The sequence below is a fragment of the Chanodichthys erythropterus genome, chromosome 13 (genome assembly GCF_024489055.1).
Source record: "Chanodichthys erythropterus isolate Z2021 chromosome 13, ASM2448905v1, whole genome shotgun sequence".
NCBI classification, from domain to species: domain Eukaryota; kingdom Metazoa; phylum Chordata; class Actinopteri; order Cypriniformes; family Xenocyprididae; genus Chanodichthys; species Chanodichthys erythropterus.
This window is the reverse complement of record NC_090233.1, coordinates 53,051,527-53,312,353: the sequence shown is the minus strand read 5'-3', so window position 1 is coordinate 53,312,353 and position 260,827 is coordinate 53,051,527. Positions and strand designations below refer to the sequence as shown.

The window sequence follows — 260,827 nt, the reverse complement described above, 5'->3', positions numbered from 1 at the left end:
CAAGGATGCATTAAATCGATCAAAAATTGACAGTAAAGACATTTATGTTGCAAAAGATCAAATAAATGCTGTTCTTTTGAACTCTCTATTCATCAAAGAATCCTGAAAAATAAAATGACTGTTTTCAACATTGATAATAATCATAAATGTTTCTTGAGCAGCAAATCATATCAGAATGATTTCTGAAGGATCATGTGACACTGAAGACTGGAGTAGTGATGCTGAAAATTCAGCTTTGATCACAGGAATAAATTACACTTTACTATATATTCACATAGAAAACAGCTGATTTACATTGTAAAAATATTTCACATTTTTACTGTATTTTTGATTGAATAAATGGACTTCTTTCAAAAACAGAATTAAAAAAAAAAAATTCATTAAACATTACAAATTATTCCAAACTTTTGTCACGTAGTGCATGTATACGACAGACACAAATGCCAAAATGTGGTAAAATGAAGCACCTGTAGCACATGGTTCAGACGTGTCAATGATTATATCAATGCCAAAGCAAAAAAGCAAAAAGTAGATCTGAGTAAAACAAAAGCACCAAACTGCAGGAGTTTGTCACAACGGTCTGAATGATGCAGTATTAGAGCGACACCTTGTGGTGAAACTACTGCAGAAACACTTCAGTAAAGACAAGCGTTTTGTTCTTTTAAAATGTTTATTATCGTTAGGCTCGTGTTGGGACAATGGATATGAGTGATATTTCATCTTTTCCAGTGTACACCAGTTCATTACACATACAAACAGAAGCACACAGACGCACGTGTCAGTGTCCACATGCAGACATGCGTGTCCTCACACGTGTGTGTGTGTGTGTGCATCATATAGAGCAGACTTTCAATGATATCATGAACATAAATTAGCACAACGGTGGTTTTGTAAGGGTTTGTCGCAGATTCCCTGTGAACATCACAAAGCAAGAATCATTCGCTCCCACAATCTGTGCAAAACAGAACGGCTGTCGCTGTAATTATGCGCTAAAGTGTCACCTCAAACACACCGTTTCAGTCACAAGTGCCGCTGGTGTCTTCATCTTCCTGCTGAAATGTAATCCGAGGAGTCAAATACAGTCACATGATCACTTTTCTTTTCGTCTCTCAAACAAGCTCTGGAAAGCATGAATTCAAGCAAAAATGATTTAATCACCCGCACATCGTTCCAAACCCTTTTCTTCTGTGAAACACAAAAGGAGACGTTCAGCAGAATGTTCATGCAGCTCATCTCCGTTGAGTGAAAGCATCATAAAAGACTGCTCCGTGATCCACAGAAGGAAGTAAACGGTTTGCAATGACGTGCAGGTGAGTAAATGAAAACTATGGAAGCTTGTTTCCGCCATGAAATTAAAAAAATAAATTTTCTCTCACAATTCTGACTTTTTTTCTTTCTTTTTTTTTAAATTGTGATATAGTCAGAATTACGAGTTAAAAAAATTAGAATGTCAATTCTGATGTTTTTTTCCTCACAATTCTGACATTTTTCTCAGAATTGCGAGATTAAAAAGTCAGAATTGCATGATACAAACAATTATGAGATATAAAGACAGAATTGAGAGTTATAGTCAGAATTGCAAAGAAAAATGTCAATTCTGATGTTTTTTTCATCACAATTCTGACTTTTTTTCTCAGTTTATATCACACAATCCTGACTTTATAACTATAAATCTATGAAATAAAATATAAATGCACAATTGCATGTTATAAAGTCAGATTTGTGCAATTCTGACTTTATATCATGCAGTTCTGACTTTATAACTCGCAATTAACTTTTTATTTATTTAAAAAAATATATTTATTTATTTATTTTTTATTAAGTGGCGGAAACACGGTTCCATTGCATTTCTGAGAGAAGTATTCCTATAACTCAGCACTTTCATTTGTGTCATTGCACATGAGATTCAGCACTTCCTCCCAGCTCTGTAAATATAATAACGTTCAGTCAATGGCACCAGATTCTGTGGAAGCTTGTTTCTGCCACAAGATTAAAAAAATCAAAAACGGTAAGAGGGAATTTTTATCTCACAATTCTGACTTTTTCTTGCAACCGCAATTCTGACTTCTTTTTTTTATATAGATAATTATGACATTTTTTCCTGCAATTCTGAGGGATATAAAGGCAGAATTGTGAGAAAATCGCAATTCCTTTTATTTATTTTTATTCCGTGGCGGAAACAAGCTTCCATGAGATTCACTAGATGCTACTGTGTGTTTGATTGTATAATTTGTTAGTAAAAAAATACAATTTTACAAAAATGAAAGACAAAAGAGAAAGCGCAAAAGGCAAAACGAGTGTCTCTTGGTAGTTGGCAGATCAGCACATGTTTGGTCCACCGTTGGTCTGTGACGACCGTCAATAACAAGAGCAAGAAAACACGGGATGCAGCTCACGATGTTCTCCGACTTCTGCATATACGCTGTCCTGATTGGCCACAATTACACTCACGTTTGGCCTTATTGGTTTGATTCCACAGATGTGTGAAACGTGGACGATGACAAAGATGAATGAAGAACAGAAAGCATTTCATTCTCCATTTTAAAATTCTTGTGGCAGATCTTCTGGGGAAAAAAAAAAAAAAAGACAAAGACGAGTGCGATGCCACTTGAATCCAATCCTGCTAAAACATCCGAGTTCGTATGCCAGAGTCCTCCCGAAGTTCAGACGGGCTCATCATTAGTAAACCTCTAGATATATCTCTCATTACTAGTCTCTGATGGGTTGTATGTTAAGTTGGCTCTTGTCAGTTCAGTGGCGTTTTGTCGATTGGCTCTCTAAGAGTGTGTGTGTGTGTGTGTGTGTGTGTGTGCTTCAGTCCAGTCCATTAGCAGCATTTCTTCTTGCGTTTGCTGCTCTTACTCAGTTTGATGACTTCGCTCTGCTGCTGCTGCTGCTGTTTGGCCACAGACTCTTTCCGGGCCTTCAGGACGAGCTCTGTGATGCAGTTGAACATCTGAAGACAGACCGAACAACACGTCAGTGAGACACACAAAACAACACATTTCTGAACATTAGATGTTTTCTAAAAATTATATGATCACATTAAAGGTTTTGTTTGTTGACAATATTCACATGGATTTAGAGATATTTAATCTAACTCTATTTGAAAACTTACATCCTCCACGTTGATGTTCTCCTTGGCGCTGGTCTCAAACAGTCGGATGCCCATCTGCTCAGCAAACTTCTGCGCGTCATTGGTCTCCACCACTTTAGAGGCGGGGTCGTCATTCTTATTACCCACTGAGTTCAGAACAGATGGAAATGATGAACGATACAATCAAATATAACAACAGTTCCATCTTAAAGGTGCAGTAAGAGATTTCTGAGGAATGAAGAGAGAGAATGTGAGCCAATCAGCAGTAGGGGGCGTGTCCACTCATGATGGGGAGGAGAGTGAGCCAATCAGCAGTAGGGGGCGTGTCTAGTCATGATGAGGGAGAAGAGAGTGAGCTAATCAGCAGCAGGGGGCGTGTCCACTCATGATGGGGGAGGAGAGTGAGCCAATCAGCAGCAGGGGGCGTGTCCACTCATGATGGGGGAGGAGAGAGTGAGCAAGAGGGAGATTTGAAGAAAGACTGTAGAAAGAGAGATGGCTGAGAGACATTACAAAAGAGAAAAGCTCAGAGGAAAATCAGAAGGGTTTTGATCAGGCAAAAGCTTTAGGACCTGCATTAATATTAGAAAAGCTTTCCAGCGCTGAGAGACCGAAGCAGGAAGGCCTGAAAACAGATGCTGGGGTTGCATTTGTTTGTATATACTGTATGTTCATTTTTTCTTCTTTCTTGTTGCTCATTCGTCATTTTCTTCATGAAGCATTATTTCACTTCACTTCAGCTATGATAAGGACACATCCACTCTTGCGTTGTTTGTGCATTTGGGGGCGGAGCAATGAAGGGAGGGGCGTATCTGTTTGGCTTTATTTCAAATATCAGCGGTGTTTCTCAGAAATCGCTTACTGCTCCTTTAATTATGAGCAAAGTAACTAAACATTGATCATCAAGAGTTCATACCATGTTAAAAGGCTGAATCTGATCAAATATCATCAAGAAATGTCAAATTCTTATTTCATCTTCAAAATATGAAAAAAATAAAGAAAAAGATTAAAGATAAGAAAGAAAGTCTTTTTAGGACCATTATTTTTAATACAAGATTTTTTGTATTGAATAATTAAGTCAATTAAACACATTTTCTCCTAAAAATATCATTACTGTTATGATAGGGGAAAATAAGTATAAATATATAAGAAATAATAATATAAAAAATAGCGGCATTACAGTAATGAGAATTTGAAGGGAAAATAACCATCATTTTCTTCATTGGCGAATGAGATTAATCTTACCGATTGTGAATACATAAAACTATTCCACATATATAAAACAAAAGAAATAGCATCAAATTAATAGCATTATAATTACATATGCATAACTTTAAAAATTGTGTACACACTTTTTCGAGCACATATTAAGAAATACATGGAACATTAATACTGGACCATGTAAAGCTGAACAAACATCTTAAACAACTAAAATACTTCAACTTATAAATCTTAAAGGGAAAAGTATTTCTGTCCATTTATCAACTATTGCAACTCTTTTTTGCACTAACAGGACCAGGAAATTTCTCTATGAATTTCATCCAAAAAAAGCAACAATATATTTACCTAATATTCGACAAACGTCGTCACAGTTTTGATTGATTTCATGAAGCCAACGCTTGACGTTTACAAACGACTCTGCGCTGGTGACGTCATAAACCACTATAACGCCGTGTGTGCCTCTGTAATACCTGAAAGAGATCACATGACACAAACAAACACAGTATGAAGTCTCACTGATAAAAACTACATTTATACATTTAAAGTCACCATGAAATCAAAATGGACACTTATTTTTTATGCAATATTTCAGTTTTATTCTAAATGATTTATTGGTGCACATCACTGTTTTAAATTCATAATCTTGAATCAGCATCTCTTCTCTGATGAAGAGGGCGGGGCAACCTGTCACTCACATGAGATCCACCAGTAGCAAACCACAACCATCCAATCAATTCCCCCCAGATGAAATCAAGCCCCGCCCTATATTTGCTCTTGTTTGAGAAGCGTTTCACTCGGATATACGACACAATAGAGAAGAAAAGACCAGCTCAACCTCTGTTTCATGTGACTTTAAAACATGGATAAGAAAACCTGTATTATTCAACACACCCACCGTCCCTTTAAAGCTTTCCCAAACTGGGCTTCCTAATATTTTATTTATTTACCTGCCTGTCATGTGACCATTAACCGACATCATGCATGCAAATCTGTTGTTAAATTATTGAAATATTAACTTCAGATCTCAGGAGGAGTAAATATTTAAGCTCATAAGGGTAAAAAAGACAAAAAAGATTTTAAATGCCAGCTTTAACAGATTAAACAACCAGATTCAGAAGCAGAAGCAGGCCTGGAACGCACGGCATTCACAAACTACATATTCAGTGTTGATTAAGTTTCAGATAATCTGATCATGCTCTCAGCTACCAATAAAAGTCGAGCACGCAGTTCGCCATGTTTAAATCCTAAAAACAGCTCTGAAAATGTGAACCGTCTGCCTGTTTGAAATGAGAGACAAGGAATCGATTTTGAATGACTCTTTCACTTCCTGTGGCTGACATCACTGACAGGAAGTGGTATCTTCTCACGAGACACACATCATCACTTCCCATGTCAAAACATTTATTTGACACTCACAGGACAGACAGACAGAGAGAGAATCATGTTCTGCGTCATGTTTCGAGGGAGTCAGCTGTGTGAGCTCTTTCCCATAAGCCCTAACAGAGGTTGTTTCTGAGCTCAAATTCACTTATTCTAATAGGAGACCGTATCACTGCGCTCAACATACCAGCCAACACCATCAACAGCGGTCTTTGTGAAGCTCAGAACACACGGGGGAATATAGAAAACACACATAAGTGGTCAGAGAGCCTGAACACCACAGCAAAGATGAATGAAAACACAGCTTGTGTTCGGACTGGGCGATAAATGATATCATATCGAGATTTTACATTGATAACAATAAGCTTGGATGTTTCTTACTCAATATGGATTAATCTAACTGCAGAAATAAATGTGACAACTGCCAGTCAATGCATGTTGCTATCTGTGTGAATGAACGAACTGTGCAATTTCGTCTGATACACAAACTCACACACATCATGTGACACTCACAGTGTTTTCAGCATCTGCCGTCTCAATATATGAGGACATGAACTTCATCTCCAGAGCTGCTCTGAGTCACTTGACAAGCTTTATTTGAGAACAAACTACTATCAAACACACATTGAAACTAAAAGATCTTCATGACAAACTGTCAAATTAAAAGCTCGGATTAACTTGAAGAAATTATGACAGAAATTAGGGTAAAAAATATTGATTTCTCGATTTTTCTCGATTCTCTTTTTTACGATTCCTAAAAAATCCCAAGAATCGATTAGTCTCGTCTGTTTTCAGTTGATGAATGAGCAGAATATGTAGCTCCTCCCATCCAATAAATCACAATAATCTTTGTGCTTTTGATATAAAGCAAAGTCTCAGATTTCAAATGACGTCCATCTTATTGTGAGATTCAGAAAATAAGTACCGTTTTGGCGCTGTTTAATGTGGCGTGACGGATCGCTTTAGCGCCTCAGTTAAAGAGAAGCATGTGATCATCCTCTCCTCCGCTTTAATACCAGTTACAGCGAAATAAACATGAACATCTGAAGGTATGTTAAAATATACAGTACAACTTACTGAAATCCGTATCATGTCTCGTGTAATCGCTCAATCAGTGCTTCAACCTCAATAAAACAGCTTCAATGTCACATGACCTCACATTTACCTCAGAAAAACATATTCAGTGACCATAAACTCATTAGTCAGCTAGAAAAGTGCTCTAGAAAGATAAAAATAGCGATGCACCGTTACATATTCATTATAATGTTCTTCAATATTTAATGAATGTTTGAATAAATCAGCCGCGATCTAAATGTTTATATTAAAAAAACTGAATTGGAGTAGAAATATGATTATGTAATTCTAAACTTTATTTATAATAAAAACATCATTGAGTGTAATAATACTACAATCCAAAGTAATCGATATCGAATTGAAAGCATGTGAATAGTAATCGAATCGAATTGTGAAAATTGTCGATACCCAGTCCTAACAGAAATACATCACTACTGTGTACTAAAATGTACTTCTCAGAGTAATATTATTATTATTATTATTATTATTTCTAACGAATATCATCCTCATGTTTTAAATTTAATCAGTTCTGTTGTGCAGCATCTTATTTGACAAAATATTTGTTGTAAATTCTTTTGTTATTACATTTTAAAATCTTAATTAAATTGTTAAAGTTTATATAAATTTGAATGAAATCATACAACACAGAATCCCCAAAAAATGAAATGGAAAACACAGAATTTAGGGGAAAATAAAATGGATTTCACGAGGCCCTAAATGAACAAACAAGTTTACATGTTTACATTCATTCTCAAGGTCTAACAAATGCGGAACGCATTTCCTTCCCCTTTAACGGTATATGAATATCTTGATATAGACATTGTATGATAAGGACAAAAATATCATAACATTTTCGGCCATATTGCCCAGCATCGTATTGACACGGATTTCACGATTCAGTTTGATTCTGATTCACAAGCTCATTTGATTCGATTTATCTTGATTCATTTGGAAATATTTCAGGTCAGTTTTTACTTAAAGGAAAAAATTCTTAACTAATGCTGTAAAGTATACAATAAACCTGCCACATATAACATTAAAGGATTAAATTAACAGAGCACAAAACTATTAAACTGAATTACTATTTGTTATCAGATTTGATAATACTCGAAAATAATTTACTGTGATAAAACTGACAATTCAAAAGCTAAGACTTAATTTTTAATTAAAAAAAAAAAAAAATAATCGAATAATTGGATAGTAGGTGTGCTACAAATATTATTTATTGACATTTTATTCATACATCAACTGAAAAAAGGCATAGACTAAAAGATTTGGTGATTTATCAGTCAACATTGAGACTGTACAAATCAATATATTTGCATCTCCTTTTGTCTTCCTCAAAAGAAATGGTGTGAAACAACATGAGGGTTTTAATTTATAAGCATTTAATTTAAACATTTAATTGATTTACTCTTTAAAAACAGCACTAATGCACTTCTAAGAACGAAAATGCTACAGTTCGTTTTCTAATTCAGTTCTTGTCGCTCTAAATAGATGAACGTGTCTTTGAAAGCATGAAGTCAGTCATGCTCCATCAGTATATTGAAACTGAATGTATTAAGTATCAAAAGGAAGGCTGCGGTTTCCACTGACTGAAAGAGGAAACAAGACATTTTAAAACCTGCTGCGTCTCCATGCTGCGCCGCTCAATGAACATTCAGATTTTACTCTAAAAATATTACTTTTAGCACTGGAACACAGCTAATTTTAAGACGCATTTCCTCAATGGTATTCTAAGAATCAGTTAGTGCGACAGTGCAGCTGAAATACCAGGAAACAAACAGCTGGATCTCTATTCATCAGAACAACCAGCTCAAACCTGCCACGAAAATGCGGGCCGAACAACGAGCTGACCTGGAGCATTTGTATATGAGTAAACAAAGACACAAACTGAACTGAGCGTTGATCATGACAAACCAGAGTAGAAACAGGTCGAGGTAGTGATGAACACTGCATTTTCCTGATTAAAATTGTGATTTATAATGCAATAAAAACATGATTCCAGGTTTGTAGGGGCCATTGTTTTGTGATTATATATCAATATAGCTATAAAATAATACAAATAAAATTATAATAAAAAAAATTATATTAAAATTACTAAAAATCAATACGAACTATTACTATTAGAGATGCACGATAATACATTTCTCCACCGATAGCGATTATTCAGAGTAATATCTGCCGATACCGATAGTGCCTTTTATACCTTCTTTTAAATTAATGATAACTTCATTAGAATTAATAATTAATCTTTACATTTTTAATATATTTTGAAAGAAATGCAAACTTTATTCTCTTCATTATCAGTTATAAACAAACACATTACTCAAATTAAAAAACACACATTAAATTCTGAAGATTAAATTAATATTTCTTAACTTTCTAAATGTTATTAATTCATATAATTACTATTAATATTGAACATAAAACTGATTTCTTAGCATTTTCTTTACACAAAGCACAAATTCAGTGCATTTTCCTGCCCTCTTTTGATTGACGGGAAATATCGGCTGCTTTTAAACTATCGACCGATAGTGTGAAAATTTGCTTTTATCTGCCGATACCGATTATAGGCCGATATATCGGTGTCAAATGTTAAAGTGTCTAATTTGTTGATCAGAGCTTTTCATTATGAGTTTGTGAAGACGTTTGCTGCATGTTTTGCTCTCAAACGCATGATATAAACTCAGTTCAGATGCAGATGAAGTTCATGTGGAGCAAAATTTGCCTGTGAATCGAGACACTGAAAATACTGTGAATGAACACAGCGCTTCACTCTCAAACACAAGTTCGCAGCATTTGATAATCGCACTAAGCCATATTTATTTGCATAAGTGTATGATTTGGAACGATCTACATGATCCATATGCAATGCATCAAATGATGTTTCATCAGGACACATGTGATGCTGTTCTCAAATCAGTCAGAAAGAAATGCGACACTCACGTGGAGGTGATGGTCCGGAATCTCTCCTGTCCCGCCGTATCCCAAATCTGCAACTTGACTTTCTCCCCGTTTATTTCCACCGTGCGAATCTTGAAGTCCACACCGATCGTGGTGATGTAGCTACCTGCAATAACACATATAATCAGCATAAAAATCACAAAATGCTCCAGGAAAACTGCAAATCTGCTGATATTATTATCATAAATAATACATGTAGAGGATCTGCATGCATCTCAATGAGGCTAATTTTTCAAATTTGTAACCTTTATTACAGTAATCAACATTGAATTATGGTGCAACTACGGGCAAGATTGTAGAAGACTGCACAACAGATGTCTATGTGAGCGTGTTTGTAATCAGTTTAAGTGATAGTGCTGTGTCTTCTATATCTATAAACCCTTTATACTTCGTTCTTTCACTGTTAATGTTTATTAAAAGCACATGTGACGTGTTGATCCTACCCGAAAATGTGTTATCAGCAAATCTCAGCAGTAAACTGCTTTTGCCAACACCTGTGGAAAGACAGAAAAACCATTAAAACTTCACAATAATGCTTTTATAAAGTCATTCTCCATTATGCATGAACAGACAGATATAGATGCCAACATCTCAACATGAAGTACACTTATTTCTCCTCATAAATTAAATTGTTAACATATATAACCCAACATTTGATGCATTTAGTCTTTTTATACAGCCATTCTATCACAGACATTTATCAACATATTCATATTTCACTTTATTAGATAATAAAAATGAATTTCAGAACACACCCAGACTCTAAACTCTAATAACAGGCCTATTATATCACTTAAACCAGGAACTACATCACTATAAACCGCGTCAAATGTCATTTACAAGCTGTCAAACTACTCAACTCCTGCATTTCGTTCAGAAATCTCAGCTGAAGTCGTTCTAGTACATGTAAATATCGTTGTGAGAGACCCGAGGCCTGTTTCCCGTCTCGCATCCTCGGTGTTTCCTTACCGCTGTCCCCGATGATGAGCAGCTTGAAGAGGTAATCATAGTCCCGCGCCATGGTCCCCGCTCCGCTCCGCTCGATCCCCCGCACACAGAGGCTGTCCAGGAACCAGAACCCTCCTGCTCCTCCTCTCCCGGCGGAGAGGCAGCCGTATATGAGCTTTAACGGCTCCCCGGGTTTATTTTGAGCGGTTTGTGGGGCACCGGAGACTCACTCACACCCATCCACACTCACCGCGGATCTGTGCCGCTCAAACTAACTAACCCCGCCCACCAGAACTCAATGATGGTGACGCAGGCGCACAAACACAGCGGTAGTGCGGCGGATCCTCCAGCAGGGGGAGTTAAAGAGGCGTCCTATCGTTTCAGATAAAAAATACATTTGTTTATTTACTGGGATAATATTGAGGTGATATTTTCTTTCTTTCTTTCTTTCTTTCTTTCTTTCTTTCTTTCTTTCTTTCTTTCTTTCTTTCTTTCTTTCTTTCTTTCTTTCTTTCTTTCTTTCTTTCTTTCTATCTATAGTATCTATAGTACAGGCTATCTATCTATCTATTACAGGGTCAGTGAGCACAGTCTAGCCATCGAGACCGGCAGACACAGAAAGAGCTGGTTACCCAGAGAGCAAAGGGTATGTGTTCACTGCAGGATCGAGACAGAGATGCACTTCCTCCTTCACTGTCAAAAATACATATCAATTAGAGATCTCTACTTCACAAAATTCAGTAACGTAATAAAGAACTTTACAGCCATGAGTGAAGTAGAACAACTAAAGATAATATTAGGAAAGGGACCGACAGCAGCACTGGCTGCGAGATACGTGTGAATATCTGTCTATCTATCTATCTATCTATCATAGCAACCACCCAGATCACCCAAGCAACCACCTTGAACACCATGGCAACAGTACAGCAACCAAACAGAGCACCCTAGCAACCGCATAGCAACACCGTAGCAACCACCCTGAGTACCCTAGCAACTGCATTGCAACACCTTAGCAACCACCCTGAGTACCCTAGCAACTGCATTGCAACACCTTAGCAACCACCCTGAGTACCCTTTAGCTTCACCCTGAGCTTTCCTGTAGCTCAGAGGTTAGAGCATGGCACTAGCAATGCCAAGGTCATGGGTTCAATCCCAGGGATTGCACATACAAATGTATAGTATAATGCAATGTAAGTCGCTTTGGATAAAAGCGTCTGCCAAATGCATAAATGTAAATGTAAATGTACCCTAGCAACCGCATACCTACACCTTAGCAACCACCCCAAGTACCCTAGCAACACCTTAGCAACAACCTAGCAACCACCCTGAATACCTTAGCAACCACATAGAAACACCCTAGCAACCACCCCGAGTACCGTAGCAACTGCGTAGCAACACCTTAGCAATCACCCTGAGTACCCTAACAACCGCATAGCTACACCTTAGCAACCACCCCAAGTACCCTAGCAAATGCATATCAACAACTTAGCAACCACCCTGAGTACCCTAGCAATCGCATAGCTACACCTTAGCAACCACCACAAGTACCCTAGCAAATGCATATCAACAACTTAGCAACCACCCTGAGTACCCTAGCAATCGCATAGCTACACCTTAGCAACCACCACAAGTACCCTAGCAACACCCTAGCAACCACCCAAATACCTTAGCAACCACCCGAGTACCCTAGCAACTGCATAGCAACACCTTAGCAACCACCCCGAGTACCCTAGCAACATCTATCTATCTATCTTTTAAACTACTAAACTAAAACTTTCAAACTTTTTAAACTACTTCAAACTTTCTGGCTAGGCTTTTTCAAGCCAATTTAAAGTTGGTCTACAAACGTTTTTATCTAGTTATTTACTGGGATAATATTGAGGTAAATGTTTATGAAATGCGGATTGTGTTTAAGGATAATTGTTAATAAAAATAATTCCTCCACTATTCAGCATTAAAGATGAGCTGATATGTGTTGCACAGCATACTGATAAACAACCACAAAGATTTGCATCACGTACCTGAGAAGGTGGACAATATTCAAATGCATGAAGGTTTGAAAGAACAAAACAACCACAGTATATAATGATATTATATAAACTCTCAGATGTGGAATAATATCATTATATACTGTGGTTGTTTTGTTCTTTCAAACCTTCATGCATTTGAATGTTGTCCACCTTCTCAGGTACATGACATATATTCACAGATATTTAGAGTTATGCTAGTATGTGTGCAAATGTTGATCATATGGGCGTAGAAAAATGACTCTTGCAGGCGTTTTGAAATCCCCTGGTGTTTCCAGGAAACATCCATGTTTTAGTTGATAGTTTTGCCTAAAACTACAGATAGTGAGACTCGATCTTAACTTAACGATGGCCTGATGGGTCACAGACACATAATTGTTACAGAAGTCATTTTGTGTCCACCCAGATTGATCTGATTATCACCAGAGAAACTTCATGCATTTACCCATGAGAGAAAAGCACTGAGTCTATCATGTCCTTCATCTTCTGTAGCTCATCCTGTGATGCTGAGCGGCTCATTTTATTCAAACACTGAACAGGATCTGTTAGACCCCCAAATATGATCATACTGCTGCTATATATTGAATAAAGACCTGATTAATACTGTGAAAAATACAAAATATTTAGTTATTATATTAAATCATTGCACTTTTTCTAATCACTGTAGTACTGTATTTTATTCATTTATTTATTTTAATACAATTATTTTAATAATGTGTATTCATTTATTATTTATTTTAAAAACATTTTTTATTTTAATACATTATTTATTTACTTAGTTTGATCTTATTTTTATTTTTTTACACTGCTTTTCTATTTATTTTAAATCAAATTTTATTTATTTAGTTTGATTTAAATAAATACATTTGATACCAAATCAAATGTATTAATTTATTAATTATTTATTTTTATTTAAATCAAATTATTTTCATTTATATAAATGCATTTTAGTCTATTGTATTAATTTATTCTTAACTTAAATGATTTGATTACAACTTTATTTTTATATTTTATTTATTTTTACAGTGCATTTCTATTTATTTAAATAATATTGTATTTTATCAAATTAACTTATTTCATTTATTTCAATCAGATTTTATTTTAATAATTTAATATTTATTTTAATTAAATGTTTTGTAATAATTTATTCCTGATTTAAATACAATTTTATTTATTTTAATATTTTTTACACTGCATTTCTATTTATTAAAATCAAATTGTATTTAGTTTTATCAAACATATTTATTTCATTTAAAAAATATTTTAGTCTTTTTTATTTATTGAGTTTAAATGCTTATACTTCTCTATTTACTTATTTTTATTTTATATTTGTATTTATTTTAATTTTCTATATATTTATTCAAATAAAATGTTTTTTTTTTATTTATGTGGTTATTTTTTTGTATGTTATTTATTTATTTTAATCAAATGTATCAAATTTTATTTATGTATTTTAATCAATTTATTTTAGTCAATGGTATTAATTATTTATTTATTTATTTATTTAAACACAATTTTATTTATTTATTTTGCTTTAATCAAATGTAGTTATTTAGTTAGTTTAATCGTATTTTTATTTATTTATTTTCTACGGGTTTTGTCTAGATCCCGTCATTTCCCAGTTATATGATTGTTTTCTTTCAACTATGTGAATTTAATTAGAAGTTAGATTTCATCTAAAGACACCTGTAATTGTTTCATCATGTGCAGAGTAAATAATATGAAACGTATTTGTATATTCAAACAAAATATGCATTTATTTCCTTTTCAGTCATATACTAATGTACAGTTTTTTACTGATCAGACAAATCACAATAATTAACTATTAACAGAACTTAAAAGAATCTCTCTAATTCTTCTGGAATAATTAAATGATTAATTCTGATACATTAAAAAAAAAGATAAATCCATTCATACCATTTAATGCTTCACTTTCATATGATTGCGTGGCACACGACCTGTGAGTCGTAATATAAAATACAACAGAAATATATGAAATTTAAGGCACCAATATTCTTGCACAAAATTACTCATGACGTTTCACTTCTGTGGTTGTGAAAATATAAAATATCAGCATTGAACTGCCTCCTCCCTCCTGCGAACAAAAAGACAAATAAAAGAATAAATATATTTGGTATTTAATCAATCCTGAAGGAAAAGGTCACCCTAAAATAAAAAACATTAACTGATCATGTTGGTGGATTTAAAAAGTGATAAAATCTACTTGATTTTATGGAGTTTGTTTGAACGACTCTTACTTTTTTTTTTTGCAGTTTGGCGACTAAATCCTCTAAAAGACAGACATGTTGCAACACATCTAGGGCAAAACTAAGTTTAGCATCAAGCCACAGACGGCGAAGAAAGCCACACTCGAGCTGGTCAAGAGCAGAAGCGCCACAGACTGTTTCCTCAATCTTCATTTTGGCCGACTGTCATGATGACTAATATCAAGTTATATTTTCCTTCAGCCACATTTAATAAATCATGTACATTATATAAGAACACAATGCATATTACATAAAGCATGACAGAAAGTGCATAAAGTGAATTGCACAAGTCCACTATCTCAGGACTTCCCCTACGCTCCTCTAAACCCAACTTCCTGTTGATGTAAAAGCAGGCTTCCCAAAGCAGACTTCCCAAACAGTACGCCGGATGCAAGCCCAGCGCTCCGGGCTAAAAATAATATCCCACACAGCTGCATATGACTCTTACTAAACAGTAAGAGAAGCTGCATTTCTTTTTATGTCATAATAATTTGTTTTCAATCCACGCTGTCTGACACTTGACGGCTGCTCTGTTAAGTCTTCGTCGTCAGTTAGGAACCTGGGTGTGCTCTTTGATACCAATCTTTCATTTGAAGGCGATGTTACTAGCATCTGTAAAACCGTTTTCTTCCATCTTAAAAATATATCTAAACGACGACATATGCTCTCAATGAAGAATGCAGAACAGTTAGTTCATGCGTTCATGACCTCGAGGTTAGATTACTGGGTGGTTGCCCTGCACGCTTAATAAACAAACTCCAGCTGATCCCGGTTCTGTCATCACTGCATTGGCTTCCTGTTAAACATCGTATAGATTTTAAAATCTTGCTAATTACTTACAAAGCACTAAATGGTTTAGCTCCCCAGTACCTGAGCGAGCTCTTAAAGCATTATAGTCCTTCACGTTTATTGCGATCTCAGAATTCAGGCCAGCTGATAATACCTAGAATATCAAAATCAACTGCAGGCGGTAGATCCTTCTCCTGTTTGGCACCTAAACTCTGGAACAATCTTCCTAGCATTGTTCGGGATGCAGACACACTCTGTCAGTTTAAATCTAGACTAAAAACACATCTCTTTAACCTGGCATACACATAACACATTATCAATTTATATTTTCAAATCCGTTAAAGGATTATTAGGCTGCATAAATTAGGTCAGCTGGAACCGAGAACACTTCCTATAACACCAGATGTACTCGTTACATCAGATGAAGTATGGCATCTACGCTAATATTAGTCTTTCTGTTTATCCCGAGGTTTACCGTAGTCATGATCGCGAAGATTCTAATCTTCAACCAGATGGATCTGGATTAAATATTTTGTAAAAAGTGCTAGGCCTATATAAATAAAGGTGACGACTTCATTTGATAAAAAGTCAAAATTATGACATAAAACGCCGTAATTATGATAAAGTTGAAATTATGAGATAAAGTTGTAATTGTGATAAAGTTGAAATTATGAGATAAAATGTCATAATTATGATTGTCAAAATTATGAAATAAAAAGTCATATTTATGATAAAGTTGAAATTGTGAAAATAAAAAATCATAATTATGATTAAGTTGATATTATGAGATAAAGTGGCAATTATGATAAAGTCGAAATTATGAAATAAAAAAAATGTAATTATGATAAAGTTGAAATTATGAGATAAAGTTGTAATTATGATAAAGTCAAAATTATGAAATAAAAAGTCGTAATTATGATAAAGTCAAAATTATGACAAAAATTTGTAATTATGATAAAGTCGAAATTATGAGATAAAAAAGTCGTAATTATGATAAAGTTGAAATTGACAAATTTGAAATTGACAAAGTTGAAATTATGAGATAAAAAATTTGAAATTATGATAAAGTCGAAATTATGAGATAATAAAGTTGTAATTATGATAAAGTTGAAATTGACAAATTTGAAATTGACAAAGTTGAAATTATGAGATAAAAAGTTGTAATTATGATAAAGTCAAAATTATGACAAAAATTTGCAATTATAAATAAAGTCGAAATTATGAGATAAAAAAGTCGTAATTATGATAAATTTGAAATTGACAAAGTTGAAATTATGAGATAAAGTTGTAATTATGATAAAGTCGAAATTGTGAAAATAAAAAAGTCATAATTACGATTAAGTTGATATTATGAGATAAAGTGGCAATTATGATAAAGTCAAAATTATGACAAAAAATTGTAATTATGATAAAGTCGAAATTATGAGATAAAGTCGTAATTATGATAAAGTTGAAATTGACAAAGTTGAAATTATGAGATAAAAAGTCATGATTATGGCATAAAAAGTAAATTATGACATACTAAGTCATAATAATGAGATAACATTTTAAATTATGAAAATCATAATTATGAGATTAAAAAGTTGAAATTTAGATAAAAGTTTAAATTGACATACTAAGTCAATGATATGTCATTATAATGAGACAAAAAGACACAATTATGACATAATTAGTCATAATTATGAGATTAACCTTTAGCTACATTATGAAAGTGAACAGCAGGCACAGCAATGCCGATATAATCACAGACATCCGCAGTATGGGTACAATATGCGTCACATGACTACATTTTCAAGCTTCACACTAGAACACGAAAATAACTTCTGTTTTAAATGTCTCCACTTTGGAGAGCGTCTTCAAAAGCATGCATTCAGACGACTTCACTCTCAGAAGAAGGTTCTGTACGGAAGCTTCACGTTCTTTCAGGCGCTTCATATAGAACCTTTTAGGGCTTCCATCACTTTATGGATTTAGTTTTAATTAATTTCGTTTTAATTCATTTTTAACTTTAATTGCATTTACTGAATTAAACGGCTCGTAACCATACTTTACCAGTAGAAAAAGAAAATTAAATATCCATAAAACATGAAAGTATTACGTAATCATTTAAGACATTTCTCTTTATACAGAACCTTTTTGGCATGAAAGGTCTTTAAGACAGAGTCAAGAATCCTTTACAGAACCGACTGAACCTGAAAAGAGTGCTCTGGCTTCTTTAATTATTGCTCATCTTGTCTCTCTCTTCAGATGTGAAGTCGTCTACCTTCAGTCTACAGCAGCGTGCATGAGCGCGGCTCTCTGAACGGGTTACTGCCCGCCGGCACTCCGACCAGCAGCGCGTCTTTACTGGCGTTCTGGAGGCAGTACTGCTGAAGATCCGCCGCCGCCTGAGAAACCTGCATTACAAACACACTGTTTACGTCTGAAATCAGGTGACAGCCCAACTCAGAACTCAGGGGACTTTCAAAGCGTTGTAAGGATGCTGCGTTTCAGAAGGGGAACATGGTTTGATCACATTGTGTAAAGTAAAGTAAAGTAAAGCTGAGCGAGTGGATCAGGTAATCCGAGCTGGAGTGGGGGAGTGGAGGCGGAGACTAATTTGCATATTTAGAATTCTGCATGTGCTACATAAAGCAAGGGTGTCGAGTTACCGTCAAGCTATTTTCAGGCATGAAGAAATTATTTTCATTGGAAAAATGTTTTGAATATGTAATTTTGATTATCAAAGATAAGTTTTAAGGGATAAAATTGTTGACTGCAGGGGGACTTTATGACATAAAGTGATAATTATGACTTTTTATGTCATAATGATATGATAAAACGTTTATAACATAGTAAGTCATAATGACATTTATAGTTATGAGATAAAAAGTCAAAATTATGAAACATTCATAATTATGACATACTGTCATAATGACATAATACATTATATTTAATGACATAAGTTGATAATGAGATAAAACGTAAAGATAAAAAGTAATTCATAATTATGACATACTAAGTCATAATGACATATGGCATAATTATGAGATAAAAATGATATGATAAAAAGTTTATAACATAGTAAGTCATAATGACAGTTATAATTATGAGATAAAAACTCAAAGTCACTAATCACAAATTCATTACACACTAATACTTTTTATCTCATAATAATAACATGTCATTATGACATAAGTTATAATTATGAGATAAAAAGTCAAAATGATGACATACTAATTCATAATTATGATATAATAAATCATAATGACATATAATTATGTTGTAGTCAAAATTATGAGATTAAAAAGCTGAAATTGAGATGTGACATACTGTCACAATTTTGACTTTTTATCTCATAATTATGACAAAAAGCAGAAATTATGACATAATAAGTCATAATGACATAAGGCATAATTATGAGATAAAAATATGAAATTGAGTTATAACATAGTAAGTCATAATGACACTATAATTATGAGATAAAAAGTAAAAATTTATACTAATTCATAATGACGAGTTATAACTATGAGACAAAAGTCAAAATTATGACATACTAAGTCACAATTTTTACTTTTTTATTTCATAATAATGACAAAGACATAATTTTGACCTTTTATCTCATAATTATGACAAAAAGCAGAAATTATGACATAAGTCATAATGACATTATAATTATGAGATAAAAGTAAAAATTGATACTAATTCATAATGAAGAGTTATAACAATGTGATAAAATGTCAAAATTATGACAGTCATAATTATGAGATTAAATAGTTGAAATTAAGATAAAGTCGAAATTATGACATACTAATTCATAATTATGATACACTAAGTCATAATATTAGTCATAATTACGTTGTAGTTAAAATTATGAGATTAAAAAGTCAAAATAGAGATAAAGTCAAAATTATGACATACTAAATCATAATTATGATATACTAAGTCACAATTTTGACTTTTTTATTTCATAATAATGAAAAAGTTGAAATTATGACATACTAATTTGAAGTTATAACATGGTATACTGTCATAATGACAGTTATAATTATGAGATAAAAAGTAAAAATGATGGCACTAATTCATAATTATGACAAAATAAGTCATAATGACATAAGGCATAATTATGAGATAAAAATTTGAAATTGAGATAAAAAGTTAAAGTTATAACAGTAAGTCATGATGATAGTTATAATTATGAGATAAAAAGTAAAAACTGATACTAATTCATAATTATGACATTCTAAGTCACAATGACATAAGTTATTATTATGAGATAAAAAGTCGAAATTATGAAAGTCATAAATTATGAGATTAAAAAGTTGCAAAATTGGGATAAAAAGTTGAAATTATGACTGAATGCCATAATTTTGACTTTTTATGTAATCATTTTGACTTTTTAGTATGTCATAATTATGATTTACCAAAGAACAACCTGTCCGTGCCGGCATCAGTGACTCGATTCCTCCTCATGACAGATGAATGTGTGCCGAATACTGAGAGTTAGTTTGGACACAACCTTTGACATCAACTAAACTAAAGCTACAGGAAGAGTTTCTCCTCCTCTAAAGCTTGTCAAGCCTATCATTTCACCATCCTAATAAATCTGCAGATTATGGTTAGTTGTGTTTTCTTACATTTGACCATATTATTTTCTATTTGTGCTGTGATTCATCATGAATTTATGAAGGATGACAGACCTGTCAAAACAACTCAATAAAGTCAGATTTCTGCTCGTGTCGTCATATTCAAAATTTCCTCTATTGCAGAAAATGTGTTTTACTTCTGTAATTCAGTCATCATGACCACTATATATAACTGTTCTATTTTAATTTATGTTGGAAATTTCAATTATTATATTAGTTTATGTTTTGTTTTTTACAATTGTTGTTATTTTGAGGGAAACAAAAATAAATTGGTGACCATATTAGTTATCATATCTGCTTGTTTTGAATGTTTAGGACAAACTTTCTAACAAGAATCCACTAGACAAACAAACAGCAGTGTGATAATGTGAGTATTCATTTATAAACACACACACACACAGTTTGAGTGAGTGAAAGTGCAGAGAAGTAGAGTCAGACTTACTTTGATCCTCTCCACGCTGGCCTCGAGCTTGAGCTGCTCAACAGTGCGCTTCATGTTCGACAGGTTCGAGTTTGAACTCATGATCGTGATGAAGGGAAGTGTGTCGGATGAGATGGTTCATGTGTGAGTGAAGCTGAAAGACTGCTGATCTCCAGAGAGGCAGCGTGGGCGTGGCTAGGGGCGTGTCAGAGGGCGGGGCGTGTGCGCTGTTATCTTGGGCTGGATGTGTCTCTCGTGTCTGAATTATTGGCCCCCCAAAAATAATTTTAGAAAATGTACTGGATATATATAGTTCTTATATACCAACAAAAAATCATGCTATTCCATTTTAAATGATAATAAGTCATAGGAAATTATGACTTTATTTCATATAATATTTATTATTTTATTCAATATAATACTATACTTTAATATACTTTAAATATAGGCTAGTTTTTTTTTCACGTTGAAGACTTTTATTATGAAATTATTCCCGGTTAGGTTGTCATCACAGTAGCGGTGTTCACACCTGCTCTCTTCCTTATTCTCTCCACGAATGTCGCGATCGTGTTCATCATCATCATCATCAGAACATTGATGAAGGTAACGCGTTTGCTATCATTGCGATTTCGCGCAATATACACGGCGGACGTCATAACGTTTTCACGTCGCGCTTTGACGTAACGAGATGGCAACGGCGCTGGCGTCCATGGAAACGGGCTTCGTGAAACTAGTTCTGATCCAGTTTAGATGTGAATTGTGATTCATACAGTGTTAATGCTTCTGAAAGTTGATTTGTGGTGATTTTCCTGCACACAGAGTGATGGAGCTGCTCCCTGTGCTCGATCCAGAGGAGAAGCTGCGGGACAGACTGTGGTATCCAGCTGCTGATTCTCTGTTTCTGTTTCTCTCTCTGTGTCCAGTGGTTTTAACATCTGTCTGCTGTGCAGGTATGTCGTTGTGGCCACAGGTGCTGCTCCTGGTGTCTCTGTGGGTCACACCTGCACATTTCTGCCCTCCTCTGATGGAGGAAAGGGAAGGATTGTGGTGGTCGGTGGAGCCAATCCTGACGGGAGCTTCTCTGACTCCCACATGATCAATCTGGGTAATAATGAGTTCAGTAAAGGCTTCTTTACAGAGGATCTGTGAGATGTGGGATAAACCAAGGAAGTGATGTCAGTGGAAAAAAAAAAATAATAAAAAAAAATAAAATAAAGTATTAAAATAAATATATAAATAAATAAAAATGTAGATTAAATTATTTTAAAATGAATTTAAATAAATAAGTTAGATTAAAATAAATAAAACAGTAGGATAAAATTAATAGTATAAATAATTATTAAAATAAAGAAATAAAAATGCAGACTGAAATAAATATATAAAACAATTAGACAAAATAAATAATAAAATGAATAAATTAAATAAAAAATGTAGATTAAATTAGTTTTAAATAAATACAAAAATATTAAAATAAATACATTTTATTTTAATAGTTTTGAAAAAAATGGATTAAAAGATCTAAAAACAAATTAATTAATAAAAAGGATAAAATAAATTAGGTTAAAATTAGATATAAATAAATAAGTATATAAATTAGATTTAAGTAAATAAATAAAAGGGATAAAATAGTATAAATTAGATGTAAAATAAAAATGCAGATTAAAATAAATATATAAAACAATTAGATAAAATGAATAACAAAAAAGTTAAATAAAAATGTAGATTAAATTATTTTAAAATAAATAAATACAAAAATATTAAAATAAATGTTATAAAAATAGATTAAAATAAAGAACTAAATAAATAAATAAAAATAGAATAAAATAGTATAAATTAGATTAAAATAAAGAAATAAAAATTCAGATTAAATAAGATTAAAATAAATAGATAAAACAATCAGATAAAATACATAAAATAAATTAATTAAATAAACAAAAATGCATATTAAAATTAATAGATAACAATTAGATAAAATAAATTAATTAAATAAATAAAAATGGAGATTCAATTATTTTAAAATAAATGCAAAAATATTAAAATAAGTTATTTTAATATTTTTGAAAAAATAATAGATTAAAGAACTAAATAAATATGAAGTAAGATAAAATAAATAGTATAAATTAGATTAAAATAAAGAAATATAAATGCAGATTAAATAAGATTAAAATAAATTAAATAAATAAACGTGCATTAAACTATCTTTAAAATAAATAAATAAATACAAAACTATGAAAGTAAATTTCTTCATATTTTTGAAAAAAAAGATTAAAAAAAAAAAAATAGGATAGAATAAATTAGATTAAAATGTAGATTAAATTAGATATAAATAAGTATGTATTGATTCAAATAAGTAAAAATAGATTAAAATAATTAAATATATATATATATATATATATATATATATATATATATATATAAATAATGTAGCATAATAGAAACAAAATATTTTCCAAATAATATTTTAGACACATTTATAATATTAATTTTTCAGATAAACTATATAAATGCCTTTTAAACTTTAGGATGGTGGTCCATCACATGAGGATGATCATATTTAGGGGTCTGTGGCATCTGAAAGATTGAAAATATATTAATTAAAAATATATTTTCTATATGTTAACATCACTAACAATGAACAGTAATATATTTGTAAATTAAAGTTAACCAAGACTAACAAATGCAGAAAAAATGTTCATTGTTAGTTCACAAAATATTAATTGCATACAGAACATAATTGTAAAGTATTGCCACATTTCCAAATCAACATCAACATTTTTGGTTACATTTATAAAGTGTATATTAGTACCGGTCACAATGTCATAAAATCTGCATTCATTAAACATATTCCCTTGTATTTAACTTTGCAGATTCTCATGAATGGGAGATTCCAGAATGGGCCGGTCTGCAGGCGCGTTATGAACACTGCAGCTTTGTTCCCGAGAGCGACCCGCAAAGTCTGTGGGTGTTTGCTGGAGCCGAGAAGAGCGGAAACCGCAACTGTGTTCAAGTGTTGCGCATGTCAGGTTCATAAATGACGAATATTAACCTGCATGCTTGTGCATTCATACAGTACCAGTCTCCAAGGCTGCAAAATTAAAAAAACGTAAATATTATTACAATTTGAAACAGCTGGTTTCAACATTGATAATAATCATAAATGTTTCTCGAGCAGCAAATCATCATATTAGAATGATTTCTGAAGGATCATGTGACACTGAAGACTGGAGTAATGATGCTAAAAATTCAGCTTTGATCACAGGAATAAATTACACTTTACTATATATATATATATTCACAAAGAAAATATTGCAATAATATTTAACAATTTTTACTGTATTTTTGATCCAATAAGTGCAGCTTTGGTGAGCAGAAGAGACTCTTTCAAAAGCATTAAATAATCATAATTATTCCAAACGTTTGACCCCCAGTGTATATGCCGTTCATTGTGCTGTGCAGATGGTTTGTGGAAGACAGTGCAGGTGAAAGGAAGTCCTCCTACAGTCAGGACGTACCACACAAACTCCGCCTGTGTTGGAAACAGACTATACGTGTTTTCGGGAGGCGACGCCGGAGCAGCTCCAGTCACTGATCCACAAGTCCACGTCTTTGATTCAGGTCTGTCAAATACTTATATTTGGAAACAAATACAAGTACTGAAATATAGCTGCAAGCAGCAATTAAGGGGCCAAGCACAGAGAGCAATGAGCAATTAAAGACAAATTAAGATGATTTTGAGGCAAAATGGCTGAAAAATCATGAATGCAATTACTAGCAATATGATTTAATAGTTTATCACTTTCGACCAGTAGGTGGCGCTGTGACCAAATTGATGTGGTGCGGTCAGAGTGAGGTGAAAACACCTGTAAAGTTTGGTGTCAATATGCCAAAGCATTGCAGAGTTGTTTTGCATCATGTCATCAAATTTGTTTATGCGGAATATGAAAACGTTTCATCTATTGACACAAAATGCATACGCTAGAAAGAGTAGGTTTTTAAAGAAAAACAAAAGGGTGCACAGGAAGTTCGGCCAAATTGGTATCTATGTTCTCGGCTTGACCCAAGGAATCTATTAAGACCAGTGTTATCTACATAGGCAAAATAAATCAAAAGCTATTAGCATTTTTTTACATTTTTGACCCCATGAAGACATATAGAATTTTACGACAAAATTCAAAATGATTAATACCCAAAATAGCCTTTGGGTATGGGTTATTGCTCAATTTGGCATGCTGCACTGAATCTAAAGAGACCAGTTTTGTGATTTTTGGCCAAATCGTTCAGAAGTTATACGCAAAAATGTAAATTTTTCATATCTCCTGACCACTAGGTGGCAGTGTGCCGAAACTGTGCAGGTACAGTTCAACCTGAATTCCGTAACTTTTTGTCGGCATGGTCTGAAGATCATCTGGTATAAGTTTCAGTAAAATTGGAGCAACAACCAAGGAGGAGTTCGAAAAAGTAGGTTTTTCGTAAAATTCAAAATGGTTGATATGGGAGAATTGGTTATCGTTCGACTCGACATGCTGTACCGAATCTTAAGAGATCAGTTTTGTGATTTTTGGCCAAACTGTTCAGAAGCTATAAGCAAAAACGTCAATATGCTAAAGCATTGCGGAGATATAACCTCGTGTTCATTTTGGCAACTTTGTTATATTCGTTTGTGGTACGAACTTATAATATCGCAAATATTTATCAGCCTTTTGAATATTCAGTACAGGTCTTGATTTACATCATGATTTCATTGTAGTGTCATTGAGATACTATTATAGTTTTTATTAATATTTTGAATCAGTTTTTAGTTTTTATATTTTACATTTTCATTTAAGTTGGTTTTAGTTATTTTTATTTGTTTTTGTTATTTTTAAGTTGTTTTAGTACATCAAGTAAAATTTAATGATATTTTATATTTTATTTCAATGAAAATGTTTATTTATGGTCTTAGTTTAGTTACCGTTAATAACCCCGTTGCAAAATATCAGCAAAAAAGTCAATTTTTCATATCTCCTGACCACTAGGTGGCAGTGTGCCGAAACTGTGCAGGAAGCCTCAGGTCAGGGTTGTCATAACACACACCAAGTTTGGCAAGAATACGCTAAAGCGTTGCGGAGATATAGCCTCATGTTCATTTTGGAGGGAACTTCGTCAAGTTCGTTTGCAAGTTATTCAATAACATTTTGACAAATCAGCTTGAATTCCGTAACTTTTTTTGGCATGGTCTGAAGATCATCTGGTTCAATTTTCAGGAAAATTGGACCAACAGCCTAGGAGGAGTTCGGAAAAGTATTTTTTCCAGAAAATTTAAAATGGCGGAAAAATAGGATGCGATCTAATCGAATCAGTTGGTGGCGCTAGAGCGATTGAGTTAGAGCTGGGGCTAATGTTCAGACTGTCCTCTATCAATGTGCCAAATTTCACAACTTTCCCAGAAGCGGTTCTGTGGGCTGCTGTAGACTCAAGAGCTGAGGAACAATAAACGTATGAAAACGAACTTGATTGATGCGTGATCACCGCCTGCCTTTATTTACAGTCACTGCGACCTGGACGCAGCCGCAGAGCACAGGGAAACCTCCTGCGCCGCGGCACGGACACGTGATCGCAGCCGTCGGAACGGACATCTACATACACGGAGGAATGTCAGGAGAGACGTTTCACAACGACATGTTCTTACTGAACACGGGTGGGTCAGGAGAGAGTAACACAAACCAACATCCATCAGATCCACTGATGATGCTTACTGAACCATGATCCTGCTGCTGTTTTCCCACCAAACTGATGTCACTTCCTGGAGGATGTTGTCATGTCCTCGTTTCCTTAAAAGGACAGGAGAACATATAAAATGATCCAGCTGAAAGTCAATTCACATTTATTTAAAATGACAAGTTATATGAAAGAACCGGGTAATTTTCTGAACTTTTAAAGTAGAGGCTCAACTGTCCTCCTTGTACATATTGTTGCATTTTATTATTTTTTCTCTCATGGTTATTCAGAAACTATGAAATGGGAGAAAGTGAAAGCGAAAGGCGAAATCCCACCAGGGTTGGCGGCGCATTCATCCGTGAGCTTTGGGAAAAACATCTTCATCTTTGGGGGAATGACGTCAGAGGGAGCCTCAAATTCCATGTTCAAGTTTCAGTGCGGTACGAACTTATGATAATATCGCAAATATTTATCAGCCTTTTGAATATTCAGTACAGGTCTTGATTTACATCATGATGTCATTGAGATACTTATAGTTTTTATTAATATTTTGAATGTTTTTAGTTTTTACATTTTACATTTTAGTTGAAGTTTTAGTCATTTTTATTTGTTTTTGTTATTTTTAAGTTGTTTTAGTACATCAAGTAAAATTAAATGATATTTTATTTCAATGAAAATGTTTATTTATGGTCTTAGTTAACATTAATAACCCTGTTGCAAAATGAATAATTGTGGCCAAAATATTAAATAATATTAGCCTTATATATATATATATATATTAAATATTAAATATTATATTAAATATATTATTAAAAAATATATAAAAAATATATTACTAAAAACTGTGAGTACTCATATATATATATATATATATATATATATATATATATATATATATAATTATATATATTATATAAAGTAATTTTGTTGTTTTTGTCTTTTTTTAAGTTATTTTAGTTGATTAAATTGAAATGAAAATAAATGTTTACTTTGCAATTTGTTTTTAATATTTGATTTCAGTTTACTTTTTTTTTCTAAATAAATAATTTATGGTTTATTTTAGTTAGTTAACTATAATAACCCGGTTACAAAACAAATATCAAATAAAAACAAACAATAATATCAAAGCATCTAAAGTAATATGATTTCTCACAGACAAACAGCGCTGGACGCGGCTGAAGTTTGAAGGAGATCTTCCTCCGGGGCGACTGGATCACTCCATGTGTTTAGTGCCGTGGCGTGTGAAGACGGCGGGTCGAGAAACATGTGACGCAGATGTGCAGCATCTGTGCTTCATCTTCGGAGGAATGGACACTCAGGGCGTCATATTCAACGACTGCCTCGTTACGCTGCTCACATGACCACTAGCTTTTATATTCAATAAACATATTCAATCTCAAAAGAGCTGAATTGATTTCCTCAAGTTCTTCTGAGCCGGAAGATCTGTTAGTTTCAACAAGATTAAAAACTATAAAACTAGACTTCATGTGGGAAACAGGTCAGAGAATTACTTTAGATTTTAATCTGGTTCAATTGCACATCATATACATTTAACATTTGCATTGTCAACTTCATACATATTTGAAAAACTACTCAAATTGATATGCATTTTTAAAGTACTTTTGAACAACTTAATACAGTTTCCCAAACTGTTTGAGAGTTATTGAAAAGCTAATTAAATCATAGGTGTAAAATTCCCCAGGTAAGTGACCAGCATTAACTTGTTGAGCTGTAGTAGCTTGTCTATTGGATCGGACCACACAAACCAGCCTTCGTGCATCAATGAGCCTCGGCCGTCCATGACCCGGTCACCGGTTCACCACTGTTCCTTCCTTGGAGCACTTTTGATAGATCCTGACCACTGCAGACCGGGAACACCAAACAAGAGCTGCAGTTTGAGATGCTCCATCACAATGTGGTCCTTGTCAAACTTGCTCAAATCCTTAAACTTGCCCATTTTTCCTACTTCTAAACACATCAACTTTGAGGACAAAATGTTCACTTGCTGCCTAATATATCCACCCACTAACAGGTGCCGTGATGAAGAGATCAGTGTGATTCACTTCACCTGTCTGGTTCCAGGTGAAAAACAAGAAGTACACTTCCATAATGTACTTAAATTAGTGTGTGAAAATAGAGCACTTTAAATACATTATGGAAGTGTACTTTTTTTTTCCCTTCACCTGGGGTCATGTTATGCCTGATCGGTGTAGATACACATATTTGTGTTACATGTGATTAATTAATTTGACAGTACTAAAATTCTTACTAAAAAGTAAAATATTGTATTTGTTAACCTGTATGTCATGTAACTATAAACAAACATCTGAGAACCATGAATGTGAAAACTTAAAATATCAAGACTTGCAATTTTCTCCTCAGTTCAGTTTAGACACGACATTTGAATTCAAGAGACACCCGTCATTTTGTATCAAACATTTATTGTTTAATTGTGGTAGAAAGGTCTTCTACAGTTGCCAGATTTTAATAAATAACTTTTTGCATGTCACATGGAATTTACCCAGAACCCCTGAACTCCCTCCCAGAACTGCCTGAGAATAGCAGCATCGAGCCTCAAACCAGGCTGACTAAATCTCCACAGAAGTGAAGAGAAAATAAGAAAACAAATGCAACTCTTTAATGCACCCCACAAGTCTTTCCCGAAGAGATTCGTGGCTTCACGGTCGACCGGTTCATACAAAACTGTTCAATATGTACACCAGTGCCACTTCTAGAGGCGAGGGCATCAACGCAACTGAGCAGAGTCACTGGACGATCTACAACTCGTCCTTTTCGCCCTGCTCGTCGCCCTCTTCTGGTGGCGGGCCGCCCGCGCTGCCGTACAGCTTGCTCACGATGGGCTGCACGACCTCCTCCAGCTCCTTCTTCTTGGCCTGGAAGTCTTCGAGTTCTGCTTCCTGATGAGACTCCAACCACTCGATCTTCTCCTCGACCGCCTTCTCGATGGCTTCTTTATCTTCGGACGACAGCTTGCCGCCGAGCTTCTCCTTGTCGCCGATCTGGTTCTTCAGAGAGTAGGCGTAGCTCTCCAGCTCGTTGCGGGCGTCGATGCGCTCCTTCAGCTTCTTGTCCTCGTCGGCGAAGCGCTCGGCCTCGTTCACCATGCGCTCAATGTCTTCGGGTGTCAGGCGGTTCTGGTCGTTGGTGATGGTGATCTTGTTCTTGTTTCCTGTGCCTTTGTCCTCAGCGGTGACACGGAGGATGCCGTTCACGTCGATCTCGAAGGTGACCTCGATCTGAGGGACGCCGCGGGGTGCAGGAGGGATGCCGGTCAGGTCAAAGGTTCCCAGAAGGTGGTTATCCTTGGTCAGGGGACGCTCACCTGGAAACAGGCAGAGAGAGAGTGTGAGAACTAGGGCTCGACATCAAAAAAAATAAATAAATAAATAAAAAAATGCGAGAATAAGTCATTTTATCACATTTAGTTTAAGTGCCGATCAATAGCGGATAATGTTCTGATGGGAACAAGGTGGCGCTATTGAGGCTCATGCACACAAAGAAACTCAGTTAACATACTGCAGTAAAAACGTGAAGTATTTATAACATTTGATACAGTTATGCAAAATCATACGAGTCATGACCAATGATTCAGCATTTTAAAACAAATCGGTTGAGTCAATGATTCAATGACTCATTCATAAACATGCCTCATTCTTGAATGAATCAGCCATTTGAATGAATCGTTTGAATGAATGACTCACTCATTAAGATAGTCACCTGCTGCCACCTACTGGCAGTTTAGTTTCATGTTTAAAAGTAAGATTCTTTCCAACATTTCTTATTTGCATAATGTAAATTTTCAAACAATCTCTTAACATTTTTTTTTAATAGTTGTAATTTCAGTGTAAATGATTTAATTTGATTGGTAACAACCCTGTAGTGTTTTATTCTAATTAAATTGATCAAATGTAAGAATTTAAAATGAAAGATGAAGCACAAAAGTTATTTTTTCCAGACGAGCAACTTTTTACTCTGACAAGCGAATGATCCGAAGTTCATAAAGCACATGACGAGGCTTAATGTCAAGCCCTGGATTCTATTCTGAAGATTAAATGAAACTGTCTAAAACGTAGCAAAATATTACATGTAATGTGTATGCATGTTTGTAATTTACCACAATGCCAGTGACCAGGCTATTTTCGAGTGTAACTGTCATGTTGACGCTAAAATCTTTGGCTTACCTTCATAAACTTTGATGGTCACGGTTGGCTGGTTGTCAGAAGCGGTGGAGAAGATCTGGGATTTCTTGGTGGGCACGACTGTGTTTCTGGGAATGAGCTTGGTCATCACTCCTCCAACGGTCTCAATGCCCAGGGTCAAAGGGCACACGTCCAGAAGCACCAGATCACCTGATCAACAGGATTCAGTCATTAATCATCTCACAAAAAAAGGGTTTGGCAAAATTATAGTCAAAATTATTTTGGTCAATATTGAGATGATTATTTAACAATTGATCGTTAACTTTGGAAACATCAATTTATTGAACATGAGATGGATTTATTATCCAAAAGCTAAATGAGAGCATCATTGCAAAATGGAAAACTCACCGGTGTCCTCTTCTCCGGACAGAACTCCAGCCTGAACGGCGGCTCCGTACGCCACGGCCTCGTCGGGGTTGATTCCTCTGGAAGGCTCTTTGCCGTTGAAGAACTCTTTCACCAGCTGCTGGATCTTGGGGATTCGAGTGGAGCCGCCGACCAAGACGATCTCATCGATGTCAGACTTCTTCAGGTCAGAATCTTCCAGAACCTTCTGCACTGGCTTCATGGTGGAGCGGAACAAATCCTGCAAAGGGGAAACAAAAAACATGGGTTATTTTAGTAATTCATGCATTTATTAATATTTGGAATTAGTCATTTTATTTTAAAGTTTTGCAAGTTGTCATTTTTATTATATTCTCTCACCATGTTGAGCTCCTCAAACTTGGCGCGGGTCAGAGTTTCAGAGAAGTCTTCACCCTCGAAGAAGGACTCGATCTCGATGCGGGCCTGGTGCTGGGCAGACAGCGCTCTCTTGGCCTTCTCCACCTCACGCCGCAGCTTCTGCACGGCACGGTTGTCCTTGCGCACGTCCTTTCCGGTTTTCTTCTTGTACAGCTTGATGAAGTGCTCCATGACGCGCTGGTCGAAATCTTCCCCACCCAGGTGAGTGTCTCCATTGGTGGCCACCACCTCGAACACGCCGTTGTCGATGGTCAGCAGGGACACGTCGAAGGTGCCGCCACCCAGATCGAACACCAGGATGTTCTTCTCACCATCCTTCTTGTCCAGACCATAAGCGATGGCGGCAGCAGTTCTGTGAAGAGCAACGAGACGTCCATCAGGGTTACAATCATTCATGAGAACTACAAAACATTTGTTATTTGAAATTGAATACATTTTAACAAATAAAAACAGAGCGTGAATCAGGACTTCAAAGATTTCTTATCCTGTTGCGCCCTCTATAGGCCATAAGTGACTAGTCGACACCAAGCTTAAAGTGTCATAGAAAGAGCATTAAAGTCAATTAGTCAGTGCAACCCTTACTTTTGATTAATGTTAGCTAATGAAACCTTATTTTAAAGTGTTTCCTGGAACTATAATAGGAGATCCATGATACTAAAATAACACTGATGTCAATTTAAACGTGATGCACTAAAGAAAACGATCTGTTTTACAACAAAGCATGTGTAACAAGGTTCTTACGGCTCGTTGATGATCCTCATGACGTGGAGACCAGCGATGGTTCCTGCATCTTTGGTGGCCTGGCGCTGGGCGTCGTTGAAATAAGCGGGCACAGTGACCACAGCATGTGTGACCTTCAAAAAGAGCAGAACTGAATTAGATTAAGTTTCAGCAGCTGTTGGCCTCAATGTTTCCTGTGTGCTGAAACCAAAACTTTACCTTCTGTCCCAGGTAAGCCTCTGCAGTTTCCTTCATCTTAGTCAGAACCATGGCAGAGATTTCCTCAGGGGCAAAAGTCTTCAGTTGACCTGCTCCAATATCCAGCTGGATGTGAGGCTTGTTCTTCTTCTCAATAACCTGGAAGAGACAAAGCAGGTGTTTAGCATTCCCAAGTGAAGACAAAGGGATGCAGAGCTCTGGCACAATACAGGTTCACAGACGGGCGTACCTTAAAGGGAAAGTATTTAATGTCCTGCTGCACGGTGGAGTCGCCCCATGTGCGGCCGATCAACCGCTTGGCATCAAAGACTGTGTTCTCAGGGTTGGAGGTCAGCTGGTTCTTCGCAGCGTCTCCGATGAGACGCTCTCCTTCAGTGGTGAAGGCCACATATGATGGAGTGATGCGGTTTCCCTGGTCATTGGCGATGATCTCGACACGACCGTTCTTGAACACTCCAACACTGATGAAAAAAGAAAACAGTATAACTACACAGTAATAATGTTTATTATGAAGTATGAGAGAGAAATGTTCACACATTTTGCTTTTAAATAAAAATAAACGTAATAAAATTATACAAATTAAAAATATATAATGTATAAAATATAGGTATACACATTTTTTATTAAATTGTAAATATTTTTAAATATATAAAATGTATATAAAAAGTACAATATTTGTATATATTTGTATTAGATATATAATAAAATTATATTTTTGTTCCAGTTTTTAATTAAATTTTTAAAAGTAAACATTTTGTGTGCCAGGTTGTCAATAAAATAAATTGCTATAAAAAAAATGTTTATAATTTTATATATTATATTTTATATACATTTAATTATCTTGAAAATCAATTTTATGAACTTAAACTCATTCTCACCAGGAATAGGTTGTCCCGAGGTCTATTCCAATCACTGTCCCAACACTTTCCTTCTTCTCATCGTCTTCGGCAAACACGCTGCCGGCCACCAGCAAAAACAGGCAAAGGAAACGCATTTTGGCCTAGATCTGGTGTCAAATCTTCACTGATTTCTGTAAAGAATACATTAATGTCAATGGTCAGGGCAGGTACATAATACAGTAAACCTAACTGGTTGGAAAGTTTACAATAATCAAGTAAAACGCCTTCATGCAAAAACAAGACTGGAGAAATCCTAATTATCCTCTAGAATGGCATGAACTGAAGCATTGAATTCAATTATGTTTTTCAAATAGAAATAATATAAGAACAAACAATGGACACCATTTTCCAAATCTGAAGTAGATATGATGTTCAGTCACTGAATAATATTCTAGAGTAACTACTCTCCAGTTCAACCTCGTGGTGCATCAAATCCTAATTTTTCTCAATTTACTCCAAATATTAATATCATTGTAAATATACATTTAAAAGCCCTAAACATTTTAAAACACATTTACTTTTAATTGAAACCCATTTAAGATAAAAGACATTAGTTCCTCATGTTTTACAGGTTACCATCTAATGAATGAACATATAAGCAGCAAGCTATAACAGCAAAAGTTCACCAGAAATAATTTATGTCGATAACCAAAATATTTTCGGACACCATTGACTTCCATAGCATTTTTTTCCCCTCGCGCACGTTATTATAGAAGTTAACGGCGGTTCACATATTTTTCAAAATATCTTCTTTAGTGTTCAACAGAAGAGAGACATTTTTACAGGTTTGGAACGACATGAGGTCGAGTAAAAGATGACATAATTTTCATTTTTGGGTGAACTGCCCCTTTAAATCGCCATTTCTCACGACTATCCAGTCAAAATGGGTTAGTTATCTTCAAAGCGGTTTTGTAGGATAAAACAAACAATTAGACTTAAACTCTTACCTGATAACGCAGAATTAAGCAGTAATCTCAAGGGCGTGTGCTGAACGCAATGTTTCTCTCTTCTGCGTTTCTCGTGTGTTCTGTCTGTCTCGACTGTCACTCATGCGCTGCTCGCCTGTATATAAGCCGTCACCGCTTCCCCGTCGTGGAGCCTCGCCATTGGCCGGAGAGCAGCTCGTTGGAAGGCGCTCATTGGCTGAGCGTTGCACGCTGGCTGATGCTGATTTGCAGACGTACTGATGGGGAAACGTCATCAGACGAGGCGAACTGTAAGGATTTCATTGGCTCGCGTGAGTGTCATTTTGTGAAAATTCTGGATGAGGAATCTGGTGCATTTGAAACAGGCCAAGAAATAGAAATATTTTGAGAGGCCTTAACCAAAAACTCACACATTTTACGTACATATGCACATCTCAGAACAAGCATTTGGGCTTTAATATATATGATTGTGTGTAAAAGCAACTGTCTGTACGTTATCTTGTTTATTACATGGCTGCTTGATGAACAAATAAATATATGGACAATGCATTCTGAGTCTTATGGTGTGAGAACATGAGAGAAACTCCCACAATGATCAATTATACAGTTTTGCCTCATGCAAAAATGTATCAATCACTATAATATTCAGCTTATTTAACTTATTAAGTGTTAAATAACTTATTAATAGTTTATTAATATAAACTATTGAGGGGAATCTGATGGGTGCTTGTGTGAAAATATGGCATTCACAATTATATTTTTGTGGTTTGGTGACTCATTATGAGCGATGAACTATCAGCATACAAACAACAAATGATTTTCTGTCATGTAATGATGCAATGATAAGGAACAACCTGGCAATGTTTTTAAGTATGTTTCAATTCTTAGTCAAAATTACACTAGTATTACTGCATTTATGCTAAATAATATGTTTTTTTTTTTTTGACTAATTAAAGGTGCAATATGTAATATTTTTTCAGTAAAATATCCAGAAACCACTAGGTCAGTGTTATATATTTTGTTCACTTGAGTACTTACAATATCCCAAATGTTTGCAATTATTTGTAAATCATGAGAAAATTGCAATTTTAACCAAGGTTCCAGGACATGGGAGGAGTCGCCTGTCAATCACGCCATACCCGCGTTACCCTCGGTTTCCGGTTTTATTTTGTAGAAACCATGGAAACACCAAAGACGCTTTAATATTTACATGTTTTAATAGACAAGGGAACAACTGTTTTGATATATTTATAGACAGAAAACTAATTGTTGTTACATAGCTCAACACGTTTAGTCTTATTTCTCCATCATACAATACATTATAAAAAAAATTGCATGCCATTTGTCAACACAAGCCATCCAGAATTTATTAATATGATATTGTAAAATCGATCTATCTTACTGCAGTGTGTAACAGTGTCTCACAGCAGCCGCTGAGCGTTATAACATAATTTTCAACACACTCAAATGTATCTAATATGATAAACAGCGCTGTGTCACCTCATACTCATGACTGGAAAAGCGGAAGCGGCGCCGGCGACTGTGTCATAATAAAAGACCCGCTGCTCGTGAGGCGTGTGTTGCTCAATCGCTCCAGCTCCTCGTTCAGCTCCACAACACTCGCTCCTGCTCTGCTTCACAATACACTAACCTTAATAATCGCATCCATGAACATGAGTTCTTCTTGAGTCCAATCCCGATTCTTTTGCGTCATCAAGCTACGCCTTTGTTTTGAATAGGCCTCTAGCGACCTCTAGCGGAAAGAATTATTACATACTGCACCTTTAACTTATTGATCAATATACATTTCTGAATTGATTTAGAATTTTCAGTCTTGTATTTGTATCTACAATTCACATACCAACAATGAAAATTAATTACACGTAAAATAATCATAAATCATAATCATAAAATATTTTTATGGAAAGTCCCAGTGTAGAAACATGGGGAAAAGTACGGCCTGTACACACCGAGACGAATATCGCACGCACTGATCGTCAGCGTTTTTCAAGACGTTTTTTGTGTTCATACCCAAGCGATTTTCACTGGCGATGTGCAGATTGAACGTGCAAATTCACTCCCTGACAGTTTGTGGCGCTTGTGCTTAACGGTAGTGCAAATAAACATATTTATAAGATTACTAAATTTAAAGAAAATATAAATGCAGATATAAAATGGCATATATATGACATGAGAGATGGTAGACGGCAGAGCATATAAGTCACATAACAGTAGCGGTAGTGCAAATAAACATATTTATGAAATAGACATTCTCAACTATATTTCTTGAAAGTTAAAGGGAAAAAAAAAACTGTAAAAATACAGAAATAACACACATCTTATGGTGTGGCCAAGAACTGGCAGAGCACCCATAGCGTGCATCTCAATCAGCTTACTAGTCCACTAGTCAGGGCACTGATCAGGGAGTCGGCCACATTCATTTACCCAACCTAGGAAGCTAGGGAGCTGATTGAGATGCAGGGATAGTTTACTTCCTTGTCTACTTACTTCCTCTTAGTCGTCTTGGTATTATGTGTGCTCAGTAAGACTGTTTTGTGCTTGAGCACCACCAAGTCGTGTTTTACTATAACTTCAGCAGCTCCAGGCACGTGAACAAAAGTGGCAATCTCATTGGTCTGCCAGTTAACGCGGTGTTTTAAAAAAATGCCACTTTTACACCTGCCGTTTTTCGCGTCGGTGTGCACACTTGCATTGGCGCCCTTTGTTTAGTCACGAGGCATTAAACGTTGGCAATAATAGCGTGCGATATTCAGCCCGGTGTGTACAGGCCTTAAGACCTGGTTGTTTATACATGCAGAGAATTCAATCAGTCTGTTATTTGGAGTCCATACAGCTGAATATTCGGCCAGCGTGAATTTCCTCCGGAGTTGCTGGCTTTTGGATGAACCTGTTAGACATTGGAATCTTCTGGGATTTAGTTAGTTGAGCTACTAGATCGTCAGTTATGGATACTCCAGAGAGTGTTTGTTCCAAGTTCTGAGAGGTGAGATTTTGGCGATAAGCTCCGGAGGACACAGGAACAGGTTAGTCGTTTTGGTCTAGGTGCACTCCTAGGTCAAATGCAGAAGTATCATGTGTTTGCATAAAAACATCTCTCCCCCTACAAGTTTCAGCAACACAGCTTTAGCCTCAATCACCTCAGGTTTCTGGCAGATATCCGACTGAGCAAAATCCCAGAGTTGTTTGATCACTTCTTCCCTTATTGCCGTCGACTCAGGCAACTCCACGCCAACAGTTCCATCTAAAGTGAATAACTCTTTCTTCAACTTGAGCTCCTGGGAATTACAAGCCCTGCTGATGAAGTCTGCAATTAAAGCCAGACTGAGCAAGTCTTGGGGGAACAGAATGTTTTTTTCCCCGACTGATTCCTAAGGGCACAACAAGTCCATAGACTTGTAATCCAGTGCTATCACATCCACAATCCATCTGGAAAGTCTCTGCTTCGAAATTGGAAGCCATTTAGTGTGGCCTCTAAAGCAGAAGAACAGCTGCTCTAATTGCAGATACTGACCAGAGACCTCAATATGCACTCTAAGGACCTTGACGGGACAGAGTAGATGAGGTACCTGCTTGTTCAATGCGAGCGGAAGAGCTGGCAGTGTTATCACCTGCATTCTAAACGGGGTGGAAAGCACTTTTGGAACAAAGCCTTTCCTTGGACTAAGGACCACTTTACTCTCATAAGGACCGAACTCAATGCAGGAAAGATACAGAGCCTGCAAATCTCCAACTTGTTTGACTGACTCTAAAGTCAGCAAGAGGGCAGTCTTAAGCGGAAGGGACCAGAGGTCAGTTGACTCGATTGGCTTAAAAGACTGTGGAAAGTTCCCAATCCAGGACCGAGCATGGGTGTAGAGGTTTCAGCCTCCTAGCCCCTCCGAGGAACTTAACGACTAAGTCGTGCTTCCCGATCAATTGATTTGCAGCGATGGCTGCCACAAACTTTGAGTGTGGAGGGGGCATGTCCACTGTCCAGCATCACCTGCAGGAACGTCAGAACTGACACAGTATCGCATTCTGTGGGGTCTATTTTCGAAGCTAGGCACCAGCTTGAGAAATGGACCATTTCTAGGAGTAAAGGCACCTTGTGGAAGGGGCCCTTGCCTCTGAGATTCTCATGACATCACAGGAAAAGACCTGACGGTTCCCATCAAGGGGCCAAACATGCAGGTCCCACAACTCTGGTTGGGGGTTCCAGATTGTCCTTCCTGCTTGGGAGAGGAGGTCTCTCCTCAGCGGTATGGGCCATGGAGCTGCTGACAGTAGCTGGAACCATAGCTGGTTCTGCCAGTTTGGTGCCACCAGAAGAACAGCACATGCTTCTTCCCATATCCGACTGATGACCTGTGGGAGCAGGGCTACAGGAGGGAAGGCATAAAGGCACCGACGCGGCCATTTCAGAGCAATTGCGTCCATTTCCTATGAAAAGTAAATACATCAGGGGGAGTTCTCTTTCGTCACAAAGTGGTCCACATCCGCCTGACCGAAGGTGCACCATAACACTTTGACCGCCCGGGGGTGGTGTCTTCATTCACCTTGGTGTCCACCAGTGACAACATGTCTGCTCCCTCATTCAAGGAGCCCTCTCTGAGTGGAGGCTCGTCTGTGTTCATAGAATAAGACGGCTCACCAATCTGTTTAGAGGGCAAAACCTGAGGCCTCTTTGGTGGTTTATGAAGGCAACCACCGTTCTGTTCTCCAAGTGGAACAGGACATGATGGCCTCTGAGTTCCATCATGGACTCCCTGAAGGCCAAAATTACCACCATCATTTCCAGATGGCTGATGTGTCAAGTCAAGTCAAGTCAAATTTATTTATATAGCGCTTTTACAATTGGTAATTGTTCAAAGCAGCTTTACATATTAAAAGCACAGAAAAAGGGAAGTGGTTAAAAATAAGCTGTACAAACAAACGTGGTAATATGTAACATATACAAGATAGTGCTACATTAAGCCAATGTCGGCTGACTCCCAGGGATGGAAAAAAACCCCTAGGAGAAAAACCCAGCGTGCTAGCACTGGGAAAAAAGTCCTAGGAGGGAAAAAACCCCTTGGAAGATATATATAATATATGTAAATGGATATGGAGATCAAAATCTGAATTATACATTTTTTTTATAGAGATTAAAAATAGATTATATATAAATATATGTAAGCGGATACGGGGATTAAAAATATGAATTATAGATGCAGCCAGAACTGGGTCTGTAGGCCCATTGTCTCCTGGGCTATGTTGTAGTCAGGTCCAGACACTGGTTCTCCATCTGATCTGGATACGGCCTGGAACCAGCACCCGGCAAACCTAAGGATAAGCAGAGAGACAGATATTAGTGTAGATGCCATTCTTATTCTGATGTACAGGTATATCTAGTGTTATAGGAAATGTTCTCTGTTCCGGCCGACCTAAATATTGCAGCATAACAATCCTTTAACGGATTTGAAAAATGTATGATAATGTGTTATGTGTATGCAAGAGCAAAGAGATGTGTTTTTAGTCTAGATTTAAACTGACAGAGTGTGTCTGCTTCCCGAATTGTTCCAGAGTTTAGGTGCTAAATAGGAAAAGGATCTGCCGCCTTCAGTTGATTTTGATATTCTGGGTATTATCAACTGGCCTGAATTCTGAGATCGCAATAAACGTGAAGGACTATAATGCATTAAGAGCTCACTTAGGTACTGGGGAGCTAAACCATTTAGAGCTTTATAAGTAAGTAGCAAGATTTTAAAATCTATATGATGTTTAATAGGGAGCCAATGTAATGTTGACAGAACTGGGCTAATATGGTCATACTTTCTGGTTCTAGTAAGAACTCTAGCTGCCGCATTTTGGACCAACTGTAGTTTGTTTAAAAGCCGAGCAGAACAACCACCCAGTAGAGCGTTACAATAATCTAGTCTTGAGGTCATGAATGCATGAACCAACTGTTCCGCATTTGTCATTGAGAGCATATGCCGTAATTTAGATATATTTTTTAGATGGAAGAAGGCGGTTTTACAGATACTAGAAACATTACTTTCAAATGAAAGATTGGTTTCAAAGAGCACACCCAGGTTCCTAACTGAGGACGAAGATTTAATGGAGCACCCGTCAAGTGTTAGAGAGTATTCAAGGTTTTTTCGTGAGGAAGTTTTTGGTCCAAAGATTAGGATATCAGTTTTTTCTGAATTTAATAATAAGAAATTTCTTGTCATCCAGTTTTTAATGTCAGCTATGCATTCTGTTAGTTTTGTGAATTTGTAGGTTTCGTCAGGGCGCGAGGAAACATAGAGCTGAGTATCGTCAGCGTAGCAGTGAAAACTAACACCATGCTTCCTAATTATCTCTCCTAAGGGCAGCATGTACAGAGTGAAAAGCAACGGTCCTAGTACTGAGCCTTGTGGTACTCCATATTGAACCTGTGATCGATACGACATCTCTTCATTAACTACTACAGACTGATAACGGTCAGATAAGTACGATTTGAACCATGCCAAAACAATTCCACTAATGCCAATATAGTTTTCAAGTCTTTTTAGAAGAATATTGTGATCGATAGTGTAAAAAGCAGCACTGAGATCTAATAACACTAATAGAGAAATACAGCCACGATCGGATGATAGGAGTAGATCGTTTGTAACTCTAACGAGAGCAGTCTCAGTACTATGGTATGGTCTAAATCCTGACTGGAAATCCTCACAGATTCCAATTCTTTCTAAAAAGGAACACAGTTGTGTTGAAACTGCCTTTTCTAGTATCTTTGACAGAAAAGGTAGATTCGAGATTGGCCTGTAGTTTACTAAATCTCTCGGATCTAGTTGAGGTTTTTTAATAAGAGGTTTAATAATAGCCTGCTTAAAGGTTTTTGGCACGTATCCTAGTGTTAAGGATGAATTAATTATATCAAGAAGTGGACCTACGACCTCTGGAAGCATTTCTTTCAGTAGTTTAGTCGGCATTGGGTCTAACATACATGTTGTTGATTTTGATGATTTGATAAGTTTAGATAATTCTTCCACTCCTATAGCGGCGAATGATTCTAGTTTTACCTCAGGGACACTACAGTGCACTGTCTGAAGCGAAACTGTAGACGGTTGCATGTTTTTAATTGTCTCTCTAATATTATCAATCTTGCAAGTAAAGAAGTTCATAAAGTCATTACTGCTGTGCTCTATGGAAACGTCAGCAGTTGAATCTCTGTTTCTAGTTAATTTAGCCACTGTGTCAAATAAATACCTAGGATTATGTTTGTTTTCTATTAAGAGATTTGAAAAATAAGTAGATCTAGCATTTCTTATAGCCGTTCTGTACTCAATCATTTTTTCTTTCCACGAAAGGCGAAAAACTTCTAGTTTTGTTTTCTTCCAACTACGTTCAGCTTTTCTAACAGCTCGTTTTAGAGCCCGAGTGTGCTCATCATACCACGGCGTTGGATTAGTTTCCTTAATCTTCTTTAGACGTAAAGGAGCGACTGCATCCAATGTGCTGGAAAAGAGAGAGCCAATAGTTTCTGTTGCAGCATCGAGTTCTTCTAAGTTGTCAGGTATACTAAGGCGATGAAACTGCTCGGGGAGATTATTTATAAAGCAATCTTTAGTGGTAGACGTGATGGTTCTACAATATTTATGGCTGGGTGGTGGTTTTGCAGCCTTGGCTAATTGTATTATACACAAGACTAGATAATGATCTGATATATCATCGCTCTGCTGTAGAATTTCAACAGCATCAATATCAATTCCATGCGACAGTATTAGATCTAGGGTATGATTACGACAATGAGTGGGTCCTGACACGTGTTGTCTAACTCCAATAGAGTTTAAAATGTCTGCAAATGCCAATCCAAATGCGTCTTTATTATTATCTACATGGATATTAAAATCACCAACAACAAGGACTTTATCCGCAGCCAGTACTAACTCTGATAGGAAATCAGCAAATTCTTTGATAAAGTCAGTATGGTGCCCTGGTGGCCTGTATACAGTAGCCAGCACAAATGTCAACTTACATAATGTTACATAAAGCACCATCACTTCAAAGGAATTCTATTTGAAATTCTTTTGAGTGATTCTGAATATATTACTATAAATTACAGCAACACCTCCCCCTTTGCCTTTCTGTCGAGGATTGTGTCGATAATCATAACCTTGAGGACTAGATTCATTTAAAGTAATGTAATCGTCTGGTTTTAGCCAGGTTTCTGTCAAACACAGCAAGTCTAGTTTATTGTCTGTGATAATTTCATTTACAATAAGTGCTTTTGAAGAAATAGATCTAATATTCAGTAACCCAAGCTTTATCATTTGTTTATCTGATTTATCTGTGATTTTCATTTTTTGAACATCAATTAAATTTTTACCCTTAAAAGGTTTCGGAAGTTTTTTGTATTTACTAGTTCAAGGTACAGACACAGTCTCTATGTGATAATATCTAGGTGAAAGAGTTTCTATGTGCTGTGAATTATTTGAGTTCTGTGACGTGAGGCGGCTAGCAACGGTCGGTTTAGCCAGTTTGTCTGCGTCCTGATCTGGGCCCTGGTTTGTCATGTTTCAGCTCTAAGACTATTTGCCAAATTTCTAGATAGAAGAGCAGCACCATCCCGGGAGGGATGAATACCATCTCTTTTCAACAGATCAGGTCTGCCCCAAAAGCTTTTCCAATTGTCTATGAAACCTATATTATTCTGCGCACACCACTTAGACAGCCAGCCATTGAGTGATGATAACCTGCTAACTATCTCATCACTCCGACGAACAGGAAGAGGGCCAGAACAAATTACTTTTGCTGACATACATTGAATTTGCGAGTTCACACACCTCTTTAATGTTAATTTTAGTGATCTCCGACTGGCAAAGTCGAACATCATTTGTGCCGACGTGGATAATGATTTTAGAATATTTACGTTTAGCATTAGCCAGCACTTTTAAATTTGCTTTGATGTCAGGTGCTCTGGCCCCCGGCAAACATGTGACTATGGTGGCTGGTGTCTCTATTTTCACGTTCCGTGTAATAGAATCGCCAATAACTAGGGCACTTTCAACAGGATTCTCAGTGGGTGCGTCACTGAGTGGGGAGAACCTGTTTGATGTTCTAATCGGAACGGAAGAGTGGTGTTTGTTCTTGCCATTATGCCGCCTCACAGTCACCCAGTTAGCCTGCTGCGTGGCTTCTACAACCGGAACCGAATGTGCAGTGTTTACTAGGCTAGTCGCATCCAAAGCAGTATCTAAGGCCCTTTCATTCTCACTATCCTCAATTAAAGTTTGGATGCGTGTCTCTAATTCTGAGATTCTCTCTGTCAGCCTGACAATATCCCTGCATTTATCACGTGTGTAAGTCTCACTGCTGACAGAAAGAGCTAAGCTGTACATGTTGCATTTACTACACATGATAATCGTCGGACATGACTGACCGTGTGTTTGATGAACGCCGTCCGAAAAACTGCAACGCACACGGGACTCGCTGGCTGGATGTCTCGGTCGCTTGCCGGTGCCTGGGGCGAGGGTGATGTGCGGGACGCTGTACCTCGCGGTGGATCGATGAATGCCGGGCAGCAACGTCTCCACAGCTTCCCGATCTGGCGAGGACAGATCAGAATAACATACATCGGATAAATCCGCCATTCAATCGACAAGGAAGGTTGGTTTAGAGGAAAAAAAGAAAGTAGACGGTAGCTAGCAGGCTATGGCTAACACTAGGTGATTACGCTGGTGGATTGCAAGTAATAAATCGTTCCGTTTAGTAATACTATGCAATAGTATAGTAATCTAGTGAAAATAAGAAAGTTATATTATGTGAATAGGAATAAAGAGAAGGATTTAGGATAAACTCCACGAAGCTCCAAGCGTAGGTCAGACAGCAGACAGGCAGCAGCGTTGAGCAGCGTTGAACCGGAAGTCCTCCTGGGGAAAAGTAACGACGTTTGTCGACAGTTGGTTGTCTCAAGTGAACATGTGCCATTTCATCATAGGAGTCACCCTTGAGCTGAAGGCTTTTCTGCCGTCATACAGGGCACCCCAACCAGTCTTGGAGGCATCTGTCAAGACCACTTTACTCCTGGAAACATAGCTCAGCATAGTCCCATTCAGGTAGAAACAAGGACAGGTCAAAGGGACTAAGGCCTTGACACAGCCATGGGTCACCCTAAGAGTGAGTCGCCTGTGCGCCATGCATGAGGCGGGACACAGCCATTTACCCAGAGCTGGAGTGGTTGCATGTGGAGCAGGCCCAGCGGAAATACTGAGGAGGCTGCTGCAGTAAGGCCCAGTAGCTTCTCCTGATTTTCAAGGCACGCTCTTGAGAGAGCCAAGCCTGCATTTGAGCTGAGTCGAAAACTACCCCCAGGAACAAGATGCAGCAAACTCTTACCAAAATTAACCCTGAACTCTCTCCAGGGCACACTTTTCCAGCAGAGACTGAACTTCAGCTCTGAGGACATGAGAACTGTAACACCTATCCCGTTAACTTTTACTCAAGTGCTACATAAAATAACTCATGAGTCAAATGTGTATTAAACACAGCCACACAAAACATTCATTATTCAATCTGACACCAATTTCTGACATCAAACAGTTGGAACCAGAGGTTAAGAAATACAGTCCATCACATAAAGCAAAGTCCTTGGTTTTTCATCAATTAGGACCATAAGCTTTGCTCAGTCTTTGTTGAAAATGAATAGAGAAAACAGTACTTAAATGGCAAGATGATCCACTGCATACTGATATCAATGGTCAGAGAGCTTCGTCCATGTTTGAAGTAAAACGTTGTCATGCAACAGGTAACAGTCAAGTTGTGAATGGAAATCAACTCTTAGCTCCAATCTTCTCAGTTGTTTAAGCCCCCAAGTAATCCATATACATTCAGAACCCAAACCCTCTGTAAACAAAATTCAAAAACAAACAAACAAACTAACCATAGCCATGTGCTATGGACATGAATTTGCTAAACCAAAATAGAAACAATGACAACTATTTACAGATGAGCTTAGAACTCTTAAGTTCCTCAACCAGGGTAAAAAAGCCACAACCACCATGAGGCAAGCCTCTCTTTACAGGTAGAGAACCAACTTCTTACCATTTCTCCTTCTTTGCTTCCTTAAATAGGCCTACCCCTACACCTCAAATAGAGTGCCCCCTAATGCTCAGGTGAGTAATAACAGTAAATCCACTGGAGAAAACTACTGGTTCATATATTAGTAACAGGAAAACTGTTACAAACTGCTGTCTGAAACCGAAGTGTGAATCATGCCCATGAAGTGTGTTGGTCTGTGAGTGAATTGAAGTGAGTATCCTCGTTCTATTATCCCCAAAGTCCAGCTCGCCTCTCCGGGGATGGAGTGCCATGCCTGGAGTTGAGTGGCAATTGGTTTAAGTGCTACAGGCTGCATCTCACACTGAAGTGGGAGAACAGTGCCTGTAACAGCATTGAGGGGAGGAGAAATGCCCTTTTCCTCCAGCTCAGTTCAATGGTGTCAATGCAGGTAGATCAAAAACATTGTTGAATATCAAGTGTCCCCATCTAAACAAGTCAAAAGGCAACAACAGCAAGGAACCCAAACTCCAGACAAAAATGGAGAAAAAAATCCTTGGGAGAAACCAGGCTCAATCAGGGGGCCAGTTCTCCTCTGGCCAACAACGTACAGTGCATGATTATGATTCAGGCAGCATAACAGGTCAGAAGTCAGATTTGGATAGCAACAGTCAAAATATTTAATCCAGTTCCATCTAGAGAAGAGCGTCAAGGCTTCAGTCTTCTTCGGAGCAGCGAGATGATATTCACACTGAAGGAGAATGATTTTGACGAGATCTGGCATTTCTGTGGCCTTTACAGGTAGCCAACCAACCCCACCCATTTTGGTGGGCTGAAATGCCATTTGTCTGTGCACAGCGAACCAGGCTTCAGAGAAAACAAGAGTTTCTCCCCTAAGCACCATCTAAATTTTTATGCAATGTGAGTGATCCATATAGAAAGGGAATTGATTAAGTTGTAGTCAAACACTGTTTGTAAAATGTCTTGAGAACATACTGAATTGTTTTGTATTTTTGAGATTAATTTTAAAAATGACTAATTAATTAAATCAAAGCTACACCACTACAACATAAAACATTCAAGTCGTCTCAATTTTTGATAAACCAATAGGGTATGAGCCAAATGGGTCTTCAAATCTACTATTTGCCTGTAAATAACAGGATCCATGTGTTAGTTTATATGCAATATAGGCTAAGTAAAATAACTGAACGGTGAAGAAACGTCAGCTTTAAAGCTTGAGTAATGAGTCTACTGTCAGCCAATAATTTAATAATTAACTTAAATTAAATTTTTTATTGCTGACAACAGATATAGTATTTCTTGTGAAATGTTTGTTATACATTAAAATAAATCTGATACATTAAACTGATCATTAACATTCTTTAAAAAACAGACATTTCTATTTCTATTAACAGAATCATGGATGACAAATTACGGTTTCCACAAAACTAAGAAGCACAACTATTTTTAGCATTGATAATAATCATAAATATTTCTCGAGCAGCAAATCATCATATTAGAATGATTTCTGAAGGATCATGTGACACTGAAGACTGGAGTAATGATGCCTCACTTCTCTCTGGGACTTTTCCAAAATCCCTGAAAACTGCAGTCGTCAAGCCCCTCCTGAAAAAGAACATTCTGGATAACATCATATTGAACAACTACAGGCCAATCTCAAATCTTCCTTTCATAGGCAAGATCATTGAAAAAGTTGTTTTCAATCAGCTGAACAAGTTCTTAAGCTTGAATGGATACTTTGACAACTTTCAATCTGGTTTCCGACCGCATCACAGCACAGAAACAGCACTCATAAAGATAATAAATGATATTCGCCTTAACACAGATACAGGTAAATTATCAGTGCTGGTTCTGCTCGACCTCAGTGCTGCGTTTGACACTGTCGATCACAACATTCTTCTTGACAGGCTGGAAAACTGGGTTGGGCTTTCTGGGATGGTCCTTAAATGGTTCAGGTCATACTTAGAAGGGAGAGGTTATTATGTGAGTATCGGTGACCATAAGTCTGAGTGGACATCCATGATATGCGGAGTCCCTCAAGGTTCAATTCTTGCACCCCTCCTGTTCAACCTATATATGCTGCCACTGAGCCAAATAATGAGAAAGAACCAAATTGCATATCACAGCTATGCAGATGACACCCAGATTTACCTAGCCCTATCACCTAACGACTACAGCCCCATTGACTCCCTGTGCCAGTGCATTGATGAAATTAAAAATTAGATGTGTCTAAACTTCCTTCAGTTAAACAAAGACAAAACTGAAGTCATTGTGTTTGGAAACAAAGATGAAGTTTTCAAAGTGAACATGTACCTTCACTCTAGGGATCAAACAACTAAAAATCAAGTCAGGAATCTTGGTGTGATTTTGGAGTCAGACCTGAGTTTCAGTAGCCATGTAAAGACAATAACTAAATCAGCATATTATCATCTCAAAAATATTGCAAGAATTAGATGCTTTGTCTCCAGTCAAGACTTAGAGAAACTTGTTCATGCTTTCATCACCAGCCGGGTGGATTATTGTAATGGGCTCCTCACTGGTCTTCCCAAAAAGACCATAAGACAGCTGCAGCTCGTACAGAACGCTGCTGCCAGGATTCTGAGCAGAACCAGAAAACATGAACACATCACACCAGTCCTCAGGTCCTTGCACTGGCTTCCAGTTGCATTTAGAATTGATTTTAAAGTACTGTTACTTGTTTATAAATCACTCAATGGCCTAGGACCTCAATACATTGCAGATATGCTCATAGAATATAAACCTAACAGATCACTCAGATCATCAGGAACAAGTCATTTAGAAATACCAAGGGTTCACTCAAAGCAAGGAGAGTCTGCTTTTAGCTGTTACACCAGCCGCAGCTGGAACCAGCTTCCAGAAGAGATCAGGTGTGCTCCAACAGTAGCCACATTCAAATCCAGACTCAAAACACATCTTTTTATCTATGCATTTGCTGATTGAGCACTGTGCTATGTCCAAACTGTTTGCACTTTATTTTATACGCATTATCTTTTTTTTATTCCTCTTTTTATTTAATTTTTAATGTATTTTATATCTTTTATGTATCATCTTGTTATTCTGACTTTAAATGCATTTTAAATATTGCTGTCTGGTTGAAAGAGCTGGGAGAATTAGGAAGAAAGAATTTGGTTTAGATCCACTCTGATTAGGGTGACCAGATTTCACATGGTGGAATACGGGACGAGTGCGCAATATGACCATGATATAAGAAATTTTATTTCACTATATTATATATATATATATATATATATATATATATATATATATATATATATATATATATATATATATATATATACACTGCCCTCCAAGAGTTTGAAAACACCCCTGGAAAAGTCTGGTTTTGGATGATATCAGCATAAATCCTTATAATTTTTTGGTGCAAATACATTACAGTAACTTGACATTATCCAGCAATAATAATTTTCATGTGTTCATTTCATTTCATTACATAATAATGGCAGTATATACATGTCAAAGTCAGACATGCCCCTTTGCCAGCTGTGATGCCTGGTTACTGATTTAAACTTGGTCCAGGTTTGTAAAAGATTTTTGGGTCAGCACACCTTAATAGCTTCAACAATTGATTGCCAAGTAAGTTTAGAATACAATGAACCAATCAGAACCCAGTTTAGGTCAGATAGCTGCTAATGCTGGATATTTTGATGAATCAAAAATTTAAGTTTTTTTCTATGTATAAACTGTTTATGTAATAATATGTGTTTTTATAATTTGTGTTGTCCCTTACCTGTGCAAAATTATCACAAATTAAAAAGGATTCATGCCAATATTGTCCAAAACCCCACTTTTCTAGGGCGTTTCTAAACTTTTGGAGGGCAGTGTAGATATAAATATTTGTTATATATTGTTATATAAAAAGAAATTTACAAACAAGTTACAAACAATACAACAAATACGACAGAGATTAAACTTGTTTTTTCACATTTGAATATACTGACAAATATTTAATTAGGCTACTGTCCCTTTAAGACCGAATCCATGGATGTAATATAGGCTACTGACACATTTCCTGTTTTTACCCACCTGTTTACGTCCACTTAACCGACTGTATTTACGTGAGATACTCCACACGATGGACATTTTGAAAAACTATGTGTGCATTTGACCATTCAGGCGCGAGGAGAACTGATCGCGCGAAAGAGAGAGAGAGAGTGCGTGAGAGAGAGGCTTCTGGTCTGTGTTATTCAGCGTGATTCCCCCTATCCCTCCTTCACTAATCGATAACGAATTGTGATTGAATGGTAACTTTGTTCTATGACGAATTGATTAGGCTGTTCTTGTGTGACAGAACTCCATCACCCAGTTGAAAGATGAAATACGGGACAAAACATTATTTTTTTCTTAATAAGTCGGGACACTAAAAATAGAGCTGAAATACGGGACTGTCCCGGGAAAAACGGGACGTCTGGTCACCCTAACTCTGATGGACAACAACAACAACAACAAACTCCCTGAGACTTCCTAGCTCTTCCATCCAGATAGCAAAATTCTCTGTTTTTACTGTTATTTCTATTCCTTATGTTCTATTTTTATTATTCTTTTTTATGTAAAGCACTTTGAATTACCATTGTGTATGAAATGTGCTATACAAATAAAATTGCCTTGCCTTGCCTTGAAAATTCAGCTTTGATCACTGGTATAAATTACATCTGAAATTAATTAAATCACATTATATTGCACTAATATAAATTGAACAGTTTTTGAAAATTATTTAGAACAATTTTTTACATAAAATATGTGTTATAAAACATGTTGAACTCAAAAACTGTTAGAAAATCAAAGCCATAAATCTAAACAATTTGTGTTCTAAATTTAAGGTTGATATCTGAAAAAAGGTAAGATTTCATTTGGGCGCAGTACCAACAGTACCAAATTTTTTCCATTAGATGACAGCAAAGCTCCACTGGTAAACGACGGTGGGATTAGTTATTTGCAGTATAATTTCTCTCTCTCAAATATTACATGCACATACACACAATTTTTATTACAATTATTTTAATTAGTTCTATGATTCAACAGAAGCAGAAAACAGGAAAAAGCAATTACCTTTGCTTTATTTGCCAAACCTGAGAAAATGATACAATCTGGTAAAGAATAGCAAAACAGTCTTTGTTAATTTCCTCCTTGACAACAGAATGAAATTAACAAACACTGCATCATATTATAGTTAAACGATGCTTGATAAAAAATTGCAGTTTTATAGGTTTCAATGAGGACAATTTTGACCTTAAGGCCGTAAATGTTACTATTTTGAGTAACTAGAGTTATACAGATTTAGGAAACTAGGAAATGAGGGTGAAATATTACAATTCCAATAAAGATACACACTACACACAAGGGTTAACTCACATATTCCCTTACATTTTCAGATTTGTCTGCATCTCATAGTGTCTTTACACAACAATCTGTAACTCTGTGTCGATAAACTCAATAAAAGATACATATTTACATATTTTACACAATATATGCTATATGAAAAAATGCAAAATAGACACATACCTGCTATGAACTGCAATGCTAAACATACGGAGAGTCACAATTTCTTAATGCTTTCTTGAACATTTGATGTTGTGGTGTAAGATTTGGTTTCAAAAAGCTTTGAAGAGTAAACAGTGCAGTATATTTACTTATTTATTTTATTCACCATTTTTTAAATTAAATTAAAAAAATACAAAATTCAGTATGTTCTCGGGACATTTAACAATGTTTAAAGCATGCAAGAACTACATAAAATAAATAAAATGAAATGAAAATGAAAGGGCAACACAAACATCTTCTCCCGGTGATTAAATTACGTGTTGCTTTGAATGAGATAGAGGAGAGGGGGGGTGTATTTTCTGTATATGATGATGTTTCTGATAACTGTTCTGTATCTTGTAACACTGGTTTATCTACAGGCGAGCGCAGCACCATGAGTTACAGTTATGACAAAAAGTAAACACAAGAAACACAGAAGAGATTAAGACGCGAGAGAGAGACAGCACATTCACTGCGTTCAGCACACGCCCTTGAGAACAGTGTTTAATACTGTGTTATCAGGTAAGAATTATGTATGCATTATCCTATAAAACTGCTTCAAAGATAACATTAACCCATTTTGACTGGATAGTCTTGAGAAACGGTTGCTTTGCTGCTTATAATGTTCATTCATTAGACATTAAACCGGTAAAACAAGAAGAATTAACCCTTTGGGGCCTGAGGTGTTTTCTGGTCCCTGGAGGTGTTTGACATTCCCTGACATTTGTGCTTATTTCTGTTTCTTATAACATTTTCATGGCTAAAGCCCATACTGAATATTTGTTCACAAGACTTATGTTGTAGCCTAGAATTTTTGCCATGCCTAATTCTGTTTGTGTTCATGCTCACTGTCATGGTTTCTGTTGTCATGTAATTCCCTTACTCCTCATGTGATCTTGCCATGTGCTCCCCTTGTGAATGTGTCATTGGTTTTTGTGATCGGTCATTGTCTTGTTTGTTCACAGGTGTTCCTTGTTTTGTCATTAGTCTCTCTGTATAAATAACCCTCATGTTTCATTGTTCTCTTGTCTAGCTTTGATCATTGTACCGCTGTTGGTGAGTCTTATGTTCAAGTTAATGTTTACATTTATTTCCATGCCATGTTCAAGTTTAGTTCTTTAAGTTTATGTTTAGTTTATGTTCTGTTCACGTCAATAAAAATCTTTCCTCTACTAGATATGTTAAACAGACATGTTTTGTGTCAGAAGGTTGTATTCGGGGAGGGCATGAATGATCATGACAGTGACCGTCCCCTAATGGCCCTATCAGGTGGGACCAGTGGCATGAACGGAGGGGAGGGGCAGGGGGGCTTGAGCGAAAGTGAAAGTGCCCTTTGCGGTTGCATTGCAGTGCCCCCGCGTTCCCATTTCGATTTCTACCGTGGGAGAACAATGCCCCCTGCATGGAGAACTTCTTGAGACACCAGCAGCTTCAAATCCTGTTTGCTGCTCAACACTGGCAATACAATTAATTTTTTTGACAGGAACTTTCCTCAATAAGCCTTTATCTGATCGAGTTCTGCTGTGCTCTAAATCACTCACAAATCTTATGATAATTTGATAATCTCCATACAGTTGTCACACAATATTAGTTGTTTTCATGCCTTTTGCACAACATTGGACCATGGTTTTCATCTTCAGAAAGATCTTTGAGGACTGACATGACATGAGACATGAGAACTGTGATTTGCTTAATAATGTGGAACAACCTCTAAGAAGGGTTTCCATAGATCTGGCAAATTATTTTGTCTGAGATTGATACCAGTTATCTAAAAAGACATGGATAAATAAACAAACAAACATTTTCTTAGAAAAACTAAAATTTGAATGTTTATTGTACTGAAATCTTACTGATATGTCACTTGCATAATAATTTGGAATGTGGTGTAAATTGGCCAAATCCTCCTCTTCTAGCTGGTCCTTGCCATGTCTGCTGGTCAAGAAATCTGACGGTACTATAGAAAACTAAATTCGAAAGACTCCTTTCCTCTACCAAGAATGTGTTGACCAGGTTGGTGCCATGAAGTTCGTAACTAAACTGGATTTATTAAAGGGCTATTGGCAGATTCTGTTGACCGAGTGTGTGTGCTTTTATAACACCAGATGGGTTATTCTCTTACCGGGTTATGAGCTTCGGCCTTCGAAATGCACCCGCAACGTTTCAAAGATTAATGAACAAAATAGTCGCTGGATTAGAGGGCGTGACTGTTTACTTGGATGATACAAACGTGGTAACTGAAACTTGGCCAGAACATATTAAAAACGCTTGTGTCTACTCCTCGTTCGCCTCGCTCAATCTAATCTCACGTTAAATCTGGCTAAATGACCATTATGTACCTGGGTAAGGTGGTGGGGCGAGGACAAGTGCGTCCAGTGTTGAGAAAAAGTAAGGGCAATAGATGAGTATCCCGTTCCTGCCACTAAGAAAGATTTGATGCGCTTTCTGGGTCTAGGAGGGTTTTACCGCTGTTTTTGCAGAAACTTCACAGTTGTTGACCCTCTAACCGACCTGCTTAAGGTTAGAAAAGGTCAAACCATTTGTTTGGCCCGATACAGTTAAAACGCAGCTAACTTCGGCACCCGTCCCGATGGCACCTCAGCTAGAAAAAAACATTTAAAATCCAGGTAGATGCCGGCAAAGAGGGGGCAGGTGCAGTGCTAGTCCAAGAGGACGATGCGGGAATTGAGCGCGCTGTTCGTTTTTTCTCACGAAAATTCAACAGTTATCAGTTAGGTACTTGCTTTAATCTGGACTCTCCAACACTTTGAGGTGTACGTAGGTGGAAATAGTTCACGTGTAATAGTTTACAGCGACCATAACCCATTTCCTTAAAAACCCAAACCACCGGCTCATGCGTTGGTGCCTATTCCTTCAGCCTTATCATTTAGATATTCAGCACCTTAAAGGCTCTGAAAACATAGTGGCTGATGCGTTGTCTATGGTGCTGGTATAGAAAATATTATGTAAAGGTTTGGACTGTGAGCCCTCAGGTTTGAGTTTCTTATTCCAACTACACCCCATGTTACCCTACTGAAGGAGTCTTTAAATATAGAGGTCTTTGTTATTATGTTAGGCTAGTGTTATTAAACTCGATCATAGGCTATGTGCGCTCCGTGTCTATATCATAATAACAGTCGTATTTTTCATGTGTTCGTATTCAAACTCCAGTTCTGACCGCATCGCGAGCAAGATACAAACACCACATGTGCTGCTGTGCTGAGGGAAACAGCCTACGGCTCGCGTGTTTGAACGCAGCTAGAGCAGCAGAGGTGAATGAGCTGCACTTTTGTGACATTTAAATTCTCTGCTGTAATGCGATCTCACGCGAACATATTTTACATTTGTGCTGGTAGATCACAGCAAAACAATCCACATGCACACAAACCTCTGCTCTGGTCGCGTCGCAGGAAAACGCATTTTTGTGTTGTAGCACTGATGAAACGAACACCAACGACAAGAGACCGAGGCGAGAGAAGTGATACTTCTTCATGCATAATACCGCAGTTATAATCTTATGCATACTACAGCGCAGTGATTGGATTAAATGAGCTTTATGTCATGAATATATGTCGAGAATCACTCAAAACGGTTTATATCAGCATGTTCGACCATGCCTATACTTGGGCCGAAAGTATTGTTCACTTATGAGTAACATTAATGAGTACCTTTAGTGTTTTCAATGATGTGCAGCCTATACATGTCTGTTTCCAGCTCAAAAAAAGTGTTTTGGGGTTTCATGACCCTTTAAACTATAATCTAGAAGATGTCTTGAGTTTTTGCATTGTATTGCTTGATTATAGTAAACTTTCCTACCAGTGAGTGACGTTTACTGTATTATGTACCTGCCCTAACCTTTGATGTTAATTTTTTTATGTATTCTTTACAGAAATCAGTGAAGATTTGACAAGATCTACGCCAAAATGCAATTCCTTAACCTATTGTGGCTTGTGGCCATCTGCGTGATAGCGTGTTTCTTCTTTGATAGAATATCATTTATTAGGTAAGGAATATTAAGAAGTGAGGAAATTTCACAAATGGACTTATTGCACAGGTGGAAACCTATCATGGCACCACGCTTGAATTCACTGAGCTTCTGCGACTCAATCTTTCACAAATGTTTGTAGAAGCAGTCTGCTGTTACGTGCTGGTGTTGTAGAGACGAGGCGGACTTCCACAGTGAATGGGTATTTATTAGTAAAACGAGGAGACAACATCAAACACTTCAATATAACATTTAAGAACAGACAAGGAGTGAAGGGAGTGAGTCCATATATAAAGGGAGTGCTGATGAGGGAGTCCAGGTGATGATGATCAGTGATGATGGGGAGGGAAGTGAGAACAGGAGGAGTTCAGGAAGACAAGGGATCTGTGACATCTGCATGCCTAGGTGCTTGATTTTTATACACCTGTGGCCATGGAGTGATTAGATCACAATGATTTGGAGGCGTCTCCCAATACTTTTGGCAATATAGTGTATATACCTACATGTGTACATGCTCAGCTTTAGGTCATTTCTCTCTTATACTTTATAATAAACATTATTACAGTGTACTTATACTGTTTTCTTTTTTCATCAGTGTTAGAGTGAGTTTGCTGAAGAGGATGAGAAGGAGGAAAGTGTTGGGACAGTGGTTGGAATAGACCTCGGGACAACCTACTCCTGGTGAGAATGAGTTAGATTTCATAACCAGGGTCATTAAAATTGATAATTGTTTTATTGATAATTTATTACATTTATTTTTTACATGCATATATGCTCAGCTTTAGATCATTTCTCCCTTATACTTCATAATAAACACTATTACTGTGCATTTGTACGGTTTTCTTTTTTCATCAGTGTTGAAGTGTTCAAGAACGGTCGTGTCGAGATCATCGCCAATGACCAGGGAAATCGCATCACTCCATCATATGTGGCCTTCACTGCTGAAGGAGAGCGTCTCATTGGAGACGCTGCGAAGAACCAGCTAACCTTCAACCCTGAGAACACCGTCTTTAATGTCAAGCGGTTGATCAGCCGCACGTGGGACGACGACTCCATGCAGCAGGACATTAAATACTTTCCCTTTAAGGTACACCCGTCTGTGAACCTGTATTGTGCCAGAGCTCTGGATCTGTTTGTCTTCGATGGGGAATGATAAACACTTGCTTTGTCTCTTCCAGGTTATTGAGAAGAAGAACAAGCCTCTCATCCAGTTGGATATTGGAGCAGGTCAACTGAAGACTTTTGCCCCTGAGGAAATCTCTGCAATGGTTCTGACTAAGATGAAGGAAACTGCAGAGGCTTACCTGGGACACAAGGTAAAGTTTTGGTTTCAACACACAGGAAACATTGAGGCCAACAGCTGCTGTCAGTGAAACTCCATCTAATTCAGTTCTGCTCTTTTTAAAGGTCACACATGCTGTGGTCACTGTGCCCGCTTATTTCAACGACGCCCAGCGCCAGGCCACCAAAGATGCAGCAACCATCGCTGGTCTGAACGTCATGAGTATCATCAACGAGCCGTAAGAACCTTGTTATGCCTGCTTTGTTGTAAAACAGATCGTTTTCTTTAGTGCAGAATTAGAAATTTTGCATTGACAGTGAGCTGAAATATTTTTTTTTTTTAAATATATTTGAATTTTATTGTAAGTTTAGTCATTTTTGTTTTGTCACTTCTTTTTTATTTTATTTTTTAAAATATGTATATAATTTTTAATTAATTTTTAGTTTTATTTACCTAGCGAAATAAAATATGTTTATGGTTTTTTAATATATATTTTAATTGGTTAAGTTTAATAATTTTGTTTTGTCACAATTATTTTTTAATATGTATATAGCTATTATTCATTAGTTTGAGTTATTAGAGTACTTCAAGTTAGACAGATATTAAATATTAAAAATACAAATATACAGGTGCTGGTCATATAATTAGAATGTCATCAAAAAGTTGATTTATTTCACTACTTCCATTCAAAAAGTGAAACTTGTATATTATATTCATTAATTACACACAGACTGATATATTTCAAATGTTTATTTCTTTTAATTTTGATGATTATAACTGACAACTAAGGAAAATCCCTAATTCAGTATCTCAGAAAATTTGAATATTATGAAAAGTTTCAATATTGAAGACACCTGGTGCCACACTCTAATCAGCTAATTAACTCAAAACACCTGCAAAGGCCTTTAAATGGTCTCTCAGTCTAGTTCTGTAGGCTACACAATCATGGGGAAGACTGATGACTTGACAGTTGTCCAAAAGACGACCATTGACACCTTGCACAAGGAGGGCAAGACACAAAAGGTCATTGCAAAAGAGGCTGGCTGTTCACAGAGCTCTGTGTCCAAGCACATTAATAGAAAGGTGAAGGGAAGGAAAAGATGTAGTAGAAAAAAGTGTACAAGCAATAGGGATAACCGCACCCTGGAGAGGATTGTGAAACAAATTCAAAAATGTGGGGGAGATTCACAAAGAGTGGACTGCAGCTGGAGTCAGTGCTTCAAGAACCACCACGCACAGATGTATGCAAGACATGGGTTTCAGCTGTCGCATTCCTTGTGTCAAGCCACTCTTGAACAACAGACAGCGTCAGAAGCGTCTAAAGACAAAAAGGACTGGACTGCTGCTGAGTGGTCCAAAGTTATGTTCTCTGATGAAAGTAAATTTTGCATTTCCTTTGGAAATCAGGGTCCCAGAGTCTGGAGGAAGAGAGGAGAGGCACACAATCCACATTGCTTGAGGTCCATTGTAAAGTTTCCACAGTCAGTGATGGTTTGGGGTGCCATGTCATCTGCTGGTGTTGGTCCACTGTGTTTTCTGAGGTCCAATGTCAACGCAGCCGTATACCAGGAAGTTTTAGAGCACTTCATGCTTTCTGCTGCTGACCAACTTTATGGAGATACAGATTTCATTTTCCAACAGGACTTGGCACCTGCACACAGTGCCAAAGCTACCAGTACCTGGTTTAAGGACCATGGTATCCTTCTTAATTGGCCAGCAAACTCGCCTGACCTTAACCCCATAGAAAATCTATGGGGTATTGTGAAGAGGAAGATGCAATATGCCAGACCCAACAATGCAGAAGAGTTGAAGGCCACTATCAGAGCAACCTGGGCTCTCATAACACCTGAGCAGTGCCACAGACTGATCGACTCCATGCCACGCCGCATTGCTGCAGTAATTCAGGCAAAAGGAGCCCCAACTAAGTACTGAGTGCTGTACATGCTCATACTTTTCATGTTCATACTTTTCAGTTGGCCAAGATTTCTAAAAATCCTTTCTTTGTATTGGTCTTAAGTAATATTCTAATTTTCTGAGATACTGAATTTGGGATTTTCCTTAATTGTCAGTTATAATCATCAAAATTAAAAGAAATAAACATTTGAAATGTATCAGTCTGTGTGTAATGAATGAATATAATATACAAGTTTCACTTTTTGAATGGAATTAGTGAAATAAATCAACTTTTTGATGATATTCTAATTATATGACCAGCACATGTAGTTAAAAATGTATTCAATTTCAAATAACAAATGTTTTGTAGTTCTCATTAATGATTGTAACCCTGATGGACGTCTCGTTGCTCTTCACAGAACTGCTGCCGCCATTGCTTATGGTCTGAGCAAGGAGGACAGTGAGAAGAACATCCTGGTGATCGATCTGGGCGGTGGCACCTTCGACGTGTCCCTGTTGAACATCAACAACGGTTTGTTTGAGGTGGTGGCTACTAATGGAGACACTCACCTGGGCGGGATAGATTTCGACCAGCGCGTCATGGAGCACTTCATCGAGCTGTACAAGAAGAAAACCGGAAAGGACGTGCGCAAGGACAACCGTGCCGTGCAGAAGCTGCGCCGAGAGGTGGAGAAGGCCAAGAGAGCGCTGTCCACCCAGCACCAGGCCCGCATCGAGATTGAGTCCTTCTTTGAGGGCGAAGACTTCTCTGAAACTCTGACCCGCGCCAAGTTTGAGAAGCTCAACATGGTGAGAGCAGACACATCTGTAGCATTAAAAGAAACTGTAAAAAACAAAAAAAACAAAAACATATTCATTAATAGAAATAAAACTTAAATAAGCCTAATCTTTCTCATTTAATATTGTTTAATTAAATTAACATTAATATTATTTATTTTAACTTCCTTCAGTCTCGTTGACTCAAATGTACGTCATTGCTTACGTTCCATGAGTGCCCACTACTGGCAGAACCCTTGTAATGGGCTGAACTGGAACGTCCTGAGCCCTTGATCACTTGGAATCTGCTATGGAGTTGATTTATTATTTACATGTTTTTCCCCTTACGAAACTGTTTAATGCAGCATTCTATATGTATATAGGTGTGTTTGGGTTGTTTTAGAGATTTTAAAAAAATTATTATTATATCATAGAGTTGTTTGTGGTGGGGTAAATCAAACACGATATGCAGTGACGTCACAATCGTGTTGCATTGTGGTATAGGGAGCTGCCTGAAGTATATATATGAAGTAGACTCAAAATCGATTAGACTCAAAAAACTCAGTCAAAATCGAGGGAGTGAGGGTCTGTCCATATAAGCTTCCCTCATCCACTTCACGAAGTGAACCTTGAATCCAAAGAAGGTTTTGGTGGCCCAACATGCAACGAGACGTTTTTGTTGCTGCCTATGCTTTGTGTGCCCAGAACAAGGAACCCAGAACCCACCCTCATGGTCTACTGCACTCACTACCCATCCCTACACACCCCTGGTCACACACTTGTCCAGAGGTGTCGACAGGCATGGCGGAGAGCATGACTAGCTTCCTTTTTTTTTGTACTATTGCACTTGGACTCCTCAGTAAAACACTTTTTGTTGAGTCATCTAAGCCTGCATGTTATTCTTCTGCCCTTGGGTCCATCTGTTATTTATCATCCACCATAGCTCAGTGGTAAAGAGGCAGTTCAGTTGACTAGAAGACTTGAGTTCGATTCCAGCCTCAGACATCCATCACAGATGCAGACATATAGGTCTTGTTAAATAGTTGCTTGGGTACTTGGTTGGGTTGCTAGGGAGTGGCTTGGCAGCTGTCAATAATGATACTCCAAAGGCTGCTTGCCAGTATGAATGATATAAACCAACCCCCATATCGCTATGACATACAGATGTGAAGATATTCTTCTTTGGGTTTTGTTTGCTAAGGTCCTCAACATTGGTTGCTAGGGTATGGCTCGATAGCTTCGCAATGATCCTGAGAGACTGAGCCAGCCCACATGTCTCTATGACACTGTGCTGCAAAGATATCCTACTGAGTCTTTTATAATGGCAGTCAGTGGGATCAGTTGTTAGGGTGCTATAAATGGTTCCTAGGGCGTAGCTAGACAGTTTCCATGGTGATGTGTAAAGACTACTTGCCAGTCTGAGTTAAAAGAGGCCACCAACTTGTCTCTACAATATACTCATTCACAGATATGAATCTCACCTTTTTCAATGGAAGTCAATGGGGTAGTTGCTAGGGTGCTGTGACTGGTTTCTAGGGCGTGGCTATGAAATTGAAATGTCATCATTTATTGGCTACTCACTAAGCTGAGTGAAATGAGACCACCCCCAAGTCTCTACAACATTCTGATGTGGAGACATGATGTCACATATTTCGTCCCAATGTTAATTGGCCCCCCCAGGCAAACATCCTACACTCGATCGCTTATAAAAGTAATAGCACACCTCTCCTCAATAAGCCACATGATTTGACACCTCATTCATGGGTCTATGACAAGCGCTGTGGGAGGAGTAGCGCACCGAAATTTTGTGTGGAATAATAATAAGTATGCAAGAGAACAATAGTAATGCTTTGCCTTTGGCAAGCACCACTAATAATAAGTTTAAATTGTAGAACAAAATGTTGTCTTTCTCAAGCTAGTTTTTGTCGTCTAACTGCATGAACTGAACCATAATGTCTGTACAGTATGGTTCAGGACGAATATATGTACCGCTACCCCCCTAATAAATACATGATATTTTGTCAATAATACTAAAATTTTTGCGTTTCCCTTCGCAGGATTTGTTCAACTCCACCATGAAACTAGTGCAGAAGGTTCTGGAAGATGCTGACCTGAAGAGGTCTGACATCGTTGAGATCGTCTTGGTCGGCGGCTCCACTCGAATCCCCAAGATCCAGCAGCTGGTAAAAGAGTTCTTCAATGGCAAAGAGATTTCTGGAGGAATCAACCCCATAGAGGCTGTGGCTTACGGAGCCGCCGTTCATGCCGGAGTTCTGTCCGGAGAAGAGGACACCGGTGAGACATCCACATCCAGAAGCTCTGATTTAAGGACAATTAATCAATTACCACTTAAGTTTCCAACGACTATGTATAAAACCAGAGCAGACCACACATTACCAAGAATGTAGGTCTGCATAAACAACAGAAACAAATGTTGATGCGTGACCAGTCCACTTCATCGCAAAACATATCCCCAAAAGGCCCACTGAGCCAGAAACGTTATGATTGAACCTGCTCTCCATTACCCAACCACCCCCCATTAGATCATTATTACTTACCAGTCAGCGGACAAGAGGCAAGATTCCAAAAAGAAATTAACAGGTGTCCATGGCTTCTCTTCAGGGCAATCTCTATATCACAACCTTTTAGTGAAGGGATCCACTCAGATATCAATATTGATCTCAATATTGACTAAAATAATCTTGATTATGATTTTTTTTGTGAGATGATTAATAACCTGTTGATCAGGTGACCTGGTGCTTCTGGACGTGTGCCCTTTGACCCTGGGCATTGAGACAGTCGGAGGAGTGATGACCAAGCTTGTTCCCAGGAACACAGTCGTGCCCACCAAGAAATCCCAGATCTTCTCCACTGCTTCTGACAACTAGCCGGCCGTGACCATCCAAGTTTATGAAGGTAACCCAATGATTTCAGCTTTAAAACTGACTGTATCTTATTGAATTACACTTGAAAGTAGCTGACATTGTGGAAAATCACGAACATACTGTATATACGTTTTGCTACACTTTAGGCCTTTCAATCTTCTGAATAGAATCAGTTCTGGTTTCACTCTATTTCTGCCTGTTCCCAGGTGAGCGTCCCCTGACCAAGGATAACCTCCTTCTGGGAACCTTTGACCTGACCGGCATTCGTCCTACACTAAGCGGAGTCCCTCAGATCGAGGTCACCTTTCAGATCAATGAGAACGGCATCCTCCGTGTCACCGCTGAGGACAAAGGCACGAGAAACAAGAACAAGATCACCATCACCAACGCCCATAACCGCCTGACACCCGAAGACCTAGAGCGCATGGTGATCGAGGCCGAGAAGCTGAAGGAGCGCATCGACACCCACAACGAGCTGGAGAGCTACACCTACTCTCTGAAGAACCAGATCGGTGGCAATCTGTCGTCTGAAGATAAAGAAGCCATCGAGAAGGCGGTCGAGGAGAAGATCGAGTGGTTGGAGTCTCATCAGGAAGCAGAACTCGAAGACTTCCAGGCCAAGAAGAAGGAGCTGGAGGAGGTCGTGCAGCCCATCGTGAGCAAGCTGTACGGCAGCGCGGGTGGCCCGCCACCAGAAGAGGGCGACAAACAGGGCGAAAATGACGAGTTGTAGATCGTCCAGCGACTCTGTTCAGTTGTGTCAATGCCCTCGCCTCTAGAAGTGGCACTGGTGTACATATTGAACAGTTTTGTATGAACTGGGTGAGTGTAAAGCCACGAATCTCTTCGGGAAAGACTTGTGGGGTGCTTTAAAGAATTGCATTTGTTTTCTTATTTCTTCTTCACTCCGGTGGAGATTTAGTCAGCCTGTTTTTGAGGCTCGATTTTGCTATTCTCAGGCAGTTCTTGGAGGGAGGGAGTTCAGGGGTTCTGGGTAAATTTTTATGTGACATCCAAAAAGTAATTTATTAAATTCAACAATTAAACAATAAACATTTGTTATAAAATTACCATGCAAGAGTATGTGTTTGAGTCAAGTTGACAATGCAGATTGTTTCAAAGCAGCTTTTCAGTGATAACAGGAACATAAATTTGGCTGTACAGCAGCTCTAGATGAAAATAGAGTCATTGTCCAGCTTGAGTAAGTTCAGTATTTATTCATATTGTATCTATACAGTAGTTCTGGAGAAAACAGTGAGGTCATCGTCCAGCTCAGTTCAGTTACACACATACAATGGTGTCAATGCAGGCAGATCAGTAATAATGTTGAATATCAAGTGTCCCCGACTAAGCAAGACAGGGGCGACAGTGGCAAGGAACCCAAAGGTGACGGAATGGAGAAAAAAACCTTATCAGACACCAGACTCAGTCGGGGGGCCAGTTCAGTGAAGATGTATTACAATCATGACTACGGTAACCTCGGGATAAACGGGATAAAGAAAGACTAATATTAGTGTATGCCATTCTTCTTCTGATGTAACGAGTACATCTGGTGTTATAAGAAGTGTTCTCAGTTCTGGCTGACCTAATTTATGCAGCCTAACAATCATTTAACTGATTTGAAAACATAAATTGATAATGTGTTATCTGTATGCCAGGTTAAAGAGAAGTGTTTTTACTCTAGATTTAAACTAAAAGAGTGTCTCTGCTTCCCGAACAATGCTAGAAGATTGTTCCAAAGTTTAGGTGCTAAATAGGAAAAGGATCTTTTCTTGATTTGGATATTCTAGCTTTTATCAACTGGCCAGAATTGTGAGATCGCAATAAATGTGAAGGACTATAATGCGTTAAAGGGATAGTTCACCCAAAAATGAAAATTTGATGTTTATCTGCTTACCCCCAGTGCATCCAAGATGTAGGTGACATTTTTTCTTCAGTCGATCACAAATGATGATTTTTAACTGCAACCGCTGCCCTCTGTCATTCAAATAATTGCAGTAGATGGGATCTTCATCTATAAGAGTGAATAAAACTTGCTTAGACAAATCCAAATGAAACCCTGCGGCTCGTGATGACACATTAATGTCCTAAGACACGAAACGATCGGTTTGTGAGAGAAACCGAAAGTATTTATATCATTTTTTACCTCTAATACACCACTATGTCCAACTCCGTTCAGCTTCCTGTTAGTGAGGTCTGATCGCGCTCTGACAACGGAAGTGATGTCTCGCGCTCATTGAAGTATATGGGCGAGACATCACTTCCGTCTTCAGAATGCGTTTTTTGACCTCACTAACAGGAAGCTGAACGAAGTTAGACATAGTGGTGTATTAGAGGTAAAAAATGATATAAATACTTTCGGTTTCTCTCACAAACCGATCGTTTCGTGTCTTAGGACATTAATGTGTCATCACGAGCCGCAGGGTTTCATTTGGATTTGTCTAAGCAAGTTTTATTCACTCTTATAGATGAAGTTCCTATCCACTGCTATTATTTGAATGACAGAGGGCAGCGGTTGCAGTTAAAAATCATCATTTGTGATCGACTGAAGAAAAAATGTCACCTACATCTTGGATGCACTGGGGGTAAGCAGATAAACATCAAATTTTCATTTTTGGGTGAACTATCCCTTTAAAGGGTTAGCTTACCCAAAAATGAAATTTATGTACAGAAATAAGCAGAATTGATTACTAATTGGATTATATTGCGCTAATAGAAATTGACAGTTTTTGAAAATTATTTATTAATTTTTTGTTATAAAATCAAAGCCATAAATCTAAAATCAAGCGTTAATGTCAGTTCTGGCAGGTCATGTCAGTCAAGCTCGCATCAGCTGACTCCCAGGTGACTCACGTCTACCTATAGGAATACGACACCTATCACAGCATCCAGATATAAGCTCCTCAGTACTCTAACTCTATGCATTTATCAATTATATAAACGATAGTGGTCCTGACAGAACAAATCATGTTCTAAATTTAAGGTTGATATCTCAAAAAAAAAAAAGCAAACAGCAAAAGCTCCACTGGTAAACAGCAGTGGGATTAGTTATTTGCAGTACCGTATAATTTCTCTCTCAAATATTATACGCACACAATTTTTATTACAATTATTTTAATTAGTTCTATGATTCAACAGAAGCAAAAAACAGGAAAAAGCAATTATTTGCTTTATATGCCAAACCTGATACAATCTGGAAAAGAATAGCAAATCAGTCATTGTTAATTTCCTCCTTGACAACAGACTGTAATCAGTGGTGTTGTCTAGTGTGATTTTTCCCTCCCAGCCTCATACTCACCCGTCCCAGAGCGACACCCCATCAGCTCCTCCACACTCACTAATGCATAGAATGCATCTGATCTAGGCTGTTATTGAGAGCATTCTGAAAGACTGCTTATGTGTGTTTTATCAACATGTCAATTTATTATAATCAACAAAAGACTTTAACAGCCAATGACATTTACAGCTGAAGAGACTCTGGACTTTTCTACTGTTTAGTGTCAATCACCATCTAACTCAGCTGATGTTATATGATTACGGTCCCTGGAGCATATTTTATCAGCTGTCAAGTTTCAATGTACATTTAAGAGTGCAAGTTGCAACTATTATTACTCTCTAAAAAATGTTTGGTGAAAAACAACCCAAGTTGGGTTGAAAATGGACAAACCCAGCAGGTTGGGTTTTATTTAACCCAACTTTTGTGCAAAAAATTGCTGTGTTGCTTGCTTAAAATACACCCAAAATATGTTGGAAATGAACTTTTATTAATATTAAATGTAATAATTAAACAATAAACATTTATTAAATCGTTTATTATATATAAACGATTATATAATATATTTATTATATAAATGTTCACCTTTGATTATTATTGTTGCCTCTAGTAATTATGTGACTGATTTTCAATTTCCAACCTTTATTTTAAGCCAGACTGTAAGAACTGTGGACGAACCAGACAAATGAATCATTTAGATGATTCTTTCAAAACATAATTCTAATTCAGAATTGAGGTTCCGGCTCCGGTCCGTCTGCAGATAAAGCCAGGCTGATTACTTTTACGACACATGCTTGCTGATAGCAGAAGCGACATACCAAAGGGTCACCCAAGAAGACAGAGAGACAATCCAGACCCTTTTGTTTCCTTACTTCACAGGAGAGCCAAAGAGACTGTTGAACAAATAAATCTTCTTCAAAATTGTTCCAACAATTTTAACGGACTTATCAAACATCTTTTAACTACATACATTTTGCATTATGTGTCCACAAGTACTACCTGTAAACAGTTAGGCTTTAGAACACTCACAATTCGTGTAAATGCGTTAACTCTTGACTGAATGACTGAAAGTATGCCTTATTTGGACTTAATTTGATTCTTTCCCCCTTTCCTATATCCTGACTTGAATGAAATCTGTTTAAAATGTATTGTATTCCATTTAATAGCAGTTATGTTAAAATGGCAATCTGCTAAAGCAGAGACAGACCGGGATGTGACACTTATGTTTTATTGGGGGCAGAGGAAGGCCCTCTTGAAACAGGACAATGTCTGATTGGCCAAGACTCCTCAGAGGTGTGACAAACAACTAAGTTTAAATGATCATATTGCAAGATAGTGAATGGAGAGAAGTTGGTTAGTTAACGAGAAAGGAGTTGGTTCTGTTCTGGGAAAAGAAGCCAAGACAAGTACCAAGAACAATGGAGTGACAAGAAGAACAGACCAGCCGCTCATTCAAGCCATCCAACCTTCACTCACTTTTCTTTTCTTTACTTAATTTTCCTTTACCGCTGAAAGTCTCGTGTCCTACGTTTCGCCACAAAGTTCAACCAACGACTTTTGCCGCTTCAACTCCAGCGACAAAGAGACTTCCTTCATTGTTCCACACGGACCTGATCTGGACCAATCATCGACTTGGGAAACCCCTCTCTGCACGACGAGGGAAATTCACCTTTAAGTCAACGCAAGCAAGTACCTCCAGACCAAAACTGAACTGGTGCATAAATGAATGATTCATGGTTCGTTCTGGTCCTTGAAATGCATTGATAGGAATTTGGTTAATCAGATCACTCTCTCTCTCTCTCTCTCTCTCTCTCTTTCAAAACTCTTTCTCTCTCATTTCCTTCTTACTGCAACGCGTATGAATGTGTGTGTGTGTGTATGTGCGTGCCTTTGTGTTAGATTAGTTTGTGTTAGAATAAATAAAATCTCTTGTAGATTTTAAAAGGAAAGTGTCTTGTATTATGTGCTTTATGATTTAATGTCTTAAACTGTGATCAAGTTACCGTGCTCTAATCAGTGTTTTCACGATTGTTGGATATTTATATCCGTTACAAGAGCTTATTACGGCTCGAGCAAATGAACGCTGGACGAATCAGTTGCTCGGTCGTAATCTAAACAACTCTTTATAATTCCCTAAATATTTCATTTGAGCTAATTTTACTTCCTAGGGTGTTTTCCCTACAGTAATGGTGGAGGATGCGGGCATGAATAAACAAAGGTTATGAGCTTAAACCACTGTCAATTTAAAAGTGTGCATTTGATAATTCCAGTCAGAATATGTCAGACGATGCGCATTTTGGTCACTAATTGCTGGCTTGTTAGATGCTGATAAAGTGATGGCTTGAATTGACATCTCTATTGTAACTGAAAGAGTCTACTCTTGACACATTTTAGCATATGTTCAAATGGTATCAGTGTAAAGTTAATCTGATTTTAGCGAAGAAATCCTAATCTCAGTATTAGAGCGTAAGCCTGTGTTGACGAAGGAATCTCAGCTCAGCGGCATGTAAACTGTACCAGAATTGATTATTCTGCTTTGGTTGGAGAAATACCAATTGCAGTATTGCTTAACCTGTTTCTGATGAATGAATCTCAGTACAGTGTTATATAAATGTAGATTTGGGTAATGCTCCCCTGTTATAGTTAAGATTGATGTCATTCATCTAAATTTTGCCTGCACCTACAAGCATAGCTACCTTTTGACCAAAACTGTGTTTCACTCGCTGAAAGGAATATCAGTATTCATGCACAAGACGGACTTAACTATATATGCTTAAACAAGCTTTGACTTACAGAAAACTGTGTAATTACCCTTTAAACAAGTACAAGACGTTGTTTAAAGTAGAGAGAAGAGTTTACATGAGTAAAATTTGCAAATGCCAAAACATATTTGCATTTTACTGAATGTAATATCAAGTTTTTGAAAATCTGAAAGCATAAGCGTCACATTTTAACTCTATACGTAACTTGTTTGAAATGAGCAGACAGTCTCAATAAACTGTTTGAATTGCCCAAATGTGCATTGGTTCCCATGACAACGACTTGTCACAGGAAGTGCTAACTCATCACCCTGTGATGCCATATTGTAAACAAACCAGGCTAGGTGGCTAAGCTAACCTCACCTAGCAGCCCTGCACCTCAGGCTAAGCTAACTAATAGCTTCTACAGTTAGTGGTTAGCATCATTTACGTGAAGCCTTTAACTATAGCTTGTGTGTATGCAGTGTGAACTGATCTAAACCAATTTCCCTTAACCACATTCCTGGTTTTCTGATTTCTTTCTTTCCTTACCTTTAATTCTTCTCAGCTAATTTCACCTGCACTTAGGTGCATTTCTCCCTGAACACTGTTCAGCTAAATCTGCAGTTACTAGGGTGATTAAATCTAAATTTAATTACATGTAAACTGTTTAACTAAAGAAGAATTCTAGGATTTATTGAGATATTTCAATAACACGTTGACAACTTCTGGGAGGGACACACACATGGTGTGGTCCTGAACACGCTGCAGCTGTGACCAACTATAGAGTGATTTCCAAAGCTAATCTAATTGTTAATCACAAGTGCTATTGACTATTCCCAATACCAGGTCATTCTGCTGTTTTAATCACTTCTTTAAATATTTTATTGATTTTAATTATAATAGCAGTCAGCTATTTGTTTTTACTAGTATTATTTCTTTCATCTATGTGATTTATTTACATTTTCCTGTTTAGTCTTGTGTGGTTTAATTTCCCAATATAACCACAAGCAGCTAGACATACTCTCCTTCTTGATTTTGTTTATTTACAACAGTTGCTTCAATTTTATGAGCCAGTTACAAAGGAATCCGAATGATTGCTATGGCATAATTTTGAGCACCACTAATAAGCACAATCTAATAGGAAAGCTCTCCTCTTCCTCTCTCTTTCTCTTTTCCATTTGTTTAGAGGTCAAGCCTGTTGTGAGCCATCAGTAAGAAATACTAAGAAATAATCTGACCACAAGAACCATCTTAAGTCATTTATTAAAGCTAGCTGTATTTTATACACCTGGCTGCTCACTGTGCCTTTAGCCCTAAATTGTGTTTGATCTTGCAGTAGTCTCTTGCCCTTACTCTCACCACAAGCGTGCCTAAATGTTGCAGATGGTCAGCCTAACTGCCCAGATGGCAGACCAAAAGGACTGGCTATGTGTCGTGAGGAACACCCTCCTAACCAGTGCTGCTGAGCAATTACGGCACCAGAGCCAAAAGCAACTGGACAAAGATGGAAGAGAAGTAAAGGCAGATGACTCAAACCAGAGGTGTGATCACAATGATCTGACTGAAGTCAACTTTTTCTTGGCCCACATCCTCGCTGTTTTGAAACAGGAGGTGGACAACCTCAAACTCCAGATCACAGAGACTCACAAGGAGCTGATGCATGCTAAAAGCCACATAGACCAGCTAGAGATGGAGGCTCGGGACAGACACAAGGACCTGACAGAATAGAGACACAGAAGAAAAGAGAACTGAGACTCTCTTACCTGCAGCAAACAGAACCACTGCAGGAGAAACGTCTCACTTCACCGCATGGAGTCAGCAGAAGAACCTCCCCCAGCCAAGCACAGAGGTACAGAGGGGGAGGCCAAAGCCTTCTGCTTGACACCTTATCAGCCAATTTCCTGAAATCCTCTGCAGCTGCAGAAGGAGAAGGATTAATTCAGACAGACCCAGGTACCAGACCTACCACAGGGAGAAGCCAGGGATGGGAGCATCCTCTCCCTGCAGACACAGCAGGATCTCCAACAGCAGGCAGCCCAAGGACGACTGGACACGCCTGCATCGGACCTGCAGGAGCTTCTAACGCTAGTAAGATAGCTCCTTGAACAGTTCTTACCTGAGGAGTACTCAGAAGTAGAAGCTTCTGACCACTCACACAACACCAGCTCAGAGACCTGAGCTTGTCTACTGTCTACATCAACCGCAATGGAACGACCACCACTCCAGGAGACACATACAACCAGAGCCCATCACAGCCTTCCAGCCTTGTGTGCCAGTGGTGTGTCTGATCTTTCTACACCTTCAACGTCGCTCGCTGGTGTCCATAGAAAGAACAACAACGACCGAAAGGGGGGATGTAACGTCTGGACCAATCAGCCACACAATTATTCATTGTATTTAATGAATTACCCATAAACTCACTCTCCCTATCAAAGTTCTCTGAACTCATCCCCCTAAAACTGTAACCAGCATCCCAATGTTGCTAGCACACAGGCCAACCTAGGTGTCCTGTTACAGTTATATGGTACTTTTATGATCCAGAAGAATTCTGGAGAGACTAGTGACTCATTCTTCCTGAGAAGGACAAATAAACTCTCTTAATCCTATGTATTCTCTATATAACCACTTGGGAAATGTATAAACATGTATCCAAGTTTCCCATCTCATGACTTTCCTTTTATAGGCTTTATTCTATGTATTAATTCTCTCTTTTGAACTATTTTGGTATTAATGTTCCATAGTTGCAAATGTATAGTTAACTGAGATCACATTGGCAGCATGCTTGGTATCTACGGACTCCAACTTTCATTTCCTATTTGGTAATTTATGTCACATGTTACTAACTCTGTGACACATTAGTATTATAAGAATCTAGAAGGTTATTCTCTCATTCATCCAATCCAGTGTCTTATGCTAATATCTTGCTACAGAACAAAGACTCGTAAAACTTCCCTCTGAAAGGGGAACTCCTTATTGGCTCAGACACCTCAAGAGGGTGTGACATCTTCACCCCTTATATTCACTGATCACAAGGAACCCCCTCTCTTCCTGCTCGTCCTCCTCTTCTTCTCTGTTACTGATGAATGCTGACGTCAAGATGACGCTGTAAGAAGCTAGAAGCTTCTAAGGAACCCCAAGCTTGTGCCAGGCCTCGGCCTAGACCTTCCATTCACCAAAGATCCTCTGAATCCAACTGGTTCTCTTTCATCAAGACAATATCAGCAAAGATTCAACGGGAGCCTCCACAAATTGCATCAGGACAGTTTTAATTCATCTTGGAGAGACATGCAAGTATCAAACTTAATCTCATTATCGGATACATTGAGTATCCTTACCCCTTTTAAAGAAGGGCCTGTTAAAACTAAACTGATGGTTTGCTCAAGGCTGTTGATCTGCTGAAATGTCCAACAATGATGTAACCTCTTGCTTCCTGTACTCTGCTCTAGCTCTCTCTCTCTCTTGTTAAACTGTATGCATGTATGTGTGTGAATATTAGAGTAGTTTAAGTGTTTAGTCTAGTTAATAAAGTCTTGTTCATGTCACACGTAAGGTTGTCCGTGTTTTGCGCTCATATACGGGAGTCCCTATTCATGTCGGTCCTGACTACAGGCTTTTAGTAGAATAAGATTGTTATTTCCCATAACCTGGAAATGAACATTTCTTAGAATTAATAAACAATTAACACTGTGTGTTCATTGAACAACAGGTTAATTGATTGTAATATTAAGTTTATTACATTCAGTTAATTTTATTAACTGATTAAAATATTAATAATTAATTATAACTAGTTATGATTAATTATTCATATTTATTTTGAGCTAATTTGCTACAATTTCAATTAACTAACTTGCAATTCAATTCAATATCTGTTATTTTGGATATACTGTATATCAGGTACAGTATGGCAAATTTTCCCATACCCACATACAGTGCTCTAAATACAAAATGTTGGTGTCATTTTACATGAAACCCTTTGAAGTTACATAAAACACTGCTGAAAGTGATAAATATGATAGTATATGTTGTCTGTGCTGTAATAAACAGAAACAAAAAAAGAGTTGCTTTTTGCATTTTGATCAGTTTTATTCTTTCAGGAGACACAAGACTCTATAAGTTATAACATATATGGTTTATTACAATCTAGAACAGGATCTACATCCTCCAGATTTATATGACTCCTTATATGTGGATCATTTTTGTCACCTGTGTTGAGCTTCACTTGAGCATCACCTCAGCATCATCCTCTTCCTCCTGGAGATGCCCGCAGTGCTGCTGCTGCTGCTCACTAAACTTCAACAGCAACTGAAACAGAGAAATCACTGTTTATACACACCGTTTTTGAACTGTAATAATATCCAATTTGACAATATCAAAACGTAGATTTACAGAAATAATTTTATTCAAGCCTGCTGTGCCGTGCCATATCCTAAACATAGTTTTGACATTTTTTTTGTCAAATAATAGTTAATCAGATTGGTTGCTGTGCTTTCACATTTCAAATAATAATAATTCTATCAAAATGAGTATAAGCATTGTAAATACAGTATACATACCAAACGACGAATCCTCTCCTCTCTAGTGCGATCCTCTCCACTGCGTCGCTGGCCGAGGAAATCATCACTTTAGTTTCACTTCAAAGATCTTTTATCGATGCCACTGATGCTTTTCCCTTTCTAGATGTAATTATCAAAATCAAAACACTCCATAAACTATAAATCTTCAGTCCAAGCATCTTGTGTGTGTCAACTTGAACTAATCTGAGAGATCAGCCTCCTGACCTTGAAGTGTCAAATTTCTCAGTTTCTGAATGGACGGTAGGCTTGATTGGCACGTGTCTCTGCAAACACTGAGTTCTGGGCATGATTTATATACCATCATCAACATGTCCTCAGAAAATGATAGCACACTTTGATCGATGGTTTGGAGATCGCATGTTTCTCTGTTCTGTACATCTGTGACAAAACAGTTGATTATTTAGAAAAGGAAGCTCACAGAAACATGAAAATGGTCTTATTTGAAAAAAAAAAAAAATATCCTAAGCTAAAAGATGATATATAGAGAGTTTGTAGCTGTCTGAAGCAGCCCTTATCAAAGCCCTTATTCGAAACAGTGGGTGCCATGAACAGTTTTAAGGGGGGTGTGCAAGACAGGATTTTGGACCCCCTTCGTTCAGGATAATGTTTTTGTTTGTTTTTTGGACCTTTTATAAGAAATTGAAATTTATAGCATATTATTAGAGAAATTAGATTAGGTTATTATTGTGCTAATGCAAATAGCATAAGTTAAAGCACAAGTCTCGCTCAATATTTTGAATGAGGTTTTATTTTTATATATTTTTCTTTTTCATTTCAATTTTACGTAATTTTAGTAAATTTAAGCAAACTTAGTAAATGTAAGTTTTTTAAAAAATTTTTAAGTTTCAATTATTTTAGCACAGTTAAACTAATTTGAAATTAGAAATGTTATCTTTGAAACTAGCTGTAATATTTTTCTAATTTTCATTTCAGTTAAAGTATTATTTTATTTCAAGTAAAGAAAATGTTTTTATATTTTTAAATTTAGTTTCTGTTTTTTTTTTATTTTTTTTTAACTATAATAGCCTTGCCTCCAAATGCACAATGATGTTTCACTTTCTATTTACAGATTTTAATGTTTTACTACAGTGCTATTAGTTAACAGGCCTGGGGTCTCATTTATAAAACTGTGCGTAGGATCCCTACTAAAAGTGTACGTACGCGCAAAAGCTAGATTCTGCGTACGCACAAATCCCTTTATAAATCCCAGTCAGCGGAAGATTGTGCGTACGTAGATCTCCACCCTGTCTCCTCCCCGAAATAACCATATATGGAGCTTACGACACCTAGTTTTACTATGCATAACCGCATCTACATATCATTTCCATACACGTTCCCAACCACGTGACACCATGGTTAACACCGTCAAAGGTACAAGACATTGGAAAATATTAGATATGGACTATAAATGCCATTTGTGCCACACATTTTGTTGATAAAGATAATCCAATATCCTCTTCATGTTTTAGAATAAATATATCAAAATATCCATAAAAACAAAATTGTATAAAATACTTCAGATAAAGGTTTTAGAATAGAGTTGATTCATTCATTTCCACTGGCCACATAGTATTTAAATAGTTTTAAACAATTCAAATCAAATTTATGCAGTTTTGCTGATAAGGTGAACATATATTTTAGGAAGTTTATAGGCTATTTTTAGTGGAAACAGATCGGACTACTTATTTATTGCAGTGTAAATACAATTGTCTGACTCAGCGCGTCACTGACAAAGTATTTTAAAAAAGAAAACGTGCAAATCTTACCATTTTCCTCAAATTATATTCTTCAAATGGTAATTATTTGAAGATCCTTCACTCGAACATGCAGCTGTGGTTGTACAGTAAGATATTATTGGACCTATTCAAGCTGGACAACGGACCGTTTGACCACCGAATCCAGCAGTGTCTTCCATAATATCTAAGTTAAGTGTGCATCACTGATCGTCATTCTCGAAAATATATTTTGTCATAACATCTGCAGTTTAGTTTAAAGAGGAATTATTGTGCTTCCAGCGCTCCTCGCTGTCATAAAACAGCGTGTCACTGGAAAAGTGATCGAAAGTAGCACATCTACTATCTCAATTCATATCACTTTGTCTCCAGAATGTGCGTACGCACGGCTCAAAGTTTGCTTAAAGGTGCGCACATTCTCCCGTCAAGTTTGTTTTTATAGATCACAACCTTTGCGCAGGAACTGGCGTACGCACGCTTCCAGCCCTGTTTTGTGCGTACGCACGCTTTATAAATGAGACCCCTGGACTGAGGCTAAAATTTAACCCTGGACAAATCCAGACCATCCGGCCCATGAGTTCACCCATGAATGTTTTGCTGGATTTAGGGGCTTCAATTTGAGTATATGAAACAAATAATTACAGATATTATTGAATTTACTGAAAATAAAACAAAATTATTATAGCGTTTGTCATATAGAAATGCACTAGACAGTAAAGCACTGATTTTGAGCTAGGATGCCTTAAAGTAAATTTACTGCTACTAAATTTTGTCATCATTTAACAGTTTATGTAATACACTGATATTTATATTTCACCACACTGTCACTGAATTAATGTTTTACTTCAATTAAAATTTGACCAATTATAAAGTTCAACAATTAGTAAGGTCGTGGTAGTCAAAGGTAAAAGCATGCTCCTTTGTAATTAAAACAGTGTAAACTACAAAAGCAACCTCTGTGAAAGTGATTTATATTGCTCGATATTTAATGTTAGTACTAACAGCAACATTTTTTTATGCTTTTTCGAAAAAATCCTACAGAGTTCGTACATGCAAGGGAAATTATTATAAGGGTACTGGATTTACCTCATCATGCAGTTTACATGGTTGTGTTTTCAGCTAGCTAGATTCACCACACATGTATAACAGCAAATACTGAATCAAATCTGAATGGATTAAGCGACTTGAGCCGCTTATCACTGTGCGAGTGAGACTGATCCCCGAACAGTTTTATGCTGTGGTTGATAGATGCACGGTTTAATTGTTAGTGCTGTTTTGTCACACGTTTGTAGTTATTGGCCTTGTGCAGTTAAACATGCACTTCAATTTAAAAACAGCGCATTAAGTGGGGACGGGTCTCCCTCGCTTTGCCAACTACTCGACCGGCCAGTACATGTGTGTTAGTAGTTAAAGTATTTTGTGAATGTAAAGATTTAAAAAATCCAATTATTGACACCCAAAGTGGTAATTTGGCCCCCTAGCGTCCTGGGCCCATATGCCTCACATACTCTGGATCCCCATAAAGGCGCCCCTGGTCATGACCCCCCGCCCCCCGTGTCAATGGCGCACCTGGTTGTGGTGTAACTTGGGTGGAAAAGATTTGGTTTCAAAAAGCTTTGAAGAGTAAACAGTGCAGTATATTCATTTATTTATTTTATTTGTCATTTTTAAAATGTAATTATTTAAATATAATAAAATTCAGTATGTTCTCGGGACATTTAACAAACAATATCTACCCAGGTAAGGATGCAAGAACTATAAAAGAAATAGAATGAAATGAAAATGAAAGGGCAACACAAACATCTCCTCCCTGTGATACCGGTATTACCAGTGTCGTCACATGTCAGTTAACCAGTTGGAAAAATTCCTTATAAGGATACATCGCACTTGTGTGATGAATCCACATATGGACATAATATTTTTTGTAACATATCCTGTATATAATCATCCATATAATGAGTTTAACTTACCCTGTTCCAAGCCAAACTATTCAACATTCTCCAACTGTCTGAAGTCTGCTTTTGAGTTTCACAAACAAATATAAATTTACAAATTAAAATTATCACAAAGATTAAGGTTCCACTTAAAAAAAAAAAATTTTGTTGTATTATTTTGCCAATGTCCATATTTGTAAATACAATTATGTAAACATCAGGTTGCTTATTCTATTCTGTAAAAAGACGTGAAGTATTTTTCTTTTTTACAGTAGTTGTACCAAATGTAATTTTTCACTTTTGTCCATACAGTTTTGTTAATCCAAATTTTACTTGTTATGCATTAAAGCAACACATTCACGCTTGTATGTGGTCTTGAGTTATTTGGCTTATATTTACAAAATTAACGAGAATTTAAAAACAATCACATTAGGATAGATTTAAAAACTTTGTTAGTCCACAGAAACATCATACAGGTTTATTTCAGCTATTGCATTCAACAAATGATAAATAATAAAAGACCATTTTAAAGCATTGCAAAGTACAAAGGAAGAGCACAACGAAATCAAATCAATGCATTTGACTATCTGAAGTTTGCTGTGCTTTATCCTAACTGAAAGTCTGCAATCATTCCGTCAGGGACGACTGCACAAAACGTGCAAACTAATAAAAACATAAAACTGAAAGTATAAAACAACTGAAGTTTAGGTGTAAGTTCACGTCACACCAAAAATCTTGTAACACTGGTATATACAGGCAAACTCAGTGCCAAGATTTATAGTTGAAACAGAAAGAAAACATTAGAAACAGAGAGAGAAAGACACAAGAGAGACAGACATCACATTCACTGCGTTCAGTCCACACCCTTGAGATTAGTGCTTAATTCTGCATTATCAGGTAAGAATTGTCTATTTGTATTATCCTATAAAGCCACTTCAAAGATAACATTAACCCATTTTGACTGGATAGTCTTGAGATATGGTGGATTTGCTGCTTATAATGTTAATTTATTAGACAGTAAACCAGTAAAACAAGAGGAATAAACCCTCTGGGGTCCGAGGTGTTTTCTGGGCCCTGGAGCGGTTTGACATTCACTGACATTTGTGCTTATTTCTGTTACTTATAACATTTTCATGACTAAAGTGTGATTAAACTGTTTTCTGCTTCAATAATATATGAGCAGCATGTATGTAAAAGTTTGTAGTGTTGAGAAATGTCATTTGTCATTAAGTCACTGAAAGAAGGCCATACGACCCATACTGAATATTTGTTCACAAGACTTTTGAAAAATGTATGTTTGAGAAATGTTGTAGCCTATAATTTTTTCTTCAAAACCTTGTGAAAATAATCATGCCCACTCATTCACATAAAACAATATATTGATTTATAAGACATGTTTTGTGTCAGGAAGGCTTATGCGGGGAGGGCGTGAATGATCATGAATAATGATGTGTTTCACACCTGGGAAGACAAAGAGCCTCCCCTAATGGCCCTATCAGGTGGGACTGTGAGGGAACTAGAACTAAGGCCAAAAAGGCACTTTGGCATTTACACTGCAAGTCTTAATGCACAGATCCAATCTTTTGACCATATCCGATTTTTTTGGACGACGTGCTTACATTTCTTTTAAAAGTGACCTGTATCGGATGTGTCCTTTTTACACTGCACTTGGCGAAACGTACCAAAAATAGCCTATTTGACATCACAAATCAATTTCAATGGTACATTGAGCTTAATTTATTGACATGAATTCATATAGAAACCCTTTTAATGCAATAGTTACATCCATGCACAAAAATAATACAAATCCTTCACGACAGTATACCAGTCCCTCCAGGATTTCGCGGGCCTTTTTTGTGATTGTTGCGGCCTAAAATGCCTGATGTTGCGTGAGCTTTTCCAAAAAATTGCGATGAAAGTTGCGGTGCTTTTTAGGTTTTTGTTGTGATTATACTGCGGAAGGAAATGAACCCTAGGTAGTGGAAGTTGAACGATAGTTGCGATTTTCCATTTTTGTAATTATAATGAGTAATATGTTAAATATTAAATTATTAAAAACATTAATTATGAAAAAAACATTAATTAAAAGAACAAAGACACTGAGAAATGATCCTATAAACAATCTTACCAATATGGCAAATAAAAGATTACCAGGATTACAAAAATGCAGCAAAATAGGCTTTACTTATCCAAATGTGGTTCAAAAGTTAAAGTGCACAGAACAGCACTACATGAAGTAAAACATGAATGTCTCAGCCTTCATATAAGTAAAACAAAACAAACATTAGTACTAGTACTGTGTGCAGGCAGTCTCTCCTGAAGACTACATAAAATAATAATGAACTAATAATATAAATGGCTCAGTATTCATATCAGAAATAAAAAACAATCTCAGTTCAAAATTTGAACAGAACCTCACAGCTTAATGCTGAAGATGCCTAAACAATGGAAAATAAAATACAATTTTGGCATCCATTAATTTCTTGAATTATCTCAAAAACAATGTAAAGTGCACACAGTCCTTCACTGTAAACATAACACACTTTCAGTAACACTGTGGAGAACTTAAGGGTATATAAACACTGACTCCAAATTCAAAAGGTGTCGATACATTCCTGGCGTCAGCACAACACAACACAATACAACATACAAAGATGACAAGGTTAAACACCTAGGCCTCATCAAAAGACTCAAAGTCCTCCTCAAAGTCTTTGTCCTCAAACGCTCCACTGGCAAGCCTCTGGTTATGGTACAGAAAGACCAAGGCTTTGAGGTTGTCATTTGTGACCGATCTCCTTCGGCTTGACAACACCAGCTTGTAGATGCTGTTACTCCGCTCAGCGTCTGCTGAGTTCACAATGACAGATTTGTATCTTATGGCCAGGCCACTGAGTATAGGCAGTCTCTCTTTAAGTCCATCCCAGAATATATCTAGATCTACAACTCCACATGCTGCAGCATGGACTGCAGCTGGACCAAGGCGTGTGAAGTAGGCATCCAGTTCATTTTTAGGCACATCACTGAAGCCTGGGATGGATTCGTAGCTGGACACACTATCACTCATAAATGCAATGTGACGAGGATCAAAGACCCTAACCTCTTTCAGGAAACTAATGGCAGGTTGCCCATCAGAAATGTACTTGCTCAGTTTGTCCTCTGCATTGATGTATGCCTGTTCCACTCTGTTCAGGATCTGCATTTTGATAGCAAAAGATAGATCAAGTCCCTCAAAGTATTCTGCGCATGTTTCATAGCTGAGATCTTTGTTGGCCTCTAACTTCATATGCAGATCCTCCAGGTAGTCAAAAGCTTTGGTGACTATAGGACGTCTGCTCTGGAAGATGTCCAGAAGTCCAATTAACACTCTACACTTATTTGCCATGATGCTGATCTGGACCTGTAGACTTTCAGCCATATTTGGATCCTGGAGCATTTCATGGAGTCTCTCCACTGACTGGGGTGTGGTTTTTCCACAGGTCTTTGAATAGAAAAAAACAAATGAGTCAAAATTATGTTCAGGCAATCAATCACAAAAATACATAGCATTTCATTCATCATTTTGGACATTTTGTGTATTTCTCTGTGTATGTGTTGGTATGTATGTCTTTGGTGGAACTGAAATGTATATTTGCCTGTAAGGTGCCATTGAGGAATTTTTTATTTGTAATATGGCGCTGTATAAATAAAACTGAATTGAATTGAATATATTTGTAATACTGTATTATGAGCAAAGAGAATGCCACTTACATCAATTTCCTTCTCAATAAATTCCTTGTACAGTCCGAAGTGCTCTGAATGGTACTGTACAGCAGTGAACCATGAGTTCCATCTAGTTGCACATGGATTTGGAGCCATGGTTGCTTTCCTTCCTGGTGGTAGATTTTTTGTCATGAATTGAAGATATCTTCTTTTGCGTGAGCCAGCATGGTAGAACATTTGCGAGAAACTCAGCATGAATGAATTCAATTGATCAAAAGGTCTCCGAAAAGCACTTCCGACAAGGTTCATAATATGAGCCATGCATGTTACATGCACTGAATTTGGGAATAAGGACTTCAGCGCAGCAGTATAGGCCTTCTTCATATAGGCTGCATTATCCGTGTTAAACACAATGACATCATCATTATCAATGCTGTATTCTTGAAGACACTTTACAACAGCCATTGACACAGTGGAGTGGTTACACTGCTCAAGGAACACTGTGTCTGCAAGGTACGCCAAAATTCTTCCAGACTCATCCTTCTCTAGTGGTGCAATTAGAATGTTCAGTACACATCTGCCCTCTACATCTGGAGTTTCGTCACAAATGACTGCAACAGGCTTTTTGGTTAAATTAGTCTTGAGAGTTTCTTTCTCCTGCAGGTAGACATCACCCAAGTATTTCTCTTGGAGCTGGTGGCTCCCAGGAATCGCTCCACCATTGACAACCTTCTCTTTGAGGAACTTCCTCAAAACAGGGTGGTCACTCTTTGAGAGTGGAATATTTACAGCTGTACATGTGGCTACCCAATCTAAACAAATCTAAACAGAAAATAATAAAAACATCAATACATCAACCACATTCTGGGATGGTATTGTAGGTGTATGTATGTATCTACATCCATCTCTCTATCTCTCTCTCATATATATATATTCATATTATATATATATATATATATATATATATATATATATATATATATATAAATCAAACACGTACAGAGATAGCCATTAATATACTGACTATCATTTCCATTAGTTTAGTCCTGCTTATAATAGAACAAAATTTTCTGTTTTCTTTCTTTTTGTTTCTTTGTTCGGTGTAATGTAACCCTGGCAAAGAGAGGGGGAGAGACAGGGAGAGGGCTATTGATATGCAAACGAGAAAGCACACCAGCGCAATTAGCCTTTCGCCGAGCCCCGCCCCCCTTAGTTACTGTTGCTTTGTCCGACAAGCCGTGGCGCTGTCACGCCACACGCAGTGAAAAATACATCGCGGAACAAAGAGGATACTGACCACACATCGACAGACAAGACAGAGCAGGTTACTTATGATATTAAACAAAGTCCCAGCTTTTAAACCGTGTAGTTATTAAAGAAATTCAAACAATAAAAAACGTTTTGTTGCTCTTTAATGTGTCGTGACCATGGTCGTGACAGATTGCTGTAGATCCTCAGCTCAACCGCTCGTAAAAACCGATCATCTCTTCCTATTAGTCCATGAACATGAGAATGAATGTTGTTTCAAACGCGGAAAGACGTCAATACACACCATTTTTCAAGTTTAACTCCACCGAGGTTAATCTTTTAACTACTGGCTGCTTTGTCGGACAAAATGGCGGATGCGGCGTTCTGATTGGTTAGATCGCTTGTCAATCAAACTCTCGGCGAAAGGTCAATTACATGATAATATATACCAACTTTAACATTAACGATGCATGCACATTTAAAATAACTCACCTTAATTCTTTCAGAGCTTGCAATTGACTTGGATGCAACAGCCTGTGTCATTGTGATCTGTCTCGTCGTCTGACGTCCTGCCTGCATTTCTGCACATCTCATGTTATGCTTTGCGGTGGCAAAATGCTTGTCAATCGATGATTTCCTTTTGTGTTCTACCACAATGTTGCATGCAGTGCAAAATAATTTCCCCCCGCTTTCATGCAGAATGCCAGGGTACTGCTTTTGGCGATCTATTGCTGTTATTTTGCTCGGCAAGTGTGAAACGTTTGACTCGCACATGCTGCTTTTCTTAACACGGAAGTAAGGCGGAAGGTAATTTGTCGACGTCAGCTCCAGACGACGCCAATGATTGGTCAAATTTGCGGGAAAGTTGCGGTGATTGGTTAAAATTGCAACACCGCCCCGAATTCGCGGGGATTGGTTGAATTTGCGTTGATGTTGCAAATCGCAACATCGCGAAATCCTGGAGGGTCTGGTATACGTACGCAGCTCCGCTGGAAGCGTGTGAGTTGAAGAATACTCGGGCACGGGTAGATATTCAAAGCTTCATGGGCTCTAATCCGCCATCCTACTAGTTTTTTTTTTTTTTTTTTTTTGTCATTAAAACAAATTCATTCATCAGTGATTGTATATCAAGGGCAGTTGCAAGTTTGTGTGCTTTTTATTTTGTGGTTTCAATGGAACGAATAGGGACTGAAGCGCGCGTCTGTGCACGAGCCGTCGTCACTGACAACAGCAACAACGAACACTCAGTGTGATTTCAAGAGTCAGATCGCCTTATATTTAACACAAACAAATGCAATTAATAATCTACCAGTCAACTAGAGATGCTCCGTTTTTTATAGGTATGTCTGTACCGCGAAATGTTAAACAACCCTCACTTTTCAATGACGCAGGAGTCGCATTTACAGGGGAATATCCGATCTGTCCGCTTACACTGCAGGCGCAAACGCACGTATCCGATTCATATCTGATTTATAACCACATATGAATGAGGCCTGAAACCGATCTGTGAAAATCGGAATCCATGCGCTTTTTTCCTGCGTACACGGTCGTGACTCATATCCGATCTGTGCCACATTGGAGGAAAAAATCGGAATTGGGTCACTTGAACCGGGCAGTGTAAATGGGGCCTTTGAGTACACTGGCCTAAAGACAGAGACTTTAACAGTCACACACCTTTGTGCCATTCCTGAAATAGTTCCTGTTCAACATATCTGTCATTTCCAAGGTGTTTGTTTTTTCATTTTACCATGTTCATGTTGTCACGGCTACACAATTTGCACCTCCTGACACGAACACTTACGCCACGCCCACTCGTTCACAATCACATGAATACTAAACACCTGTGCATCATCACCAGAGCCACATATAAGCACGCCAGTCCCATTCACTCATTGTCTGGTCTTGCACCGATCCCTACACGTCACTCGACCTCGTCTTACCTGAACATTGTACCTACTGTTGTCTTCATCGTCTTCATCTCCAGTCCTGAGTCCTCCGTCATCATCTGTGTCACCATCGTCATCTACCAAGGAAAGTTGTCATTGTTATACCATTCATCAGTTCTACGTGTCAAGATTCTTTACCTGTGTCTTCACCTGTGTCTGAAACCTCTGTTAATAAACACTGTTGCACTTACCTCATCTGTGTCCTCGTCTGTGTCTGACAGAAGACCAGACCTGATGCAGAGCTCTTCAGGCACAGGCGGGGACTGCACCACGGATCCCTTCCTGGAACTGGTCAACGCTGTACGGTCCTCACTCCTTCAAAATACCACAACGACCGCACCGTCATCATCAACACCTACTCCACCGCTCACTTCTTCAGCTGCCCCTGCGAGTCCCATGGCCAAACCAGCGACATACAGCGACGCGGCGGAGGATTGCAGCGGGTTCCTACTACAATGCTCTCTTTTCCTGGAAGCCAATGCTCATCTGTTCACCACCGAAAGAAGCCGGGTGGCGTTCATCATTAATCTATTATCAGGTAAAGCCCTGCAATGGGCCCAATCATTATGGGAAGCTAATTCTGCGATCCTTGGTTCTGTATCCTCATTCTGTTCCCAGGTAAAGGAAGTCTTCGGCCAGCAGACAGCTGATTTATCCATTCACGATCAGCTATTCAACATTCGCCAAGAAAGGAACGAAACTGTAAGTTCATATGCTGTGCGCTTCCGCACCCTCGCTTATATAAGCGGCTGGAATGAAACCGCTCTCATCACAGCTTTTCGTCATGGATTACGTGAAGAAGTTAAACAATGGATCGTGGTATATGAAGATTCCCTGGGGTTAGAGAATCTTATCCAAAAATCCATCCAGGGTTTCCCAACGACTCGATGCTTGCAGTCATACCGCTCCCGCTGTAAATCCTCCGCCCGTCTCACCATCTGTCGCGCCTCCAGCACCTGAACCCATGCAAGTTGATACATACCATCTCACCACCTCAGAACGACAACGCCGCATCAACTTAAAGTTGTGTTTGTATTGTGGGGGAGATGGACATCAACTACCCACCTGTCCAGTTCGACCTCCTCGTCCAGCGGTGAGTACCATTCAATTAACTCCTCAAACAGCACGCTTAACTAAAACCTGGGTGAACCTAAGACATTGTCAATCTTCTGTTTCAGTACAAGCCCTCCTCGACTCCGGGTCGGCGGGGAACTTCATCAGCCAACAAACCCTCAATCTCCTGAATGCCAAACGTCAACGCAGCCTCGTCGACCTGGAAATAACGACCATACAGGGAAAACCGCTGGGCCGAGGTCATGTCCGTTACTTCTCCCCCACACTCATCCTTCGCGTCGGTCACTTGCATGTGGAGGACATCACATTTATGGTGCTGGAGGAGTCAACCGCTGACATTATCCTGGGACGCCCATGGTTAAACCAACACCAACCTCACATCCATTGGCCAACTGGTGAAATCCTCAAGTGGGGTAAGAACTGCCATGAACACTGCATCACCTTACCTGTAAAAGTTCTTCAATCATCATCTTCATCCAGAGAACCACCACTACTGATCCAATCTACCTCAGTTGAAAGTCCAGAAACCCGAGTCCAAGTAACCATTCCTTCAGCTTATCGGGCGTTCCAGGATGTCTTCAGTAAGCGGTTGGCTACTCAACTTCCACCTCATCGGCCATGGGACTGCGCCATCGACCTCCTGCCTGGGGCCACGTTACCAAAGGGAAGAGTGTACCCCTTTTCCATCCCGGAGCAGAAGGCCATGGAGGAGTACGTCCAAGAGGCTCTTCAGCAGGAATTCATACGACCATCGACTTCCCCTGCCGCGTCGAGTTTCTTCTTCGTGGCCAAAAAGGATGGAGGCTTGCGGCCGTGTATTGACTATCGCCATCTCAATTCACAGACAGTTAATTTCAGCTATCCCCTTCCTCTGGTCCCAGCTGCCCTGGAACAATTACGTGGAGCCACCATTTTCTCAAAACTGGACTTGAGGAGTGCATACAACCTGATTCGCATACGGAAGGGGGACGAGTGGAAGACAGTGTTCATCACCCCGTCCGGGCACTACCAATATCAGGTGATGCCGTATGGGTTGTCCAATAGTCCGTCTGTGTTCCAGAATTATATGAATGAAGTTTTCCGAGATTACCTGAACAAGTTCGTCATTGTATACATCGACGACATCCTCATCTACTCTCATCGTAATGAAGACCATGTGAACCATGTCAAACTCATCCTCCAGAAGCTCCGTGAACACCAACTCTACCTTAAACTGGAAAAATGTGAATTCCACACCTCCTCAGTCCAGTTCCTAGGTTATGTCATCGATTCCAATGGTGTGAAGATGGACCAGGGGAAGGTGGAAGCCATCACTCACTGGAAACAACCCAACACCATTAAGGAGCTTCAGAGATTCCTGGGCTTTGCTAACTTCTACCGCCGTTTCATCAACAACTACAGCATGCTCAGTTCACCACTCACCTCTCTTCTCCGTAACCGGCCCAAGTCTCTGTCCTGGAACCCCACAGCCACAAACGCCTTCCATCAGTTGAAACTCGCCTTCAAGTCCGCTCCGATCCTGGTCCATCCCGATCCAAACCGTCAGTTCATCGTCGAGGTAGATGCCTCTTCCACCGGGGTCGGAGCGGTACTGTCCCAGCGGCAGGGGAATCCTCCACGACTCCATCCATGCGCCTTATATTCCAAGAAGCTATCCCCGGCGGAGCAGAATTACGACATTGGCAATTGTGAGCTCCTGGCGATCAAGCTCGCATTGAAGAAGTGGCGACATTGGCTGGAGGGAGCAAAGGAACCGTTTGAAGTTATCACAGACCACCGCAACCTTGTATATCTACGAGACGCAAAAAGACTCAACCATCGCCAAGCCCGATGGGCCTTATTCTTCACCAGATTCAACTTCAAAATCACCTACCGTCCAGGAGATCAGAACAACCGTGCAATTGTGAGCTCCTGGCGATCAAGCTCGCATTGAAGGAGTGGCGACATTGGCTGGAGGGAGCAAAGGAACCGTTTGAAGTTATCACTGACCACCGCAACCTTGAATATCTACGAGACGCAAAAAGACTCAACCATCGCCAAGCCCGATGGGCCTTATTCTTCACCAGATTCAACTTCAAAGTCACCTACCGTCCAGAAGATCAGAACAACCGTGCCGATGCTCTATCTCGTCTTCATCAAGCAGATCCCGATCCTGAACCTCCAGAGCCTATCCTCCCTCCAGCCATGATCGTAAGCCCAATCCAGTGGACCATCAACCAACAGATCCAACAAGAGAACCTCCTCCAACCTGCTCCGCAGGGAGGTCCAGAGGGTAGGATATACGTACCACCTCAGCACCGTATCACCCTCTTGGACTCAGCTCACTCATCTCCGGGCTCTGGACACCCAGGCAGGAGAAGGACCCTCTCGCTCCTTCAACAACGTTACTGGTGGCCATCCATGCTTCAGGACATCTCCCGGTACATCAAGGGTTGCTCAGTCTGTGCCATCGCGGATACCCCTAGGAGATTACCGGAGGGAAAGCTTGTGCCTCTGCCCATCCCAGAACGACCCTGGACCCACATTGGAATAGACTTTATGACAGATCTTCCTTCCTCGCAAGGATTCACCTGTATACTCGTTGTGGTGGATAGATTCTCGAAATCCTGTAAGCTCATTCCTCTCAAAGGACTACCAACGGCCTTCGAAACGGCAGAGGCACTCTTTCACAACGTCTTCCGCCACTTCGGTTTACCTAAAGACATCGTTTCTGACCGCGGACCACAGTTCATCTCCCGAGTCTGGACCGCATTCTTCCGCCTCCTAGGGGTATTCGTCAGCCTCTCGTCAGGATACCACCCTCAGACCAACGGCCAGACTGAGCGGAAAATCCAAGAAATCGGGAGGTTCCTGAGGGTCTACTGTCACCGTAACCAGGAGTGTTGGAGCCAGTATCTGCCCTGGGCCGAATACGCCCAGAATTCCCTCCAGCAGTCCACCACAGGGCTCACCCCGTTCCAGTGTGTGTTAGGATACCAACCTCCCTTGTTTCCATGGTCGGGTGAGCCCTCGGAGATCCCAGCGGTAGATCACTGGTTCCAACAGAGCGAGAGGGTCTGGGACTCAGCTCACGTGCACCTCCAGCAGGCAGTCCGGAGGCACAAGGAGCAAGCTGACGCACGCCGACGACCCACTCCTCAATATCAACCAGGACAACAAGTCTGGCTCTCCACTCGGGACATCCGCCTCCGGCTGCCTTGCCGTAAGCTGAGTCCCCGGTACATCGGACCATTCACCATCGAGAGGCAGCTGAATGAAGTGACCTACCGTCTCCAACTCCCAGCACAGTACCGCATCTCACCATCGTTCCATGTTTCTCTTCTCAAACCCTTCACTGACCCTTTGTCTCCTCCTTCCACAGAGCCTGGTGATGATGCCGTACCTCCTCCTCCTGCCATCGATGAAGACACCAACATCTACCGGGTGAGAGCTATCCTTGACTCGCGGCGACGTGGGTCCCAACTGGAGTACCTAGTGGACTGGGAGAACTACGGCCCAGAGGAGCGATGCTGGGTCAACCGCCAGGATATCCTTGACCCCAGTCTACTTACCGAATTCCACCATGAACATCCCGACCGTCCCGCTCCTTGAGGCCGTGGTAGACCACGTCGCCGCCGTCGTTCCCAGCCGTCAGGAGCCACCCGTGGAGGAGGGGGTACTGTCACGGCTACACAATCTGCACCTCCTGACACGAACACTTACGCCACGCCCACTCGTTCACAATCACCTGAATACTGAACACCTGTGCATCATCACCAGAGCCACATATAAGCACGCCAGTCCCATTCACTCATTGTCTGGTCTTGCACCGATCCCTACACGTCACTCGACCTCGTCTTACCTGAACATTGTACCTACTGTTGTCTTCATCGTCTTCATCTCCAGTCCTGAGTCCTCCGTCATCATCTGTGTCACCATCGTCATCTACCAAGGAAAGTTGTCATTGTTATACCATTCATCAGTTCTACGTGTCAAGATTCTTTACCTGTGTCTTCACCTGTGTCTGAAACCTCTGTTAATAAACACTGTTGCACTTACCTCATCTGTGTCCTCGTCTGTGTCTGACACATGTAGTGCAGCTTGCTGATGTTGTACAGTAGGGAAAAACAGATTTAGCAGGACTAAACTGTTGACTTGCTGATATCAGAAGCAACTAGCGCTGCTTCTAATTGGGATTTTTCTGATTAATATTGTGATTTAAATTTCACAAAAAATATAAATGTGCCTAATTGTATTTAATTTTGATTTACAGAAAACATGAATCATTATAAATGTTATGTATGTTTAATTCATACTGGAAGGCACCCATGCACAGAATTTCACATATGCCTCACAGAACTAAAATAACATGCTGTTCCAGTATATCCCTTATACAATTATCACTGTAGCTGAATAAAAAGAAGATTTTTTTTCAAGCCTTATTGGATATTTTCATAATTATTATTTTATGATGCAACTCTAATTGACATTGGATACATTTTATATAGAATAGTTTAAAATAATATACTGTCTGCCTCATTCTGTTATAAGAAGCCACTCAGATCCCAAATGTAAATTATTTCAAACACTTATGATGTTATGAAGTGAGCGTGTTTTTCTTATCAAATGCACATCGTAAGTGACTCAAACTCACAGCGCTTACAGAGACCATTTATTCTTTGAAACTTTATTGTTTAGCACATTAACATCTATGTTTGAACAGATATTCACGAACACATTCTAACATGTTACAGTTTGTATGTTAGAGAAAAAAGTAGTATGCGCACATCCCAGCTCAACTTAGAGCAGGTGCTCGAACATCAGAACCACTAACAAAAATCGGCACACTGCTGCTCTCAAAATGTATTAAAAAGACAATGTTTCAACCAAAGAGGTCTTTGTCAGGTCAGACAAACAGTAAATTGCCTTTTTTTTGACTATTTACTGTTCTGTGTGGAAAGTACTAGCTGAGTTACAGTTAATTTTGGAAATGTGTTTCACAGAGACTGAGATGGCAGAAAGTGCACCCTGTTTGTTTTCTTTATTTTACAAAAGCACATATGAAAGTTTTGTCATTATTGTGAGTGTATACAAATAAAAGTAGACACTTAGCTGTTTCGAATGATGTATAACACTTGTATAACACTATATGTATGATGTATAACACTATGACGAAATTTGACCGTATTTTGAGTTATTTTCACACTGATATGTGATGATATGACCTTTTTCTACTGCATTGATTGATTGCTCCTGTCTTTTGTTTTGAATCTTTATTTACTACCATTCCTTGTTTATATTGGTAAATATAGGAAACACTAACACTTTAGACAATAAGACTTGGATCATGCGCATAAATCTTGCATGCTGTATACAAACTTTAGGAAAGCTTAGAAAATAAAGCTCTTTTTTTTTTAAGCAAAGCTAATAGGCTCAGTAGCTTCTGAAGCAACACAAGCATGTAGTGCTGTTTTGTGCTGTTAGCGGTGTCTGACTACGATCCGACAACACCTGTGAGCAGGCTCCAGGGCAAAAAACCTCCCACCCCTTGGACTTTTGTTTGCTCCTCCCAAGCCCCTGTCCACACTGCATCTGTTGGACTATCTTCTTATGGCGTGAAGACACACCTTTTCATGGGGTAATCATAATCATGCACTGTTCGCTGTTGGCCAGAGGAGAACTGGCCCCCCGACTAAGCCTGGTTTATCCCAAGGTTTTTTTCTATCCATTTTTAATCACCCGTTTGTCACCTGATGTCACATGTTGGAATTTGGGTTCCTTTGGCTTGCTTAGTTAGGGACACTTGATATTCAATGTTTTGATCTGCCTGCATTGACACCATTGTATGCGAACTACATTAATAACTATTGACTTTTACAATGGAATGAATCAATACTGAATTTACAATGACACAATTTTCTTTAAGAGCTGCTGTACAGCCAAAATTATATACCAGTTATCACTGTAAAGCTGCTTTGACATAATGTGTATTGTAAAAAGTGCAATATAAATAAAGGTGACTTGATGTGTGGTATGTTTCTCCTCCGTTTATTCTCCTGTTTATTGTTTTGCTTATTATATTAAAAGTCTCCTGAATAGATGTCCTTCATGCACTTTATACAGTTACCATCCCTGACAGTATTGCTTGATTATACTAAAGTTTCCAACCTTTGACACTAATTTTTAATGTATTCTTTACAGAAATCAGTTAAGATTTGACACAACATGTATGCCAAAATGCGACTCCTTTGCCTGTTTTTGATGGTGTTTGTGAGCTTCTACCTTGTTATAATACCACTAACTAGGTAAGGAATATTTAGTAGTGAGGATATTTCATTCGGAATCATTTCTCTCTTATACTTTATAATAAACTGTATTACTGTGTACTTGTACTGTTTTCTTTTTTTCATCAGTGTTGGAGCATTAAAGAGCGAGTTTGCTGAAGAGGACGAGAAGAAGGAAAGTGTTGGGACAGTGGTTGGGATAGACCTCGGGACGACCTACTCCTGGTGAATTTGATATAATAAAAATAGATTTAATATACATTTTATACCTTTTTATATATTTTATATTTTATATATAACATTTTTGTTTTACTTTGTTTTTTTCCTCATTGTATTATTTAAATAGAATATATATATTATATTAAAAAAAATTATAGTCAAACCAAAGATTTTCGCTTTTTATATTTATGGTATATTTTTACAGTTGGGTGCAGGACACTAAAGTTCATTTATGTAAGTGAGGATAGCAAAATAAAATAAACTGTGACAATGTACCTGTCACAGACACGTCAGGTTCCACCTCACTGCAGTACCCACGCACTCAATCACCAGCCTTCTAATCACCGCCACCTGCACGTCATTACTCTGCAATCACCAGCACCATAAAGCCACCACACTCACACACACTCACTGTCCGGTCTCGTTCGCACTACATGATATGTATGCTAACCTTAAGGACTCCCAAACGACTTACCTACCTGCTCCAGCGATCTCCTTCATCTCCTTCGTCTCCTGGTCTCCCCGTGTGCAAACCTACCTGTGTGTGTGAGTGTCTCCATCGTCTCCCTCAACTGCATCTCTCATCCAGCATCTGCAAGTTGAAAAGGACAGTATTATTTCCCATTCATCTCTCATCACGCTATATCTGCCTGTTATCATTCTGTGCTCTACTGCTTGTAAATAAATACTTAACTGGATTGCTTCTACTTCAGTCTCCGTGTCTCTGTTGTAACAGAAGACCGGACCATAACAACTTCACAGTATGAGCACCAACGACCCGTTTCAAGAGCTCGTGGACACGCTGCGCCGAACACTCACACGACAGCTATCGTCATCTTCCTCCAGCAACGCTTCCACTCCAGCACCAGCCAGCACCGCTTCCTCACCTGCATTCACCGCCAGTCCCATGGCCAAACCGGCGCCCTACTCTGGATCGGCGGAGGAATGCAGCGGATTCCTTCTCCAATGCAAACTGGTCCTGGAGATGCAGCCGCAATTCTACACCACCGACACGGCTAAAATAGCGTTCATCATCTCGCAATTGCAAGGTAAGGCCCTGCATTGGGCAGACTCTCTGTGGACTCAAAAGGGCCCTGTGGTCAGATCTTACTCGGCGTTCGTCTCTCACTTCCGAGAGGTCTTCGGGAGACCTCTGACGGATTCATCGACTGGTGAGAAACTCTATAATCTAAAACAACGTAATCTCTCTGTTAACGAATATGCCTTGCAGTTCAGAACGCTAGCCGCCACCAGCGGATGGAATGAACAAGCTCTCATCACATCATTCCGTCAGGGGTTGGAACCCAATATGCGGCTGCATCTCGCTGCATACGAGGACTCCATTGGACTGGAACGCTTCATCCAACTCGCCATTCGCGTGGGGTCCCGTATGCAGTCGTGTCTCCTAGAGCACCAGGGCCAGTCAACCATCACCAACCTCCTCCGTCGGTCCGAACCCGTCAGCTCTCCAGAACCAGCCACCGAACCCATGCAGATTGCTCATTCTCGTCTCACCACAAATGAGAGACAAAGAAGGCTGACCCTGAACTTATGTTTATATTGTGGATTACCGGGGCATGTCATCTCCACATGCCCAACCCGTCCTCCTCGGCCCGTGGTGAGTGCAATTTTTCCCTCTATCCAAAAAATGAAACCACTCACTACTGTTGTAATCCTTACTGCTGCAAACACCTCTGTTCCAGTGGTGGCGCTCCTCGACTCAGGGTCAGCAGGAAATTTCATCTCTGGTGCCCTCTGCCGACAACTCAACCTCAAAGTCTCCCCGTCTCCGACTAGCTATCAAATCCACTCCATCACGGGCAAACCCCTGAGCCGTAAGAACATCCGTCATTATGTGGGACCTCTTCAACTCTGTGTCGGCATCCTGCACTCGGAGAAGGTACATCTGCTGGTTCTGGAGGAATCCACCGCTGACGTGGTTCTAGGGCGCCCGTGGCTAGAACAACACAATCCCACCATCTCTTGGCGCACGGGCGAAATCCTGAAGTGGGGCGATCACTGCTTTCCCGACTGTTTCCCAGCGCTTCCTGTTCCAAAGTCTCCACTCTCCAAGTCTCTCTCCATGAACGCCACCTCTATCGAAAGCCCTGTCGAGAAACGCTCCGTGGATGTTCCCCCGGACTACGCCCCCTTCAGTGACGTTTTCTGCCCGCAGCGCGCCTCCAAACTTCCTCCACACCGGCCATGGGACTGTGCCATCGATCTGCTACCGGGTGAACCAGTGCCTAGGGGACGCATTTACCCCCTATCACTACCGGAGGAGAAGGCCATGGAGGAATACATCAAAGAGGCACTCGAACAGGGATACATCCGCCCGTCTACTTCCCCTGCTGCTTCAAGCTTCTTTTTTGTGGCAAAGAAGGACGGAGGCTTGAGGCCCTGCATCGACTACCGTGCCCTCAACAAAATCACCGTCAAATTCCGCTACCCACTTCCCCTCGTCCCAGCGGCCCTGGAACATCTCCGCGGTGCCACTGTGTTCACCAAGTTGGACCTCCGCAGCGCGTACAAACTCATCCGGATACGTGAGGGGGACGAGTGGAAGACCGCCTTTGTCACGCCCACCGGACACTACGAATATCTCGTCATGCCGTATGGCCTGGTCAACGCCCCCTCCGTATTCCAGGATTTCATTCACGAGGTGCTCCGGGAGTATCTCCACAAGTTTGTTCTGGTATATATTGATGACATCCTCATCTACTCCCGGAGCTTGGCCGAACATCGCCACCACGTTGCGGAGGTCCTTCAACGCTTACGACAGTTTCACCTCTTCCTGAAAGCTGAGAAGTGCTCCTTTCACCAACCCTCCGTACAGTTTCTAGGATACATCATTGACCACAGTGGCATCCGGATGGACGAGGGGAAGGTCACCGCTATCCAGTCCTGGCCCACTCCATCAACTATCAAAGAGCTCCAACGATTCCTAGGATTCTCCAACTTCTACCGCAGATTTATCAAGAATTACAGTACCATCGTCAGTCCCCTCACTAACTTACTCCGTAACCAGCCCAAGTCTCTGTCCTGGTCCCAACTTGCCACCAACGCCTTCGAGACCCTGAAAAGAGCCTTCACCACCGCTCCCCTCCTCATCCACCCTAACCCGGACCTACCATTCATCGTGGAAGTGGACGCCTCCACCACCGGAGTGGGAGCGGTCCTTTCACAGCAGCAGGGGACGCCAAGTAGACTTCATCCATGCGCCTTCTTCTCCCGCAAGCTCAACCCGACGGAGGTCAACTATAACATCGGTGACCGCGAACTCCTGGCCGTCAAGCTTGCCCTCGAGGAGTGGAGGCATTGGTTGGAGGGGGCTACTCATCCGTTTCAAGTTCTCACTGACCATAAAAATCTCGAATATCTGAAGGCTGCCAAAAGACTCAACCCTCGCCAAGCTCACTGGGCCATGTTTTTCTCTAGATTCCATTTCTCCATCTCTTACCGCCCTGGTTCTAAGAACACTAAAGCTGACGCTCTGTCTCGCATCCATTCCCCTGAGGACAAGCCCGAAGAGCCTGAAAAGATCCTGCCGGAGTCTATCTTCGTGAACCCTATCCAGTGGTCCGAAGAAACCATTCCCTCCTCCAATGCCTCCACACGCACTCCGCCGGGTTGCCCCCAAGGCTTGCAATACGTCACACGGGCACGTCGCACTCCACTTCTGCACAATACCCACTCATCACTTGGCACTGGTCACCCGGGGGTCAATGAGACCCTCTCGTTGCTCAAACAACGTTTCTGGTGGCCCAACATGGCCAACGACGTCAGAAGGTACGTGCAGGGCTGCAGGGAGTGCGCCATCTCCAAAAGTCCACGCCATCTTCCCACCGGCAAGCTACTTCCTCTGCCCGTTCCTGAGCGACCCTGGTCACACCTGGGAGTGGACTTCGTCACCGACCTCCCTGAGTCTGATGGTCACACGTGCATCCTGGTGGTGGTAGACCGTTTCTCCAAGTCCTGCCGTTTGATACCCCTGGAGGGTCTACCTACCGCTATGGCCACGGCAGAGATGCTATTCAACCATGTTTTTCGCTATTATGGAATACCTGAAGATATAGTCTCCGACAGAGGACCTCAATTCATTTCCCACGTCTGGAAGGCCTTCTTCTCCCTCCTGGGTGTGACCGTCAGCCTGTCATCTGGATACCATCCTCAGTCGAACGGGCAGACGGAAAGGAAGATCCAGGAGATTGGCCGCTTCCTGCGTACCTTCTGTCACGGCCACCAGAACTCCTGGAACCAGTACCTGGGTTGGGCCGAGTACGCACAGAACTCCCTCCGTCAAGCCACAACTGGACTAACACCCTTCCAGTGCGTACTCGGCTACCAACCCCCGCTGTTCCCCTGGGATGGGGAACCCTCCAACGTCCCTGCAGTCGACTACTGGTTCCGGGAGAGCGAGAGGGTATGGGACTCAGCTCACTACCAACTGCTGAGAGCCCTGCGCAGACGCAAGAGGACAGCCGACCTTCGACGCTCCGACTCTCCGGTCTATCAACCGGGGCAGAAGGTCTGGCTGTCCACCAGGGACATCAGGATGCGTCTGCCCTGCAAGAAGCTGAGTCCCCGCTTCATTGGCCCGTTCACCATCCTTCAGCAGATCAACCCCGTCACTTACCGTCTCCAACTCCCTGCACAGTATAGTAGAATTCATCCTACTTTCCACGTTTCTCTGCTAAAACCTCACCACCCTTCTGTTGTTCCCTCCACAGAACCTGACGTGGCAGCCGCCGAGCCCCCCCTTCCACTCATCCTGGAGGACGGCACAGCTTACGTGGTTCATGAGATCCTGGATTCCCGGCGCCGTGGTGGTCAGCTCGAGTACCTCGTTGACTGGGAAGGTTATGGCCCCGAGGAACGCTCATGGGTACCCAAGAATGATATCCTTGATCCTATCCTATTACAGAACTTCCACGCCAATCACCCGGACAGACCTGCCCCACGACCTAGAGGACGACCACCACGGCGTCGAGGTCCGCGGCCCTCAGGAGCGGGCCGTGGGAGGGGGGGTACTGTCACAGACACGTCAGGTTCCACCTCACTGCAGTACCCACGCACTCAATCACCAGCCTTCTAATCACCGCCACCTGCACGTCATTACTCTGCAATCACCAGCACCATAAAGCCACCACACTCACACACACTCACTGTCCGGTCTCGTTCGCACTACATGATATGTGTGCTTACCTTAAGGACTCCCAAACGACTTACCTACCTGCTCCAGCGATCTCCTTCATCTCCTTCGTCTCCTGGTCTCCCCGTGTGCAAACCTACCTGTGTGTGTGAGTGTCTCCATCGTCTCCCTCAACTGCATCTCTCATCCAGCATCTGCAAGTTGAAAAGGACAGTATTATTTCCCATTCATCTCTCATCACGCTATATCTGCCTGTTATCATTCTGTGCTCTACTGCTTGTAAATAAATACTTAACTGGATTGCTTCTACTTCAGTCTCCGTGTCTCTGTTGTAACAGTACCCAAAAATTCTCCAGTAAAATTTATAAAAATTTAAAACCAAAAATGATTCATCTTTTGACCTGACCATGTTTTGCTTAAGTGTTATCTGACATAATTAAGATTAATATTTGACACAGTTTAACTCTGAGATTGTTACATGTGCCCTGGGTCCGTGCTCTATTATCATCATATGGACTCCATTTCCCACAATCCCCCACCTAGGAACCAATCATGCGCTCACGCCTGTTTCCCATCAGTGATACTTTATAAGCTGCACTCACACACACACTCATGGCTGAGTATTGTTTAGCCTTGTTTTCATCCTTGTCTCCGTGTGTTCCTTGCCTTGCCTGTGTTTTTGACCCTGGACTGTTTCTTTGTTTGATGATTGTTTGCTGCCTGCCTTGACCATAGCCTGTGTTTGGATTACTCTTTTGCCTTGCCTTGCCTTTCCTGTATCTGTTTGCTGGTGTTTGACCCTCTGCCTGTACGACTCCGCTCTCCTGTTAATTAAAGCCTGCATGTGGATCTCTAACTCCGTTCCCCCGTGCTGCATGTTACAGAGATCTTGTCATATTCCTTTTTTTTTTAATTAAACCAAATAAACTGTTTGTAAACTGTAATGTCTGAATATTTGGTTTATATATAGGATGGAATAATTCAGGCTGAGATCAGGTGGATGGTCACTCAAAGTTGCTTTACTGGGCCTGGGACAAGACAAGACTGGAACAAACAGCACCAAAAGACTGATCAGCGTACAGTGCATCGATGTTGCATGAGAAGTCTTAAATAAAATAAACGGAAGTTCAGAGTTCACAAGCAGGCCAATTAACACACTATTCATTTTAAAGTCACAAATAACACATATTTGACTCGACTAACACAACTAGAAGCTGTCAGACAAAATAAGAAAACTTTTGTGTAGTTTAAAGTTCAGACTTGGGATTGAAAACGATCCAAACTTAGTTATTAAGATGAAGCAATCATTGATGTGACTTACCAGCAGAAAGAGATATGAGACTCTGCTGATTTACATAGCTCCGCCCTGCAATATCATGTGCACAAACGCCAGCAACACAACAGCCAATGGCTAGTTTTCCCAATTTAAGCTGAATTTAACAACCATTATTAAACTCTGTTACACATAGCTATATATTAAATATATATTAATACATGCATACATGCTCAGCTTTAAATAATTTCTCCCTTATACTTCATAATAAACATTATTACTGTGTACTTATACTGTTTTCTCTTTTCATCAGTGTTGGAGTGTACAAGAACAACCGTGTTGAGATCATCGCCAATGACCAGGGAAACCGCATCACTCCATCATATGTGGCCTTCACCGCTGAAGGAGAGCGTCTCATTGGAGACGCTGCGAAGAACCAGCTGACCTCCAACCCTGAGAACACTGTTTTTAATGTCAAGCGGTTGATCGGCCGCACGTGGGACGACTCCTCCATGCAGCAGGACATTAAATACTTTCCCTTTAAGGTACACCCGTCTGTGAACCTGTATTGTGCCAGAGCCCTGCATCCCTTTGTCTTCGATGGGGAATGCTAAACACCTGCTTTGTCTCTTCCAGGTTATTGAGAAGAACAACAAACCTCTCATCCAGTTGGATATTGGATCAGGTCAACTGAAGACTTTTGCCCCTGAGGAAATCTCTGCAATGGTTCTGACTAAGATGAAGGAAACTGCAGAGGCTTACCTGGGACACAAGGTAAAGTTTTGGTTTCAGCACACAGGAAACATTGAGGCCAACAGCTGCTGTCAGTGAAACTCCATCTAATTCAGTTCTGCTCTTTTTAAAGGTCACACATGCTGTGGTCACTGTGCCCGCTTATTTCAACGACGCCCAGCGCCAGGCCACCAAAGATGCAGCAACCATCGCTGGTCTGAAGGTCATGAGGATCATCAACGAGCCGTAAGAACCTTGTTACACTTGCTTTGTTGTAAAACAGATCGTTTTCTTTAGTATAGCATTAGAAGACTTGCATTGACAGCGAGCTGAAATAAAATGAAAATGTTTTAAAATATATTTTAATTTTATTCTAAGTTTAGTCATTTTTGTTTTATCACACTTTATTTTTTTCAAATATGTATATAGTTTTTATTAATTTTTAGTTACATATTTTATTAATTTTAAAATATGTATATAGTTTTTATTTAATTTTTTTAAAGTTTTAGTTAGCTAGCGAAATAAAATAAGTTTAAGGTTTATTTATATTACTTTAGTTATTTTAAAAAATATATTTAGTTTTTTTTTTCATTTCTAGTTATTTTAGTTCTTCAAGTTAAACTAAACAAAAATTCGAAATGTTTTACTGACAACTTGCGGAAATAAATACGTTTAGTTTTTTTAATGCATATTTTAATTGGTTAAAGGTTTAGTAATTTTGTTTAGTCACAATTATTTTTAACATGTATATAGTTATTAATTATTAGTTTTAGTTATTTTAGTACTTCAAGTTAAACTAATATTAAATATTCAAATATAGTATATTTAATATAGTTAAAATTTATTTAATTTCAAGTAACAATTGTTTTTTTAGTTCTCGTTAATGACTGTAACCCTGATGGACGTCTCGTTGCTCTTCACAGAACTGCTGCCGCCATGGCTTACGGTCTGGACAAGAAGGATGGTGAGAAGAACATCCTGGTACTCGATCTGGGCGGCGGCACCTTCGACGTGTCCCTGCTGACCATCGACAACGGCGTGTTCGAGGTGGTGGCCACCAATGGAGACACTCACCTGGGTGGTGTAGATTTCGACCAGCGTGTCATGGAGCACTTCATCAAGCTGTACAAGAAGAAAACCGGAAAGGACGTGCGCAAGGACAACCGTGCCGTGCAGAAGCTGCGCCGTGAGGTGGAGAAGGCCAAGAGAGCGCTGTCTGCCCAGCACCAGGCCCGCATCGAGATCGAGTCCTTCTTCGAGGGCGAAGACTTCTCTGAAACTCTGACCCGTGCCAAGTTTGAGGAGCTCAACATGGTGAGAGCAGACACATCTGTAGCATTAATATAAACAACAACAACAACAAAAATCATGAATAGAAATAAAACTGAAATAAACGTAATCTTTCTTATCTAATATTATTTATTTTAGTTTCATTTATTTCAGCTTTATTGTTAATTTCCTTTTAGTTTTTTTTTTAGTTTTTTTATTTCTATTTATTTTATTCATTTTTGTTTAAGTACTAAATTACTAAAATTAAAATAAAAATGAATAAAGTAAATAGAAACTAAAAATAAAATTGAAACAAACGACTTGTTTTAATTCTTTTTTAAATCAATCTGTCATGATCCCAGTTCTGTTTTGTATGGACTCTTGCACTACACTAAATTTTGCATCATCCATAGGTTGTTCGCACATGACGTCACAGCAGCAGTGCGAATGAGTCTGGAGGGCAGGGAGGGAGTGATGTTTCTATATAGGAATCCTATCAAAAACTCAAAATTCGCATGTTTTGCGTCGTTTATGGTTGCTCAAATCGATAAAATTGAGAACCCAGACGGTGTTTATATCGTTTACTTAACTTATACCGTTTTTTATAACTTATTTCGTTTTTTGATTTTAAAAGATGTCGCCTTTTATAGCGTTTTGCGTCTGCTGATACTTAACGTAAATTAATATGGATACTTGCTTACCTTTTTGACTTGGTTAAATATTTACATTCATGCTATCGTTTGCAGGGAGGAGAAGATTGTATCCTATTTCATCATAATTTGGTATTTTCACTTCAGTTTTGTAGTATTCTGTTCACAATGTTGATCTGGTTACCATGAGAACAGTGCAGGGCCGGCCCTAGCTTTGATGGGGCCCTAAGCAGAATTTCATTTGGGGGCCCCTCGGTTAAAATAATTAATGATAAACAGTATCTTTTTATATAAAAAATAAATGTAAATGTATAGAATGGACAGTGTTAAAATAAATACTTAAATAATTACATAAAATTAACAGTTTAGATGGACCTGTAAGAAATTAAGATAACAATAATAAATATATTATTAACATTAAAGGGATAGTTCACCCAAAAATGAAAATTCTGTCATCATTTACTCACCCTCATATTGTTCCAAACCTGTATGAGTTTCTTTCTTCTGCTGAACACAAAATAAAATAAGATATTTTGAAAAAAAAACAAAACACCAAATGGTTGGTTATACACCCACATTCTTCAAAATATATTTTTTTATTTTGTGTTCAGCAGAAGAAAGAAATTAATACAGGTTTGGAACAATACGAGAGTGAGTAAAAATAATGATAACAGAATTTTCATTTTTGGCTGAACTATCCCTTTAAAGGTGCCCTAGAACTTTTTTTTAAAAAGATGTAATATAAGTCTGAGGTGTCCCCTGAATGTGTCTGTGAAATTTCAGCTCAAAATACCCCATAGTTTTTTTTTAATTCATTTTTTTAACTGCCTATTTTGGGGCATCATTAACTATGCACTGATTTTTTTCAGTGCGCTTCCCCTTTAATTCGCCTGTTCCCTGCCACACGAGCTCTCGATTATATTACAGCACATTTACAAAGTTCACACAGCTAATATAACCCTCAAATGGATCTTTACAAGATGTTCGTCATGCAAGCTGTATGCATGCTTCGAATTATGTGAGTAAAGTATTTATTTAGATGTTTACGTTTGATTCTGTATGAGTTTGAGGCTATGCTCCATGGCTAACTGCTAATGCTACACTGTTGGAGAGATTTATAAAGAATGAAGTTGTTTATGAATTATACAGACTGCAAGTGTTTAATAATGAAAATAGCGACGGCTCTTGTCTCAGTAAGAAACGATGGTAACTTTAAACACATTTAACAGTACATTAGCAACATGCTAACGAAACATTTAGAAAGACAATTCACAAATATAACTAAAAATATCATGATATCATGGATCATGTCAGTTATTATTGCTCCATCTGCCATTTTTCGCTGTTGTTCTGGCTTGCTTACCTAGTCTGATGATTCAGCTGTGCACATCCAGACGTTAAATGGCTGCCCTTGTCTAATGCATTTCATAATGTTGGGAACATGGGCTGGCATATGCAAATATTGGGTCGTACACCCCGACTGTTACGAAACAGTTGGTGTTATGTTGAGATCTGCGTGTTTTCCGGAAGTCTTTTAAACAAATGAGATTTACATAAGAAAGAGAAAGCAATGGAGTTTGAAACTCAATGTATGTCTTTTCCATGTACTGAAATCTTGTTATTCAACTATGCCAAGGTAAATTCAAATTTTGAATCTAGGGCACCTTTAAGGACAAGGGCAGCATGTTTACTATTACTCAGAAGCATGCCTTCTCCATCGTTTTTGTTTCTTGTTCTCTTGGTGTATCTTCTGAACTATGTTGCAATGGTGGATGCACTATTTTTCTTCTCCGATCCTGCTTAGTGAATAAAAAGCAGTTCCAAATGATGTACAAAATACACATATCCCATTCATCTTTGCATCAATAAAATGCGCGACACTTTATATTTTACTACCAGATTATATGTATTATATAATTAATTTAACTCGCAGTCTTATGTTTTCCCTCGCGATTTCGGGGCATGTGAGGTTCCAAACATAATACATAATGCAAATGCGCTAGGACGCGTCTGAAGTATAAGAGAAGAGAAGAGAAGAGAAGAGAAGAGAAGAGAAGAGAAGAGAAGAGAAGAGAAGAGAAGAGAAGAGAAGAGAAGAGAAGTATACCCGGGGCTTTAGGCTTGTTTCTTTAAGACCGGCACACATCTAAAATACAGACGCGCATCCGATTTTATCTCAACTGATTACTTTCACTTTAGACATAATCAACTCTGTTTATTTAAACTTTGTGTGTATTTGACAGTATTAGTGCAGATGCAAAAGATAAAGTCCACTAATCGGAGGCTGTTTGACAGGCTTTTAGTGTGCATGCATGCTTCTGGTTAAGAACAGCACGCGAATGAAATGTTTAACCGGCAATGCTTTAAAGCACATGCAAATAATGAACTTTTGTGATTGCGATAAGTGCAGTGTCCTGTGAGTGAGTGTAACATATGATGCGAATGAACATCACGTTTTACAGTATTGAGACGGATGCGCCAGAACTGCAACTGATAGAATGCGCAATGTCAAAATCAAGCTGTCATTTTATTTGCTCTTGGGGGCCCCCTGGTGGCGGCGGGGCCCTAAGCAGCCGCTTAGTTCGCTTATAGGGAGGGCCGGCTCTGGAACAGTGTCACGCGCTGCTGCTTCGATCAGCCATCGTATGGTAGAAAATGTCCAAATGAAATAAATGTGTTCAACAAGCTGACAGAAATCGATCTATTTATTTGTTGGAAGCGTGTAAATGTAACTAGTTAGGGCCTGAGCACCGATGGTGTGAGGACCCTATTGGAATTGCTCAGCCAAAATTTTTTTCTTCTCCAAAATGAATCACATTTTTGAGGGCCTAAACGTTCTCAAAAACTCATGAAACTTTGCACATGCGTCAGAAGTGGTGAAAATGTACATCTGATATGGGTTTCAGAATTAGGTGTGGCAAAATGGCTCGATAGCGCCACCTACAAAATTTCAATTAAACGCCCTTCGTGCTACGTTTCACGTACAGTTATGAAATTCGGTAGACAGATGTAACAGCCCAATACCTACAAAAAAGCCCCTGGGTGCAAAGTTTGTAAACCCAACAGGAAGTGAGATATTTTGAATTTTCTCTACAAAATTTTGGCAGTTTTTGACATTTCCACATGTTGTACTTTAACGAACTCCTCCTAGAGCTTTAATCAGATCAACATCATATTTGGTCAGTCTAATCTAAAGGCCTTTGACACGTTAAATTGCGAAGATCTAGAGTTTTCGCTGAAGGGCGTGTCCGTGTCGGCCTGGCAAATTTCGATGTTTCGCAATGAAACAGGAAGTTGTTGTAACTCGGGCATACAATGTCTGATCTGCCCCAAACTTCACATGTTTTATTAGAGTCCTGACCTGAAGACATCTATATGACAATATTCAGCTACAGTCATAGCGCCACCTGGAGGCAACAGGAAATGACATGTTTTACACTGTGATTAACTTCTCATAGAGATTAAACCAGATGAACATCATATATGGCCAGTCTAATCTTAAGGCCTTTGAGATGTTAAATCGCAAAGATCTTGAGTTTTAGTTGAAGGGCGTGTCCGTGGTGACTGACAAAGTCTGATGTTACGCCATGTAAGGTGAATCACTTTTTTGAGGGCCGAAACATACTCGAAAACTCATGAAACTTTGCAGATGCGTCAGAAGTGGTGAAAATTTACGTCTGATATGGGTTTCAGAATTAAGTGTGGCAAAATGGCTCGATAGCGCCACCTACAAAATTTCAACAAAGTGCCCCTGACACTACGTTTCACGTACAGGTATGAAATTTGGTACACACATCTAACAGCCCAATACTTACAAAAAAGTCTCTTGGAGTGAAATCTGAAAACCAACAGGAAGTGAGATATTTTTAATTTTCTTTGCAAAATTTGGGCAGTTTTTGCCTTTTCCAGGCGTTGTACTTTAACAAACTCTTCCTAGAGATTTAATCAGATCAACATCATATTTTGTCAGTCTAATCTAAAGGCCTTTGAGACGTTAAATTGCGAAGATCTAGAGTTTTTGCTGAAGGGCGTGTTCGTGGCGGCCTGGCAAATTTCGATGTTTTGCCATGAAACAGGAAGTTGTTGTAACTCGGGCAAACAATGTCTGATCTGCCCCAAACTTCACATGTTTTATTAGAGTCCTGACCTGAAGACATCTATATGCCAATATTCAGTTACAGTCATAGCGCCACCTGGGGGCAACAGAAAATTACATGTTTTACACTGTGATTAACTCCTCCTAGAGATTTAATCAGATCAATTTCATTTTTTGTCAGTCTAATCTAAAGGCCTTTGTGACGTTAAATTGCGAAGATTTAGAGTTTTCGTTGAAGGGCGTGTCCGTGGCGGCATGACAAAGTCTGTTGTTCCGCCATGAAAAAGGAAGCCGTTGTAACTCAGGCATACTATGTCCGATCTGCTCCAAATTTCACATGTGTGATAAGAGTCCTGGCCTGAACATATCTATATGCCAATATTCCGTTAGTCATAGCGCCACCTGCTGGCAACAGGAAATGGCATGCTTTACACTGTAATTCCCTCCCAGAACCACAAATTTAATATGCCACAAAGTACCAAACATACTAGAAACACGTTAAATCATGCAACACTTGGCTAAGTGTTAATGTATGCGATAAACGCCATGAAACAGGAAGTTGTTGTAGCTCAGGCATATGATGTCCGATCTGCTCCAAACTTCACGTGTTTGATAACAGTCCGGGTCTGAACACATCTATATCGCAATATTTGGTTATGGTCAAAGCGCCACCTGTTGGCAGCAGGAAGTGTGGCAATTCGAAATGACTTAATGGCATAATTCTCCTGTATTCATTCGCTTACATGCATGTCGACCACTGTTCTCTGTTTTCCTAAGGCCAACGGGTGGCAGTGAGCTCGGGTGCGAGGGCCCTTTCATCGCTGCTTGTTTTAATGTTGTTTTTGTAAATATTCACTTTCCCATATGACCACGGAGGAGAATCGGAGGGTCACATTCAGGACACAGACACGCTGTATTTTTGTATTTATTTCAACCAATGACAACCAAAATCAAACCCATAGAAGCTCGTGAACAGTTTTGAAGTGGCTGTGTGCAAGTTATAATCATTCACAAGCCGAGTGATCATACTCTAAAACATAATGTTAATTATTACACAAAAACCAAATATAAAACTCAGCAAAGTATGTGATTATTTTGAGTGAAAGGCAGTGGGTTTATTTAGTGACATTATTACATTTGCTAGTCGTCTTCCCTCACCTTTTAAGGCGAAAATTCAATTATCGTCCTTTTTTTTTTTTTGAACGATATTGTGAGTTCCTATTACAATTCTCGATTCAGCATAAATTACCTACAATGGCGACATTTTTCACAATCACGACAGAAAATCAAAATACTGCTCTAACTTCACTAGTAGAAAGGCAGCGCGATATAAACAAACCCAGACTAGAACTGAACATGGCATGACGGCAGCTTTACATCCTCTATATCTGTCTCCTCGATGGCAGGAAAGTCTTTTAATTCAGCGGAAAAGTCGCTCCTCTTCATAGCATAAGGATCGCATCCAACATATCTTGTGATTTTCTGTTTATACCTTTCTAAACCAGCAAAGAAAGGACTTATCCCCATCTCTTCCATTCCAATTTTCACTGCTTGCCCTCCAACGGAATTTTGTGCGTCACCAGAACCACGTGATTGCAAACAACCTATTGCACTGATTACACACACACAGCTGCAGCCAATCACACACCCTACATAAGCCATGGACTTCCTCTCTCTCACTGTTGAGTATTGTTTAGCGTTTGTGCTGTTCAGCGTAGCTACTTAATGGAGCCTGTTCCCAGTCCTTGTGTGAGTTTCTAGTTTTAGTCAAAGTCTAGTCTCGTCTTGTTTCCTAATTACCCACCTGTCTTGGACTTCTCTCTCGCCTTGCCCTTTGGACTCTCTTTGCACCTCTATTAGACTATTGCCTGTTTCCCCTGGATTATTCGTTTGCCTAGCTCTCTTGGATACGGTTTTCCACAGAATGACCACACTTGTCCCTGGATTACTCTTCTGTCTTGCCCTCTAAATACCTGGTTGCTATTGTCAGACCCTTGCCTTTTTTTGACTATGTTTTGGAAATAAAGCTTTGCATATGGATCCGCACGCCTCTCGATTCAGTCCCTCCATAACAGAATACTCGGCCACAAGAGGATCCAGCAGCTTTTTAACCCTAGAACAGGGCATGCAACCGCTAGAGGTATATATTCATGAGTTTTTGGATTTGGCACATTTTTCCGATCTGCCTGATTGTGTTCTCATAGACTTTTTTTGTGAAGGCTTAAATCAACCCTTAAAGTCTCAATTAATACATGAGGGGCCTCGTACATCACTCAGTTATTTCTTAGATTATGTCCTGTTGTTAACTGAGCCTGTTCCAGTCCCTATAGGTCTGCACTACATGACGTCACCAAAGTGTGGACTCTGAGGAAATCCACAAGTCCGGAGTGTGCCATTTGGAACAGGGCCCATGAGTCTGCTCCACAGCCCGCTCCAGTCCATGGGTGCTTCTCAATTCTTATTTGTGCATCCTCGTTTCCTTTCCTCGCTTCCTTTCCTCGTGTCATAGCTCCACCCTTTCAGGATGCAAGGGAAGGACACAAGGAAAAGATGCGAGGACAGAGGAATTGAATCAAGTGAAATGATATATCCTCGCTCCCTTTAGCGTCACTTCAAAGCATTTGCTCCAGTCCATGAGTCCGCTCCAGAGCCCGTTCCAGTCCATGAGTCAGCTCCAGAGCCAGCTCCAGTCCATGAGTCCGCTCCAGAGCCAGCTCCAGTCCATGAGTCCACTCCAGAGCCAGCTCCAGTCCATGAGTCCACTCCAGAGCCAGCTCCAGTCCATGAGTCCGCTCCAGAGCCCGCTGCAGTCCATGAGTCCGCTCCAGAGCCAGCTCCAGTCCATGAGTCCGCTCCAGAGCCAGCTCCAGTCAAGAGTCCGCTCCAGAGCCAGCTCCAGTCCATGAGTCCGCTCGAGAGCCAGCGCCAGTCCATGAGTCCGCTCCAGAGCCCGCTCCAGTCCATGAGTCCGCTCCAGAGCCAGCTCCAGTCCATGAGTCCGCTCGAGAGCCAGCGCCAGTCCATGAATCCACTCCAGAGCCAGCTCCAGTCCATGAATCCGCTCCAGAGCCAGCTCCAGTCCATGAGTCCGCTCCAGAGCCAGCTCCAGTCCATGAGTCCACTCCAGAGCCAGCTCCAGTCCATGAGTCCGCTCCAGAGCCCGCTGCAGTCCATGAGTCCGCTCCAGAGCCCGCTGCAGTCCATGAGACCGCTCCAGAGCCAGCTCCAGTCCATGAGTCCGCTCCAGAGCCAGCTCCAGTCAAGAGTCCGCTCCAGAGCCAGCTCCAGTCCATGAATCCGCTCCAGAGCCCGCTCCAGTCCATGAGTCCGCTCCAGAGCCAGCTCCAGTCAAGAGTCCGCTCGAGAGCCAGCGCCAGTCCATGAATCCGCTCCAGAGCCCGCTCCAGTCCATGAGTCCGCTCCAGAGCCAGCTCCAGTCCATGAGTCCGCTCCAGAGCCAGCGCCAGTCCATGAATCCACTCCAGAGCCAGCTCCAGTCCATGAATCCGCTCCAGAGCCAGCTCCAGTCCATGAGTCCGCTCGAGAGCCAGCGCCAGTCCATGAATCCGCTCCAGAGCCAGCTCCAGTCCATGAGTCCGCTCGAGAGCCAGCTCCAGTCCATGAATCTGCTCCAGAGCCAGCTCCAGTCCATGAGTCCGCTCCAGAGCCAGCTCCAGTCCATGAGTCCGCTCCAGAGCCAGCTCCAGTCCATGAGTCCGCTCCAGAGCCAGCTCCAGTCCATGAGTCCGCTCCAGAGCCAGCGCCAGTCCATGAATCCGCTCCAGAGCCCGCTCCAGTCCATGAATCCGCTCCAGAGCCCGCTCCAGTCCATGAATCCGCTCCAGAGCCAGCTCCAGTCCATGAGTCCGCTCCAGAGCCAGCGCCAGTCCATGAATCCGCTCCAGAGCCCGCTCCAGTCCATGAATCGGCTCCAGAGCCAGCTCCAGTCCATGAGTCCGCTCCAAAGCCAGCTTCAGTCCATGAGTCCGCTCGAGAGCCAGCGCCAGTCCATGAATCGGCTCCAGAGATTCAGAGATGGCCATAACAGTTCAGTGGCCCTTAATGGCCATGGTTGAGCAGGGTCCCCACCCACAAGCTCCCCACCCTCAGGTATACTGCCCCCCCCCCTGGACCGAAGGCCTGGTTGGCACCAGCAGGGCAGAACGCTTGGGCGGCGGCAGCGGCAGTGCAGGCGGCCTGGCCGGCGGAGGCAGAGCTGACCAAGGGTGCTCAGTGGTCATATCAGGGAGAGCGGACAGCTCGGTGACGGCCTCTGTGGCCGTATCAAGGAGAGCGGACAGCTCAGTGATGGCAGCAGGCTCAGGCTGGGGCTGCTCTGGGACGACAGCTGGCGACTCGGGCTGCTCTGACACGACAGCGGACGGATCGGGCTGCTCTGGGACGACAGCAGACGGTTTGGGCTGGTAGACTGTTACAAAGTCCATAGAGCTCGAGTTCCTCAACGCACGCAGGACAGCCAAGACATAGAAAGTGAGCACGACTCTCTGGGCCAAGACAGGACAGACCAGGAGAGCAGGCTGTGCTGGAGCAGACTCACTGGCTGGATCGGGCTCTGGAGCGGGCTCACTGGCTGGAGCGGCCTCACTGGCTGGAGCGGCCATCTTGCCCGTGGGCACTGGCAATGCAGCCATCTTGTCCATCGCGTCCAAGGCGCTTGACTCCATAGCAACCGGCGAACTTTAGAGCGTTGCAACCGGCGAACTTGAGAGCGTTGCAACCGGCGAACTTGAGAGCGTTGCAACCGGCGAACTTGAGAGCGTTGCAACCGGCGAACTTGAGAGCGTTGCAACCGGCGAACTTGAGAGCGTTGCAACCGGCGAACTTGAGGGCGTTGCAACCGGCGAGCTTGAGGGCGAAGCGGCCGTGGGTTTCGGAATGCCAGCTGCTCGTGCTGTAGTCAGTGGAGGATCATTCATGCTGGAACGCAATCCTCTCCGCTCTCGGACAGGACCAGCGACGTGACGTGACTCTGGGCGATCAGCGGAGACGTGACTCTGGGCGATCAGCGGAGACGAGACGTGACGTGACTCTGGGCGATCAGCGGAGACGAGACGTGACGTGACTCTGGGCGATCAGCGGAGACGAGACGTGACGTGACTCTGGGCAATCAGCGGAGACGAGACGTGACGTGACTCTGGGCGATCAGCGGAGACGAGACGTGACGTGACTCTGGGCGATCAGCGGAGACGAGACGTGACGTGACTCTGGGCGATCAGCGGAGACGAGACGAGACGTGACTCTGGGCGATCAGCGGAGACGAGACGTGACGTGACTCTGGGCGATCAGCGGAGACGAGACGTGACGTGACTCTGGGCGATCAGCGGAGACGAGACGTGACTTGACTCTGGGCGATCAGCGGAGACGTGACGTGACTCTGGGCGATCAGCGGAGACGTGACGTGACTCTGGGCGATCAGCGGAGACGTGACGTGACTCTGGGCGATCAGCGGAGACGTGACGTGACTCTGGGCGATCAGCGGAGACGTGACGTGACTCTGGGCGATCAGCGGAGACGTGACGTGACTCTGGGCGATCAGCGGAGACGTGACGTGACTCTGGGCGATCAGCGGAGACGTGACGTGACGTGACTCTGGGCGATCAGCGGAGACGTGACGTGACTCTGGGCGATCAGCGGAGACGTGACGTGACTCTGGGCGATCAGCGGAGACGTGACGTGACTCTGGGCGATCAGCGGAGACGTGACGTGACTCTGGGCGATCAGCGGAGACGTGACGTGACTCTGGGCGATCAGCGGAGACGTGACGTGACTCTGGGCGATCAGCGGAGACGTGACGTGACTCTGGGCGATCAGCGGAGACGAGACGTGACGTGACTCTGGGCGATCAGCGGAGACGTGACGTGACTCTGGGCGATCAGCGGAGACGTGACGTGACTCTGGGCGATCAGCGGAGACGTGACGTGACTCTGGGCGATCAGCGGAGACGTGACGTGACTCTGGGCGATCAGCGGAGACGTGACGTGACTCTGGGCGATCAGCGGAGACGTGACGTGACTCTGGGCGATCAGCGGAGACGTGACGTGACTCTGGGCGATCAGCGGAGACGTGACGTGACGTGACTCTGGGCGATCAGCGGAGACGTGACGTGACGTGACTCTGGGCGATCAGCGGAGACGTGACGTGACGTGACTCTGGGCGATCAGCGGAGACGTGACGTGACGTGACTCTGGGCGATCAGCGGAGACGTGACGTGACGTGACTCTGGGCGATCAGCGGAGACGTGACGTGACGTGACTCTGGGCGATCAGCGGAGACGTGACGTGACGTGACTCTGGGCGATCAGCGGAGACGTGACGTGACTCTGGGCGATCAGCGAAGGTGTGACGTTGCTCATGGAGATCAGCTGGGACATAGACTGGTGTTGTTGTAATGGTGGCCGCCATTTTGTGAATGTTCTTTGATGCGGTATCCATTACGTGATCAAGCATGGTGTCGCGTTCTTCTGCAACACCCACAGTAAAGGGAGATCCGCTCAGTAGTAAAGCCTGTTCAACATACTGTTCCAACGTCCCGTTTGGATCATGTATCGGCATGACAGCACTGAGCGGGTCAGATAGTCCACCGCGAAAAAATATCATAAGACACTCCTCGGTAAAGCAGGTCAAATGCGCCAGTTCAATAAAGTCGGTTACATAATCCTCAATGCATCTATCTCCCTGACGGAGACCGATCAACTGGGCGGATGGATTCATGGTGGTAATGACAGGAACACTCACGAAAGCTGCTGGATCTGTGTTGGCTAGGTCTTCTGTAACGAAGGCGGGACTCAGGTAGGGATCCAAATGCAAAGCTTTATTTACAGTGAGCGTTGTCATACAGGCAGGGTCAAACGGGAGCAAACGGGAACAACAAGGAACAGGCAGAATCGTAGTCAGGATGCAGGCGATGGTCAGGACAGGCAGCAACGGGTCAACAAACAGGAGACAGGCAGGAACGGTAACACAGGACAGGCAGACAGGATATAACGCTTGGTAATGCAACACAGGGAAAACAAGACCTAGCAGTGAGGTGATGTGTGTATGAGTCTTTTATTGTCCTGGTAATGAGCTGCAGCTGGGTGTGATGATTAGTGATTAGTGTTAAGTGTGTGCTGGTGAGTGGCAGAGAGGATGATGGGAGATGTAGTCCGGGAACTGACAGGAACAGACGGTGATCATGACAGATGCTTTGCCTTTAGCAAACACCACTAATAATAAGTTTAAATTGTAGAACAAAATGTTGTCTTTCTCTAGCCAGTTTTTTGTCATTTAACTGCATGAACTGAACCGTGATGTCTATACAGTATGGACCGGGACGAATATATGTACCGTTAAACCCCTAATAAATACATGAGTTTTTATTAACAATTCTAAAATAAACCGTGTTTTTTGTGTTTTCCCTCGCAGGATTTGTTCCGCTCCACCTTGAAACCAGTGCAGAAGGTTCTGGAAGATTCTGACCTGAAGAAGTCTGACATCGATGAGATCGTCTTGGTCGGCGGCTCCACTCGAATCCCCAAGATCCAGCAGCTGGTGAAAGAGTTCTTCAACGGCAAAGAGATTTCTGGAGGAATCAACCCCATAGAGGCTGTGGCGTATGGAGCCGCCATTCAGGCTGGAGTTCTGTCCGGAGAAGAGGACAGCGGTGAGTCCATCTCAAAGTCCAAAAGCTCTGAATAAAGAACAATAAAATCAATTACCACTAAATCTTCCATCGACTATGACAACAAAATAATCAAGTTAAAATTATTATTGTGCTGTATTCCATTTAAAAATGATGCTCTCGTTTTAACTTTTGTGTTATAAATCCATCGCATCGCTTCTCACTTTACAGCAGTGACTTTCACCCTGCCATAGGTTGTGGAGAAGTGCACTACATCATTAGTGCAACATCCGTTGATCTCAACTGTTTTGATTTAGGATACATTTACATGACAATGATGTACTAAAAACTGAAAAGTTTTTTCTTTGTGTTTTCTGCATACAGACAACATTATCAAAACAATCCCTGTTCACACGGATCTGTGTAAACGACTAAAACCGCTTTATTCTGCTGCCTGGCCAGTAGATGGCGATGTCACTTTGTAAAGAAACACTATGCATCTATATACTGAACACGTAACACGCATGCACATGACATCACAGTTTTCACAAATTCGCATTTTTGTAGTTTACACAGAGATGATAATGGTATTGTTTTCAAAAACTTCCCGTTTTCAAATGTTTGCGTTTTCAGGCCCCAAAAAACTGTTGCGGTGTAAAAGAATGACCAAAACGCATGAAATTTACTTTTTTTAAACTGAAAACAGCATCACTTATTTTATTTTTGCTTATTTTTACATTATTTACTTACATTATTACATTTTAATTAAAAAATCAAATTACATACTAGATTTTATATATATAAATATTTTAAATTATATGAATTAAATATATAGTTTTCAACATTTGAAGTGGATCAAAAAAGTTAATCAAAGTTGTCCTAAGAACCAAGATGTCCTGATAAGAAGGTTTTACAACAACTTTGATGAAAGGTTTTGATCCACTTCAAATGTTGACTACTGTATTATGAAATAAATGTATAGTAATAAAGAAGTTTATATATATTCCATAGCAGTGAAACTGCTCTAGTTAAAGTTACGAATGACGTGTTGATTGCTGTGGATTCTGGCTGTCCTTCAATATTGATCCTTCTTGATTTAACTGCAGCCTTTGACTCAGTAGATCACTGTCTATTACTCACTCGCATGGAATCTACCTTTGGTTACTAATGATACTGTATTAAAATGGTTTAAGTCTTATTTTTCCGACCGTAGACAGTTTATTGCCTTGAGTGGATGTCGGTCCGAAGTTGGTTCAGTTCAATTTGGTGTCTCTCAGGGTTCAATTCTGAGTCCCCTTCTTTTTAGCATGTACATCTCTCCTTTTGGTCAGCTTTTGAGATCTCTTGGTCTTAATTTCCATTTTTATGCTGATGACACCCAAATTTATATTCATACAAAAACTGCTGTTAATGCAGCTATTGGTTTTGTTGAACACTGCATTTCTGAGATAAAAAGTTGGACGTCTTAACTGTGAGAAAACAGAAGTGATACTTATCGGCTCTCCCCATCAAGTGAATAAATCTGGTCCTTTAACCATTAATGTGGAAGGCTCTGTGCTAAAATTTCAAACAAAATAAAAATATTTGGGGGTGATTTTTGATACGAACTTAACATTTGATTCTCATGTACAAAACACCATTAAAAATTCATATTTTCATTTAAGAAATATTGTAAGACTGCGCCCCCTGTTACTGAAAAACTGATTAACACTTGTTTTTTCACACAACAATTACTGCAATGCACTTCTTGCTGGGATCCCAAAATCTACCTTGAACAAATTACAATCCATTCAAAATTCGGCCGCTAGGATCCTGACAAGGACCAGGTCCAGGACTAGGGACCATATTTCTCCAGTTTTAGAGTCCTGTCAGGATCCAGATTGATTTTAAATTCTTATGCTGACCTACAAGGCCTTACATGGAATGGCTCCGCATTATTTGTCACAACTTTTAACTGTCTATACTCAGAGACGTGATCGCCGTTCCTCTGATTCTAGCCATTTGGTTGTTCCTCCTACTCATTTGCGCTCTATGGGTGACCGGGCTTTTTCCGTTTGTGCACCTAAACTTTGGAATTCTCTCCCCATTGAGATAAGACAGGTCAAATCTTTTAGTGTTTTTAAGTCAGTCCTTAAAACCCACTTTTTTAGGATGTGATTTAATTGTTGAAGGTGTTTGTGGGTATGTGGGTTTGTATATGCATATTATATATATATATATATATATATATATATATATATATATATATATATATATATATATATATATATATATATATATATATATACACACAGTACAGTCCAAAAGTTTGGAACTACTAAGATTTTTAATGTTTTTAAACAGTACTTTGTTTATTTAATGTTTTTAAACAGTACTGTTTTAAACAGTAATATTGTGAAATATTATTACAATTTAAAATAACTGTTTTCTATTTGAATATATTTCACAAAGTAATTTATTTCTGTGATCAAAGCTGAATTTTCAGCATCATTACTCCAGTCTTCAGTGTCACATGATGTATGTAGCCTTGGTGAGCAGACAAAACTTCTTTTAAAAACATTAAAAATCTTAGTGTATATATGGTATACGTAAATGTACATGTACTGCCATGTATATGATTTTTATTTCTTTTTTTTATCTCTATGTCTGTAAAGCGTTTTGAGAGGTTACCTGTAAAGGCGCTATATAAAATAAACTTTATGTATATATATATATATGGTAAATTATATGTAAAGTTCAAGGAAATCCACTGTTCAAATTATTTTTTTATTTAAAAAAAAAAATGGAAAAAGATGATTTCATAAAATAAATAAATAAATAAATAATTCATGATGTTGCCAAAGTTAACGATTGTGTTAAATAATCATGATCTCTGTACTGACCAAAATAATCTTTATTTTGATTTTGCCTCAGTCAACCTTTTTTTGTGAGATGATTAATGACTGAATCCTGTTGATCAGGTGACCTGGTGCTTCTGGACGTGTGCCCTTTGACCCTGGGAATTGAGACTGTTGGAGGAGTGATGACCAAGCTTATTCCCAGGAACACTGTCGTGCCCACCAAGAAATCCCAGATCTTCTCCACCGCTTCTGACGACCAGTCAACCGTGACCATCAAAGTTTATGAAGGTAAGCCAAAGATTTTAGCGAACATACATTTTGCTACACTTTAGGCCGTTTCAATCTTCTGAATAGAATCAGTTCTGGTTTTCACTCTCTCTCTGCCTGTTCCCAGGTGAACATCCCCTGACCAAGGATAACCTCCTTCTGGGAACCTTTGACCTGACCGGCATCCCTCCTGCACCCCGCGGCGTCCCTCAGATCGAGGTCACCTTTGACATCGATATAAACGGAATCCTCCGCGTCACTGCTGAGGACAAAGGCACAGGAAACAAGAACAAGATCACCATCACCAACGACCAGAACCGCCTGACACCCGAAGACTTAGAGCGCATGGTGAACGAAGCCAAGCACTTCGCCGACGAGGACAAGAAGCTGAAGGAGCGCATCGACGCCCGCAACGAGCTGGAGAACTACGCCTACTCTCTGAAGAACAAGATCGGCGACAAGGAGAAGCTCGGCGGCAAGCTGTCGTCCGAAGATAAAGAAGCCATCGAGAAGGCGGTCGAGGAGAAGATCGAGTGGTTGGAGTCTCATCAGGAAGCAGAACTCGAAGACTTCCAGGCCAAGAAGAAGGAGCTGGAGGAGGTCGTGCAGCCCATCGTGAGCAAGCTGTACGGCAGCGCGGGCGGCCCGCCACCAGAAGAGGGCGACGAGCAGGGCGAAAAGGACGAGTTGTAGATCGTCCAGTGACTCTGCTCAGTTGCGTTGATGCCCTCGCCTCTCTAGCCCTCATATGGTCTTCGGGGTCTTTTTGACCCGCAAATGATGTTTGCTTGAATTAAAAAAATGTTCTCTTTGTCCAAATGGCATGAGACTTTGAACGGTGGTTAACACTTTTAAGATTTACAAATAAAAAAAAAAACACTGTAATGATATCTTGTTTTTATGTTGGTGTAAAAAAAAAAAGTTTCTCATGGCCTTCGGGGTCTGTGGAGACCCCAGGCAACAAATTATTTAAAAAATAATAATAATTTTACTCTGTGTATTAATGTTTTCACTCAACATTTTTGTAGGGTTTGTGATATTTTTTGAATTTATATAAATAAATAAATCTTTTTTCAATAGGTTTTTTATACAAAAACAGCTTTTTATGTTAAATTTATTTTATATAAGGCCCACATTTCTATCAATATAATGAAATCTCAATTATAACAATAAAAATTACTTTTTGTCAAAGTTTAGCATTTTTTGTACTGGACAAAATCACTTTTTCAATAATAATTTTATAATAAAAATAAAAAATATATATATTTAAAAAAAATATATATATATATATATTTGTGTGTGCGCGTGTGTGTGTGAGCATGCCCATTTTGTATTGAGGATGTTTTTTGCATTGTTGGAAGTGTGCCACTTCATTTCTGTCTATGGGTGTTGTGCGTTGTTTCTGATTTTGAGAATGGATTTTGTCAAATTTCTAAGCGGGGTGTCTGGAGATTACATTATTGAAAAACTGATTTTTTACAGTACAAAAAATGTTAAACTTTGACAAAAAGTAATTTTTATTGTTATAATTGTGGTTTCATAACATTTAGATATGAATCCAACTGAAAAATACTTGTGAAAAGAGTCTTTCAGTCAGTCAAACAGCAAATAGTGGAGCTCTGCTGCCATCTGCTGGTAAAAGTGATAGTTTTTTTTACTCTTAAAACTGCATTTTCCAAAAGATGGGCAAAAATCTCACACTAAACCATGTCAAATTATCCATGTTACCCCCATTAATGAAAGTTAGAAATGTGGGTCTTTTATAAAGTGAATTTTACATAAAAAGCTGTTTTTGCATAAAAACCTATTAAAAAAATATATATTTTTAAATTTATTTACATACATTTAAAAGAAATCACAAATCCTCCAAAAACTGCACAAATGTGGAGTAAAAACATTAATAAACAGAGTAAAATTACATTGTTTTAAAATATATATATATTATATTGTTACAATATTACATTTTGTTGCCTGGGGTCTCCAGAGACCCTGAAGACCCTGAGTGTAGCCCCTCAAACGAAGACCGCACAAGGGCTAGAAGTGGCACTGGTGTACATATTGAACATTTTTGTACGAACCGAGTGACCAGGAAGCCACGAAATCTCTTCGGGAAAGACTTGTGGGAAAGAAGTGCTTTAAAAAGTTGCATTTGTTTTTTTGTTTCTGTTCACTCCGGTGGAGATTTAGTCAGCCTGGTTTGAGGCTCGATGCTGCTATTCTCAGGCAGTTCTGAGAGGGAGGGAGTTCAGGGGTTCTGGGTAAATTTTTATGTAGCATCCAAAAAGTAATTTATTAAATTCAGCAATTAAACAATAAACATTTGTTATAAAATTACCATGCAAGAGTATGTGTTTGAGTCAAGTTGACAATGCAGATTGTTTCAAAGCAGCTTTTCAGTGATAACAGGAACATAAATTTGGCTGTACAGCAGCTCTAGATGAAAATAGAGTCATTGTCCAGCTTGAGTAAGTTCAGTATTTATTCATATTGTATCTATACAGTAGTTCTGGAGAAAACAGTGAGGTCATCGTCCAGCTCAGTTCAGTTACACACATACAATGGTGTCAATGCAGGCAGATCAGTAATAATGTTGAATATCAAGTGTCCCCGACTAAGCAAGACAGGGGCGACAGTGGCAAGGAACCCAAAGGTGACAGAATGGAGAAAAAAACCTTATCAGACACCAGACTCAGTCGGGGGGCCAGTTCAGTGAAGATGTATTACAATCATGACTACGGTAACCTCGGGATAAACGGGATAAAGAAAGACTAATATTAGTGTATGCCATTCTTCTTCTGATGTAACGAGTACATCTGGTGTTATAAGAAGTGTTCTCAGTTCTGGCTGACCTAATTTATGCAGCCTAACAATCATTTAACTGATTTGAAAACATAAATTTATAATGTGTTATCTGTATGCCAGGTTAAAGATAAGTGTTTTTAGTCTAGATTTAAACTGACAGAGTGTGTCTGCTTCCTGAACAATGCTAGAAGATTGTTCCAAAGTTTAGGTGCTAAATAGGAAAAGGATCTTTTCTTGATTTGGATATTCTAGCTTTTATCAACTGGCCAGAATTGTGAGATCGCAATAAATGTGAAGGACTATAATGCGTTAAAGGGATAGTTCACCCAAAAATTAAATTTATGTACAGAAATAAGCAGAATTGATTACTTTTTTATTACAATTATTTTAATTAGTTCTATGATTCAACAAGAAGCAGAAAACAGGAAAAAGCAATTATTTGCTTTAAATGCAACACCTGAGAAAATGATACAATCTGGAAAAGAATAGCAAAACAGTCTTTGTTAATTTCCTCCTTGACAACAGACTGTAATCAGTGGTGTAGTCTAGTGTGATTTTTCCCTCCCAGCCTCATACTCACCCGTCCCAGAGCGACACCCCATCAGCTCCTCCACACTCACTAATGCATAGAATGCATCTGATCTAGGCTGTTATTGAGAGCATTCTGAAAGACTGCTTATGTGTGTTTTATCAACATGTCAATTTATTCTAATCAACAAAAGACTTTAACAGCCAATGACATTTACAGCTGAAGAGACTCTGGACTTTTCTACTGTTTAGTGTCAATCACCATCTAACTCAGCTGATGTTATATGATTACGGTCCCTGGAGCATATTTTATCAGCTGTCAAGTTTCAATGCACATTTAAGAGTGCGAGTTGCAACTATTATTACTCTCTAAAAAATGTTTGGTGAAAAACAACCCAAGTTGGGTTGAAAATGGACAAACTCAGCAATTGGGTTGTTTTAACCCAGCAGGTTGGGTTTTATTTAACCCAACTATTGTGGAAAAATACACCCAAAATATGTTGGAAATTAACTTTTAGTAATATTAAATGTAATAATTAAACAATAAACATTTATTAAATTGTTTATTTATAAATGTTCACCTTTGATTATTATTGTTGCCTCTAGTAATTATGTGACTGATTTTTAATTTCCAACCTTTATTTTAAGCCAGACATATAGACATTTTTAAACAATAGTTTGGTTAAATAAAACTACCCAGCACATTGGGCAAACATTTAACCCAACTGCTGGGTTAAAACAACCCAGTCACTGGGTTTGTCCATTTTCAACCCAATTTGGGTTGTTTTTAACCCAGCATTTTTTTAGAATGTAACAATAATGGAAAGATGAAGCTTATCAGTATGTCACAATATCAACCTGTTTGGACTTTGTTTTCTGTTTTGCTCCATTTCCTGTCATCATAGTTATGCATTTCAATTCACTAACTTGCAATTCGATTCAATATCTGTTATTTTGGATATACTGTATATCAGGTACAGTATGGCAAATTTTCCCATACCCACAATACAGTGCTCTAAATACAAAATGTTGGGGTCATTTTACTGGAAACCCTTTGAAGTTACATAAAACACTGCTGAAAGTGATAAAAAATTATAGTATATATTGTCTGTGCTGTAATAAACCCACCAAAAAAAGAAAAGAGTTTTTATATTTTTGTTATAAATTCTTGTATAACTCAGGCCCTGAATGCTCTAGCACACTGCACACAGTTTCCTCTAGATTTCAGCAAACACTGGAGAAAAATATTAAATTTTTTATGTAATTTCCACCTACCCAAATCTAAAGTCTCCCCATAGCCATAAATGCAATATCCCGGTGTCATTTTGAAGAAAACTGTTTGAAATTTCATAAAACACTGCTGAAAGTGATAAATATGATAGTATGTGTTGTCTGTGCTGTAATAAACAGAAACAAAAAAAGAGTTGCTTTTTTATTTTTATCAGTTTTATTTTTTCAGGAGACACAAGACTCTATAAGTTATAAAATATATGTGGTCTATTACAATCTAGAACAGGATCTACATCCTCCAGATTTATATGATTCCTTATATGTGGATCATTTTTGTCACCTGTGTTGAGCTTCACTTGAGCATCACCTCAGCATCATCCTCTTCCTCCTGGAGATGCCCGCTGTGCTGCTGCTGCTGCTCACTAATCTTCAACAGCAACTGAAACAGAGAAATCACTGTTTATACACAGTTTTTGAACTGTAATAATATCCTATTTGACAATATCAAAATGTAAATTTACAGAAATGATTTAATTCAAGCCTGCATACTTGCAGACCGCTGTGCAAGCAGCCTTGCCATATGCTAAACATAGTTTTGAAAACAATTCAGTATGTTCTCGCCAACATAAAATAAATAAAATGAAATGAAAATGAAAGGGCAACACAAACTTCTCCTCCCTGTGATACTGGTATTACCGGTGTTGTCATTAACCGGTTGGAAAATTCCTCACCGTCACAACCCTTATAAGGATACATCACAAAAACACTCACTTGTGAAAATGAAACTTCTTTAAACTGTTGGATTGATGTTATGACATTCTGGCATCTTGTTTCTGGCATTTTTGTTAGACCATAGATGCATCATGCAAGTTTATTTCAGCTACTGCATTCAACAAATGATAACAATTAATAATAGACAGTTTAAAAGCATTGCAAAATACAAAGGAAACCAAAAGTAAAACCAAAAGGTTTATATACAGGTGAGCTCAGCGCCATGAGTTAAGTTGAAACAGAAAGTTCAGATCACACCCTTGAGATTAGTGCTTAAATCTGCGTTAACAGGTAAGAATTATGTTTGAATTATCTTACAAAACTGCTCAAAGATAACTTTAACCCATTTTGACATGGATAGTCTTGAGAAATGGTTGCTTTGCTGTTTATAATGTTGATTCATTTAAACACTAAACCGGTAAAACAAGAAGAATTAACCCTCTGGAGTATGAGTTGTTTTCTGGGCCCTGGAGGTGTTTGACATTCCCTGACATTTGTGGTTTTCTGTTACTTATAACATTTTCATGGCTGAAGTCTGTTTACACTGTATTCAGCACAAACTCTGCTACAATAATATATGAGCAGCATGTATGTAAAAGTTTGTAGTTTTAAGAAAATGACACTTTTTGTGAAAAAAATAAGACACTGAAATAAGGCCATAAGACCAATACTGAATATACTGAAAGAATTTTTGCTTCAAAACAATGTGAAAATCAGCATATCAACTCATTCACAAAAGTAATATATAGATTTCAAATTTGTAGTAGGTAGTGTTTATTGTCTACCTGAGGAGAAATTTGTTTTGAAGGGAACTGCTGCAAACATCAACAAACAAAACATATAACATACAACATTAACAACCAACCTACTCCTATAATCCTGCATCATAAAAGCAATACTATTAAATTTTTAAAAGTGGTAACTTTCTAAAAACATCTCTCATGTCTGTGTGGCAAGTATTTGCTGGTTATTTAGTTCATTTTTGAAACACGTTTCAGAAATAAGTTGACAGACACTAAGATCCTGTTTTTATTTATTTTTTTTATTTTACAAAAGCACAAAGTTTTGTTGTTATTGTGAGTGTATACAAATAAAGGTAGAAAAAAGTGAAGGTGTTGTTAAAAAAAAAAAGTGAGGTGCTATCGCCGGTGCTATCTTAAAGGTGCTCTGAGCGATGTCGCGCGTTTTTAGGCCAAAACATTTTTTGTCACATACAGCAAACATTTCCTCACTATCTGCTAGCTGCCTGTCCCCTGAACACACTGTAAAAAAAAAAGCGGTCTCTGTAGTCTGTTTTGTTTGACAACACTTCGAACGTCAACAGAAAGTTACTCCACCCAGGATTGCTTAGAGCACCTTTAATGTTTAAAATGTTAACAGGGTTTTGAAAGTACATTACAATAGTGTTATTATTTTTAGTAAATTGTAAAAATTAAGATTTGATGATCAGTGAATCGGCACCACAAGGTTGAAATGGAGACTAGTTACTTTGACTAGAACAAGAATATGATTTAGTGACTGACCATCATACAGTATATGTTTCAGGTGTTTATTTATTTATTTTTAATTCAATGCATCAATTCATGCCATTTTTGGTTAAACTATCCAGAAGATGTCTTGAGTTTTTGCATTGTATTGCTTGATTATAGTAAACTTTCCTCCAGTAAGTGACATTTACTGTATTATGTACCTGCGCTAACCTTTCTTTACAGAAATCAGTGAAGATTTGACAAGATCTACGCCAAAATGCAATCCCTTAGCCTGTTTTGGATTGTGGCCATCAGCGTGATAGCGTGTTTCTTCTTCGTTATAATATCATTCACTAGGTAAGGAATATTAAATAGTGAGGAAATTTCACAAATGGACTTATTGCACAGGTGGCAACCTATCGCAGCACCACGCTTGAATTTACTGAACTTCTGTGACTCACTCTTTCACAAATGTTTGTAGAAGCAGATTGCATGCCTAGGCGCTTGATTTTGTACACCTGTGTCAATGGAAGTGATTGGATTACAATGATTTGGAGGGGTGTATATACCTACGTGCATACATGCTCAGCTTTAGATAATTTCTCCCTTATACTTTATAAAAAACATTATTACTGTGTATACTGTTTTCTTTTTTCATCAGTGTTAAAAAGGAGGAAAGTGTTGGGACAGTGGTTGGAATAGACCTTGGGACGACCTACTCCTGGTGAGAATGAGTTTGATTTCATAATAAAAAAAATTTAACACTCGTAAAGGCAAAGGTAAAGGCGTCACCGGCCTCGCACCATTCCCTCATGGCTCTCACCCTCCCTGCTAGTCACAACATACATGCACACACACTATATATGCTTACATGCATTCATGCTCAGCTTTAGATCATTTCTCTCTAATACTCTATAATAAACATTATTACTGTGTACTTATACTGTTTTCTTTTTTTCATCAGTGTTGGAGTGTTCAAGAACGGTCGTGTCGAGATCATCGCCAATGACCAGGGAAACCGCATCACTCCATCATATGTGGCCTTCACCACTGAAGGAGAGCGTCTCATTGGAGACGCTGCGAAGAACCAGCTGACCTCCAACCCTGAGAACACCGTCTTTAATGTCAAGCGGTTGATCGGCCGCACATGGGGCGACTCCACCGTGCAGCAGGACATTAAATACTTTCCCTTTAAGGTACGTCCGTCTGTGAACCTGTATTGTGCCAGAGCTCTGCATCCATTTGTCTTTGATGGGTGATAAACACCTGCTTTGTCTCTTCCAGGTTATTGAGAAGAACAACAAACCTCTCATCCAGCTGAATACTGGATCAGGCCAATGGAAGACTTTTGCCCCTGAGGAAATCTCTGCAATGGTTCTGACTAAGATGAAGGAAACTGCAGAGGCTTACCTGGGACAGAAGGTAAAGTTTTGGTTTCAGCACACAGGAAACATTGAGGCCAACAGCTGCTGTCAGTGAAACTCCATCTAATTCAGTTCTGCTCTTTTTAAAGGTCACACATGCTGTGGTCACTGTGCCCGCTTATTTCAACGATGCCCAGCGCCAGGCCACCAAAGACGCAGCAACCATCGCTGGTCTGAAGGTCATGAGGATCATCAACGAGCCGTAAGAACCTTGTTATGTTTGCTTTGTTGTAAACCAGATCGTTCTCATTAAAGAACGGTTCTCATTAGTGTTACAAATTATTTGCTCTTATCATAAGATCGTGGTTATATCTCTCTATTAGTGTTACTAGATCTCAGTGTGTTACAGTACAGAGGGGATCAGAGACACAGGTAAAGGTTAATGGTGTTTAGTGAGACAACCAGAGCAAAGCAGGTGAGTGAAGACAGACTGAGTTCGTGATCGTGGATTGACTGGAGTAATGATACTTGTTTCCTTAGAAGTCTTGGATGGCGGATGATCTTGGGAGCTGACAACACACTGAGACACTCACAGGAGACAGGAGAACACGGAGGATCTAGGAAGCACACTGGAGACAGGTAAGTAGCAGTTTGAGGAGTGCGTAAGGTAAGCATACTTGTAATTTTGCATTAACGAGAGTGAGTAACTGTGAGTGTCTCTTATAGTACTGATTAGATGAGTGAGGAGCCTGGCATGTCTGTGACATCTCATATTTGTGAGATGATAATATGCTGATTTAGTTACTGCCTTTACATGGCTACTGAAACTCAGGTCTGACTCCAAAATCACACCAAGATTCCTGACTTGATTTTTAGTTGTTTGACCCCTAGTGTGAAGGTACGTGTTCACTTTGGACTGACGGAGGGAATTCTGGGCGTACTCGGCCCAGTCCAGGAACTGGCTCCAGGAGTTCTGGTGGCCATGACAGAAGGTACGCAGGAAACGGCCAATCTCCTGTATCTTCAGCTCCATCTGCCCATTCATCTGGGGATAGTATCCAGAGGAGAGGCAAATGGTCACATCTAGGAGTTTGAAGAAGGATTTCCAGACATGGGATGTGAATTGAGTTCCTCTGTCAGATACAATATCCTCGGGCAATCCAAAGTATCTGAATACATGATTGAAGATGAGTTCTGCCGTATCCATAGCCGTTGGAAGTCCTGGACTTGGAGAATATGTCCACTACAACCGTAACGCAAGTGCGTCCATTGGAAACTGGGAGATCCGTGATGAAATCTACTCCTAGATGTGACCACAGGTGAGTTGGAACGGGCAGAGGTTGTAGTTTCCCGGAGGGAAGATGACGAGGGCTCTTGGATATGGCACATTCCCTGCACCCCTTTATGTACCTCCTGACATCTGCTGCCATGTTGGGCCACCAGAAGCACTGTTTTAACAACGAGAGGGTTTCATTGACCCCTGGGTGGCCAGTGCCCAGTGATGAATGAGTGGAGTGGATGAGGGGAATGCGTCCTGTCTGTTGGATGTATTGCAAACATTGGGGGCAACCCGGCGGGGTGTTGGTGGAGGCATTGGACTCAGTGTCTCCTCTGACCAGGTTATGGGACTGACTATGAGATTCTCTGGAAGAATGGGCTCTGGATCCTCAGTATTTTCCTCGGGACAGTGGATACGTGACAGAGCATCTGCTTTGACATTCTTGGAACCAGGACGATAGGAAATGGTAAAGTTGAATTGAGTAAAGAACAGAGCCCATCTTGCTTGTTCTTATGATCCGTTAAAACCAGAAAGGGATGATGGGCTCCTTCGAGCCAATGCCTCCACTCCTCCAGGGCGAGCTTGATGGCAAGGAGCTCCCAGTTGCCGATGTCATAATTAACCTCCGCCGGGTTGAGTTTGCGGGAGAAGAAGGCACATGGATGGAGTCTACTTGGTTTCCCCTGCTGTTGGGATAAGACCGCTCCCACTCCTGTGGTAGCTGCATCTACCTCGACCACGAAGGGAAGTTCTGGATCAGGATGTACGAGGAGGGGAGCGGTTGTGAAGGCGGTCTTGAGGTCTTCGAAAGCTCTCTTTGATGCCAGATCCCAGGACAGAGACTTGGGCTTGCCACGGAGTAGGTTGGTGAGTGGAGAAGTGACGGTACTCTATCCTTTTATGAATTTTCGGTAAAAGTTGGCGAATCCTAGGAATCTTTGCAGTTCTTTCACAGTAGTAGGAAGAGGCCAATCCTTGATTGCAGAAACCTTCCTCTCGTCCATGCGGACGCCACTGTGGTCGATGTTATATTCCAAGAACTGCACTGAGGGCTGATGGAATGTGCATTTCTCTGCTTTCAGGAACAGGTTATAGTCCCTCAGGCATTGGAAGACCTCCACAACATGCTGGTAATGTTCAGCCAGGCTCCGGAAATAGATAAGGGTATCGTCGATGTAGACGATCACAAACCTGTACAGGAACTCCAGGAGCACCTCGTGCATGAAGTCCTGAAATACGGAGGGGGCATTGATGAGTCCATAGGGCATGACGCAGTACTCATAGTGTCCAGTAGGGGTCACAAAGGCCGACTTCCATTCATCCCCCTCACGTATTCGGATGAGGTTATAAGCACTCCAGAGGTCCAACTTGGTGAACACAGTGGCGCCACGGAGATGTTCCAGCGCTGATGGGACGAAAGGAAGAGGGTATCTGAACTTGACTGTTATTTTATTTAAGGCTCTGTAGTCAATGCAGGGCCACAAGCCTCTGTCCTTCTTGGCAACAAAGAAGAAGCTTGATGCAGCAGGGGAAGTAGACGGGCGGATGTAACTTTGTGAAAGAGCCTCATTGATGTATTCCTCCATGGCCTTCTCCTCTGGGATGGAAAAGGAATAAATCTTTCCTCTGGGCACTGGCTCACCGGGAATGAGATCTATGGCACAGTCCCATGGCCGATGGGGAGGCAGCTTGGAGGCCTTCTTCGGACAGAAGACGTCACTGAAGTGGGAATAACAGTCAGGAATATCTGTGGTGCGTTTCTCCAGTGGACTCTCAATGGAAGTGACACAAACTTGAATCTTCTTAGAACTTGGATGACTTGGAACATGACGTGGAACTGAACTGGGAACAGGACTTTGAACAGGAACTTCAGGAAAACATTGGTTAGCCCACTTCAGGACATCTCCTGTACGCCAGGAGATGATCGGGTCATGCTGCTCTAACCATGGGCGCCCCAGAATCACGTCAGATGTAGAATCCTCTAGAACCAGCAGATGAACCTTTTCTTGATGCAGAACACTGCTCTGTAGTTTCAAAGAGGACGTCCTGTTACTGAGTGGATCTGGTAGACTTTCGGCGAACTGATGGTCTTGAGGTTGAGCTGGCGACAGAGGGCTCCGGAGATGAAATTTCCAGCTGACCCAGAGTCGCTGAAGGCGTTGACTGGAATACAGACATTAAAGGCAGGGTAGGCAAAAAATTGTTCCAAATTTGTTTAAATTTTCTATATATATCCATGCATAATTAAAATGTAAGAACTCTGATAAAAACAGTATAAAAATCGAGTGACTCTAGACCGTTTAATCTGTATTAAACACAGCTCATTATTTCCATCCGGGACGAAACATAGGATTGGCTTAGGCGACTGTCACTCTCTCGCAACCATGGCAACCACCCTTTTGACACACATGACCTGCCCACTTTCGCGCACACGTTTCATTTGGGAAATTCAAGAGGCATGGATCCTAGGAATACCAAAACAATGGCAGAGAAACAGCAAGCAAAATTCACAGTACCGGCCTATGCAGTTAGTAAAGGCAAACCAGGCAAAAAAAGGAAGACAGTAACAGTACACGAAAAGGCAATGAACAAAAAGTCTTTGGATAAACAAAGAAATAAAACGCGAGTTAATATCGGCGTGGCTCTCCAGCGATGGCGAGAACTGAGAGCAGGATTGTGCACAGTTTGCACGCATGCATCAATCGGCATTTATCATATATGCATCATATAACAGTGGCAGGTCCCGAGGCAGGCGCATATAACCACGGAAGGTCCCGAGGCAGGCGCATATAACCACGGAAGGTCCCGAGGCAGGCGCATATAACCACGGAAGGTCCCGAGGCAAGCGCATATAACCACGGAAGGTCCCGAGACAGGCGCATATAACCACGGAAGGTCCCGAGGCAGGCGCATATAACCACGGAAGGTCCCGAGGCAAGCGCATATAACCACGGAAGGTCCCGAGGCAGGCGCATATAACCACGGAAGGTCCCGAGGCAGGCGCATATAACCACGGAAGGTCCCGAGGCATGCGCATATAACCACGGAAGGTCCCGAGGCAGGCGCATATAACCACGGAAGGTCCCGAGGCAGGCGCATATAACCACGGAAGGTCCCGAGGCAGGCGCATATAACCACGGAAGGTCCCGAGGCAGGCGCATATAACCACGGAAGGTCCCGAGGCAGGCGCGCATAACCGCGGCAGGTCCAGTGGCAGCTCCCCCTGCCACGCAAAGATTTTACTCCCTCTCAACTGAGGGAACTCAAGGGGCTGAAAAGTGAATCCTTGATGGCTTTATTTCTGCTGGACAGGTAAATCTTTCTTTTTGTATTTTGATCATACATATTTTTTTGTTTATTTGTTCATGAAGCATGTGTCATTAGCACACGTAGCTGCGTAATATAGCTAACATAACATTACTCAGCGAGCCGTAGTAGAGACGATAAATAATCTATAGGCCTAGCTCAAGATGATAGCTATAGTGTTGAATTGTGCATAATTTTGCTTTAGATAACTAAATACATGTTTAACAGATAGTAGGCCTAACGTTACTCCGCATCTAGGAACTTTTCTTAGAACTATATTTACCCTCTGTCTAACTCTTACCATGTTCACCTGTAAGTTTACCTGCACTTTTTTTTTCACCTTTGTGTTGTTTTTATATTCTCTACCTATGTTAACTGATGTCTTTATCTTGTATCTGTGTGTGTCGTACACACTTTGTTGTATGTGTGTGTTATTATTTTGTGTCTGCAATGCAGTTGTGAGCTGATATTTGAGTGTATGTTACTCTGTTTATCTGTAGAACAACGTATATGTTATGAATCTTACACGAAATTCATCTTCATCACAGTGTAAATGATGGTAATGGAAAAACGTGTATCATGCAACCTGTTTTTAGCTTTGCCTTATAGATAACTAGCTCGTTAGCGAATCAAAAAATATATATTTTAAACTTTACCAATATCAATATGCTAGCTTGATAGTGAGTACTAAAATACATCTTGTTTGTTTATCTTCATAATTATAAAGTTATTTTTATTACATGTGATTCTGACATGATGTCACTACATGCACTGTGCTCCTTCCTCTCCGCTGGTCTCAGGTAAATAATGCGTCTTCCAGCTCAGTGGTCGGAGTCGCGCGTTCATGCGTTTTGGGGGCGTGGCTTTGGAAGGAGCCCAGAAGGGAGGGGGTGGAGTGAATGGAAATAATGAGCTGTCTTTAAAACAGTCGTGAGAGGTCTACAGACACTCGATTTTTATACTTTCTTTTTCAGAGTACTTACATTTTAATTATGTATTGATATATAAATAAAGTTTAAACAAATTTTGAAAAAAAGTTTTTTTATACATTTTTTGCCTACCCTGCCTTTAAGGTTGGCAATAACAGTGAGTGGATTCTTATGATTCAACGAAGAAAGAATGACACTCACCATAGCCGATACTGGATGAGTGGGGCATTCAGCTCTGAAATGCCCAGGATGACCACAGTATAAACAAAGACCCTGGGTCAGCCTCCTCTGTCGCACAGCAGGTGAAAGACGGGATCTGTCGATTTGCATTTCATTGCTGGCTGGTTCTGGGGAGCTGACTGATTCAGGCTGGCGGAGGATAGGTGGGAAGAGTTGCTGGTTTTGGTGCTCTTCAATGCACAGCTGCATACGAGTGGCGAATCTTATTGAAAGCTGGATGAACGTCCTGATGGTATCCTCGTATGCAGCGAGATGCAACCGCATACGTGGATCCAATCCTTGATGATACCAGGAGGGCCAGGATGAGGGCTTGATCGTTCCAACCACTCAGAACCTCACAGGGTTCTGAACTGTAAAGCATAATCGGAGACAGACAATGAACTTTGTTTCAAATTACATAGTCTCTCACCAATGGACGAGTCCCACGCTGGTTTTCCAAAAACTTCCTTGAAGTGACTTATGAAACTTGATAGACTTTAGCTCTGTCATTGGGATACATGTGCGGCTGCATCTCCAAAACCAGCAAACATTGCAGGATGAATCCGTTGCAATCCTGCCAGAGAAGGGCGCCGGTCTGGCCATGGGACTGGTGATCACAGATGGTGAAGGAGTTGCAGTGTGGAATGGGGAAGTGCTCGCTGGTGGTGTTGGCATGGGTGAACTGGTGAAAGTGCGTCGAAGTGCTGTTACCAGGTCTTCAAACGGATCCGAAGTGCTCATCGTGGTTGCTCATGCGATGTAAGGTCCGGTCTTCTGTTACAGTACAGAGGGGATCGGAGACACAGGTAAAGGTTAATGGTGTTTATTGAGCAGGTGAGTGAAGACAGACTGAGTTTGTGATCGTGGATTGACTGGAGTAATGATACTTGTTTCCTTAGTCTTGGATGGCGGATTATCTTGGGAGCTGACAACACACTGAGACACTCACAGGAGACAGGAGAACACGGAGGATCTAGGAAGCACACTGGAGACAGGTAAGTAGCAGTTTGAGGAGTCCGTAAGGTGAGCATACGTGTAAGTTTGCATTAACGAGACTGGACAATGACTGTGTGGCTGTGTCTCTTATAGTGCTGATGATTGGAATGGTGATGAGTGTCAGGTGTGCGTGATCAGAACTCTGGTGAGGGAGTGCATCGTGATTGGATGAGTGAGGAGCCTGGCGTGTCTGTGAAAATTATTTTGGCATTAGTGGAATTGCTTTGGCATGGTTCAAATCTTACTTATCTGACCGTTATCAGTTTGTAGTAGTAAGCGAAGAGATGTCATATTGATCACAAGTTCAATATGGAGCACCACAAGGCTTAGTACTAGGACAGTTGCTTTTCACTGTGTACATGCTACCCTTGGGAGATATTAAAATTTAACGGAATGCATAGCTAATATAAAAATTGGATGACCAGTAATTTCCTACTACTAAATTCAGAAAAAAACAGATTCTAATTTTTGGACCAAAAACTTTTTCACGTAATAACTTAGAATACTGTCTAACATTAGGTTAAAATTGGGTCAATTTGGATAAGGGGACAAACCATGGGGAAATTTTGAGCTGTAGTGCATGGTTAAGATATCTCTGGATTACAGTCAGGATACTTTCCAAAGGGGAAATTTGAACTGTGTTGCATAGATAAGATATCTCCGGAAGGGGGATTAGGGCTGTGTGGCGCAGTTTGAGGTGTCTTGGCAAAAGAGGAGATCGAAACTTTGTTTATCATCTTGAAGTGCCTTAACAGGTTGCTAGACAGCGGTCCTGTCATGTGAGGTTTAGATCCACTCTGATGGACAACAACAACAAAAAACTCCCTAAGACTTCCTAGCTCTTCTATCCAAATAGCAAAATTCTCTGTTTTTACTGTTATTTCTTATATTTTATTTTTATCATTCTTCTTTATATAAAGCACTTTGAATTACCATTGTGTATGATATGTTCTATACAAATAAAATTGCCTTGCCTAACACTTGATGTATGTAAAATGCAGCAGCTAGAGTTGTTACTAGAACCAGGAAGTATGACCATATTAGCATTGGCTTCCTGTTAAACACTGTATAGATCTTTTTAAATTTTGCTAATTACTTACAAAGCACTAAATGGTTTAGGTCCCCAGTACCTGAGTGAGCTCTTAATAATAATAATAATAATATAATAATAAACTTTATTTTATATAGTGCCTTTAAAAGGATATTCTCAAAGCGCTTTACACATAGTACAAAGTTAAAAAACAGTCAATACAAAATAAGAAGAGAAATAAAAATACAGATTACATATAAGCAAGTCTAAAGAAATAAGTTAAGAGAAACTTTAAAAACACTAAGAGAGTTTGCATGTCTAATATCATAGGGGAGAGAGTTCCAGAGTTTGGGAGCAAAGGAAGAGAATTGCCCTGTCACCCATAGAGCGCATGCAAGTAGTGGGAACGGTCAGGAGGCCTAACTCCGAAGAACGGAGCTCACGCCTGGGAGTGTAAACTGTTAAAAGCTCAAATAAATAGTGTGGGGCTAAGCCATGTAAGGTCTTATAAGTCAATATGAGAATTTTAAAATCTATACGAAACCTGACAGGAAGCCAATGTAGGGACTCCAAGATAGGAGTGATATGCTCTCGAGTTCTTGTCCTTGTTAGGATTCTGGCAGCTGAGTTTTGAACATATTGGAGTTTATTGAGGGTATTTTTCGATACTCCAGCAAGTAGGGCATTGCAATAACCACTGCGCGAAAAAATAAATGTATTGATCAGTTTTTCTGCAACATTAAAAGAAAGCATACGACGAAGCCTTGCAAATATGTTTTAACTGTATTCTGTACATGTGGATCAAATGTAAGATGAGAATCAAATATCACCCCCAGATTCTTTAATTTTGTTTGAAACTCCAGGACAAAGCCATCAACATTGAGTGAAGGAGTACCAGCTTTGCGTATTTGATGGATAGAGCCAAGCAGCATGACCTCAGTCTTATCACTGTTAAGACAGAGAACATTTTTTGACATCCATATTTTAATCTCCGCAGTGTTCGAGAAACGCCACTGCAGTGTGATCTTCGGGTTTTGAGTGAATGTAAATTTGAGTGTCATCTGCATAAAAGTGATACTTAAGACCAAGAGATTGCAAAAGATGACCAAGGGGAAAAATATAAATACTAAAGAGTACAGGACTCAAAATAGATCCCTGGGGCACCCCAAATTTGACTGAGCCAATGTTAGACTTGTGCCCACCCATGGAAACAAACTGCCTACGGTCAGTGAGGTAGGACTTAAACCAGTCAAGAGCAGTATCAGTGATGCCAAACACAGATTCCATACGAGAGAATAAAACAGAATGATCAAAAGTGTCAAAGGCAGCACTGAGATCGAGAAGGATTAAAATTGACAGGCAGCCAGAATCCGCAGCAAGTAACAAGTCATTAGTAACCTTCACTAAGGCTGTTTCTGTGCTGTGAAATTTACGGAAACCAGACTGAAGGGGCTCAAACAAATTATTTATTGTTAAATGAGCATACAACTGTACATTCCATAATTTTCGCTAAAAAAGGAAGATTAGAAATCGGACGATAATTGTGTAAATTGTCAAGATCAACGTTCAGCTTTTTAGGTACCAGAGTAACAGCAGCTATTTTAAAAGCTGCTGGTACAACCCCTGAGCAAAGAGAGTCATAGACAATGCTCAGCACCACATCGCCTAAACAAGGAAAGCATGCTTTGAACAAACAAGTAGGAAGTGGGTCAGCTATGGAGGTGGTAGCCTTCATTTGTGAAACTTCTTTGCCCAGAGAGGTTAAATCAAGTATAGAGAAGTTTGAGAGAGGAGAACCAGAAAAGTGAAGGGTACAGAAAGCAGAGTCATTGATCACAGCAGTGTGACTCAAACTACTACGAGCCTTCTCAATCTTAGAACTGAAGAAATCAAGAAACCTATCACAAAGGTCAGCTGCAATGGGTGTATGGGAGGAATTGTCACCTTTTAAAAGTTTCTTAATGGCATGAAACAATTGTCTGGGTTTGCTCTGGTTATTAACAATAATCTGAGAAAAGTACTGGGACCTAGCAGAAGCAATCTCAGCCTTATATTTATTTATGTTGTCCTTCCAAGCATGATGATGAACATTCATACCAGAGAGACGCCACCTTCATTCCATCTTATGACACATTGCCTTCATGGAACGCAGCTCATCATTATACCAAGGGGCAGAGCGAACATATGAAACAGAGCGAGATTTCATAGGTGCGAATGAATCTAAACCAGACAAAAGAACTGAGTTTAACACAGAGTCTTTGTCCTCCAAAGGGTCAGTAAAAGAAAAACACATTAAAGAGGACTCAGTAAAAGCAGAGAAATTCCCTTTGTTTGCCATGTATATATACCCTTTGTTCTCCTGCAGTGTTTGTCTGTCTTCATCTATGTATAATGTGTGGAATATGTATTCTGGTATTAACTCCTGAGTGGAGGATGACGTCACCAGACCCACTTCAACACCACTAGAGACCAGCCATCCATCGCCTATGACTGAACCGACAGAGATGTTGCCTGTGCCCACCGCAGACCGTGGAGACCGGCCTGCCGCATTTGATGAGCCCGAACCGAGGAAGAAGTTGAAGGAAGTCATCGCCCTGGAGCCCGTACCACACCAAAATTTCTGGCCAGGTGTTTGAGTGTTAGTGGAGATTGCTGTCTTGGAGGATAGCCCTGCCCTCACTCCCACCGCTATGAGTGAGTTGAGCCTGGCCTCTGGAGGATATATGGAGGAACCTTTTTGAGGAGGATTTGATAGACTGGTTTTAAATAGAACACCTTTGGGATGAATTAGAGCAGAGACTGTAAGCCAGGCCTTCTCGCCAACATCACTGCCAGAAGAATGGTCAAAAATTCAAATAAACACACTCCTAAACCTTGTGGAAAGCCTTTCCATAAGAGTTAAAGCTGATATATATATATATATATATATATATATATATATATATATATATATATATATATATATATATATATATATATATATATATATATATATATATATATCTTCTTTTAGTTAAAAGTTTAGTAATTTTTTTTCACTTTAAAAAAAATTAAACATTTTCAAGTTAACTATACAAATTTGAAATGTTGTGTTGTAATCTTTTAAATATTTAGATATAAATATAGTTAAAACATTTATTAAATTTCAAGTAACAAATGGTTTTTTAGTTCTCATTAATTTTAACCCTGATGGACGTCTCATTGCTCTTCACAGACCTGCCGCCGCCATTGCTTACGGTCTGGACAAGAAAGACGGCAAGAAGAACATCCTGGTGATCGATCTGGGTGGCGGCACCTTCGACGTGTCCCTGCTGAACATCAACAACGGCATGTTCGAGGTGGTGGCCACCAACGGAGACACTCACCTGGGTGGGGTAGATTTCGACCAGCGTGTCATAGAGCACTTCATCAAGCTGTACAAGAAGAAAACCGGGAAGGACGTGCGCAAGAACAACCGTGCCGTGCAGAAGCTGCGCCGTGAGGTGGAGAGGGCCAAGAGTGTGCTGTCCGACCAGCACCTGGCACACATTGAGATTGAGTCTTTCTTTGAGGGCGAAGACTTCTCTGAAACTCTGACCCGAGCCAAGTTTGAGGAGCTCAACATGGTGAGAGCAGACACATCTGTAGCATTAACAGAAACTAAAACTTAAAAAAAAAAAAAAGAAAAACTGAAATAAGTCTAAGCTTTCTCATCTCATATTATTTTATTTTTTTTTAAATTTCCTTTTTGTTTTATTCATTTTTATTTAGGTGCTAAATTACTAAAACTAAAATAAAAATTAAAAAGTAAATACAAATATTATATATATATACACTCTGATTATCTCTTCATCATGGCACCTGTTAGGGGGTGGGATATATTTAGGCAGAAAGTGATTTCGTCCTCAAATTTGATGTGTTAGAAGCAGGAAAAATGGGCAAGCGTAAGGATTTTAACGGGTTTGATAGACTGCGAGCCAGGCCTTCTCGTCCAACATCACTGCCTGACCTCACAAATGCACTTAGAAGAATGGTCAGAATACAGTGCACTGCAGTTTGTTGCGTATGGAGCTGCATAGCCACAGACCAGTCAGTGTGCCCATGCTGACCCCTGTCCACCACCAAAGGCACCAACAGTGGGCACGTGGGATGTGGGATCTGTAGGATGTGCTGAACAAACAAGTCCGATCCATGGAGACCCAACTCACAACTTATAGGACTTTGCTAACATCTTGGTGCCAGATCCTCCTTTTGCTGCCAAAACAGCCCTGACCCGTTGAGGCATGGACTCCACTAGACTCCTGAGGGTGTGCTGTGGTGGAGCCTCCATGAAAAATGCGGATTTTTTTTTTGTGATTGTTGCGGGCAAAAATCCTTGATTTTGCGACATGTTTTCTTAAAAAATGCGATGGAATATGCAGGATATTTTTGCAATTTTATGTGATGAAATTGCGGGAAATTGCAAAAACTGCGGTTTTATGAAAAAGCGTTTTCATGTTTTCACTAGGCTACTACCTTAATGTAAAGAGTCATTTCTTATTACTTCCTATGATCAGCAAGCAAAATAAATCACAGAATATTTAAGTTCTCATTCTGTTTTATTTCAGACCTTAGACACATTAATTAGTTCTGTAGCTTTACAAAAGGAATATTCAACTATTTAACTTTAAAAATGAACAAATAAAATATAAAAAAATAAAATGTGTCCTTCCTGTTTTACAGAAATACAAAATACAGTTTTTTACAGACGCTAGGACACATTTCTCAATACTTAGGTCACTTTTGCAAAACTCTTCACACAGTGAGCACAACAGAAGTCTATGTGGGCTAAACTGAGGATCAATTATCATTGCTTTGGCACAAAATGCATTCAATGACTACATCTCTCAAATTTCATGGATTAATTTTCTTACTCAGACACAACAACTGCCAAAACTCTTTGTACGTACAGGCCAATTTGCACATGCTTACATACTGTTTTCAAAACTGTTAAACTTATGTTCAAAACAATAACATCATACAAAACTGAATAAGACAGCAATTTGCTACATTCCTACAGTAATATTTTAATAAAATATATTTTAAATCTTAAAATTAAATGCTATAAAAACAATTGAATTGTATCTGTATCAGTGGATGGGGTGTATACAAATTCTTGTATTTTGGAATTATAAAAAATTATAAAAATAAATAAACGACATAAAATATTGACAAATTCTGCATCATGTCTGATTCATTCCAGTAACATATATTGCAGTGAATTATAAACAGAGATGTGTCCTTGTTTTACACAAGAAAACATTGTATAATGCTACATGTTGTTAGTGTTTTTCAGGTAATTGTTTTGTGGGTGACAAAGTGTGTTTGTCGGCTGTCAACCTTTGCTAGTGTTCTGAAAGAATAAGTTGATTTGAGACCTGAATACAGTGTTTTGGTAGTTGTAGTGCATTTTGAATGTGAAATTAACTGTTTTGCCAAGATGAAAGTTGGTTAGGAGAACTGTGTGAAGAGTTTTGCAAAAGTGACCTAAGTATTGAGAAATGTGTCCTAGCGTCTGTAAAAAACTGTAATTTGCCCCTCTGTCATGTAACACACCGGGAAACTGCTTCATGCGGTCTTTTGCGCTTATTTTTGTTGGCAAATGAGAATGATTTGTGTTCTTCATCATGGTTTCACCCTGGTTTCGGTTTCACTGCGGGTTTGTAGATTATGTTCACGTCGCATAATTACGTCACTTCAAAAAAGTTCCCATGGCAAGAGGGGGAAATAATGGCACTTTACTTGTGTGAAGTAAACGCAACATTTTTAAACTTTCTGCTAAGATATATGTGACTTTTTTGCAACGAAAATAGAGATTATGAAATCATTCTAGCCCCGCATATTTTGCTTGCTGAAATCGGCAATTTATGTGGCGAAAGTGCGGCGTATTTGAAAAAATGAGACCCCCGCATAAATATGCTGACTTTGGCTGATTATGCATTAAATCAGGCGATCCCATAATCGCGTTTTTCTGGAGGGACTGTATATATATACACATATATACACCGATCAGGCATAACATTATTAGCACTGACAGGTGAAGTGAATAACACTGATTATCTCTATCATCACGGCACCTGTTGCAAGTGAACATTTAGTTCTCAAAGTTGATGTGTTAGAATTGGGAAAAATTGGCAAGTGTATGGATTTGAAGGAGGTTGACAAATTGTGATGGCTACACGTCTGGGTCAGAGCATCTCTAAAACTGCGGCTCTTGTGGGGTGTTCCCGGTCTGCAGTGGTCAGTATCTATCAAAAGTGCTCCAAGGAAGGAACAGTGGTGAACCGGAGACAGGGTCATGGGTGAAGACTCATTGATGCACTTGGGGAGCGAAGGCTGGACCGTGTGGTCCGATCCAACAGACGAGCTCCTGTAGCTCAAACTGCTCCAGAAGTTAATGCTAGTTCTGATAGAAAGGTGTCAGAATACACAGTGCATCAGTTTGTTGCGTATGGAGCTGCATAGCTGCAGACCAGTCAGGGTGCCCATGCTGACCCCTGTCTACTGCCAAAAGAGCCAACAGTGGACACGAGAGCATTAGAACTGGACCACTGAGCAATGGAAGAAGGTGGCCTGGTCTGATGAATCAGGTTTTCTTTTACATCACACGGATGGCTGGGTACCTGTGCGTCACTTACCTGGTGAACACATGGTACCAGGATGCACTATGGGAAGAAAGCAAGCCGGCGGAGGCAGTGTGATGCTTTGGCAATGTTCTGCTGGGAAACCTTGGGTCCTGCCATCCATGTGGATGTTACTTTGACACGTACCACCTACCTAAGCAATACCTAGTGGATTTTGTTTTCAAGCACTCAAGTCATTCGCATATGCACTGTTCTTCTTATGCTTTTTTATGTTGTGACTGACTGTGTTCATCATCTAACTGCATTAACCAAACCACGGCATCCGTATCTTATGATTCAGGATGAATAAACGTGTAGTTACACCCCAAATTAATACGTAATATTTTATTAATTATAAAATAACCCATGTTTTTTTACATTTTCCCTTGCAGGATTTGTTCCGCTCCACTATGAAACAAGTGCAGAAGGCTCTGAAAGATGCTAACCTGGAGAGGTCTGACATTGATGAGATCATCTTGGTCGGCAGCTCCACTCGAATCCCCAAGATCCAGCAGCTGGTGAAAGAGCTTTTCAATGGCAAAGAGCTTTCTAAAGGAATCAACCCCAAAGAGGCCGTGACATACGGAGCCGCCGTTCAGGCTGGAGTTCTGTCCGGAGAAGAGGGCACTGGTAAGTTCTTATCCACATCAAGAAGCTCTGAATGAAGGACAATTAATCAATTACAACTTAGGCTTCCAGAGGTTATAATAACAAAATGATAAATGGGTTAAAATTATTATTTTGCTGTAGTCCATTTCACAATGAAGCTCTTGTTTAGTTTTTGCATTATAAATCCATTGCACCACTTCTCACTTTACAGTAGTGACTTTCACCCTCCTTAAATGTTTAATAGCCTTCAGTAGGGTGTATAGAAGTGCACTAAAACTTTAGTGCAACATACTTTGATCTCAATTATTTTGATTTAGGGTACATTTACATGACAACGATGTACTAAAAGAATAAAAGGGTAAAAATGATTGTATTCGGCTGCCTAACCAGTAGATGGCGATGTCACTTTGTAAAGAAACACTACGCACCTATAGACTGAACATGTAACATACATCACAGTTTTGACAAATTCGCATTTTTGTGGTGATGGTATTGTTTTCAAAAACTTGCACTTTGAATCCTGTTTTTTAAAAGTTTGTGCTTTTAGGCTCCCAAAATGCCATTTTTGTGTATATAAATGGCCAAAACACATAGCGCGAGTTCCCTTGAAAGGGAACATTTTGTGTAATTGCTATGGTAATCGCTATGGGAACGCATCTGCGTGATGTTGTTGTGAAGCACATATGAAATCTGTCCAATAGGGAGACGGAACGTCATAGGCGGGTGCCTACCCGAAAACACACTCATTCAGCTTCTGTTTCAGCATAGGTGTGATCTTGTCTGTCTATTATCAGTTATTATGGCGAGTAAAACATTCAGGAAGTGTGTTCATCCCTGCCTTCAATTTATTATGGAGGAGATACACATGAAATGTGCATTGCTTGCTTGGGAGTGCAGCATGGCCTAGCAGCTCTCAAGGGAACTGCCTTTGTGCATTGTGAGCAGGTACCACTGAGAACGCTGCGCTCCCGCCGAGCTCTCTTTGAGGAGAGTGGCTCGGTTCGCATTCCTCAGGGCTTGGGTCCCACTTCTGCCGAGGCAAGGCGGCACTTCATGTCCTGGGGATCGCAAATGGATGTAGCAGAGGGGTTTGAGATGAGCCCAGCCCTACCTCGGCCCTCACCTGCTGCATCTAACGTGTCAAGTCAGAGTCAGGAAGCATGCGTTGCAGTTTCTTACGCTCCGGTTGACTGGATTCTGTTGACTGGACTGGGTTTGGTTCTAGTTCTGAGGAGCTGAATGTTGTCAGTGTGACAACGGGGGAAACTGAAGACTCGCTACTATGTATGGTTCTCGTATGGTTGGTACTATGAGTATGGTTCTCGGCCCTGATGTCCTTGCTAAATGGCTCTCCGATTGAGATTCAGATCAGGAAGGACCTTCTCTCCCAGGCGAGCGTGTCGATCCTTCACCCTCCCCCGGAGTTATGGAAGATGTTGGCTTGGCCTCTGAAGGGGCCCAGCTCATAAGCTCCGGTCTCTCAACTGAGGTTGTTGAGACCATTCTCCAATCCAGAGCTCCCTCCACAAGGAAACTTTATTCCCTGAAGTGGAAATTATTCACTTCATGTGGAGAAAGTCTGATCAACTCTTGTTGTGTGTTTCGGGTCACCTAGAATTGCTGACAAATGCATTGTTCTATTTGTTTAATGGTACTGTGAAGAAAGTACTATCCGATCTGATATCCATAAATTATATCCCACATCATTTAAAGATACACTTTATACTCTAATACTATTGTTTAACATGAAAACTAACCCACTACAGTCATTTCTACACTTCTACACTAGTAACACATACATGTAACAAGCACTACGTGCCCACCACTGTCTGTCAGTGGATCACCAGCTTCCTGACAGACAGGCAGCAGCTACTGAGGCTGGGAAAATTCTCATCCAGCACCCTCACCATCAGCACCGGCGCCCCTCAGGGCTGTGTTCTCTCCCCACTGCTCTTTTCCCTGTACACCAACGACTGCACCTCTAAAGACCCCTCTGTCAAGCTCCTGAAGTTTGCGGATGACACCACACTGATCGGCCTCATCCAGGACGGTGACGAGTCTGCTTACAGACTGGAGGTTGAACAGCTGGCTGTCTGGTGCAGTCTTAACAACCTGGAGCTCAACACGCTCAAGATAATGGAGATGACCGTGGACTTCAGGAGAAACCCCCCAATACATTCATATTTGCAGGTACAATCATATTTGTGCATACAGTCTTCATGCATGTCTCCGTGTGTGTGTCTGTGTGTGCGTGTATTTTCTCTTTTATTGCTGTTTGGAATGCGGGCCTGGCTCGTAGTAACCCGATCCGAGGTGTCCGCATCCCCTTTGAAGTCGCGAAGGAAATGTTCAGGAATCTATTGAAATAGTCATAAAAAGAGTCTCGTGATCCATTAGTGTCCGCCAGGCCGGAGCCAATGTGAGATTTACAAACCAAAGTTTCCTGAATTGAGGCTTAAACGCAGTTTATGGCGGGATCTGCTCATTTTCGAAACTGTGCAGACCCTACAAGGCCATCTCACTGGCTTATGACTCGGCTGGTCAGCCTTCACCATTGGCTGTTAGAGCCCACTCTACAAGGAGCATGGCTGCCTCCAAGGCTTTTATTTCGTGTGTGTCCCTAACAAGACGTTTGTGATGCGGCAGGCTGGTCCTCACCGCACACATTCATAAAGTTTTATGAGTTAGACCTCGGCTCCACTCCAAGGTCGCAGGTGATACTATGAGTTGTGCACCCCGGCTTCACACGAACTGTCACTTGCTCATATGGTGACATTGGGATTGTCATTCCCATAGCGATTATGCAGCATGAGTTCCCTTGAAAGGGAACGTCTCCGGTTACGTATGTAACCTCAGTTCCCTGAATAAGGAACGAGACGCAGCGTATCCCTGCTATACCCCCGGGATGCCCATAAGTGCCTTGCTTCAGAATTCAGATGCTGAATGAGTGTGTTTACAGGTAGGCTTTATAGTTCCTGGTCAGTGACGTCACCCGCCTATGATGTTCCGTCTCCCTTTTTTTTTTTTTATTAAAGTTCAAAAATTCATTGTTTCCAAAGTTAACGACTGTGTTAAATCGTGATCTCAATACTGACCAAAACCATCTTGATTATGATTTTGCCTCAGTCAATGTAGTGAACAGCACATTCCAGGGCCCCGTTTATGGCCGGCCCCTCTCTGTCAGTAACAACGGACAAAGGTTTGCTACATTTTGATTGGATCTTGGTGGACTAACACAAACAAAATGTCCAACGCCATCAGATAAAGATGAAAGGACAACATCCAGACACCTCTTAGAGGGCAAGAAGACGACCGTTTCTACCAAGCCTGGAAAGGACAGGACTTCTCATTGGTCCATATGCAGTTTCTGCCCTTCACCCATCAAAAGACTACTTCCTAAGGTTGGCCACAGACATAAAAATGTTCGCCATAAAAATTCCTCAGGACCTTAGCAGCAATGGGTGAAACAAAGAGAGATCACAAAGATCCATCCAAATCCATTCAAAACTATGTTTGAAAACCTTAGAACTCATGCAAACTACACATCCATTTCATACTTATTCACAGAAATAAGTATTCTCAGTAACTATTTGTAGTGCAACTTCTGACATAAATTCAGCTGTTAATGTACAATTGAATGACAGTTCAATCTTTTCCCATCATTTTTAGTCTCTATTTGTTTAGAATATTGCCAAAGGTATTCTGGTGGTGGCTTGGAAAGTGAGAAATGCATTGGTAAACTTTAGAGACACTGTAAAGACTTCCAACTTCTTGCTTCATGCAAATGAGTTCCACAGGGGAAAGGTGTTTGTCTCACATGTGTGTGTCCCCTCAGATGCCAGCAGCCAATCACAGCACTAGAATGGAGAAGCACCAAATAGCAATCTCCTCCTCAGAAAGGGATAAAAGGTACCCTTTCAACAGACACTCCTTGCTCTGAGTCTGTCTGGCACGGGGATAGAATTGAACAGATACACCGTTCTGGGTCTCAACTCTGTAAGGAGTGAGACATTAACAGATATACCATTTGAAGTCTGCCCTTCAAAAGGGGGAAGACATAACAGATATACCGTTCTGAGTCTGCCATTCAAAGGGGAAAGACACAACAGATACACTGTATTGAGTCTCTCATTGGGTGAGACACAACAGATACACGGTTCTGAGTCTCCCATCGGGTGAGACAACAGATAAACTGTTCTGAGTCTGTTCTGTACGGGGATAGACAGTGATGGATACATTCTTGTTCTGAGCCTCTGGTTCATCCAAAGAGACAACAACAGATCCCATGATCTGAGTCCACAGCTTGTGAGGCAGCAACAGAGATGGCCACGTTCTGAGCCTCCGGCATGTGAGAAAAGAGACTTTAACAAACACTACATTCAGAGTTTCTGTCCAGTGAGACAGTAACAGAATATGCAACAAGGTTAAACTTAAGCTCAGGAGAGCAAACCTTCACTCCAAGGTACCTTCGTCTGCGTGTTCCAGATTGTTAAGGACCTTCTGCACCAACACCAGGACCTCATCTGCGTGTTCCAGATTTTAGGACCCTTTGGTGCTCCGGGAGATCAGCATCCCACAGAGTTTTGTGTTCAAGACTGTTGAAACAGATTCTAGCTTCTCTCCCCACTGCATTGTCACCAAGCACAACCAGTGGAAGACGTCACCGTCATCGGACTCAACCACATGGAACGTAAATATCACTTAACCAAACCTCTTTCCAGAGACCTTGGCATTGTTGTATATTATCAGTATATAATTTCCTAATTCCCATTAGATGTAATATAGCTGATGTTAGTTAATAATAACCTTTCATTTATTTGTTTAGTGCATAATAAGGTCCTCCAACTTATTATTTTCAGAGAAACAGTTTATCTTTCCATAAGATAATTTAACTCTTCCATAGCCACACTCAACTTAAATCACTTGTATTCTATGCATCTTATGCACTTTATTCCTCTATCATTCATGGTATTCATTTAGTAGTTGTTAGTTACTCTTGTTGATCTTTTTGTTAATAAAATTTGTTTTATTACACTTGTGTCTTCCTTGTGCTGATAATACAGAAGAGGCTCCACAAGTTAGCAATATCACAAATCTTTCAAATAAATCAGCTGACCACTTTACATTAATTCTAAATGAAAGAAAAGCCCCTGTTGAGACTGTTCCATACTGCCAAGGTAAAAAACCTTGACTGGTGCCCTGAGCTAGGAAAAAAACAGGCGGGGGTGAGTGGATGTAATCATAAAAATCACTACATCAACCTTTTTTTGTGTAATGATTTAATGACTGAATCCTGTTGATCAGAGTGCCTGGTACTTCTGGACGTGTGCCCTTTTACCCTTGGTGTTGAGATCAATGGAGGAGAGATGAGGAAGTTTATTTCCAGGAACACCGCCGTGCCCATAGAGAAATCCCAGCCCTTCACTACCAGCTCTGACTACCAGTCAACCGTAACCATCAAAGTTTATGAAGGTGAGCCAAAGATTTTAGCATCAAAACCGACTGTATCTTACTGAATTACACTTGAAATGGCCATGGTAGCTGACATTGTAGAAAGTCACAAACATGCATATGTTTTGCCACACCTTAGGCTGTTTCATAAGCCATCTTTAATCTTTAGAATAGATTCATTTTTAGTTCTCATGGTCTTTCTGCCCGTTTCCAGGTGAGCATCCCCTGACAAAGGATAACCATCTTCTGGGAACCTTTGACCTGACTGGTATCCTTCCTGCACCACGTGGCATCCCTGAGATCGAGGTCAACTTTCAGATCGATGTGAACGGCATCCTCCACGTCATGGCAGAGGACAAAGGCACGAGAAACAGGAAGACAATCACTATCACCCATAACCGCCTGACACCCAAAGACATCGAGAGCATGGTGAACGATGCAGAAAATTTTGCCAAAGATGACAAGAAGCTGAAGGAGCGCATTGACGCCCACAACGAGCTGGAGAACTACGCCTACTCTCTGAAGAACCAGATCAGCAACAAGAAGAAGCTCGACGGCAAGCTGTCGTACGAAGATAAAGAAGCCAACGAGAAGGCGGTCGTGGAGAAGATCGAGTGGTTGGAGTCTCATCAGGAAGCAGAACTCGAAGACTTCCAGGCCAAGAAAAAGGAGCTGGAGGAGGTTGTGCAGCCCATCGTGAGCAAGCTGTACGATAGCGTGGATGGCCCACGACCAGAAGAGAGCGACGAGCAGGGCGAAAAGGACGAGTTGTAGATCGTCCATTGACTCTGTTGATGCCCTCGCCTCTCTAGAAGTGGCACTGGAGTACATATTGAAAATTTTAGTATAAACTGGGCGACCGTAAAGCAATGAATGTCTTCTGGAAAAACTTGTGGGGTGCATTAAAGAATTGAATTTGTTTTCTTATTTTCACTCTGGTGGAGATTTAGTCAGCCTGGTTTGAGGCTCGATGCTGTTATTCTAAGGCAGTTCTGGGAGGGAGGGAGGGAGGGAGGGAGGGAGGGAGTTCAGGGGTTCCGGGTACATTTCTATGTGACATGCAAAAAGTTATTTTAAACAATTAACCCTTAAAGGGTTAGTTCACCCAAAAATGAAAATTCTGTCATTTATTACTTACCCTCATGCCGTTTCACACCCGTAAGATCTTCATTCATCTTCGGAACACAAAGATATTTTAGTTGAAACTTGTCAGAACTTTCATTTTTGGGTGAACTAACCCTTTAATGGGTCCCTGTGGTCAATCTGACCCTGCTGACAGTTTCCTTCGTTTTTAAAAAGTGTTCCCTTCATCTCAGGGGCATGAAACTCTGTGACTTTTCCTAAATAATCTATCTAAACATGCACAAAAAAAATCTGGGCTTGATTTGGTTGTTCTAAAGGTGTGTAAAAAAAAAAAAATCACTGATTTAGTCCCTCTGGGTCAGATTGACCCCACATTGAAAATGAATGTGAAAATTAAAGAAAAATTATTATTTTTTTTTTTCATTTCATTTGTCAAAATAAATAAATCCAGTATAATGTTCAACATTTCCATAAAGGTCTGGTCCTAGACCATAAACACAAAGTGGAACAAACTTTCTATCTCTCTCACACACACACACACACACACACACACACACACACGCACACACACACACACACACACACGTGCGTGACTGCAACAGAGAGCATTTTTATAGATATTAGCAAATAAAATCAACAAAACTGGCCTGAATATGAAAAAGTTAACATGTAAATAAAGGTCTGGTCCTTGACCATAAACACAAAGTTGAATGTTCACACACACACACACACACACACACACACACACACACACACACACACACACACACACACACACACACACACACAGTTCCTATTGACCTCTATTGGATATATGTGGTCATTGCACTTTCTTTCTTTAACTATAATTCCTAAAGATTTTTCAACAACCTCTAGATGGTAGTATTCTATCCCTAACACATAGAGCAATGTCCAAATACAATTTAGATTTAATTAAGTTAATCTTTAAAGTGATTGTGCAGTAAATAGGTAAAAAAAAAATACTAAATATCCACAAAAACACAGCATAAATGCATAGATGAGAAGTAAATAAAAAAATGAGATATAGTTTATCATATAAAAAAAAAAATTATATTTCCTTATGCAGTCGCTCTATAAATGTTTGGGGTCAATCTGACACCAAGGGACTAAATCGTCGGTACAAATAAGGGACCTACAAACAAACGTTCTTAATTACCATGTGAGTGTATGTACCGGTATGAGAGTCAAGTGACCTTCATTTATATAGAACTTTATAGTGCAGATTGTTTCAAAGCAGCTTTACAGTGATAAAAAAAAAACCCTTGGCAGAAACCTATGGTTCATGTTACATTACAGGTCAGAAGATTCATCACAATCTTGACTACAGTAAACCTTGGGATAAACAGAGTTACTATTATTAACATAGATACCATTCTTCTCATGATGTAACAAGCACATCAGGCATTATAGGAACTGTTGTCGGTTCCGGCTGACCTAATTTATGCAGCCTAACAATCCTTTAATGGTTGTGAAAACCATATGTTATGTGCATGCCAGGTTAAAGAGATGTGTTTGTAGTCTAGATTTAAACTGAGAGTGTGTCTGCTTCCCGAACAATGCTAGAAAGACGGTTCCAAAATTAAGGTGCTAAATAGGAAGATGATCTACTGCCTGTGATTGATTTTGATGTTCTAAGTTTTATCAACTGCCCAGAATTTTGAGATTGCAATTGACGTGTAGGACTATAATGCGTTAAAAGGGTTAGTTTACCCAAAAATGAGATTTCTCGTATTAAGTATTCATCCTCATGTCATCCCAAACCCATAAGACCTTCATTTATCTTCAGAACACAAATTAAGATATTTTTGATGTAATATGAGGGTTTCTTAACCACTAGTACAAAGTACTGTACATAGGATACCTTCTCTTTTCAACAGGTCAGGCAGGTCAGCCCCAAAATCTTTTCCAACTGTCTATGAACACTATATTATTCTGCAGATAATACTTGTACAGTCAACCTTTGACTGATGATATTCTGCTAAGTATCTCATTACTCTGGCAAACAGAGAGGGGTCCAGAACAAATTACAGTGTCTGACATCGTACTTGCAAGTTCACACTCTTTAATGTTAACTTTTAAATTTGCCTTGTAATAGAATCACTAATAACTAGGGCACATTTAACAGGCTTCTCAGTGGGTGCATCACTTCTCTGTCAGCCTATTTCCCTGCATTTATGACATGTAAATCCCTCATCGACAATCCCACTCGGTTCAAGGCAACCATGCCTAGTCTGAGTACATCCTAACAGTGAACATCTAAACATGAAGATGACATGACTCACCATGTTTATTGACTGATTCCGGCTTACCACAGTTGTTTGATGGACTCATAGAAAAAGTAGCGTGAAAGAGAAAAAAAGATGGTAAACACGGATGACAAGTTAACAGGCACGCGTTATGATAGCGATGTCAAATTAATGTGATAGGCAATACTAGACAATATCAGATATATGGTGATGAGTAAGTTATATTTAGCAATATAAGCAAGGAATGATAGTAATTAGAGATTTAAAACAAAGTTATACAGAGTAACAGATGCAAACCACTCAGCAGCGAGGCAGACAGGAGCTATCAATCAGACCAGAGTGTGTGTGAGAGTGTGAACAATTTAATCTAACCAAATGTCAAAAACAATGAATACGGAAGAGATAGACATAGCAGAACGAAGCAATCATATACAAAGCAGAACTAGATAAACACTGTCTTTTATTGACTTGCAGATGTGCAACAACAGAGTCATTTACAAAATCATTTCACCAGAACACCACAAAAACACTTCAGTGCTGTGGTTTAGTATAAAGCGTAAACGTCAGGCGTAGGTCGAGTAAGACCTGGTTGTTTATACATGCAGAGAATTCAATCAGTCTGTTATTTGGAGTCTGTACTGCTAAATATCTTGCAGTGCAGATAGGCGAGTTTCTCGGCATGTGACCGTCGCAGCAAGGGAAACCATTCCCAGTGCGGCAACTCTACAACTCTGTATCCGGCCAGCGTGAGTTGCCTCCGCTTTAGTACATGGAAACCAAGAAGCTGCTGAGTCCTGTAACAATACTGATTCCTATTAGTCACTTGAACAGCAAGTCTCTGAATAGATTTGGAATCATCCAAGCGAGATGAGCGCTTCCCAGATTTGGTCAACGCCATCAGAAGATTGTCCGTCAAATCGACACCAACACTGAAAATGCTTTCTCTCACATGAACTGGTTCAACTTTGTGAACCACTGGCTTTTGGACAAACTTGTTGGACGGCTTCTGGGAATTAGTTAGTTGAGCTAATAGGTCATCAGTTATGGATACTCCAGAGAGTGTTTGTTCCCAGTTTTGAGAGGGGAGATTTTGGCGACAAGCTCCGGAGGACACAGGAACAGGTTGGTCGTTTTGGTCTAAGTGCACTTCCAAGTCAATAGAGCGCAAATGTGGAAGTATCATGTGTTTGCGTACAAACATCTCTCCACCTAGAATTTTCCGCAACATAGCTTCAGCCTCAATCACCTCAGGCTTCTGACAGATATCTGATTGAGCGAAATCCCAGAGCTGCTTAGTCACCTCTTCCCTCATTGCGTGACTAAGTCGTGGGACTGTCGACTCGGGTAACTCCAGGCCAACAGTTCCATCTAAGGTGAATAAGTCTTTCTTCAATTCGAGCTCCTGGGAATTACACGCCTTGTTGACAAACTCTGCACTTAAAGCCAGACTGAGCAAGTCTTGGGGAAACAGACCAGCAAAAGCAAGACCGAGCAGACCTGTCAGCAGATGCTCAGGAAATCGCTGAAACTCAAGTTGACGTTCTCGTAACATCTCAATGAGACAGGGATAAAGTTTGGGACATTGGTTGGGAAGAACACCTAAATTTCCAAAGGCCCAAAGCATTTTTGCAGCATCTTTACTCCTGCACCGACTGACCACATTGGGAAGCTGTTCGGCCACAGCCAGGAGAATGCGCTCATCCCGGTAGTGCAGAGCGGAGCAAGCCAAGATGACGTGCATGAGGCCTTGAACCTCCATCCGCGGAGCCCGTCGAGGCACCTCCAATCCCATGGCCTCCAACCAAGGAAGATGGTCTAGAAAGCTAAATCGCATAAGCTTCATCACATTGGCGATCCCGAAATCACTCATATCCTTGACTACAGCAAGCGACCTGTCCACAAGGCGGCGCGTTACTCTTTCGGACAGGGTGATCTGTGATTTGAAGAGGCCTAGGCAAATGGCGCCCAGTTCTTCAGGCTTCAACTGCTCCAAATGACGCATAAGTAAAGACTCAACGGGTTGAACGAGGGTATCTGGACATCTCCTTCCTTCTCCAATGATGTACAAGAGCTGAACCAGCTCTGGAAGACCCAGCTGGTTGAAGTTTTGAATCACGTTGTCAAAGAGTCTCTCGAGGTATCGAGGAACAGATCGACCGAGGCATCGCCACAAGTCGGCGGTGAGCAGCAACTGGTGAAGCTCCATTTCACTTGCTCTCTGGCAGAACTCGGTTTCAAACAATCCCAGTATGCTATGGGATTGAGGCAATCCCAAGTTCACAAAGGTCCTCATCGCATCTAATAACTGAGGCAGCGTGAAGTTTGGCAGGATCTTGGCGCTGTACAGCAGGAGCGTGTTGAACCGTGTGTCTCTCCTCACAACCGCGATGTGTTCGTGGGGAATCTGGCTGAGTTTGAACAAGAAACTAGTTGCATCTGAAGGTTTCATATTGCTTTTTAGGACCGTGACTTTTTCAAGGACTAGCAAGGCTTTGTTGAGGTCTAAAGTGGACGAGCGTTGAGAGATGTCATGTGCCATGTTGCGGTATTCAGGTCGACATCTCTGAAAGGCTCGTGGGTCACCATTGACACGTGGCTCTTTGGTGGCTCTTTTGGCTGATTCAGCTCTGTTTAACAGCATATTGTTGGTGCTGGAGAGCCGTCGCAAGGATGATCTAATATGGTACGGGTTGCACTTGTGGAAAGTTGTGTTTAAGGGTAGACTATAGGATAATCCTTCAGTTTCTAAGCGGCCAGTGGTAGAGGATTGTGCCGTCGGTGTCTGGTAGTAAGCCGTGGGCTTGTACACTAGTGTGATTTCTGTTTCTTCTTCTTCTTCTTCTTTCTTTTTCTCTCCATTTTCTAATTTTGATGACAAATGTTGGGCTCTAAAGATGGAGACGCACTTTACATGGGAATAAAGACAACGCTTTGCCACATGATGTAACAGCACCGTTGCAGACATCAACAGCAGACACTGGAAAAGATCATAAAAAGGAGATTTATGTTTTGAAGTTTTGAAAAGAATATGTCAGTTATATAAACATTTGAAATTTAAGGTAAGAATGATTGTGTTAAATCATTAAAGTCGGCATGAAATGGAAATGGATCATTCCCTATTTTCTACCTGATGTGATATAAAGTTATCATGAAATCAAAATTGATGATTCTTGTTTTTTATATGGAATATTGCAGTGTTTATTATAAATGATGTATCGGTGCACATCATTGATTTAAATTCACGTGGCTTGTAATCTTGAATCAGAATAACTTCCTCTCCCTCTTGCAGCAACATCTCTTCTCTGATGACGTGGGCGGGGCAACCTGTCACTCACATGAGATACACCAATAGCAAACCACAACCATCCAATCAATTCCCCACGGAAAAAATCAAGCCCCGCCCTACACTTATTCTTGTTCCAGAAGTGGATGTGTCACAATAGGGAAGAAAAGTCAAATAGAGCAACTTCTGTTTCATGTCAACTTTAAAGTAATAATAAAGAAAAGTATCCAAAAGTAAAAAGTTAACATCTTTATCCTGTATTCTAATATTTTTTTAAGATTTAGTTAAGCATATTGCGTAGTTGTGCTGTTGCTGTATTTGTTAATCTTTGTTAGTTAATAAAAATACAGTTGTTCATATTGTTCATGTTAGTTTACAGTGCATTAAATAATGTTAACAAATACAACTTTTGACTTTAATAATGTATTAGTAAATGTTGAAATTAACAAAGATTAACGAATGCTGTAGAAATGCAGTTCATTATTAGTTAATGTAGTTAACTAATGTTAAATATGAACCTTACTTGTAAAGTGTTAGCGAATTTGTTTAGATTAGACCCTAGTTTTTAATGACCCTACAAGTTTGATTAAACCATCAATATATTTGATTAAATATATATATATATATATATGTATATATATACATATACATATAGATGGTTTAATCAAACTTGTAGGGTCATTAAAAACTAAATCACTTTTGGCTGCAGATTATGAAGGCGCATTAATTAAAAAAACAGTAATGAGCACGGATACATAATTTATAATAAACACTGCAATATTCCATGAAAAATAAGAATCAGACGTTGTTCATTTTGTGGCGATTTTATATTTGGGTCTGTGAAAGCTTTTACAACACTTAAAATATAAGACAAAAAAGGCTATTTTTTTGTCACTTTTGAGATTGATAGCATTTACTATCAATAGCATTCACGATCATTTAAAGGAAAAGATCAAAATTTCCATTTTGGAACAAAGCTTCGTCCATTAATATTAGTTTTAATGTAACGTTAGTGTAAAAACTGAAGAGATCATAAACAGACCAAAACATCGTGACAACAAATTTATTTCGTTTCGTCAAACAAGAATTGATCCCCAGTTGTTACAACTAAAATTCACATGGAATTTCACGAAAATAAAGGCTTTTTGTGATTGCAGTTTTTAAAAACGAAAAATCAAAAGTGAGATAACTAAAGGTTTATATGTCCGTGTGGCGAAACGTCTTTACTCAATCATAAGTTACTGCTTGTCCTTGACAGTAGCGAAACTCATTCAGTCACATTCATCAGTTAAATAACACACTGAACACAACACATACTGAGCGCAAATTACTGTAAAAATGATAAACGTACCTTCAGTCTTCAAGTGGAGTATTTATCTCATAAAAATACATCGCAGAAACACTCACTTGTGTGCTCAATTCACATTCACAGGATGTGTTTGTGTGGTAAAGGCAGATGTCATGCGCGGTACGGAGACTCGTAGGAGACAAAAATGAAAAGCAAAATCGCATAATAAAAGTATGTCTGAATTCACAGTACTCAATAAGAGTAGGCAAAAGTGTTTGGATAATAATAAAAGCAGTATTTTATATACTTATAAAATAATTATATATATAAACTTTTGTTATATGTGATTAATCGATTTGACAGCACTTATAAATAAATTTATAAGTGAATATATACATAACAAAGTCAGACATGCCCCTTTGCCAGCTGTGATGCTGGTTACTGGTTTAAACTTGGCCCAGGTTTGCAAAATATTTTTGGGTCAGCACACCTTAATAGCTTCAACAATTGATTGACAATTAAGTTTAGAATACAATGAACCAATCAGATCCCAGTTTAGGTCTGATAGCTGCTAATGCTGGATATTTTGATGAATCGAAAATCTAAGTTTTTCAAACTGTTTATGTAATAAAATATGTTTTCGTAGTTTGTGTTTCCCTTATCAGTGCAAAATTATCACAAATTAAAAAGGATTCATGTCAATATTGTCCAAAACCCCACTTTTCTAGGGCGTTTCCAAACTTTTCAAGGGCAGTGTATATACATACATATATACATGTACATATATGTGTGTGTGTGTGTGTGTGTGTGTGTGTATACATTTATTGATTTATGGCAGAAACCATTGTAAATATTTAGTCGAAAAGAAGAAGTCTCGAAGAGACACTGTTATCTTTTTCTTATTCACATCTTTATTATTTAAATTAATATTTGCTAAGATATGCTTTTCCGAGCAAATTCTGGAGGAAAAAAGAAAAAAAAAAAGAAAGAAATGAAATGTTTACAAAAAAACCTCGCACTCATACATCTCAAGAACTGATAGAGAAAGGGAAAAGACATCGGACTCTTGAATGTATGACTTTACTGTAATATAGTCGATCAAAGGTTTTAAGATTCATATATGTATATTATATTCCTATATTAATAGTTTGAAAAATAAAAGCTGACATGTCAGTCTCATTACTTCACAAAAGTATTCACACGCATTAGCTCGGTATATTTGGATAGAATAGTTCTGTACACATAAGGAACAGTGATATTTACATGCAGTCGACTGTCTTTGTCTCTACCAAGAACACAGCAGGACACAACAGAAGCACATAGCAGCAAATGTGGCCAAAGACAGCAGAGGTGTGGCGTCCATCTAAAGCTTTGTCCGGTACGTTTCTCCTAACACCTAGTGTCATAAAGCTGCGTGGATCTGGGATGATTATCTCAAACATGGCGTCACTCTACTAGTGATGATAGAAAAAAAGAGGCACGAGCATTGGGAAAAGCATTGGGAGAGACACTTCTTCCACTTCCGTCTTTCTATTGCATTTCTATAGCGATACGTTGAGGGAAATATATAACTTTAGGAAATTGTTTGTGCTTGTTTCTGCTCCGATTCGCTTCATTCCAGCACACACACACCAGATGCGTTTCATAGAGGGAATTTGGCGTGTTACTGCTGCGATATGATGTCAAAAATGTGGATATATTTAATAAATATCTAAGAACCAGCATGGCGTAAGTCAACGTTTTGGTTCAACGGTTTGGTTAAATTTTTTTACAATCGTTAGGACACATTTCTCAATAATGCTTAGGTCACTTTTTCAAAACTCTGAGTCTATGTGGTGATCATTTATCATTGCTTTGGCACAAAATACATTCAATACCAGCTTCTTTCAAATTACATAAATTCTTTTCTTAAAGGATTAGTCCACTTTCAAATAAAATTTTCCTGATAATTTACTCACCCCCATGTCATCCAAGATGTTCATGTCTTTCTTTCTTCAGTCGAAAAGAAATGAAGGTTTTTGATGAAAACATTCCAGGATTATTCTCCATATAGTGGACTTCAATGGGCACCAAACGGTTGAAGGTCAAAATGACAGTTTCAGTGCAGCTTCAAAGGGCTTTAAACGATATCAGACGAGGAATAAGAGTTTTATCTAGCGAAACAATTGGTCATTTTCGAAAAAAATTCAACTGTATATGCTTTATAAACACAAATGATCGCCTTGAACATGCTTCCGCTTTCAGCATTCTTCAAAAAGCTTACACTGTATGTCCTACGCCTTCCCTATTCTGCTTACGGAACGAACGCAGTGCCAGTTTAGTTTTTTCTGTAAGTAGAATAGGGAAGGCGTAGGACATACAGCGTAAGCTTTTTGAAGAATACGAAAGTGCGGTTTTGGCGAAAGCACTTGGAAGTCGATCATTTGTTTATATAAAGCATATACATTTACATTTTCTTTGAGAATGAGTGATGGTTTCTCTAGATAAAACTCTTATTCCTCGTCTGGTATCGCTTAAAGCTCTTTGAAGCTGTACTGAAACTGTAATTTTGACCTTCAACTGTTTGGAGTCCAGTGAAGTCCACTATATGGAGAAAAATCCTGGAATGTTTTCATCAAAAACCTTCATTTCTTTTCAACTGAAGAAAGAAAGAAAGACATGAACATCTTGGATGACATGGAGGTGAGTAAATTATCAGGAAATTTTAATTTGAAAGTGAACTAATCCTTTAAACAAAACCACCGCCAAAACCCTACCTACAGGCCAATCTGCACGTTTACATACTAAAAACGTAAGTTCAAAATTGAACGTAATACAAAATTGAATAAGACAGCAATGTGCTATATTTCTACAATAATACCATATTAAATAAATTCTGAATCTAAAAAACATCTAGCTGAACATCTGCAGGCAGGACATAAGATTAACACTCGCCAAACGCCAAATGCGAGTATATGAAATGGTGTCAATCGCCATTTGGCTCAGGGTTGCCAGGTTTTCACAACCAAACCCACCCAATTGCTACTGAAAACTAGCCTAATCACATTTTAGGGGAGTTCCCTTAGTGTTCAGGGGGGTAAAATCTAATTTTTGGTAAAATTTGTATTCCAGGGGCTAAATATCACCTTATTTGGGGTCGCTTCAACCTGCATGAAAAACAACCCGCGGCAACAGTAGCCCAATTCCATGGGAAAACCGCAGACTTGGCAACACTGAGTTTGGCCAGTAACATTTTTATGAATTATAAGTGCTTTTACACACAGGACGCATCTTTGCATCTAAAATCGCGTTAGTAGGGGGTGCTCAGAAATGATAAAAAAAAAAAAGCGAGGGTCTCAAGACGCGCTTTTGAGACGTGATGCAATAACGGCAATAACGAACAAATAAACCAGTTGTCACTCTAACTTGCGACTGTAAAGAGAAGCTTGCAACGCTTGCCCCGCCTCCGAGTTCTTCTGATTGGTCCACTGTTTTGGAACTGACATTGATGAGAGACGCTGCATGTAAAAGTTGAAATTCTTTTAACTTGACACAACAGCTTTAAAACGCGGTGCTCATATGTGAGGCGCTGCAAAAGAAGTGAGTGTAGCGGTCAGACACATCCATCTAGTGCATTAACACAGAAAAACAATGGAAAAGTAGCGCATTGCAACACAGAAAAATGCGCCCTGTGTGAACAGCCCCTAACAATGCAATGTTGTGAGAACATGAACGTGAACGGTTGACGGGCCAGCACCGCATCATCACGAAAAATTAAGCCTTGCAATTTTAGATATTAAAGTGCAAGAAGACGCGAAAGGGAACTCAATTTGTTACTCACATGCTGTGCCTAGAACGCGTGCGAAAACTGATTTAAGTTCTTTTTCACATCGTCCTGCGCACGAACGGACAAATTCACACGTATGGCGAGTGTCCTAGTAAACAGTCAGTTATGGCTTAAGTGAACATAAACAGTAGAGAAAGACAACATGTGTAACAGTATATTGGATCTGTGCATTAGTCTTAAAGTGACAGCAGCCTAATATTTCTGCTGTCTGTGTTTTTAATATTAATCAAAGGATGAAGAAAAAATCAGTCACTGCTCATGACTGAATGACTTTAATAAAGATTAATCTGTTTAATTAATACAGTGAAGACTATCTAGTGTTATTTGATTACTTTATTCAATGTCTCTGAAAACTACTGTTACTTGTCTTTAATAATGTTTTAAATTTATATTCGTTAGACTAGGTATGGCAAAAAGTTGCATGCCCTGCATGCAGGTGTTCAGGCCTGTTCACACCAAGGACGATAACTATATAGTTCTAAAAATCCTTTTAAATATTAAAGAATAGCAGTGTCCACAACACAACTATAAAAATAATGATGCAGAGAAACGATATTGTTGGAATCACGATTTCTTCCCGCTGATGAACGATAAAAACATTGACAGCCAATCAGAATCCATCCATTTTAAGATGACAAAACTGAGACAATACGTAATGATATCGTTCGCTGGTGTGATGCTAATATGTCGTTATAGTTATCGTTCTTGGTGTGAACAGGCATTAAGTCTTTCAGTTTCATTAATATTTATACAAAAGAGGAATCATTTTGTACTGTAATGTAAACATGGACCATAAACTGCAGTGAATTCTAAACAGAAAAGTGTCAAAGAGAAAATATACAAAAGAAACAGTGTGTTTAGGTCATTATTTTATGAGTGACAAAGGTTGTTGGGTGAAACCTTAGCTAGTGTTATTTTGAGACGTGTATGAAGTGTTTTGGTAGTTTTAGTGCATTGTGGATGTGAAATGAACTGCTGTGCCGAGCTGAAAGCTGGTTAGGAGAACTGTGTGAAGAGTTTTGAAAACACAACCAAACTAAGTACTGATAAATGTGTCCTAGTGATTGTAAAAAGACTTTGTGACAAAAGGTGTTCTGTAAAATGCTACCACTACAAAAGCAAAACAACTTTCTCCCTCGTTAGAGCCTGTCGTCCATTAGTTATCTGGCCATGTTGGGAAAAGCATACAAACATACGACTTGTGCAATTTGTATACAAGAGAGCGCACTGCACTTTTGACTTGACTATCTATTTCTAGTGTGATAACAGAAGTAACTTCTCTTTCTTGATTTGGCGCCATTTTGGCACAAAACTGTATTAAAGGTACACTATGTAAGTGATTAATAAACAAAACTGCATGCATTTTTTGCAGAAGAACATTGTTTTGGTTGTGCTTCGTTTTATTATTTTGCCAGCAGACTTTCCTCTGTTCGGCGGTGTGGTGGGAAATCGAGTCCCCCCAGGAATATCAGGTCTCCTTTAGGACCCCGAGTGATCCCATGGGTTCAACAGAGTGTTACCAATTAAATGCTTGTCAAATTTTTGATCACATTTCCAGTTCGTTCATCACACTGTAAATGCAAAATCAAGTCAAACACTTTGCATTGTGGGAAACAACATTGTGCAGTGTGCTCTGTTGCACAGAATACATTCTGCAGAAGTAGTATGCATAGTATGCTATACTCTATCCAAGCTACGCTCCTCAACTACCACACGACCGACACTTCAGTCTTGACAACCCATTCAAATATTCCACATGATTTCTGTGCACTGTGCACTTACTTCAAAACATTTAAATGATCACTTCAATCTACTGCATATTACATTTTTAAAGTCAAATATTCTAAATGATACTTTCAGCAAGTATACATTGACACATATTATATATGCTCTTTTTGGAAGAATGTAAAGTCAAATATAATCTGTTTTGATTGACCCACAGTTTTTGGCTCAGCCGCTGTCCGTCTGTCTAGCAGCTTCATAAACCAAACCTCATTCAGTAGCTGTTGCTCACAACACCCGAGTCCTCAGTTCAAAGCAGGACGGTCTGAGACCGAAGCGTCAAGTGCACTAACATATTGACTTGTTTTTTTAATCTCAATCTCTCGTTCTATTTTACTCTACATTGCTCAAAACATAGAAAAGGGCAAAAACAACATTCAGGTGATACAGTACGTTCTGAGTTGAAATGAATACACGTCCTCCGCCGCTGCTTTGGGCAATAGAGCAGGAGGGTTGAGCTCTCCTCTGTCCCGCACTCCAACCATACTGCATACAAGTACGTCATTGCGAATGCAAACAAGCTCGTCGCTTTCTGAAATGTGCCAAAATGCAATTCATAACACAACGCTCAATCCATTGTGAGCATGTTAGTTATTTATATCTAGCTACACTACCATTCAAAAGTTTGGGGTCAGTACAATTTTTAAAGGCTTTTATTCAGCAAGGACGCATTGAATTGGTCAAAAGTGACAGCAGAGACATTTATAATGTTCTATTTCTAATAAATGCTGTTCTTTTGCAACTCTGCAACAAAGTATCATGGTTTCTACAAAAATAAACTGTTTCCAACATTGCTAATAATTATAAATGTTTCTTGAGCAGCAAATCAGCATATTAGAATGATTTATGAAGGATCATATGACACTGAAGGTGCTGAACAATCAGCTTTGATCACAAGAATAAATTACTTTTTAACATTTTACAAAAGAGAACAGTTATTTAAAATTAATCTCCTCCCCCATCATGAATGGGCACGCCCCCTACTGCTGATTGGCTCACTCTCCTCCCCAAACATGAGTGGACACGCCCCCTACTGCTGACTGGCTCACTCTCTCCTCCCCCATCATGAATGGGCACGCCCCCTACTGCTGATTGGCTCACTCTCCTCCCCAAACATGAGTGGACACGCCCCCTACTGCTGACTGGCTCACTCTCTCCTCCCCCATCATGAGTGGACACGCCCCCTACTGATGATTGGCTCACTCTCCTCCCCCATCATGAGTGGACACGCCCCCTACTGGTGATTGGCTCACTCTCCTCCCCAAACATGAGTGGACACGCCCCCTACTGCTGACTGACTCACTCTCTCACCTCCCCCATCATGAGTGGACACGCCCCCTGATGCTGATTGGCTCACTCTCTCCTCCCCCATCATGAGTGGACACGTCCGCTAATGCTGATTGGCTCACTCTCTCCTCCTCCATCATGAGTGGACACGCCCCCCATATTGCTGATTGGCTCACTCTCTCCTCCTCCATCATGAGTGGACACGCCCCCCATATTGCTGATTGGCTCACTGTCTCTCCTCCCCCATCATGAGTGGACACGCCCCCTTCTGCTGATTGGCTCACTCTCTCCTCCCCCATCATGAGTGGACACGCCCCCTACTGCTGATTGGCTCACTGTCTCCTCCTCCATGATGAATGGGCACGCCCCCTACTGCTGATTGGCTCACTCTCTCCTCCCCCATCATGAGTGGACACGCCCCCTTCTGCTGATTGGCTCACTCTCTCCTCCCCCATCATGAGTGGACACGCCCCCTACTGCTGATTGGCTCACTGTCTCCTCCTCCATGATGAATGGGCACGCCCCCTACTGCTGATTGGCTCACTCTCTCCTCCCCCATCATGAGTGGAACCGCCCCCTTCTGCTGATTGGCTCACTCTCTCCTCCCCCATCATGAGTGGACACGCCCCCTACTGCTGATTGGCTCACTGTCTCTCCTCCCCCATCATGAGTGAAAAAATTACATTTTATCATATTTTACAAAAGAGAACAGCTATTTTAAATTGTAATAATATTCCACAATTTTTACTGTATTTTTAATCAAATAAATGCAGCCTTGGTGAGATAAGAGACAATGCAAAATCTTACCAACCCCCAATTTTTTGAACGCTAGCATATCTGACTCATTAGTTATGCACATCTTTGTACTTGTGTAGAGTATGTTTCTGGCCTTCCAGTCCAATAAACAAACGGCATAAACACTCTCGAGACTGGCACTAGGATTTGGTCCTAAAACGTGACGGTGTGTTGCATCTAAGCACCATGCGAGATCTCGTCTCGTAACTCTTGTTTTGATTGTTTGAATGCCGCAGAGCACAGAAGATGCTGATAACAAGGATATTCTTCGATATAAGATGGTGATTTATTAATAGCCTGAACCCTCACGCCAGTAAAAAGAGAGTCTGAATTGTTTACGCCTGTTCCCCCTTTAACCCCTGAGTGCTAAGTTTCCTCTCGGCTACTGACTTGCGGCCAGCTCATCTGCACTAACCAGCCCTCGACCAGCTGATAAGGCTCATAACTACCTGCCCTCAACCCAAACACCCGCCCTAGACAAGCAGGGCATCCTTGGACAGTCCTCGGAAGCGGTTTAGTTTTTGGATTGTACTGAATGCTATTGTAATCGGGGCTTTACGGGTTTTAGTCAGATCTCCGTCGACTCGATCCTCTCCAGCCGGGTCGGAACCGGCCACGGCGGGGCGAGTTGGTGCAGCTCCGGCAGCTTCTTCTCCTCCGCCGGCGGGGTCGGAGAGGTGAGCGATATGGACACGGAAACGGGCGCTTCCGGCAAGGCCAGAGCCGGAAGAGGCGTGGACATCTGGGCTCCCAGCTTGTCCACGCGCTCCTCCAGCGCCTGGTTCTTCTGCAGCATCTCCACGTAGCTGAGCTGCAGCTGCGCCTGGTACTTCAGCACACGCTCTTTTTCGTCCTGCCAGGTTTGGCGCTCCTGGGCGAATGTGAGCGCTTGTCGCTCGCGCTGCTGCCGTTCCAGACGCAGCTCGCCCTGCAGACGTTCCAACTGCCGCCGCAGGTCACCCGACTCCTGCCACTGGACCTTGGAGTCGTCGCTCTGCAGCGTGAGCAGGCGGTCGGGCGCCGGGAGGGCCGGGAGGGACGTGGGCGTCTCCGGAGGGGACAGAAGATGCTCTCGGCTCCGGGACGCCACCAGCTGCCCCATATCAGACAGGCTGGGCTCGCTGGCACGACTGGAGCTGCTGCTGAGTTCACTGAGGGCCTTTTTCAGACGTGTGACCTCCGTCTCAAATGCGCTTAGCTTGTCCCGCAGCACTGTGACCTGTAGAAAAGGTCAAATATACAGACAACATATCAAGTAGGGCTGCATGATTTGAGGAAAATATCTATTTGTGATGTTTCTGATAAAAATAGCAATTCTGAGAATTTGAAATCAACCCAAACGCACCCCTCCCTTCATTGCTCCGCCCTCAAATGCACGAACACGCAATGCAAGAGTGGAATGAACGACAAGGAAGAACAAAAAATGAACAAGAGTATAGACAACCGACTTCAACCTCTGCGTCTGTCTCTCCGGCACTGGAAAGCTTTTCTAATATTAATGCAGGTCCTAAAGCTCTTGCCTGATCATAACCCTTCTGATTTTCCTCTGAGCTTCTCTAAGCCATCTCTCTTTCTACAGTCTTTCTTCAAATCTCCCTCTTGCTCACTCTCTCCTCCCCCATCATGAGTGGACACACCCCCTACTGCTGATTGGCTCACTCTCTCCCCGCAAAAAAGTGGACACACCCTCTACTGCTGATTGGCTCACTCTCTCTCCTCCCCTATCACGAATGGACCCACCCCCTACTGCTGATTGGCTCACTCTAATTTTTTAATATATTTTTTATTTTATTTTATTACTATTTTATAAATAAAAATTTTACACAAAATAAGAAATGTTACTATAGTAATATTTCACTGCAAAATAAAACTCTAATATTTAAGAAAAATAATAATATAATATTCATAATAATTTGATTAACTGTAAAATCGCAATACTAATATTAAGTATTAATAAAATTATTATATAATTTGTCTTAATTTTTTATTTTACAGTAAAATATTACAATAGTAATAGTTCTTATTTTGTTTAATTATTATTTAGTAATAATAATTATAGACATATTGACATATATTCACACAATTTTTGTCAGAATTTATAATTTTTCTATCAAAAAATAAGTAATAAATAAATTTTTCCCCCAAATCATGCAGCCCTACTAAAAACTGTAAAAACTGAGAAAACAGATTTATTATTTACTCATTTTCCCATCCTGACATTATTTAATTGGCTTCTCATGATCATGTTATAAAGAAGATCTGAATGATGTCACTTCCTGTGTCTCAATTTTATGGAACATTCAATTTAAAAAAATTAAAAAATTAATCAGCAACATTCAAGATGTGGTGCGTAGCTAAATATTATGATTTTGATCATTAAAAAAGTAATAATTTTTGTCATACAATGAATTCAATCCAGCATTTAAATGTGTTAAATTTATGTCATTGTATCGTGTTAATTGTCAGATACAGTCGAGAAGGCCGCCGCATCTCTACCTCTGCCAGCATTGTCTGCAGTTCGGCCTCGCAGCGCTCCAGCTCCAGGGTCTTGGTGCAGAAGGACTCTTTGAGGCTGATCTCGGCCTCCTCTCTCTCTCTCAGCTGACCGTTGAGATCTTTCAGCTGGCCTCGCAGTGCCACCATCTCTCCGGCGCGCTGCGTCACCTCGCCCTGACTCTCCCGCAGCTGCTGCTTCAGCAGAGAGATCTCGCCCGCCTTCTGACACACCTGCAGACAGACAAGGGTATACTTCTGTGCTGTCTGAGCAGGGCCATTTCTGGGGGTTAGCGGCTAATGATGTTATTTACATCAAATGACCCAAAATAATTGTTTTTGCAAGCAAGCTAATGAAATTATACTCTAAATAAGAAACTAAAACTGCCAGTAGGTGGTGGTAAACATCTAAATGAGTAAGTCATTGAGTCATTGGTTTGAATATTTTACCTGACAATGACCTGAGACTTCAGAAGAGACTGACTGACTGACTGACCTCCCACTTGGTCTCCTCCAGTCTGGGCAGGATATCGGCCTGCTCCTTCCTGAAGTCCAAGCACTTCTTCTCCAGCTCTTCTCTCTGGGCGAGCAGCAGCGTCATCTCGTCCTGCAGCCGGCGTTTGTCCTGCTGCAGGCGGCTGATCTGGGCCTGCAGAGCCTGCTGGGAGCGCTGGGCCCGTCGGGTCACCTGCTGCAGCCGCCCTGCATAGTTCTGCCTCAGATCCTCCATCTCGCGCTCCCACACGCGCTGCTTCTCCTCGAACACCTGCACGATGGCGGCCTCGCTCTGGTCCAGGTTACGTCGCATGTGAATCACCTGTGAGGAGGGCGGGACGGCCGAAACACACCAAAACACGGTCTTCATACGTGATTTCAGGCATTGCTGCATTCTCAAGTGTCATGTGTCAGATACTGCAATTCATAATAATAACCATAAAAATAGCTGTTTTATTAATAATCAAACAGTATTTCCATGCCAAACAAAAGGAAATTTCCAGGTGAAAATGTTCCATTCATGATTAGTGAAACTTACTTTGACACTTTTGTTTTGGAGCAGGTCTAATATAAATGCAATTCAAAAGTCATATGCAATGAAGAGATAAAAAATTAAAAATATTCAGTGATCTATACAAAAGTAAATCCATTTTTTAATGAATAATATTTAATAAAAAAATGGTATGCAAAATAAAATAAAATTAAAATTAAATAAATAATCCAATGGTGTATACAAATTAAATAAATAAATACATACATAAATAAAAATATCCAATGGAGTATACAAATTAAATAAATTAAATAATTAAATAAAATATCCAATGGTGTTTGCAAAAAAATAAGAAAATAAATAAAAAAGTAAATAAAATTTCCATTGGTGTATAAAAAAAATTACACAAAATGTATGCAAAAATGAAAATAAATATCAAATGGTGTATACAAATTATGCATAAATAATTTATATATATATATATATATATATATATATATATATATATATATATATATATATATATATATAAATAAATACAAATATCCAATGGAGTATATAAATTAAATAAATTAAATAATGAAATAAAATATCCAATGTTGTATGCAAAAAATTAAGAAAATAAATGAATAAGTAAATAAAATTTCCAATGGCATATATTAAAAAAATAAAAAATAAAATTATCCAATGGTGTATGCAAAAATGAAAATAAATAAATAAATATTGAATGGTGTATACAAATAAAATAAAATAAATAAATAAAATATCCAATGTGTATGTAAAATTAAATAAATAAATAAATTAAATTAAATATCCAATAGAGTATACAAAATTAAAGAAAATAAATAAATAAATAAATAAATAAGTAAATAAAATATCCAATGTGTATGTAAAATCAAACACATAAATCAATTTAATTATATATCCAATGATGTATGCAGAAAGAAAATAAATAAAAAATAGCCTATGGTTTATGCAAATTAAATAAATAAAATAACCAATGAGTATAAAAATTAAATTTAATTAATTAATTAAATATCCAATGGTGTATGCACAATTAAAAATAAATAAATCAATAAATAAAATTCTAAAGGTGCATGTAAAATTAAAGAAAAGCAAACACTATCTTCCAATTCTAACATTAAAATTTAAAGTTTTGTAATCTTGACTTTTGTCATTGATTATAAACTGTTTCTAGTGTTGACAAAAGCATTTTAAAAACAGCGCCTTATATAAATACGTTTTGGCATAACACTTTCATTCAAAGCAACTTTAAATAAAGAGTAAATTGAACTTGCCATTTAGCCTCAATGCAAAACTGTACCATGGTTAAGAATAACACAACACTGTTGACTAGTAATCATATCATGCTAATATATTGACAAAATTCTGTCACCTTACTTACTTCTTGTTCTCTCTCCCACAGACGGTCCTCCAGGTCCTGAATAACATCGTCGGAGGACGGGGACGGTCGCAGGGGCGCGGGAGCGTCGCTCAGGTGACTGAGGCGCTGGTACGAGGACGAACTCTTGCCTGAGGAGGAGCGGCCGCTGTCGGAGGCGCTGAGGCCGTTCTGGTAGCCCGGCTTGTCCAGCTTATCCAGGGCGACGGTGCCCAGCCGGTTGATGTGGCTGGTGGAGGCACTGAGGGGTCCGAGCGCAGGAGGCGGCCCGTAGCTTGAGCCCGTGTAGGTGGGCAGGCTGGTCAGAGAGTTCCTCCCGGAGTCCGACAGACTGCCCTGCCCGGCCCGGCCCGCGCCTGCGTGCGTCCCTCTGCTGCCGGGACTGTCCTGGTCCCACTGTGGCCCGGACGTGTTCGGACCCCCCTTGTCACCTCCGCTGCCACCGCCGCCGCCACCGCCCGGACCCGTGGCTGTTCCTGAGCTGGTCTGAAGTGGACACACCAGGTTCTGCATGGAGTGAAAGCTCTTGGGCACCACGGGTTTGAAGGCTGACGGACGCACCAGAGAGTCGTTGGTCTAGAGAGACAAACCACAGAAACGCAATATGGAATACACAATAAACTTTTTTGTATTATTTATATTATTATATTATCTCAACATTCTTAAAGGAGACCTATAACGCCCCTTTCACAAGATGTAATATCAGTCTCTGGTGTCTCCAGAATGTGTGTGTGAAGTTTCAGCTCAAAATCCCCCACAGATCATTTATTATAGCTTGAAAAATTAGCTCCTATTTGGGTGTGAGCAAAAACATGCCGATTTTGTGTGTGTCCCTTTAAATGCAAATGAGCTGCTGCTCCAGAAGAGGGCGGAGCTTTAACAGCTCAACAACAACAAAGCTGGAGAATCTCACACAGCCAAAATGAGGATTGTCAGTAACGGTGTTCAGCCTAATAGGGCGTTCACACCAGACACGACTTGCGTGAATAAATCGCGCGTAGTTGGACGCTTGAACATTTTGAGCTTACTCCCTTCATTCTCAGGTTAAATTCACGAATTTGTGTCAAAAGAGGGGCTCTCCCTCCCCTTTAAATATGTGTCCCAGACTCTTCCACTTCTTTCTGCACACTTCCTCTGAATAAACACAACTCGTCGTCGGGAAAGTAGTTGTAAAATATGGCGAATAAGCTCAATTTGCCAGCTTTAGCTAGCTTGTATTCTCAATATGTATATATATATATATATATATATATATATATATATATATAGCTCAAATTAAGTAAAGCCCATTTTTTACAACTTACCAGATTGTCCAACCTCCTCACTCACTTTCTTCCAAGCAAGATCCTTTTTATTCCTGTTTATATAACAGTATGAAGATGTATCGTACAGTGACGATGATTTTGCCCTCCATTGTTGTTTCGGATTTCTGCCTCCGCTCGCTACGTCGTAATCATGTCACTACTAGAGCAAGCTCCTGATTGGTTAACGTGCTGCAAATTTTTGCCAAAGTTCAGATTTTTCAACTTGCGCGATTCGCGTGAATCACGCGTTAAGTGCGTCAAACGCCTGAAACGCTCAAATCGCAGCGCAGGATGTCCGTTCGCGTCTTTGCATTGACTAGACATTTAAATCACTCGTGCTTAACGCTTCATTCGAGTCTGGTGTGAATGTACATTACATTGTTCAAACCAGAGTCGACACTGATGGAGAGACTCAGGAAGAAGTTACAACTTTTAGACGTTTCTGAATGGTTAGTGGATAAATTGATGTAGTTGCTGTGGAGTTGATTCAACTCATCCACTAGCATGTGCCGTCATGTTCATCTTTTGTGTTGAATTGACCCTCGTTTGTGAAGCAGTCCGGCGTAAAATGACGGCATGTCAACAACACTCGACTACAACAACTCTTCCTCTTCTCTAAAGCAGCCCAACATGGCCCCGCCCCCTTTGTTGTGTGTTCTCGGGGGCGGGGTTTATGTAAATTTTGTGGTTTGTGATGTCACCAACCCAGAAAGAACTTCCTTGTAGTTCCTACCAGCCTTAGAAAGTGATTTCTGTAAAAGAAAATATCTCCCTTTGCATTGAACTTTGAGTGTCGTAACTTTGCAGATGTTGTTTATGCTCAAACTGCAACATTACACTTTAATTAAAGTTAAAAAAAGTCAAATCACAATCAACCACCCCTTTATAGGATACAACATTATAGAAACTTTAAAAGTAAGAAGCGTGCGTGTACCTGTGCATGCTCGAGTTTTCCAGAGACAGGCAGGATGTTGGGCGGGTTGTGATTATCGGGTTTGGCTTTGCTCTTGTCCTTGTGCTGCGGCGGAGCTTGATGGCTGCCGTTCTTGTCGTTGTTCAGCACGATGTTGTTCCCGCACAAGTCCAGACTCTCTCCGCGCCGGTGTCCCTCCCTCCGCGCCCCGTTGGCGAACACCGCGTTGGTCACCAGCCTCTCGCCGTTGACCGCCTGCTGCCGGTTGCCGTTGTGCGGCGCGGCGTGATTTCGAGTGTAATCCCTCTCGTCGGCCGAGACGCCCTTGGTCTTGGTGCTCGGGCCGGGGATGCGGTCGGCGCTGAAGCTGCGGTCGTCCAGGCGGCGGCGGGCTGTGGCGGGAGGCGGTGCGGCCGCCAGGGGGCCGTTAGGGGTGGTGCGGGTGCCCACGCTGCGCATCGTGATGGGCCGCTGACTGGAGGCCCCGCTCCCTACGCTGCCCATGCCAGGAGCCTCGAGCGCTTCACTCCGCCGCCCACAGCGCCAGCACACAGGGGCATGAAGGGGAAGTGAGCCGTGTCACACACACACACACTGCAACACAACAGACCAGCAGACGTTACCATTTACATGCGCGGACCCCCCAATATGAGGGCTGGTAAGATTTTTGAAAGAATCTTTTCTGCTCACCAAAGCGGCATTGGAAATTATTTTGTTTACATTATTATGTTCACTTTATTACTGTAATATTTTAAATGTATTATTATTTATTTAATTTTCTTAAAATCAATTTATGTGTTGTTTATTTTACTCAAATTATTTATTCATTCATTTAGTTTTATGTTTATGTTTATCTTGTATTTATTTGAAAGATTTTAGACTTTTCCACAGACCCCAGTTTGAAAACCCCTGAAAACTAAAGGACGCAATATAAGTGGCTTCATTCACAATCTTGCTTTTTTTTAAAGTGTAATATACTACATTTCAATTGCAATATAATAATTGAAATATTTAGTGCAAAATGTTGCACTTCTTGTATGAATTAGCACATTGCTAACATGTTTTAACATGTTAACATGATTTAACTGATTGCTAGCATGTTTATAGCATGAATTAACATATTGTTAGCATGTTTTAGCATGATGTTAGCATTTTTCTAACATGATTTAACACATTGCTTGTATGTTTCTAACATTAATTTGCACATTGCTAGCATCTATTAGCACGTTTTGCTAGCATTATTTAACATGACAGATATATAGATAGATAGATTGATTGATAAGATTTTTTAAGATGTTTACATGTTTTAACATATTGCTAGCATGATTTGCCATGATAGATAGATAGATAAGATTTTTTAATGTTTAAGATAAGATTTTTTTAATGTTTTAACCCACTGTTAGCATGATTTACCACATTGTTAGCATGTTTCTAACATGAATTAGCAAATCGTTAGCATGTTTTAACATATTGGTAGCATTTTTCTAACATGAATTACCACATTACTTGCATGTTTCTAGTATGAATTAGCATATTGCTACCATGTTGTAGCATGTTGCTAACATGATTTAACACATTGGTAACCTGCTTTAGCATGTTTTTTAACATTAATTAGCACATTGCTAGCATTTATTAGCATTTTGGTAGCATTATTTAACATGTGTGCTAGCTTGTTTCTAGCATGAATTAACACACTGCTAGCATTTTTTAACATGTCTGCTAGCATTTTTCTAACATGAATTAACACATTTCTAGCATGTTTGTAGCATGCATTAACATATTGTTAACATGTTTTGCTGCTAGCATGATTTACCATGATAGATAGATAGATAGATAGATAGATAGATAGATAGATAGATAGATAGATAGATAGATAGATAGGATTTTTAAGATGTAATGTTAATTTACATTCATTTAACCCCATTGCTAGCATGTTTTAACATGTTGTTAACATGATTTAGCATATTGATAGTATGTTTTAACATGTTGCTAGCATGATTTAACACATTGGTAACATGCTTTAGCACATTGCTAGCATTATTTAACATGTTTGCTAGCATGTTTATAGCATTAATTACCACATTGCTAACATGTTTCTAGTAAACATTAGCATATTGTATCATGTTGCTAGCATAATTTACCATGATAGATAGATAGATAGATAGAAAGATTTTTTAACATGTTAATGGTTTAACCCACTGTTAGCATTGCTAACATTGCTAACATGTTGTATCATTTTGTTTTAGCTGAAAGCTCTAGGAAATTGTTGTCTCAGAAGAAGAAAAAGAGTAGTAGTTCTCACTTCTCAGTTCAAGCCAAAGGAAATATAGATGTAAATAAAGGACATACGTGCGTCCCTTGAGAATTAAATGCAGAACTTCTTCCTCCTCATGTTTAACGTTTATTAGACCTCTCAAAAACACGACTGAAAGTTCTCATGTCAAGAAATGAAAGAAAAAGCCTGTAAAGAAGAGCTTTTCCAGGTGAGTCTCGTGAAGTGCATGTAAACACGGATCTGTTTTAGTGAAACTGCACCCTGATTAAGATGATATCTGGGGTTAAACATTAATCCATCTGACCTGATTCTAATGTGTGATTATGTTTCTTAATCCAGCAAACCAAGAAGCGTTTACTTTCACCCAAAAAACATAATTTACTCACCCTCAAGTTGTTCCAATCCTGTATAAATTATTTTGATATTTTGAAGAATGTCGGGAACCAAACCCTGACTTTGACATAGTATTTTATTTTCCATACTATGGAAGTCAATGTATTTCATGTACATCAAGTATTTGTGCTACAAACATATCTTCTTTTGTGTTCAGCAGAAGAAAGAAACTCATACAGGTTTGGAACAACTTGAGGGAAACTAAATGATGACAGAATATTAATTTTGTCAATCCCTTTAATGTGACACATCTGTTTTTTAAATGACAGATAATAAAAATCACAGTAAATGTAAAGTATAAATCACAGTAAAATTTTCAATTCTGGTCTTGGCCACTTTCATTTGTGAAAATAAATTGCATACGTATCCATTTTGGGGGTTTTCTGCAATTCGTGTGATATTTACGTCAATCAAACTGAACGTGCATCATGCTTGATTTGCTCTTAGTCTTGGAGCGTGAAGAGTCTAGAGCTATAAAATTAATTTGAAACAACTCAGATCATTTGATGAGAAATGTTTGATATCCCTGACGTTTGATACCATCATTTTACTTCTTTGCAAGGGTAAAATTATGGAAGCTTTTTTCCGACACTAAATAAAAAAGTAATTGTGACTTTTGTCACTCAAAATTCTGACTTTATATTATGCAATTCTGACTTTATCACGCAAGTCTAACTTTATAACTCGTAATTCTGACATTATCTCGCAATTCTGACTTTTCAAGCAAATCTGACTTTATAACTCGCAATTCTGACATTATCTCACAATTCTGACTTTATATCACGCAAGTCTTACTTTATAACTCGCAATTCTGTCTTTATAACTCGCAATTCTGACTTTATAACTTGCAATTCTGACTTTATAACTCACAATTCTGACTTTATATCTCGCAATTCTGACTTTATAACTCACAATTCTGACTTTATAACTCACAATTCTGACTTTATATCTCGCAATTCTGACTTTATAACTCACAATTCTGACTTTATATCACGCAAGTCTGACTTTATAACTCGCAATTCTGACTTTATTACACAAGTCTTACTTTATAACTCGCAATTCTGTCTTTATAACTTGCAATTCTGACTTTATAACTCGCAATTCTGACATTATCTCACAATTCTGTCTTTATATCACGCAAGTCTGACTTTATAACTCGCAATTCTGACTTTATTACACAAGTCTTACTTTATAACTCGCAATTCTGTCTTTATAACTCGCAATTCTGACTTTATAACTTGCAATTCTGACTTTATAACTCGCAATTCTGACTTTATTACGCAAGTCTGACTTTATAACTCGCAAATCTGACTTTATAACTCACAATTCTGACTTTATATCACGCAAGTCTGACTTTATAACTCACAATTCTGACTTTATATCTCGCAATTCTGACTTTATAACTCACAATTCTGACTTTATATCACGCAAGTCTGACTTTATAACTCGCAATTCTGACTTTATTACACAAGTCTTACTTTATAACTCGCAATTCTGTCTTTATAACTTGCAATTCTGACTTTATAACTCGCAATTCTGACATTATCTCACAATTCTGTCTTTATATCACGCAAGTCTGACTTTATAACTCGCAATTCTGACTTTATTACACAAGTCTTACTTTATAACTCGCAATTCTGTCTTTATAACTCGCAATTCTGACTTTATAACTTGCAATTCTGACTTTATAACTCGCAATTCTGACTTTATTACGCAAGTCTGACTTTATAACTCGCAAATCTGACTTTATAACTCACAATTCTGACTTTATATCACGCAAGTCTGACTTTATAACTCACAATTCTGACTTTATATCTCGCAATTCTGACTTTATAACTCACAATTCTGACTTTATATCTCGCAATTCTGACTTTATAACTCACAATTCTGACTTTATATCACGCAAGTCTGACTTTATAACTCACAATTCTGACTTTATATCTCGCAATTCTGACTTTATAACTCACAATTCTGACTTTATATCTCGCAATTCTGACTTTATAACTCACAATTCTGACTTTATATCACGCAAGTCTGACTTTATAACTCGCAATTCTGACTTTATTACACAAGTCTTACTTTATAACTCGCAATTCTGTCTTTATAACTTGCAATTCTGACTTTATAACTCGCAATTCTGACTTTATATCTCGCAATTCTGACTTTATAACTCACAATTCTGACTTTATATCTCGCAATTCTGACTTTATAACTCACAATTCTGACTTTATATCACGCAAGTCTGACTTTATAACTCGCAATTCTGACTTTATAACTCGTAATTCTGACTTTATATTTAGCAAAAAAAGTCAGAATTGTGAGATAAAAAGTAGCAATTACCTTTTTATTTCATGGCACAAACAAGCTTCCATATAAAATGGTGTCGCAGGCAATAAACAGTGCAAGAATACAGCTACATTCAACTTTAAAAATAACTGCTCAGTTACTCTCATGCACATGACAGTACAGTAATGGAATCATATATGGATATTATACCATAGTAGGCTATTCACACAACCCTACAAAAGGCACTTGGAAGAATACCATAGTTGCATGTCCAACATTATTGTTTTTGTAAAGGCACACAATGTGCACATGTTGTACTATTTCATAAACTATCATAGCAATCGCATGGAGTCTTCCGTCAGCTGTAGCAGTGCAGTAGCATCACTGGTCCAGCAGAGCTCCCATTACTGGATCAGATCAGCACTGGCACGTGCCTCTACTACCCGCTCCGCCACAGTCACTCACTCACTGGCATTACATCATCGCTCACATGCTTCATACACATCTGAGTGCACTTAAATACTGTCATAATCACCCTGATACACTGTTCAATAATCACCGCATCACTGCTTACTAAACACATACGATGGCACAAATGCGTAAATGCGATGCGTAAATGTAAACCTGCATCAGACACCGCAAAGAAAACACACACAAGATTGACAGTAAAAACAGGAGATGGAGGCCTGTACACAAACAGCCCTCGTGCTCAAAAAAATACGCATCTTCACCTTTCGAAGCGGCTCGTGCAACCGGACATGATCTATTGACAAGCATCAGTGAACGGGCCTAGTGAAGCTACTAACCAGTTACCAACAGATGCACGGACGCATTCAGTACTCTGCGCTTATCATAACATCATAAATCGCTGCGTGCCTCCATTTAACGATGGATGCAGTGGCGCTACAGCAGCAGCAGCACAATGGAGATCCAGCGTTCACCTGACTAAACAGCATCGCTTTCCCTCTCTCACATTACATAATGCTCATGCAAAAATGATGCATCACTGCATCCGCATCCCTCCATAACAACGGCAGCATCCAGCGCGTGTCACTCCAGCGTCTCTCCATCACTCACACATACTCACTGTCTCACCGCGGATCCGTCCGTCCGTCTGTCCGTCCGTTCGGATGCTGCTCTGCCGTTGCGAACGCGATGCGATGCGCTGCCGCTGACGCCCGCGACGGAGATGAAGTGCGCGCGCGCGAGAAAGGGAGCGAGCGAGCGAGCGGCGCTCATCAGCTGAGAGACACACCCACCTGCGCCCCGCCCCTTTTGGACGCGGGAAGACACGCCCCCTTCTTGCATATCATCAACCGATTTGTAACATCATAATATAACATCAAACTGGAGTGAGCGAGAGGGAACTAAATAAATAAATAAGATTAAATTAAATAAGTAAAGAAAACAGATTAGATTACTTAAATTAAATAAATAAATGAATGCATTAAAATAAAATTAAAATTAAATGCATTGTAATAGTGAGTAAAAAAAAATATATTAACAGAAACTAATTCCAGATTTATAATTGTGTGTGTGTGTGTGTGTTTATGTGGGTTAGAATTTATCTTGTGAACCTTAATTCTTAAAATCCTCCTTTAGTCAATTATTTTATCCCTTAAAACTCATCTTTGATCACATTTTAAGTTTTTTCCTGTGAAAAGAAAATTCTTCATGCCTTAAAATAGCTTGAATGTAAATCTTAAAGGGTTAGTTCACCCAAAAATGAAAATAATGTCATTTATTACTCTCCCTCATGTCATTCCACACCCGTAAGACCTTCGTTAATCTTCGGAACACAAATTAAGATATTTTTGATGAAACCCGATGGCTCAGTGAGGCCTGAGCAATGACATTTCTTCTCTCAAGATCCATTAATATTAATGTACTAAAAACATATTTAAATCAGTTCATGTGAGTACAGTGGTTCAATATTAATATTATAAAGCGATGAGAATATTTTTGGTGCGCCAAAAAAAATAAAATAATGACTTATTTAGTGATTTCAAAACACTGCTTCAGGAAGCTTCTGAGCGTTATGAATCTTTTGTGTCGAATCATGATTCGGATCACGTGTCAAACCGCCAAACTGCTGAAATCATGTGACTTTGGCGCTCCGAACCGCTGATTCGACACACTGATTCATAACGCTCCGAAGCTTCCTGAAGCAGTGTTTTGAAATCGTCCATCACTATATAAGTCGTTATTTAGTTTTTTTGGTGCACCAAAAATATTCTCATGGCTTTATAATATTAATATTGAACCACTGTACTCACATATGAACTGATTTAAATATGTTTTTAGTACATTAATGGATCTTGAGAGAGGAAATGTCATTGCTCAGGCCTCACTGAGCCATCGGATTTCATCAAAAATATCTTAATATGTGTTCTGAAGATGAATGAAGGTCTTACGGGTGTGGAACGACATGAGGGAGAGTAATTAATGACAGAATTTTCATTTTTGGGTGAACTAACCCCTTAACCCTTTCCTCATTTAGTATACGCAGATCTATGAATATGCTAATTAAGCCAATCGCTGATTGATAAAGTCATTGCGTCATTGGGAAGCTCCGGATCCCATAGAAACCTGAGACCAGACTCAAGCTTAGGACTGCACATGCACATTGGCTGGTTTAGCTTGAAAAAAAAAAATCTTTTTTTAACGCTATTTGAGCATAAGAAACAACATTTATGGGACAATTCGTGTCAGATTTTGTTGCTGATTTCAAATATGTCATTTAATTGTTAGTTCGTCAAGCAGGATTCATTTAAATAGATAGGACTTGGTCTTGGACGCCCAAACAGCTGCCCGGAGGCATTGCAGAACAGCTGCCGAGTGAACACACTTCTAAATCTTAATGCCAAAACAGTTAAAAATATTAATATTAATTGTGTGAAGTGGCATTAAAAAGTTTACAATATGTTAACATTAGTAAATGCACTATGAACAAACATCAATTGTATCTTAAATAACATTAAAAAAGATTAATAAATGCTGTGAAAATAAGAGGTAAGATAAAGGAAATAAAGTGAGATGGTTGCATTGTCTTCATTTAAATGTTCCAAGTTTTGCATTTATTCATTTTTTCAGGCATAAATAACATAATCAGAATGAATATTCCACTAATGGACATGATATATGCATGCAATGCTTTAAAAACAAACCCATAAAACATTTGAGATGAAGATTGCACATACATCAGCTCATAATACATAGTCCTGTCAGTGCAAATATTGGTCCACAGGCTAACAATTTTCCTTCAATTCCACATCATTTCTCCTCATACTGTTCAGCTCAGCTTTAGTGTTAATCGTGGTTTAACATGCACAACTCACACAGAAATACTAGACAACACAAAACCAGTCATGTCACATTATAATAAACCCCTCTGTGTTCTCTCTCTCCATTCACAAATTCATCTGTGACATCAACAACTTCTCAAGGTTACTATGGCGATGGTCTCCATCCAACTGGAGCACAAGCTGGTGTCATGTGACGGCGGGTGGCGATGCAGCGCTGATGGAGAGCGAGTCTAATTAGAGCGAGAACTGAGAAATTAAGGCACAGACTTCCCATGATTCTTCACGCATTCAGGTTCATTTAGTGAAATGCAGATCATTGAGACGTTTGAAGCTCAACTTTGGACAAGAAATCATGAAGATATGACCTTTTCTTTTGTATTACAAATGATTAAATGCAATGGCTTCACCAGATGTGAACAAAAATGGACACGGTGTGCGTTTATACTTTTTAAATCACAGTGTTTGTGTTATTATACTCATCAGGACAAAATGAAAGTGAGATTCATTCATTAAATTTACTCACTTTCATGCTCTTGATCTCTGATCTGTGCATTATATTGTGAACTAATATAATCTTTTCTACCATACTTAAGGAAAGACATCATAATTCCAGTAAAATAATAGAATATCAAAACGACAAATGGAGAAAAATTGTACAATATTATTCTGTTTAAAAGAGGGAAATACAAATACAGTATGAGGAAAATCCCATCAAGATCAATGTTAGCTAGAAAACGTGAAGCTTATATATGTTGATGTTTCATAGAGGAGCTGGTGATTTAAAGGGACAGTTCACCCAAAAATAAAAATCCTATCATTTACTCATCTTAAAGTTGTTCCAAACTTGTATGAGTTTCTTTCTTCTGTTGAACACAGAAGACGATATTTTAAAGAATGTCGGTAACTAAACAGTTGTTGGTCCCCATTGACTTCCATAGTACTTTGTTTTGTTTTTCATACTATGGAAGTCAATGGGGACCAACATCTTTTTGGCTACCAACATTCTTCAAAATATCTTCCTTTATGTTCAACAGAACAAAGAAGTTCATACAGGTTCAGAACAACTTGAGAGTGCCCATACGCAAATGTAATATATGTACATAATTTTACAATGGGCGTTTTATATAAACCTATAGAAAATCATACCGCATGTTTCCATATATCTGTTCTGTATATACAAATGAGACATATATTGTTCACACATATGGTCTTGTCATACAGTATCATATAAATTTAAATATAAGTAATTTTAATATATGTATATATAATAATTCTACTATGGGACTTTCTGTATCTGTATCATAATTTTCATTTTTTGGTGTAAGTATCCCTTTAACAGCTCTAAAATATCTTTTTAGAAATGTCACATTACAAAATAAAAGTGAAGGCACACTGAGGATCAATTACTAGTTTATCTACAGAAATCATGCCACTGATCGCCAAAAGATGAAAAATAGCCCTGAATATCTCATTTTTACAAGATCCAAACCGTTCACATTGTATGTGGATTAGAAAATGGATCTGAATGCTGATCGGGTCTCAGTTGTTTAGAACCTGGTTAACTAGTTTTTTATTAATTCTCCTTATTTATGCATAAGTTGAATATTAAATATGATTATAAAGGATAAAGGCCGCTGAGATGATCTGAGTTCATTTGGAGCGTTCACATTTAATTGTAAACCGCGTTCAAACCCCTGAAACAAGCCGAGTGTGACTTTAGTGGTTTCTGTATTTGGTCTGAAAGTAGAAAACACCTGCACGGAAAAGAGTTTTCATGCATGAAGGATCTCATGCTGCCCTCTTCAAGTCATGTCAGAATCATCATACTTACAGAAAAACTACATTTCCCTTAATTCTGGCAGCATTAATGACACGCATCCTTCATTACATTGCCTTCCCGTTACAAATTGCCTCCAGTGTTTGTAAGTAAGTGCAAAAGAGAGAGAAATATGTAGTTCAGTCATGAAACTCCAGCAAACACATCATTACCACATGGCACAAGCTGATTGGCCTCTGCTGATCCTGCATCCTTGCTTGCTCAACAGTTTGGTTCAGTGTTTGCTGTAATCTAGTTCCTCTGAACCCCTCCACCTCCCCAGCTCCACCTGCCTAGATCTGCTACAGGACTGATGCATGTCAATTTATGCAGCAGTGACCAAAATCATATATTATGAACATAATTTCCGAACTCACAAGTAGGATCTTTCCGGCAGGACTTGAAGGCAGCAGCATATTAGTGGTAATAATAGTAGTTGTGCTCTTCTCTTTCGTTCCTGCAGCGACATCAGTGAGGCGAATATTGAATACTAAACTGAATATGAACTGAAGTAGCAAACAGGATACAGAATTGTAAATTTAGTTTAATATTGTTCAGGTGGAATAAACTTCCTGCACTGCACTGTATTCTCTTGTTTATTTTAAAACCGTGCAAAAATAAAAATCAAATCATAAAAGTAGACTAAAATGGAATGAAATGAAATTCAAATAAATTCATTAAGACATTTCATTTTTCACTATGAATTACCCATAAACGTGTTTATGTCACACAAAATTTAGGTTATTTTTAAGAAACATTAGATGACTTAATTTTTAAAATGAATAAATACGTATTTAATTCATATAAAACTTAAAAAGTCACATAAAAATGTCTGAATGGCATTCACTGCTAATGTGAATCTTATTAAGTTTAACCAAATTAAATTTGATTTTATGGATTATTATGGTATACGAAATTTCAAAATACAGCCAAACATTTTTTTGGTGCCGTATAACAAAAGTTTGCTAATTGCTTTAACAATATTAGAGAAAAATGCCAATTTAATTCAGAAAAATGTGCTCTGCGTAGAAGCAAACAAATATAATTTAGTCCAAATTAATTATGTTTTATCGAAAAATGCGTTTCAGGCTTATTATAGTGAACTGAAACTTTAAAATGAAAAAATTAATGTAAAAGATTTTTTTTTTTTGCTTAAAATGAATTGAACTTATTTTAACAATATAAAATAAAATATAAAAAACGTATTTTATTTCAGCAACAGTTTTCGTTTTCATTTAGCTAAACTTGATGTACTGAAAAAGAAAAAAATCAGACATTTAAAAAAAAAAAAAAAACTACAATGTAATTAAATGAATTAAAATAAAAACAAATTAAAAAAATGAATAAAAACTATAATACTATCTCAAATATTATTGTGACTGTTTTGGAATTCTTTGAACTGTGACTCATTAAATAAATATTTCTTGTCATTCCAATTCTACATCCTGTGTGACCAATTCAATTCAATTAAAATTCACACTCATGAACTGAATTTCCTAAATTCTGAATTTAGTCCGGTCTCCATGTGCTCCACTTGTTTCCTGTCATAAGAAATAAAGTGCATAAATGAAGTGAACCTCTGTCAGCTTTACTCCTCCCTCTCAGCTCCACCAATCAAAGGCTCCGTATCACTGTCCTCTCCATCCACGCTCAGGTAGTCACATGACCTAACGGTTTCTGGCCGACCCTTGAGGGCGAAACCGCACGCCGTGAAAGAGAAGATCAGGCCCAACATCTCGATGAAAAAGCTTTCTCCTGGGAACAGGCAAAGTACCGGGCTGCTTTCAGCGCGCTGTTTCCCTCGCTGCAGGTTGTGTTCGATCACACACATACAGGCCGCGCACACTCCCACCACCGCCATACAGCTGACCGCTGCGAGAAATGAGAGAAAATATACATTAGTAATATATATATAATATAATACATAATATTATATAAACAAAAACTGTTCTTAACAAGGATAAATACTTATTAAAGACACTTTTGGCGAGTGGTTTTCCAACTATACTTTCTGGTAGGGACTACAACGAGATCACTAACACTAAAATTTACATAAACCCCGCCCCCGAGAACACACAACAAAGGGGGCGGGGCCATGTTGGGCTGCTTTAGAGAAGAGGAAGAGTTGTTGTAGTCGAGTGTTGTTGTCATGCCGTCATTTTACGCCGGACTGCTTCACAAACGAGGGTCAATTCAACACAAAAGATGAACATGACGGCACATGCTAGTGGATGAGTTGAATCAACTCCACAGCAACTACATCAATTTATCCACTAACCATTCAGAAACGTCTAAAAGTTGTAACTTCTTCCTGAGTCTCTCCATCAGTTTGAACAATGTAAGGCTGAACACTTTCCTCATTTTGGCTGCGTGAGATTCTCCAGCTTTGTTGTTGTTGAGCTGTTAAAGCTCCGCCCTCTTCTGGAGCAGCAGCTCATTTGCATTTAAAGGGACACACACAAAAACGGCGTGTTTTTGCTCACACCCAAATAGAGGCAAATTTGACAAGTTATAATAAATGATCTGTGGGGGATTTTGAGCTGAAACTTCACACACACATTCTGGAGACACCAGAGACTGATATTACATCTTGTGAAAGGGGCATAATAGGTGACCCATGACCTTTTGTTTTCTGTTTTAAATGAATAAAAACTAATTGCAGAGACTAATATCACACTACCATACTATTTATGAACAGAAGACATGAATGTCCTACAGCATTTGCCATAATGTGCAATATTATATATCAAAACTACCAGAAGTAAAGACATTTTTACATACAAAATGTGTGCAACTGAACACTGAATATGATAATGTGTGAAACAATGATATCATTGTTTAATGCAGGTATTCCCAAAAGGGAATAAATCATAAAAGTGTAAAAACAGTCAATATAAAACACTTGATGAAATATTTGATTTGTTAGCTGCATTATGTAAACACTGACTTCAGAGAACCGTGAACATGCAAATGTGTTATTAAATTATTGAAATTAACCTAAAATCTCATGGCTGACAAAAAAGTTTGGGAATCCCTGATTTAAAGGATTAGTTCATTTCAGAATTCACATTTCCTGATAATTTACTCTCCTCCATGTCATCCAAGATGTTCATGTCTTTCCTTCTTCAGTCTAAAGAAATGAAGGTTTTTGAGGAAAACATTCCAGGATTTTCTCCATATTGTGGACTTCACTGGGGTTCAACGGGTTGAAGGTCCAAATGTCAGTTTCAGTGCAGCTTCAAAGAGCTCTACATGATCCCAGACGAGGAATAAGAGTCTCATCTAGAGAAACCATCGGACATTTTTTGAAAAAACTAAAAAATTATATACTTTAACCACAAATGCTCGTCTTGCTCTGCTCTGAGATGCTCCACGCATGACGTAATCATGTGATGTAGGTGGAAGTACCGATCCAGTGTTTACAAACAGGGTTCCCACTCTAAGCCAAATGACAATATTCCTGACTTTTTCCCTGACTTTCACTGACTAAAAAGCAGAATTTCCATGACCTATAATGAACATAAAAACGAGCCGCTGTTGTGCTGAGCACTGAGCAGACAAAAATCAGCTTTAGACAGTATTTTAAATCCATCCATTTGCAAGCTTTATTTACTTATGCACAGACGTTTTTAGTACAAAACTAAGTTAAACACTCATACACTACTTTTTTGTCTTTTTGTGTTTTTACCCAATAAATGCACTTTGATATTTTCATGTCAATTTATAGTATTTATGCTTTCGGGGGATAAACGCTTTAGAGGATTTTCTGATTCTCATCAAGTTCATCATTCAATCTTTTGATTTCTTCACATTTAGTTTTTGCAGACCGTCTATTTCTCTAAATGGTTGTGATTATTTAAGTCTGAAATAAATAATTAATAATTATTAAATAATTAAGTCCCATAATATTTTTCCTTCAGAAGTAATGTTGGTAGTTTATCCAATGTGCATATATTAATTTATAATATATAAATGTATAAATATCAGCTACGCACGACCAATTTGAAAATTCTGTGCGACTGCCACTTTGCCTCCTCAAAATACCCCATTTTTTTTTTAGCTTACGGTGTCCCAACCAGACTTGACAAAGCTTCAAGACGACAAAATCAATCATAAATCACAGCCAATCATAACAGCGTGTGGGCGGGCTCTGTTCGCAGCTAAACACAAAAACCAAACGAAATTAAACTAAACAAAATTAAAACATTATTCAAAATACATACTCAGTGACTGATACAGTCTTTGTCATGAAATGTTTATGTTTGAGCTTTGCTTAATATTAAAATGTTTAATAAGTAATAAATAATAAAGTAATAAATTAATATAAATAAGTAATCCATTTCCTTTGTGCATTTATGTCCTTGTTCCCTCTCTATGAACTATTAGCTGCAAAATCCCAGAAATATAGAAACCGTTTCAAAAATAGAATCATTTGTCGTGTCGCGGCTGGTCAGCACAGTCTTTGAAGTGCTCATTTTGTAGCCAAAGCTCTCGAAATGTACATTTTCCTGCACGTTTGCCTTAGTTAACATGTACAGGTGACTGCATTTGACTTAAGCTGACGAGCGGGAAGGGAATAAAATGCTGCTGAAAAATAGCCTAACTATAACAATACGCAAAACACGTGAAACAACGCAATAAAAAAATGCGGTATAGAAAAATTACATTTTGATAAAAGAAACAAAATTCCCTGATATTCCATGACTTGGACAAAAAAAAAAAATAATTTGAATTCCCTGATTTTCAATGTCTGGAATAGACCTTTTAAAATGACCCGTGGGAACCCCGTACAAAGTGAACGTATAAAGAGTAAGTCTTTACAAAAAAAGGTAAAACAACAATGTCGGACCATTTTGAAGTTAGAGGAGAAAATGAGATGGAGTTTTTTGCTCTACCGCGGTACTTCCACCTTTCCAACATGATTACGTCATGCGTGGAGCATCACAGAGCAGTGCAAGACGAGCATTTGTGGTTAAAGTATATAATTTTTTAGTTTTTTCAGAAAATGTCTGATGGTTTCTCTAGATGAGACTCTTATTCCTCGTCTGGGATCATGTAGAGCTCTTTGAAGCTGCACTGAAGCTGTCATTTGGACCTTCAACCCGTTGAACCCCAGTGAAGTCCACTATATGGAGAAAAATCCTGGAATGTTTTCCTCAAAATTCTTAATTTCTTTTCCACTGCAGAAAGAAAGACATGAACATCTTGGATGACATGGAGGAGAGTAAATTACCAGGGAATTTTCTTTCTGAACTGAAGGCATGTTGTAGAAGCAAAATAGACCAAAATTAAGCAGTGTTAGTAAAAACAACGGTTTAATTCAGCGCACCTGTCGAGACGTGCAGTGATGTCACCAGCTTCGAGTGAGTGGCAGCTGCTCCCAGGAAATCCAGCAGGAAAGAGGAGCTGGACAACAGGACGGCGCTGTAGCAGAGAGCGACCAGCGAGTACAGCAGCCACATTCCCCATCCGTGCAAACCGCCCAGCGGACCTACACACCGTCCAGAACCAAACATGTATTCACAATATTCCTCATTTAAATAATGAATGCGCATAATAAAGGGGCGGGGCCTGGTTGAGTTAGTTAGGAGTGTGTTGAAACTGGCGGTTATATTAAAGGGCGGGACATTTCCCAAACACCAATCACAACACACTGCTCCAGCCGACCAATCAGAGCACATTGTGCTTTTCAGAAGGAGGGGCTTCAGGAACTAAACAGAGCGTTACTGACAGACTGGGAAGAGAGGAGCTGCAACAATGAGGAGAATAATCAACATTCAGTCTAGAAGAGCCCAAAAGCAATAAGAAAGGGCCTTCTTAAAATAATGCATGAATCAAACCCGTGTCCGTGCGGTTCTGATAGGCGTGCATGGTGAAGGCCACCCCGTAGATGAGTTTGTTGTTCGCATCAGAACAGTTTTGGACCTGGATCCAGTTGGGGTCGGCGATAGACGTGCACAGCGACACCAGAGTGAAGCACTGGCACACGGCCGCAGGGGTCAACGCCAGGGTCATGCTGATCTGAGGAACACGTGCAATTACAAGATGGATTTGTGTAGAAACAATTCAAAGCAAAAATGCATATCTCACCTTTATACACAGACTTCAGATGTTTTTGCGCACTTTGAGCTTTTATGTTTCCTCATAAACAGAGTAACTTTGGAGAAAGAACAATGAAACATCAGCAACATCTACTGTGACACAAAAACACACCGGGGCTAGTTGTCACACTATTTAACGTTACTCTGGTGAATATTTTTTATAGTTATTTTCTCTGTACACACTAACCTTAAATAGTCTCTGTATATATATTATACCCACTGTTTTGGCCAACAGAAAATATAATTAATAAATTGTACACAATCACAACACGTGACAAGCTGCCCTGGGGTACAGATCACGTGACAACTACCCTGTTACTCAAATATCTCCTTCAAAATAATATTATTAAACATCACAAACCATTCGGGAATAACAAAACTAAAACAAAGACGATCTTTAAATAATAATCCTGACAGACTGAATGAAACGATGTTTCTCACCTTGACGGAAGAAGAGGCGCTCGTGACATTATAACCGCTATAATGTGAAACACATTCGCGTCGATCTCATCCTGGAGCAGAATAAAGGTGAACAAACTGTCTACATTATAAACGCTGATCGCGTTATTTATATATCCAGCAAATAAAGCCTCATCGCGGCGGTTTAAACACGGAACGAGTCAACATGAAAGTCTGTGAGGAACACTGCGCATGCGCGGCTCAGTTCTGCTCACACAACGCCCTCTAGAGGCTCGACGCACTCATGCCACACATTACACGAACATGATTGACATCTGTGACTCAAAATTATTTTGATTTTATTTATTTATTTATTTATTTATTATGTTTATCCTAATGTGCCCGCTGGCTGTATTTTTAAATATTTAAAACCAATAAAAAAAAGAGTAAATACAAAAACAGCGCTTCAGGGAAATCTGGAAATTAGTGTCACAAGACAAACAACCAGCAAACAATTATAATCCCTGCCAGGAGTAAAGCAGTCCTCTCATATACATGCTTTCTGCTTCTCATTCGATAACGCTGGATAGAATCAAAAGAATGGAGGAAAATACAGCTAGTTTGTAGAAAAATAAACAATAAAACCTTTTATATGCCTGTTTAAATTGTCATTATAATAAAACCAAATGTAGTTTTTGTGCTTTTTTGCCCTTTTGTCAGGACAGTTCCTGACCAATCCATGACTTTTTCGGTTGTTTGTGATGATTTACAAATCATTTAATAGATGCACTGACAAAAATCATTCTACGTACTGAAATATTGTAGACTTGAGCCTTTGTAGAAAAATAAACTATGAAAAGCAAAACCCCAGCGATCAGATTTAAAATTCCCTCATGTTTTCAGTTTGTCACGATTGTGAGAACCTTGTTTGAAATGTGTTTAATGAAATAAAATCTCCTGAAATGAACTGAAAATGATTCTTCTGTATTACACGTCACTCCAGGCATTTAATTTAAAGGCACTGTAAATGATGCCTGTGTGGTGAAATAAGGGAAATCGGGTCAGGAAATATCACTGCAGTTCTGAGTCCTGTATGATGGGTCTATATGGAAGCTTCTTTCTGCCACAGAATAAAAAAAGTGACATTTTTTCCTTGCAATTTCGAGTTTATTACCAAACATTCGGACTTTATTTCTCGCAATTCTGAGTTTATGTTTCATAATTCAGACTCAGAATTGGGAGATGTAAACTAAGGATTGTGAGAAAAAAAGTCAGAATTGAACAAGATATAACCTCAGAATTTAGAGGTAAAGTCAAGAAATTCTGAAAAATTCGGAATTCTGAGAAAAAAAGTCAGACATGTGAGATATAATCATGGAATTCTGAGAAAAAAAAGTCTGAATTGTGAAATATAAACCCAGAATTCTGGGAAATAAAGTCAGAAATGCAAGATATTAACTCGGAATTCTGAGAAAAAGGTCCGAATTGTGAGATATAAACTTGGAATTCTGGGAAATAAAGTCAGAATTGTGAGATATAAACTAAGAATTCTGGGAAATAAAGTCAGAATTGTGAGATATAAACTTGGAATTCTGGGAAATAAAGTCAGAAATGTGAGATATAAACTAAGAATTCTGGGAAATAAAGTCAGAAATGTGAGATATAAACTAAGAATTCTGGGAAATAAAGTCAGAAATGTGAGATATAAACTAAGAATTCTGGGAAATAAAGTCAGAAATGTGAGATATAAACTAAGAATTCTGGGAAATAAAGTCAGAAATGTGAGATATAAACTAAGAATTCTGGGAAATAAAGTCAGAAATGTGAGATATAAACTAAGAATTCTGGGAAATAAAGTCAGAAATGTGAGATATAAACTAAGAATTCTGGGAAATAAAGTCAGAAATGTGAGATATAAACTAAGAATTCTGGGAAATAAAGTCAGAAATGTGAGATATAAACTAAGAATTCTGGGAAATAAAGTCAGAAATGTGAGATATAAACTAAGAATTCTGGGAAATAAAGTCAGAAATGTGAGATATAAACTAAGAATTCTGGGAAATAAAGTCAGAAATGTGAGATATAAACTAAGAATTCTGGGAAATAAAGTCAGAAATGTGAGATATAAACTAAGAATTCTGGGAAATAAAGTCAGAAATGTGAGATATAAACTAAGAATTCTGGGAAATAAAGTCAGAAATGTGAGATATAAACTAAGAATTCTGGGAAATAAAGTCAGAAATGTGAGATATAAACTAAGAATTCTGGGAAATAAAGTCAGAAATGTGAGATATAAACTAAGAATTCTGGGAAATAAAGTCAGAAATGTGAGATATAAACTAAGAATTCTGGGAAATAAAGTCAGAAATGTGAGATATAAACTAAGAATTCTGGGAAATAAAGTCAGAAATGTGAGATATAAACTAAGAATTCTGGGAAATAAAGTCAGAAATGTGAGATATAAACTAAGAATTCTGGGAAATAAAGTCAGAAATGTGAGATATAAACTAAGAATTCTGGGAAATAAAGTCAGAAATGTGAGATATAAACTAAGAATTCTGGGAAATAAAGTCAGAAATGTGAGATATAAACTAAGAATTCTGGGAAATAAAGTCAGAAATGTGAGATATAAACTAAGAATTCTGGGAAATAAAGTCAGAAATGCAAGATATTAACTCGGAATTCTGAGAAAAAGGTCAGAATTGTGAGATATAAACTTGGAATTCTGGGAAATAAAGTCAGAAATGAAAGCTAGGAACTCAATTCCAAAAAAAAAATGTCAGAATTGCAAGATGTAATCTCGGAATTCTCAGGCAACAAGTCAGAAATATAAATTTGGAATTCTGGGGAGAAAAGTCAGAAATGTGAGATATAATTATGGAATTCTGAGAAAAGGTCAGAATTGTGAGATATAAACTAAGAGTTCTGGGAAATAAAGTCAGAAATGTGAGATATAAACTAAGAGTTCTGGGAAATAAAGTCAGAAATGCAAGATATTAACTCGGAATTCTGAGAAAAAGGTCAGAATTGTGAGATATAAACTTGGAATTCTGGGAAATAAAGTCAGAAATGAAAGCTAGGAACTCAATTCCAAAAAAAAAATGTCAGAATTGCAAGATGTAATCTCGGAATTCTCAGGCAACAAGTCAGAAATATAAATTTGGAATTCTGGGGAGAAAAGTCAGAAATGTGAGATATAATTATGGAATTCTGAGAAAAGGTCAGAATTGTGAGATATAAACTAAGAGTTCTGGGAAATAAAGTCAGAAATGTGAAATATAAACTCAACTCAGAAAAAAATGTCAGAATTGCAAGATGTAATCTCGGAATTCTCAGGGAAAAAGTCAGAAATGCGAAATATAAACTTGGAATTCTGGGAAATAAAGTCAGAAATGCGAAATATAAACTTGGAATTCTGGGAAATAAAGTCAGAAATGTGAAATATAAACAACTCAGAAAAAAATGTCAGAATTGCAAGACATAAACTGGATTTCTGAGAAATAAAGTCAGAATTGTTGCAGTTTCCTTTTTATATTGTTTTTTATTTCATGGCGGAAGCTTCCATAAATTACATGATGCGTCCCACTTTATTTACAAGTCCTCGTCACGAGAAGAAAAACACTTCAGGTTGAAGTTCATGTGCTGCTCTGGATCTCGGGCGTGAGGTTTATGAGGGTGTTACTGGCTTGAGCGAGTTCAGAGATGGACACTCTTCCTCTCTGCTTGATGAACTGAGCCACAGCGTTCAGCTCCTCCGGCGTGATGAAGATAAACTTCCCCCGGTCATCGATCACTCCTAGAGAAACACACCACAATGTTCTGACAAGAGTTCATCTTCAATCAGACCTCTGTCTCTTCTCTGATGATGAGGGCGGGGCAACCTGTCACTCACATGAGATCCACCAATAGCAAACCACAACCAACGAATCAATTCCTCACAGACAAAATCAAGCCCCGCCCTACATTTGTTCTTGTTTGAGAAGCGGATATACGGCACGATAGAGAAGAAAAGACTGGTGTTTGAGGTTGAGGAATTGCTGTGATGGTGTAAAGTGTGTGTTTTGCATCAGAATGAAGTCACACACCTGTGAGGGAACCGTCCGCGATCAGATCCTGCAGTCTGGCAATAGCATCCTGACATGAAGAAACACATTTTATAAATCACCTCAAAGAGCTCAAATGTGTTCAGACGTCAAAACTCTTGAGGTCTGCGATGGACACTGACCTGAGTGCGCATGCCAAAGTGGGACGCCAGGTCCTCCAGCAAAACCACTTTGGATTTCTGAGTAGGAGACCGAAGTGTCATAAATGAAAATACAAAAAAACGAAGGAAAAACTTGGTTACATGAAGAAGATGTTCATCAGATCAACACCTTTGAACTTAATTCAATTTAACTATCTGTTTTATAATATTCATTTGCTGTTTTTTGCATCATGTTCCAAATAAAAAGAGGCCATTATAATAAAAAATATCTTTCATGTTACCTTGATGTACTGGATGAACTCCTGCAGCAGGTTACGGGACTGAAAAACACAAAATAACTTTAAAATCCACTGGATTTTCACATTCAGACAATTGTTTTGCGTTACAAGATTTATGAAATGTTATGTTGAAATATGCAAATGAGACATTAAGTCATTAAATATGCAGTAATTTGCATATATTTCCCAAAGAAAAATGAATCAGATTCATAATTCTTTGATTTTGTTGACATTTTAGAGTTACATTTTTTGAATTTTTCTTTTTAAATCACTGCATACATCAGAAACACTGTCAACAGACATGAAAAAATACACGTTTTCAGGAGTAAAACGTTGTATAAATCAGGTGAATGATATATGAACAAACCTTCAGAATATAGTTATGAATAAAAGTGTAAAGTTTAGTGTGCTGAAGTGGAGATTTATGACTTTACAGATGTGGATTGAGATTAAAGTGCAATAAAGTAAACACTTAAATGTGTGTTTTTGACGTTTTCTTTCCACTAGTCTGAAAGAAGATGTGTTATGGAAGCAAAATAGCCTGAGCAGTGCATGGAAAAACAATGGAAAAAAACATAATCCTTGATCTTTTGACATATTAGAGGTCTTTGTACCATTAAAACATCCTGCAAGTCCTCCTCATTATAAACAAAGCATTTATTTAAATAAGCTCCACTTAAATATTGCAGGATTTGTGATGTCACACAGGCAAACACATTTGCATATCCCCGCCTCCAGAGCAAGACATCGACCAATAGTTATACCATAACTATTAAAACGAATACATTCAGACAGAATGAGGGTTGAAAATAATCATTTTTCCATTCCACCTAAAATGAACTTCACAGCAAACGTAACAACTTCCTCTGCAGGTGTGCAGTGTTACACTGTCGCTCCTGTCACAAAATAACTTTAATGTAGTTTCCTGCAGGAAAGCAGATGTTTTGAGACGCACCTCTTGTTCGTCGACCTCGTCTGCCTCTCCCTGATCCTCGATCACGAACGACTCCTTCAGCCGCTGGTACTCCTCCTCCTCTCTCCTCTCCTGCTCCTCCTTGGCACGCCGTAACTCCTCCTCCTGCGGAAGAGACGAGTTTAGAAACGTTTACTGTTATTGAAGCAGGAAAGTTGACCATGATTCTGTGTTTCAGGAGTTTAACACTGATGCTCAATGCCATAAGAGATTAGGGTGGCGATGGCTGAAATAAAGTCATTTTAAGTTTAATTTAAAGACAGTAAATGACACATGCATAACAACTAACAGCACTAAATAATTAGCAATCAACGCATTACTAACATTAACTAGTAATGAGAACTACTTTTGTTACAATATTATTAATCTTTGCTAATGTTGGTTAAAAAATACATCAGTTCATTGTTAGTTCATGTTCACTCAGGTCCATTAAAATAATAATATTAACTGATGCAACTTTTGATTTTAATTATGTTTTAGTAAATGTTAAAACTGACATTAACTAAAATTAATAAATGCTTAAGAAATATTTTTTTATGGTTAGTGTATATTATTTAATGTAGTTAAAAAAAATGGAACCTTATTGTGAAATTTGACCAAATAATTTGAACTTGATAGCAATAAATAAATTACAATAATAAATAAATTAAATTAATTTTTATTAAATTATTATTGTAAATAAATTGACTTATTTTAATTTAATATTTTTATTTATTTGTCAATTTTTACACAATTTCTCTCTAAACTTTTCCACATTTGAAAACATGGAAATGCTTTATTTACTCATTCATTATAATTTTTTTTTTATTTTAATATTTTTTATTTATTTGTACATTTTTACCAAAGTTTTCTCTAAACTTTTCCGCATTTGAAAACATGGAAATGCTTTATTTACTTATTTATTTGAATCTTTTTATTATTTATTTATTTTAATATTTTTTTATATTTACAAAAAAACCATTTTTGTACATTTTTACATAATTTTTCACTAAACTTTTCCACGTTTGAAAATATGGAAATGGTTTATTTTCCTCATTTATTATAATTTTTGTTTTTATATATATATATATATATATATATATATATTTTTTTTTTTTTTATTTATTTGTACATTTTTACAATTTTTCTCTAAACTTTTCCACATTTGAAAACATGGAAATGCTTTATTTACTTATTTATTTTAATCTTTTTTAAAATTTATTTTAATATTTTTTTATTTAGAATAACTTCGCCTCCATCTCTTCTCTTCTCTGATGATGAGGGCGGGGCAACCTGTCACTCACATGAGATTCACCAATAGCAAACCACCACCAACCAATCAATTCCCCACAAAGAAAATCAAGCCCCGCCCTACATTTGTTCTTGTTTGAGAAGCGGATATATGTCACAACAGCGAATAAAAGCTAACTCCCGTTTCATAATGAACGCAGGATATGGACAAAGTATTATATAGCTTGATTTCAATTATTAGACAAAGAGATTAAATTAATGAAGACAGAGAATTTGTTCAGACGCTTGATTCTCAGCGCTGTCAAAATAAAAGTCCTACTTCCGACACTTCTTGTGAAAGTGTTATTAGTAAAAATGACCTGTTTTTGCTCCTGCAGTCTCTCTTTCTCTTCCTCTTTCTGTCTCTCTTGATCTCTGAGCTCCTGCATCTTCTTCCTCTCCTCTCGCTCTTCCAGCTCGGCCTAAAACACACACACACACACGCACATTAATAACCATACGTCTGGTCGTGTGAAACGTGAGATGTATCAGCGGCGTTCGTAACCTCTCTCTGAGCTTTCCGTGCTTGTTTCTCTTCCAGCTTCTTCTGTTTCTTTGCTCCTACTTTCCCGGCGCCTTGAGGTCGTTCTTCAGACGGCTGCCGGTCTTCCTGATCCTCATCGGCTTCCACGGGACTGTCCTCTGGAGAGAACGAGACAGGGTGAGTTCAGTGAATAATCTGAAGGAAAAACTCTACTTCCACCTGTTGATTAATCGTCACACATTCAGGTAACTGTATTTTCTATTAGAGGATTTATGAAAGGTTTTGTTTAAATATGCAAATGATTGCAATTAAATATGCACTAGTTTGCATAAATGTCACTGGACATTGGATAAAGCCAGGAATAAAGTTATTGTTTGATTCTTGTTGACATATTAAAGTTAAAGGTTTTTACTGAGGAGATTTTGGATTTCATCACTTCATAAATCAAGAAAAGTCACCAAAAATAAATTCTCACAATAATAATAATTATTCTTTATTCTTGTGAGATATAAACAATTATTCTTAAATTCTTTATTATTTATTAATTTCAATCAAATTATTTATGTAATTATTTCAATATAATTTTATGTATTTATTTTAATTCAATGTATTGACTTATTTTTAATCTTTTTTATTATTTATTTTAATATAATTTATTTACTTATATATATCTAAAATAAATACTAAAAATATTAAATATATATATATATATATATATATATAAATGCATAAATATTAAAAATATTAAATAAGTAAATAAATTATATTAAATTATTTATTTTTATATTTTTATGACTAATTTTAATCACTAATTAATTTTTTATGAGATATATATATATATATATATATATATATATATATATATATATATATATATATATATATATATCTTCAGTTAGTATCTATTAAGTTGCATTAATGTATGTTCTGTTAGAAGTATTATTTTATTATATTTAGTATTACTCTTTATTATTTATGTTTTAATCAAATTATTATTGTACATATGTATGTTTATTTTAATATAATTTATTTACTTATTTATTTTAATTTCATTATTTATTTTTTAGTTTATTTATTTTAATATATTTTTTTATATTTTTATTTTAATAAAACCTATTTATTTATTTATTTTAATCTTTTTAAAAAACTATTTTAAAATAACTTATTTACTTATTTTAATTCTGTATTATTTATTTTAATATGATTTATCTACTTATTTTAATCTTTTTATTATTTATTTTAATATAATCTATTTACTTATTTTAATCTCTTTTATAGTTTATTTAAATATTTATATTAATATAATTTAATATAATGCATCAAGTTTTTTCTCCTCAATATAGTGCTGTTCTGTTAGAAATGTTATTCTTTTATTATTACATTTAGTATCATTCTTTTTTATTTGTTTTAATCACATTATTGTACATATGTATTTACCTATTTTAATCTTTTTAATATTTATTTTGATATTATTTATTTACTTTATTTAATTTTTTTTATATTTTCTAATATTTATTTACTTATTTTAATCTTTTTGCAAATGAAATAAACTTATTTTAATCAGATGCAAATGAAATAAATGCTTAAATGTGTATTTTGGATGTTTTCTTTCCACTCGTCTGAAGGAAGGAGTGTGATGGAAGCAAAATTTCCCAGTGTATGAAAAAACAATGTTGTCTCGCCTCAATAAATGAACCGGAACGACCCTAAAATGAACTTTGCAACACATGTGACACCTTCCTTTGCAGGTTCACTGTTTCAAACGCGCTCACTCCCATCATGCTGTGTTCTAACTGTGGTGAATGAGTACCGTTGTCCGATGCCCGCTGTGCCCGCTGGGCGCTCACTCGGCTGTGGAGGTTTCTACGGCGACGGGGCATTCCTGCCGGACGCTCCTCTGCCGCCAGCGGACGTGCTGCGACTCGAGCCGCCACATTCTGACGGTCTTCACGGTCAGCTGCTAGAATAAAAGCACAAGAGCTGATCAGTGATTGGCTCTGACCCACAGTTTATTCAGACCCCCATCCTAACATCTAAAACACAGCTATATATGTATGTGTATAAAGACACAAATTTGGTATACTACATACTACACTAAATTTTAAATATTACTTGGAAAATATATTTAGTTATAATTAGTTTCTAGTAAGTATTTTTCTCCTCACTACAGTGCTGTACTGTTAGATATATTATTCTTTATTATTTATTTTAATCTAATTATTTATGCAGTTATTTCAATATAATTTTAGTATGTATGCATTTCTTTATTTTAATGTATTTTATTTACTTTTTTAAAATTCTTTTTGATAATTTGTTTTAATATAAATAATTTGTTTACTTATTTATTTTTTATCTTTTTATTATTTAAATACATTTTTAATATTTTTATTTTAATATAATTTATTTACTTATTTGAATCTTTTTTAAATCTTTTTATTTTAATATAACTTATTTAACGTTACTTATTTTAATCTTTTTTATTATTTATTTTTATTTGTACATTTCTAGGGGGTTCATGGAAATTGTGAGAAAAAAAAAATGCTTTAACTAAAGTTTAAACTAAAAGTAAACTGCTCTGGAATTATATTTATTGTGAAAGCACTTAATGTTTAAAAAAATAACATTTCTCTAAAAGTAAAAAATAAAAAATAATTTTCCAAATAATATTTTAATAATTAGCTTTGACTCCAGGACAGGAACATTTTGCAGTTTTATAGTCATGTTTTTCTCACACAGTATCAATCAAGTTTTTAAACATGAAAATGTGTTTCTTCAAAAATGAAAACCACTAATTTAGGCAATAATTAATTTTATCTTAAGTATTTTAACTACGCATATATGACCTGGTCATATTCTTCAGACAGCTGTCGGACACTTTTGACAATACAATGGAAGTCAACGGGATCCAAAATCAGAATGAGTTTAATGAGTGTTTGGAGCAGATATATCAGGTTCAGGAAACACTTTATAATAAGGTCTCATTATTTAATGCAGATATCAGGTTTGATCCACAATAATAACATGTACAGTTATTAAGCTGATTTTATGTCCATATTTTCACTCACCTTCTTCAGTCCGTCCGCGAACCTTCACAGCAAACACGATCAGAACCAGCAGAATAGTCGCAGCAACAATATACAGAACCACATCCATTTCAACTGTTAATAAATAAATAAAATTAACACTGCTAACTACTTCAAAACAGCTCTGCAGCTTCAGGAAGTTGACGTTGCTGTCTTAATCGCGCGTCACTTCCGTGAACAGCGCGACCCCTACAGGTGTGGCGGAACATAAGAATAATGTAATAAACATAAATCGCACAAATTATTAACTTGTATTTATTGTACAAATTATATAATATTATTAATCTTAATCCATTCTCCAATCCGCTTGTCTTAATTCATTTAACATATATAAGTTATACACTACAAATTATTTATATAAAAAGTCCTGTTTATTATCAAAATTAAATAAAACATTTTGTTTAGTTTTTTAAATACATTGAATGTACATTTAAAAATGTACTATTTTATAGTTTTATTGAACACCATGTTGAAAAATGGCTTAGTTTAAAATGTGCCCATTTATTTTTCAATTTAAAAATTATTTATTAAACTACACTAAAAAAAAATAAAAATATTAAAGCTGCAAGCAGCATTTATCGGGGTTCAAGCATTTAAGGCCTTTATGCACATAAAAAGGTATTATATTTTATTCAGCAAGCATATAAACACTTAGATCATATAAAACACCATTTACAGCCAATACAGGCAATTTAGTAAGGAAAAACATGTTTTTTAAAGGTTTTTTGACAGTTATAGCGCCACCTATTGCCCAATCTCCACCACTTTTTTGGGGTGTCCATACATATGTGTGCCAATTTTGGTGAAAATATCTCATTTTGTTTTGAAGTTCTAGACACTTATATATACGAAATCATAAAAAATGACCCATGAAAGACTTTGATTGGATTTTTTGCCACTTCCTATCAAAATTTTGACATTTGGGCTTTACCATATAATAAACCAGCTTAGGTTCCGTGTTTCCCACGCTGGTTTCGTCTCGATCAGACTAACGGTTTCAAAGATATTCGCAAAAGTTTTTTAAGCGCTAAATCACAACGTTGCACAAACCATAAGCCGAAACCTGACAAGTCTGGTATCATTAGACTCAGCAAGTATCCAGAAGTCTAAAGACGTGACTCCCGTGTAAATAAGTCGACCACACCCACAGTTATATTCATTTGCAGCCAAAACAATTAAAAATATGTTTTTTAAAGCTTTTTAACCGTTATAGCGCCACCTATGGTCCAATCTCCATAAAAATTGGCATGCTTCTTTAGAGTCATATGCTGCATGTGCTCACTTAATTTTGTGAAATTTTAGTTATTGTTTAGGATTTATAGGTTGAGTATATTTTGCCACACCCATTTTAGCCAAGTTATAGCGACCCTAAGGGTGAAGTTCAACTTTTTTTTTTATAATTATTGATCTAGAGAGTCCAGACAATTGTCCTACACTGGTTTTGTTCCGATCGGGTGAAAAACCTAGGACTAGTTCGCAAAAGTGATTTTTTTTTTTTACATATTCGCGAATAATTAATGAACAATTTGATTGACAGCATCGGTTCTTGAGGCAAAGTTGTTCAGAATGAGGAGATCAAATGATATGCATATTGTGTGGATCTGTGAAACACTACATGATTACGAAGGCGTAAAACTCGTAAAACCAACTAGTGGCCGATTTCTTTTAAAATTCTTACAGACCTCTAGGACCATGAGTCGATCATGCCCACCAAGTCTGGTTCCGATCGGCCTCCGTTAACCTTGTCTAATAGATGCTCAAACTTCATTGGCCGATGGCGGCCATGTTTTTCGAGATACGCCAATGTCCTCATAGGACATCATGTCCCCTTGGACCAAGACACTGCATGCCAAATTTCAAGTTGATCAGAGTTATAGCCATTTTAGTCAAAGTGGTTTTGTACGTTTTGGCGCCCCTTAGTGACCGTCAATTTAATTTTTTTTTTACTTTTTATTGATAATTATTATATCTCCAGTGAACATTTCTGCACTGGTTTGGTTCCGATCGGGCGAAAAACCTAGGACTAGCTCGCAAAAATAGGTTTTGGACAAAATTCAAAATGGCGGAACCTTTTCTCAGGCAGAAAAAAAATCTGAGATATACGTTTTGTCCATCTTGAGCCAAGGATTACAATGACTTGAGTCTACGACAAACGGTCTATGAGCGATTTTTAACTTTTGATTGCTGTAGCGCCACCTATTGGCCGATAGGCTGACAGAGTATGACCCCAATCATCTGGCCAAGTTTCAAGTCTCTAGGCCTTATGGTTTGGTCTGCACGATTCGTTTTACGGTGGAAGAATAATAAAAATCCTTGCAATTACAAGAGATATATGACAGAGACGTAAAAAACAAAACAACAAAATTCGGGGCGAAAAATTGGAATTAATATTTCAGAAAATTCTGATGTTACAATAGAAATGTTTGTTTTTTAGGCACCGTCGTCTATTGTAACTGTAATTATTCTATCAGTAAAACAAAATAATAACATCAGAACAAAAAAAATCTAATTTGACTTTTTATTACCACAGTAGCTGACAAACCTGTACTTGTTGAATGCGACTAGTTAACAATATTAAATGGTCAACAATAACAAATTAATTCAACAATATTCACTACAGTAAAACAACAGCATGACATCATTTCCTCCATTCATGTGGAGAACTCCTTCAGTGCCCAAGATTTAGTGGCGATTTCCTGTCGTAGTCTTGAATATTCCTCTGCAAGAGCCTCAAAATCCTTGCCGTAGATCTCAAAGGACGCCAGTTTGGACTCGACCGCCTGTTTGTCCATCTCTGAGGTCTTCAGCTCGGCGTTGAGCTTCTCCCTGAAAACAACAGCAGATGTGTGTTACCAAAATGAATCGCTTGTTCAGTGTTTCAACCGTCAGTAAAACAGCTGCAGGTTCAGACTCTACTCACGTTATTTTCTTATGAGCCGCTATCTTGTCTCTTGTGTAGGTGTCCAGTTGAACTTCAAGCATCTCGGCTCTGCAGGAACAAACTCGTTGTTATGAACATGTAAATTACATTTAAGAGCACAAGCCAAAGTCACAATGATCGCACCTTATCTTCTGCAAACCAATCTCACATTTGGCCTCAAAGTACTCGATCTTCTTCCTGTCTAGATCTTTCTGAGCCTTCAGTCTGAGATCCAGGACGAGACACTGAAGGATCTTCACACACTTCAGCAGCTCCTGTCAAAGCAAACTCTTTTAATGTAACCATGATAATCTAACGAGGTCAGATGATCATCTAAAGAAAGTTTCTCTGGACTCACAGACAGGTACGCGTGAGTTTGTCTCTGCAGTAACGTGGCGTTCTCTCGGTTTCTCTCAGTGAGGCTCTTTGCTTTCTTCTGTTCACCGTCCAGCAGTTCAGGAAGTTTAGAAAGCTTCACACTCCTGAGACCCTCGCTTTCATTCTCTAAAAAGAAGTAGTAATATATTTTCCTCTTAAAGAAGCCTATAATGCACATTATTTCACAAGATGTAATATCAGTCTCTGGTGTCTCCAGAATAAGTCTGTGAAGTTTCAGCTCAAAATCCCCCACAGATCATTTATTATAGCTTGACAAATTTGCCCCTATTTGGGTGTGAGCAAAAACACACTGTTTTTGTGTGTGTCCCTTTAAATGCAAATGAGCTCCGCTTTCCAGAAGAGGGCGGAGCTTTAACAGCTCAACAACAACAAAGCTGGAGAATCTCACGCAGCCAAAATGAGGAAAGTGTTCAGCCTTACATTGTTCAAACCGGAGTCGACACTGATGGAGAGACTCAGGAAGAAGTTACAACTTTTAGACGTTTCTGAATGGTTAGTGAGTTAGAAATTAAATTTATGGGGATTAAAAAAAAGAAGGAGTAGGTGGATTTTTACCATTATAGGTGGTTGTTTACACAGACTGTGGACACACACATCTAAAAGTGAATTTTGCATAATAGGTCCCGTTAAAACAGCATACTAACAAAATATCTCATCATTAAAAAAAAAGGTTGTTTCCACATGACGTTATTGCTGTAGCGTGCGGCTGGAGGGCTGGAGGGCAGGAGGTGAATTTTCTAGACATCACAAACTCAAAACTCATATGATTGGCATCATTTATGGTTGCTTAAATCGATCAAACCAAAAAAACACAAGGAGCTTTTATCGTTTACGCAACTTTCATTGTTTTTTATGCAACTTTTTAAAAAGTTGTCACATTTTTTAGCATTTTGTGTCTGCTAATACTGGTGTAGTCAAAATATGAAAAAACAGGAAAATCCTAAAAAGATACTTTATTAGCAACATTTCGATCGTAAGATCTTCATCAGGCATAAACATTGTATTCAAACTCCATTGTATTTAAAACAACATGACAAATCACAAAGAATCATCAATATCCAATCAAGATAAGTGATTAAATAATCATTAACATCACATTGTTAACTCGACAATTACATAATAAAATAGTATATATATAAAGGAATATTATTAATGATATCATAAATGTATGGTTGTATTGTTACACTGCGCACAGTTACCACAGCGATAATTTCCATTTTGTAATGGACTAATTAATTTCTGAGAGGACCTAGCAATGCCACTCTGAAAACGAGCGTGAACTACATGATCTTTTAGGTTTTTTGCTCGTTAACTATCCAGTCGCTGCCCATTTTTTATCTTTTAATCATGATGTTTCCTCCTTACGCTTTTGTGGGATTGAGAAAGTGAGTGTGCCACCTAGAGGGGGCGATATTGAATTGCTCTTACAGACACGTGAATTGTTCTGGATTTTTACTCTTCAGACTTTATCACCTATGGGTATGAATGATGAAGCATTATTTAATGTGATGTTATGAAATATGATCATTACATTTATGATATCATTAATAATATTCCTTTATATATATATACTATTTTATTATGTAATTGTCGAGTTAACAATGTGATGTGATGTTAATGATTATTTAATCACTTATCTCTATTGGATATTGATGATTCTTTGTGATTTGTCATGTTGTTTTAAATACAATGGAGTTTGAATACAATGTTTATGCCTGATGAAGATCTTACGATCGAAACGTTGCTAATAAAGTATCTTTTTATTGCTTTGCAAGTTAATCGTGTGCAGGATTTTCCTGTTTTTGCATATTTTGACTACACCAGTCTTTTTTCCTACGCATCTATCTATCACCTACAGGTGTGCGACGCCAATTATTCATTCATTGTGTCTGCTAATACTGAAATTAAAGGGTTAGTTCACCCAAAAATGAAAATTCTGTCATTAATTACTCTCCCTCATGTCGTTCCACACCCGTAAGACCTTCGTTCATCATCAGAATATTTTTGATGAAATCCGATGGCTCAGTGAGGCCTGAGCAATGAAATTTCCTCTCTCAAAATCCATTAATGTACTAAAAACATATTTAAATCAGTTCATGTGAGTACAGTGGTTCAATATTAATATTATAAAGCCACGAGAATATTTTTGGTGCGCCAAAAAAACAAAATAACGAATTATATAGTGATGGATGATTTCAAAACACTGCTTCAGGAAGCTTCGGAGCGTTATGAATCTTTTGTGTCGAATCAGCTGTTCGGAGTAACGTCACTAGCAGAAAGGCAGCGCGACATAAACAAACCAGACTAGACCTGAACGCGGTGTGACGGCAGCTTCACATTCTCTATATCTAGTGTCTCGATGGCAGTCAAGTCTTTGAATTCAGTAGAAAAATCGTTGCTCTTCATAACATAAGGATCACGTCCAACATATGTTGTGATTTTTCTATGGAAGTAAATTAATGCCGAATGTTTTTGAAATAAAAAGCTTGTTGAATTGCTCTAACTGAAAACAAATATGCACTACATTAGCTGTACTTGCATTTAGATGCACTGTATTTTTAAGGCTTGCATGTTTATGGGATGAAATTCAACATGGTCGTATATTTAAGCTGTGAATATTTCAATTAAAAATATTTCACACACATTTTCATTATTAAAAATTCAATAATTCATATTCACATTTCATATTCACTTCCAAGATATTTATTCTGTTTAAAAATACAACCTATAAAATTCAACTAGCAATTTTCAGTCCATTTTATTTCGCTTTACAAATTCGCTTCCACAAATTCAGTGGTTCAAATTCGGCAGAAAATTCAACATTTCACATCCGGGAACTGCAGGAAGAGCAGTAGAGTGCCGATGCATCATCTCTATCTGCTGTTAGTCTTCTTCACCAGCAGGTGCCGCTAGCGGCTGTTTAGGAAGACCAAAGCAACGCTAGTAAATCATCATTCATTCATAAAAACGGATTTACAGAATTAGAGCAAGCATAAGTGAATGTGTGATGATTATCAGGGCCAGTATAAATGCAGAAAAGCTGATAAAGACACAAAAGCTGCATTTATGTTTAATTCAGTGTATTTACGCTTACTTTCCCAGTGTAGCTACAGCTTTCTGTACAGTGAACAAGATAACGTTATTGCCCGATGCTGGTGTACAGATCAAACGTTAAATCTGAGATAGACATATATTTCTCTCTGTTGTTTAGTTTCCTTAACTTTATATCGCGGCGCTATGTTGTAATACTAGGGCTTCCCTCATCCGTCATAGGATTGCCCTGCCATCAGGACAAAAACTCTTTTAACACAGCTTAATGGACTCGTACAGTGATATAAAAGACCAAACTCGCACCTCATTTGTGATGTAGGTTAGACTATATAGGCTCCAAGAAAGCAGATACTGGCATAAAGTTGATTTGACGCTGAACGTTTGATTATGATACTCGCAAATTTAGGGACCGTCTCTAAAGTTACGACATTCTGTATTCACGTTTCTACCTTCTACCAAACTCTTGTAGACACACATGCACATATACATATTCAAACACACCTCACTCAAAGTACATGCATATATATATACTATTTATTTATTTTTTTTTTTTTACACGTTCATCACACTATTTTTTTTTACTTTGTTCATTTTTTATTTTACCTGATCATAGATTATCCTGCTTATACAAATTTTAAATAAAATTTAGAAATAAAATTAACTAAGTAGAACTAATTGTGTGATGAATGTGTAAAAAAAAGAAAAAGTATATGTGCATGTACTTTGAGTTGAGTGTGTTTGAATATGTGTGTGTGTGTGTGTGTGTGTGTGTGTGTGAGAGAGAGAGAGAGAGAGAGAGAGAGAGAGAGAGAGAGAGAGAGAGAGAAGGGTGCATCACTCTTTGACCTGGCACCTATAGATGAACACTTCACAGGTAGTTTTGGTGACTAAATCATTCTCATCATATGCTATTGAGCTTTAAGTTTTGTATAATCCAATACAGTAGTGAAATACATAGCAATCTTTACATATTACTTGACAGTTTATTTGGAAACACTTTACAGTAAGGTTCATAATGTATTAACTAATGTGAACTATCCATGAGCAACACATTTGTTGTTGTATTTGTTAATCTTTGTTAACGTTAATAAAAATACAGCAGTTCATTGTTCATGTTACTTCACTGTGCATTAACTAAAGTTGACAAATACAACTCTTGATTTTAGTAATGTATTAGTAAATGCTGGAATTAACATTAACAAAGATTAGTAAGTGCTGTAGAAGTGCAGTTCATTGTTCGTTCATATCAACTATTTAATATAAAGTGTTACCTTTTATTATAATAAACATCAAAAATCTAAAAGGTTTGCATTATACCTGACAGCTAGATGAACAATTTACAGTTGGTTTTGTGACTAAGTCATTCTCTTTAAATGCAATTGAAGGTAGAAACGTGAATACAGAATGTCGTAACTTTAGAGACAGTCCCTAAATTTGCGAGTATCATAATCAAACGTTCAGCGTCAAATCAACTTTATGCCAGTATCTGCTTTCTTGGAGCCTATATAGTCTAACCTACATCACAAATGAGGTGCGAGTTTGGTCTTTTATATCACTGTACGAGTCCATTAAGCTGTGTTAAGAGTTTATATGTCCTGATGGCAGGGCAATCCTATGACGGATGAGGGAAGCCCTAGTATTACAACATAGCGCCGCGATATAAAGTTAAGGAAACTAAACAACAGAGAGAAATATATGTCTATCTCAGATTTAACGTTTGATCTGTACACCAGCATCGGGCAATAACGTTATCTTGTTCACTGTACAGAAAGCTGTAGCTACACTGGGAAAGTAAGCGTAAATACACTGAATTAAACATAAATGCAGTTTTTGTGTCTTTATCAGCTTTTCTGCATTTATACTGGCCCTGATAATCATCACATATTCACTTATGCTTGCTCTAATTCTGTAAATCCGTTTTTATGAATGAATGATGACTTACTAGCCGTTGCTCGTCTTCCTAAACAGCCGCTAGCGGCACCTGCTGGTGAAGAAGACTAACAGCAGATAGAGATGATGCATCGGCACTCTACTGCTCTTCCTGCAGTTCCCGGATGTGAAATGTTGAATTTTCTGCCAAATTTGAACCACTGAATTTGTGGGAGCGAATTTGTAAAGCGAAATAAAATGGACTGAAAATTGCTAGTCGAATTTTATAGGTTGTATTTTTAAACAGAATGAATATTTTGGAAGTGAAATTTGAAAGGTGAATATGAATTATTGAATTTTTAATAATGAAAATGTGTGTGAAATATTTTTAATTGAAATATTCACAGCTTAAATATACGATTGTGTTGAATTTCATCCCATAAACATGCAAGCCTTAAAAATACAGTGCATCTAAATGCAAGCACAGCTAATGTAATGCATATTTTTTTCAAATAGTGCAATTCAACAAGCTTTTTATTTCAAAAACATTTGGCATTATCTTACTTCCATATTTTTCAATTCAATTCAATTCAAATTTATTTGTATAGCGCTTTTCACGATACATATCATTTCAAAGCAGCTTTACAGAAAATGGATGTCAACATTACAATTTAAAGAATGTAGTTAGCAAATAATATACAATTACAATCACTGTTAGCAGTTTAACTGAAGGTAGAAGTAATGAGCTCCTGGAAAATGAATTACATTAACTGTTTATACCTTTCTAATCCAACACAGTACAGACTTTTCTCCATCTCCTCCATTCTAATTTTCACTTGTTGCCCTCCACCTGAACTTCATGCATCACCAGAGCCACGTTATTTAAATGCAATTCATCATTCAACTATAAAGATGAGTTTACCCCACTCAGGCTGATAGTATGTGAGGATATTGGCGGCCTTCCTCTTCAGATGTTGCAGGAGTTCTGATGGTAACCTCTGCTTCATTTGCATGATGTCCTGAAGGTAGAAATATGAAAGAAAAGCTTTAAAAGGTACATTATGTAACTAGATAAGTACACCATGAATAATAAAACGCCATCTTTGTGTCGCTTTTACAGCATTTCAATTCCTTCAGTTTTTTCTCCATCTCCTAACACTGAGCTCATGTTGATTCATGTTTTATTACGAGCTCGGTCTCGTCCTCTTTCCTCCAGCAGACTCTCCTCTGTTTGGCGTTTGTTTAAAACGGGTGATTCCTGGAGATTTAACGGCTCCATGTCAACCTTTCTCACTCATTGTGACTCCCACAAAGCAGCCAGAGAAACATTTTTCTCTATTTACGGATATGACAAGACACACACGGACAAGTGACGTATGCAATTTCCTCCCAGAAACATCTAAAATATAAACACTTATAATAGGCTTACCATAGTGAATCAGGGTAAGACACGTTTTGGAAGAAGGATTGATGATGCATTGACTCACAATTTAAATTTTGACAATATTGAACAAAAAAAGTTACATAGTGCACCTTTAAATATCCTTTACCGCATCAGCAATGCATTAAAGGATTAGTCCACTTCCAAATAAAAATTGAATGAATATGTGTTCGCCAATCTGAAGTGTTACCATGATAACAAATGAAACCTGGTTGTAAAGTGTCACCTGTTCCTGATGATTTGCTGAATCAGAGCTGGCTGTTTCTATCAATGCACACAAACTGATGAGGAACGATGCCGTACCTGTTCAGAAGGCATCTGTCTCTTGACTCTGTCTGCTGTCAGTCCCAGAACGCCACTGTGATGTTCACTGATGTCAGAGCTGATGTCCATCTGTCTCACACACTGACCCACCGCCAAACACTGCTCCAGTGTGCTGAAGAACTGCACGAGAAAACAGCCCAAACATCATTAAACTGAATCATATGATGCTTTTTAATCCTTCTGTGTGTAATGTGTCTGTTTGTGCATATATAGAAGACATAAAAGAAATGAAGTACATTTAATGCTAGATTGCATGATTTTCTTTACTGTTTTATAGAATGACATGTCAGGTGATGATGATGATGATGCAAGTATTACCTTTAGTCTTCTGTGCTGCTATTCATGATTGCATTGAAATAAGAGTTTATATTGATTCAGAAGCACAAAAGCAGTTGATGTCGGTACCTTGTCCTCCGCTGTCTGAGCGCTGGAGACTTTACTGAAGCGATTCTCCTGGACGATCTCTCGCAGGACCCGATGAACGCTCTCCACACGCAGCCAAGACAGTCTCTGAGAGTGCAGCTCACGCTCGGCCTGAGGACACACACACACAGCTTCATCACACACATCCTTCCTCCAGGTGGAATCAATACACACACTTTCTCTGCACTGATTAGGAGGAAAAATCTGCGGAATTGCATCTTTTATATTTTAGTTTACTTTTATATAATTCCTTCTTTCAAGGGAAATCGACGACACTTTTTCTGCACTGATTGTGAGGGAAAATCTGCATCTTTTATATTTTATTTATTTTTCTTTTATAATTATTTAACTATTTTATCTGCAATTCCTTCTTCCAGGTGGAATCGACAGACGTTTTATGCACTGTGAGAAAAAAAGTATCAGCAGAATAGCATCTTTTATATTTATTTTACTTTATACAGTTATTTTATCCACAGTTCCTTCTTCCAGATAGAATCAACACACTTTTCCTGCACTGGTAGAGGGGAAAATATGCATAATAGCATATTTTATATTTTATTTATACTTTATATTTTTTAATTCATTTTACTTTTACATAATTATTTTATCCACAGCTCCTTCTTCCAGATGGAATCTAAATACTTTAATAAAGTGATTCGACACACTTTTTTCTGCACTGATTATAGGAACATTTTTTTGCAAAGAAGCATCTTTTATATTTTATTAATACTGTACATAATATTTTTTGCTTCTTTTACTATTATATAACCATTTTATCCACAGTTAATTCTTCTAGATGGAATCAACACTTTTTCTGCACTGATTGAGGGGGAAAATCTGCAGAATAGAATCTTTTATATTTTAGTTTTAATTTTACTTTTATATAGTTATTTTATTCACAGTTCCTTCTTCCATGTGGAATCAACATTTTGTTTCTGCACTGATAGAGGGGAAAAAAATCTCAGAAATGCATCTTTTACATTTTATTTATTTATGTGACCCTGGACCACAAACACAACCTTTTGAGATTTATACATCACCTGAAAGCTGATTAAATATAAGCTTTCCTGTAGCTCAGTAGTTAGAGCGTGGCACTAGCATCGCCAAAGGTCATGGGTTCGATCCCAGGGATTGCACATACTCAGATACAAATGTATAGTATAATGCAATGTAAGTCGCTTTGGATAAAAGCGTCTGCCAAATGCATAAATGTAAATGTAATGTAATGTAAATAATCTTTCCATTGATGTGTGTTTGTTAGGATTGGACAATTTGGCCGAGATACAACTATTTGAAAATCTGGAATCTGAGGGTGCAAAAAAATCAAAATATTGAGAAAATCACCTTCAAAGTTCTCCAAATGAAGTCCTTAGCAATGCATATCCACTCACAAAAATACATTTTGATATATTTATGGTAGAAAAATTTAATTTAAATTTAAATTTAAGATAATTTTGACCCATACAATGTATTGTTGGCTATTGCTACAAATATATACATATACAAATATATGGTTTTGTGGTCCAGAGTCACATATATATTTATTATCTCATTTACTTTTATAAATATTTTATCTGCACTTCCTTTTTCCAGATGGAATCTAAATACTTTAATAAAGTGAATCGACAGACTTTTTCTACACTGATTATGGGGGAAAATCTGCAGAATAGCATCTTTTATATTTTAGTTTTTATTTAACTTTTATATAAATATTTAATCTGCAGTTCATCTTCCAGAATTGCAGAATTAAATATGGCAAAATGTGTTAGACTACGCTCAGTTGGTAACATTATCAAATTATACAATATTTATTAAATATACAAAGGGACTGTTATATTAATTGAGTGACTAAATTTGTAGCTAAACCTAAAAAAGAGAAAAGAAGACTAGCCTCTAAAAAATGCACTTTCTCTTATAAATATCATTTTCAAAACCAGTTAATAGACATCCTACATTTACGTTTATGGCCGATGCTTTTATCCAAAGCAAGTTATACTGCATTCAACAAATTTGTCTCTAAGTTCATGCATTCCATGGGAATCGAACCCATGACCCGTTCTACTGTTTGAGCTATACGGATGCATCATTCTCTGTCAGTTACTTTACAAGCCCATCCATGAGAGAAAAGACCAACATTTGCCAATAAAGCTTATTGAAGCACATCATAAACTTCTCAGTTTCTGGGGTCTGACCTTCTCCAGGTCCCTCCTCAGGTGCTGTGTGAGTCCGGTTCGGTCCACATGCTGGGACAGAGTCGCCAGAAGCTTACAGAACTGAGGGTTCTGGATCAGATCCTCCTCTGTCATCTGACACAAAGGGAATGCTGATAACACTGAAGGAACGGATGGTGAGAGGGTTAGTTAATTACTCAAACCTCATGTCGTTCCACACCCGTAAGACCTTCGTTCATCTTCAGAACACAAATTAAGATATTTTTTGATGAAATCCGATGGCTCAGTGAGGCCTGAGCAATGACATTTCCTCTCTCAAGATCCATTAATGTACTAAAAACATATTTAAATCAGTTCATGTGAGTACAGTGGTTCAATATTAATATTATAAAGCGATGAGAATATTTTTGGTGCGCCAAAAAAACAAAATAATGACTTATTTAGTGATGGCCGATTTCAAAACACTGCTTCAGGAAGCTTCGGAGCGTTATGAATCTTTTGTGTCGAATCATGATTTGGATCGCGTGTCAAACTGCTGAAATCCCGTGACTTTGGCGCTCCGAACCGCTGATTCGACACAAAAGATTCATAACGCTCCGAAGCTTCCTGAAGCAGTGTTTTGAAATCAGCCATCACTATATAAGTCGTTATTTAGTTTTTTTGGTACAGCAAAAATATTCTCGTCACATTATAATATTAATATTGAACCACTGTACTCACATGAACTGATTTAAATATGTTTTTAGTACATTAATGGATCTTGAGAGAGGAAATGTCATTGCTCAGGCCTCACGGAGCCATCGGATTTCATCAAAAATATCTTATTTTGTGTTCTTACGGGTGTGGAACAACATGAGGGGAGTATTAAATGACATTAATTATTATTATTTAATATCAGTGTTAGAATCATTATGCTAAAGCGTCCAATTAGGGTGGAAAAAAGGAAATTTCTTTAAAAAAAGATAAAGATTGAAAAAAGTTCAAACCTTGTTGATGTAAATTGTCTCCTTTGCCCAGAGATGAGACAAACACACGATCTGTCCTCTCAGACATCTATAATAACAATCACACGGCATTAAGGGCTATAAATGTTATCGATATTTGAGGTAAGATACTTACAACTTCATAAGTTTTAAAACTGTCGTCCTTACCTGGATGTTTCTCGTTCAAAACAACAAAAAATCTCTCAGCTTCTGTCACACTGTTAGTTTGTTGACATTTTCTCTTCGTTTTTACCGCCAGGACATGATCCGCTGCGCATGCGCGACTGTTAGCGTGCTGATTGGTTCACTGCCTATAATGACGTCGTTTGAACTCTTTGGTTAAGCCAATGAGCGTGAGCTCTTATTCTGTAACATATATTACATATTTAATATTACGAAAGAATAAGTAACTTAAATATTATGAATGTGAAATAATATATAGTCCAATAAGTGTACGTTTTTTCAACTTTTACTAACCTCTTCAAAAACCAAACCAAAACATTATATATATTTATATATATATATATATAAATATATATATATATATATATATATATATATATATATATATATATATACACACACACACACACACACACACATTTTTTCTTTAAAGTTTCTGTGTAAATAAAACATAGTCCTACACCAATAATCAAAATATTAATAACTTTTAAGTCATAATTTCTACTTTTTAATGTCATAAATATTTTTTGTCATAATTTTGACTTTTCATGATTTACAATAATATTAATATTATGAAAGTATAAGTAACTTAAATATTATAAATGTGAAATAATATATAGTCCAATAAGTGTACGTTTTTTCAACTTTTACTAAACCTCTTCAAAAACCAAACCAAAACATTATATTTATACACATTATACACATTTCATATATATATATACATAAATATACACACATTATATATATATATATACACACACACACACACACACACATTTTTTCTTTAAAGTTTCTGTGTAAATAAAACATAGTCCTACACCAATAATCAAAATATTAATAACTTTTAACTTTTAAGCCATAATTTCTACTTTTTAATGTCATAATTGTGATCTTTTATGTCATAATTTTGACTTTTCATGATTTACAAAAGCATGATTTGTCCTTGTGTGGCAGAAATGAGTTTTCATAGGCAATCGGCTTCTTTGTTTCAACTGTTTTATTTACAATAGACAAAAAATACAAATGTATGTACATCTGATTCATCTGAAGTTTATACTCATTTCCTCATCAAAAGCACTGCTGCAGACCCCAAGGGACAGAAAATGATATTTTTGTTATCTCGTCTTTGATTTTTTTAAAGCTATAAATTATTGCTGAACAGAATTGATATCCACAAATTCGCAATAATCGTCTCTGAATTGCAGTAAAATCTGTTTTATCTTAAAGAGCAGGTAGAAACTTCACCAACATTAATATTAAAATGTATTCTGTACAAAGATTATTTTATTCCTCAGTGTCTTGTTTTCCAGCACAAAAAATCCTTAAATCAAGATACATTTATATTTAGTCTTGTTTTCTGGGGGGAAAAATCTCAAAAATAAGTGAGTTTGTGCTTAAAAAATGGAGTCAGAAAATTTCTGTTCTTGTTTTAAGCACAAAATCACTTAATTTTTAAGTAAAAAAGTCTTAATATCTTCAGTCATTTCTCTTCTCCAGTAAATGTATCTTGATTTAAGGATTTTTTAGATATTTGTGCTGGAAAACAAGACAGAAAGAACATGATTTTTTTGCAGTGTGGTGAAACGTTTAGACACACTTGACAGAATTTGATCTTAAAATCCTTTTGATCTCAGAAATGCATTTCTTTGCAAAACTGAGTGTTTTCATTTGAGGATCAAACTGTGTTTTCATCACTGCACTGACTCTAACATGTGAAGATCAGTCTGTGTAAAGAACGAGTGTCCGAGCGTTTGACTGCGTTTGACTTTAAGGCATTCAGTTCAGTCACTTCATATGTATCTTGTGCCATATTTCCTCTTTGATATCTGTCCTGCATCCCTGTAACCAGTGAACATTCATTCACTAATGCAAATATCAACATCACCTCCATCTTGTGGTTTCACACTTACAGCAGTTTTTATAATCGACAGATTTAGCAATACTCGGGTCACTTTTTCAACCAACTCTTAGCTGGTTTCAAATTCTTCTTACATGAAAAACCCCTTTAGATAACTTAATTTACTGTAGAAATGTAACAAAATGTGGTCTTATTAGGTTTAGACAAGATTGGTCTGTATAGCTCGAGTTTTGGCAGATATAATACAGAATAATACAAGTTCCCTTCTGAATTAAGTTTACTTTTCTGACCCCATTAGTCTTGTTTTTAAGCAAGAAATCACCTAATTTTGCCCTATTTTTCAGAAAACAAGACTTAATATCTTCAGTCATTTTGCTTCTCCAGTAAATGTATCTTGATTTAAGAATTTTGTTTATAATTTATACACATAAGAAAAGGTAAACGCTTCTCATGTGCTTCAGAACATTTTACGGATTTAATTTTGATTAAATTTTATGAATTAAACAGCTACTTTAAAAAAAAATTAAACAATTATTAAAGGGTTAGTTCACCCAAAAATTTAAATAATGTCATTTATTACTCACCCTCATGTCGTTCCACACCCGTAAGAACACAAATGAAGATATTTTTGATGAAATCCAATGGCTCAGTGAGGCATTTCCTCTTTCAAGATCCATTAATGTACTAAAAACATATTTAGATCAGTTCATGTGAGTACAGTGGTTCAATATTAATATTATAAAGTGACGAGAATATTTTTGGTGTACCAAAAAACTAAATAACGACTTATATAGTGATGGCCGATTTCAAAACACTGCTTGAGGAAGATTCGGAGCGTTATGAATCAGCGGTTCGGAGCGCCAAAGTCACGTGATTTCAGTAGTTTGGCGGTTTGACACTTGATCTGAATCATGATTCGAGATGAAAGATTGGGTGAACCAACCCTTTAAAAATGTTTTTTTTTTTAACTCAGTTTGAATGAATGATTCAATGACTCACTCATAAAGACTTCACTTGGTTAATTACTTGATGAATCAGCGTTTTGAACTCTCTCTGGCTCATGAAGCTTCGGAGCGTTATGAATCAGCGATTCGGAGTTTGACGGTTTGACACGTGATCCGAATCATGATTCGACACAAAAGATTCATAACGCTCCGAAGCTTCCTGAAGCAGTGTTTTGAAATCGGCCATCACTATATAAGTCGTTATTTTGTTTTTTTGGCGCTCCAAAAATATTCTCATCGCTTTATAATATTAATATTGACTCACATGAACTGATTTCATCAAAAATATCTTAATTTGTGTTCCGAAGATGAACGAAGGTCTTACAGGTGTGGAACGAGTAATAAATGACAGAAATGTCATTTTTGGGTAAATTAACCCTTTAATACACACAATTTTTTACATATAGCCCTTTAAAATTGATACATTTTAGATAAAACCTTTTTTGGCGGTGAGAAAACAATGTATATCATGCGAGCACTGATAAATGATCCAGACTCATATATAGTGTGAAATGTAATAAGTGACACAAGTGTTGAGTTATCCGTCTTGCCGAACTTGAGCTGTGGAGGTTAAAGTGCATGAGCAGTATTTGGACTCTGGTGCAGTGTGTCTCAGAGCACCATGGCTGGGATGTGACGCAGCAGTGCAGGATGGGAAACGGCTGGCATCTGCGCTGGAGGAGGCGATGGCTGTCCTGCCTCAGAGTTCGAGCCGTTGGGCCGGTGTCTGGCGCTCTTCTGATGCGCGCGCAGGCCGGCCAGCTGCGAGTACGCGCTCTGGCACACGTGACACTTGTAGGGCCGTTCGCCAGTGTGGAGACGCACGTGGTTGCGCAGCGTGGAGGACTGGCTGAAGCGACGGTTACAGAAGCGGCAGACGAAGGGTTTGTCCAGGGTGTGGATGCGCATGTGTGAGCGCAGGTTGCTGCGGGAGTTGAAGCCACGGTGACAGATGACGCAGCGCATGCGACTCGCGGTCGATGAAGAGGAAGAGGAGGGCAAGGAGGAAGATGCAGCATCACACACGTGTGCGTCGTCTGTGGAGGAGAATGAAGACCAACTTAAATGTCAATTTCACAATTAATTACAAAGAAATACATTTTTATACAAACAATATAAACAAGTTAGAAGACTCAATGTTTGAGATATTTTTATGTTAGATAATAGTTCTCTCTGCTGTATATGGCACATAAATATGAAGGTGCTACAAATATTTTATCAAATTTGGACAGCAGCAGTCCCATGATGCACCACTAGAGGGCAGACACGTGTTTCACAGATAACATCTGCTGCGCATTCTTTCCTCAGCTCTTAAACTCGGACTAATTAAGCAATAAAGCTTAAGAAAACATAATGAGTTTATCTCTGTAATTGCTGTGATTTTTATCAGCTTAACACACACACACACACACACTCTCTCTCACACACACACACACACACACTCTCTCTCTCTCACACACACACACACACACACACATTCTCACACACACTCTCTCTCATACACACACACACACATTTTCTCTTTCACACACACACACACACACACACACACACACACACACTCTCTCTCTCTCACACACACACACACACACACACATTCTCACACACACTCTCTCTCATACACACACACACACATTTTCTCTTTCACACACACACACACACACACACACATTCTCACACACACTCTCTCTCACACACACACACACACACATAACACACTCTCACAGTCACACGCACACAAACTCACACACACTCATTTTCTCTTTCACACACACACACACACACACACACACACTCTCTCACACACACACATTCTCTCACACACACACACACACACACTCTCTCACACACACACACACACATTCTCTCACACACACTCTCTCTCACACACACACATTCTCTCACACACACACACACACACACATTCTCTCACACACACTCTCTCTCTCTCACACACACACACACACTCTCTCTCACACACACACACACACTCTCTCTCACACACACACACACACTCTCTCTCACTCACACACTCTCTCTCACACACACTCTCTCTCACACACACTCTCTCTCACACACACACACACTCTCTCTCACACACACACACACACTCTCTCTCACACACACACACACACTCTCTCTCACACACACACACACACTCTCTCTCACACACACACACACACTCTCTCTCACACACACACACACACTCTCTCTCACACACACACACACACTCTCTCTCACACACACACACACACTCTCTCTCACACACACACACACACTCTCTCTCTCACACACACTCTCTCTCACACACACTCTCTCTCTCACACACACTCTCTCTCACACACACTCTCTCTCACACACACACACATTCTCTCACACACACACACACACTCTCTCTCACACACACACACACACTCTCTCTCTCACACACACTCTCTCTCACACACACTCTCTCTCTCACACACACTCTCTCTCACACACACTCTCTCTCACACACACACACATTCTCTCACACACACACATACCGTTTCTCTTTTTCTGCTGTTCCTCCTCTGCTCCCGGGACTCCAGGAATCCCAAGGAAGGTATTGTGGGAATTTCCATACCAAACGAGCAGTTCCTGATCTGGAGGAATCGTCTGAAACACAAACAGAAATAATGCTGATGAATGAAATCCTGTCCTTCCCGTTCGTTCACAGTTATCTGGATCTTCATTAATGTTCTCAAAACATTAACACACACACAAAAAAAAGTTATTTAAACATCATTCATGGAACTTTTTTCATTGTGTCTTTATTGATTTTTCACATTCTAAAATATCCAGATCAAAAGTAATTCTAATGTATTCCCAGATTGTCCAGTGTTTCCTCACCAGTTCAGAAGGCGTTTTACCTCCAGAGTCCTGTAGAAGATGCTGCTGCCGATCTGAACCACCTCCAGGTTTTGCTCCTGCTCGTTTCGGGCACATTTAATGTACGTCATCCAGCTGCGCTGATCCTCCTGACTGGCGTCGATGAAGCAGCGGACGGTGCCGTCCTCGTTGAACACCTGAAACACACACCGTTCCTTTTAAACGTGCGCTTTTTTAGAAATAAAGATTCTTAAGCATCAGTGGAACCACTAAAGGTTCACTCTAATGCTGGGTTAAAAACAACCCAAGTTGGGTTAAATGTTTGCTCAACCTGCTGGGCAGTTTTATTAAACTATTGTTTAAAAATGACTGTATTGTTGCTTAAAATGAACCCAAAATATGTTGGAAATTAACACTTATTAATATGTTTAATAAATGAACATTAGTTTAATAAAAAATAATTAAACAATAAATGTTCACCTTTTGATTATTATTGTTGCCTCTAGTAATTGTGTGTCTGGTTTTTAATTTCCAACCTATTTTGCGTTCATTTTAAGTTCATATTTTTAATCAATAGTTGAGTTAAATAAAACATTTAACCCAATCACTGGGTTTGTCCATGTTCAACCCAACTTGGGTTATTTTTAGCTCAGCATTTTCTTAGAGTGTTCTTTATAATGGAAAAAGGTTCTTTAAATTTTTAAAATGTTCTTCACACTAAGAAAAAAATGGTTCTTTTAAGAATCGATCACTGAAAGATTTGTGGAACCAAAAATGCTTCTTCTATATCGCTGCAAAAAACCTTTTTGAAACCTTTATTTTAAGAGTGCATGGAACAAAAATGCTTTTTTAAGTGGAAAAAGGTTATTAAAATAAAGGTTCCAAAAGTTTTTTTTTTCACAGCGTTGCCAAACAAGAAGCACAAAATGCAGAGTTTTTAAAAGAACTATTTTTTTTCTTGGTGTGAAGAACATTTTTAAAGAACCTTTTGTGAAATGGAAAGTTTCCACGGATTCTTCATGGAAACATTGATGTACATTTGTAAGAAAGAATATGTAAAAAATATGTAAGAAAGAAATGTTTCTGTTCAGAACTGATCACTGAAAGGTTCTTTGGGGAACCAAAAAAAAAAAAAAAAAAAAAAAAACCTTTCTGGAACCTTTATTTTTAAATTGCACGGAAAAGTGGAAAAAGGTTCTTTAGTTTATTAAAATGTTCTAAGAATAAAATTTTTCTTTTCAGAACTGATCTTTTTTTTTTTGGAACCCAGAATGCTGCAAGTGATAACCCCCTTTTGAAAGCTTTATCTTTACGAGTGTGTTCAAATCAATACCATGATGCTAAAAAAAAATCATGCAGAATAAAATGAGGTTTCTTTGGTTTGACACACACACACACACACACACACACACACACACCTCCCACATGAGGTTATTGTTCTTCCTCAGGTCCACGTGCTCAGGGGACACGAGCCTCCCGGTGAACGGGCCCATCTCAGTGCCGGCTTTGATCCAGGTCTTGGAGAAAATCCCCAGACCTTCTCCCGGGACTGAACTCTGGGCGATGATGACCTCGCTGGGCAGAACCAGACTAGACAGCTTCTGAACCTCTGCAGGACATCAACACCATGAATATGAATGGGCTTTTTGTTTCAAGTATTCTCATGTGAGATATTCTAACATAATATTGCTTGTTATGGTATAATCAGCTGCATATGGCACTTTATACTCTTCACTCAGTCAAAAATATAAATGACATTTTTAAATTGATTACAACTTTACATATGCTTTTCTTTGCATTCTGGTTGTTGCGATATATTCTACATTGGGTTAAAAACAACCCAAGTTGGGTTAAAATGGACAAACACAGCGATTGGGATGTTTTGACCCAGTGGCTGGGTTAAATGTTTGCCCAACCTGCTGGGTAGTTTTATTTAACTCAACTTGTTTAAAAATGACTGCCTTAAAATGAACCCAAAATATGATGGAAATTGACATTTATTAATATGCTTAATGAATAATAATTAACCAATAAACATTTATTAAATTGCATATTAATAAATGTTCACCTTTTGATTATTATTGTTTCCTTTAATAATTATCTGTCTTATTTTTAACATATTTTGGGTTCATTTTAAGCCATTTTTAAACAATAGTTGGGTCAAACATTTAACCCAATCGCTCAGTTTGCCCATTTTCAACCCAAATTGGATTGTTTTTAACCCAGCATTTTTTAGAGTGTAGCATGTTAATATTGCTTTTTATTATACACAGTTTGATATAATATAATCGCCAGGCACTTTATATGGCACTTTACTTTACTTTGACGATTGTTATTTGATCTAGTTTAATATCGCTTTTTATGCTGGTGTTCATTTCAAAATGTTGAACAATTCCAAAAAACGAATGAGCTTTAATAAAATCCGCTTGTTTTGTTTAGGCCTATTCTTTTAGCTGTCAAGCAAACGTGTGATTTTAATAGTTTATCTAGTGCTCAAAAAACGAGCTCATCTTTGTACTGACACTTCGAAACGAATGAATGAAACGAATCCCCTTTATTATTATTTTGGTCACGAAATATGACCTCTATTTAACCGGATTAAATGCGTTAAATGTTGGGGAGGGAAACTGTAAAAGCGCATTGAAAGTCGCCTCAAAGAGCCAAAGAAAGACACTCGCATTTAATGTCAAAATCAAAGAATCGCCTATTTGTTGCGCACAAAACGCCAACAGAAGCGGCTGAGGAGAAGGTGAAGAACCGCATTCGTTCTGCTCGCACTGACACTCATTATTCTCCACTGACTCATTCCACATTCATTATCCTTTCACCACGTTTGTAGCAATAAATGTGAGTGAATGAAGCGATGGCTTGTTTAAAAACACGCAGGAATTTCGCAAACAAAAAGATGGAAAGGCGATTAGCTGCTTGACATGCCGTGAATGAGGACAGAAAGAGCCGTTCACGGTGTGTTAATGGAGAGAAGCGGAGATGCCAGGAGAGGAAAAGAGCCTGTCCAGAGATCCATGAATGCGGGATAAAGCTCCGAGAATGGGAATCTTTTCTTTGGCTTTCTCAGGTCAAGCACAAAGTTAACCAAATGAATTTAAAGCCGCTTCATTCAGTCGTCGGCGGTTACACGCCGAACGCGCGGGTCCAAAAGCACCTTTTCACCGCGTTAAACGGCTTCAATGGAGCAAAAGAAAAGAGACAAAATGCTGGAGAACAGCATCCCTGAGAAGAAATTCCCAGAGAGTTTATTCCCACTGACAGCTCTCGCAGATCATGACACTTTTCCTAGAGTTTCATTGGCGTTTAGACGCATCGCAAAGTTCGGGCGATTTTCGTCAGTTTTCTGAAAACGGAGTCGCGATCGGAATTAAGCAATTATTTTTCAGAATTATATAAGACTATCAACAACAACAACGAAAAAAATAATTCCCCAACGGAATTAAACACACGACGACGAAAAAACAAAACATCGGGACTTTTTTTGGGATAATTTACGAAGCGATTTTCTCAAGTTCGGGCGATTTTCGTCCGTTTTCTGAATACGGAGTCGCGAATTAAACAATTATTTTTCAGAATTTTATAACACTATCAACAACAACGAAAAAAATTATTCTCCAACGAAATTAAACACACGATGACGAAAAAAATATGCTTTTTTGTTGTTGATAATTTACAAAGCGATTTTCTCTGCGAACGAGTTTATTTTTCATTCATTCTTGATTATATCACACATTACGACAACAGAACCAGCGATTTAATATTTAAATCTCGCTTCAGTTCAAACAATTAAATAAAATCTTAAAAACACATCTTAAATGAAAGATTTTCACTGCAAAAAATCCAAACTAAAAGCTCGCTTGTCCACAACAACACGTGCAACGTTATGGAAAAGTTATTTTATGGTTACAAAACGTTCCTAGAACGTTATTCTTATTTTATTTTATATGTTATAAAAATAGGGGAACGTTTCATCAGAGAACATCAGCATCAATGATTTTACCTCGCTTTAAAAAACATAAATAGCGACATTGCGTAAATTTAACAAATAACAGTTGGATCGCAGAAAGTGAAGTACCTCCAGTGAAGGACTGCGCCAGAACTTCGGCGGTGAAGGCGGTTCTCGGGCTCTGCTGCTGCTCCTCGTACGGATTCTCTCCCAGCACGTTCCTCCATCTGCCGTACAGGAAACTGTGCAGAATATCGGAGGTGATGATCTCACACAGCTGAGACCTGAACCGGGACTTCAGCGCGAGCGCCTCCGCGGGCAGAACCGAACCCATGTGTGCGGCGGAGCGGGTGATGATGCGGGGATGGGAAGAAACTGCTGCGGTCCCTCTGGATCGGGGCCACTTATAGGAGCCCGTGGCTCCGAGCCTCTAATTAGTTATTAATGACCCCCCAACCCACCTACACACACACACACACACACACACACACACACACACACACACACACACACACACACACAAAACCTCTTTATGCAGGAGCCCCGCCACCCCTTCAAGACACACACCCAATGAGAAACTCCGAGTCTTTGTAAAGAGAGAGAGTGAGACAGATATGGAGAGAGAGAGAGAGAGATAATCTCACATAAGTGGCTCAACACCTGTATAGGCTATTAACACATCACAGGCTACAATTATTCTCACACATTTAACCAGCTGTTATTAACATCAATACACACACAGTCTCTCATGACATGCAATTATTTTGATTTCACTCACTTTCTCTTGTTGCAGTTTTTTTTGTCTAAATATGTAATTATTTACAACACAAGTAATTTAAGTTTAAAGTGGATGACGAGTAAAATGAGTAAAACAAATTAACATACATTGTGCATATGTATTTTATGACACCATATATATAATACCACCAAAAATGTCAAAGAATAATATATTATAGATTATTTAAGAATATATATGATAATGATATGAAAATAAAAATACATTATATATATATATTATATTTCAAAGAATAATCTAATAATATGCATTTAACATGCTCCATTAGGAGTCATATCTTGATTAATTTAATTATTTTGTTTTAAACCAGGCAATAATTACAATGTAAATGTTCAACAGCTTTAAGGTTCAAGAAACTGACTTTAAAAAATAAACTCCCTGGGAAAGTGACAACTAACCCCGGTCTATTCATTCAAACACAGTTTATTCCCGGTATTATTATCTCACATAGTGAATTTGTGACAAACATTAGTGAGTATTTTTCTCTCTGACACTCTATTCTTTCTGAATCTCAGCAGATTAACATCGATCTCTGCTCATATGAAGCCCAGCGTTCAGTTCAGGCTTTGTGAGCTTTTTCTTCTCCGGATGGATGGAGTGTTTGAAATGAGCATTTTCCCACTTTCTTCCAGCAGGGAGAACATCTTTATTCCATTCTCATCCCGCAGGTTCCCTTTTTATTTGATGCAAATCAATCTGTCATGGTGTTTTGAGGAGGATCTGACATCCGTTACACTGGAGATCACTGTCATCATGTGATGTTCGAGGAGGAACATTCAGTCGTTTTAAGTTTTTTTATTTTATACACTCTTAGATGAAAAGGGTCTTTCAGGCACTTCATATATGGAAGCTTTTAGGGGTTTTCCTCCATTTTATGGATTTAGTTTTGTTTAATTAGTTTTATTTTAATTAAATGTTATGAACAGCTCATAAACAAACTTTACTACTAGAAAAATATGCAAACAACCCATTAAACATGAAAGTATTATGCAATAATTTAAGACATTTCTCCTTATATAGAACCTTTAGAATTGAGTCAAGAACCCTAGAGTTATATAATTCCCCAATCCCAGTCTTTAATTAATGGCAAATTAATGCAGGCAAGGAAACTGAATTGAATTGAAATATATTTCAAATGCTTATAAAGCCAAACCAAAACAAACATTATTTACATACTCACAATATCATATCACACTGATTCTGTCCATCATGCAGCTGTGCAGCAGAAACAAGGAAACGTCTAAAGAAAACACACAAAAGACTTCTTATAAAACAAAATAATGAAAAACAAAGAGGTGAATTCATGAATAGAGATTCAATGTGAGATAAACATCAAAACCATCAATATGTCATCAGACGTACGTATTTATATTCACTGACTTTAACAAGCCTTTAAGAACTCAATACATGCATTCAGATATTAACGCACATTCAATCTATTTAACTGATCTGCTAAGAATTGCATAAGCGTATATAAAGTGTTGTGAAATGTGAATGATCAATAATGTCATGCAACACATTAATAATTAAAGCCGTAATGTTCACAGACTCCTGAACATGATTGTCTTCAATAATAATCCACCATCAGCAGATCAAATATCTCTTAAATTACACTCAAAATGATTTCACTATCCTTCCTTAATTTAATTTAAGAATGTATTTACACAATTTATTTAATTCAAATTAAATTCGTTTAGTTGGGTCAAAACAATTTAGTTGAATTAGTCAATTTATTATGTTGCATATTACTTTTATTGCATTTGCCAAATTTTTTTTTAGTTTTAACACAAATATATTAAGCAAACTTCAGTTTTAAATAGGTGGATTCAACACAATGAAATTAAGTTGTGATAAAATGTTCAAAATTTAGCTTTTTTTTTAGCTTGTTTTAATTAAACTGAACAAAAGGCAGGAATCATTGTGTTGAGTGTATGTTTGCTCTTCATGCATTAATACAGGGAATTATCATTAACTAAAACTATTAAAAACACTTCTGTTAATTTAAATAAAACTGACAATATATATATATATATATATATATATATATATATATATATATATATATATATATATATATATATATATATATATATATATATATATATATATTAGTTGAAAAACTAGAAGAAAATTATGTTCCCTTTGCAATAAACTGAAATGAGTCGAAGCACTAAAATTATTAACTGGAAAAAAACCTACAACAAACTAAAACTGAATTAAAAATAAATTAAAGGTACACTATGTAAGTCATTAAAAAAACAAAACTGCATGCATTTGTTTGTTGAATATGGAGTAATAAAAACACCATCATCTCCATGTCGCTTTTACAACATTTCAAATCCCTCAGTTCTCTCCATCTCAGAAAAACCGAGCTAATGTTGATTCTTGTTTTATTACGAGCTATGTCACATTCTCTTTTCACCAGCAGATTCTCCTCTTTTCACCATTTGTTTGTTGTGAACTGAGCGTCTTAAGTTTGCTTATGATCTGCGATTTCTCTCTCGAAAAACCACGCTAATGCATTTTTTTTTTCTGATTTGAATTTGATGCTGGCGAACGATCTCAGCTTCAGCGTCATGACTACGATCCCGGTGTTGTGCCGAATTTCAACTCCCTGCCAAATTATTACCCCCCTCATTGGAGTCACTGACTGATTTCCTAATCCTAACACCTTCCCACACCTAATCCTAAACCTACCAGTACTAGGGGGGAAATAATTTCAACACCGGCAACGCTACTAGGTCCCCATCCCGGAATCATGCTGCCTTCACGTGCTCTCGGAATTATAGTAAATACGAGTTTCCTAGTTAAAAAATTGCACATGAATGCCCTCTCATGTCGAAACTTGAATGCGATGAGCTCGTAATCACGACTTCAGAAGTGGGAATTATCAAATTTCCTATAGCACAGGAAGGCCGCATTAATCCCGGAATCAATCTCGGGATGTGTTTGCGTTCACACAGAAGGCACTCTGGCAATGTATGCAATTTTGCAATTTTCTGGGATCTCTCTCTCTCTCTCTCTCTCTCTCTCACACACACACACACACACACACACACACACACACACACACACACACACACACACACACACGGACTGTGCTTTCAATTAAAGGAAAAAGTGTTTTATCAGCCTGAGGGCAGAAGAGAAGGAAACTCATCTGTGCTTAAAAATCCATTATGCACAATGAATCCTCCCACAAACCACCTCTCACTAAACACACACACACACACACACCACTGTGCTTTCAATTAAAGGAAAAACCACACCGGATGCATTACACTAGACGGCAGGACAGAGTTTAAGATCATCCTTAAGCATTTTAAGAGTAAATCTAGAGATCTTCTGTCTGAATAAACACTGATGTCTACAAACAAACACAATCGGACACTTTGGGATCAACAAACCTATTTACTCAAGATAAACAACAACTAGGGTTATTATAGTTTAATAAAACTAAAATCGAATTTTTAGTTTTTTATTAAATTGTAACTTGAAATAAAAAACTGTAAAAAAAAAAAGCTATTATAAATATAAATTATTTTTAAAATATTAAAAAACCTGTATGTACTTAATGTACTAAATTAATTAAAACTAAAATAACAATTAAAATGATATAGACATTTTTAAAAAAATGACAAAAATGTTAAAATTGAAGTGATTTTTTTTTTTTTTAATTCAGGCTATTAACAAAAACTAAATAATAGTATCTTGATGATACTAAAACAACACTGAACAGACAGATGTTTGTTTGGTGTTCATCTGCACTTCAATTTCAGTTATCATTAGCTAAGCTTAAAGGATTAGTTCACTTTCAAATTAAGTTTTCCTGATAATTTACTCTCCTCCATGTCATCCAAGATGTTCATGTCTTTCTTTCTTCAGTCAAAAAGAAATGAATCATTCCAGGATGTTTCTCCATATAGTGGACTTCACTGGGGTTCAACGGGTTGAAGGTCCAAATGTCAGTTTCAGTGCAGCTTCAAAGAGCTCTACATGATCCCAGACGAGGAATAAGAGTCTCATCTAGAGAAACCATCAGCCATTTACTAAAAACAAAAATTAAATATTTTATACGTTTTAACCATAAATGCTCATCTTGATCTAGCTCTTTTCTTCTTCTCTATTTGAATTCCAGCAGTGTAGATGCTGCTAAGTGTATTACTGCCCTTCACAGGTCAAAGTTTGAACTAAATTGTCATATACAATATGCTAGTGCAAGTATATAACAATTAGTTCAAACTTTAATTTATGGTTTAATTTATGGTTAAAACGTATAAAATATTTAATTTTTGTTTTTAGTAAATGGCTGATGGTTTCTCTAGATAAGACTCTTATTCCTCGTCTGGGATCATGTAGAGCTCTTTGAAGCTGCACTGAAACTGACATTTGGACCTTCAACCCGTTGAACCCCAGTGAAGTCCACTATATGGAGAAAAATCCTGGAATGTTTTCCTCAAAAACCTTCATTTCTTTTCGACTGAAGAAAGAAAGACATGAACATCTTGGATGACATGGGGGTGAGTAAATTATCAGGAAAATTTGACTAATCCTTTAATACTACAGAAGTTAGTTCAAGTTGATTTACCAATACATTTTTTAAATCAAAAGCTGTATGTGTTATCAGTAAATGTACTAACATGAATAAACAATGAACTGCATTTTTATTAAATAACACTGACAAAGATCAATAAAAGCTGTAAGAAATATTGCCATCTTCTTAGCTAATGCATTAGCCTAACCTTTTTTTTATTTTTTAATCAAAATTAACAATTTAAATAATGCATTATCAATTCTTCTTCCAAAATGTGTTTTTGTTTGACCCCGATTCACTATGGTAAGCCTTTTATAAGCGTTTATATTTTATAATTGTCGGGGCGGTTTTCGCGGGAAATGTAGTACTTGCGTAGCTCACCAGTGCGTGTCCAGTCATATCCGTAAATAGAAAAGTTGCTCAGGCTGACACGTGTCTGCTGTGGGAGTGACACATGTTGTCAAAGCGAGCAAGAAATGTTGACATGGAGTCGCTAAATCTCCGTGGAATCTCCCGTTTTAAACAAACGCCGAAGAGATGAGTCTGATGGCGTGAAATGTTGGGACGTTATTACGACTCATGGCGTACTGAATTACTATCCAGTAGATGTTTTTTTGGGCAGAAGGATAACTATATTCACCCGCACAGTCACGCAAAGCCAAAGGACGATCAAAACAAAGCATGCAGTTCTGCCTTTCAACCGCTAGAGGGTTATATAGTGTACATTTAACTAATGTTAACTAATGAGACCTCAGTTACTGAATGAGCAAATATGAAATAATTTGACAGAAGTTCAAATGACTGCTACACTTGTTTTAGGCGTCACAGAAAACACAGATGAACAAAAAGACAAAAACCTGGAAGATGAAGCGAAAGAAAAGGATGATGCCAAGTGAAGAAAAGCACAAAAGAAGACGTCGTCTTTCAATCATTTTAATACATGGTTACCTGTACACATGAGGAAGAAAAGAAACACTAAAATTAAACATTTTTGAAATTATAATATCCCTTTTCATTAAGCAATGAAGTTAATACTAGATCAATTTGTAACTAGTCAATCATACATATATTAGATCACACAGAGTAGAAAGGAAAAACAGAATTAAAAAGTTACTGGATCGGGACTGTACAGGAGTCCACAGTGTGTACTGGGATGGATGAGGGGCTTCAGAGAGACCGCCGGTACCAAATAAGACAAGAACTTTGATCTTCCAATACTTCGAATATAAAAAACTACAATTAATTAATACACAGGTAGGCTCTGAGAGGCTTAGCAGTCTTGAACGCTTTAAACGCTTTAAAGTTTACAGAACACACATAAAACGTCTCATCTGTCAGCAAGATGCAACATCAAATTTCAAATTACACATTCACAATCTTTGACAAATTTCAGTATGAAAACAGAACAGAAAAACAGGGACAGTTTTCCTGCAAAACACAGGACAAAAAAGTCTTTGATTTAATTATATATATTTTTAAATAAAGTATTTAGTCAAGTATCTGAGCATACATACATAGTTTTACAAGAGCAAAGGCAAAAAACAACCACCCTTTCCCCGTCAAATCACTGTAATAAAAAATTATCTGTTACATTTGCATACGTCTAAAAAAAACCTCTAAGATCTACATGTTAAACGTCTGTCAAAATATTAGAGAAATCCATCTTTGTTTCAAAAAAAAAAAAAAAAAAAAAAAAAAAAATGAAATAAGATATTGCACCTTTTTCAACCAGAGTACAATAAAATGACAATGAAAACAGAATACAAAGTACATGAGGAATTACATCATCAGGAACCGACTGCCATTCGCCGTTTTTCGTGTAACAAAAGCATATATTTCTGTAACAAAAACATCACAGTTTTTTTATTTATCGCACTGAATTAAAATGCTTTATGTATAAGAAAAAAAGAAAGAAAACATTTTGTACACATTCTTAAAACATTGCATGACAAAACTAAACGATAACGTATTCAAGACTGCTAAGCCCACGATCATTTTATTGCAACAGAACTAGAAAAATAAGAGATTATATTGCGCGATCGATGAAATGCCGCAACTCCGGGGTTCGTTTTGGCGATATACATCTGAATATATATATATCGTTGAATTAAAAAGGAAGAATAGAAAACAAACCAACTCTGAAACGGTCCAAAAAGGATCCCGGAAATTGCCCATTCGAATAAATGGTGTGTACACAAGGATTTAGTAACAATTTTGATGTCCTGATTTAGAAATAGTTCTCTTTTTAAATCATATAAGTCATTCTACAGCTAGTGTTTCTCACTAAGAAAAAAAGTAAAAGTCTTCAAGGCGTTGCAAATCTAGAAACCTCTGTTACAAAAGGTCTGTTTCCTCCTCGCAGTGATTCAAAAATCTTCAACTAAAGGGTCCGTGGTCGTCCGCTTTAATGATCCTGCGGGACGAGAGGAAAAACGCAGCATCAGTGTAATGTTATGAACACACCGGCGGTCAAACGCTGGGAATCATTCAGATTTTTTAATGTTTTTTGAAAGGGTCTCTTCTGCTCACCAAGGCTGCATTTATTTGATCAAAAATACAGTAAAAAACGGCTAAATATTACACAATTTAAAACGGCTGTTTTCTATGTAAATATATTGTAAAAATACAGTAAAAATTGTGAAATATTACCATTTATAATAGCTGTTTTAATGTGAATATATTGTAAATAACAGTAATAATTTTGAAATATTAAAACAGCTGTTTTCTATGTAAATATTTTATATATAAAATACAGTAATTGTGAATTTATAGAATTTAAAATAAATGGTTTTCTATATGAACACAGTACATAAAATACAGTCAAAATTTAAAAGTAAAAATTCAGTTTTGTGAATATATTGTACATAAAAACGAAAAAAGAAATATAACCATTTAAAATAGCTGTTTGTGTAAATATATTGTAAATAAAATACAGTAAAAATTGTGAAATATTACAATTTATAGCAGCTGTTTTCTATGTAAATGTATTGTAAACAAAACAGTAAAAATTATGAAATATTACAATTTAAAACAGCTGTTTTCTTTGTAAATATATAGTAAATAAAACAGTAAAAATTGTGAAATATTGCAATTTAAAATAGCTGTTTTTATGTGAATATATTGTAAATAACAGTAATAATTGTGAAATATTCATTTAAAACAGCTGTTTTCTATGTAAATATTGTATATAAAATACAGTTATTGTGAATTCTTACAATTTAAAATAGCTGTTTTTGATGTAAATATATTATAAAAACAGTAAAAATATGTAATATTAGTTTAAAATAGCCGTTTTCTATGTGAACATAGTAAATAAAACCGTAAAAATTTTTGAAATGGCTGTTTTGTGAATATATTGTACATAAAACCGAAAAAAAAAAAAAAATGAAATATTACCATTTAAAATAGCTGTTTCTATGTAAATATATTATAAATAAAATACAGTAAAAATTGGGAAATATTACAATTTAAAGCAGCTGTTTTCTATGTAAATGTATTGTAAACAAAACAGTAACATTATGAAATATTACAATTTAAAACAGCTGCTTTCTATATAAATATATTGAAATACAGTAAAAAATTTGAAATATTACTATTTAAAATAGCTATGAAATATTAAAATTTAAAACAGCAATTTTCTTTGTAAATATATAGTAAATAAAATACAGTAAAAATTGTGAAATATTGCAATTTAAAATAGCTGTTTTTATGTGAATATATTGTAAATAACAGTAAAAATTGAAATATTTTTTACAATTTAAAATATGTTTTCTATGTGAATATAATATATTGTAAATAATATACAGTAAAAATTGTGAAATTTTACAATTTAAAATGGCTGTTTTCTATGTGAATATATTGTAAACAACAGTAAAAATTATGAAATTTCACAATATGTAAATTGTGAAATATTACAATTTAAAACTGCAATTTTAAATTGTAAAAATAATTCACAGTTTTACTGTATGTTTGATGAAATAAATGCAGCCTTGGTGAGCAGAAGAAATGTCTTTTAATGTTCAAATAATTCCAAACCTTTGACAGGCAGTGCTCAAGCTAAATATTATATGATGAATCTCTATAGTGTGTTTACCGGGAGGCCGGGAGCCTGTGTCTGTCCCTGGCTGTAATACGCCCCCTGCTGTCTGTAATACTCCACCCAGGCGGCGCTGTAGTCTGGAGGAGAACTCTGCTGAGAACCAGGACCGGCTCCCTGAGCTGAACACACACAGACAGAAGGAAGGATGAGAACACGGACATCCAGCTACATTCGACTAACAGCCGCAGGACAGGCGGTCTTACTCTGTTTCTTGTAATACTCCTCCCATGCTTTGCTGTAGTCGGAGCCGCTGCTCTGGCCTTGGTTCTGTTGACCTGCACAGAGAACATCAGTTAGTACTAGGGCTGCAGGATTCATCCAAAGCAGAAATCTCAATACAGCTATTATCAAATGGCAAAGGCTGCGATTTAATTAAACAAATACATGCACTGTGTGTATGAGAATGAAGCGCAGCGCTGTGTTCATTTACACGTGAGCAGCTCATGATCCGCCGGCGTCTCAGAGCGTCTCGATTCATCTGCATCTGCAACTTCATCCGCATCTGCTGTGAGTTTGAGTCGCTTTAACATGCGTTTGAGAACGAAACATACGCCAAACATCTTCACAAACTCATAATGAAAAGCGCTGATCAACAAGAGAGACGCTTTAAGGGCTCCTGAGGTTTCACGGCAAAATAAAAGTTTGAAATTAAGCCATAAGTATTAGTATTGTGTAATTTTACAGTTGTAATGTAAACATTTTTTTTTTAAATACTTTTTCTTTTCTTTTTTTACAGAGAAATATTACTATTGTAATATTTCTCTGTTAATTAAAAAAAAAAGAAGAGTACTTAAAAATAATAAAATCAAGTATTTAAGATACAAATAATTTTTATATTTTTATTATTAATAACAATAATAAAGCCATATTGATATAGAAATCATTTTTTCGCCAAATTGCGCAGCATGACGTACCATCCGTATTGATTTTTCACAGGATGTTTTACCCATATTTTGAACAACACGATGCATTCATGTTTTCTGTGCGCAACAGCACAAGTTCATCTGCTGGCGTTTATCAGGAATAATGAAAAACAACAACAGTATTCCAGTCCATTCAAAAGTAGCGGTAAATAATAATGGCAGACCCGGAAAACGGTTAGACGGGAAAATAAAAACCTCTCAAACGAGTCTCCCTATGATGTCGTACACACAGTAGTTGCAGAGGTACTTGCCTAGCTTCTTATAATACTGCTCCCACGCTTTGGAATAGTCCATCTGGCCGGTCTGGGATCCATTGTGACCTGAAATGAGCAGAATGAAATGAATCTGACGGTCCTCAGAAGAAACGTTCATGATGTAACGGATGAGGGACGTGAAACTCACTGGGGTCCTGCTGGCTCTGGGGCTGCCATGTCTGATATGTGGTTCCCCAACCTCCAGTCATGAACGTCTGCGGACCACTGGTGCACAAAACAACATCTCACAGATTACAAAACACACACCTGACACAATCATCTGGACTAAAACACACTGATGCACACTGCTTGAGACACTCACAGCAGGGACACTCTATTCTGTTTTGATCTTAGACTAAAAATAACAAGAAAGAAAGGCACTCACTTCTGATGAGGGGTCGCTGGTCCTTGGGTGAAAGGACTGAGTCCAAAGCTGCTGTTTCCTCCCATTCCAGACGCCTGCATGAGGAAGAGCAGAATAACCCATCAGACACACTCGACCAATCATCAACGACTGAGGAGAGTCTACACACTCTGATCTTTACTTTCACAAACACCACTTTTGGGGTCAGAAAGGTTTTCTTTAAAAGAAATTAATACTGTTATTCAAGCAGAAAGCGATCACTCACCCCGATCTTCTCGTCTATCAGCTGTCTGGCCATTTCCATCTGCTGAGGAGATCCGCGGATGGAGAAGATCCGGACGTTGGGGTCGGTGTTTGGAGGAGGATTTCTCTGCAGCTCCACATGAGCGCCGGACTGCTGGTTGATGTTCTTTATGGTCTCTCCACCTGAGCAGAACACCAACACATGAGCACGACCTTCAGAAGTGTTTCTGGCTCAACGATCCTCACACAGATGCATCATATGCAATCCGTCCTGTTTGAAGCTTGAGTATCTGGGACGATTTTAAGACACCTCATGATTTAACCAGTTTGAACCAGTGGTTGACGGACATATCGGCTGACCTTTAGCATTTTGAGATTTTTGCCATCAGCAGGCAAGTTTTCTGTTTTGCCAATGTGACTTTTATTTTGACAGCACTGAGAACGGCAGCACCTGAGCATTCTCCATCTGCTTTAGCTTCCTTTCTCTGCAAATATGCATTTATATCATTTAAACAAGTCTTTGAATATCTAAGAAACATTTAATTTCCTTGCAAATTTGGCGAATTCAGATTTTCTGAAATGCCCTTTTGTTGACTACATAAAAACGTGTACTCTGTACATAACGATTACTACTGTTAACTAAAACTATTAAAAACATTTCTGTTAATTACGGAGCTCTGCACAACATGCAGGGGGAAAAAAAAGAAGCTAAATTGTGAATGATTTACGAATTTGTTCCCTCAATTTACTAAATTTGGCCCACAATTTACTACTACGTTCCCTCAATTTATAAATCATGTGCATGATTTAGCAAATGGAGGGACAGAAATAGTAAATCATGCGAACATTTTAGCAAATCAAGGATAATTGAGGAAAACAAAATAGTAAATCGTGTGAATATTTTAGCAAATCAATGAAAATGAAATAGTAAATCGTGCAAACGTTTTAGCAAATCGAGGGAACGAAATAGTAAATCTTGTGAATGTTTTAGCAAATCGAGGAAAATCGAGGAAAACTAAATAGTAAATCATGTGAACATTTTAGCAAATCAAGGATAATTGAGGAAAACAAAATAGTAAATTGTGTGAATGTTTTAGCAAATCAATGAAAATGAAATAGTAAATCGTGCGAATGTTTTAGCAAATCAATGAAAATGAAATAGTAAATCGTGCGAATGTTTTAGCAAATCGAGGGAATGAAATAGTAAATTGTGTGAACGTTTTAGCAAATCAAGGGACCAAAATAGTAAATCGTGCGAACATTTTAGCAAATCGAGGAAAATTGAGGAAAACAAAACAGTAAATCATGTGAACGTTTTAGCAAATCGAGGAAACAAAACAGTAAATTGTGCGAGCGTTTTAGCAAATTGAGGAAACGAAATAGTAAATCATGCAAACGTTTTAGCAAAATGCAATTTAGCAAATCAAGGGAACAAAATAAATTAAACCTAAACAGCACTATTAAAAAAAAAAAGAATAAAATGACAAAAGTACATAACAAAATTACTAAAAATTAAACTTAACACTGGTCTGTGTGAAAATGGATGCAGATATTTCAATTGATTTTTTTCATGTAAATGTATTAAATTATTTATTACTAATTTTGTAAATATTGTAAAATAAATATAAAACGAATTTTAACTATTGTTAAGCATGTTTTTACTATATCATTCACATTTGCATCGGCCATTTCAGCTGAGCAACGTAAAGCATCATTAAATCATCTGCTCGAGGGAGAAACGAGGGGTCTCGGGATTGTGTCCGAACACAGGAAAGCCTGGTAAAGGGAAACACAGTGATGTCTGAACATTTGTTCACTTGTGGGAGACGCATCTAGGCGGCGTGACCCCGGCTGACCCGGGCTGAAACTGGTCATCAAAACCGCTCCTCCTCTCTTTGCCTCTGCACCAGGGCAGATTGACTGAGACGGGCCATTAAGCTATTGTCAAACAAATGTAACTTCTGCATTAATGAAGCCATTATGAGCTCCGCAGTCAGACAGAGGGACGGATAAAGACCCGAGCGTTGAGTTCATGGACTGAGGAGCTCTAATTCAAGCGTATAGAGGACTGGTTAAAGGATGCTGGTTAAAACTACTGGTGGTCTTCGACACGCACTGAAAAGTGAGTCTAACAAAGCTGATCAACAATGAGATCTGCGTGTCTCACTGAGGTCAGAGTTAACAGCCCTGTTGGGTATGAGAACCGCAAATCAGCTAATTAATGCATTAACTGGCAGCAAATGATTTTCTCTCATTTTCATTATTTTGAGGTTTGTTGATGCATCTAAAGAAATGAGAAAGCACTTCATCTGGAGGTGATTTATGATGGACAGATAAATTACATATATCATTAAAATTACCTGCATATATAACCAAATCCAAATTATTTGCGTTAATAACACAGTGATTCTGACAATCTCTGTAACGTAAATAAAATGAATTAACGATTAAAAAAAAACCCTGAAATATTACTACATGCAATAAATATTATCCACAATCCAACATTTCCAGTGCAACAGTGTTATTTTAGTATCATTACGATACTATTATAGTTTGATATTTTCAATTTAGACCACTTTTATATTTTGTTTTAATTTTCAAGTTTTATTTTTTGTGCATTTTTTAATAAAAAGTGTGAATGTCAAAACATTAACCTTTTCTTTCACCAATCAACAGAACGTCACTCATCGGATGAACGGCACAGTTTTAAGACCACCCAGTAGATGTTTTAGCCCATTGTAGTCAAATAAAGAGCTTAAGGGTCCCTACAGAGTGAGCACTTATACGGGCCATTGCATACAAAGTGACGAGTTTTGAAAAAACGTGCATCTGATAGGATGAGTTTTGTTTGAGCGAAGTAATCTAGATTTCCACCAACTCAAAAATATATTCCATGATGTCTGTTAATTATTCAGTACTTTCATTACAATGCAATTACAAAACAACTTTACAACACAATGTTGTTTCCTATAAATCAACATCCTGCTGTAGCTTCTGTACATTTACGGCCCTTTTTCCCACCCAGAACGATAACTATAACCAGATATATAACATTCCATTTATTCTCAGTTTTGTTTTCTGTCTCATTAAATGTTGCTTTTTACAGTTGAGTGGATTCTAAATGGCTGTCAATATTTTTATCGTTCATCAGCTGAAAATCATTCTGAAAGTGATTACAACGATTTTGTTCCTCTGTGCCGCTAACATTATAGTTGTTTTGCGAACTTCTGTATTATAATAGAATTAGTATTAGTTATTTGATATTAGTATTATTTACTCTTGAAACTTGGCATTGTGGTACCCTGAACATGCTGCGTTTGATACGACCAACTGTTTGCGACATTTAAAGCTGTTAACAGAACAAAACCGGCCAGTATTTAAATTTATTAATGTAACAAAACCGACCGATATTTAAATCTCTTAATAGAATAAAAACAAACAATATTTAAATTAATAGAACTAAACTGATATTTTAATTTGCTAATAGAACAAAACCGACCAACATTTAAATCTGTTACAAGAATAAAACAGACTGAAATTTAATTGATAATTAATAGAACAAAACCGACCGATATTTAACCGATATTTAAATATATGAATAGAACAAAACCAACCAATATTTAAATCTCTTGCTAGAACAAAACTGGCTGATATCTAAATTTATTAATAGAACAAAACTGAATGATATTTAAATCTCTTAATAGAAAAAAAGACCAATATTTAACCGATATTTAAATATATTAATAGAACAAAACCAACCAATATTTAAATCTCTTACCAGAACAAAACCGACCAATATTTAACCGATATTTAAATATATTAATAGAACAAAACCGACCGATATTTAAATCTCTTACCAGAACAAAACCGACCAATATTTAACCGATATTTAAAAGTATTAATAGAACAAAACCAACCGATATTTAAATATATTAATAGTACAAAACCAACTGATATTTATATATATTAATAGAACAAAACCAACCAATATTTAAATCTCTTTCCAGAACAAAACCGGACAATATTTAACCAATATTTAAATATATTAATAGAACAAAACCAACCGATATTTAAATCTCTTACCAGAACGAAACCGACCAATATTTAACCGATATTTAAATATATTAATAGAACAAAACCAACCAATATTTAAATATATTAATAGAACAAAACCAACTGATATTTAAATATATATTAATAGAACAAAACCAACCGATATTTAAATCTCTTACCAGAACAAAACCGACCAATATTTAACCGATATTTAAATATATTAATAGTAAAAAACCAACTGATATTTAAATATATTAATAGAACAAAACCAACCAATATTTAAATCTCTTACCAGAACAAAACCGACCAATATTTAACCGATATTTAAAAGTATTAATAGAACAAAACCAACCGATATTTAAATATATTAATAGAACAAAACCGACTGATATTTAAATCTCTTACCAGAACAAAACCGACCAATATTTAGCAGATATTTAAAATATATGAATAGAATAAAACCGACCGATATTTAAATCTCTTGCTAGAACAAAACTGGCTGATATCTGAATTTATTAATAGAACAAAACTGAATGACATTTAAATCTCCTAATAGAAAACAAAAAGGCCAATATTTAAATGTATTAATAGAACAAAACCAACTGATATTTAAATCTCTTAAAAGAACAAAACCGACTGATATTTAAATATCTTATGCTAGATCTAATGAGCTGTAAGTGAGAAAATAATCGCCATTTTTACCTTTCCAGTCAAATATTGTGCTGCAAACATCAATAACAGCTTTAACTTGTCAATGCTGGCAAATGACCATGGTATAAGCTGGATAATCCATGGCTATGCCTAGCTGTGCATTAAACGATTTGAATGCACTGGTACTTTGCCTCTACGTACATTAAAATCGTTTAATGCACAGCTAGCCATGATAAAAAACCTAAAATTACACATATTGCCGTATATCAGCACATGTCTAGTTCTAACCTTTGCCGATCACAAGGCCACACTTATCAGCTGGTATTGTGTAGGTGACTTCCTGCAAGCCTCCAGGAGTTCCCATGTTCCAATCACCACGTCCTCTGCCGCGACCTCTGGGTCCGACCGGACCTCCAAAACCATCACGCTCCTGAGCACCAAACAGAGGAGAAACCAGATAAAACACAAGCCACACAAAACATCCAGAATTGGTCATGTGGACATAAATTAAAAGCTAAAAATAACCCTATACTGACTAACTAAACCAGAATCTAAACCTGTCAAATGAATTGAGCTGTTTGCATTGATTCTGTCATTCTCCTGTTTATCCCTGCTCTGAAACAGTCTGGATTGTATGAAGCACTAGAGAAATAAAGCTGACTGATCCAGATGTACCTGTGCTGTATGGACCAGATCATTGATGAGGTGAACGGCATGTTGACATCGGTCGGGCTGACCCATCACCTGAGCGATCCGGTCGGGACTGATCCCATCATCTGAAACAGTCAGACACATACGGGTTAATGAACAGAGATCCAGGGATTAGACAAAAAAAGTTTAGACAAGTTTATGGATAATTCATACTGAAAAATGTATTAAACTACAGTACACTAACACAACCATTTCATGAACTATTTCAATTGAATTCTCCTTCCTTAAATTCACAGTTGAATCACAATTCTTCATTCCGTTTGCTACCTCCATTCAAATTCAGTAAGTGAATGAATTAATCAGGCATTCTCAGTTGAATTGCGCAGCTGCATATGAATATTCATGGCATTGTAAACAGGCAGTGTAAACATGTGAGAGAACAGTATATTAATCCCTGTAAACTTCTTAACGCTTCAATGATCCCTGCTGGGCCTCCACGGGTCTTAAGAGATTTGTGTGATCAAGTGTGTCCCAACATGCCCTAACCTGAGTTCACTAACATCCCATCCCGAAACAGATACAGGTACAGATAAACCACACACAGGAGGACATACGGAAGCAGCTATACATCAGCGAAGCCTTTACACCTCGGGTGTGCATTGTTTTCCAATAATTCAGCTGACCTTCTTTATCCAGAGGAACCCCACCCAAGAGCGCAGATTTTACCCCCGGAGCATGATTTTTACTAGGGGACCCCCCCTGAAATGTGATTTGGCTAGTTCTGAGTAGTAATTGGGTGGGTTTTCTTGTTAAAACCTGGCAACCCTGGCTGTAAGGACCTTTGAGATATCTGAAATCATTTGGCGAAGTTATACGGAACTGTAATGCGGTGAAAACCTGCCTGGAACTACTTTATCCGTGCATTTCACTGAAAATAATTGCACACCTTAGAATGTTCATCAACCAATCAGATTCAAGCATTCAACAGCCCTGTAGTATAAATATAAATATTAGTTGAATAACCCAAGCGAAAATTAGAAATGAAAAACTGAAATGTTAAAATTGAAGCACTAAAATATAATTTTTTTTTTTTTAAATAAAATGACAAAAGCACATAAAATTACAAAAAATTAAACTAAAAAATAAAAATAAAATGAATTAAAAATATTAATAAAATTAAAATAACACTGCTGTACATGTGTATCAACATTCAATTCACATCGTACAAACTAAAATGAAAGTAATGCTAAGTATTAGGAATGCACAATATATCGGCCACCATATCGGTATCGGCCGATATTAGGTTCATTTTTAATGTTTTCGTTATTATTAAAGCTAATAAATATATTAAAGCATATATTAAAGCTTATAAATAATGGCTTATTTCTAGAGATGCACCGATATATCAGTATCGGACGATAAAAGTAAATTTTCACGGCTATCGGTTGATCGGCCGATATATCCTGTCAATCAAAAGAAGGCAGAAAATTGCACTGCATTTAACCAATTGAAATATGAAATATGATTGGAATCAGGTCATATTAATTCTCGATGTTGTTTTTGTGCTCTACTAGAACAGGTTTTCCTGCTTGAATGTTTATTATTTTCCTCATATTCTCCATTGTTCAGCTCCTCTCTTCCCAGTCAAGTCTGGTCGGCTGGAGCAGTGTGTTGTGATTGGTGTTTGGGAAATGTCCCGTCCTTTAGCATAACCACCAGTTTCAACACACTACTTACTAACTCAACCAGGCCCTGGCCCTTTATTATTTAAACGAGGAATATTGTGACATTCACAGAAGAAAACTCAAGACTCCAATGGAGGCGTTTCAGGGAGTTCAGAAACACGGACACTGATACAAAGAACTATTTTTTAATGCTCAAACAGCAACAGAAAGTTGGAAAAAAAAAAAAAAAGCATATTAGGTCTTTTTTTTAAAAACACTGACCTGGCTTAAACTGGATCCTGACGCCCGCATCGTTCTGAATCTTCTTGATCATCTCTCCGTTTCTGCCAATGACGATACCAACTGCAAACCTGGGCACTGCAACCTGCATGTGCAAACAAATTATGAATTATTTATGGCTTAAAATGCTCAAAATGACTTCAATCTCGGGAGCTGAACATGCTTACATCGATACTGCTGCCCAGTCTGGAGCCAAAGTCACTACGGCCGCTCCTGAAATCTCCCTGATCCTTTTCCCTGATGATCTCAACGACCAGCTCTCGCGCTTGCTGTAGAAAACACACACAGGGTCAGAGGTCATTCAACCTGACTGTGGAACTGAGACTGTAAAGACCCTGATATACTCATGCTGAAGCTCCTTTTTGTTCGTCGTTTGAAAGTTTGAACCACATTTGCAGTGGTTAGATGAATGTGCTGCACGCTTTCCTCTCAATAAGAAAATAAACAACAAAAATGCCAGTAAAAATGTGTATTGAAACAAGCACAAGTTTCCAAAAAATTCACATTTATTTTTCAATTCATGTTTTACATGCGTTTTTAAATTTCATTATTTATTTATTATTGACTGCAATACTTTTGAGTGGAAAATTAACCCCATACGTCTGACCTTGATGGCCTGAACAGAAGAAATGAACCAGAGAAGGCGGAGCCTCAGAGCCACACCCACCTATTACATCACCACTGACCAATGGTAGTCCGGAGGTGTTAGAAGCTTAGTTTTGGCCTGATTTTGTTTGAAATTAAGTCACACCAGTTCATTCTTCGATTTTGCTTGAAGTATACCAGGGCCGTAATGTTATTAAAGACACAGACCTGAACTTTATAAGGGTCTCCAGTGATTCTCAAGGGTTTGTCTGATCCAGTGGGCATCGGGTCGTCCTGAATCATGATCATCTTCACTCCTGTCCTCTCCTGTGGGTGCACAAATTAAAATTTGAAATATACTATACACAAATATACATATTGGGAAAAATAAAAAGTAAAACATTTTAAATAAAATAAAACATTTTATAGAATCTAAATAAAACAGATTATTTCATTTCATTTTTGATTAACATTTAATTTAACCATTAAATCAGAGTAGAGAAAAAAAAATTAAATTAAGGTAAAGAGATTTTGGATATTTAGGAAAAAAAAAAAAAAAATTCATATGGTCCTACTAATAGTTTTAACAACAACAGAGGAAGGAATGAAAAGGAAACTTAAATTGAATAAATAAATACAGTATATGTACTTATTTCAATAAATATATAAAATAATCTATTTTAATAAATTTAAATATTTAGCTTTTCACGCCCCAAAATAATGTATTTTGACGTAAAATAACTATTAAAAATACACTAAATAAAATGCACACAGAATATTTGATGCATTTTTATTTTTTAATATAAAATTAATCAATTTTTCTCCTCTACTTCCCCAAAATGGTGTATTTTGCAAGAGCTACACATCTCTGTATTTCAACCGAAAATAATGGTAAATATTTCAGTAATTGATGCATCACCCTTTTTGATTTAATATCATCGTCATAAAAACAAGAGGACAGTGATACAGAATTATGGGTAACATCACAACCTGAAATGTTAAAAAAGCTTTTAAAATCCTGCCATTGTAGTGGACATCACGGATCAGAGGGTTAAAAAGTCGAGGGTCACCTGACACTGAAGTACAAAAACAGAAACGCACGAATAACCACCAACCTGAAGCTGTTTGATGGTGTCGCCTCCCTTCCCAATGACCAGGCCAACTTTACTGGCAGGGATCAGGATCTCCTGGACAGCGCTGTTCCCGTCCATCTGAGTGTGGAAGCCCGGCCCGTTCCGACACCGGTCCACAATCTGCCCCAACAACCTCTTCGCTTGCCTGACGGACGGAAATGAAGAGGGAGATCATAAACGACGGAAGACAAAATCTGCTGCTTTTGTATTAAAGGGTTAAACTTAGGGCTGGGGTGAAGATATTGATTTCTCGATTTTAGAAACTGCAATTTAACTGTTTGCGTACAAATCAGCTTTCGGAATCGAGCGGTGTAATGTGTGTTCAAGGGTGAATTCTTACTCGATACTTTCTGGGGTCCCGGTCAGGGTGCAAGGCCTATCCATCATACCTCCACTGTCTGTGGGGGACACGACAAATAATTACAAGAAACTGAAAACAAATTATAAACAAAGCACAAAACAAACTGTGGTCGAACTGGCCCGAGTCAAACGGTTTCGCTCAGATCGGCAGTTTCTTGTGGCCGTCAGATGTTTATTTTCCATTACAACTTCTGACATGTCTAAAGTGACGTCAAGCCTTGAAAACCTTCATTGTTCACCTTCAAATAGTGCAGGACCTGAATCTGCATGAACGCTTTAAAGCTTCAGAGACTGTATCGTCTCTGGATCATTGTTATTTTTGTCAACTAAAACGAAAAAAAAACGTCTGCTAATTGTAATAAAGCTGAAATAAAGTAAAATGTAAATATTAGTTGAAAAAAATTTAACTAAATGAAAATTAGAAACGTTGCCGCAGCAATAAACTGAAATAAGATTAAGCTGAAGCACTAAAATAATTAACTGGAAATTAATAAAAATAAATTAAACCCAAGTAGCAAATTATTTTTATATATGCACATGTATACAACGAATAAAATGACAAAAGCACAAAATGAAATGACAAAGTGAAAACCAAAAATATAAAAATAAAATGTAAATATTAGTTGAAAAAATTTAACTAAATGAAAATTAGAAATGTTGCATTGGCAATAAACTGAAATGAGTTTAATTCGAAGCACTAAAAGTATTAAATGGAAATAAATAAACTAACTGAAATAAAAATAAATTAAAACTAAAGATTTAAAACATTAAAAATGACAAAAGCGTGTGACAAAATGACTAAAAATTAACTTGAATTAACATGGAAATGAAAAATATAAAAATAAAGGCAATTCAAAAAATTAATAAAACCAAAATTAACACTATCTGGATTTTTTTTAATTTTGCAACAATTTAACAAATATTTAGTAATGTGTGTTCTAAAAATGTATTCTAATGAATAAATATTTAAATATAAAATAAGGTTATAATAAAAAATAACTACTTTTATTAACATTGACAAATATTATGAAATGTTGTAAAAAATAAATAAAATTGCATGTTAGTAACAAATGAGACCTTATTGTAAAATGTTACTCCAATATTTCTATAATCAATTTTATAATATCAATATGACATGTTACTGTTTTAACATTTAAAAAAATCAGTCAAAAAACTATTAAAAATCTCTTCTGTCAGTTATCAGATCCTTATCATCATATATAATCTTTATTAAGTTCTCTAGATCTTCTTTAAAATCTGTCATGTTGTAAACTCGTCCAACTCTCCTGTTTCTCTGGAGGATGATGATAAAGTGAATCATAATAAGACAAACTTGAAGCTCATGGAAGACACACAAAAAACTGAATATAAAGAACAGGAATCAGACTGAAACCCACCAGCAGCAATCTGGATCTTACAGTTGGATTCCAGCTGAATTCTTGTGATCTGTTCGCCACCCCGTCCGATTACTGACACACAGTGAAAATAAAGTTACTAACTTTCACATGCTATTTCTTACAGAAGATGACTGACGTTTTTCAAAGGTCAAAGCAAATATCTAGATCAAATGACAAAAACTGCTGAAATTTTAAAATCTTTCACAAATGTAACATTTTTAGATCATTCATCCCCAAAAAATTAAATAAAATGGCAAATTTCATTAGAGAATATTTGCTTTTAAATAATAAGACCCATTTGATGATAAAGCCCAAATATTTAACATTATCTATATGAAAACATCTATACATTTCATTCAGATCTTCAGTACTTACTGAATCCAACCATCTTATCAGGCACTTTATAGTCTTCTGTTATTATAGCCCTAAACAAACAAACAAACATCATGAGCATATTGTAAATATCAAGCAGAACTATAGCACAATATAAGAGTTTTAATCAGTAAAGGCGCTCACCTTGTACCATGTACCATTGCACCGAGCTGGTTAGCCACTTGGATGAAGCAAAGAGGAAAAAGTACATTAGTATTTATTACTGATAAACACACTAATCACACAGAAAATCATCTCAGTCAAAAGTGACTCCAAACACTAGAACATTTTAGAAAGTAATGCATCAACAACATACATTAAGAAACTACACTAGACTAATTCCTTCTATTAGCTGTGTTTCCATCCAAAGAAAAATGGGAATATGGCATAAAACATGTGTGAATAAAGCAGCGTTTCCATCTCATAATATCAGTAATAAAAAAGGAAGATGCTGCAATCAGGCTCTTTTTTCCTCCATCATAAATGAATTGCGTCTTGGAGCGTCCGACACAATAAACGCCGTCATTCTCTTGCATTCGGATGCTGGTGTTTGGGCACACAATCATGTGAGACGCTTCTGGAGGGAATTCACAAGATGTAAGATCAGTCTCTGGTGTCTCCAGAATGTGTGTGAAGTTTCAGCTCAAAATCCCCCACAGATCATTTATTATAGCTGGTCAAATTTGCCCCTATTTGGGTGTGAGCAAAAACACGCCGTTTTTGTGTGTGTCCCTTTAAATGCAGTATTAAAATGGCTTTAAACTCACATTGTCACTAGTAGCAGTTCAAATGTTGATATCAATAACAGATATTTGCGCTAGTAACAAAGTAATTAATATCAAAAATTAGATTTTTACTAGTAAGAATTGGATTTCTGATGTGAAATTGGAATTTCAACTAGTAAGTAATCAATTATCAAGAACTGAATTTGAATGGCAGCCTATGGTGACATTTAGCTAGTGAAAATATAATTACAGATAAAGAGTTTTTAGTAGTTGAAAATTCATTCTTGACATCAAAAATTGCCATTATTACTAATAGAAATCTAATTCCTGATCAAGAATTAAAATTTTAACTAGTGAAAATTTAATTGTTAATATCAAGAATTCATATCCTGCGAATGAACTACAGTTAAAATGGCTTGCCATAGCTGTGATGTGATTGGTCCGCATGTGAAACGTTCCATCGGAGTTTATCCGCATGTCTTCTTATCGGATAAAAACTTAATGGGGATTAAAGTTTTTTTATGCACATTTTCAGAATTTATGCACATCTTGCCATTTCCATTCCGCATTTTTTTGTGATATCCCAAAATGTGCATATGTTTTTTACTAGGTGAAATTTAATTCTTGATATGTGTTTCATTCATAATTTATGCACACAACTTCTTATCGGATAAAAATTTTATCCACCTCAAGTTTAAGTGCATTTTTAGAATTTATGCACATATTGCCATTTTCATTCAGCATTTTTTGTGACATCCCAAAATTTGCATATTTTTTTTACTAGTTGAAATTTAATTATTACATCAACAATTACCATTGTTACAAGTAGAAATCTAGTTCCTGATATTAAGAATCATCATTTTAATTAGAGAAAACTGATTTGTTGATAAAGAATTCAAATGCAAATGAATAAAAGTCACAATGGCTTGCCATAGCTGTAATGCGAAATCATAATTTATGCACAACTTCTTATCGGATAAAAACTTTAACCACCTCAAAGTTTTTTAAGTGCATTTTCAGAATTTATGCACATATTTCCATTTCCATCCAGTGTTTTTTTTGTGACATCCCATTTTTTTTACTAGTTGAAATTTAATTCTTGACATCAAAAAATGCCATTGTTACAAGTAGAAATCTAATTCCTGATATTAGGAATTAGCATGTTAACTAGTAAAAATTGAATTGTTAATATCAAGAATTCATATGCGAATGAATAAAAGTTAAAATGGCTTGCCATAGCTGTAATGCGATTGGTCCACAGTGAATGCGTTTCCATCGGAGTTTATGTCTTCGTATCAGATAAAAACTTTAACCATTTTAAAGTTTTTTTATGCACTTTTTTTTTTTTTTATAATTTATGCAAATCTTAGCATTTCCATCCAGCGTTTTTTTATACGATATCCCAAAATTTGCATAAATTTTCACGGATCCATGGGATCGATTTGACAACGCTGTTGTCTGTACGTGAAACTTTTCAAAAAAGCAAAAGGAAAAACTTTTCAGTTTTTAATACACTGTTGTTGTGTAAACATGCCCCAAATTTAAAAAAGATAAATAAAAAAAATGTCATCAGAATTAAAAAAAAAAAAACTGAATGCATAATATTTGCAGATTCATTGTTATATCGGAGATTGTTTTGTCATGTTTTCATGCATTGTGCTGATAAAGGTTTGTTCAATGCATTGATTAACTGTTATAATGCATTTTAACTTCAATTATTTATGATCATAAATGGCATAATTACTGCATTAAATATACATTTATAATGCATAACATATAAAGGCTTCAAGTAAAGTGTTGCCCAAGTAAGAGTGAAGTAACAGCCAAGAACAATTTGAACCAGGAAAAAAATCATTGCACCAAGAACAAATAAAAAGAGATTCAAAATAAAGTTTTGAACAATCATGTATTGAATCGCAGCAGCGCTGACTCAATGACTGGTGTTTTTAAAGCCTCAAAAGACCAGTTCAGGCCTCCAGCGCTCACAACACAAATCTGCAGCGGCCCACAGAAACAGGTTTCACTTCCTGAAAGATCGCACACTCTTGTTGCGGGTTTATTTTGAAGTTTGCTACCTCTTTCGCAAGCGGTTCAAGAACAGAAGCACAGATCAATGCCTCGAGTGGAAAAAAAAACGCAGTCAAAGGTCAAAGCTTCATGAAGTCCTGCATTGATTTCAGCTTCACTGTATGCTCAGTTATTGTACATTTGTCCTATCTGGTGTATTACAGTCAGATGACATGATCTGGACAACACTGGGTCAAACTGCATTCAGATTTTTTTCCACAAAAACCCCTTTAACGTCATTATACAATCATTCAAACACGCCTCCAAGCACAATTTAGAGCCTTAATTATACATTTTATAAAAGGATTAATTAAATATGGGAAGGCCTTACCTCCTTCATCCAGGGAGCGTTTCTGCCCTCCATAGCCATAGAGCGAGGCATCGACGACTGGAGACGAGTTGTTCAGGTGGGGCATCTGCTCTCCACCCATTTTAGCAATCTGTAAAACATCAGAGAGCAAACGATCAACTGAAACAAACACATGACTCGACGGGAGCGGGACTGTATCAGACTCTTTTGGAGTTATTGCTTCAGTATTTTACATTATTCATTTACAAATCACTGTATTACCAACAGGAGTATTGCAATGAAATATAAATTCAAAAATAAAATGCAAAACCACCACACACACGCGCAATATTTATGCAATACACACACACGCGCAATATTTATGCAATACACACACACACACACACACACACACACATATACAGTCAAACCAAAAAATTATTCAGGCAATTCTAATATTTTTGATATATTTTTACTAGTGGGTTCAGGACACTATAGTTCATTTCTGTAAGTGAGGATAGCAAAATAAAGTAAACTGTGACATATTATACCCCAAAATTCTTCATACAGTGGACTAGCAGTAAAACTGATAAAAATTTGGAACCAAAAATTATTCAGACACTTTGACCTGACCCTGTTTTGCTTAAGTGTTATCTGACATTAAGATTATTTGTTCGTGTTTAACTCTGACATCGTCATATTTAATTACCATTTTCTTTTAAATTATAGTGAATAAACTGAATTAATGAATGAAATGTTCAATGTGTCTGGATAAATACATTTTGGTTTGACTGTACACACACACATTTTATATTATATATATATAGCATTACAATTTTTGTTGAAATATATATTATTGATGCAAACAAACATGATGATTTAAACCGTAGCATGTAATTTTATTTATATTTATTTATATATATATATATATATATATATATATATATATATATATATATATATATATATATATATATATATATATATATATATATATATATATATATATATATATATATATATATATATATATATATATATATAATATTATATTATATTATATATATACACACACACACACACATTTTATCATCATGTTTGTTTGGATATTGCATTACAATTGTTTTCTTTAAAATATACAACATGACCATATTAAAACATGATCATTTAAACAAAAATAAGTCATTTTATCATTCTTGCTTCATAATTATTATTTTACGGTATTTATTTTAACAGGAGTAAAGCACTGAAATATAAATGCTATTCAAAAATAAATAAAGTGAAAAAGCTATATATAATATAATATTTATATATTGCATTATATATATTTTGTTGAAATATATATTATTGATACAAACATGAAGATTAAATGCATATTTTATCATTCTTGCTTCATATTACTTTACAGTATTTTATTTATTTTGCATTGCATACCTATTTTTTTTCTTGCTTAAAAAAAATGTATATATATATATATATATAGAATATAAAAAGCACATACAAAACACGCAATTTTATCTTTCTTGCTTCTTAAATAAAATGTTGTATAATCAAAAGGAATATACCATTATGTAATGCAATGCAATTTTTTTTGCATTGCATGTAGTTGTCAGGTTATGATTCAAAATTTACAGAGATGTTTGCGTGCTGCTTACATAAACTAACACAATGCGTGTACTAGAGGTCATATACAGTCATCCAACAAATTGCATTGCATGTCATGAACGCTTTACGATAGGTTATGACGCTTCGCTTTCAATTGTACAGCATTTCATTAACTGGAGTCTAGAAAAATAAGCATTTTAACACGTTTTTAACAGTTTTGGGTTGAAATGCAATTTTTTCTAGATACTTTCAAACATGGAAGGCTTAGAAAAATCTACACAGAGTCACGTCTCCATTTCAGTGTCTCTCTGCACGAGTTTCAGACAAGTTACACTAAACTGAAACTAAAAAATTAAGATAATACTTCATTTGAATAGTGCATGCAAGAAAAGCAATGAAAACTCAAAGCAAGAGGCCATTTTGAGGAGAAAGACTTGAGTGGGGTAGAAAGAGAGAGACACAGGCCGGTCTCCACCTCTTCCCTCCAGCTAAACCCTCTTTCTGGGGAATGCTGGGAAGGAATGCCAGCTATGTGAGTGCCTGGATAAATGAGCGACCCAAGGGAAAGGCTCCAGCGAAAGGCAGTAGTAGGTAAACAGCAGTTGGAGGAATTCAGACGAACAACTGGACACTTGTTGCCCACTCCACGGGGTCTTTCTGCCATTTATGGGGAAGCCGCTCAGACGATTGTTTACGCTCAAGGAGTGAACTCAATGTAGGTCAACGGAGCCCATTAATTACCCATGATGCAACAAGCACGCTGGCGTTCATTCACGCAAACACCTAACAACAGGGCAGATCCGTCCATGTTAAAGTCAGAGAAACAATGCATGTGATTACGGGTGGAGAAACGAGAACGTTGACTTTTGCATGCTCGGTTAATCAACACGACCTGGTTTGATAGTTTCAATTTGTGATTAATTGAATTTGATGAAAACATGACAGCTGTCATTGCATGAGTGGACCTGATTATGCAACATTTTCACAAGCACGTCATCACAAATCAAACACGAACACACACCCGTATCTATCATGCAAACTACAGATAAAGTGGATTGCGTCGCGCTGATAAACCAGGTCTTGAACGTAAACCAGCAGAGACGGCGTGTTTTCCACACAGGCTGTAAAATGGGCCTGTGATTCTGGACGTGAGCCCAGGTCTATTTTTTTTCCCCAGCAGAGTTGATAAAAGCTGAACGCACAGGGCGTCCGGTCCGCTCTGAACACGAGGGGCGGAAACACACCCGAGGAAAACTTACGACAGGCCACAGGTGTCCACTGTGTGTACAAGGCCATGTGCGCCACAGACGGACAGAGACGCGTTACGAAATGGAGGCCATGGAGCAAACACTACTCTTACATGATCGACTATTTGATGGTTGAACGTGACGGCAAAACGAAACACCACAGAGCTGCAGAACAATTATGAGAAAAATGTAAAACATGATATTATTATTAGACAGAAATGAGGCACAAGAGGTTGAAACAGGGTTATAATCACGATTATTAATCATGTTTATTCTATCAAAAGAGTAATGTAACTATGGCTATTTTGCAAGTTCTTTATCAACCTACACTTCACCCAAAAGGCCTGTAGGGGGCACAAAGACTTAAATTTAACCAACTATGATAACTTCGTTAGATGGTAAATCAATACAAAACATGGTTTTGGTGAGCGCTTTGTAATATGTATTCACATTAGATTTTAAAGCAACACAATTCGTTTGCAATAAGACAAACCAGATTCAAATTTCCCGTAAAGCAAAGAAAAATCATTTCTAGCTGATCAACATTATGAAAACTGGTAAAACCTTTAGGAACTTCAAAAGATAAAACAGCGAAATTCCTAATATTACTTCCAATATTTCCAAATTATGTTCATTTTCATAGAGCGGGCCAATATCGTGACGATTATTTAAAATCAATCAAGAGAAGCAGATTAATACGATTAATCGTTCAGCCCTAATTTAATTTAATTTGACTTGACATTTGATATTCAACAGTATCCTTGACATTTATTCAACAGTGCTTTTGATCTGCCTGCACTGACACTATTCTTTAAAAGGAAAAATTATATACCAGTTATCAATGTAAAGCTGCTTTGACACAATCTGCATTGTAAAAAGCGCTATATAAATAAAGGTGACTTGACTTATTAGAGTTAACTAAAACCATACAAACATTTTTGTTACTTTTATTTTAAAAAATAAACATTTTATTTGAGCTAGTTGCCAACATTTTACATTTTCATTTAGTTTAACCTGATGAACTAGAAATGAATAAAAACTAGACTAAAACTTAAAAAAAAACTGCTTAAAAGCACAATGTGTGTGTCCCTTTAAATGCAAATGAGCTGCTGCTCCAGAAGAGGGCGGAGCTTTAACAGCTCAACAACAACAAAGCTGGAGAATCTCACGCAGCCAAAATGAGGAAAGTGTTCAGCCTTACATTGTTCAAACCGGAGTCGACACTGATGGAGAGTCTTTACAACTTTTAGACGTTTCTGAATGGTTAGTGGATAAATTGATGTAGTTGCTGTGGAGTTGCAGCTTCGGCGTCAGGATGTTCGCTAACAGTATACAGAGTGCTGTTTTCCTGAATATCAGCACGATTGCAAATGTCAGCCTATTGATTTTATGAAATAGTTCAATAAACAAGAAGTTAATATTAGGTGACTAATTTTTTGCCAACGAAAATAGTTTCAAATAGGGCTGCGCGATTTATCGCAAATTTATCGATTATTAGGGCTGCGATTATTCCATGCGTAGCTTGTCAGTGTTGTACGGCTCTGTGATCCGTAATAAGTGCTAGTGATCGACCGATGTATCGGTTTACCGATATTTTTCCCGATATTTAAGCATTTTTCTATAATCGGGTATCGGTTTTGTAATATCGGATTCGCCGATTTACGGCGCCATCTTGTGGCTGTTTTGAGACTTCCTCCGTCTGAGGAGATCAGTCAACAACAACTCAGTGCACAGGTAAAGTATATGTTCTACTTGGTTTGCTTTAATTAATCAACTTTATTTAACATAACAGACATGCACAAATGAGATCTGAGACATAAATTCCTAATATAGTTAATTTATGCAGCTTGTTTCTAAACAATTGAGACAAACTCATTGAGTCACGTAGTGTAATTCGTCATGTCCTGCCCCAATAAAGACGTAACTTTACATGAATTAAATAAAACAGACATGAATGAGTGCATGTTGAAAATAAAAGCGCTGAATTTAATTCTCTATCTGTTGTATTTGCTCACCGTTAGTCTAGAAGAAAAAGTTTGTTCATATTGCCTAGCAACTGACGGATGATCAGGAGGCTTAAGCACGGCCACTGAATGAAACTTTTGACAAGATTATCTTGTTTAAACACCCTAGATTATATTATCATTTACTACATAATTTGTGGAATAAATAATTTTTACTAACTACTTTGTGGAAATTAATTATTTATTATCTCCATGCGCGATCGCGGTTGATTAAGTTATAGTCAAACAGCACTTTGTCAGTTGGCATTTCATGATTTAACGTTAGATTAAATTTAGATCATAAAATGCCAGCTGGCAAGTGCTGTTTAACTTTATTAGATTATATAATCATTTGATTTACTACATAACCATTATTTAGTTAATACAAATCTAAATAAATGCAGCTCTGTGGAAATTATTTAGTATCTCCACACGCGATCGCGGTTGAGTAGCCCAATTTATAGTTTTGTGTAAATGCATAGATAACTTACAGCACTTTGTCAGAAAGCATTTCATGATCTAGACCGACAAAACATAATAATTAATAACACTAGTTGGAAAATGCAATGATGTATGCTTTTTTGTTTGTTACTTTCCTGACAATGTTATATATTCCAGCTAATATTATTCAGTAGTTTTTTTTTTTTTTTTTGTATGCAAGGAGGGAGTGATTGTTATAAATAAAATGGTTTGTTCAGCTCATTTGTGTTGTAATAATTGTCAAAAACAGAAGTATAACAGTAAATAAATATCGGTTCTGCATATCGGTTATCGGGTACATAAACATGCAAATAATCAGTATCGGTTATAAAAAATCAATATCGGTCGATCACTAGTAAGTGCTTCTCCATCTGAAAGCCAGAGGGCGCTCTCGGGCAGAAACTGCAAATATGCCTTGCTGCCGAAGTAGAACACGCGTCATTCCAGGAAATCCTATACAATCGCTGTAGCTGAATCATACACCCGGAGCAATGTGACACCAGGTGCAATGCAAGTGTTTTTTGCTAGTTTCAGACCGACGCAGTTATCATTTTCACGTCCAGCGCCACGTTATTTAAATTGCAAATGCATTTGTGAAAACGAATCTGAAAACGAGGTGTGTTCAGGTGCATTGTTGGCTTGTTGCTACTTTGAGGCAACTAAAAACAACTGCGCCATTGACCAACAAAAACCATCTCTAAAGTCAAATTGCGCAATTTATTTATTTTTTTGTTACTTAAAGAGCGCATTAGTAATATGCGCCTGTATGCAGGTACACTCTGCTTTTTACACACACAGGGACACGCAGCAGCACGCAAACATGCCAAATATTAAAAATAAAAGGATTACAATGTAAAACATTATTATTGGGTACATAAAGATAAAAATGTCATAATATATAGTCATTGCATACTTCATCAGAATCATCTATTTGCAGTAATGACGAATGAAATTGGCTAATTATTTGACCAATCGTGGCAATACACATGTATTTAAACTGACTCGTCGGGATGAGGGTGTATATATTCCGCCACGGCGCGAGCACAACTGGCTTTTAAAGGGAATGGGAGATGAGACTCTGATTGGTTTATTGCACGTTACACCCAAAACACACCCATGACTCAATAAGAGACTAGGTACAACTCTTTTGGGCCATGTGCTTGGTGCGCCGACCATTTTTACCGCGGTTAAACTAGTAAAAGTGGATTCAGACACGCCCTAAGTGCACCTGCGCCATGAGCTTCAGACCTTAGATTGTTAAAATAGGGCCCAGTGACATGCATTGTCCCTGAATTAATTAGCTGTTTTGAACAAATCGTTTGACAATGATTGAATGATTTGGCGCCACCTACTGCCAGTTTGGGGCCTTCAACTGTTTCGCTGAAACGAGTCTGAATTGCAAAGACCGCCTCTGATTGGAGCTTTGATTTATGTTCAGTCTCTTGTACGTTGTGAGAACGACCAATAAGTCGCTGGCTGAAGTTCACTTAATGGCCACCGGTGTCGCTAATAACAAGGGTTTCTGAATTCCACATATATCCTCTTTTAATAAATTATTATTAATAAAAACAACAATCAGAATAAATTGTTCTTCTGACAAGTAACTAGTCTAACAGTGTCAGATTACGACAATGTGATTTTTCATAAATTAAGCAAACTTCCACAAACTGTTCATGAACCATTACTGTTGAGAGCAAAAGAGACACAGGCTGCTCCGTTCTGCCCAACCTGACAGGCCTTAACGGAGTATTGATCCGTCAGGCGCCTCCTTACAAGCACCGGCACTCAGGAGACTTTCCAATGAAGTCATGCAACATGCTGCCATTCAGAGACTACAACTCTACTGAACTGCATTAACAGCTCAAAATATGTTTAGAAAAAATGTGACTCACTTTTAATTGTACCTGCATGTTACAAATAAGCAACGGAATATTAATGCAAGTTTACTGCTCACGTCTGGTTTTACATGTTATGCAAACGTGGCGCGGGCACATGCATGCATGAGTGACTCCTCTCAGTGTCTCATATTCACAGCTCAGGCGTCTCTCTGAAATACTGACGCGCGTCACGACAGCTGCTGCTTCACTGTACAGCTCTCCTCGATTCAATTTAACAATGAACTCTACTCCTAAAAGAGCTACTACTACTTGTGTAATGTTTGCAAATTACTTCCACTTTTACTAAAACTATAAGTAATGGTAAAATGAAGATTAATAAATATGCTCATGATCAGATATACTACATGCAATGCTATATTTAACGGTAAAATGAAGATTATGACTAATAAACGTGCTCATCTGAGCAGATATACTACGTGCAATGCTATATGTAAAGTTAAAATAAAGATTGATTAATAAATATGCTCATGATCAGATATAGCACATGCAATGCTATATTTAACGGTAAAATAAAGATTATGATCAATAAATGTGCTCATATGAGAAGATATACTACATGCAATACTATATGTAAAGGTAAAATGAAGATTATGATACATAAACGTGCTCATATGAGCAGATATACTACATGCAATACTATATGTAATGGTAAAATGAAGATTATGATCCATAAATGTGCTAATATGAGCAGATATAGCACATGCAATGCTATATGTAAAGGTAAAATGAAGATTATGATCCATAAATGTGCTAATATGAGCAGATATAACACATGCAATGCTATATGTAAAGGTAAAATGAAGATTATGATCCATAAACGTGCTCATATGAGCAGATATAGCACATGCAATGCTATATTTAACGGTAAAATAAAGATTATGATCAATAAATGTGCTCATATGAGCAGATATACTACATGCAATACTATAATTAATTGTAAAATGAAGATTATGATCCATAAATGTGCTAATATGAGCAGATATATCACATGCAATACTATATGTAAAGGTAAAATGATGATTTATGATCCATAAACGTGCTCATATGAGCAGATATACTACATGCAATGCTATAATTAATGGTAAAATGATGATTTATGATCCATAAACGTGCTCATATGAGCAGATATACTATATGCAATGCTATATGTAATGGTAAAATGAAGATTGATTAATAAATATGCTCATGATCAGATATAGCACATGCAATGCTATATGTAACAGTAAAATAAAGATTATGATCAATAAATGTGCTCATATGAGCAGATATAGCACATGCAATGCTATATGTAAAGGTAAAATGAAGATTATGATTGATAAATTTGCTCATCTGAGCAGATACACTACACGCAATGCTATATATAAATGCAAATTGAGCACTTTCAATAATTATAGTCTTCATTTTACCATTTCATATAGTTTTACATGTAGTATTTCTGCTGATATGATGATTATAATTATTAAAAGTGCTCATATGAGCAGATATACTATATGCAATGCTATATGTAATGGTAAAATGAAGATTGATTAATAAATATGCTCATGATCAGATATAGCACATGCAATGCTATATTTAACAGTAAAATAAAGATTATGATCAATAAATGTGCTCATATGAGCAGATATACTACATGCAATACTATAATTAATTGTAAAATGAAGATTATGATCCATAAATGTGCTAATATGAGCAGATATAGCACATGCAATGCTATATGTAAAGGTAAAATGAAGATTATGATCCATAAACGTGCTCATATGAGCAGATATACTATATGCAATGCTATATGTAATGGTAAAATGAAGATTGATTAATAAATATGCTCATGATCAGATATAGCACATGCAATGCTATATGTAACAGTAAAATAAAGATTATGATCAATAAATGTGCTCATATGAGCAGATATACTACATGCAATACTATATGTAAAGGTAAAATGAAGATTATGATACATAAACGTGCTCATATGAGCAGATATACTACATGCAATGCTATAATTAATTGTAAAATGAAGATTATGATCCATAAATGTGCTAATATGAGCAGATATAGCACATGCAATGCTATATGTAAAGGTAAAATGAAGATTATGATCCATAAATGTGCTCATATGAGCAGATATACTACATGCAATACTATATGTAATGGTAAAATGATGATTTATGATCCATAAACGTGCTCATATGAGCAGATACACTACACGCAATGCTATATATAAATGCAAATTGAGCACTTTCAATAATTATAGTCTTCATTTTACCATTTCATATAGTTTTACATGTAGTGTTTCTGCTGATATGATGATTATAATTATTAAAAGTGCTCATGTGAGCAGATATACAACATGCAATGCTATATGTAAAGGTAAAATGAGTGCAGAAGTGCTCTGGAGTGAGCAGAAGCACAAGGCCACGCTGCTCTGAACAGAGTGAAACACACACAGTGACAGTTGAAGTTTTTCTTCAGTCCTAAAACTGCTCCGAGCACATGATCATCGCTGTGGATTCACTACACGAGTGTGTGTGCGCGCTCAGCACAAGTGTCAACGTGCACAACTAACTTCACAATGCGCACTTTCCGTCCGTTTGCGCGAGCGTTTGCGCAACGCGTGGAGTTTGTCGCGCATCTGTGCGCGTGAGCTCAAGTAAGTTTAAGAACGTGTGCATGACAACAACAGGTTGCAGCAGTTTGTTTCTGGTGTTTCTGTAGTTTCTGCTCGAGCAGACAGCGCTAAAGTTGTTGTCAGCGTCGGCCGCGCTGCGTTGTGCGATTCGCGCGCGTGTAAATTGTGTTTTATGGTTGTTGAGTTGTGGCCTTAATCTGAGAGAGAGAGTGTGTGTGTGCTGGAGTTTTAAAGCTCCTCCAGCAGTAGCAGCTAACAGGCTACACACACACACACACTCTCGCCAAACACGCACTCATTAAACACTCACGGACACACACGGGCGTGCGCTCGTCTTCACACACATGTTCGCGCGTGTACCTGTCGCGCGCGGTGGAACGGGTCCGTGAATCCGTCCGCCTTCATCCCGGCCTGAGCCACCGAGGCCTGTCCCTGCACCAGCTCCGCCATCATCATCATCACACACACTCACACACACGGACACACACAAGCGCATAAACACACACACAGCGTACACTACCGACCCCGGAACAGGAAACAAGTCGAAGGAACCACGCGAGACGTGGGAGAGAGACGAGACTCTGCGAGATTTCACACACGTGGTTCTTACAGAGGTTCACTGCACTTTACTGTGCAACATATTTAATAAAGAGTTTTTAAAAATGTTATTTTGATTTTTTTTTTAAATAAACTGATCTTACTTGACAATTTATTCATTAGCAAGTATTTTATTTAATGTATATCTCATTTCATTTCAATTAATTTATCAATCTACTATTTTTATTAATTTTTTACTGTTTTTAAATCTCTTATGTATTATGTAACATTTTGTGACAGCTATTATTAATAGTAAAGCCTTCTGAATTATTGTAGCCTATGAAATGTGCTTTTTAACACACACACACACACACACACTTAACTTGAACTTTAAATTATATATATTATATCTATCACAAATATTATATACATATTTAACTTTTACGTATTTTAAATTATATTATATGTATATTATATATCATAAATATTATATATATGTAAATTTTACTCTATATATATACACATCATAAATATTTTATATACATATTTAACTTATTCTTTAAATTATATATATATATATATATTATATATCATAAATATCATATTATATATATATATATATATATATATATATATATATATATATATATATATATATATATATATATATATATATATAACTTGTACTATATATATAATATATATCATAAATATTATATATTTAACTTATACTTTAAATTATATATATATATATATATATATATATATCATAAATATTATATAAATATATTTAAATTGTACTATATATATATATATATATATATATATATATATATATATATATATATATATATATATATATATATATATACACATTATATCAAATATTTTTATATATATATATATATTTAACTTATACTTTAAACTATATATATATATATATATATTATATCATAAATATTTTATATATATATTTAACTGGCACTTTAAATTATATATGTATAGTGCTGTCAAATTGATTAATTACATCTAACATAAACGTTTGTAAATATATTCATATATATATATATATATATATATATATATATATATATATATATATATATATATATATACATGTGTGTGTACATATACACACATATTTAACTTAAACTTTAAATTATATATATATATATTTACAAACTTTTATGTTTGATGTAATTACTCAATTTTACAGCACTAATATATATATATATATATATATATATATATATATATATATATATATATATATATATATTACTGTAAAATTGAATAATTACATCAAACATAAAAGTTTGTAAATTTATACTATATATATATACTACACACACACACACACACACACACACACACACACATATAGATAGATGATAGATAGATTTATTTGTCCAGACATCACATATGTTCAGTCAATTTAATTTTAGGAAATATTCTCATATTAGCACTAATATATTTAACTAAATATGAATTACTTTTGTCTGCCTTAACTTGAACTAATACAATGTATAAACAAAACAAAAAAAATTTAAAATGACAAAGACATATTCCACCGCATCATGAAATCTTCATGCTACTGGGTGAATTAATATTAATTGATCAAATAATAGACGAACCGATGAAAAACTGAGGAAAATTGTCATATATTCTTCATTGGTTCCAGCACACATTTGCTTTGATTCAACACTGAAATAAACGAATCCTGTCAGTGTTTCAGAGTGGATGTCAGTCAGTGGGTTATGATGAACATGTGGAAACATCTCCGCACATCTGGCAGGAACTGTGGGCGAGTCACAAGTTCAATACGTTAAAATTGCCATCGATTTTAGACCTGCTTATGCAAAGTGGTTTTGTCGGCTGAATGAATGACAGGCGTAATGTTTGTGCCATGAGTGTGAAGAATCTTAAGATCATCACGAGTGAATCGTTCTTATAGTTTTCACACTGACAAACACTAAATGTGGAACACCTTGTGCATGTTTAATCATGAAAACATTCATACAAAACCTTCCTTTACAGATTTTCTCAAAGCAGCTTCACAGTGATCAACAATTCTGCAGTAAAAAAGCTCTAAAAAGAAAGCGTTGTGGTCATCAAAATTATGGTCATCCGATGTTTTTCATCCACTCTGTCAATATGGATAACTTAGTAATATATTTCATCATGACCAGATGAAATCTCTGAGTATCATCGGCATAGCAGTGGAAACAAATTCCATGTTTTCTTATATTACCAAGTGGCAACATATTGAAACAACAGAGAGCCTAACACAGAGCCTTGTGGCACTCCATAATTTACTGATGTTATCTGAGATTTTTCCCCGTTTAAACAGACAAAAGTACAACGTAATACCTGGCCCTGAATACCAATGTAATTCTGTAGTTGATCTAGGAGTATTTTATGATCTATACTGTCGAACGCAGCAATGAGATCAAGTAACACAAGTATTTAGATACAGCCATAGTCAGAGGCTAAATGTTCATTTTTTACAGTTCATTTTTATATATATATATACCTGATTCCAAAAAAGTTGGACACTGTACAAATTGTGAATAAAAAAGGAATGCAATAATTTACAAATCTCATAAACTTATATTTTATTCACAATAGAATATAGATGACATATCAAATGTTGAAAGTGAGACATTTTGAAATGTCATGCCAAATATTGGCTCATTTTGGATTTCATGAGAGCTACACATTCCAAAAAAGTTGGGACAGGTGGAGGCCGGAAAAGTTAAATGTACATATAAGGAACAGCTGGAGGACCAATTTGCAACTTATTAGGTCAATTGGCAACATGGTTGGGTATAAAAAGAGCCTCTCAGAGTGGCAGTGTCTCTCAGAAGTCAAGATGGGCAGAGGATCACCAATTCCCCCAATGCTGCGGCCAAAAATACTGGAGCAATATCAGAAAGGAGTTTCTCAGAGAAAAATTGTAAAGAGTTTGAAGTTATCATCATCTACAGTGCATAATATCATCCAAAGATTCAGAGAATCTGGAACAATCTCTGTGCGTAAGGGTCAAGGCCGGAAAACCATACTGGATGCCCGTGATCTTCGGGCCCTTAGACGGCACTGCATCACATACAGGAATGCTACTGTAATGGAAATCACAACATGGGCTCAGGAATACTTCCAGAAAACATTGTTGGAGAACACAATCCACCGTGCCATTCGCCGTTGCCGGCTAAAACTCTATAGGTCAAAAAAGAAGCCATATCTAAACATGATCCAGAAGTGCAGGCGTTTTCTCTGGGCCAAGGCTCATTTAAAATGGACTGTGGCAAAGTGGAAAACTGTTCTGTGGTCAGACGAATCAAAATTTGAAGTTCTTTTTGGAAAACTGGGACACCATGTCATCCGGACTAAAGAGGACAAGGACAACCCAAGTTGTTATCAGCGCTCAGGTCAGAAGCTGCATCTCTGATGGTATGGGGTTGCATGAGTGCGTGTGGCACGGGCAGATTACACATCTGGAAAGGCACCATCAATGCTGAAAGGTATATCCAAGTACTTGAACAACATATGCTCCCATCCAGACGTCGTCTCTTTCAGGGAAGACCTTGAATTTTCCAACATTACAATGCCAGACCACATACTGCATCAATTACAACATCATGGCTGCTTAGAAGAAGGATCCGGGTACTGAAATGGCCAGCCTGCAGTCCAGATCTTTCACCCATAGAAAACATTTGACTCATCATAAAGAGGAAGATGGGACAAAGAAGACCTAAGACAGTTGAGTAACTAGAAGCCTGTATTAGACAAGAATGGGACAACATTCCTATTCCTAAACTTGAGCAACTTGTCTCCTCAGTCCCCAGACGTTTGCAGACTGTTATAAAAAGAAGAGGGGATGCCACACAGTGGGAAACATGGCCTTGTCCCAACTTTTTTGAGATGTGTTGATGCCATGAAATTTAAAATCAACTTATTTTCCCCTTAAAATGATACATTTTCTCAGTTTAAACATTTGATGTGTCATCTATGTTGTATTCTGAATAAAATATTGAAATTTGAAACTTCCACATCATTGCATTCTGTTTTTATTCACAATTTGTACAGTGATCCAACTTTTTTGGAATCGGGTTTGTCCGTATATGTATATATACACAGACATGTATATATAAATATTATACACAAACATATATTATGTAAATACAATCTTTTATGTTAGGTGTGATTAACATTAAAAATCACCGTGATTTTAACAGTAAAAGACTGTAAAATAAAACGGTGAAAAAAGAAAAACAGTTAATTGGTTTACAGAAAGTTTTCATACCATAAACAGTGAACAACTGTAATAGATCTAACGGTACTTTTAATGTAATTTTACTATTAAATTTACAGCTTTTGGAAGTGAAAATTTGTAAATTGACATTCTCACAATTCAGGACACTTCACATTTGATTCATTTTCTTTGAAATAACTGTTTCTTCTTAGTTTTTTCTAATCAGTGATGTACATTAGGGTTTTATGTTACATTTATTGTTAAATTAATTTTTACTGCATTTTTAAAATGTCATGTGTGTTACCATGATGGTGTTTGTGTTTGTGTGAATGATTTTGTGCACCTTCTATATATTTGTATTGTCTTTTTTACTGTAGATTTAACAAATTTACGGTAAAGTTCTGGAAAGCACAGCTGCTGTTTTTTTACCGTAAATTTTACAGGGATTTTTTTTTTTTTTACACCGTATATACATACATATAATATAGGCTATAACAGCCATTTTTGCAATTCACCTGCAAGTCATTTCCAGCTACACATGAACAATAAAAGATGCAGACTGTAAAATCATTTTCCTAGACATGTTGACTGCTTCACGAATAAACAGGCCCGTTGAGATATTGCTTTACATCCACCTGTTGACCCGAGGCGTTCCATCACTGTTGTTACGTTCCTGACCCGACAAATGAAACTGAGATTTTCCACAGGACGTGATCTCATGCTCAGATGCTGCACAGACACTGATGAATTAAAGAGCGAATGGCAGCTTTGACATTATCTGCAGGTGTGAGCGCTTGTGCTCAAGGGCTAAAAGTGCATCAGTAATTGTGGGTCTTCTGCAAGCAGTTATGACACAAAGGGCTGCTCAAATATCCACGTCTGCATTTCTGCATACATAATCACTGTCATAATCCACAGCCGTGAGATCTGGAGAGAGCGCACATGTCCACACGTTTGATTCTGGCCAGCTGTCCAATCACGGAAGCAGAATTATCAGAATTATCATGGCATGTCCTTGATTTCCTGAACAGAACGAAATGCCTCAAGTTCACCAATGACACGTGCAAACAACGATTCTCATGTGAAATGTGTTGATAACTCTGAAAAAACAAACCCACAACAACCGCAGGAAATCTATATAGTTTCCACCAAACAATAAAACTGGAAAATTGTTTCACCACTGCTGTCCTGCAATGAAGGACATAAACATAATGGAACTAAACTAAATGATAAACTTTTTATTATTTATTAATGATTTTATAGCCTTGCCAGTTACCATAGTAATGATGTGTTTTGGTGAAAACTGTGGTTACTGTAATTTTTTGCAAGCATAAATTATACAAAAGTTTGGAATATTTAGGATTTTTAAAAAGTCTCTTCTGTTCACCAAGGCTGCATTTATTTGATTAAAAAATACAGTAAAAGTGTGAAATATTACAATTTAAAGTAATTGATGTCTATTTGAATGTATTTAAGGGTTCAAGTGCTTAGATTTGTTAAAATCACCATCTACAACATCACCAAGGCTCGCCCCGATCGGCCTGACGGGGGCGCTACAGCGGTCAAAAGTATGAAATGGCTCATAACTCCTAAACTGTTAGGCATTTTCAGGTATTTTGGATTTTTTTGTAAAAACTACTTTTGTGAACTAGGTTTTTGACCTGATCGGAACCAAACTTCTCTGGAGTCTGATTGTAAATAATTATTAAAAAAAAGTTGAAATTTCAAAACACGGTCTCTAAGGGCCGCCAAAACTTTCGAAGTGGGCGGAGCCGCTTTTACTAAAATGGCTATAACTCGTGAACGGAATGAAATATTTTCACCAAATTTGGCACACCTGTGTAAGAGCTTATTCTGTGGTCGCATGAAAAAGGATGCAGCGACTGGCCACTTGGTGGTGCTATAACAGGAAAAAAACAATAAAAAACTACTTCACTGTTAGTCCGATCGACTTGAAAATTGGCATGCAGTGTCTCTGTCCAAGGTGCCATGATTGTTTATGAGGACACTGACGTATCTCAAAAAACGTCCGCCATCGGCCAATGAAGTTTGAGCAGCTATCAGACAAGAGTAATGGAGGCCGATCGGAATGAAACTCGCTGTGTCTGTTTGACTCACGGCCCTAGAGATCTGTGAGAAATTTAAAAGAAATCAGCCACCAGGGGCGCCTTCGTGGTTTTCATGTGCGTAAAGGATTGTGTATTGCGTGATTTTTTTGCACAAGCCCACGACAATCGTACCAAATGATAGAACTCCTCATTCTGAGCAACTTTGCCTCTAGGACCGCTGCTGTCCAACGAAACGTTCGTCAAATGTTGGAGATTATTTTGAAAACCAACTTTGGCGAACTAATCCTAGGTTTTTGATAACTGATAAAAAGCTTTAAAAACCATATGTTTCTGTATTTGCTGTTAATGATCTTTTCCTTCTATGATCGAGAGGGTTACAGGCTTGCTAATTAAAACATAATACCTTTTTACGCATTTGCTTAAAGACCTTAAAGCGCTTGAACCCCGATAAATGCTGCTCGCAGCTATATTTTAAAATTGTTCTGATGCAAAGCTGAATTTATAGCATCATTACTCCAAAATCAAATCAGTGATTCGGATCATGTGTCAAAATGCCAAATCACGTGACTTTGGCGCTCCGAATCACTGATTCGAAACAAAAGATTCGAAGAAGTATTTCGAAATTGGCCATCGCTAGATATTGTTGAAAAGTTATTTTGTTTTTTTGGCCCAAAAAAAGTTCTCTCGTCCCTTTATAATATTAATATTGAGCCACTGTACTCACATGAACTGATTTAAATATGTTTTTAGTACATCAATGGATCATGAGAGAGGAAATGTCATTGGTCAGGCCTTACTGAGCCATCAGATTTCATCAAAAATATCTCAATTTGTTTTCACTTACGGGTGTGGAACGACATGAGGGTGAGTAATTAATGACAGAAATTTCATTTTTGAGTGAACCCTTTAAAGGCTTTAAAGAGCTTGAACCCCAATATTTGATGCTCGCAGCTATATTTTAAAATGTAATTTATTCCTTTGATGCAAAGCTGAATTTATAGCATCATTACTCCAGATAAAATGTCAGTTTTGATCACATATTTTAAAATATACTCACATAGCAAACTGTTATTTCATAATTTTATTGTACTTTTGATAAAAATAAATAAATGCAGCCTTGGTGAGACATCTTTTAAAACATAAAAAAAGTTAGTTTTTATAGCAATTGTTTCTAGTCTGCTAAGATTGAACAGATGCTAACTTGTAAATGAATGTTTCCATTTACATAATAGTTTTAATATATGCCATCCAAATACAACAATTACCCAGAATGCATTGTTTTAACATTATATTCCGTATATTACAATGCAATCTGGGTAATATTATTTGTTGTTTTCGAGAAAGTAGCCAAGTATGACAAATACACTGTTTTTATGACATATTATTGTTTTAATGGAACACGGTATTCTTTAACAAAGAATAAAAAATTTTGTCTTAAAGGGACAGTTCACCTAAAAATGAAAACTCTGTCATCATTAACTCATTCTCAAGTTGTTCCAAACCTGCATGAATTTCTTTCTTCTGCTGAACACAAAAGAAGATATTTTTAGCCAAACAGTTGATGAACCCCATTGAATTTTTTTTCCATAAAGACATTCATACAGGTTTGGAACAACCTGAGGGCGAGTCAATTATTTTGGGTGAACTGTCCCTTTAAGAAGATCCTTAGGATCTGCTGTGAAATTTTTGTTTCTATTTTGTTAATAGATCAAACGGTTATGGAAGAATGTGGAGATCTACTTTTAATCTTTGCAAATGCAAATTGTCCACCGACCAAGACAAAGTTTTGCAGTCACACAGACGAGCCGTAACACATGCTTTTAACAGCAGCTAAACACTGTGCTGGTCGTCACACTCCGCTCTGTTTTCCGCTTCTTTTCTCGGCCACTTTACTTGATTCCTCCCGGCACAGACACTTTCAGCGACTCAATTACACAGAGGCCCTGCGGTGAAAATTACGGATGTTTTTCCACAGTTTCTATGTTTCCGCTGGGACGCTTTGACCCCGTCCTGCTGTTGGCCGTCCCTCAGCCCTCCCTCGTTTCTTCTCTTTCTTTCTGTCCAGCACTTATTCTCCACCTGTCCTGTTTGCCTCTCTCTCTCCTGCAGGCTGGAGGTGTGTGCGCTTCATTGTATTGGCATCGGTGGCTGTGAGGTAATAACAGGTAAATGCAGTTGTTTGTGCACTTCTCCCAGCATGCTCTAAGAGCGAGAGACTTCTGTTCAATTTCCATTCAGCGTCGTCCAGTGATTATAGCCGATGTGGGTGGAACTGGACGTGCGATGAAAGCTTTCTGTGCAAACGATTCTAAAACATATGCACACACAGAGGAAAAACCTGACGCTTTCCGTCCTGAAAGCTTCACGGAAACATCCGGAACGACATTCAGGATTCATATGATCACGCCGTGCGCTCTATACACAACTCTAGGGTTCAATTTTTAAAGACACTTTATGCCAAAAAGGAGAAACATCTTAAATGATTGCACTATCCTTTCATGTTTAATGGGTTATTTAATTTTTTTTTCTATTAATAAACTATGTTTATGAGCTGTTTAATGCAATTAAAATGAATACATTTAATGAAAATAAAAATCCATAATATGACCCCATGATGGGGATAATAAATGTATTGCCCGTTGTTATATAATATCAGTAAATTTACCAATGTTAACTAATTGAACCTTGTTGTAAAGATTTGATGGTTGATATTAAGAAGTAGCAGTAATTAAGATATTTTACTTAGAAATAAAAC

At 38.0% G+C, this 260,827-nt stretch overlaps 14 protein-coding genes and 1 pseudogene across 23 annotated transcripts; 4 read left to right on the top strand and 11 right to left on the bottom strand.

Annotated features, from left to right (window-relative positions):
* Positions 1-633: 633 nt before the first annotated feature.
* Positions 634-11,914, bottom strand: rab35a (RAB35, member RAS oncogene family a). The gene is made up of 6 exons (XM_067407592.1): positions 10,709-11,914; positions 10,183-10,233; positions 9,722-9,845; positions 4,664-4,788; positions 3,119-3,243; positions 634-2,956 (listed from the first exon to the last, which is right to left on the bottom strand). The coding sequence occupies exons 1-6, from the start codon at positions 10,758-10,760 to the stop codon at positions 2,828-2,830; spliced, it is 606 nt and encodes a 201-aa protein (XP_067263693.1). The 5' UTR covers positions 10,761-11,914; the 3' UTR covers positions 634-2,827.
* A 2,431-nt stretch (positions 11,915-14,345) lies between these two features.
* Positions 14,346-21,019, bottom strand: gng10 (guanine nucleotide binding protein (G protein), gamma 10). Its single transcript, XM_067406464.1, has 3 exons — positions 20,838-21,019; positions 18,034-18,166; positions 14,346-14,809 (listed from the first exon to the last, which is right to left on the bottom strand). The coding sequence occupies exons 1-2, from the start codon at positions 20,916-20,918 to the stop codon at positions 18,041-18,043; spliced, it is 207 nt and encodes a 68-aa protein (XP_067262565.1). The 5' UTR covers positions 20,919-21,019; the 3' UTR covers positions 14,346-14,809; positions 18,034-18,040.
* Positions 21,020-21,317: 298 nt separating this feature from the next.
* On the top strand, positions 21,318-27,910 carry rabepk (Rab9 effector protein with kelch motifs). The gene is made up of 8 exons (XM_067406976.1): positions 21,318-21,419; positions 21,636-21,692; positions 21,767-21,921; positions 23,684-23,839; positions 24,273-24,431; positions 26,344-26,493; positions 26,804-26,953; positions 27,669-27,910. The coding sequence occupies exons 2-8, from the start codon at positions 21,640-21,642 to the stop codon at positions 27,872-27,874; spliced, it is 1,029 nt and encodes a 342-aa protein (XP_067263077.1). The 5' UTR covers positions 21,318-21,419; positions 21,636-21,639; the 3' UTR covers positions 27,875-27,910.
* Positions 27,911-28,705: 795 nt separating this feature from the next.
* LOC137033985 (endoplasmic reticulum chaperone BiP) lies at positions 28,706-34,401 on the bottom strand. Its single transcript, XM_067406517.1, has 9 exons — positions 34,263-34,401; positions 33,295-33,446; positions 32,646-32,877; positions 32,417-32,554; positions 32,219-32,331; positions 31,439-31,829; positions 31,082-31,319; positions 30,716-30,883; positions 28,706-29,856 (listed from the first exon to the last, which is right to left on the bottom strand). Exons 2-9 carry the CDS (start codon positions 33,408-33,410, stop codon positions 29,291-29,293), a joined length of 1,962 nt encoding a protein of 653 aa, XP_067262618.1. The 5' UTR covers positions 33,411-33,446; positions 34,263-34,401; the 3' UTR covers positions 28,706-29,290.
* A 10,970-nt stretch (positions 34,402-45,371) lies between these two features.
* On the top strand, positions 45,372-62,395 carry LOC137035032 (endoplasmic reticulum chaperone BiP-like; annotated as a pseudogene).
* An 8,346-nt stretch (positions 62,396-70,741) lies between these two features.
* LOC137033595 (endoplasmic reticulum chaperone BiP-like) lies at positions 70,742-115,359 on the top strand. Of its 2 annotated transcripts, none has more exons than XM_067405608.1 (10): positions 70,742-70,968; positions 90,066-90,169; positions 90,278-90,373; positions 97,106-97,337; positions 97,429-97,566; positions 97,658-97,770; positions 98,448-98,838; positions 110,964-111,201; positions 114,120-114,287; positions 114,394-115,359. In XM_067405608.1, exons 2-10 carry the CDS (start codon positions 90,090-90,092, stop codon positions 114,957-114,959), a joined length of 2,022 nt encoding a protein of 673 aa, XP_067261709.1. In that variant the 5' UTR covers positions 70,742-70,968; positions 90,066-90,089; the 3' UTR covers positions 114,960-115,359. The 2 variants fall into 2 exon arrangements, with proteins under 2 accessions (XP_067261709.1, XP_067261708.1); XM_067405607.1 differs by having other exon boundaries at positions 70,742-70,964; positions 114,394-115,358.
* LOC137035130 (uncharacterized) lies at positions 78,539-79,778 on the bottom strand. The gene is made up of 2 exons (XM_067408454.1): positions 79,666-79,778; positions 78,539-79,396 (listed from the first exon to the last, which is right to left on the bottom strand). The coding sequence occupies exons 1-2, from the start codon at positions 79,771-79,773 to the stop codon at positions 78,590-78,592; spliced, it is 915 nt and encodes a 304-aa protein (XP_067264555.1). The 5' UTR covers positions 79,774-79,778; the 3' UTR covers positions 78,539-78,589.
* A 4,470-nt stretch (positions 115,360-119,829) lies between the features above and the next one.
* On the top strand, positions 119,830-143,736 carry LOC137033596 (endoplasmic reticulum chaperone BiP-like). The gene is made up of 10 exons (XM_067405609.1): positions 119,830-119,888; positions 121,310-121,423; positions 121,728-121,790; positions 122,031-122,262; positions 122,351-122,488; positions 122,580-122,692; positions 133,404-133,794; positions 137,223-137,460; positions 142,744-142,911; positions 143,105-143,736. Exons 2-10 carry the CDS (start codon positions 121,344-121,346, stop codon positions 143,662-143,664), a joined length of 1,983 nt encoding a protein of 660 aa, XP_067261710.1. The 5' UTR covers positions 119,830-119,888; positions 121,310-121,343; the 3' UTR covers positions 143,665-143,736.
* A 2,158-nt stretch (positions 143,737-145,894) lies between these two features.
* On the bottom strand, positions 145,895-151,002 carry LOC137034138 (FAST kinase domain-containing protein 5, mitochondrial). 2 transcript variants are annotated; one of them, XM_067406777.1, is made up of 2 exons: positions 150,875-151,002; positions 145,895-149,217 (listed from the first exon to the last, which is right to left on the bottom strand). In XM_067406777.1, the coding sequence occupies exon 2, from the start codon at positions 149,203-149,205 to the stop codon at positions 146,863-146,865; it is 2,343 nt and encodes a 780-aa protein (XP_067262878.1). In that variant the 5' UTR covers positions 149,206-149,217; positions 150,875-151,002; the 3' UTR covers positions 145,895-146,862. The 2 variants fall into 2 exon arrangements, with proteins under 2 accessions (XP_067262878.1, XP_067262879.1); XM_067406778.1 differs by having other exon boundaries at positions 150,931-150,992.
* A 2,499-nt stretch (positions 151,003-153,501) lies between these two features.
* LOC137034693 (leucine zipper putative tumor suppressor 3) lies at positions 153,502-171,758 on the bottom strand. 4 transcript variants are annotated; one of them, XM_067407821.1, is made up of 6 exons: positions 171,640-171,758; positions 165,620-166,192; positions 163,376-163,957; positions 161,491-161,811; positions 160,998-161,228; positions 153,502-159,720 (listed from the first exon to the last, which is right to left on the bottom strand). In XM_067407821.1, the coding sequence occupies exons 2-6, from the start codon at positions 166,100-166,102 to the stop codon at positions 159,070-159,072; spliced, it is 2,268 nt and encodes a 755-aa protein (XP_067263922.1). In that variant the 5' UTR covers positions 166,103-166,192; positions 171,640-171,758; the 3' UTR covers positions 153,502-159,069. The 4 variants fall into 4 exon arrangements, with proteins under 4 accessions (XP_067263922.1, XP_067263924.1, XP_067263923.1 ...); XM_067407823.1 differs by having other exon boundaries at positions 163,385-163,957; XM_067407822.1 differs by lacking the exon at positions 171,640-171,758 and adding an exon at positions 167,948-168,114.
* A 3,100-nt stretch (positions 171,759-174,858) lies between these two features.
* LOC137033800 (transmembrane protein 127) lies at positions 174,859-183,812 on the bottom strand. 3 transcript variants are annotated; one of them, XM_067406101.1, is made up of 5 exons: positions 182,216-183,812; positions 181,764-181,830; positions 181,514-181,689; positions 181,003-181,164; positions 174,859-177,545 (listed from the first exon to the last, which is right to left on the bottom strand). In XM_067406101.1, exons 3-5 carry the CDS (start codon positions 181,686-181,688, stop codon positions 177,262-177,264), a joined length of 621 nt encoding a protein of 206 aa, XP_067262202.1. In that variant the 5' UTR covers position 181,689; positions 181,764-181,830; positions 182,216-183,812; the 3' UTR covers positions 174,859-177,261. The 3 variants fall into 3 exon arrangements, with proteins under 3 accessions (XP_067262202.1, XP_067262200.1, XP_067262201.1); XM_067406099.1 differs by having other exon boundaries at positions 181,514-181,694; positions 182,216-183,811; XM_067406100.1 differs by lacking the exon at positions 182,216-183,812 and having other exon boundaries at positions 181,514-181,694; positions 181,764-182,207.
* A 920-nt stretch (positions 183,813-184,732) lies between these two features.
* Positions 184,733-192,632, bottom strand: ddrgk1 (DDRGK domain containing 1). 2 transcript variants are annotated; one of them, XM_067407012.1, is made up of 9 exons: positions 192,447-192,632; positions 191,192-191,338; positions 189,403-189,539; positions 189,218-189,319; positions 187,611-187,733; positions 186,659-186,697; positions 186,399-186,455; positions 186,259-186,307; positions 184,733-185,969 (listed from the first exon to the last, which is right to left on the bottom strand). In XM_067407012.1, exons 1-9 carry the CDS (start codon positions 192,532-192,534, stop codon positions 185,809-185,811), a joined length of 903 nt encoding a protein of 300 aa, XP_067263113.1. In that variant the 5' UTR covers positions 192,535-192,632; the 3' UTR covers positions 184,733-185,808. The 2 variants fall into 2 exon arrangements, with proteins under 2 accessions (XP_067263113.1, XP_067263112.1); XM_067407011.1 differs by having other exon boundaries at positions 184,735-185,969; positions 191,192-191,341.
* Positions 192,633-195,027: 2,395 nt separating this feature from the next.
* haus4 (HAUS augmin-like complex, subunit 4) lies at positions 195,028-206,287 on the bottom strand. Its single transcript, XM_067407776.1, has 10 exons — positions 206,214-206,287; positions 206,049-206,115; positions 205,084-205,223; positions 202,874-203,002; positions 202,448-202,588; positions 201,626-201,722; positions 195,743-195,888; positions 195,529-195,659; positions 195,385-195,453; positions 195,028-195,290 (listed from the first exon to the last, which is right to left on the bottom strand). Exons 2-10 carry the CDS (start codon positions 206,113-206,115, stop codon positions 195,116-195,118), a joined length of 1,095 nt encoding a protein of 364 aa, XP_067263877.1. The 5' UTR covers positions 206,214-206,287; the 3' UTR covers positions 195,028-195,115.
* A 3,415-nt stretch (positions 206,288-209,702) lies between these two features.
* LOC137034915 (PR domain zinc finger protein 12-like) lies at positions 209,703-216,229 on the bottom strand. The gene is made up of 5 exons (XM_067408154.1): positions 216,025-216,229; positions 213,359-213,549; positions 211,982-212,137; positions 211,616-211,727; positions 209,703-210,127 (listed from the first exon to the last, which is right to left on the bottom strand). The coding sequence occupies exons 1-5, from the start codon at positions 216,227-216,229 to the stop codon at positions 209,703-209,705; spliced, it is 1,089 nt and encodes a 362-aa protein (XP_067264255.1).
* A 6,670-nt stretch (positions 216,230-222,899) lies between these two features.
* fubp3 (far upstream element (FUSE) binding protein 3) lies at positions 222,900-251,725 on the bottom strand. 2 transcript variants are annotated; one of them, XM_067406538.1, is made up of 20 exons: positions 251,575-251,725; positions 241,398-241,506; positions 238,419-238,455; positions 238,278-238,327; positions 237,903-237,974; positions 236,486-236,543; positions 236,128-236,290; positions 235,241-235,339; positions 234,595-234,696; positions 234,410-234,512; positions 232,488-232,588; positions 232,101-232,242; positions 227,131-227,291; positions 226,887-226,960; positions 226,650-226,726; positions 226,499-226,567; positions 225,755-225,826; positions 225,528-225,599; positions 225,319-225,443; positions 222,900-223,638 (listed from the first exon to the last, which is right to left on the bottom strand). In XM_067406538.1, the coding sequence occupies exons 1-20, from the start codon at positions 251,671-251,673 to the stop codon at positions 223,630-223,632; spliced, it is 1,794 nt and encodes a 597-aa protein (XP_067262639.1). In that variant the 5' UTR covers positions 251,674-251,725; the 3' UTR covers positions 222,900-223,629. The 2 variants fall into 2 exon arrangements, with proteins under 2 accessions (XP_067262639.1, XP_067262641.1); XM_067406540.1 differs by lacking the exon at positions 225,755-225,826.
* Between the last annotated feature and the right edge of the window lie 9,102 nt (positions 251,726-260,827).

Bases quoted from the DNA above. Each gene is read 5' to 3' on its own strand.
- rab35a (XM_067407592.1), bottom strand. From the start codon at position 10,760: ATGGCGCGGGACTATGATTACCTCTTCAAGCTGCTCATCATCGGGGAC. The intron at 4,789-9,721 runs GTGAGTGTCGCA...GATCTCTTTCAG, and splicing joins TTCCGGACCATCACCTCCAC to GTATTACAGAGGCACACACG. The intron at 3,244-4,663 runs GTAAATATATTG...TTCTGAACTCAG, and splicing joins CGACGTTTGTCGAATATTAG to TGGGTAATAAGAATGACGAC.
- gng10 (XM_067406464.1), bottom strand. From the start codon at position 20,918: ATGAGTTCAAACTCGAACCTGTCGAACATGAAGCGCACTGTTGAGCAG. The intron at 18,167-20,837 runs GTAAGTCTGACT...TTTGTAATGCAG, and splicing joins CCAGCGTGGAGAGGATCAAA to GTTTCTCAGGCGGCGGCGGA.
- rabepk (XM_067406976.1), top strand. From the start codon at position 21,640: ATGGAGCTGCTCCCTGTGCTCGATCCAGAGGAGAAGCTGCGGGACAGA. The intron at 21,693-21,766 runs GTATCCAGCTGC...TCTGCTGTGCAG, and splicing joins AAGCTGCGGGACAGACTGTG to GTATGTCGTTGTGGCCACAG. The intron at 26,494-26,803 runs GTGGGTCAGGAG...ATGGTTATTCAG, and splicing joins CATGTTCTTACTGAACACGG to AAACTATGAAATGGGAGAAA.
- LOC137033985 (XM_067406517.1), bottom strand. From the start codon at position 33,410: ATGCGTTTCCTTTGCCTGTTTTTGCTGGTGGCCGGCAGCGTGTTTGCC. The intron at 32,555-32,645 runs GTACGCCCGTCT...TGTCTCTTCCAG, and splicing joins TTAAATACTTTCCCTTTAAG to GTTATTGAGAAGAAGAACAA. The intron at 32,332-32,416 runs GTAAAGTTTTGG...CTCTTTTTGAAG, and splicing joins AGGCTTACCTGGGACAGAAG to GTCACACATGCTGTGGTCAC.
- LOC137035130 (XM_067408454.1), bottom strand. From the start codon at position 79,773: ATGGCTCCAAATCCATGTGCAACTAGATGGAACTCATGGTTCACTGCT. The intron at 79,397-79,665 runs GTAAGTGGCATT...TTCTATTCAAAG, and splicing joins TTATTGAGAAGGAAATTGAT to ACCTGTGGAAAAACCACACC.
- LOC137033595 (XM_067405608.1), top strand. From the start codon at position 90,090: ATGTATGCCAAAATGCGACTCCTTTGCCTGTTTTTGATGGTGTTTGTG. The intron at 90,374-97,105 runs GTGAATTTGATA...TCTTTTCATCAG, and splicing joins CTCGGGACGACCTACTCCTG to TGTTGGAGTGTACAAGAACA. The intron at 97,771-98,447 runs GTAAGAACCTTG...TGCTCTTCACAG, and splicing joins ATGAGGATCATCAACGAGCC to AACTGCTGCCGCCATGGCTT.
- LOC137033596 (XM_067405609.1), top strand. From the start codon at position 121,344: ATGCAATCCCTTAGCCTGTTTTGGATTGTGGCCATCAGCGTGATAGCG. The intron at 121,791-122,030 runs GTGAGAATGAGT...TTTTTTCATCAG, and splicing joins CTTGGGACGACCTACTCCTG to TGTTGGAGTGTTCAAGAACG. The intron at 122,693-133,403 runs GTAAGAACCTTG...TGCTCTTCACAG, and splicing joins ATGAGGATCATCAACGAGCC to ACCTGCCGCCGCCATTGCTT.
- LOC137034138 (XM_067406777.1), bottom strand. From the start codon at position 149,205: ATGTCTGCAACGGTGCTGTTACATCATGTGGCAAAGCGTTGTCTTTAT.
- LOC137034693 (XM_067407821.1), bottom strand. From the start codon at position 166,102: ATGGGCAGCGTAGGGAGCGGGGCCTCCAGTCAGCGGCCCATCACGATG. The intron at 163,958-165,619 runs GTACACGCACGC...TTGTCTCTCTAG, and splicing joins GAAAACTCGAGCATGCACAG to ACCAACGACTCTCTGGTGCG. The intron at 161,229-161,490 runs GTCAGTCAGTCA...GTCTGTCTGCAG, and splicing joins TGGAGGAGACCAAGTGGGAG to GTGTGTCAGAAGGCGGGCGA.
- LOC137033800 (XM_067406101.1), bottom strand. From the start codon at position 181,688: ATGACCCTGGCGTTGACCCCTGCGGCCGTGTGCCAGTGCTTCACTCTG. The intron at 181,165-181,513 runs GTTTGATTCATG...GACGGTGTGTAG, and splicing joins TCAGAACCGCACGGACACGG to GTCCGCTGGGCGGTTTGCAC. The intron at 177,546-181,002 runs GTGCGCTGAATT...CATTTCTCGCAG, and splicing joins ATCACTGCACGTCTCGACAG to CGGTCAGCTGTATGGCGGTG.
- ddrgk1 (XM_067407011.1), bottom strand. From the start codon at position 192,534: ATGGATGTGGTTCTGTATATTGTTGCTGCGACTATTCTGCTGGTTCTG. The intron at 189,320-189,402 runs GTTACGAACGCC...TGTGTGTTTTAG, and splicing joins CACGGAAAGCTCAGAGAGAG to GCCGAGCTGGAAGAGCGAGA. The intron at 187,734-189,217 runs GTCATTTTTACT...TCTCTTCCGCAG, and splicing joins GACTGCAGGAGCAAAAACAG to GAGGAGGAGTTACGGCGTGC.
- haus4 (XM_067407776.1), bottom strand. From the start codon at position 206,115: ATGTCTGAGAGGACAGATCGTGTGTTTGTCTCATCTCTGGGCAAAGGA. The intron at 201,723-202,447 runs GTACGGCATCGT...TTCTACCTTCAG, and splicing joins GACAGATGCCTTCTGAACAG to GACATCATGCAAATGAAGCA. The intron at 195,454-195,528 runs GTGCGATCATTG...TTGTTCCTGCAG, and splicing joins ATTGGTTTGCAGAAGATAAG to AGCCGAGATGCTTGAAGTTC.
- LOC137034915 (XM_067408154.1), bottom strand. From the start codon at position 216,229: ATGGGTTCGGTTCTGCCCGCGGAGGCGCTCGCGCTGAAGTCCCGGTTC. The intron at 211,728-211,981 runs GTAAAACGCCTT...TTTGTGTTTCAG, and splicing joins TCTTCTACAGGACTCTGGAG to ACGATTCCTCCAGATCAGGA. The intron at 210,128-211,615 runs GTATGTGTGTGT...TCTCCTCCACAG, and splicing joins ACAGCAGAAAAAGAGAAACG to ACGACGCACACGTGTGTGAT.
- fubp3 (XM_067406538.1), bottom strand. From the start codon at position 251,673: ATGATGATGATGGCGGAGCTGGTGCAGGGACAGGCCTCGGTGGCTCAG. The intron at 237,975-238,277 runs GTAAGTACTGAA...ACTGTGTGTCAG, and splicing joins TGATAAGATGGTTGGATTCA to TAATCGGACGGGGTGGCGAA. The intron at 226,727-226,886 runs GTGAGTGCCTTT...TTTGTGCACCAG, and splicing joins CCAGCGACCCCTCATCAGAA to TGGTCCGCAGACGTTCATGA.